This window comes from Mustela putorius, unplaced genomic scaffold (assembly GCF_011764305.1).
Source record: "Mustela putorius furo isolate JIRA1106 unplaced genomic scaffold, ASM1176430v1.1 tig00000174_pilon_pilon_pilon, whole genome shotgun sequence".
In the NCBI taxonomy this organism is placed as follows: domain Eukaryota; kingdom Metazoa; phylum Chordata; class Mammalia; order Carnivora; family Mustelidae; genus Mustela; species Mustela putorius.
This window is the reverse complement of record NW_025421304.1, coordinates 25029049-25295509: the sequence shown is the minus strand read 5'-3', so window position 1 is coordinate 25295509 and position 266461 is coordinate 25029049. Positions and strand designations below refer to the sequence as shown.

The 266461-nt window shown below is 47.2% G+C and overlaps 2 long non-coding RNA genes across 2 annotated transcripts; both read left to right on the top strand.

Annotated features, from left to right (window-relative positions):
• Positions 1–74515: 74515 nt before the first annotated feature.
• On the top strand, positions 74516–94786 carry LOC123390973. Its single transcript, XR_006605582.1, has 3 exons — positions 74516–75176; positions 78004–78102; positions 92977–94786. It is a non-coding gene; the product is annotated as an uncharacterized LOC123390973 (long non-coding RNA).
• A 29617-nt stretch (positions 94787–124403) lies between these two features.
• On the top strand, positions 124404–255307 carry LOC123390972. Its single transcript, XR_006605581.1, has 3 exons — positions 124404–124475; positions 237591–237635; positions 255180–255307. It is a non-coding gene; the product is annotated as an uncharacterized LOC123390972 (long non-coding RNA).
• The last annotated feature ends 11154 nt before the right edge of the window (positions 255308–266461 follow it).

Sequence of the window (266461 nt, the reverse complement as noted above, 5' to 3'; positions counted from 1 at the left end):
AGCAGAATTATCTGGCTGGGCATATAAATTGGTCCCAGAAAAATGTAAAAATACCCTTTATTTCTCCCTGGAGGCATTTTCACTGCATAATGGAGTGGTTAGGAGCGTGGACACTGCAGGCAGGCTTCTAAGGTTTAAATTCAGCTCTGCCACTTACTACCAGGGTGACCTTGGGCATGTCACTTAACTTCTCTCAGCCCTATAAATCTGCTCATTGAAATAGAGATGACAGCAGTACCCTCAATCAGAACATTGCTATGAGGATCAGATCTGTTAATATTTGCAAAACATGTGGAATGGTGCCTGGGACATACTAAATGCTATATATGAGTTTGTTAAAAAAAAAGTTCCCCTTAGTATTTCTCAAATTTCAGTGTGCAGATGAGTCACACGGCAGTACCGTAGAGAGGCAGACTCTATTTCCCTAGGTCCAGGGTGGGACTCAAGAGTCAGTATTTCTCTCAAGCTCCTAGGTGATGCTGCTGCCCACCCCTTGCCCTGGGTGGGATGCTGAGGCATCTTCAGCCTTTGGCTGTGTGGGGGTGGGAAGGATCCAGGAGTGACTCTCCTGCTCTGTTTAACTTGTCTCAGCCCCTAAGAGCTGGGACGTTTGAAGGTAAACTCTCGGGGGTCAACCTTCTGCAGCTGGTGTGAGAATATCTAGGCTTTAATGCTCATTTAATTCTCTCCTGAAGTCCCTTGATGCTCCTGTGGGTTACCCCAGACCCAGGCACTTCCAATCTCTAGCGGCCTCCAATCCACAGGCTTTTTTTTGGAGTAAGAGATCAGGTGAAGGGGTGGGGATTTAGGCCCCACTAAGAGTGGAACATCTTAGAGACCAGTCACTCTCTCCCACTGCAGACACGGGCCTCTCTAGGGTACGGTTTTCCCAAGTTACTACGCAGAAATGGCTTGTCTCATCCATTGGCTTGACTGCTTGGGCAAATGCTCCTTTCCTGATCCTTTGGTCATTTTCAAGCCCCCAAGGATGGGGAATGGGAGAAAGGTGAAGCCGCTGCTCTCACTGCTGAGAAAAATGGTTCACTCCCTGCAAGCGGACTAACATCTTGGTTATTTATTTTTTTTGCAAGCATGTTCTATGGTTAAAGTTCCCTGTCTACCAAGTAATTTGTTAAATTTTGTAATGTGCCTCTGAAAATGGTTTCAGGAAGACTAGAGCCCAAAGTGTATAAAAGGCACTTTTCGAGGTGAAAGCCCCCGAGGGCTCAGGCCCAGTCAGAGGATGCTTCTACGCTGTGGTTGTGTGTGTTGCTTCCTGTTATACCCACCAGCTCGGGGCCCCGGTGTCCTATCAGTCCTCAGCTCCCTGCACCTCAGCAAGGTGACGGCGCCTGCCTGGTAGGCAGGCGAGACCGATCAGGGCCTTATGGAGTGACCGATGACCAGCCAGTTGTACCCACTTAGGAAGAGCGTTGTAAACTTACTGCAAAATTAGCATATTTCTCCATGCGGGCACGCTTGAAAAGGAGGAGGAATTACTTCAAGCCATCATAAATAATGCTGAAAAATGAATCATTAGCAAAACAAATTTTTACAGAAAACAAATATTTCACTGTGATTTGGTGCCTTTCCCCGATGCCCACCTGTTATTAATCACCACCTAACTGCACCCCCATCTTTTCTCCGGCTCCTCTCTGGGCCTTTTTTTCCATTTCCTCTCCTCCTTTAGGAAAGTGTTAGCTCCTTATCTTTTTAATTGACATATAATTAATATACGGTGAAACGCACAAATCTTAGGAGCGGAGTTTAATGAGTTTCTGCAAACGCATAAAGCCACAGAACCCACATTTCTGTCAAGACACAGAACCTTTTCATCACCCCAAAGACGTTCCTCTTGCTCTTTCCAGCTCCTCCTGCCCCTGGCCCTCAGGATAACACTGCTTTGATTTCTTTCAACAGAGGTTAATTTTGCCTGTTCTAGAACTCCATATAAATTGAACGTGTAGGATGTGTTCTTTCGTATCTGGTTTCTTTATGGCAGAATGTCTTTGAGGCTCATTTGCGTTACTGCCTGTGTCCATAATTCATTCCTCTCTCTCTCTCTCTTTTTTTTTTTTTTTTGATGAGGAACGTTCTGTTGTATGATTAGAACTTAATTGTGTATCCATTCACTTGCTGAAGGACATTGGGGTCATTTCCAGTTTGGGGCTACTGTGGATCGTGTTTGGGGCTATTGTCTTCTCCTCTGTGTTGATCATTTCTAAGTGCCCAAGGAAGGGAGAGGGGGGCCCGATGAAACCACCCCTGTCCCCACGGAGAAAATAGGATAAGAATATTCTTGTACAAGTCTCAGAAGTACACATGTGCCAATTTCTTTTGGGTAAATACATAGAAGTGGAATTTTTGGATCATAGGGTCGATCATAGGGTCGGTGACTGTTTAACTTTATGGGAAACTGCCAGACAGATTTCTAAAGTGGCCACTACCATTTGTGCACTCCTGATATTAATGTGTGAGAGTTTCCATTGTTCCTTATCTTTACTAGCTCTTGGTGTTGCCTTTCTTTTTTTCCCTTTTTCACAAGATTTTAACTTATTTTGGGGGAGGGGTTAAGGGCAGAGGCAGAGGGAGAGAGAGAATCTCCAGCAGACTCTCTGCTGAGTGTGGAGCCGGAAGCGGGGCTTGATGTCACGACCCTGGACGCTTAACTGACTGAGCCACCCAGGTGGCCCTGGTGTTGTGAGTCTTTGAAATGTCTGCTTAGTGATAGACAGATCAGTTAGTGTGTGATGTAATTATATCTTGTGTTGGTTTTAATTTGCATTTCCCTGTGGACTGATCTGTTGAGCCTTTTCTCCATGTGTTTACCCTCCAGTCATACCTATTCTTTTGTGAACTGCCTGTTCAAGTCTTTTTACTCATTTTAGAACTGGGGTTGTCTTTTTATGATGGGGTTTGAGGAGTTCTTGATATAGTTTGGATCTAAAGGATTATATTGTGTTTTGTGAATATTTTCACTTAGTGTGAGTCTGATTTACTCTTTTTCTTAATGATGTCTTTTTAGAAATTGTTTTTTTTTTAAGTTTTGACAGTCTTGTATAGAAAATTTCCCCCTTATGATTAGTGCAATCTCATTCCTATTTATGAAATCTGTGTTTTTCAAGGTTGCAAAGCTGTTCTCCTGTGGTTTCTTGTGACAGCTTTTTTGTTAGGTTTTTCTGTTGACTTCAGTTTTGTGTATGGTGTGAGGCATGAGGTGAAGTTCATTGCTCCCCTTGTAGAGAGCTCTTTGTTCCAGTACAACTTACTGAACCAACTATCCTTTCCCTATTGAATTGCTTAGGTTCTTTGACCAAAAAAAAAAAAGAATTGGTTATGTAAGCATGGATTTTCCTGGACTCTTACGTTTCACTGATGCATGCATACCGTTCATGACCAATACCACAGTGTCTTGATTACCATAGATTTATAGGCAGTCTTGAAAGTTGGTGGAGTAAGTCCTTACTATCTTACTCTTTTGCATGATTGTTGGGCTTTTCTTGATTCTCTACATTTCCACTTTAAAACTGTCTTCCCAATTGCTACAAAATAAAACCCAGGATTTTCAGCAATGGCCACAACTGCCAAACTTTGGAAAGAACCAAGATGCCCTTCAACAGATGAATGGATAAAGAAAATATGGTCCATATATACTATGGGGTTTATGCCTCCATCAGAAGGGATGAATAACCCAACTTTTGTATCAACATGGACGGGACTGGAGGAGATTATGCTGAGTGAAATAAGTCAAGCAGAGAGAGTCAATTATCATATGGTTTCACTTACTTGTGGAGCATAAGGAATAACACGGAGGACATTGGGAATTGGAGCAGAGAAGTGAACTGGGGGATATCGGAGCGGGAGACAAACCTTGAGAGACTGTGGGCTCTGAGAAACAAACTGAGGGTTTAGGAAGGAGAGGGTGGAGGTATGGGTGAGCCTGGTGATGGGTATTAAGGAGGCATGTATTGCGTGGAGCACAGGGTATGGTGCATAAGCAGTGAATCTTGGAACACTGAAAAAGTAAAATTAAAAAAAAAGATTTTCTAAAATGGAACTTTAAGAACAGTGAAATGCACAGATCTTAAGGATGGAGTTCATGAGTTTTGACAAACCTATAACATAAAAGTTCTTCTCAAGACATTTTAGGAACCCCAGAAAGTATCATTGTGCCCTTTCCTAGTCATTCTGCTGGCCACCCTCCTGAAAGAACTATCATCCTGATTTATGCCCCCAAGATTAGTTTGGCCTGTTCTAGAACTTCCTGTAAATGGAACCAAGCAGTGTTCCATTGTGTGAATGAATGGCTTTTCTGTCATCATAATACATTGATCTGTCAGTGGCTTGCTTGTTCATTCTTATTGTGGAGTATTGTTCTGTTGCACGAACACACCACAGTTGGTTCATCCTTTTACCTCTTTTTATTTTTTTAATATTTATTTATTTACTTGAAAGAGAGAGCGCGCGAGAGAGTGCGCACAAGTGGGAGGGACAGAGAGAGTGGGAGAGAGAATCTCAAACAGACTCCATGCTAAGCACAGAGCCTGATGTGGGGCTTGCTCTCAGGACCCTGAGATCACGACCTGAGCTGAAACCAATAGTCAGATACTCAACTAAGCGTGTTACCCAGGTGCTCCCTCTTTTTATTTATTTTTTAAAGATTTATTTATTTATTTTAGAGAGTGAGAGAGCAGTGGGGGGAGAGGGAAAGGGAGAGCATCTGTAGCAGACTCACTGCTGAGTGTGGAGCCTAGGGCAGGGTTCATCTGATGACCCTGGGATCATGACCTGAGCCTAAATCAAGAGTCCGACGCTCAACCACCTGAGCCACCCAGGAGCCCCTTCTTTTACCTCTTGGTGGACACCTGGGCTGCTGTTTTTGGCTGTTAGGAATGAAGCTGCTATGAATATGTTTTATAAACAAAAACTTTTTGTGGATACGTGCTTTCATCTTTCTTGGGTAAATATCTCCGAGTGGCATTCCCAGTTCTAGCCTGAATGTATGTTCAATTCTTCAGTGAATTGCCAGAACTCTTTCCAGACTGGTCTAATATTTAACCATCCCACCAGCAATGTATAGGAATTCTGGGTATCCACATATTCAAAAAAGTTGGGACTTCATTTTCTGGGCATGTTATGATATCTCATTGCAGATTTAAAGTGCTATTCTTTGGTGACTGAAGATGTTAAGTAAGTTTTCATATGCATCTGTCCTTGGTAAAATGTGTGTTCAAATCTTTTTACTATTTATTTGATTGTTTATTTATAGAAGTTATACATATATAAATATAATTAGACCTATTTATATATGTTAGGCATTATAGTATATATGAGGTACATGGTTTTGGTCAGATTATTTGTTGTGAATTTTTTTCCAGTTTGTGGCTTGCTTATTCATTTTCTTAATAGTCTTTTGATAAGCAGAAATCTTTTTTTTTAGAGATTTTATTTACTTATTTATTTATTTGTGGGAGGTGAGAAAGAGAGAGAGAGCACGCGCGCACAAGCAGGAGTGGGGAGCAGAGGGAGAGGGACGAGCAGACTCCACGCTGAGCGTGGTGCCCAACTTTAGGCTCAATTCTGCAACGCCGAGATCATGACCTGAGTCGAAATCAAGAGTCGGACTTCCACTGAGCTACCAGGCACCCTCCAGAAATATATTTTTTAAAGCATTTGAAAAATGTCCAGCTTCTCAGTTTTTCTTATGGTTGTTGATTTCTGTATCCTACGGAAGGAATTATGTGTAGCACAAGTTCAGAAAAATACTCTTTTTTCCCCCCTAGGCATTCTATAGTTGTAGCTTTTATTGTTAGGTCTCACTATCCTGTTACATTGATAAATTCACTTATTAGCTGTAGTTTTTCTTTTAGGTTATTTAGGATTTTCTATGTGCATTATTATGTTGTCTGCAAATCAGGAAGCTTTACTGCTTTAAGTCCAACTTACATGCCTTTCGTTTCTCTTTCTTTCTACACTGGCTGGAATCTCTAGTGCAATGGTGAGTGGAAGTGGTAGGCGTGGACATCTCAGCCTTCTTCCTGATCTAAGTGGAAAGCATTTTGTATCATTTAGGTTGTAAACTTCTAGATAATATATTTTCTGTTTAGGGAGATTTCTTCTCTTTGTAGTTTGTGAGAGTTCCCCACCCCTAGACCCGGCCAATCATGAATTGTCAAAAGTTTTTTTTTCCTGTACTGTTGAGATTATTATAGTTCCCCTGCCCCCCATTCTACTAATGTGACAGATTTTATTTATCTTTAAATGTTAACCAAACTTCGCATCCCTGTGAGAAGTGTTGCTTGGGTGTGTTTTCCTATGTTTTGTAGGATAGTATTGGGTTTGATTTAGTCCTATTACATTAAGGACTTTTCATGAGGGTTGTTCGTAGATGGAAAGTTCATGAGGTATACTGGTCTCAAGCCTTCTTGTGATGTTTTTGTCTGGTTGTGACGTCAGATTTATGCTAACCTCACCCAGTGAGGCTCAAAGACTGTTCTTGTCCTCCAGTTTTTTGAAAGTTTTTCTGCAGGATTAGGATTACATCTTAAGTATATGCTAAAACTCACCAGGAAAATTACTGAGGCCTGGAGTTTCCTTTGTGCAAAGATTCTTAATTACCAATGAATGTCATTTAATAGACGTATGGCTACTCAGATTTTGGACTTTTTGAGTCAATATTGATAATTTATGTGTTTTAAGGAATTTGTTCATTTCATGTAAGTTTTTGAATTACAGAATAAGAGTTGTTTTCTCATTATTTTAATGTTTTGTCATTATTTTAATTTATGTAGGCGCTCTAGAAATATGTGCTCTTTTCTTCTTGATAGTAGTGATCACTTGTGTTTCATTCTCTTCATCAGTCTAGCTGAGGTTTTACCCATTACATTAAACTTTTCGAAGAAATACCTTTGTACCTTTTTTTTCATGATTTTTGACTGTTTCCTCTCTCATTATTTTCCCTTTATCTCTTCTGAATTCTCTGAATTTTATTTCTTCACTTAAAAAAAGATTTGTTTGTTTATTTATTTAATGGGGGGGAGGGACAGAGCGGGAGGGAGACTCATCAGGCCTGGATCTATGACCCTGACCATGACCTGAGCTGAAACCAGGAGTGGAACATTTAACTGAGTGCGCCACCCAGTTGTCCCTAATTTCTTTTCTTTTTTTTAAAGTCCCTAATTTCTTAACTTAGAATTTTAAGTTGAAGCTTAAGGATACTTTTTCTCTTTTAATAAAAACCTTTAGAACTGTAAACTTGCTTCTGAGCACTGCTTTAGCTGTGTCCACAAATCTTGGTATGTTATGTTTTTGTTTTTTCCAGTTTAAAATATTTTCTAATTCCCTTTGTAATTTCTTCTTTGATTTATGGGTTATTTAGAAGCATATTGCTTAATTTCCGTATTTATGGATTTTCCTGAAATCTCATTATTCATTACTAATTCAGTTCAAAGATTCAAATCCTTTTTAATTTCAGGTTTGTTTTATGGCTCAGAATATCTTCGTGAATTCCAGATGTACTTGGATAGACTGTTACTTAGATGAGTTGATTATAGTGTTGTTCACATTTTGTATTTTTCTTGTGTTTTTTTGTTTGTTTACCTATTGCTATCAGTGTTGATGCCCCCATTCATATGCTGAAATCTTAACCCCAAATATGATGGGATTAGGAGGTAGGGCCTTGGAGAGGTAATTAGATCTGAGGGTGGAGCCCTTGTGAAGGGATTAGTACCCTTAGGCAAAAGGCTGGAGGGAGCTCCCTTTCCCTTGGGCCCTGTGAGGTCACAATAAAAAAGACTGATCTCTGTGAACCATACCCCAAGTCTTTGGGTGCCTTTATCTTGGCTTCCTAGCCTCAAACTATGAGAAATACATTTCTGTTGTTCATAAGTCTCCAAGTTTATGATACTCTGTTACCACTGCCTGAGTGGGCTAAGGTGCTTGGTCTGTCAAGAGCTGAGATAAATTTACAATTAGAATCACAGATTTTAATATTTATCATTTCTCCTACCCTGTCAATTTTTCCTTCAGCTATATGCAAGTAGGATTATTATGTCCTCTTGATGAACTGACACTTTTGACATGAAATGTTCCTCTTTATATTTGGTAATACTTGTCTTTGGCTCTACATTGTCTGATAATAACATAGCTCCTCCTATTTCTTATAATTCGTGTTTGCAAGGTATATATTTATCATTTTCCTTCTAATCTATTTATATACCTGTGCACATGATAAAGTTGGGGTTTGTTTTTCATCCAATCTAACAGATGGTGTCTTTTAAGCGGAGTGTTTAGTTCATTTACATTTAATTATTGATGGGATTGGATTTAGGTCTATCTCATTGTTAATTTTCTTGTGTCCTTCTGTATTAATTGACCATATTTCAGTAAGCCATTATAACTCCTCAGTTGATTTAGTAGCTGTAACTGTTTGTCATGTATTTTTAGTGGGTTTTCTGGTTTTACAATATACATCAAGAATGTACCTTTAATAGTTCATGATTTCACATTTATTATAAGAACTGTTTAATAGTATAGTGCGACTATCTCCTCCTGCCTTTGTGCTGTTGTAGTCCCACATTTTACTTCCATGTGTTAGAGACATTACTTTTTTATTTAAATGTTGAATCAATCACCTTTTAAAAATTAAGAAATGAGAGGAAAGTCTTTATTTACCCTGATCTCTTCTGTTTGTGGTTCTTTTCAATCCGCCGTGAAAATGGGAATTTCCATCTAGTATCTTATTTCTTCCTTAAGAAGAACTCCCTTCAACATTTCAGGTGGTACAGGTTTTCTAGCTTGGATTTTTTCTAGTTTTGTCTATCTCAAAATTTCTTTGTTTTTCCCTCATTTACAAGAGTATTTGCTCTGAATATAGCGTTCTAGATGAACATGTTTCATTTTCAGCACTTTAAAGACCTTGGTCTATTTTCTGGCTTGCATTATTTCCAGTGAAAAGTTGAGGGAAATTATTAATGTTTTTTTTTTTTTTTTCCTGTGTGTTATATTTGCCTTCTCTGGCTGCTTTGAAGATTTTTGTCTTTGGTTTATCACAATTTAATTATCATAAACCATAGTGTGTTTTTTCCTTATCGTCGTTGGCATTGATTTGCTTCCTGCAATCCCAGTTAATGTGTACCATCAAATTTGGCAAATTCCCAGCCAATTTTTTCCTCCAAGTAGTTTTCCCTACCCCAGTCTTTCTTCTCTCCCTTTGGGACTCTTAGTTTCACACGTATGAGACTGCGCTAGACTATCTGATACTGTCTCATCGTTGAGATTGTTCATCTGCTTCAGCCTTTCTATCCCCTTGTCCTTCTAGCTGAGATACCATGTACTGCTTCAGCTTCAGGCTTCCTTCTCTCTGCTTCTGCAGGAGCTAATCTGCTGCTTAGCCCATGCAGTGGATTTTAAAAATGTCGGATACTCTATTTTTTTTTTAGTTTGAGAATTTCCATTTGATTTTAAAACATTTTTTTAAGAGAACTTCAACAGGAGAAGGCTACAGAAAGTACAGAGTTCTCCTACACCCCCCTCCCCACCCCCATGGTCACTAGCACCCGGCATTACTGGTGGACAATTGTGACAACTGATACATCAGCATTGATACTTTATTATTAGCCGAGTCCCTGTGTTATACTAGGGTTCTTTTTGTGCAGTTCTGTGAGTTTTAACAAAAGCCGGATCATATGTATCCACTTCTATAGTATTCTACAGATCAGTTTCACCACCCTGTAATCCCTGAGCCTTCATACTCCCCCTTTCTCTCCAAGCACCGGATAACCATTGCTCTTTTTACTGTCTCCACAGTTTTTTCTAGAAATCTCGTGTGCTTGGAGTCATATGGTATTGAGCCTTTTCAGACTGGCTTTTTTTACTTAGATATAGAGGAATCCTAAATGTGTGTTACTTTTGGGGGCTTGATAGCTGATTTCTTCTTTTTGCTCAAAGATACCATTGTAGAGACAGACCACAGTTCATTCAGCCACCTGCTGAAGGACGTCTTGGTTGCTTCCATGTTAGGGCGGTCACGATTAAATCTGCCATAAACACTCAGGTGCAGGTTTTGGTTTAGACCCGTTTTCAGCTCCTTTGAGTATATTCCAAGGAGCACAATTTCCGGATCTGTGGTGAGCCAATGTTTAGCTTTGTCAGAAAACACCCAGCTGTTTCTAAAGCGGCTGTACCATTTTGCATTCCCACGAGTGTTGAATGAAAGTTTCTGCTGCTCTCCATTAGCATTTGGTGTTCTCCAGGGTTGGGATTTTAGCCATACTAATAGATGTGCCCTGTTGGTTTTCTCGTAACGTTCATTATTCAATTGAAATTTGCTACTTGTTCTCTCCATGTTCTTGTTTCCTTTGAGTCCTTGAACTTGAAGTATTTAAAAAGCTTTGTCTGCTAATTCTCTCCTGTCTTTTCTCAGTCTGTTTCTATTGACTTTCTTCCTCCTGCCATGCATCTCATTTTCTCCTCCTTCGCATGTCTAGATGTCTATTTTTTAATTGTATGCTGAACTTGATGGATGTGAAGTTCTTGGATATCTAGATTTTGATGTCTTCTTTGCTCTCCAGTGTTCTCTGTTGTCCCAGAAAAAAGTTAATTTACTTGCAGATCTCTTACCTAATTCATTAAAGGCTTTTTAAAAAAGCTTTGTTTGGTGGACCTAGGACTGGATTAGCCCGTTGCTAAAGTGTGGCCGTTGTAGTCTCCTTCTTGAATGACCATGGTGTTGAATGAAATCTCTACAGCCTCACTGGTTGGGACACAATGTCTCTTGGCGCTGGGAGAGCCCTGGGAGTTGAGCTCACAGTTCTCCAGAAATTATTGCCTCCCCACTAGCTGGTCATTGCCTGGTTTCTCAAAGTCTTGCCCTGTGCACTCCGACCTTAGTATTCAGCCAAAGACTAAAGAGGACTCCTCTGCAAATTCCTGGAGCTTCTGGCTTGAGACAACTTTCTCTCAGTATCTGTTCCACAAATTCCAGCTACATCAATCATATCTTGGTATTTAATTCTCTAGCGTAAAATTGTAAACTAGCACTTGCTAAGCGGCATTAACTAGCACATACCCAGAGCTCTGTTCATAATTTTTATGCCCCATTTCAAAGTAGACCTTATCATTATCGCTCTATTTTGTGAGGAAAGGGAGGCCCAGATAGGACAAGGGCGTTGCCCCGCACCTCCCGGCTGCTGAGGGCTGACCTTCTGACTCCAAGGTTAAGCACGTGTACCTTTCATCTTTTGTCGTAGTTTCTCTTGTACTTGTATGTTTTCAAACCAACTTTGTCAGGGCTCTTAAGAGCACGAGAAGGAGGCCGGGAGGCTGGAGACATGTCCTACCCCAGCCCACCTCACCTACCCGTCTGCTGTAAGGATGAGAGCAGATCCGCTTTTTTTTTTTTTTATAATTTTTTATTTTTTATAAACAAAACGTTGACGGGATGAGCATTCCATTCAAAATATCTTGAAAGAATTTCCGCAGCAAGCGAAGCACACGAACAAATATGTGGGCAACTGTTGCGTCGTACGAGGCATTAATTTGCCCTTTCCCAATTCTGGTTTCCTCTAAGATGAGGCAGAAACCAAGGAAGAGGGGATAAGAAGGTCCCCTCTGTCGTTTCCCACTTCCCGTTCTGTGATGGTGCAGGAAGCATACTCATTCCGTTCGGAGCCTTCCACAAAGCCCAAGACTGTCCTTCGTTCACTCAGACAACCATGGCCTCTGTTGCGAGGTCTGCACAGTTGGAGAAAGAATACTTTGCACTGTTGTGTTTTCAATAAACGGATGTAAAAAGCCTGGCGCCATGGGATTGGCAGGCTATAAGTGGCCCCATCAGTCCCCTGCTTCTGCTGTTAGTGCCCTGGTGCGATCCATTCTTCTTGAGTATATTTGCTTCAGATAAATATGGCAAAGGTGATGGGATGTCACTTTAAGATAAGGTTACAGGGGCGCCTGGGTGGCTCAGTGGGTTAAAGCCTCTGCCTTCGGCTCGGGTCGTGATCCTGGGGTCCTGGGATCGAGCCCTGCATTGGGTTCTCTGCTCAGTGGGGAGCCTGCTTCCTCCTGTTTCTCTGCCTGCCTCTCTGCCTGCTTGTGATCTCTGTCTGTCAAATAAATAAATAAAATCTTTAAAAAAAAAAAAGATAAGGTTACAAAAAGATGATGGCTTCTGTCTTGGGCACCCCCTTAGTCTCTGTGATTTGGTGGCTCTGAGGGAAGTCAGCTGCCACGTGATAAGCTGTCCTATGAAGTGGCCCATGTGGCAAGAAACTCATGTTTCCAGCAGCCAGCCAGCCAGCACTGGAGGCCTGCCAGCAGCCATGATAATGGCACTGGAACTAGAGCCCCCCCCAACCCCCACCCCCTGTTTTGAGCCTCGCAATGACTGCAGGCCTTGCCCTGACCTGGAGTACAGTCCGTAAGAGACCCTGAGCCACAGGCACCCAGCGGAGTCACGTCTGGTGTCCTGACCGTTGAAAACTGAAGACTCAGTGTGACTAAGCTGATAAATTTTGAGGTAATTTATTGTTAGCAATGGATTAAAAAAAAATACAGGTAATTTGTTATTAGCAGTAGATAAAAAAATACTAAGTATCGGGCACAGAGCTGAAGCCCTGTGAATAACCGGTCCTTCCCTCTCTCCCATGCTTTCCTCCCTTTGCATCCCTGGAGAAGGGTGACTTTTGCTGGGGCCTGATGGCTGCTGGGCAGGGACAGGGCTCAAGGGCTGGACTTGGGCCTCATCCAACGCAGGATTCTCCACGGCAAGCTTTTTCAGCTTCCTTTCTTTTCTCAAATAAATGTTATTGGTGTGGTGAGAAGGGAAAGTTACATCCTAATTGCTCTCTATGTCAAGTTCTACTGCACGGAATCAGACATGGCAGGCACTTGGAGCTGTGGGAGAGGGAGAAGCTGAGAAACCATGGTTGGTGTGGGAGCATCCCCCTGGAGGGTGAACCTGCATGGTTTCCTGTGCAAGCACCCAAGGAGTGCGGGGGGTTGGGGAGGGAGCGTGTGTGTGCACGTGTGCATTTCTTTTTCCTTCTGTCTCACATACTCTGGCTGACTGTAAAACTAAGTCTCTTCCCTTGGGATTACTTGGAACTTTTATTCCTTCTCAGATACAGGTTCTCAGCTTTCAGATTTCCCCCGCTTTTCCAAGTTATGAATCCACAGCTCACAAACGGATTCGCCTGAAATCTTCAGGTTATTCATTTGATAGAAGGTCCATCCCTTGGTGATGCAGGCACTTGTGGAATTTTTGGGGTCTGCCTGCCAGAATGCATTTCATTTGCTTTCTTTGGGAATTGAAGAAAGGCAGTCTTAGAGCTACAGTGAGGTAACTGAGGGCTGGTCCCCGACTTTCTTTTTTTTTTTTTCCCTTTATGAAATCTCAAATGGGGGAATGATCTCCATTAACTATTTGCTGATCCTTGGCACCTGTTCCAGGGGCTGAGGAGCAATTTCACTCTTCTAAAAATGTCCCTTATGTAACATGATCAAGGTTGAAGAATGTACTACGATGTGGTAGGAAATTGCTTGAAGGGTATGGTCTGCCCATGCCTTCATCTAAGACAGCACCTAGAACCCTGCTTGTCAGTGTTCCAGGAAGGTTTGGGGAGAGGCGGTGGGGAGAAGGGCAGAATTTTGGTGTGTGTGTCTGAGTGTGTGTGTTGTATACACGTATTTGTATATACTGAACACTGAGGCCAAAGGGCAGACTTGGCCCAGGGGCTTCTCTCTAGCATCTCCTGTCCAGTTTGATTACATATCTGAAGGCTTCATATCTGAAGAGTGACATTTCCACCCCCCTGCACCAGCCCCACCAGTTTAAATTCTGTTACTGGCTCTTCGGTTTAATGCCATCTGACTGGACCACCATCCTCTTCGTGGGACCAGGGCCCATTCCTGTCTTGTTTGTCAACGTGCCCTTCATGCTTAGGACAGTGCCTGACTCCTGTAGTAGGCACTTAATAGATAGTTGTTAAATGTTGAAGAAAGAAAAAAGGGCCTGTGAGAATTATCCAAGAATTTACTCTAAAATGTTGCTGAAGAGCATGTTGATAGCATATCATGGTGTCCTGTGAGCATGGACTCTTGGGAGCATGAACTTTTTTGTTTTAGAGTGAAGAATGCCTTCCCAGGTTGGGGATGGGGGCCACTTTGCATCAATTGTCTGGACACCGATTTCCTGTTCAGATTGGCTGTTATGAAACTCAAACTGTGTGTTGGATTGACCTGTAATTGCAGAAGACTGTAGGGAATGCTTTCTTTTATGGGTGCCAGGCCTGTGTGCCTTGACAAGCAGAGCTTTCTCACTAGCTCCTGGCTGTTGGGACTATATTGTATTGCATGTGTCTTTGTCCAAGGTTGTAAGTCCATCAGTAAAGCCATGGAGGCGGGGGTGGGAGTTAAAGGAGCAGCTGGAAGGAAAGCATGGGTATGGTGAGGGAACAGAGGGGTTCCCTGAAAAAGGGAAGGAACACTGGGGAGGAGGGGATATGAGCTTCAGATGGTGACGAACAGGGCTGGGATCCCCTGCAAGGCCTTCAGGAACCCCCAGGAGCTGGTCTGTGCGGGCTGTCTGACCACAGAGTGGGGCATGTGGCTAGCATGTCTATGGGCGAACTGGTGGCCTGGAGCCGTCTGCAAATGGAAGAGGCAAGCCCATGGAAATGTCTGCTAGAGTCAAGTTCAAATCTCTGCCTGACTCTACGAGCAGCCGTTTGCCTTCTCTGAGCCTCCATTTCCTATCTGTAAAATGGGGCTAATAACGGCGTGTCCTGCTAGAGTTGCCTTTAGAGCTCCATGAGGTAGTGAAGAGGAAGTATCTGCTGACCTGTCCAGTGCCCAAAAGTTTGTCCATGTGACCACTGCCCTGAGCTCATGGTGGATTCTTCCCACATCTGTGGTCCTCCCATGGACAGGGTGCCTTGGCCCTGGAGAGGGAGAAAGGGGGATAAATTCGGAATTTCCCAATATTTGCCATCAGGCCTTGGTTCAAAGTTTTTTGTTTTTGTTTTTTAAATTTTTTTTTGACCACTAAATGTAACTGGCCCCTCCTCAGGCTGTTACTGCTTTCACCCACCATTTTCTGTTGTGGGTGAATCTCATAGAAATTGGCATCAGTAAAAGTCATGAATACATTCCACACATTTTGAAGAATAATGCCGATCTTTTTAATTTTTATTTTCTAAATTTTTTTGAAAAAGATTTTATTTGTCAGAGCGAGCGCAAATAGGTGCTCCCCACCCCCTTCCTTTCTCTCTACTTTCTTCTGCCTCCCCTCGCAGGCTGTGTTCCTCCAGTTTCCTTCCATTTCCTGGGATCTTCTGATGTGTACAGATCTTTATTTGGAGGAGAGATCTTTAAACTTTTTCTGAGAAGGGCAAGGTAGCAAATATTTCAGGTGATGTGAGCTCTATGTTCTCTGTTGCAGGGGCGGAGTTGAATAACTATAACGTGAAAGCAGCCACAGGCAGTAAGGAAATGAATGCGCCTGACTGTGTTCCAATAAAACTTTATTTACAGAAACAGGAAGTAGATTTGTGGACTCCTGACTTCAAGCAGTTTAAGAATTGTGTTTTTTGGGTTATTGTTTTGTTTTGTTTTTCTAGCTTTAGCTATGGGTATTTCTTAGTATTACTCCACCTGGCAAAGCTGAGGGTGTTGCTGTGGATATATCTACCTTTGGAGGACCATGAAGATAGTGAGGTTTTAATAGCTAACCATTAATATTTTCTCCATCTCATATTAATTTAAGCAGGTCGAAATGATGCTTTGCCCACACTGTCAGACACATGTGTTGGGTACACTGAGGCCTAAAGTTAGGGTGACTGGTTTCCCAGGCTCCTAGGTGAGGGGTATGTGTGGGTGTGGGTGGGTATAGGTAATCCTTGAGACCAGAGTTCTCTTGGCCAAAAATGGGGAAAACTAAGAATCAGTGTTTTGGCTTTTTTCACTTTCTTGTTTAATTCTGGAAAGATCCTCACATCAAATTGTGTAATGGAAAAAGTACTGGACCAGAGCCAGGGGAGCTGATTGCTATTTTGGTTGCATTACTACTTTTGTGTTTGACCTTGGCAAGTACTTTCATTCCCTGGTTTAGGTCTGTCAGGTATTTAACTAGAATCTTCAGTTACCAGATCCTTCAGCGTTTGTCTCCTCTTCAGATGAAGTCTTACCTGGAGTTCAGATGTGTCTAGAGTGAATTTGTGGCTGAGGTATCCGAGTCCCTTTGTCCTAATGCTCAACTTCACCCACACCTGAGGGGAGCCCAGAAGCCTGCCTGCAGGAAGGAGTTCAGGGACTCTACGCAGCATAGGGTAAAGACCACTGAACTGTGTGGTTCTTTGGTCTTTCTCCTCTCCTGCCACCAGACATCCCTAAAATTGTTGATCCTCCTTCAAAATGGAATAGACTTTTCCCAAATTGCTTCTTACATACTCACTAGTCTCTTTCCCTCATTGGCTTTTCACTCTACGCAGCCTTCCTGTCTACTTCCTAGACTCCTTACTTAACCATCCATGGCCCTGGTCCAGATGCCCACCTCTAGGGTTCCTCTAGCTAACTGACTTCTGGTATCAAATGTAGGGGTCACGCACTGATTTCAGAAGCATCTCATCATGGCTTTCAGATATCCTTGTTTTTTTCTTTTTTTTAAGATTTTATTTATTTATTTGACAGAGAGAAATCACAAGTAGTCGGAGAGGCAGGCAGAGAGAGAGAGAGAGGGAAGCAGGCTCCCTGCTGAGCAGAGAGCCCGATGAGGGACTTGATCCCAGCACCCTGAGATCATAACCTGAGCCAAAGGCAGCGGCTTAACCCACTGAGCCACCCAGGCGCCCTCCAGATATCCTTGTTTTAATGAACCTCTCCTCCCTACACCTAAAAATTTCAGGAAAATCCAAATTCTGACCAGCAAAATCCAGCTTCTTGTGGTGCCCTCTGGAGGAAGCCTCCTCCCTGGTTCTGGGAGCTTGCCTGGCACCTGTTGACTCACTGACTCAACCTCGGTAATATTGTGGTTGCAATGTTACCAAGCTCATTTCCTTTAGGTTTTCTTTTGTCCATTGATAAGACCCCCCACCCCCCACCCCACCCAGTTCTCACAAGGTAAGGATTGTAGGGGGAAGAAAATAGAAATCTCTCCATCAGTTCTGGGGATAGAAAGACCTGCAGGTTGAAAAGTTACCCACGTGAAAGGAGAGGAGGCTGTTAGAAATCAGACTTCCCAGCACTATGCATGGATATGCCAAGTTCATGTCAATCCGTTTGTAGGATTCTCTGTCTGTGTACTCTTCGTCGTAGGTCTAGATGGCGACAGGTTTCACTGTCCCAGCAGTATCCATACCGCGCTCCTCTCCTGTCCGCCTGCACCCTTCCTGGCCTCCAAGGAAGCGAGATGGAACAGTGATTGGGCCAAACCTGACATAAATGAGGACAGGGATTCAAAGACAAAAAAGAAAATGATTTAGAAAGGAAACCCAAAGAAATTACAATTAGCCGCAGGTTGCTAAATCTCCATTAGCCTCCCACTGTGCTGTTGTTCTGTAGCCAACTTAGATTATCGAAAGACAATGTTTAAAAGCCATTTTAACTAAATTAGCAATCATGTAAAACCTTCCCTCAGAATATATGTTTATCTGCACTTTCCCCTGAACAATTTCTGTCAAGGAATTACATGAAAAATTGAGGTCAAAAAAGACTGGTTACAGAGGGAAGATGTTTTGAACAAGATATCAAACATTTGATGTTAACTCTATGTGACTGCATGATTTTGATTTTCACTTCTTCCCTCTAACTAGGGTGGCGGTCTTGATTTGCCCAAGACAGTCCTGGTTTTTCTCTGTGGTCATGACATAATGATGAATAACAACCCCCCTTGCTCCCACCAACTTGATCCTTACATGTGTTCCAGTATGGACAATAAATTATGTGGTCATTCTGTAGATAGGCAGAGAAAAACTCCAGTCTCCAAAAGGTGCAGAAGGTGGTGATCTAGCCGAATCCTTTCCATATGGGACTGTCTTAAAACTTAGCCTCAAAGGCCTGAGTATAGCCCATCTCATCAAGGACAGATAGATGCATTTATCACAATTTTTATGTCTTGGTATAACGTACTAGAATTGTAAATTCCTTGCTTCAGTGTTAGGCATATTACAGACCAAGAATTTTCCATTTTGAAAATTATACCTGGGTCGATATATTTGTTGGTGACTTGGTGATCCATTTTGTGCTTCTGGTTGTGTTGGGGATGGATATATGTTGTGTCTCTACTCTAATTCTGCCTCTACCCCACTTCTCAGTGGGGCTGGGGGAAGATTCCCATGTTGGGAAGGGAGTTTGCCTGTTGACCTGCAAGATAGATACATCACCAGCGCAGACTCCACGTCTGAATTAAAAATGGCTGCCCATAGGGGGACCTGGGTGGCTCAGTAGGTTAAGCATCCAACTCTTAATTTTGGCTCAGGTCAATATTTCAGGGTTATGAGATCGAGCTCCCTTTTGGGCTCTGCAATGAGCATGGAACCTGCTTAAGAGTCTCTCTCCTCTCTCTATGCCCCTTGCCTGCTTGCTTGTTCTCTCCCTCCTCTTCTGCCTCTCAAAAAATAAAAATAAAAAACAAAAAAACACCAAAGAAACACAAATCCTAGCAATATGTAATTAAAAAGAGACAGAGACTTCAGTGGTTATTACAGTTCTACTTTTCCTTTGTGAGCCTGAGCTGAGTTTGACCCTGGCTTTGACCATTTGATAGTTATGTGGCCATAATTGAGTGACTTAAACTTTCTGAGTTTATTTTCCCAACTGTAAAAGGCACTGCTAGGGCCTTTCTTTTCTATGCTAGGGTGCTAAGGTGAGGCTCAGGTCAAGTGATATCTGGAAGAGATGTAATCTCCATGTAGATTAAAGGCAGTTTTATCATCCTGCTGGTGTATTGGAGTGCAGTAATTAGCTAATTCTTGGCAGCTTAACTATGGTTCAAAATAGGCCCCCATTTTAGCATTTACCTCTCCTCTTTGTGGTCAGGGCATGTAGATTTCCTTTTGGTAAATCCTGTTCTCTTACAACCTTTAGTTCTTCATCTATAAAATGGGGACAGTTGTAATATTAAGAATGGTACTAGGCCAGCTAGACTTTTCAGTCCTAGAACTATAAGCTATGCCACTATCTATTTTTAGAAAGGAAAAACTCATTCTGCTGCTGAGCAGTAGAAGTAGGACAATACAGCCAGGTCCTCTCTGACCTGTGAAGTTCAAATTAATTAATTCATGCATTGAGCAAATGTTTATTGACGTCTTTCTATCAGACAATGTATGCCAAGTCTTTCACATTTTTCTCATTTAATCCTCAGTACATACCATGTGTTGGGTCTTGCTGCTTGCTTTGCAAATGAAGAAATGGAGCTTATGGAATTTAAGTAACTTGTCCAAGATGCTCTAGCAAGCATGTTGTGAGGCCAAGATTTGAACTTGGGTCACTCCAACTCCCAAACCTGTCTTTGCATTTGGCCTCCCTGCTAGGGGAAGAATAGCTAGAAGCAAATTTTATCTGAGATGCGAGTGAGCGAGTGTCCTATTTTTTTCCCCATCCAAATGTGTACAGCAGTGATGAAGGATTTCATGAGCATGAAGGTTGTGGGTGGAGGACTTCGGAGGACTTCTATTGGCCTTATCTTTCTAGCATGCCTCTCCTCTCCCTCCTTGGCCCCTTCCTGTGGTGATGATGATGATGATGGTAGTGGTGATGGCAGCAGATTCTTTGCTTTGGAAGCGCCCCCCGCCCCAGTAGCTCATTCCATGTAATTCTTACGGGCATGTCAGTTACAGAACCAGCTCCTCTAGACACAGGGGGCTTTCCACTGATCCAAGTGTAGCCTATCAGAGGAAAGGTGCTCTTTGTGACCAAGTCACAAAGGCTTGGTCCAAGGATTGGGCATGTGACCCAAACCAGCCAGCTAGTTTCTTCCATAGGTCTTACCTAGATTGGGGAAGGAAGAGCTTTCTTTTCTGCCTCTGGGATGTTAAGTAAAGTTAACATCTGCATCTGGGATGCAGCCATCCTCTCTGGTAGGCAGATGGAATCCTGGGAAGCCAGCGAGAATGGGCTGACCTGCAGAGGGAAGCTGAGGAGTGAGGAAGCCCAGAAATGCTTCTCAACAAATCACAACCCACCCCCTGCCCCGTCCCCACTCTATTGTTTCTAAGTTTTATTTGTCATTTGTACCTGAGTGATACAAGATGCTTCCTAGCGCATGTTTGCAGAAGTGCAGAGTCTGGGAAACGTTTTCCTGGACCGTGAGACCAGGCAGGGGAGGAGTCAGCCGTGTAAAAGTAAACCATGATTATGATCATGTGTTGTGTGTCGTGGTTGGTTTGGTTTTGGGATGTGGGTGTTTTTCCTCAAGGGTAAGTCATGTGCTCATTTGTCTATTTCCTTAGGTATCAATCCACTCAGATAAGGCGGGAGGACCTCCCTGGGCACAGGGCCTATACAGGTGCTGGAGGCCTGGAGGACCCAGGAGTCCCAGCTCCTGCCTGTGGGCGGCTCATGGTCTAGAGCCCTCTTCCTGTCCGAGCCTCCAGGGCCCCCCGTCTCAGCAGGCTGTGTTTGCCGTTTATAGTCTACTACTCGGGTGCTAAATTATTTACAAATTCTTTTTACCAGAGCGAGCATCCAGAGGCTTAAAGACGGATTCTGTTTCTGAGGCCTGGGGTCAAAGCTCCTTTCAAGACATTCCTGTTATCTTAGTCCTCTCCCTTCTTTGCCCCTAGCATACCCAGGATCCAGAACAGCTCTCTTGCCAGAATCATTCCTAGGGGAATGTTTAAGCTGGAATATGTTCTTCTCTGTTCACTTGAGGTTAAACCCCCTTGTGGGTTCTGATGGATCTTAAGGAAGAATGTCAGAACCTCCCCCCCCGCCCCATGAGATCAGAGGGGTATGAGGGGCCCTGATGCAGGCTGGGCAACTGCTGGTTGTGTCTGCCCGCCCCGCATTGTGCTGCCAGGCCCCGCTACTCCATGTCTCTCCTGCCCTCTGACTGTCCCGTTTGGCTAGGGTCCTCCCGCTCTCCAACCTCTTCCTGCTCTGCTGTCCCTTTTTCACTGGGTCGTCATGGCACCAGGTTGAGCCTCTCTGGAAGCTCTTTCTTGAAATGAACGTGTTTCTTTTGGCACTGCCCAGCTCCAGTTCCTCCGGCCCCCCTATTGCCTGGGGCCATGCTCTGGGGAGACCTGAACTAGAGCAGGGAAGAATCTGGGTCAGGGACACTGGTGGGAATGGTTAGAACAACAACTGAAGGCAGAGATCAGCAGGATCGAATTGGAGAAGTGGTGGCAGGAGTGGAGGGAGGGAAGATGGCTAGAAGGATCTGAAAACCGAATGGGGTACAACAGAGGAGGAAAAGGGGTGTGCAGAGTCAGTTGGGTAGATGTTGCTCGAGCTGGACTTGGAGACTGGGTCCTCCTGACTCGGGCCAGTGCTCATTCAATCAACTACACCCGCTTGTCTCCCAGCCACTCGCCTGCCTTCACCCACTGCTTCCCTAGCATAGTTATCTGCAGCCTGGGACAAGGACCCTGTACTATGATCTACAATGTCACATGATCTTCACCGAACCAGTTGGAACCCCTCAGTGAGTGCTTGGGTGGGAACCCAGATAATTGACCTTATGTCTGCCTTCCCCTTGGGGGCCCCTCTGGCCTTGCTCACCGCAGGATCCTGGGGAAATGTCTGGAACATATTAAGTTCTCAAGAGCTGATGGAATGACTGAACAAACAGTTGCTTAATCTATAGATTTCTAATCTTGTTCACAAGCTTTTGGCTCAAGATATTCATCTACCTACATGGGGACCTCCTGGCAGAGAGAGAGAGAGAGAAGCTGGATCATCATGGCCATTCATAAATGTTTTATCCCAAGTCAGCCTTATTTTACTCTGCACAAAAACACAAGTAAAAATTACTTACATGGAATCAAGAAAGCTACAGGGGAAATGGAGAAGCCGCTTAAAGCTGTGGTGAGGGACAGTGAAATTGGTGTTAGAAGCCACCTGAATGAGCTGACGTTCTCCTGGTGGCCGGAAGGGCCAGTGTTGGGAATCTAAGAGGAAAGTCTGGGGTCTCTACCCTCCGGGACCCATGGCCCTGCAGCTCATGTGGCTGCCACAACACCCACAGCTGAAAGGGATGGATATTTTGAATTTATTGATCTCAATTCAATTTCAGGCCTTCCCCTGGGGAGTTGAATTCTGGAGTGTTGGGAGACTGAATTCTCCACGTAGTAGGGGGACCCGAGAACAGATGGGGACTGAGCAGAGGCAGGGCCCGCAACTGGGGTGACAGGGCAGGAGAGATTTAAAAAAAGGGGGGCAGGATTGGGTCCTCACATAAGTCCTGGGCTTTTTTAAAAAAGTCTTTTCCCATAGGGGTGCCTGGGTGGCTCAGTGGATTGGGCTGCTGCCTTTGGCTCGGGTCGTGGTCCCAGGGTCCTGGGATCGAGCCCCGCGTCGGGCTCTCTGCTCTGTGGGGAGCTTGCTTCCTCTTTTCTCTCTCTGCCTGCCTCGTGCCGACTTGTGATCTCTGTCTGTCAAATAAATAAATAAAGTAAATCTTTAAAAAAAAAATCTTTTCCCATTAACAGAGGAAACCCAGGGCGAGAAATAGGAGATGTCAAAGGATACGTACTGAGTGCCTGTTACATTCCAGGCACTGTGCTGTGGGGGCTGGAGTTAAAAGGGAGAAGTAATGTCATCCCTCTTTCCATGGCTTCCTGAAGCTTGCTTCCCCGTGTGGGAGTTCAGATCATAAATGTGCAGAGACAGGAGCCAGCAAAGTTCGTGTGGGTTTGTTATATTGAATAGCAAGGAAAAAGCTCTCTGAAGTGGTACAGCTGAGGCTGAGGGCTGAAAGAGGAGCTGTGCCCAGAAAGGAAGAGCACTGCTAACAGAAGGGACCACAAGTGCAAAAGTCCTGGGGCAGCAATGAGCTTTGTGGGCTCCAGGATCTAGAATGCAGTAGTGTGGGAGGAGGAGGGGACTATTGGTACTGGGGGAACGTGGGCAGGTCAGCAGGGACAGTGGTGCCAGGTGAGAGGGCTAGGAGGTTGGACAGCTGGCATGCTGTATGGTTTGGGGCAGTTTTGATTGTAGTTTTACAGTAACCCTCCCCCTCACTGCTCTGTAGGGGTGTAAAAAGGGGAGAAGGAAGGATGTAGGGGAACCCAGAGGAGGCTGCTGGGCAGGTTCAGGAAAGGGACAGGGACAAAGAGAAGGCTGAAGGCAGTGGAGAGAGATGAAGGGAACAGTTTGGGAGCTTCTGGATTTTACCTCTGACCCCATAATTGGGGTCTGGTCCTCCGTTTACCTATCTGTAAAGTGAGAGCTGTTCTCGAATGTCCTCACAGCTCTCTGTGTCTTGGGGAGTCTGACTCTGGCCCCGGGTGCTTTCCCAAGGTCTGTATCTGTTAGCTTTTTCTCTCAAGGCTGAGAAACCCTTACTGGAGAGAATTTTGATTCAGGACTTAAAGATAAATTTCCCAACTTTCTATAAAGTTCTGTTCGTATTTTAAGTGCATGACCATCTTGTGTCCTTGCTTCTTCGTGGGAGCTGGTGGGAGACGGTGTTAAATTATTAATAGAATAAGAAGACACGAAAACACATATTTTAATGTAACTTATGTGGGAAACCTGATCTTTGGAGACTTTTGGCAAGCGGTTGGAAATGCGTGTTTGCCCCCAAACTTGGAAAGCCCTTGATCAGGCTGGGGTCTTTGTTTCCAACAAAGCCCTTGACCCCTAGTGGTTTCAGTTCTGTTTACTCTTGGCAAGCATTTCTGGTTCAAAGGGAGAATCTTAAAAAGCTGGATTGGGAAAGTCTATAAAATCTTAACGCATCTTTGACATCAAATAGCTCTTTCAAAGCAGTGATTTGATGAAGTAAATAGGAATGCAGCAGCACAAACCATATGGAACGCATTTTCCGTAACTGCTCCGCACTTGAATAACAAAGGAGAAAAGTTCTTGGCACGGGGAGTTTGGGATTTTAATGACCCTTAAATATTTGGCTTAGTTGCCAGATGTGTTTTACCAGGCTGAAAACCCCAAGGATAGGCCCTGCCTTTCTCTTCGGCAAAACATAAGCTAACATGATGTTGCTGTTCATGAAAAGATGTTTGTGCCTCGTTGCAGAAAGCTTAATTCACCATGATTTCCTTAATTATCCGCCCCTCCCCCAAACTGGCATGACTCCCAGCATGCGTCCCGCAGCATTTCTGATGTAGACACTAAGCCAGTTAGGACTATGCCACAGAAGCCTCCTTAATTATTGGAAATGGAGATCAAAGGGCTGAAAATGGTTCCAAGTGAGTGAGTGTTGCCGCCGGAACTGGGGTGGGCCTGGGGCTTTGGTCTTCCTGGCATGAGTGTCTCTGCCCTGACCGGCCGCGGGAGCCATGTAAGCCTGTTGGGTTCTTAGAGAACATGGAATGGTGCCCCTTTCAAGCTGTTACTATCAGTTCTGGTTCAGATTATGAACGAGCCCACCCCTGCTAGAAACACAGACCTGCCTCTCGGGTCTGTGTTTCTCACCTTGAAATTCCCTTATCCCTTGAAACATTTGTGTGTGGGTCACTGGGGTGGTTCTCATCTCAAGAGAACCTCAAAACTGATTTTGTCTAACTTGTGTGCACTAGGGAGTGGATAACGGATCCCGAATAACCTTTCCCCAAAAGACACAAAATGTCACAACTTCAAATGAAAGGGGCTTCACAGAGATGAAGCCAAACATCCCCATTTCATAGATAAGGAAACTGAGGCCCAGAGAGTAGAAGTGGTTTGCCCAAGGCCCAGTGGCTTCACAAGCTAGTGTCAGAAACAAGATCAGAATCTCCCTAATTCATCAGGAGTGTGACACAAAAGTGACTCTGTTGATGAAAATAAAGTGTATCTGTGGAGGGAAAGATTCCCCAACAGAGAAGGTAGCTCGAAGCATGCCCTTCAGGAAGGGCTTGGCACAGGGACAGGGACCGGTCTATCCATCAAGCCCCGGGCTAGGTTGTTTCCCTTCGGCAGAGTTGTGTAGGCTTCCATGAAAGGAATACAGAACGTTCTATAGAAGAAGAAGAACAAGAAGTGAAGTGGTGTGATGTCACACAGCCAGGGTGGGCCAAGTGCAGGGCTGGTTCCGCAGCCCTTGCTTCTCTTGAGACGTGAAGGTTGGACCCTGGACTTTGCACAGCAGGTCTGGAGGCCTGGAGCTGGGGAGCCGGGGCTCTGTCTCTCTGCTGGATTCGATGCTTGGGCCACTGCCTTTTCCAGCTTGTGTCACCCTAGAGGAGACTGCTTGTCCCTCCCAGCCTGGCAGGAGACCCAAGAACAAATTTGCTTTTCCATCCTTGCCAATAGATGGATATGGGCAGAAACCCACATTCGCTGTGGAACTGGGAGAAGGTTCAGAGAATCTCAGACCAGAGTCCTACCAGATACTACGGTATACTTTCCCCATTAAAAAAAATAAAGGCCATTCTGCTTAAAACCAAAACACCACAAAACCCAAACACTGAATCTCAATTTCTCTGCCTTTTGGTGCACAGAACTATGAGTGGGGCTGGTGATAGCCACCAGAGGGGACAGGCACGCAGGTGCCTTGCTGGATCCCACCGCTTCTTCCCAGCTGTCCTCCCCTTGCTTTTCCTCACTGCCCCCATTCCTAACCTGCTAGACTCCTCGAGGCCTCTTCTCCTGGTTGACCAGAGACCCCCATCCTCCATCCTATCAGTCATACCCCTGGGATGGGTAGTGGTCATTGTGACATTCCATCTGTGACCAGATGTTCTTAAGGGGAAGAGGTCTAACCAGAGGGCTGCAGAGGCTGGGAGCAAGGAAGTGAGAAGAAAATATAGAAGGGCCCAGAGCTGGTCTCTAAACAATGCCAAGGGAGGTCCCAGTCTGCCTCCCCTGCCCTCCTCTCTGGGAAGCAGGGGGTAGGCCCTGCCTTGAGAGAACTAGGAGAACCAGAACTCAACCTTGATTTTGGGATATGCAGATTCCTGAGCAATTTCCAGGTTTTTGTTCAGTGCAGACTTTGCACAGCCCCAAACTAGAGTGAGCAGAGGGATGTCACTCCTAGGTTCTCTCCCTGGGCCTGTTCTTCTGCACTAGCTTGGGGCTATGAGCAGAGAGATAGACTGAGTTAAAACCAGGGGCTTTCGCAGTGTGTCAGGTGTGTTAAGTAGACCTTGCCAAAAAGTACCTTCAGTGTCCCTCATTACTGGGTTTTCCAGCACTCCACTTGGGTGAGACTAATGATATTCTGTATTGTAGGAGAATGCCGGACTTTATGGTCTCAAACCTTCATTTATTAAAAGAAACATTCAGAAGTGACAATGGGGAGACCTGAAGTGGCCCTTATAGGCTCCTTAGGAGATCCTGAAGCCAGATAAGAGTTTGAATGTCTCAGGGCTTCTGAGGCTAGATCAAGGGCAAGACATTCAACTGACCTTCAGGAAGGACAAGCCAAGCCTTAGTTCCCGAGAGCCCGTGGACTTCGGTTTCCTTCTCCCAAGACTCTTGCCTCTGATTTCCTGGGACTCAGTCCTTACAGTGTCCCCATGTTCAGGGCTAGTCCTAGCACTTACCATGGTGAGGAGGTGAGTGTGGAGGCAGGGAGAGTCACGTGTGTGGGCGGAGGTGGAGAGGCGGGATCAGATGCATGTACGATTTAGGTATGTTTAATTTTTTATCAAAGGGATAGATTAAAACATCTGACACAGTTCCACGGGGATCTTAACGAACAACAGCAGGCTCCTGGCCTGGCCCTTCTCACCTGCTTCCTGCTCTCAGAGGTAGCAGCAGCTTTTGACTCAGAGCTGTTTTCTCTTAAATTCATTTTAACAGTCTATGGATGATCTTTAGAAATGTCATCTCTAGCGTTTTTATTAGACATGATCTATTGACTTTGTGCTGAGGAAGAGGAGGCTTTAGTGTTTTCTGCACCCACCCCAGGCCCTTCCCTTCTCTAAGTGTGTTTGTCACCCATTATAGTTAGGTCAACACCAGTGTCGTCGTTCTGAACGTGTAAATATTACTCACAGTTGAGACATGTGGTGTGTCATGATTATGTTTTTTTTTCTTTCATTCTTCTGCAATAATTTATTTTATCCAGAGCTAAAATGATGGCTTGATTTGTTCATCTGCTCCGTTTCTGTGCATCTCAGACTGGCCAGGCCCAACAGGGTGGTTGAAGCCCCAGATGGCATCTCTGCTCCGGGAGCCTGCCACCCTGGAGCTCTGTCTATGGGAATAGTTCTCTGGGCTTGCTCCACCCTTTTTACCCCGGGATTTCCTTTCCATCTTCCTGGGAGATCCTCCCAGCCCCCACCTCCCCCCAGTCGACTGTGCTCTATCTTCTGTTTCTGGAAATCCACCTTCTTCCTAGGTTTGATTACTTCCTCATTAGATACATGATTTCCTCTCTACCTGCATGGATGATACAGTTGGAAAGACCACACGTCTTAGGAAGATCTTTCCTACCTGAGTGCTGCAGTGATCATTAGCTGGGTATAGAAGTCTAGGCTTCCAGTATTTATTCTTGCTCACGATTTGAATTCTCTTCCAGGTTCCAACATGGCTGTTAGTGGCACTTTAATGATCTCTTGTCTATGACCTACTCTTTCTTTCTGGAAGCTTGTGATATTTTCACTTTCTCCAGTGTTGTGATATTTCACAACGATATGACTTTGTGTTGATCTTATTAGCACTGAGCTGAGCTCTCAATAGTCTCTTTCAGTATGGAGATGCGTGATCTTTGGGGACATTCTGTTATTCCTTCAATAGTTTTCTGTTTTTCCTCTTGTTACTTTTTAGAGCCTCTGGCTTTCAAATAATGTTTTCCTGGATTGATTCCCTAAAGTTTTACTTTTTCTCTTCCATTTTTGTCCCCCCCGCCACCACAGCCTGTTTTGTAAGTTGATTTTGGTTAGTTTTTAACAAAGTAAAACTTCTGTCTCATGGATATCATACTTTGATACTTCTCTAAGGATATTAAAATGACTAGTTTTCTTGTATTTATGTTTTGGCTCCTTATGTCTGTTTGTTATCTTGTTAGAAATTTTTCTCAAATGCTTGGCAGTTCTTGGCTGTCCGCACATGACTTGAGGGAAATGTCAAATTGTTGATCAGTGTGGTAGGACTGAGCTTGTCAGCTGGGGACTTCACTTTCCAGCCACAGAGCCCCGACATGGCAATTTCATTGCCTCTCTACACACCTCTGCCAACACCAGGGTCCCTAGTGTCTGTATCTGTAGGTCTTTGCCCTGGGGTGGGTCACTTTGCTCCTGGAGGAATTTTTTCCTGCTGGAGAGTCAGGCTGGGCTGGGCATGGTCCCTGGTCTCCCTGCCCCTCATGTCAACTTTTGCTCCTTCTTCCTATTTCCAGCATGCCACCTCTGCATTGTCCTCAGTTGTCCCTGTCAGCTGTTGAGTCTTGAGCCCTTCAGGCTCACTGTCCCCAAAGGCTATTAATACCAGAGTCTTCTGCCAGATGCCAGTTGGTGGAAAGTGTAGCCACCTGATTTCATGGGGTCGCAGTGACACCTGATATGCATTTCCAGCTTGTCCCCCTGTTTCTCCTCCCATTCCAACTTCAGAGCTTCCTGATGACTCCAACTCTTGAGATTATCCCAGGATCTATGGTTACATCAAGTGAATTCAATGTGCCTCCTGAAATTCTCTTAGCCTTCCCTGCTTTGGGAACCTTGTTCTGGGCCTCTGTTATGGTGGCAATGCCTTACTCTGTTGGTCCTGGGCAGTTTGGCTGCCAGAGGCTGGCCAGCTGCATGCCCTACTCTTTTCTGTTACTTCCTTACTTCAGTGGGGTTCTGGTAACCCCACCTGAAAGAGGCAGCCAGGAGGAAGAAATGGGGCTCGGCACAAAAAAATGACACCAGCTTCCTCCTGACTTCGTCTGCCTGGTTGTCTGAATATAAAATGAACGAATCCACTGCAGAATGTCAGGTGGATGGGAACTCAGTGATGCCTACTGACGTACACACTCATCCCTGGGTCCCCCTTGAACCCCTGGAAGTCCATCCTTTCTCTTGCTTTGTGAAAATCTTCCCAACATTCTTTCTTTAAGCATCAATGTGGAAATGGATGACTTAAGGATAATTTATTTTATCTTGCAAGAAATCATAGGAAAACTGGGATGAGATGTAGGGGAAATCATGGGGTGTCATTCTTTTTTTGAGATGCACACTCCTCCTGGTATAGAAAGCAGAAGGTTCTGTGAGCGCCTGCACTTTCCCTGAACTGCATTGCTGTCTCTCGTTGTGCTGTCAAGCTGCATGACAGGACGGTGGTTGCCAGGTCTCCTCCCCCTCCTTCCCTAGGAGGTGCGATAAAGGGCAGAGATGTGATCTGGCTTATCTCCCAGCCTCAGCACCCACAGAAGTGCTTGGGATGCTACAGGAGTCACAAATATTTGTGGGATTGAATGACTGGAAATCTCTCAGACATTCCTCCAGGGACTTGTGTACTTGGAGGCACCAGCCTTCCAAGCTGTCAGGGTGGAGGGTCTGTGAAAGCAGACATGGCTCATAAATCTGAAATAGGTCATCCAGCCACGAACAGGATGTGGCTGGCTGGAGCTGGGATTCTGTTTCCTTCTCAAGGATGGTGCCATGCTTTAGGAATGACGGGACACTTTATCTCCATTAGTCCTCCCTGCCCAGGAAAAATTCTTCCTCCTTGACCTTGCATCTTGGGGGATGTCTGTTGGCCTCGACAACATCCAGTTGGTATGCTGGTCCTTGAGTGAGGGCTGTCAGTCCTGGGAAGAGCATCTTTATCTCCTCCTAGAGCCAGGTCTGACTCCTCCCCACAGAAACCAGACCCGTGTCTGTCCTGAGCCAGCCTCACCTTTTCAACTAGACCGTTTCTTAACTTCAAAAATAAATACATAAAATATGTAAATTTAATAGTAAAAGATCTGTGAGCCCAAAAGTTGATGTAAAAAATATTAAAAGTTAACACTGCTAAACCTCTGCTTGCCTCCCATGTGCACCTTCCCCTTTCTGGATTTGGTACTTATCATTCCCCTGCCTTTCTTCAGAGCTTTTCCATACAGCTCTGTACCCCCAAACAATATACGCCTGTGGTTTATTTCTTAGTTGAGCTTTACAAAAACAGTGATGCGCTAGAGGTATGTTTATGCAACTTGCCTTTTTCCCTTAACATTAGGTTTTGAAGTTCATTCATTGTGAATTGTGTATGTGTCCCTTGTTAGTTCTCACTGCTGTGTATGATCTCATCATGTGGCTGTCCTGCAACTTAGTTCCCCCCCCTTCCTACGAATGAATGTTTGGGATGTTTCTAGTCCTTTCTAGAAAAGCACTATAAACATTCTTGTAAATATATCTGGGGGTGTGAGTGGTTTATACCTGAGAATTATGAGCCCATACATAATGCTCAAACTGAATTCTGCTAGCTGATGTCAATTGCTTAAAAAAAAAAAGGTTGAGTCTTGGGGCACCTAGGTGGCTCCATTGGTTGGTCACTCAGCTCTTGGTTTTGTCTCAGGTCGTGATCTCAGGGTTGTGAGATCCAGCCCCTGTCAACCCTGTTGGGCTCTGAGCTCAGCAGGGAATCTGCTTGAGACTCTCTGTTCCCTCTCCGTGTCCCTCCCCACTCCTGAGAGTGCTCTCTCTCCAATAAGTCTTTAATTTTAAAATTAAAGGTTAAGTTCAATTTATACTCTCTCTGGTCGTATGGGAGAGGCTTCCTTAATGAACATCCTTACCAGCTCTTTATATTGTCAGGTTCTTGCATTGGGTATGAAGATGGACTCTAGTTCCCCCCAAATTTAAATTTTCTTGATTATAGAATGTGCTATCTTACCAAAATTGAGTAGCTATTCTAGTTTTCTTTCTTGAGAATGCCTGTTCAAGTCTTTTCCAGTTTTAAATTGGATAATGTGTCTCTCTATGATGTTTTAGGATTTAAATATGTATTCTGAATTCTAATCATTGGGTGTCATATGTGGTCAATGTCATTCTCAGTGGGAGTCTTTTTGTCACTTTCTTTGAGGTGTCTCTGGATAAACACAAGTTTAAATTTTAGTGTACCTTATGTTCTCCATCTTCTCTTTTTTGAATGGCTTATTTTCTGTGTGGCTAATCAGTGCAATTGTCCCAGCACAAGTTACTGATGAGTTTTACCATTTCCTCTTTACCTGAGAAATGAGCTATGTAAATAAACCAAAATGCAGATTTAAATATATAATTTTTGGATCTTTGTTCTGCTCCATGAGTCTGTTTGTCCTATCTCTGTACCACTGTTACACGATCTACCTCATTTATAGTAATCCTTGATGATTGGCTGGGCAAGTTCCCCTATGCTGGGCTTCCATGGTGTCTGGACTATGTTCGTTCTTGTGTGTGTAGTTAAGAACTCTTGAAAAATGGGCGTAATACCATTATCACACCTACAACTTAAAAACCTCACATAACCAGTTAACAGAGCCAATTTCTCAAACTCTTTAACATTTTTGAAAACTGCTGGTTTGAATCAGGATTCAGAAGAGTCCATCCCAAGAGCTGGCTGTGGTCTAGATTTGGTTATTACATCACCATAGAGGCCTTGGAGTATCTATTCTCTGTATGTCTTGTAAATAATTTGAAAGTTGATCAGATTCAAGTTCATTTTTCAGAGTGGGAGAGCAAGCCTGCTTGGGAGGTGATGGCATGCACTTCCATCAGGAGCCACATGGTATTTGTCTGGCTCGTCTATGTTAATAGCAGCCATGGGTCATCATGGTCCAGATTCATGAATTCACTCAGGCTACAAAATGGTGGCATTCTAATTTTATAATTCCTTCCTAATTAATAGCTGGAATTATTTTATAAGGATGAATTACTCCTAATTAACTATTAGTTACCTTGAAGTACACTTTATAAAGGGAAAACAGGACAAATTGGATCACACCAGAGGCAGTTATCTGTACTGAGCACTGCCAGGTAATTCTTTAATTTACCAGTTTTCAAAATAATGACTTGACACCCAGATATTCTTCAAAGATAACAAATACATTTAAAGAATATCATCATGAACTCATGGATTGAACCTATGTACTTTAATCCATTCTACTTCTTATCCTCACTGATGTCCAAATTTCCCCATCCATGGCCACTGGGAATTTTAATGAGTGGGAAAAATCTGAAATTTTGAAATCTAAAATTATAAGATGTTTCAGCCTCATTTTGGGCATTTTCTACCCCAGACCTGGAATGAACATTTGTCTAAGAAGTTCTGGTACCTGTCAGTGCAAAAATACTATTGAGAAAAATTACAGTCTGGGGATTAGGAGTCTTTATTGCTATTGGCTTGGCTGTTGTTTCCGGGCTGTTTGAGTGGACAGAGTTGGTGAAATCATACATTAGATGCATATATTTAAAGCTCTGTCATGGGCTCAGAAATTTGTGATGACATAGTCTCTTTAATTTCACCAGTCTTACTTCTTTCAGATTTCCCATCCATGGTGTTTTTTTTAAAATAATTATTTTAATTAACACATATGTGTTATTTGCCCCAGGACTACAGGTCTGTGAATCATCTGGCTTAGTGAGTACTTCACAGCACTCACCCTAACACATATCCTCCCCGATGTCTATAACCCAACCACTCTCCAAACCTCCCTCCCCACGGCAACCCTCAGTTTGTTTTGTGAGATTAAGAGTCTTTTATGGTCTGTCTTCCTCCTGATCCCATCTTGTTCCATTTTTTCCTTCCCTACCTTCCAAACTCCCCACTCTGCCTCTCAAATTCCTCATATCAGGGAGATCATATGATAATTGTCTTTCTCTGATTGACTTATTTTACTGAGCATGATGCCCTCTAGTTCCATTCATGTTGTTGCAAATGGCAAGATTTCATTTCTCTTGATGGCTGCATAGTATTCCATTGTGTGTATATTACCACATCTTCTTTATCCATTCATCTGTTAATGGACATCTAGGCTCTTTCAATAGGTTGGCTATTATGGACTTGGCTGCTATAAACATTCAGGTGCATGTGCCCCTTTGGAGCACTACATTTGTATCTTTAGGTTAAATACCCAGTAATGCCATTGCTGGGTCGTAGTAACTCTATTTTCAACTTTTTGAGGAACCTCCATGCTGTTTTCCAGAGTGGATGCACTAACTTGCATTCCCACCAACAGTGTAGGAGGATTTCCCTTTCTTCGCATCCTCTCTGACATCTGTTTTTTTCCTGACTTTTTAATTTTAGCCATTCTGACTGGTGTGAGGTAGTATCTCATTGTGGTTTTGATTTGTATTTCCCTGATGCTGAGTGATGTGGAGCACTTTTTCATGTATCAGTTGGCCATCTGGATGTCTTCTTTGCAGAAATGTCTGTTCATGTCCTCTACCCATTTCTTGATTGGATTATTTGTTCTTTGGGTGTTGAGTTTGATAAGTTCTTTATAGATTTTATATACTAGCCCTTTATCTGATATATCATTTGTGAATATCTTCTCCCATTCTGTCAGTTGTCATTTGGTTTTGTTGACTATTTCCTTTGCTGTGCAAAAGCTTTTGATCTTGGTAAAGCCCTAATCGTTCATTTTTGCCCTTGCTTCCTTTGCCTTTGGTGATGTTTCTGGGAAGAAGTTTCTGCGGCTGAGGTCAAAGAGGTGGCTACCTGTGTTCTCCTCAAGGATTTGGATGGATTCCTGTCTCACATTGAGGTCTTTCATCCATTTTGAGTCTATTTTTGTGTGTGGTGTAAGGAAATGGTCCAGTTTCATTCTTCTGCATGTGGATTTCCAAATTTCCCAGCACCATTTATTGAAGAGACTGTCTTTTTTCCATTGGACATTCTTTCCTGCATTGAAGATTAGTAGACCATAGAGTTGAGGGTCTATTTCTTGGCTCTCTGTTCTGTTCCATTGATCCACGTGTCTGTTTTTATGCCAGTACCATACTGTCTTGATAATTACAGCTTTGTAATAGAGCTTGAAGTCTAGAATTGTGACGCCATCAACTTTGGCTTTTTTTGTTTTTTTTAAGATTTTTTAGTTATTGGGGCACCTGGGTGGCTCAGTGGGTTAAAGCCTCTACCTCAGGTCATGATCTCAGGGTCCTGGGATTGAGCCCCACATCAGGCTCTCTGCTCAGCAGGGACCCTGCTTCCCTTCCTCTCTCTTTGCCTGCCTCTCTGCCTACTTGTGATCTCTGTCAAATAAATAATAAATAAAATCTTTAAAAAAAAAGATTTTTTGTTATTTATTTTGGCTTTCTTTTTCAACACTCCTCTGGCTATTCAAGGTTTTTTCTGGTTCCATATAAATTTTAGGATTATTTGTTCCATTTCTTTCAAAAATTGATGGCATTATGATAGGGATTGCACTAAATGTATAGATTGCTTCAGGTAGCATAGACATTTTCACAATATTTGTTCTTCCAATCTATGAGCATGAAATGTTTTTCCATTTCTTTGTGTCTACCTTAATGTCTTTCATGAGTACTTTATAGTTTTCTGAGTACAGATTCTTTGCCTTTTTCGTTAGGTTTATTCCTAGGTATCTTATGGTTTGGGGTGCAATTGTAAATGGGATTGACTCCTTAATTTCCCTTTCTTCTATCTTGCAGTTGGTGTATAGAAATGCAACTGATTTCTGTGCATCGATTTTATATCCTGACACTTTACTGAATTCCTGTATGAGTTCTAGCAGTTTTGGAGTGGAGTCTTTTGGATTTTCCATATAAAGTATCATAGTCTGCAAAGAATGAGAATTTGACTTCTTGGCAGATTTGGATGCATTTTATTTCTTTTTGTTGTCTGATTGGTGAGGCTAGAACTTCTAGCACTATGTTGAATAACACTGGTGATAGTGGATATCCCTGCCATGTTCCTGACCTTAGGGGAAAAGATTTCAGTTTTTCTCCATTGAGAATGGTATTTGCTTTGGGGTTTTCATAGATGGCTTTGATGATATTGAAGTATGTATCCCTTATCCCTATACTTTGAAGAGTTTTGATCAAGAAAGGATGTCAAATGCTTTTTCAGCATCTATTGAGAGTATCATATGGTTCTTATTCTTTCTTTTATTAATTTATTGCATCACATTGATTGATTTGTGGATGTGGAACCAACCTTGCAGCCCAGGAATAAGTCCCACTTGGTCGTGGTGAATAATCTTTTTAATGTACTCTTGGATCCTATTGGCTAGTGTTTTGGTGAGAATCTTTACATCTGTGTTCATCAAGAATATTGGTCTGTAATTCTCCTTTTTGGTGGGGTCTTTGTCTGGTTTTGGGATCAAGGTAATGCTGGCCTGCTAAAATTAGTTTGGAAGTTTTCCTTCCATTTCTATTGTTTGGAATAGTTTCAGGGGAATAGATATTCATTCTTTAAATGGTTAGTAGAATTCCCCTGGGAAGCCATCTAGCCCTGGGCTCTTTTTTGTTGGGAGATTTTTGATGACTGCTTCAATCTCCTTACTGGTTATGGGTCTGTTCAGGCTTTCTATTTCTTCCTGGTTTGGTTTTGGAGGTTTATATGTCTCTAGGAATGCATCAATTTCTTCCAGATTGTCCAATTTGCTGGCATATAGTTGCTCATAATATGTTCTTATAATTGTATTTCTTTGGTGTTGGTTGTGATCTCTCCTCTTTCATTCATGATTTTATTAGTTTGGGTCCTTTCTCTTTTCTTTTTGATAAGTCTGGCCAGGGGTTTATCAATCTTATTAATTCTTTCAAAGAACAAGCTCCTAATTTTCTTGATTTGTTCTACTGTTCTGTTGGTTTCTATTTCATTGATTTCTACTCTGATCTTTATTATTTATCTTCTCCTGCTGGGGTTAGGCTTTCTTTGCTGTTCTTTCTTCTAGCTCCTTTAGGTGTAGGGTTAGGCTGTGTACTTGAGACTTTTCTTGTTTCTTGAGAAAGGCCTGTGTCACTATATACTTTCGGGACTGCCTTTGCTGTGTCCCACAGATTTTGAACAGTTGTGTTTTCATTTTCATTTGTTTCCATGAATTTTTTTCAATTCTTCTTTAATTTCCTGGTTGATCCAGTCATTCTTTAGTAGGATGCTTTTTAGGCTCCATGTATTTGAGTTCTTTCCACCTTTCCTCTTGATATTGAGTTCTAGCTTTAGAGCATTGTAGTCTGAAAATATGCAGGGAATGATCCCAATCTTTTGGTACTGGTTGAGACCTGATTTGTGACCCTGGATGTGATCTATTCTGGAGAATGTTCCATGTGCTCTAGAGAAGAATGTGTATTTTGTTGCTTTAGGTTGGAATGTTCTGAATATACCTGTGATGTCCATCTGGTCCAGTGTGTCATTTAAGGCCTTATTCACTTGTTGATCCTTTGCTCAGAAGATCTGTCCATTTCAGTGAGGGGAGTGTTAAAGTCCCCTACTGTTACTGTATTATTGTCGATGTGTCTCTTTGATTTTGTTATTAATTGGTTTATATAGTTGGCTGCTCCCATATTAGAGGCATAGATATTTAAAATTGTTAGATCTTCTTGTTGGACAGACCCTTTAAGTATGATATAGTGTCCGTCCTTGTCTCTTATTATAGTCTTTGGCTTAAAATCTAATTTACCTGATATAAGGATTTGCAGCCCAGCTTTCTTTTGATGTCCATTAGCATGGTAAATTGTTTTCCACCCCCTTACTTTAAATCTGGATGTGTCTTTGGGTCTAAAATGAATTTCTTTAGAGAGCATATTGATGGGTTTTGGTTTTTTATCCATTCTGATACCCTGTGTCTTTTGATTGGGACATTTAGCCCATTTACATTCAGGGTAACTATTGAAAGATGTGAATTTAGTGCCATTGTATTGCTTGTAATGTGACTATTACTGTATATTGTCTCTGTTCCTTTCTGGTCTACTGCTTTTAAGCCCTTGCTTTGCTTAGAGGGACCCTTTCCATATTTCCTGTAGGGCTGGTTTGTTGTTTGCAAATTCTTTAAACTTTTGTTTGTCCTGGAAGCTTTTTATATCTCCTTCTATTTTCAGTGATAGCCTAGCTGGATATAGTATTCTTGGATGCATATTTTTCTCATTTAGTGCTCTGAATATATCATGCCAGTTCTTTCAGGCCTGCCAGGTCCCTGTGGATAAGTCTGTTGCCATTTTAATATTTGTACCATTGTACATCACAGGCTTCTTGTCCTGACCCGCTTTTAGAATTTTCTCTTTGTCCCTAAGACTTGTAAGTTTTACTATTAGATGACGGGGTATCGACCTATTTTTATTGATTTTGAGGGGGTTCTCTGTGCCTCCTAGATTTTGATGCTTGTTCCTTTTACCATATTAGGGAAGTTCTCTACCATAATTTGCTCCAATATATTTTCTGCCCCTCTCTCTCTTTCTTACTCTGCTTGAATCCCAAATATTCTAATATTGTTCTGTCTTATGGCATCACTTATCTCTTGAATTCTCCCCTTGTGGTCCAGTAGTTGTTTGTGTCTCTTTTAAAGCTCAGCTTCTTTATTCTCCATCATTTGGTCTTCTATATTAATTAATTCTTCTATATTAATTAATTCTATATTAATCAATTCTTCTATATTAATTAATTAATTAATTCTCTCTTCTGCCTCAATTATCCTAGCAATAAGAGCTTCCATTTTTGATTGCATCTCATTAATAGCTTTTTGATTTCAACTTAGTTAGATTTTAGTTCTTTTATTTCTCCAAAAAGGGATTTTATTTCTTCAGGAAGGTTTCTCTACTATCTTCCATGCCTTTTTTGAACCCAGCTAGCACATTGAGAATCATCATTCTAAACTCTAGATCTGATATATTACCAATGTCTGTATTGATTAGGTCCCTAGCCATGAGTACTGCCTTTTTTTCTTTTTTTTTTTTGTGGTGAGTTTTTCCGCCTTGTCATTTTATTCAGATAAGAATATATTAATGAGGGAATAATATACTAAAAGGGTGGCAAAGACCCGAGGAGAATGTATGCTAATGAAATCAGGAGAGATCCAAAACTGGGGGGAGAAGAAAAGGGGAAAAAAGAAATAAAAATTTAAAAATAAAAAATATATATATGTGTGTGTATGTGTGTGTGTGTTATACTGGTGAATGGAGCAGAGCCATCCACTTGATTTTGGTTGTATTTTGGTCTCTTAGAAGAAACTACCTCCCCAAATTTTAAAGAAAGAGAAACTTATATATATATTCCCATCCTCTGAAGCAGTACGGAAAGCATTCAGTGAACAAAAGCTCTGAGAGCGAACCTGAGCAGATTACTTAGCCTAGCCCCTAGAAAGGGTGGTGCAATATATATAAAATATGTATATAAAATGTATATATATATATATATAAAATATATATACATATATATGTATACAAAAAATGAGGTTAATGAAGGGATAAAATATGACTATGACAATGGTTTAAAAAGATTTTTTAAAGAAAGGTATTGTTAAGACAAACTAGTTAAGAAACGTTAAAATTGGAAAGAGGAAAAGTTAAAAAATAGAATAAGAAAAAAAAATTTTTTTTTAATTTTAACTTCGTAAGACTAAACGATCATGGGGAAAAAAATCCATGAAATCTATGCATTGCTTTCCCCTAGCTCTGGAATTACCCTGTTATCCTTGATTCGTGAGCTTGGTCTTGGCTGGATGTTCTTGCTGATCTTCTGCGGGAAGGTCCTGTTGCAGTGATTTTCAAATATCTTTGCCTGAGCTGGAATTGCACCACCCTTTCTAGGGGCTGGGCTAAGTAATCTGCTCAAGTTCGCTCTCAGAGCTTTTGTTCCCTGAATGCTTTCCGTAGTGCTTTGGAGGATGGGAATGAATATGGCAGCCTCCCAATCTCTGGCCTGGAGGAGCCGAGAGTTTGGGGCCCCACTTCTCAGTGCAGCCTCAGAGATAAGCAGTCAATCACTCCTTTGTCCCTGGCCTCCTGCTACACTCTTAGCTCAGCTTGCCTGTGACCAAGCATTTCTGTCTCTGGCACGCAGCCCTGTTTGGAGTTTCCAAACCCAGTAGTTTCCTGCTGTGCTGCTCCTCCCAGAGGAGGAAAGTGAGTCTCCCTGATCTGCCACTTGCAGGATCCCTGCTCGAAGAGCAGTGGTTCAACTGTGCCTTGGATCACAGCTTAAGGTAACCCTGATCTGAAAGCTCACTCTTCAGCTCTGTCTCTGTAGTCAGCTTCCCCTCTCCGATACCTGGCAGCTCTGCCACACTCAGACACCCCTGGTCTTTGTGTGACCTCATGGGCCCTGAGACCATACTGTCCCTGTGGGGGCTCCACCCCTGCTTAGCCTCTGGAGCAATGTCCTCCAGTGGAGCAGACTTCTAAAAGTTCTGATTTTGTGCTCTGCTGTTCCACCGCTTGTCGGGAGCCAGCCCCTCCCCCCACAGCCTATATTCCCATCGCTTTGGATTCACTTCTCCACACATCCTACCTTTCAGAAAGTGGTCGATTTTCTGTTCCTAGAATTGCTGCTCTTCTTCTCTTCTGTCTTCTGTTGAGTTTGTGGGTGTTTGGAATGATTTGCTATCTATCTAACTGAACTCCTGGGATCTGATGTCATTTCAGTCTACTCCTCCTCTGCCATCTTGCCTCTCCCATCCATGGTGTTAATACCATTTTGAGTTCTTACTGACAGTGTATAACAGTACTTCCCCTCCCCCATTTATTTTTGGAAAACTTTAGAATGAAAATTGGCATCACAGTGTAGCTTCAATTTATTTTTGTCTTTTTGTAAGCTAAGAATTACATATATATGTGTGTGTGTGTGCTTATATATGCACAAACTATGCACACACATATATACATTTTACCTTATTTACTAATAAATAAGTCACTTGTCAAGTTCCACATAACACCCTGTTGGGAATGTTCTCTTAGAAGTGCATGGAATCTATAGGTCAATTTTCTTCAACTTGATATTTTTATAATAGTGAATCTTTCTGCCCACGAATTCAGTCTATTTCATCATGTATTTTGGTTTTCAGTGTCTTCTAATAAATCTTTCTCATCTTTTCCACGAAGGTCTTGACGATCTTTTGTTAGACTCTTAGGCCTTTCGTGCATTTTGTTGCTTTTATAAAAGGTGTCTGTAAAAGTACATTTATATCTACTTGATGGTGAAATAAATATAATAGATATTTGTCCATTGTTCTGACATCCAGTGATTTTGCTAGCTTTTCTAAAAATTCTAATTAGAGATTCCATTAGATTTTCCATGAAGCCCATCATCTAGGAATGCTGGTGGCTTTAGAGTTCTATTTCAGTCCTCCTACATTTGACTCCTTTGTGTTTTAGTCTGCTGCTGAATGCCATTAGGACAACATTGGATCACTCCAGAATCTTAGGTGTCCCCCACCTAACCAGGGAGTACAACTTCTAAGAAAAGGTTTATTTTTTTCCTACTTGTCCATATCCCATCTCTGTTTGGACTGGACTTGTGTGCAGCCAAGACCTGCCTGAAGTTCTCAGGTTGACTTGCACCATGAAGTTCCTTGTAGCTTTGCTTAGTCAGCCTGGGTGGGCAGAGGGAAATGTGGCTTCTTGGACCTTCTGCCATTCTGGGCAGGCTGGGCTGTGCTGAGGCCCCAGGGAGTCAGAGAAGCCCTGGATAGGGATCCCTGGATCACAGCGGGGATGAGTGGATGGGGTGAGCCTGAGGAACAGGGAGTCTACCTCCTGGGGGTCCTGAGGATCAGGTATAAGAAGCCATTCTATTCTCATCAAGAGAAAAGAGGCAGTAGACTATAAGGCAAAACCCAAGAATAGGGTGACCTCTAGGCCCTGGACTATGGTGGGAAGCAGGAAAAAGTGCCTAGACCCAGGCTGTATTGCCTCATGTTATTTTGTCCACCTTCAGTTGTGCATATACCTGGGTATCTCTACTCAGTGCAGCAAGAGCCAAGTTGAACGCTCTGAGCGCTCAATGTGGTTAGACATGCAAAACTCCTAGTTCATGCTCTGGTGTGCAAAAGAGCTCAGTGAACAGTAGTTCTTGGTGGGTGCACCTGTAGATGTTTAGTGCTGTACTTGCCAGGATCTGCTCTTTATTGTGCTCCTTTTGCATGCCAGGACATGAGCTAGGGGACTTTTCTGTCTGTTAGCTGTGGGCTTTCTTGCCAACTGGGTCACCTTCCACGCCCACGTGCCATGGCCCTGAGGTGCTCACGGCAGGCCCATTACGGCACCAACTGTAGCCAACAGTCCTTTAGAGCAAACTCTGGTTTGCCTGGTCTGCGGATCCTCAGTGGAGCCCTCCGCCTTTGGTACCCACCTTGCTGATATACTCTAGAGTCCTTGTCCAGTTTTTGGGCAGAGCTCAGGTTGTAAGCTCTACCAACAGACCAATCTCTCTCTCCCACAGGGGCTGGAGGAGCTGTGCAGCCAGGGCCAAGTTGTATCCGGCCCACGCTTATTTAGTATAGACTTGTTTTTATCTCAATCACCCAGAGAATAAATGAATAATGTAAATTCCTAGGACCCATTCCATCTGGGCCACACAGGATCTTGGCAGAGTGGGTGGGAGTCTGTCATTTGCTGTATGACCTTGGGCAAAGCCTCCTGGCTTTGGCCCTTGGTTTCTCCAGTTCATTTGTCTAGAATTCTCTGACCAGAGACTGAATAGCCCCTCCCCCATTGGCCTCCTCTGGGCATGCTCCTGACTCTGGGCAGTATCTCTTTGCTGTAACACCCAGCCCGGGAGGGGTTAGAAAATTCACTGCTCTCCAACCTTGCACTATTATCATGACCAATCTCCTTTCACACATTTTATCCTTCATTTTATGATCGCTATTAAAGACTGTTAGGAGCTCTCTCGGATCCTTGAGGAATATTTATGCATTTTATAGGACTCTCATGAAGGAGAGAAGCCCTTATTAGGTGCAGGCAGGGAGATTCTGCATTAAGGGGCATTAGGAGGCCTGGATAATGACGCAGAGGCTCCCTGTTTGACTTGCTGGTTTATACACCTGTTGGAACGGTTTTCTTAGGGAGGATTAAGGGATCTTTGAGAATCTCAAACAGCACAGAGAGACTGCTTTCTTGTTGAGATCTTGATGCTGTTGGGGATATCCTCCTCGCTGGCGGGGGTGGGTGGGAAGAGGAGGGACCCCTACTTCCTGTCCTGAGTTTATAGCCCCTCCCCCACACCTATTCAGGAATTGGCACCTGGCCAGCAGCCTGGATTTGCTCCTGCCACATCCCTGATGGCTTCAGTCCCCACTCCATGCCTCGCTACTCTGCCTTCCCAGCTCAACCCATATTTCATGGGACCTGAGGCAATCTCTAGCTCTCCCCACCCTTTTTTTTTTTTTAATAGTCTTTATTTTTTAAAGCAGTTTTAGGCTCACAGTAAAGTTGAACAGAAAGGAGAGAGAGTTCTTATGTAGCCCCTAGCGCCCAAATGCACAGCCTCCCATACCATCAGCACTACCACCGAAGTGGTCCGTTTGTTTCAATCAAAGTACCTACATTGATCTATCATTATTCCCCACCCCCACCATCCGTTTTTATGTCAGTGTTCATTCTGAGTGTGGAACATTCTATGGGTTTGGACAAGTATACGATGGCAAGTATCCAGCATTTTAACTTCATATAGAATAGTTTCCCTGTCCTAAAAATCCCCTGTGCTCTGCCTAGTTCTTCCTCTCCCTGCCACCCCTCCTTGTCACCACTCATCTTTTTACTGTCACCCTAGCTTTATCATTCCCAGAATCCTGCACTATGTAGCCTTTTTGGATTGGCTCCCTTTCACCGTATAACATGCATTTAAGGTTCCTCCACGTCTTCTCATGGCTTCATGGCTCATTTCTTTTCAGCAGTGAATAATATTTCATTGTCCTGATCTACCCCACTTAGCCCATTCACCTATTGAAGGACATCTTGGTGGCTTCGAAGTTTTGTCAGTGATGAATAAAACTGCTATGAACATCTGCGTGCAGGTTTTGGTGTTGACTTAAGTCTTGAATTTCTTGGGGTGAATACCAAGAGGAGCATTGGTCGTAGGATCCTATGGTAAGAGCACGTTTATGTTGTTGAAAAGAAAGTGTGTTGCCCAACTGTCTTCCAGGGTGGTTCAGCACTATTAGGGGTCCCGTCTAGTCCTCTCTGGAAGTGGACTGTCCCCGCCAGGAGCCGGAGGGACTTTATCTCTACCCCATCCCCCACAGCTTGCAAGGGCTGTATTTCCAAAGTCTGCACCCTCTCCGGAGGGGCGAATGCAGAGGTCTTTCCACTATCTTTCTCTGGGCTTCTTGCCACAATCCCAGGGATGAGCGACACATGTGGTATCAGTAGTCGCAGCAGTAGTCACACTATGGTAACCAGAAAAGAGGGACACATCATGGAATCTCTCTAGTCTAGGCTTTGCTCCTCAAAGTGTGGTCCCAGAGCACCTGTGCAGGGGTTGGGGCCTGTTGGAGGGGCCAGATGGGCAGCTCCTCCGCAGACCTAATGAATCAGAAGCTGGACAAGTGGCCCCAGGACTGTATATGTGGGACGTCTCCCTTTATTCCCCCCAAGCTGATCCTGACACTGAGTTTTGAGAGCCCCTGACTCATATTCTGGGTTGACTGCTCACCAGAGCCCTAGGACTAGACAAGAAAGGGTCTCAGAGCCCCAGAGCAACCCCCATCCTGCCTAAGGGGGTTCTCCTTGGAATCAGATCCTGTCTCCTCTGCTCTCCCATAAGGCTCTTTCCCCTTTTGTTGTTGTTGGTGGTGGTTTCTTTCCAATTGGGCTTTCTGTCATTCTCGATTTCTCTGTGCCGTTTTCTCCAACTCATTTTAATTGATTCCGAAGTGGTAAGGCATTTAGTGAGTATGAATTTGTGTTTCGCTGAAATCAATCTCTTTCTGCAAGCTTGCTTCCCCCTTCTTTCAAGTCAGCTAAATCTTGCCTCCCCAAAATTAAATGGCTCCGGGCGGAACCAGCCTCGAGTTGATTACCTAATGCCTTAGCAGCTCTAGCACCGCTGAACGGGTTTGACCTAATTTGACCCAAAATGCTGTCCCACTCATAGGCGCAGTCCTCATTGTGGAAACCAGTGCGGTTTAACCTACCATACAGGAGACAGCAGGGGACAGAGATGCTTGGAAGGGATGAGGGCTGTTGCCAAACAGAAGTGGGGATGACCCAGGGGAGGGGACATTAGTTACTGACCTCTGAAGCTTGGGGTGACCCCAAAGATGAGCAAATGTTTCCCTTTCTCAATGACTGTTTAAAGCTCATTGTTATCAATGTGGGCCTAGAGATCTGGAGCTCCAGGGAGGCGAGGAGCCCGGAGGTGCCAAGGAAACCGATGGGTATCTCTGTGTGATGCCGAACCTGTCACCGCATCTGCACAGACTCTCCTGTGAGGCGCCCGCCCAGGGCCGGCTTTGGTACCCTGCAGGCTCTGACGGACAGGCACGAACCTGCTCGTTTTATAAGTGCAAAGGCTGATACTTGGTGTACTTAGCTGGGAGCCTAGCTTTGTCTCGCACAGTAAGTGGTGGAGCAGGATCTGAAACCAGCACTGCCTGAGGGGTCTCTGGTCCTCTCTCCTCCCCCATCTTCATGTGTGCTCGGAGCCCCGGAGGGCAGGTTTCCTGGGGGGCTTGGTTCACTGCTCTCTGACTCCCTATCATTAAGGATGGTTATGGCTTGTTCTCCAGCTCTGCCTTATTCCTGGCTGTTGCCACACCCTCTTTCTCTGGGTTTGAGAAAGTGGGAGATGTTCAGACAACCAGTGAGGTCTGGCTAGGCCCACGTCCCTGCCTGCCACGTGGTCATGCTAACAGAAGCTATGCCCTGAGTGCTGGCGCTTTCTCGAGGCCGTGCTAAGGGTTGGGATGAATGCGTTCATCATTGCAAACGTCTTGGGTGGTTTTTGGCCACTGAGGTCTGGGTTTTCATTTTGAATCTAGCTCCCGTGCCATCTTTCTTCAACTGTCCAATGGCAGAGAGTCCCCTTGCTCCCATCTGTCCTACATCCACGGGATAAATTGCCAAGAACAGACAGGGTAATGATAGGAACATACTTACCACGATCCTTGGCACACAGTAAGTGCTCAGAAATGGGTTTTTCTGTTTATACCTATGGAGACAAACAATTTCATAAAAATCTGTTAAGCACACACACACACAAGTGTTAAAACATGTATGAGAGTCATGTATCAGTCCGCCAGTGTAGCCAGGACAGACTTCAGCTGGTCTGCCTGCCATGAGCATGCCTTTAGCTCTCTAGCCCAAGGGACAGAGCATGATTCCAAATCCTAGGGACACCTAGCTTTGTTGTTAAAAAAAAAAACCCAAATCTGTATATCTCCCCAGAGGGTGATTAAGGGATGCGCTGATTACATGCACATGAAGAAGCTGGGGCTCTGGTAGTTAGATCAGCATTTCTTCCTCCCAGTTTCCCTTCACCCCGGGGTGTCTCCAATTATCTCAAGAAGGGTCAGGAACCACTCAAGATGTTATTAATTTTAATCCATTCTAATTAAATATATAAGTGGGCCACGCACCACTTTGTGGAAGGAGAAGAGGGGGAAACAGTAGCTTTAAATCAAATCTGTAAGTTGTGAGCTCAGGCCGCCCGCTTCTCTGGGGCTGGCAAGTGCGGGGTTACTCTGCTTTCCCCTTCTTTCGCTCACGTACCTTGCGGAGTGCTCAGACTGATCCGGGCGAAGACGGGTGCTATGTACAGGAAAACTGAGGCCAGCCTGGTGGGGTCTGTGGAGGTCCAGAGGCCTGGGCCATGTCCTGACTTTGCCTCTGAGTGCTGGGTGACTTCAGACCAGTCCATTTCAGAGAAGTGTCTGATGAGGTTCCTTACATGGCCCTTTGTGTCTTACGAGGTCAAGGTGAGCTTGACCTTTAGGAATCAGGGCATCTACATGTCCTCCTTCAATACCCTGATTAAGCACCACCTCACATGAGCCAAGGTGATGTCTCTGTGTCCCTGAGCATGTCCGGCTGAACTGGGATCGGAATGTTGCATGGAAGGTGTGGTCCTTCAAGGAGAGAGACATTTCTCCTGCCTTTGGGCCAGGACACTCCTGGAGCTCTCACTGCTGCTTCTGGGGACAGCGAGGGAATGGGTCCTGTCTGCAATGAGGGCTGATCAGGGAGGGCCTGGTCCCCAAGCTTCTGCCTGTCCCCCCAGTAGTTCCTGAAAGTTCTGTGCTTATCCTAACTCCTCAGTGTTCTCCATGGAGCAGATTAGAGAGACAGAGGAGGGATCCCCGTTAAGCATGAATCTGTGGGACAGGGAAGGGGGAAAGATGAACAGAGCCTGCTCGCGGGTCCGGCTTGGACTAAGGAGAGGGAATATGTGGACGGGGGAGGGGATCAGTCACAGGGTGAGGCCAGGTTGCTTGGGAGAAGATTTGCCCAGCCCGCTGACTTTCCCCATGAATCCTAGAACATGACGCCTTTGGGGGCCTCCCTGCAAGCTTCCTGGCTGTCCTCCCCCAGCGGGGCCTGGTCTGGGCCAGCAAGGTTCTGAGGGAGGAGTCTCTCACTTAAGATTCCAAGAGATTCTGAAGATGCTGGGTGAACAGAGTGGGGCGCGGAGTCTAGCGCCTGCCCTGGGGAGGCCGAGCAGGTGGCCGGGTGGAGGGCCCACCAGCAGGCCTGGAAGCACTGGTTTTGTTCTGAACCATCCTGGGCCTCTGGCAGCTTGCAGGTGCCACTCACGTACTTCCTTTCTGAATTTCTCCCTTTCCCTGTGTTTTCTTTCGATGTGGCCACTTCTGGCTCATCCCTTAGCTCTTTTGTTAGATTTCCTTTCCCTGAGAAGCCCCCCCTGACCTCCCTGGATGGGCCCCCCCTGAGTATTCACAGCCCCATCCCCCATCCCCCAACCGTATCTTTCCTCTCCTGGTTCTCAGCCCCTGAACCGTAATGGCCTGTTTGCACATCTGTGGCTGCCTGGGGCTGTGTGTCCTGCGAATCCCCTGGCTCTGAGCACCGGGCTGGGCATCTGGTCGGTGCTCAGTAAATGTAACTGGAATGGACCGTGTGTTCAGGTCACTGGTGCTAAGCCGAGACCATAGGGGCATGAGGGAGACCAGGGCCCATCAGCATGAAGTCGACAGCACTGCTCACTGGCGGGGCTCTGGCTGGGGTCAGGCGTTACTGGCCCCGGGTCACCGACAGGCCTGAGGGCTCCAGGATGACCTTTCCACCCTCTTGCCCGGACTGCTCATGCCCCAGGCTGGAAGCCGCAGCTACATTCCCGATTCTCTAAAAGTCTTGGGTGATTTTTCAAACGTTTTACCTCCAACGTGTTTTGCATACTGCCACACATTTTAAAACCCACACATAATTTAAGGAACATTTAATCAATAGAGTCTTGATTCATTTTTCCCTTAAATCATCAGTATTATTGTTGTAAAGAGCCCATTTGAAGTTCAGGAAGGCTCTTAAGCATTTTTAATAACCATTTTCTTCCCTTGCGTCCTATTTTTTTTTTTTTAAACTATCTTTTTGAAAGATACTTTTTCCAATGGTTGAACAATCTCAAAATGCCAGATTCCCAATTGCGGAAATTGTGTTCAGTCTGCTATTCTGGAAGGAAAATGGACTCTTCCAGAACACTTTCGCATACATATATTTCAACTAAAGTTGCTGTTGGTTCCAGAGTTACCGGAAAAGGGCTTTAAGCTCCCAGTTGTGAGCTGAGATGGCCGCTGGCGTAGCGAGTCAGGCCTTTGCCCGGAAGACCTTCCACCTCCCAGCAGGAGGTCTGGTGGCTTCTGCACCAAATGCACACACGGCAGGCATTATGTCCCTTTCCTTGGGTCTGATGTGATTCTCTGTCCCTCCTGCAGTTTGCTTGTCTCATCTGACTTTTATGGAGTGCTTGGTGCATTCTACAGGTCACGGGAAGCCCTCATGTGTGTCTTCTCATGAGATTATTAGTCGGTCGTATCGCCAAGAGAGCTGTGGCCAGGGGTTCATGTATTAGTTTCTGGGGGCGGGAGCTGTGACAAAGGACCTCCAACTTGGCAACTTCATGGAGACGATACTCTCCTACAGCTGGAGGCTGGAAGTCTGCAATCCAGGTTATCAGTAGCCTGGTGCTTCGAAGGGCTCCGGGGGGAAATCTGTTCTTGCTTCTTCAAGCTTCCGATGGCTCCAACGCTCCTTGGCTCCTTGGCTTGTGGTCACATCACTCTAGTCTCTGCCTCTCTGGTCATGTTGCCTCCCCCTCTTCATGTGAGGCATCTTCTGTGCCCGTTGACCATAAGGAGACTTGTCATCGGATTTGGGACCCTTCTGGATTATCCAGGATAAATGCCTCCTCTCAAGGTCCTTAACTTAATGGAGATTTTTCCGTATAAGATATAATTTCCACTCTTCTGCCACATGAGGTAATATTCCCAGATTCTGGGAGTGGTAACATAGACCTTCTTTACTGGAGGCCACCCTTCAGTCCATTACAGGTTTTAAGGAGCACAGCAGGACTTGAGCCTAGTAATGTGGGTGCAGACGTGGGGCTGTCTGGTCCTGCTGCACACTCCTCTCCCCTTTGCTAATGGGCCAGAGCACTGACGGCCCAAGCTGGACGGGACGCCAGCCGCAGTCCGCTTGGCTGGGGTCTCAGCGGGTCTGTCCCCTCAGGGTGCTCTTAGACTGAGTCCCTCTGGGGCAGTTGTAACAAAATGCCGCTGACTGGGTGCTTTATAAACAATAGAAAGGTACTGCTTACTTCTGGAGACAGGGAAGACCGGGGTCAAATGTCAGCATGGTTGCCTTCTAGGGAGGGCCCTGTTCCCGGATCACTGGTCCCTTCTCCCTGTGGCCTCCCATTGTGGAAGGAATAAGGGAGCAGTCTGGGGGCTCTTTCATAGCGATACAATTCATTCATGAGGGTTCCACCCATATGACCTCAGCACCTCTCAGAAAACCCAGCTCCTGATACTGTCATGTTTGATAGTTAGGATTTCCACATAGGAATTTTGGCGGGGGGGCGGGGCATAAACACTCAGATCACAGTGTATCCTGCCTTGCTTCTCCCCCCTTCCTATCTTGGCAAAAACCCTTCTTATTTCCCGCCAGTCTATGTGGCTGGTGTTCTGTGCTGTGGCCCACATCTTGCCTTGTCAACGGTTGTGACTTCTGCCCCCTCCCTGGTCTGTTGGCCTGCGATGCATGTTTATGATAGAACATTAGTAGAAAGCAATAGATCTTTTATTAGATTAATCCATATAAAGTGCCATATTTTTGGTCAGTCGCCATCAAATGTCGGCAGTTTCTTACGATTCGGTCTCCTCTTGTTTGGAAACACATGGCCCGTGGGTACTCTCCTCCCCTCCCCCAGCCTGGCTTCATCCTCCTGCTTCCTCCAAATGCCGATGAAGTATTCCAGCTTCTCGCACGTGCCTCGGATTTTAGCACACGGCTCATCTGACCTGTCTGCATTCTTTAGTTAGTTAGGCACGTCTTTGGCAGATTTTCGCACTCGGTCACACCCCAAATCCCATCTTAGTTTCAACTGTCTCTGAAGGAGCCACCAAGCCACCAGCCCATCTCGAAGCCACCATCTTCCACGGAGGGGTCCTGAGCATCCCTTGGGAACCAACGTGTTACTCTCCTGCCTGCTCATCGGTAGCAGGGTTGAGTGCCGTGCCCGCCGAAAGTACTTCTGGGGAGCGTCCCGTTGGATCCAAGTCTACAAATGCCCCCTTCCCTTCAGTGTCTCGTCTTTTCTGCAGTAACCTGGCTCACAATGGAGCTTCGCCTCACTATAAGCATTTATTTATTCAATGCATCCTGAGATATTAACCTATATTATGCACAAGCAGCAGTGCACGTGTTTCCTTTCCTGGCAAGGACTGTGTTATCGGAAATCCTTTATTGGGATTTGTGTCTTAATAGAGCTGAAGGGCTGTTTGTAGTCAGGTTCCCCAAGCCAAGCTGGAAATGGTGGGGTGGGGTTTACGTGGGGATGGGGAGTCGCAAGGGATGCCCGTCCTGGGCACGCAGCCATCATCAGCCTGCTCTCAACTCTCACATGGCATCCAGAATCTGGTCATAACTCACTGCTTGTGTGACCTTGGGAAGCTGCTTTCTCTCTCTGACCGTTCGCTTCCTGTCTGTCGAATGGAGTGATGATAATGGTACAGGCTTTGTAGACTTGCTGGAAGGGCTCACGGACGTGACCTGGAACCCAGCCCACCTCTTGTAGTTCTAAACAGAGAAGAGCGTTTTGTGCGCGGGGAGTTCTCTGTCGCTGCAAGCGTTCTAGCAGAGATTAAGAGAGGGACGAGCAGGGATCTTTCTGAGGGGAAAGGGAGTCTCAGTCTCTCCTGGAAGGGAGAAGGGGACTTGATCCTGTAGCCCTGAGAATGCAGGATTTTGTGCCATCTTGATGTAGGAAGGAGGAAGAACGTATTTCTCAGTAGGTGGTGGCCAGAGATGTTGTCCCGAGATCTTGATCTCTGGCACATGGCACTGAGGAAAAGCTTGTTCAGGGCCTCACAGGTGTGTCTAAGCGCTCTACTATACGTCTTTATGGAGGACCTGCTGTGATGCCAAAAGTACTAGGGTCACATGGCAAAGTACTAGGGACACATGGCTGGAATGTGCCTGAAATCAGTCCTAAGGAACCATGTCTCAAAATGGCCAGTCCCTATCATTGAGGGATTTGGGGGCCAAACAGTGCAGAGAAAAGAGCGCTCGCATTTGCCACAGACCCTCCATGTCCCAAGCATGATACATAGTTTCTCACTCACTAAGTTTTGGGGAGCTACTGTCTCCCTCGTACAGGTGCAAAAACGAAGTCTCGAGGAGGCTGTGATTTAATAATGTCCGTGGATCAGTCCACGTGGATGAGCTCGGTGATGGGAGAGCAACAAACAGGCCTGGGATCTTCACAGCTGAAAATGGAAGTTATTTCTTGCTCACGGTAGATTCCAGTTGGATAGCCACGTGCTGCTTCTTGCTGCTTTCCTCACTTAGAAACACAGGCTGCCGGAGCAGGCTCCCCCTTCCCTCCCTTTACACGGACTCTGGCTGTTGGCCGTGCCAGAGGGAGAAGAAAATGAGGTGGAGCAAGCTTTGGCCCTTAAGGTTCTCATGCATCGGCCTAAGCAGGTGCCACGGCCACACCCAGCTTGCAGGAGGTGGGGAAACCATGTGCCCTGAAGGAGGGCGCCGGGATGCTCGCGGTGAGCCTTGTTGACACCCAGCCTCTTGGCAAGTGACAATCAAAAAGGAAAAGCAGGCCAGGACGGGGCTCCAAAAAGTCAAAACGTGTGGGATTGACTCAGTACCCAGTTGTAGTGCTAGTGACCTACGGATCAGCCCCAGAGGCCGGCGGGCATTCAGAGCCCGCTTACTCATTTGGGGATTAATAAGTCTTGCCTATTTCCTCAACTTTCCCTGGGGTGGGCTGTAACCCAGTGGTCCCCAATGATGGGACACAGCTGCCCCCCAGCCGTGCCTCCCTAAAAACTCAGCTGAGCACCTCCTGCAGTGTCCTGGTCCTGGGCATTCCCGCCTGGGCTACTCAAACTATGGATGATGTAGAATCGCAGTCCTTTATCCTCAACGAGACTTCTGATGAGAGGGTGTTTAAATTTGACAGATGGCTTAATATTTTGCTCTCAGAAGGAGGCAGTATCCCCGAGGGTCCCTCTGGCTATGCATCATTGTGATGGTCCCTCTCAAGAGCACCTGGACGTCCTCAGGAGAAAAACAGCCCTTCCTTCCAAACGCGGACGTCTCCGCGTACCACTGGCTTCTCACGACACCTTGGGATTTCTACAGACGCTTTCCTTCCAGCCCTGTCTCAAGGGCCTCCCCATGGCCCTGGGGATGACCTGGTGGCTGCTCAGTTATCCCAGGGTTTCCTCCTGAATTCTCCTTATCTTGTGGAACCATCCTTGAGCCGCGGCTGCACGAACTTCTTTGGGCAGAGGCCGGACACACTGCTGGATTGATGGATGTGCTTAACCGTGTTCTCAGTCCAGATGCCCAAGGGGGCCATCAGGATGCCCTCCGCCATCTGCGGGGCCTGGAGGGCCTTTTAGTTGGATTCAGGCTGAGTTTCCGACTCCACCCCCTGCGCTCTGTAGCTATTCTTGGCCGTGGCTCTGCACTTTACAGCGTACTAAGTCTGCTCTTCACCGCATGCGTCACGAACATTCCCCTTTCATTGCTGTAGCACATGTATTGAGCTCCGACCGTACAGCGCGGAGCACTCAAGGGCTATGTGCCTCCTGTGCTAATAAAATGCAGAACAGTCCCTGCCTCTTACAGGCTTATGAGGGAAAGGAAATGGATGTGTTATCCCCATGAATGAGAAAGGAAGGCATTTGGGGGAGTCCATAAGGAGAGCCAAGAGTTGAATGGTAAGGCAGGGATATAAGATAGGCTTCCCAGAGGAGGGCCTTCCTAGGCTCAGTCTTGAAGTACCCATAGGATCTGGTCAAGCAGAGGATGGTGAGGGAAGGAAGGATGACATAGGGCGAGCAGGCAGAGCGGGCCGCGCAGGGAGGGCGTGGCGGCATGGCACGTTGCGTGGGAGGGCGTGCGGGGAGGCTGGCTTTTGGGGGGTAACTGGTCTGTTTAGGGTGTGTCAGGAGAGGACGATAGGATAGCTTCCCTTGGCAGGCTGCTCCTTCTCTTATCCGGCAGTAACCATGAATAGACCTTCAGAGGGCTGTGGGTGGGTGTGGGGGTATGATACCCAGAGCACATCTGTGGGATGGTATGGGGTTTTCATCCAAAGGAATCAGCAGGACGCTCAGTTGGAAGTGGCCAAGACGGGTATTTATTTCAGCCCTTTCTCCTTCCCAGCCCTGCTCCCGAGCTTCTGCTCAAGGGCTTGGGCTCCAGAGACCACTGCCCCGGATGCCCCCGCACTTCCTGCATTCTACCCTGTCCACTGACAGAGCACAAAGCTGGGAGGGGGGCATCTGTACTTGTACTTGGCCTCACAAGGTGGGGGCCACTGGCTTGAGTATCAAGACCTGGGTTCCAGGGTTGGTTCAGTCCCTGCTTCCAGGTGAGACCCTGGGAAAATCGCCTGTCTACTTCCCAAGGTGGGGGATGAAGCTAGATGGAGTGTCTTTCCTGGATCTGCCCACCCATGATGTTAGGCTTCTAAACCGTTAACTAGATCATCATTGCACGAGCTTAATGCACTGTTAACCACTCTCAGCAACTCAATTTTTGTCAACTAACAAGTGACCAACCAATAAAATATTTAACCACCCAAAAGCAAAATGAGGGAAAGGCGGTAATAACTGTGTTGTCCTGTCTTCTAAGACCCCAAACTCTATAGTCTTCCATGTTATTAGTTCTGCACAATTGGGCAAGTTACTTTCAGTAACCCTAAATTTTCCTGTTAATTGATGCTACAAATAATATCCATCTCATGGGTAGTGCTGAGCAGGTCGGCTGTGTATGGTTGTGCTTACTGTGCACTGTACAAGAGCACCTGGCTGGGGGGCACATCAAGGGTGACAACCAACCCAGGCTTTACTCACCAAACCCCCAGATCTGCCTCAGGCTTGCATCTACCTGATCCCCTTTGCTTACTCTTAACAAGTTACAGTACAGGCAGGCAGTTGCCCTTGTCCTTAGCATAGCACCTAGCCTGGAGGTTGGTCCTCACTTTCTTTGCTCTTCTGAGGAAGAAAGCTAATGTTTGAGGACCTGCTTAAACCCAAAGTCCCAGTTTTTCTGTCTGTAAAGCTATAGAAGTAAACCTGTACATCTCTGCTGTTCTCATGAAGCTGGATCATCTAGGTGATTTTTTGAATTCCAGGGCAGGGAGCTCATCTTTGAAATGAGCTCATCTTTGAAATCTGTTCTGCATTTGCTTCCTGAGCATGTGCTCAGGCTTAGTTGGCTGCTGGAGCTTAAGGTGGGTGGGACTTCTGGCTGCGTGGGCCCATCTGGTGGAGAGAAGCCTCCTAGTCCATGCCAGGCAGCCACCACAGTCCCAAGTGAGGGCTGCGGATGTGCCGTGGCTGCTGATGGAGACATAATTCACTTCCCATTGGTCGGTGTCACTAAGGAAGTGTCGATGCTGGGGCTTCTTTAATGAGATAGAGCTGGGGGGCTGGACAGAGAGGATGGTGGTCTGTCTAGCCTGGGAGAACCGTGCCCACCAAGGATTCCCACTCCTTCAATGACCCAATCTTTGTAAAAATGCCTTCCCATTCACCATCTTTTCTTTCTTCCTCTTCCTTCTTATACAATTTTTCTCAAAGCCTGAGGGTTGAAGTGGGTTCATGCAGAATTTCCAGAGCCTCAGACTGAGGCCAGAGGAGGTTTTCTGATAACACCCAGGCAGAATCTGATCTGGCGAGCTGTCAAGGGCTCGGCCCACCTCTGAGCCCTGACCTGAAGGCTGAGGGACCCTCACTGGGCTTGGAATCCAGTCTTGTGTTTGGTGAGGCATCGGGCAAAGCGAGCCAATTAGTGAGAACTGCCTCTGGGTAGAGTGGCCGTGCCTGCCCACGGGGGCCCGTTGCCAGACCTCCTCCTCGTTAGCCTTGACCTGGTGTCGCAGAGTGGGAGGAGCGGTGCTTTGATGCCCTGGCGCTTGCCTCCAGCCGTGGATTGCAGGACCACCAGGCCTGGCTGTGCTTCCTTTTCCCCAAAGGCCAAGACATGTGATCTGTTCCTCTGTCCAGGGCTTTTTCGGTGGCAGCTTTGAATTCTCTAGCTCTGAGCATGTGGTTTGGCTTAGTGCAGAGACAGACTCCTGTGTGCCTCACTGCCACTCTGCCTGCCTTTCCCACGGGCCCTGCAGAGCCGCAGACCATCCCTTGAAAGACGGATCCACGGTGAGTCTAGGAGGCTGATGATTGCCAAGTCTTCATTCCCTCCTTGTCCTAGGAGGACACCCCCACACCCCTCACCATCTGTTTTTGGGGTGTCTTCCTGTAGGCAAGGCAGAGTGTGTGTCTCTGCCCCATTGACCTTGGGTATGGCGATGGGACTGACTTGAGCACTCTGAAGCTAGGGAGGCCACACAAGCAGAGTCCTAACTGTACTTGTGCAGCCTTTGCTCGGACTCTTGCCCTTCTGCCATCTGCTGTGAGAAGGGAATGCTCAGAGTAGCGGTTGGTCCTGGAGAGAGACCCAAACTGGCCAGAAGTAAAGCTTTCCCAGTAACTTTCCCACCTAAGAGCAGAAAATGTTGTTTCCCAGCCGAGCGTTTGGAGTTCTTTGTTACACGAGAGTATCGAGAGGAAACTAAACCCAAACCCAAACCATCTGATTAGGCAAGGGGTCAGCCTAGTGCAGGGTCTGCGTCCTCTACTCCTCTGGCTCCATTGGATGCTCGCTAGGAGCCCCATAGGAGCACCAGAAACAGTTGGCTTAATGCAAATGGAAGTTGGGGCTGGTAAGCTCTGGCGGACTAGCCATGTGTGGCTGGCACCACGCTCCCAGTCTGGCGTCCAAGCCCCATGTTTAATCCCTCTCCAATCCGGTGGAATCTACTGGCGAGTTACAGCCCAGAGTTGTGTGTGCCATCTCTCAGTTCTAAAGCAGTGAATCAAACTTGCACACCACTCTGCAGGCAAAACAGAAGCACATTCTCTGACCAGCCCGTGGATCCCCAGTTTGCAGCCTCTGGTCTGTCCACCTTGCACAGCCCCCTCCTCCAAGCCCTGGGCATTGACTACAATTCTCATGGGAGGATCGAAGAATGCAGAATAGCAGTCTGTCTGATGGCCCCACCTGTTCCCTGGGCAGTGGTCCTTGTGCTGTTGAAATAATTCAGATTTGACCCAGAGGACTAGATGAAGAAGCAGCTTTGAGTTTGGATCTGGTTGCTAGCTTGACACGCCGAGTGATGGAGGGTGAGTCCCTTTCTCTCCCTGGCCCTCCGTGTTCCCATCTGTGTAATGGCACTACCACTTGCACACTGAGAACATGGGAACAGATTACCTAACTTCTCTGCGTCAGCATCTTCCTCTGGAGGACAGGACACTGCTGCTCACCAGGCTGCGCTAACGGAGGACTGGATGGGATGATGATGGGAGCTGTTAGCATGTTCCTTGGCACACACAGTCCAGTGGGTGTTCGTCGTGGTGCCTGCTGTTCATACGTATTAACAACAACAATAATAAATGAAGTGTGGCCTGGGATTCTCTCTAGGAGCTGGAGATAAAAACGGGCACACAGAGATCTGGGGCAGGGGTCCTGGTTCTAGCAGAAATGCACGGTGCTCGACTTTCCCGTCTAGTACCTCCTGTCCTGCTCCACCAGCTGATTCCCTGCTCAACCCCTTGGTTCCCCCCATTAGATTTGTATTCTTGATTTCTTTGCTCACAACCAGTTTGCGCGCCTGTCCCCCATCCCCATCCCTGAGCACACACCTTCCATCACTGGGCAGAAGGCTCTTCTTCTTCTTCTTCTTTTTTTTTTTTTTTTTAATTTATTTGTCAGAGAGAGAGAGGAAGAGAGAGCGAACACCGGCAGACAGAATGGCAGGCAGAGGCAGAGGGAGAAGCAGACTCCCTGCCGAGCAAGGAGCCCGATGTGGGACTCGATCCCAGGACGCTGGGATCATGACCTGAGCCGAAGGCAGCTGCTTAACCAACTGAGCCACCCAGGCGCCCCCAGAAGGCTCCTCTTGATCTCCCACCCGCAGGATGCTCGTAAGGGGGTTCCTGCTGAAACAGAGGAGGGACCCCTTGCTCTGCCAGCATTGTGCTCCTGTTTGCTTCCGAACTCTGTAGCACCCACGTCTCCTCTCCTACGCCAGCACCAGTTGTAAATACTTGGGTAACGAAAGGGTCAGAACACCGCCCCAGCCATCAGAGGTCCTGGAGAACACGGTAGGAATGGGACAATGTTGGACTTCAAAGCCCAGCCATAGATTAGCAGACTGTCTCTGGAATGAGGGGGAGGAACTTGCTTCAGACCATCCTGAAAGCAAAGAGAATAAGTGACCCTCTAACTTGGAAGGTCAAGGGTGGAGCCACATTGTCGTCCTCTGTCCCTGTCCCTGTTCCTCCATCCCCATCCCTTCTTTATGCTATCTGCAGGATGTCCTCCATGACTTGACAGAATGAGGTTGGCAGTAACCCGAACTGAAATAGCCCAGCCCTTTCACTTCCAAGGAAGGATTCTGATTGGCTGCCCGCAGGTCACTGTTGCTGGAGGGTGGGCGGTGTGTGTGGGATGAAGAACTGAGTGGGGCTGGGCCTGGGTGTAAGCCCATCACTGCGGCAGGTTTGTGTGAGATGTGCTGTCCCCAGCATTTCCTCTAGAACGGAAGGTGGGAGTGGAGTGCTCCAAAGAGGCACTGGGCTGTCCACGAGTGCTCCGCGTGTCCCGTCCAGGTCATTGCACAGAAGCCTCAAATCATTTGTCTCAGTTCTTCGTAGATTCCGTAGGAGCTGTGGCTGGGGAGAAAGCCCCAGTGGGGCTCTTCACTGTAGGAATGGCAAACATGTAGTGCCAAGGGACTCACTGCACCCGTGACATCTGGGATGATGAGAGAATTATGCAGGCATTTGCATGAATGCGGAATACACCCGACACACGCACGCAGAGAATGCAGAGGCTGGGTATTGCATAACACAGAAGACCCCCCTGTGTTCAGGCGGTAAGGGAATAACCCCCTGCCTCTAAAGGGGAGCTGGGCAGCCAGCAGCACGTTCCTGCTAATGTGTCCCACGCTTCCCACTCTGTGACTCCTCTGCCATGGGTCACATCTTCACCTGACTGGACCCCGCCCTTCCCTGTGAGCTCCCCCCATCAGCTGCCTCTCTCCTGTCTGCATCCCACACAGGCAGAGCTGTGGGTGCAGGTCTTTTCCGTCCACAGCTTATGAACATCTGCCTACTCTTTGTAACCAGCACAGTTTCAGCGACTTGGCTTTGTTAGGTGTGACCCTTTATAAGCTCATTTTGCTCTCTGTTCCAGACTGAAACGGCACAGATCGGAGCACGATTAGCCTGGATTTGGGTCTTTTTGCTTCCTTTTATTACCCATCTGATTTTGAACTTGATATCCACCATGTCTGGGGCTCAGCCTCTTGTAAAATGGAGTTAAAATCTTTCTCTCCTTCCCCCTTTCTCTTTCTTTTCTCTCTCCCCATCCTGCCTCCATCCTCTGGCTCTCCCCTGCACACTGACCTCACGGCGAGTCGGGAGAATTAAGTGGCCGAGAGAGCAGCTGAGAGCACAGGGGGCAGGGGGCTCAGCACAGGCCCTTTGCCATGTTGACTGACCTGCCTTGTCTCCTTGTTGCAGAATAAGGAATTTGTCTGCTCTTCGTCTTGGTTCGCCTAGCACAGAGCCTCTAAAATCCTTTGAATTCCCAAGTGATAAGGTAGCTTGGTAATTCTTGAGCCCCTTAGATCACAGCTGCATTGATACTAAGGGGATGAGACCACTTGGGGTGGGGGCTGCTCCCCAGAAAGACCAGTTCTGTGATGGGAGTGTTGGGGCTTTGAACCTGACTGACCTTCAGGAAGTGAGTTGAGGCTAGAGGTGAAGTCATCCAACTCAGAGCAGATGCCCACCTCTCAGAGGCTTCTCCCTCCCCTTCTTATTATGGAAAACCCCCAATACATGCAATGAGAAGAGTACAGCCAGCTCACACGTTGATCACCAGCTTCAGGGGACACCAGCTTCCTGTGGGTCTTCCTTTCTCTTTTACTGCCTCTGGCCTGCAAGTTCCAGAGGCTCTTCATGGTTTCCACAGATGGGACCAAGGTGCCCGTTGAGGACAAGGAACTAAAGACTGGGCCCGGTCATCCTTCAGGGAGTGCAGCAGACGTGGGGTGTTGCTGCCTGGCCTCAGTGACTTGTATGCAGAGGAGAATGAAATGAGAAATGTACTCACTCACACGGAAGCTGAGTTGGCACCGCGAGCAAATTTCCAGAGGGAAGTGTGTGTCATCTGAAGTAGAAAGCCCAGCATTGTTTTCAAGGCAGCAGATGGGAAGGAACACACAGATCCATAGCCAGCACTTGGGTTTATCCAAAAGCCCTGGGTCAGTTCACCAAATGTTCCTCCAGGAGCAGTGGGTAGGCTCAATTCCACACCTACCCCAGGGAGCTGGATATTAGCAGGGAAGTGATTGTGGGGGAGGGATCAGGGCAGGATGGGGAGGAAGGTGGTTCTAGCATCTTCTCATACACCTTCTATTAAAAATTTTCACTCCAGCCTCCTTCCCTTCCTCCCTTCCCCCATTGCTTCCTTCCCAAACAGTCTGTGGCGCTCTAGTTCTATGCCGACGTTGGGGCTGGATGGTGTGTGCTGGTTGTGGTGGTGATGATTAGGGTTAGAATACAACGAGGTCAGAACGGGCAGTTACATGGAGTTGATGACGTGGCAGAACAGGGAGTCTGCACGTCTTCACGCAGCTCGTCTTTACACCCAGCCTGTTGTGGTCAGTTATGCTGAACAGATGAGGAAACTGAGAAACAGAGAGGTTAGGTCACTCATCCAAAGTCACACAGCTACTAGTCATGTAGAAAGGAATAAGATACATGGCTCCAGCTTACATGGCCTCCTGCAGGGATCATCTGAGCACCAAACAGAATGATACACTATGCGTTCGTGGTTGATGATAGTCCAGGAGAGAGAAGAGGGTTCAATGTAGAAGAAAAGAAAATGACCAATCTGCAACATCCAGTCCAGTAAAGGATTCAGACAAGGAGCACAGGGTACTAAAACCATTGGGTAAAAGATGTTGGGAAACAGCACATGAACATGATCTCAAAGAATCACCCCTATATATACAGAAGGAAAAATGGGCCTTTATGGTGGAGGTACCTGATACTCATCACTTTAACTACAGGATCAAGCTTAGCATCACCAAGAAGGGGAAAAGGTGATATTATGAGCCTACTGGGTGCTAGAGTAAGAAGTACAGTCATGATGTCATCTACGTCATATTCTTGCCAAAAACGTTTACTTTGAAACAAATCATGAAGAAACGCCCAAATCCACGATGTGGGACTTTCTGCAAGATTGCTGGCCTGGATGTGACTAACAAAAAACCATTGTCCGTGAGAAACAAAAGGATATGTGTACGTATGCCTATCTGTGTGTGTAGGTGGGTGTGTATATAGCTATGTATGTTTATGGGTGTGGCTGTGTGTATGTATGTGTTTAGACGTGCCCGTGCTTCCTTGTGTATACGCATGTATGGGAGTGCACACATGTGTGTCTGTGTGTGCTGGTGGAGAGCATGTGCGCAGGTTGCGTACACATGGGTTTATCCATGTACCGCACAAGTGTGTGGACCTGTGCCCATGCATGCATATGGACACATAGGTCTATACACATGCATGTGTGTGTGGACCTGTGCATATGTATGTGCTAGTGTTTGTGTTTCAGGGAAGTGCTTTTCATACTTTCACCTGGCCACCAGCTACCTGGAGATCTTAGTTAAAATGCAGATTCTGATTCAGAATGTCAGGTGGGGGGAGGCCCGAGACTCAGTTTCTAGTAAGATCTGGTAAGATCATGCAGGTGGTCTGACTGCCCGCATTTGGAGTGAAGGAAGTCACGATTCAAAGAGGTTAAAGAACATAACTACAAAACACAAGGCCCGAACCTTCCTTGGTTTTACAGAGAAACAAACACATAAGACTACAAAGGATACTTTGTAGTTTTCCAGAAGGAACAATTGGGGAACTTTGAATGTGGGCTATTTACTAGATGAAATTATAAACGTATAATTATCTGTCTTAGATGATTTTCTAGAAGAACGTGCTGATTCTTATGAGATGTAGGCTTAACTGCTTACTTGCCAGTGGATTACATCAGGCACATAGACACACATGCGCCAAGAAGATCTGTAAAATATGAGATGTTCATGATCAAATGAAGGGGGTATGGGAGTTCATTGTACTTTTTTTTTTTTTTTTTTTTTTTGGTAGGATTGAACATTTTCAAAGGAAATGCTTGGAGAAAATGAGGTTGGAGATAAAGACCAGTCCTTTGGGTTGTGTGAGGAGAGCAGGTGTGTCTCAAGCAGGTGGGGAACCTGAGGGTGGGTGGGATGATGTGCAGAGTACCCCTCCCCCTCCCGCCACCCCTCCTTCCGTCTACTTGATCACAAGCTGGGGGGTGGTTTGTGAAAGGCCCCAGGGGCTCCTGGTGCTTACAGCCTTTGGAGACTCCTGTTTTGTAAGTGCACCTGCTCCTCAGCCTTCTGGAGCTCAGGAGTCCGTGCCTGGGGCTCTATGTCAGCTACTTCCCACCTACTTGCTTTCTTCCTTCTGATGTGGTCCTTGCTGTCTCCTTGTGCTCGTTCTCTTCATGTTTGCTGGCTTATTTTATTTTTTAATTTTTCAAAAACCTTTACATTTTGAGGGGTTTTAAGTTCACCGCAAAAATTACAGCCCTATGTGCCCCCTGCCGCAGCACATGCGTACCTCCCCGCATCAGTGACCCCAGCCAGGTCTGCTTGTTACAGCTGATGAACCTGCATCAGAGCACCACTGCCTGACGCCCAGAGCTTATACCATGGTTCACTCTTGATGTTGTGCTTTTAAAGTCCTCTTACTGTCATTTCAATGGGTTTTAGGAAGGCAGAGAAAGCACTCATGGGTGTAAAACTTCCCTTGTTTCCCAGAAGTCACTTCCTTTTTTTTTTTTTTTTAAATTAAAAATTATTTTTCTCTCTCCCCTGGCTCTGTTGTAGTCTTATTTGTACGGGAAAGCCTTGCCTGCACAGAGCATTTGGAGGCTCAGGGAGGGGGTGAACACATATGTGGGCTCAGCCTGGCTCCTAGGAATGGGGCTCCATAGGCTTCCTGCACCTGCCCAGTGAGCCAGCGCGCCTCCCACCTGCGGACTCCCTTGGTCCCCCATCACCTGCTCTTTCCCTCCCGTGCTCCAAGTGCGGCTTCCTCCCCCCTGCGCGAGCCTGCATGGTGCCTCCTTTGCCCCACTTGAATGGATCCGACGCTTGTGAGTTACATTTCTGTTTGGAAACTAATTGGCATGGTCAAGGGGTGAAACAGAGCAGAGCCAGAGCTGCTGCTGTGGGGCCCCGCTCCCTCTTTGACTGGGGAAACTCCAGCTTTTGCTGGCTGCAAAGGCTTGCCTCTTTTGAAGTGGGCTTTCTGCTCTGTGAAATATTTAATGAGGGTGTGTTACAGACGGGGCTTGAGAAGGCCTCAGAACCTCTCGGCCTCCCTTCTAAAGTGCGCTGCCCCTGGTTCTGTAACCAAGAGCTCAGATTCGCCGGAAGCGCTGGCTGGTGCTTCGGAGCCCCTGAGGCGCTGTGTTCTCTCCTCTTGGTCAGGCTGGCGCTGACCTTTCCAGAGCCTGCTGCCTGGCGCTGCACTGCCCTGCCTGTGGGCGGCCGCATCTTCTCTGCAGAAGCTTCTGTGGGTTTGTGATCTCCAGAACGAAACCTTCCTTCCCGCCGTCTGCTCTGGATTTACCCGGCTTTGCACTAGAGCACCTCACAGGGTAGGACAGCGAGGCTCCCTGTGATGGGAACTTTCCATTTACACTTTTACCCAATTCTGTTTAATTGCTTCTTTTCCACCTTGATTTGGACATCCATAGAGCCGCAGCCCCTGTCATTTCTTCCTACAAGCTCCTTTCTGTTTCTTCGCTACTTCCTCTTCAAGGGAATATGTTCACCATCTCCCCACGCTTCAGTTTCGAGTGAGGCCCCGGTCCTCGTCCTGACCCAGCCTGTAGAACTTGGTAAGGAGCCCTCTCTCTCAACCAGAAATGCAGACTTGTCCCTTCCTAGCTTAGAATCCTTCACCGGTTCTACACTCACGCTCGGTGTTCAAGAAACCTTGGTTGCCTGGAGAGAACCTATGTTGTGCCCCGGCCCGCCTCTCCCGGCTGATAGCCCGAGACTCCCAGCCTCGGAGGGCACATTGGAAAGTACGAGGCTCTGTTCTTGCCCAGAATCTCCTGCTCTCCCACCCCTCTGTTCAATCTCACTCACTGGGTGACTGCTAGGCACGGAGTAGTCTTCTAGATCAGAGCGGTCCGGCCCAAATACGAGAGCCACACACAGCATGTAACGTCAAATGTTCCGAGAGCTACACTACAACAGGGAAAAAGAAAATTCAGGTGAGATTACGTTTTTTTTTTTTAGTACAGTGGACCCACAGGGTCGCCCTAGTGTCAGGGGGACAACCTAGTGACGGCACGAGATTGTAATTTACAGTGGGTTCACCACAAGCGTAGCGGCTGCCTGTCTCCGTGCACTGGATTACACCACCCCTGGCTGAACGCCTCAGGCTGTGCCTTTCACTCCTGAGACTTACTCATTCTGGAACTGCGGTCCTGTGTCTCCCACTCCTCCTCACCCATCACGCCAGTCCTCCTACCCCCGTCCCCTCTGGGAACCATCAGTTTCTTCTTCGTACTTACAGGTCTGATCCTGCCTTTTTTTTTTTTTTTAAAGATTTTATTTATTTATTTGACAGACAGAGATCACAAGTAGGCAGAGAGGCAGAGAGAGAGAGAGGAGGAAGCAGGCTCCTTGCCGAGCAGAGAGCCTGATGCGGGGCTTGATCCCAGGACCCGAGATCATGACCTGAGCTGAAGGCAGAGAGGTTTTAACCCACTGAGCCACCCAGGCACCCCTGATCCTGCTTTTGGTTCACGCATTTTTGGATTCCATTTGTGAGTGAAATCGTATGGCTTTTGCCTTTCTCAGTCTGACTCATTTCACTTAGCGTGATGCTCTCTAGGTCCCTCTGTATTTTCTCAAATGGCCCGATCTCATCCTTGATAGTGGCCACATAATATTCCTGAGTGTGTGTATGTATGTGTGTGTGTGTGTGTGTGTGTGTGTGATATGTCTTCCTTATCTGTTTGTCTGTTCACGGATTCATAGGTTGCTTCCATGTCTCGGCTATTGTAAATGATGTTGCAATAAACATAGGAGGGCATGTATCTTTTTGAATTAATGTTTCCATTTTCTTTGGGTAAAAACCCAGTAGTAGAATTACTCGATCACATGACATCTCTGTTTTTGAGGAAACTCCGTACTGTGCCACCGCGGCCGCACCAGCTTACTTTCCCAACAGTGCAGGAGCATTCCTCTGTCTCCACAACCTCCTCAGCACGTGCTCTTCCCCTCCCTTTCCTTCTCTTTCTTTTGCCGTTCTGTCAGGTGTAGAGTGATATCTCATTGTGAAAGTAAGTCTAATTTAACTTGATATATCTAAATTATCTCTACATATTATCAATACAGAACATTAGTGATACTTTGTAAACTTTTTATCTTATTAAGTCTTTGAAAATCCGGCATCTATGTTACGCAGAGAGCATGTCTCCATTAGGACTGGGGATGTTTCCAGGGCTCAGTGTGGCTTGTGACTGCTGTATTATTCAGTGCGGCTCTAGGTGATGAGATCCAGCAGTTACCAGGGCGTTAGGATCCCTGCCTTCCTAGAGCTGACATTCTAGTTGGGGAAAGAAACGATTAAAAAAAACCAACAACAAAGTAATATGGCCTTGCAGAGGTGGGTAGGCTTCCTGGGTCGCTGTGTCCGCGTTCACTCAGCGGCAGGCCTCCAGTATGCCACCTTGTGTCTCGGTAGAGGTGAAGACCCTGCGATGAGGGACTGCCTCTCTCTGCCCCTGACTGACTGTCACAGGCAGAGTAACAACCAGTGATGTCTGTGTCCCAATCACTGAGACCTCTGCCTATGTCACCTTAAGGGACAAAAGGGACTTGGCAGATGTAATTAAGTCTAAGGACTGTGAGGCGGGGGAGATTATTCTGGATTATGCAGGACAGCCCAATCTAATCACACGACTAGTTAAAAGTAGAACACTCGTGACTGCAGAGAACCAGAGGGATGGCCTCGTGAGAAGGACAGGGTGTGTGTCGCTGGCTTTCCTGATGGAGGAAGACGGCCCTGAGCCAAGGCATGTGGTGGCCTCCAGAAGCTGGAGAAGGCAAGGAAACAGGCTTTCCCTGAGAGCTGCCAGTGAGGAATGCAGCCTGATTTTAGCCCACTGAGACTCGTGTTGGACTTCTGACCTACAGAACTGGAAGATAATAAATGTGTGTTTTAAGCCACTAAATTTGTGATAATTTGTTATGGCAGCCATAGAAAACTAATACACTAGCTTTGGGATTCAGTGATGAATAATTCACCTCTCTGAGATTCAGAAATCAGTTATATCTACCTCCTGGGATTTTTCCATGGATAAAAAATGAGAGCGCAGCTGTAAAGCACTTAGACCAGTGCCCAGCCCGTCGTGAATGCTTGCTTACCTTCAGCAGAAGCCACAGGATTGTTGCTATTCCTCCAAGTGGTCGGTCTGGAGAACACACGCCAGAAATGTTTGCTCAGTGGACACTGAGTGGACTGGCCTGCTGTCACCACCTTCCATGACATGGACATCGGCTTCTTAGAGGTCATCTGTTCCATTTTTTCCCAGAATGTGGGACCCAAGGGGATCTGAGTGGTGCCCAGCCAAACATGTTTTATGGGAGTTGTTATGCCTGTTAATGTGTGCTGGAAAAATATGGCTGGCCCATCAAATCCATTATTCACAGATGAAGGACAGCAAAGAAAACCCACTTTTAAAAAGTGTTGCATGAGGGGTTCCTGGGTGGCTCAGTCATTAAAAAGTGTTGCATGAACACTGGTGCCTCTGGGTCAGGGGGGTAGTGGGTGAGCTGCCGACGCTTGGGTAGAGTCGGAGATTGTAGACACAAGGAGACTGAGGCTGAGGGAAGGAGGGTGAGGTGGGTTGGGTGTAATTGTGAAGCACATTCCACTCCCTGCCCCCTGCTCAGCACCCCTGCTCACACACTGTGCTGTTTGGAGTTGGGACCAGCCCTCTGGACTCCTTAGAAGCCAATACTCCAATCTTCAGGCACAGAAAGGTTTTCAGTCGAATCTCATTCATGTTACAGGATTAAGGGACATCCTTGGCTTCGCCTTACTTATCTGGTCTCTAACCAGGGACTAGGAAACATGTACATAGGACCTTTGTATCCATCTGAGCCCTTTTTGGTTGTTTAAGACTGACATCTGACCAGAGCCAACAGAGGCAGATGGATGTTTGTTGGCTCATGGATGATAAGGTAGGATTGGACCCGGAAGGTCAAAGATGCTGCTAGGCTTTGGGTACTCCCTGTGTCAGGGGCTCTGCACTCTTTCTGTTCCTCTCTCATCTCTCTTTCCCCTGTGAATGGGTGCCCACAGCTCTTGGCTTTCATGTCTCAGTCTCACTTCGTCTGCTGCCAGATAGCAGAGAGAGCTTGGTTCTGATGGCCTGTTCCAGTGTGTGTGTGTGTTGGGGGGGAAATCCCAGAAAAGGACTCTGATTGGTTGGACTTGGGGTTGAATGTTCAACTCTGGACCAGTCACGTTGGCGGGCTTGGTTTGGATGTCTAGCCCAGGACCAGTCACCTGTCTGCAGTGGAGGTGGGGAGGGATGAGGCTAAGGAAGAACATGGCTGCTTTCTCTGAAGCCACAGGCTGCTGTGCACAAAGAAGGTGGTGGTCGGATGTGGTGGTCCCACCTAGGCAGAGGCAACCTCTGGATCAATTGTGGACCTGCCAAGTGTGCTTGCATAGCTCAAACTTCTGCTTCCACACATTCTACTTCTTTAATCTCAAGAATAGTTCTCATTTATCTCAACCTCCATTCCCTCATCTCTAAAAGTGGAAATTTTGATACTTATTTTGTAAGATATTATAAATATGGTGGGAAATAACAGGTGAAAATATCTAGTGCACAATAGGGTATCAAGACATTTTTGCTTCTTTCTTTCCCAAGTGGCCAATTTTTCTCCTGGATTTTTGCTTAAGAAGCAGATTTCTCTGCTCATGATTGAAATCCTTCTCTTATTATTTCCTCCTGTTGATTGGAAGGAAGCAAAACTAGTTCCCTGCTATAATTACTTCTAAGACTGGTTTTAAAACATACTGGGTTAATGATAATTGGAGAACACCTAGGACATCAAAAAAATATGTAGGTCACGCTAATAGTGACTGCTGGAGTTCCTGAAATAAACATGATGGAAATTGTCTAGGGAAATGAACATTATGCAAAATGCTGAACAGAATGGGGAGAAGATGGTGAAGGGAGGAAGCTGCATCTTCTGGGGAACGTGCCTCAGGAGGTGCCATCTGTGGTCCACAGTGGATGTCTATCTTCAGAAGGATCTCAGGTCTGCTGTCCTGCAGGACATCTTGGTGATGTCCTTCAACCTTAACAGACTTCTATAGACTGGCCTATAATGATAGGAGGAAAGGCCTTTTATAGTGGAAGAGACTCCTCAGCCCAGAAGATGAGGAGAGCCTAGGAAACCTCTGGGTCATACAGATACTACCTACTTGCTGGGGAGACCATCCTGTCCTGTCTTTAGAGTAGGCTTAGAAAAAGGCAAGATATTGGGTTTGGGGTGCTAAGACAGAGAAGAGGTCATGAAAGAAGTAGGCAGGAAAGGAAGCCCTAAAGAGGAAACACATTCCTTCACCCCCTTCCAACCCTGTGTCCATCCATCGACCATCCATTCATCCGTCCTGTGCATCTGCCTTGCTGCACACATAATTCACTCTTCCTGGTCTCTCATGGGGATAGGGTTAATGAGTCAGTGCTGGAGAAAGGGAACTGAATTAGACAAGGCCTTGTCTACTTCACCCAGTTCACAATCCTCTAATTTGCACAACACACAGTGGAGAAAGGACCGTACTGACAGAAATAAGAAAACAAGGAAAAATACTTACAATACACGGCACATACTGAAAAACCTGATCCATCAACTCAATTACCTCTGCTTTCTTTCCCCCCCGAGCTTTGAATTCTACAAATAGTGCTTGATTTTTCTGGGGGAAATTTGCCAGATTTAGCTTGAATTGGGGAGTTCAGAACACTTCTTCTCCCTGAAGTATTGCTTCCCTGCTACTTCCTTACCCTTCAGAAAATATTGCATGCTGACCTGCTAGAAAAGGCTGAGGCCCTGTCGGCGTGGTCCCGACTCGGCACTGATGAGGGATGACGTGAGTGAGTAGAAAGAACTCTTGCCTGGGACTTGGGAGCCTGGCCTTCTAGTCCTTACATGGTCCGTTTGAGCAAATCCCTGAGGCAGGCTGCACCATTCCCAGCTTTGCCCACCCCTCACCTTTCAAAGCCCTGAGATCCTTCCACTTGGTCTGTCTGTGGACCTTGGCCTTGTGCTGATACCTGTGAAGCATCGCTGTCCACACCTCTCCCTCCAGGAGGGAGAATTTTGCACGAGAGAACAACTTTATGCCACTTCTTAAAAAAAAAAAAAAAAAAAAAGTCCCTTTCTTGCCCACATAAAAGGCCACCAGTACCCAGGATACTTAGAGGACACCAAATCTAGCTGAGAACAGAAGGAAAAGCCTCATGGCCCTTTAAAAATGTCTAAGTGTACCTGCAGTATGCCAGCCTCTGCATGAAGCCCCAGCCTCTGCTGCCACATGAAGGCCCCGCCCACGAGGAGCGCAGTTCTTCCGGGGAGCTGAGCACCAGTCCTGCTGCTCTGAAGGATGCTTCGTGGCAACGCATCCAGGTGCAGGAGATGAGCGGGACGGGGCTCCCAGCTGGGGGGCTGTAGAGCCAGGGTCTTGAATGAAGACGAGCAGTCATCATGAGCTGATTTCTTAAAGGCCTTGAACATCAAGCTAAGGGGCTCCAGTTTTACCTTAAATGAGAAGAGATTGTGAGAGGTTTTAAGAGGGAAATGAGATGGTGTCTTTGGTTGGGTTCCCCTGACAGCAGAACCTCAGATGAGGAGGACCTGGGTGCATGTGGTTTCTTCGGAACGGGACCCCCACCAGGAAAGGGTGTGGAAATGGGAAACAGGGCAGGAAGGAACCATGTGGAAACCATGTGTGCAACTGAGCTGGTCACCGCTATGGGCAAGGCGGAGCTCAGCCTTGCTGGGGTTCCTTTAAGGAGTCAGGTAGAGGGGCGCCTGGGTGGCTCAGTCGGTTGAGCGCCCACCTCTTGGTTTTGGCTCAGCTTGTGATCTCAGCGTCGTGAGATTGAGTCCCGCGCTGGGCTCTCTGCGCTCAGTGGAGAGTCTGCTTGACGATTCTCTCCCTCTGCTCCTGCCCTCCCACTCTCTCTCTCTAAAAATAAATCTTAAAAAATAAAAAATAAAAAGGACCATGGAGAACATGCCGCAGAATTATCCTCCTGAAAATGGGAGCCGGGGGCTTTTATCCACTGACTCCCATCGTTTCTCAGCTGAGGGTTGCCCCAAGTGGCAGTGACTCCTTGCACGTTGGACTGCTTGCGCACAAATGACGTCTGACGGCACCTCCGGCCCCGCCCTCTCGCTGTCCAGCAGAGCACTCCCCACTGTGGACATGCAGAGCGCATTACCTTAGATGCCAGAGAATCATGCCCAACCTTCTTTCCTCCGCCTGACCTCTGCCTTTTGTGGTGCTCATTTTTAGAGTCAAATGAGTTTTAGTTAATGGTGGGTTCAACCAGCTATTGCACCTTCTGAGAAAGCTCGGAAGTAGAAAAACCATGCCCTGGAGATGGGCTGTTGAGTATGTGTATGAGACTGTCTATCAGAGCTACCCTTAACTCAGGTGGGCTTCGGGGAGGTGGGATATCTACAAGGCACATGGCTTGATCTGCTTTTTATTTTTATTTATTTTATGTTTATTATTTTTGTTTTTGAGAGATAGAGAGAGAGAGAGTGAGCACACAACTGGTGGGGGAGAGGGTGAGAGAATTTTTTTTTTTTTTAATTTCTTTTCAGCGTAACAGTATTCATTGTTTTTGCACCACACCCAGTGCTCCATGCAATCTGTGCCCTCTATAATACCCACCACCTTGTTCCCCCAACTCCCACCCCCCACCCCTTCAAGACCCTCAGGTTGTTTCTCAGAGTCCATAGTCTCTCATGGTTCACCTCCCCTTCCAATTTCCCTCTACTCCCTTCTCCTCTCCAGGAAGAGAGAATCTTAAGCAGGCTCCACACTCAGTGCAGAGTCCCACGCGGGGCTCGATCTTGTGACCCTGAGATCATGATCTGAACTGAAATCAAGAGTGACACGCTTAACCGACTGAGCCCCCCAGGGGCCGCTGATCTGCTTTTTAGAATATCACTTTGGTCTCAGATTGGAGGGAGAAGGACTGGCAGTCCCAGGCGCATTTTTATGGGACGCATTCTCTAATAGTCACCTCAAATTCAGTCAAGGCTCCGTGGCTTGAATTTTCTCAGTTTTGGTGCTTCTCTAAGAGATACCCAGGGAACTAGTGAATATTGAGGGTGAGGAGGCAAAGTCATCCTGGTCTATATTAAAGGTTATTTGTCTCTGAACTCACTGGGTCTTGAAACTGTTGTCCTTGAAGGTGTTCACCGGCAAGATAAGTGGGTCAGATACCAAGGAGGCAGTTGAAGTTTTGACCATTCCCCTTTCTCAGAACATCTAGAAGGCAGGTACATATTTGTGGACCCAGAGCAACTCCTGGTTATAGAGTTAAACTTCTATCTTATTCCAGCAGTTGAATTCAGGCACTCACCTTATTGGCAAGAAATTAAAGATTAAATCAGAGTTTTCAAATATCCTGTGGGGTATATTGCTGTAAATGGAAGCATCCCTATCAGATGCCTTTGGTCCAGAGAAAGAAAGGTCACATTATTTTTTTTTTCCTCTTGTGGGGAAATAACATTTTGACCATACAGAGCTTTGTCTTTTGCTGTCCCGGCGTCTACCACGTAACGGGGGTAATTCTCCTCCTTTTAGGTTTCCTCCCTGCTGCTTGGATGAAAAAGCTCTTCATTGCTTTGTAAAGTATCTTTCCCTAGGTTTAAGAGCGGAGATCCCTTGCCACACCCTGTTCAAAAAAGTGCTGGGAGCTCTGGAGAGATACCAGGGTGTGGAGAGCAGTTATCAAATGTGATGCTTTTCACCAGAAGGGCTTGGGCCACAGCAATGGAGTTGGCCTTTGTTGGAAGTGGACAGAGTCTAGTTCTAGCTCCGGCTGCCAGGTTGTCAGGGTATCTGTAGTTGCAGATGTGTTCCCCAAGTTGTCACTTGTGCCTAACTCATGCCTGTCTGCACTTGGAACACGAACCCCAGCGCCTAGATAAGCCCTCATCCACACAGAAGTGCAGAGCAGATTGGCATGGAGGCCCAAGGACCATGCCTGACCTCATTCCCTCAGCCTGCCTTCTCCCTTATTTTAATTTTTTTTAGACTCAAATGGGTTAGTCTTTTCCCCTTGGGCAGCTGGTTCCGTCCCCCTAGAACAACAATGCCGGCACATTCGTCTGTGTTCCTGGAACCCGACAATAAAGGAGGGCTTCCCTTGAAGTCTCTTTTCACAGGATTCTATCATTTGCATGCAGTAGGTGCTCAAATGACATTTGTTGAAAGAACAAATGAATGGGATAAAACAGGGTGCTAGGTACTAGAAAGGAAGGCACTAAAATATTAATGGTAGTTAGGACCAGCTACATAATGAATGAGGCCCAGCACAAAATGAAAATTCATGCTGCCTTATTAGAAAATTATTAAAAGACATTCAAGACGGCAACAGCAGAGCATTAAATCAAGCACAGGACTCTTCTAAGTGCGAAGCCCGTTGTGAGTGCCTAGGGGTGAATGTCCGTTCAGCGGGTCTTGATGGTGATTATCTTTGAGGAGTGGGATTATGGAGTAATATAGGCCAGATGTAGAAAATTCTCCATAATAAATAGGAATACTCTTAATAATCAGGAAAGAGTTCTTCTCAAACAGGGCCTGTAGAGTAAGAGCAGCCGTGTATACTCTGGACCGTGAGAGATGTGGATTCTAATCTGGATTCTCTTGCCACGTGGCCCTCAGTGAGTCCTGTCTACTGTTTCTCAGTTTCCTCCCAGCGCAATTCCTGGAATGGCAAAGAAAAGGTCGGAGGCCTCCTCCTGCCCGGTACTTCTTAGATGCTGAGATGGTCACGAAGCAAACGTTATCTTGAGAGTTTCTCGGGCACCAAGGTTAGAAAGCTGTGTGAGGACAAGACCTGCCAAAGTTTCTTCCAAATTGCCCTTGGAAACGTGCCCGGCCGAAGCTCTCAGGAGCAAAACCCTCTTCACGAAAATATTTCCTTGCCAGAAGCGGGCTGGTCTCCAGGGGGATAAATGCTTTGTGTGGTTCTAAGTCAGCAAAGCCAAAGAGGGAGCGCCAGGCAGCGGCTGCCTGTCATTCCAGCCTGACCGGTGGCTGGGGAGGGGCGATCGGGTGGGTGGGGAGGGGGAGGCCCCCTTTTTTCCATACAGCACTTGCACGAAGACTACAAATGTTTGAGCTGATTGTACTCACTTACACGCAGCCATGAGTCATCCTGCGATGAGAGGGACTAAAATATGCTGGGATGAAATTAACATCAGTTGAAACAGAAAATGGATTTGAGCCCCACCCCCCCTGCCCCCACAGTGAGCTTTAGGAGGCAGACTGGAGAGCCTGAGCCCACCACTGCTATTCTTAGTGACGGAAATGCCTAGACCCACCCTCTTGCTTTTTCTTTTTTTCTTTTCTTTTCTTTCTTTCTTTTTTTTTTTTTTTTAAATTTTCTTGAAAAGCTTCTTTTCGGCCTATCCTATGGGGGCACCTTCTAATCACACTTTATTGGTTTACGTTCCATCTTGACTTCTTAGATCTCTGGGGGAAAAAAGAATACAAGAAAAAGGAAACCAGCACAAACTTTTAGAATCTCAAAGAGAGGAAAAAGTGAGAAATATTCACCACCCTCCCCCACCAAAAAGGAAAGAAAAAGTGGAGTTTGGGACTTATGGTGGATGAAGTGGCATTTACCTACTGAGGTGACGTGTTTTGGGGGGTGATGCAGTTTTGAAGCATTAATCGGTGTTTCCTGCGTTTCGGGTTCTTGCCTATCATCCATTTCTCTCCCCGTGTTTGTACCTAAAAAAAACGCAGGTCCTGCAGGAAACAGAAGGAGCTCACACCTAGAATTTGTGGTGACCCTGAGCAGTGCTTTCTGTTCTAGAATCAGAAGAGGACTCCTTGGGCCTGGTAGGGCAGACCTGGTGGGGAGGGAGGGAGGCAGTGTGAGCGGAGATGCCTCCTGAGAGCTGAGCCTCTCACAGCTGCTGGGTCTGTGCCTGGGGCCCTGCGAACTCCTACCAATCACCACTGTCTGGGGAGTCCCACCCACAGGTCCCTGCCGCTCCCTAGAGTACCTCGGGTGAGTGGAGCCGGACCACAGTCAGCCCAGATTCTCTGGGCCAGGACGCCAGCTTTTTTAGAAGTCAGAAAGACCCGCAGGTTCCAGCAAGCCCTAATGCTTATCCTAACTTGAACTTCCTCAGACAAGAAATGGGGCAGGTGCAGCGACCTCAACAGGAGTGGGGCCACATTAAATCACTAAACAGATAAAGCTCCCAGGTCTGTGTTCAGCACATGGGACCCGGTCTTCTTCAGACCCTGCCTTGCTTGGGACTAAATCCACGTTAAGAAATGATGAGGTCCAGAACCAGATGCTTTTGGAGATGGAGATTTTTGGAGATTTTTTTTCCCCCTCAAAATAAGAAATATGTTCTGGAAATGTGAAAACCGCCCCTCTAGGAGAAGGGTGCTGCCCTGGTGAGTGGCGTGTGGCCCAGTCTGGTGTGGCATTTAGTGGATGAACCGTGCGGGTTTGAGCCTCTTCTGAGCTGACCCTTACAACTTCATGGCTTTGGCAAACAGCTCCCCTTCACCTCTTTGTGACTCAGTTTCCCCGTCATTCCTCACTCCTTCCTGATGGTGATGTTGTCTCTTATCTGACAGTGTTGTCCTGAGGGTTGTCAAGATGCATGAATTGTGTAGGAGGATCGCAGGTGCACAGGAAGTGTTCCAGAAGGGCCGGCTCTTACCTTCGTCTTAATCCCATTATCCGGCTGCCCCTCCTTGGTCTTGGTCTGGCTTGCTGATCTGATGAGACTGTCCAGGGAACAAGGGTCAGGTCTTCCGTCCAGCCTCGTAAGGAAGAGGGTTTTCTCTGAGCCCGAGTCAGCTCTGGGACCCACTGTGGACGCCCTGGGCTCTCCTTCCCCTTCTCCCCTCTGGGCCTTTGGCTTCTTCACCCTCTCCTCTGCCGCTGCCCCTCAAGCTTCCTCACATCTTGGTTTCCCCCTCTGTCCGTGATCTCCTGCTTCAGCCTCGTGGAGCTCCTTGAGGTGGGCTTCAGAAGCTGATCCTAAAATGAACCCTCAAGTGTGAGTGGTGATGTGGGAGGGCGGTGGTTCCAGGAACTTCGAGAAAGTGGGGGAAGGTGGAGGGGAGGGGCAAGCAAGGCAGCCAGAAAACAATGTGTCATCAAGCCAGTTACCACGTGGGGTCACCGGAGCCCAGTCCCTTTGGGGAGCTTGGGTCTTCGGTGCCGAACACAAGCCTCCATGGCGGTCTACACAGGGCGTGAGAGAGCCGAGGTACTTAAATACCGAGCCTCCCTTGTTGTCTTTCCAGGCTGCCGTGGGGTGTCAGCTCTTCGTCACCCCCATCTTCCTCCCAGTGTTGGCCAAGCTGGATCCTGCAGGGGGAGCAGGAGCTTGCAGAACTCCTGCTGGGTGTTCAGCACCCAGAGGTGGGCACGCAGAGGGTGCGGGAGGGGGCATCCCCGGCACGTGCTCTAAGCCCTCACTGCTAAGGGAGAGTCTCTCTTTCCCAGCTTCAGGGAGGAGGTGTGGGAGGGCAGAAATGGAGTGAGGAGTCCATGGAGAGTAAAGGACAGAGGCAAAGAAAAGCTGGAAGGAAGGAGGAGAGAAGGTCAGGGAGTAGAGTGAGAATGGGAACGAACGCATGAGTGTGGGAGAGCCATGGTGTCCCCGCTCCATCCTTGGTCTGAGCCGCTGTGGCCGGGACGGAGGGGCCATGTTTCACCTGGGGCTGATGGAGGGGAGCGCTCACTGGCATGGCCTGCAGACTCGTCCCTTTAGACATCTTACCTCTCTAATTTCCCATGGGCTACGGTGGTACAGTGGGTTTATTCTGACAGCTTGAAAAGAAAAGTGAAATCAGATGGTCTCAGTCCTGTCCCTTCTTTCCCAGCATCTACATCAATCCTGTGTAGACGGGATTCTTCCCACTCAACAGGTGAGGTGATGAGAAGTCACCTACACCCAGATGAAGCCTTGGGACGGTGGTCAGCCCAGAACCATGGTTCACCTTAGAACAAACCTCATCTTGGCTCTGTCATCGTCATGAGAGAAGTCACACCGGGCTGTGCCATTCGCGCTCTCCACTGCAGAGCAACGGAAGGGGAGCTAACAAGGTAATTGCAGCTAGGGGTGGCAGAACATTTTGGCCAAACTCCAGTGGAAGAAAAATAAGTCAAGATTTCATATCCTGGAAGCAGAAACATTTTGAAGGACACTTGAGAAGGGCTTTTCTGGAACAAGGGTGTTCTTGCCTCAGCAAGCTCACGAGTCACCTGGTGATCTGGCTTAGATGCAGGTTCTGACTGAGCAGATTCTGGGAGCCAGGGAAACTCGAACTTCTAACAAGCTCCAAGGTAGTGCCTGTGTGGCCAGTCCAACGATGCTGAGTGGCAAGGGCAGCCCCTTTACATTGAGACAGAACTGGATTCAAATTCCAGCGAGGCTGCTTCCTAGTGCTGCAAAGTTGGGCAAGCCACCTAATTTGTGTGAGCTTCGGTTCTTCCATATGGAGAGTGTGGAGCCGAATTCTTATCCCTCAGGGTTGCCATGATGATGTGAGGGGATGGTGTGTACCAGTGACCACAACTGGAACGTTCTATGCCATAGTTACATTGTACTCCCCTCACCTAACATTGTTTCCCGTCTTCCTCTGGTCATCCCTCCACCCTGGGCCTTGGAATCTGCCAGTTTCAGTTCACATCCGGAGGGGGATGGTGGACACGGGTCAGATGGTAACTTCTTCTTCTTCTTCTTTCTTTCTTTCTTTTTTTTTTTTTAAAAGATTTTATTTATTTGAGAGAGAGAGAGCGTGAGAGGGGCGAGGGCCAGAGGGAGAAGCCGACTCCCTACTTAGCAAATGGCCCAAGGTGGGACTTGATCCCGGGACTCCAGGATCCCAACCTGAGCGGAAGGCAGTTGCTTAACCAACTGAGCCACCCAGGCGCCCTCAGCTGGTAACTTTTATAAAAAGCGGGCTTTTAGGGGGCTGTTGTGTAGTCTTGTGCTCGTCACTGCAGGCAAGAAGGCAAGTATGGCTGCCCTTAAGAAACAGGAAAATGGCCTCATAGAGCAGGTGGGATTAGGAGTTCAGCCTGGCCTGGGAGGTCAAGTCGGGGATCTGGTCATCCCATCCTGGCCCTGCTCATGCAGCATTCCCTGGAACTCACTTCTTGCATCTCTGCTGACTTTAAATTCAAGTTAGTGAGCATACAAGTGTCGTATTAGGGTCAGGAGAAAGTTTAGCGATCGTCAGTTGTGTAGAACACCTGGTGCTCATTACATCCCATACCCTCCTAGTGCCCATCACCCAGTTACCCCATCCCCCACTCACCTTCCCTCCAGCAACCCTCTGTCTCCTACAATTCAAAGTCTCATGGTTTGCTTCCCTGTTTTTACCTTATTTTATTTTTCCCTCCCCTCCCCTATGTTCATCTGTTTTGCTTCTTGAATGCCACATATGAGTGAAATCATATGGTATTTCTTTCTCTTGGCCAAGGACATGGGGCTTTTCTTCTTTTTAGAGAACAGTTGTTAAATATTTAGTAGCACACCACTGAGAATGGATTGCCGCTTCCCCCTCTCATCCATGGCAGGTCTTACTAATGGATTCTAGAACATTCTTCCCCTTTGAGCACAGATGAGGCTTAGAATCTTTTCCAATACATTTTCCAGGCAGCAATTACCAATGAGTTGGTGTCCGCTCAGGGGATAAAACTCCTTCAATAACATCCACTTACCTTAATTCAGTGTGTCCTGCACAGAACCTATACATAGCATAGAATGGTAGACCCCAAATGTTCGGATTTTATAAACCTTTCAAACACCCAAAAGTATGTTTTGAGCACATGCTAATAACCAACTTCTTATTTGGCTAAGTAAGGACATAAACCAAAATGATAGCAATGAAATATGTTCCACCTTCTACCATCATAATCATTTCATTGAAGGACATTCTGGATGTCACCTGGTAGATATGAAGTATATAATCTCAGAATAAAGGCAACTTCATTAAAGTGAAAATATACTCCTCATTTTTCCCCTTCATTTGCTGTATCCCAATGCAAACTTTCTCTTGGACCAGCCCAAAGTCCATGGACTCGTTTGGGAACAAGGTCCAGTGGGCCAAGAACATTGCAGCCAACAATTGCAGGGTCCACATTGCCTCCTTGCGGGGGTGCAGAGACGATGAGCAGGGGTGCCTGCACAGATGCTCTCCGTGGGGTGAAGAGCTGGACAAGGTTTGACAATCTTGCCATTTTGTAGCCACTTTTTTTTTTTTTTTCCCCCCACTGGTGCTGATTTCTCTCCAGGTAGATCAGCCCTCCTAGGGGGTAGTAGAAATTTACAATCTAGTAAATCCTGGTGGTTTTTCAGCTTGCTGAGACCTAAAGCAGTGAGATGGCCTTGCTTCTGTGATCGAATTGTAAGATTAGGAATGAAGTCTGTGATTCCAAAAAAGGGGATGACTCCATCATTCCTTCACTTGTTGATTCACCGGACCTCTCTGGGGCTCGTGGCAAGCACCTTTCTACCGTAGCCTTCCCGACCTCACCGGTCTCATTTCCTCCAGTCTGACACCAGCTTGGAATAGGTTCCAGAAGGACCTGCGGTGTCCTGGCTGGGGTTTTGGGCTTCACCTCGAGAGACTGTGGACCAGGGGGGACAAGAAGGACAGGCTTTCCTGTAACAGAGAACGTACTGGAAGCTGATACAGAGCGTGGACTAGTATGCGTGCAGGGCTGCTTCTGGAGTCAGGTAGACCTGCTGCTCTCCCGGGGCCGTGGTCTGCAAAACGGATGAAGATGATCTAATCTAAAGTAAGGTATTGGCAGCAAAAGTCGCGGTGGGCGGTGGGCATTTGAGTCTGCAGTTGTGCGTGTGGAGTACGAGTATGTTTGCGGAAACGGCTCTGAGACATTAAGAGCAGATGTTTCTTGGCAGGACGTGGCAGAGGTGGCAGTCAGGTGCGCCGCACTCGGGATGCCCGGGGTATGGATTGGTACTACTCTGGAAAATCACCTGCGGAGTCCGACCGTGCAGGTAACGCGGAGCTAATTTTACTGGGAACAAACAGCAACGTTTAAGTGTTGTGTATTCTCTGGGTTTGCATATTTGGAACGTATTTTGATGTTTCCTTTTGCCTGGTGCCCATTAGGAAAATGTAACTCTTATAAAAGCGATGTTGTTGCTTGGAACATTTTTCATTAGAGCAAATTTGTTTCAAAATTGACTGTAAATTATATTGCGCTTTGTTTGAGAAAACAGAGTTAAAATCAGGATCCAAGTGTGCAATACTCAGTGTGGAACAGAAGTTCAATTACCTGCAGTTATGAGTATGTTCTCCTCCACGTGTGTGGAGCTGGCGTCTCCTATGTAAAGGTAGTGCAAGAAGTTGCTTTACAGATTACTTTCTTCCACATTCCCGAAATAGAGATGAAAGAACAGAGAGGGAACAAAAATTGCCTGAGGTCACATAGCAAGTTAGTGGCAAAGTTGGAATGGGTTTAGGTATCCTGATCTAGATTTTGATGAGATTAAAGGAAAAAAAATATTCTTGAATTTCCATTTCACACAATATTCAATAGTTCTTTCTCTCACAGACTAGCATTAGGATCACTTTGCCTCAGACAGATTCTAGAACAGATATGAAGGGGGAAAAAAAATGTCTGACGATGCCAAGCATGATGCTCCAGTTCACAGCACTGAAAATTCTAGAAAGATCGGTATGGCTACCACCCATTATATTTTTCAATGTTGTTCCAATGAGCAGCCTACCACAGGGCTTTTTGACTAATCTAATTTCATGAAAGCTGTTTTATTAGGCTTCAAATGACCTTGCACAGGGGAGCATTTGGATGAATACTAAGGCCAAACCCTCTGCCGGGTCTCTTCTCTTCACCACAGAGGATCTGTTGCCAAATTCTGCTGATTTTACCTCCTTGATATCTCCCACTCCATGTCCAGCAGCTGTCCTGCCCCAAGCCTCATTCCTCCCCCTTATCGGGACCATGGTGATCACCCTTATTCAATCTCTCTCCCTCCCTTCTTGGCACAACCTACAATCCAATTCCCACACAGCGGAGGCATTAAAACATTTTTTTCCCCTCTAAAACCTAAATCTGATCATGTCTACCTATTAGCATCACCAAAATTCTTACCATGGGTTGGGCGCTGGGTGTCTGGGCCACCCCAGTCTCGGGCCTCCTCGCCCTGCAGTCCCCCTCCCATGGTCTGGCCCAGCCCACAGGTGTCCATCAGTCCTCCGCATTCGCCAGAGTCTGCCCTAATGCAGAACACGAGCCCCCAGTCCTCCAACCTCCCTTTGGCTGTTTCATACCAACTCATTTTTCAGACCTCAAAAATTATTTTCTTCCTTATGTAAATCTTTTACTGGTTCTCAGATGAGATGGTTTCCCATATTACTCCCTGGCGTAGTGCCTGTGTTCATGCTGTCCGTAGATGTACCTCAATCAGAGCTCGAGAGATGGGGTGGGGATTGGTGAATCTGGAAGGGTCAAGTTCTTAACCCACTGAGCCATGCAGGCGCCCTGGAAGGGTCAAGTTCTTAACGGACATGAGGGTTTTAATGTCTGAGATTCAGATCACTGGGTACCCGATGCTCTCCTTATCCCTGGGCAACCACAAAAAGGCAGAAGCCTTTTCAGATCCCTGTGTGTTGGGTTTTTCAAAATGTTCCTACTGCATTATCTACCGGCAGACCTGGCTTTCGCTGCCTCCTAGGCTGGGAGGGTTAGAGTCTATCCCAGCAGCTAGAGTAGGGATGGGAGGGAGGATGAAGTGGACAGTTCCGAATTTAATTCACCTTTGCATCCATGTACTCACCGATACTCGATGCAGGAAACGAGGAGGCATCCTGGGGTCCTTCTAATTTGCTGTCCGTGTTTCGACCTCTGAAAGCGTCAAGGCTAAGCCGCCCCCGCCTCCCTCTGGTCCTCAGCAGTCACAGCACATCGGCAATACACGCTCACTCCTCCTTTCGCGGGGAAGACTGACAAGGACGTGTCATAACTCAGTGTCTTCCTTCTGCTGTGGCCAGTGCTCCCTGCTGGGAGTTTTGAGTGTCTTCGCGGCTCAGAGAGCGAAATGGAATGGTGTAAATGAATGTGCCACTGCAAATGCCCTACTCCTTTAATGTAGGATTTGGGATCACATTCCACTGAATCCTGCCAAGTCGCAGAATGATTTGTGATAACACATGCTGGTGATAATTTAGCAGAACCGAAACGATATCTGAATGGAGCTGCAGACCCTCCAGCTCCAGAGAGTCCCAAAGGGGGTTCTGCTCAATACAACAGTTTGTTTACTGATTATCCTTTGGGAAGGTGGCAGGGGGGCTGACCTCACCTCTGCTGGGTCTGTCTCAGGTTGGCCTGCAGTACTCCATCCCCCCCACCCTTAATCTCCTGTTCTCCGTTGCCGTGGGCCCCCAGATGCTCTCCTGCTCCCCTTGAAATCATCACAGTGATAATGACGGGGTGAGCATTTATCAAGTGCTTGTATAGAGCGGATAATGTGCTTATATGCTTCATCTCCTTTAAGACCACTCTACAATAGGTAGCCGTTACAGCTTTTCCTTTATAGAAGGGAAAACCCAAGTTCTGAGGGGCGAATTGGCTTCCTGGAGGTCAGGTGTGGTGGTGGAGCTGGGATATAACCCCACATCTGTCAGAATCCAGGAGGTTACAGGAAGCCTTGTGGGGCTGGTAAGATGCATAGGAAGTGCGCCCTCTTGGAAGCCTGGGGTCTTGTGCCTTGGAGAAGAGGCACCTGGAGGGGGTGCTGTGAGTCTGCATGGCCCCAGAAGACCGAGGGCAGGTTTCAGTCCAATATCATGAAGGCGTTTGTTGATGAAATGAATGGGGGTGAACGAGGCTGTGCCACCTTATGACAGAGGCACTGGGGGTGGGCTGGGCTGGGGTTGGCGTTGGATAACACAGAAGTGGAGACCACTTCTAAACTCTTTAATTCTGTGGTTCTCCTACGTGCTATACTTCCATTCCCAAGTTCCCTAAGCATCTCAGTGCAATTGTCCCATCAGGTGGGAAGTGATATTTTCTATACCTTATACAGTTTCCATCACGATGAGATTACAGTACTCCTCTTGTTGCTCTTGGTGCTACTAGACCCCATTAATTGAGTTTGTGATGGTAGTTGAGGGGATTGGGTGATGGATTTAAAATCTGAAGGGCTGGCCTTCAGAATTTGCTAACCATGGGTATGTTCCCAAATTTGAGCTCTGTTTTCTTAAGAAAAGAGTTCAGATACCAGAAATTCATGGAAATGGTTCAAATCCCGACTTTGCCACTTACCACCTACGTGAACTTGGGTAAGTCATTACATTTCTCTGAGCCCTTCTCTTTACCTATAAAATGAAGTTTGTGATACTTATCCCATGGGTTGCTATGCAGATAAAATGCCATAAAGCAGATGAAGCATTTAGCACAGTTCTCAACACATACTAAATTACTTGCAAAATGGTATCTGTAGTCATTATTATGCCTTACTCTATGTCAGTCACCATGCAACACTCTTCCCGTTATGGTCCTTGGTGTTCACAGTGACATAAATATTACCTTCACTTAAAGAAATGGTTCACAGGCTCAGAGAGGTGAAGTCACTAGCCCTTGGTTACTCAGCTCAAAGAGTGGCCCATCATCTCTGTTTCCTCAGGACCAGCTCTCTTGCTCTGCCCCGCAGAGTGTGTCTTTCATGGTAACACAGCCCATTTGAGGCTGGTGATCCCCCACACATGCCACACACACAACGCCCAGCAGATGCTTCTTGACCGAAGGACCAAGGACAAGGACCATGCCATCTGCATCTTGCTTTTCTTCATGACACATTGAGCATGTTCCTTCCTCTTTTTTGGGGGGGCCCAGTCTCCTTATACATGATGGAAGAGGGTTTGGACTAAATCTATAGTTCCTTTCTCATTGTTATGAGAAAGTTATATGAATAGCACTAAGCACATAGTGGAGACCCTGCGGCTCTTTATCATGAGGGCTGGGTCTAGAGTGAGACAAGCAGGGCCCCCGAGGTCACAGAATTTAAGAAGACACACACTCTGAGGGTTGCGCGAGTGAAGGGCTGGCATGTGGGAATGTGTGCCTCCTTAAATCTTGTGCCCCGGGGACCTCTTCCATCACCTGGCCCGGGTCCTGTTTCACAGGGTGCAAGAGAGTACTAATGATGCTGCGGCCAAAACGGATTTTTCTTCCTCTTTTTAAACACCAGTGATGAGTACAGTGATATTTTTAATAAGAATTGGCTGGTACTTTGAAGAGCTCTACTCAAAAAGACATTCTTGAAAAAGACTATTATTCCTCTAGTTACATATTTTAGGCTTCTGGGGATAACAGTAGGGGTATAGGATTATAAGAAATAGAAGGGATGTAATAGAGAAAAGATGAAATTACTCTAACAGCCATTAGACCAGCCAAGGAAATAATTTCCAGTGATATAGTCATTATTTGTACAAGCATCCTCCCCAAAACAGGCCAACAGGATTTTCACACTTACTTCTTTGGTTTAATTGTCTATTTGTTTCGAAATGAAAGCTAATTAAAAGATTATTTTCATATGCTTTAATCACACCACAGCTAACTGTTGGAAAACGTGCAATTAATGGATGCAGCAGTTGACATAAGAATGCATTTTTTTAAAATAACATCACTATTTGAATACACAGAGTGAAGCAATTAGTCCTTCATTAGTTCTGAGTTATTTCAAATGCTTTGAAATACTTGTGTGTTTAATGTTTAATCATCAAGGAAATATATCTGGCAATGGTGCTAGCTCCAGCATCATGAATTAAATATGGCCCCTTGGGAGTGGGGAGAGTTCAGGAAGAAAAATGGCAGCCTCCCCAGGCCTGGCCTCAGGCAAATTCCTTCTTTCTCAGAGCACAGGAAGAGTGAAGGCTCTTCTTAAAGCGTCAGTGCTTCTTGCACGCTCATCACTTCCCAAAGGTGGCTGTGTAGGTGGCAGGTGGTTGCCTTGGAGTGGAGCAGACGGAGAGGGACCGCGCCTGAGTCTGGAGCCCCCTAGTGGAGTGATGGTGTGAGAACGAGCGTTGGCAGCTACAGGGACAGGTGACAGGGGCGATTACCGTTGATAGGTTGACCGCACAGTGTCGAGACTGTGGTGACCAGCACTCTGGGTGCAAGGATGTCACTGAAGCCTTAGGTGGGGGCACAGAGGATGAATAAGGGGCATGTTCCCAACAGTCACTTAGAGCTTGGCAAGGGAGTGCTACCTGCGACAGAACTGTGCAGGTATGTAGGCATCAAGAGGCTCCTTGGCAGACGACGAGAGTGACTTTAGTGCATGGCTAAGCATCAAAGGGATCTGTTCGAATTGGCAATGAGATTCCTTCCCAAGAATATCCTTAGAGCCAGCAAGCGCAACACAGACCAGAGCTGTAGGTGACATTTCCCTTGGATTGGTAGACGATTACATAGCAAGACTGAAACTTTTCATCTTCCGGGGACATGGCCATAGACAATAAGCAAGTGTTCATTATCTAGGCTTTGTACGGAATGCTGTGCATCCTATTTCTTACTGAATTCTCTTAGTAGCCTGGTGAGGTAGGCATGTCCCCGCTCTATAGGGAAAGAAATGGAGGCATGGAGCGGTTAAGTGACTTATCAAACTGGAGTTATTCCGTAAACTTTTTGGCTTGTAGGGAAAATAAAGTAATATGTGTTCTCCCTACCCTATGGAAGAAAGTGTGGTTGTACAGGTGAGACTTGCCCAAGGACATACATGTTGGGTAAGTAGCTGAACCAGTGTTTTGTTTTTAACATATTTTTAAAATTTTTATTGTTTTTTTAAAGATTTTTATTTATTTATTTGACATAGATCACAAGTAGGCAGAGAGGCAGGCAGAGAGAGGAAGGGAAGCAGGCTCCCCGCCGAGCAGAGAGTCTGATGTGGGGCTCGATCCCAGGACTCTGGGATCATGACCCAAGCCGAAGGCAGAGGCTTTAACCCACTGAGCCATCCAGGTGCCCCTGAACCAGTCTTTTGACTCAAGTCTTTCTGACTCCATGTTTGCTCTGTCTCAGTGTGGGGTGGGGTTCCGTACGTATGCCAAGGGTGTGCAAACACGAAGGCGCGGCTCTGCTGCTGTACCGTGCTGTCCTGAGAGGCTCGCTGTGCTTCATCCCTCAGGGAGAGCGGAATCGTGGAAGCAAGTGCAGCTTGCCGGGGGCCCTAGATGATGCTCTCTCTTCTTAGCAAAACCAATAAGGATTCTTCACCTCAGGAATTTAAAACATCAGAAGTTTGAGACTGAGTGTCGATGACCACAAGACAAATCCCAGCGCTCCCACCGGCAGGTGGATTCTGAGATGGGAGGGGAAGAGCTCAGGGAGGTCAGAGGAGGGCAGGACTGGGGGAGGCTGAGAGGGACCATCAACATTCCTAAAGCCTGTGTTGGCAGTGAGCTATGGCACGATGCCTTGGGGGTCTCCCTGCCTGTCTGTCGTGGCATAGAGAGAGTACTTAATTCTTCTGTCAAACCCTCTCGGTGTTCTGTCCCCAGTGTAGACTCCCTAGTCAACTGTGCCTCCCAGTCCCCATGTGGCCGTGCCTAGGGAGCTTGAAGTTCAGTGGGAGAGACTTCCAGAAGCCTGGTGATGTAATATTGGGAGTGACCAACAGAGACATGACTGGGACAGAAGAAACAGGGAGTGGGGGCAGCAGTCTGCTCTGGGCACCAGAGTAGGCATGACTAGGGGGAGAAATACTCCTGGTCTTGAATTTCCCATGGGGGAAATGGGAGAAGACATTACAAGGTTGGGAACCACGAGTGCCAAAGACTGAGAGAGGAAGGGGCTGCACGGATTTGGGAACGGTGAGCACTTTAGCCTAATGCTGGGGGTGTAGGACGCAGGGGCAGGACAGGGCTGAGCTGGTGGGTCAGAATGAGAAGGCTTTAGAATCCCACCCGAGGGAGCCTGAGGTCCTAGAGCCAGCAGGCCGGGAGCCAACAACGATTTGTAAGCAAAGCCTGGGAAAACCAGCGCATTCATGGGAGATCAGAATTGGAACATGTTTGGGAGCCGGGGGAGCTCTACCAATGGACTGAGATGCTTCTTTTTTCTTTAAGGGTCACGTACTTTCATTTATTCATAGAGTCTCTTCTCCCTCTTTTTTTGGAGGAAGGATACACACACCTTCTGTATCCACTCACACAAACAAATGCAAGTCGACGTGATAAAGGAAGTAAGTGAGGGAGCGGAGGCGGGGGCGGGGACTGGAATCTCCAAGAGCACAGGCTCTGGACAGCTGCAAGTGGGCCTCGGGGATGGCGCTGAGATTCGCAGAGGCCAAGGCCAAGACGGAGACAGAGCCAGATTCCCAGCCCGTGGGTCGCACGACCCGATCACACTGGAAATGACTCTTCCTGATACAAAAGAGGAGAGGCTCTCATGAATTCACCAGAATAAGTCCTTCAAGAGGCATTTCAGGAATTTCAATAAGCTGTTTTTTATGGGCTCCCACAAAGTGGGCTGATGGGATTCCTCTGGAGCTCCATTTAGCACGAGAAATTCTAAGGGCAGCAGAGCAAAGACACATGACCCAGGCTTCATCTGGCTTGATCGCAGAATGAGATTCAGGCTAATGTGATGGCTTTTGCTCTTTTAAGGCCCCAGCATGCATTTTTTAAAAAGGCGATTCCTTATCTGCAACCCCAGTATCCCACTCGTAGCAGATAAGACCTGGCCATCTCTGGATTGGGGTGGAGGCAGGGGATGGGTTTCTAGGGAGCCCCAGGAGCACCCTCAGGAACTCCAGGGCTCCGGGGAAGATCGTCTGAGAAGCTGGATCAGAAGGATTGATGGACAGAATGTCCTTCAGACAGTACTCTATAGACATTATTCCTCACAGCCAGGGTTGTGACAAGGATCGGAAGGTGGCGAGCTTGACCGGGGGACTCGCGGGGCAGATGCTCTGTGCTGCCGTCGGCCGGTGATTCCTCCAACACCTCAAAGCAGTAGATGGTCCAATTCTCCAGGCTCACATACTCTCCAGCCTCAGGCCTCCCAGGACCTGCTTTTGAGAATTCAAGGCCCCGAACATGTGCTTTGGGCCGTGTCGCCCCCACATTGGAGGACGGGAAGCAGCCTCACTCTGCCAGAAGTCTCTCAGGACCCGGCTGCTCTACATCTTTTTAATTGTTTCTTGACATGCCTTTTAAGCTGTCACACTGAAATGTGATTCTCATCTCTGTTTATCTAATGTCACCGGGGGAGGCACTCGGAGACCAGCCATGGCCCGACCTCCACCTGCATCTGCTCTCTCCGCTCAGTCGTCTCTCCCCACCTTCCAGAGTGTCTCTGTAGCCCCTGGGAAACTGGCGAGCTTCCTCGGCAGCAGCCGTAACAGAAAAGGGTGAACCCTGGGGGAAAGCAGGCAGCTGGCTGGTTCTCCGTGCGGCTTGCCGGCCCCGGAGGTGCTGTCACACTCACTGAGCACCTCCTCCGTGCCAGGCTCTGAGATGGGCGGGGGACATGCCCAGGGGAAGGAGGGGGGTGCGTGCTTAGGGGCCTCATGGTCAGCTGGTCGGGCCACGCTTCTGATGTTCTGATGTAAAAGAGAACCCGGTGAATGTGATGCATGGGTCACACAGCCTTCATGCTGAAGGTGCGACCCTGAGACCTCCTCTCCATGCTTCTCCGGCCTGCACTCCACCCCGGAAGCTGTACTACATGCAGGACATCAAGGAGTTCCTCTGCCTGCTTCTTCCAAATGGGCCAGGCCCATGGGGAGTCCCAAAAAGTGTTCGCAGGGAGGTTAGAGAGTGCAAGTTGTCCGTATGACCATTTGTCAAGAGATAATGCTGCCGAGCTGGTGCAAACCAGCCCTGAAAGCCTTGTACCCACAGTGACAAAGCAACACTGCTAATCAGTACATTTCATGGCCCTGGCCGAGGGTCAGTGCTATGTTGTACAGTATTTTTGCAAAATGGCTCAAGCTAGTTAGGTACTTCTGCGACCAACCCTGATAGCCAAGAGTGAGCTCAGAGTGTTATCATCTAACTGCCTCCCTACCAGGTCACCTCTTGGCTGGCTCTGTCCTTTGACTAGAGACTGTTCCCCCGAAGAAAGGCGACTGTCCTTGGTGCCTCTCCCCCTCTCTCTTTCTCTCTGGTGTCTAGTAACTACTCCTCCACTCTTAACCTTTTGGTCCTAGGGGTGGTGAAATTCTGCTACCAAGACTCTAGTTTTTGTCCTCTCATCTCAGTGCCCTCTGCCTTGGTTCACAGCCCCTTCAGTAATAAACTCTCCTGAGTCACTCTGTCTTCAGCAAAGCTGTCGTCATCAAGACAGTATGGTGCTGGCACAAAAACAGACACATAGACCAGTGGAACAGAAGGGAGAGCCCAGAAATGGATCCTCAACTCTATGGTCAACTCATCTTCGACAAAGCGGGAAAGACTATCCAATGGAAAAGCAGTCTCTTCAACAAATGGTTTTGGGAAAACTGGACAGCCACATGCAGAAGAAGGAAATGACCATTTTCTTACACCACACACGAAAGTAGACTCAAAATGGAGGAAAGCACTAAATGCGAGATAGGAATCCATCAAAATCCTAGAGGGGAACACAGGCCGAATGCAGTCTCTTTCTTTTTGGGACCTGGATTGATTGAAGGAGGGGTGAATCAATACCAAAAATAGAAAAGCAGTTTTCAAGGGTTGGGTCTTAAAGTGGGGTAGGAGTAGGGGTAGAGTAAGGTCAGTGGTGTGTCAGCAGTTGTCCCTGGAGTTTAATCTATAGAATCCCACTTAACTTGCCCAATAGCCTCAGAGGCATGAGTGCTCTGGAGGAGGACTGCAGGTTGGGCAGGTCCTCTGCGGGCATGCATTCTGCAGGGCAGATAAGGGACTCTTCTTCCTCCCAGCCTGCCAAAAAAATCTCTGAACCATTCATTAACCTGTGTTAATGAAGACCTAAATCAAAGCCCAAACTAGAAATGGGGGTGGTGGCAGGGCAGGAAGAACTACTGAACAAAGTGAGATACCTTAGAGACCCCAGGGATCTCTGACCTAAGGGGTGACGTTGTCTTGTAAGTCCTATATCTTTCAAGCTGAGGTCATCTTGTTGAGAAGCCATTCAGTGACATGGGTCTGCATCTCACACCCCCAAAATGTTTCTTAAATAAGGAGGGTTTCAACTTTTCATGGCCCTGGACTCCCTAGCTATCAAGTAGGATAATGACAGCATCTGCTTCTGAGGGCTGGGGTGAGGATAAGGTACGGCATCTGGCTCCGTCTGATGCGTATCTGATGTTCAACAAATACTGGTCATTGCCGACAAGCAAGAGGTAGCAGGTCTGGTTGTTAAGGCAGCTAAGAGAGGAGGGAGAGCCATAAGATTTCATTCCATGCCAAGTCTTAGAATGGAGTGTGATCAGGTGACGGAGTGGGAAGGATGTTTAATGGATCCTTTAGTCTCCATCTCCTCATTCTCAAAGAGTGAAAGAAGGCCAGCACGAAGAGGAGGCTTTTTGAAGGTCACCCACATCAGATCATGATGGTAGGACTGGGACTTGAACTTGAATCTCCTGCGGTGCTGCCTTCAGCCTTTTTCTTCAGAGCTTCCCATGGAAATACTTCCACTGATTTCCTCCCCCGAAGGGTCATGATGCCTCTGACTTGTTAATGACATGGTGAGGAATATGTAAGGAAATAATGTCTATAAATCTTGCCAAATTCATCCTTGGAAGGACAAGAACAATAGTTGATTTTTGCACTGGTTTAGAAACATAGCCAGTGTCATGTAACTTACAGGAGGCGGAAGTGGGGAGGCAGGATTAATTAAGATACGGCCTCTCCTGACCTTCAAGTTTATGTTCTCTCCTCTATATCACACTCCTTCAGCCATTTCTTAGCTGAAATTAAGAACTGTGGCTTCGAATAGAGCCACTGGCTTCACACATCCTTACTTTCTTGCTCCAAGAAGCCCTATCTTTGTGGCTAACTCATACCGTGGTGGTTGTTAAAAACGCCAAGGGACAAGAAAATAGAGTCTGAAGTGTTTCATCTGGAAAAGCAAACTCACACACAGACAAATGAGGGGACAATTAGTTTTTTGTTTGGGCTGAAACCAGTGGGAGATTTGTCATGTAAGGGAAAGTCTGTAGAATTTAATAGGATTATTGTAGGGTGAGGAAGTCCATTTAGAGAGGGATAAAAAGCAGAGGAAGAAAACATGCCTGTACTCATTTTTATGAATAAAACAAAACAAAACAAAACAACCCCCAAACCAAAAAACTAACCTAAGAGTACCCACCTGATATTGAAATAACACCACTATCACCAGTGCTGATTGTAATGTTAACAAAATCCCATTAATTCTGAACCCGGTCTTACTTTAAATGCTCTTCATTTGTGATCTCCTTTAATCCTGGCAGGCTGCAAGGCACATGTTGTTATTTCTGCTTTGGTGGTTAAAGATACTGGGACCAAGGACGGCTGAATAACTTAAGGGTAGGGATGGAATTTGAGCTTGATTCCAGGTTCCTCATCCCCATGTCTGTCTCATAAAATGCCCAGGGAGCACAGGTAGGATCCACAAACCCAGCTGATCTATAAGGAGTAATGTTGTTGCTGGTGTGGACACCCGAGTAGAGCAGAGGTGTAAGTCAAAGCCTGTGGATTAGCCCAGGGTTTCAAGTCAAACATGTCTAGGAGACAGTACGGATGGGAATGTGGGGCACACCCACCCAACAATTCTAATGGGAAGAGGTTCGCTGTTGACCTTTAAAGTTGGAGTTAGTGCCTTCTGATCATGGCTTCCCTCATCTAATGTCCACAGGGGCAAATTTTCTTCCTTTCCTCTGCCCCAGATGCCCAGCAAGAATTGATCCTCAGTATGGTCTTGCTGATCTGTTGGCCAACTGATTAATTGATTAATTGATATATTTGCAGCCGTATGGTTTGGGGCTTCCAGCTCTAGTTGGGAATTGATTTTCATCTTCACAAGTTAAAAACAAAAGCTATCAAACCCCTTACAGGAGATGGTGATGAGACAAAATCTTATTAAATAGAAACTGACAATTTATCATCTCTCAACAGCTCGGGGCCCAGTTTTTCGTGTATTCTTGCCAGGATCTCAGTGTCTTGTTCAATATCTAATTTATTTGGAGTTTTATTGAAGGAGGAGCATCTTCTGCAATTCTTGTCTCCAATCTGCAAAGAGTAGTTGAGTAGCAGAAATCATCGGGAAGAACTTGGTGGCCATCCAGGGTTTAGTCCACGTCAGGGGGCCACATGCCTGTTTTCTCAGAACCTTGTAACAGGATGATTTTCTCTAGAGCCTAACATTTTATGGTCCTGGTTTTTGTTTTTGTTTTGTTTTGTTTTGTTTTCTGACCAAACATTCCTTTGCTTTTGTGTTGTCACCTTGATTTTAAAGTTTTTCTCCCCATCCCCGCTAAGTGTTGAAATGTTGCTTAGCTAAAGTTACTTATCACTTAATGCATTTTCACAAACTAATTAAACCTTCCAGCAGCACACATATATTGGACCCTCTGGCCAAGGGAAATGCTCAGCTCATCTGGCTTAGTCAGGAGTTTGCCTTGCTCAGTATTCGTCACAAGAGAGCTGGGTCTCCTGGAAGAGGGCCACTGGGCACCCAGGTGGGCACACGGGGTGGGTTGGGCCCATCCTACTCTCTATTACCTGGTCACAGTGATTTTTTTTTTTTAAGATTTTATTCATTTATTTGACAGAGAGAGAGAGATCACAAGTAGGGAGAGAGGCAGGCAGAGAGAGAGGAGGGGAAGCAGGCTCCCCACCAAGCTGAGAGCCCCAGGCGGGGCTTGATTCAAGCACCCTGAGATCACCATCCGGCTGAAGGCAGAGGCTTAACCCACTGAGCCACCCAGGTGTCCCACAGTGATTGGTTCTGAGAAAGGGGGTGGGGCCATGGGAGTCAAGCATGGCCTATCAGAATCATCTCAGGCTTAGTGCAGGGGCTCTGAGAGAGGTTTTTATTCCCACTGGGTTTGCCACTTTGGGAAAATAAGAACAAGCCTGCTGGTGCCCACCTTCCCACTCAGAAGGGACGAGTGTGCTTCAGTGCTAAGAAGGGACAGGCCGAGTTCATAGATGGAACAAGAGCCATGGCTGCGATGCGCTTCCTTGGTTCCTCGTTTTTGTAACTCAGCGAATTCCTTCTGCCCTCTAAGCTAGTTTCACTTGTGTGTTTCTGCGACTTCTGATCAAGAGCCATGGCCAGTAAAGGTCAGTTGGTTTCTTTCCTCTGTTCCTCCAGAGACTCGAGACTCACACAAGCAGTAATTGGAGAAGCAGGTCTGCCTGTTGCAGAAGCCACGGAGTTGGTTTTACCCAGTATCACATGCCTGCCCCCTCCCTTGCTTGAATAAAGTTTGCTTTTTATCATCAAGGCCCAGAGCCAGCTCCAAATAATCAGTTACCTCCCTTGCCCTTCCAAAGTGAGTAGCAGACGTTCCCTTGTTTACCCGTTGATTTACTTCAAATGAATACTTGTTTATTTCCTAATGCTTTCTAAATATGGATCAATGGATGCACATTGTAGAAGTTACAGAGAAGCACAAAGAAGGCAATAAATTTACCCCTAATCCTGCCACCTAACCTTGTGTGCTATTTCATCTTTACATGGGAAATCCAGATGTTCAGTGAAGTCATTTCCTTAATGACTAAATAAATACGTCCATGAAATGGGCTCAAACTACTATTCCATAGCTTCTAGGAAGTCCAATGTCCTGGACTTGAGTCCAAGCTCTTCCCTATTACCAGATCTGTGATTTGGGGCAAGTTACCCAAGCTCCTTGAGCCGTTTTTGCATCTGTCCACGGGAGTAAATGATCTCCTTCTAGTTTGATGGGCTTATGGGAGAAATGAATGGAAAAAAAAAATCAAATATTTTGTTGAAAACTTTGAGGTGTGGTGCAAATAACATAAATTGTGACTTTTATAAAATAATTTCTTTCTAGTCACAAGAACCTTTCATTAAAATTTCCTGTGTGAAATCCCAGTCCCCAGAATAGATGAAGAGGGGCTTTGGGCAATGCAAAGCCACTGCCAACCCCAAGTGGCCTATGACGTGCCTTCAGGTAAGCCCCCTGGCACAGAATGCTATTTAAAGACTCTGGTCTATTACTAAATAATTTCCAGTATAGGCTAATGGTAACCCCCTCCCCCCCAAACTCCTCATATTCCCTCCTGTGAATATTAAGTTAACTGAGATCTCTGCCCAGTGCCTGTTTTAAGAAGATGTCGCTGATGAGGATTAAATTTTCATTCTGGAGTTTCCTTGGCCACTGCTGAGTGCCGTCAAGTCCTCCTCATGAGACCCCTTCCCCCTTTCTCTAACCGAATAGCTAGAAAGCCTCGGACAAAGCCCACCACTGAGACCAACACCCCTGTCCACACAGATGCCCAGAGGTACTCCGTTGGGCTCTGGGAGTCATCCAAACATATATGTTAACCACTTGTGCTCCCTCAGGTTCTGTGCTGGATGCTGAGGATACAGCAGTGGGCACACCAAGTCATAACTAGCCGGTTCTCTCAGGACCTACTGACAACCTGGGGAGTGAGACGTAAATTATGAAGTCCTAAAAGTTAGTGTAAAATTTCCATTGTTGTATGTGTCGGATGAATCCAGTTCTGGGAGATCAGAGAAAATGGAGTGAGGACATGACATGTCAGCTAATACTTGAAATTAACAAGCATCCCCAGCCAAAGGAGAAGGCTGTGCAAAAGCCATGTGGTGGGTAGGGAATTAGTTACCTCTAAGAACTGAAAGAAGGCCATTGTGTCTGGCTATAAGATAAGCCTGGGACGAGGACAAACACGTTTATGGGGAGCCGTACCAATGATGTTGCTTCTTATCCTAGGAGCCGTGGAAGACAGAGGCTGTGGCACATGCTTACGGACTGAGAGATGACTGGAGGCTGTCCCAGAGAAGGAGCTGTGGAGATGGGCAAAAGCAGCCACATTTGGGAATCATTTGGACAGCAGAATAAAGGCAGTTTGGTAGCATGTATGTTAAGAGTAGGATGCATTAATTTCCTCTTGTGGCTATAACATATATCACAAGCTTATGGCTTAACACGAGCAATTTGTCTCCTTATAGTCCTGGTGGCCAGAACTCAGAAATGAGGGCTAAAAATCAGAATCTTGTTAGGGCTGGTTTTTCCTTGAGGCCCCAGGGAAGAACCTGTTCTCCTCTTCCACGATCTTAAAGCTTCTGGCATTCATTGGCTTGTGGCTACTTCCCTTTACTCTCTACTCTCAGTTATTTTACTACCCTCTGGCTCCCTCTCACATAAATGCCATTACATTTAGGGCCCCTGATAATCCAGGATAATCTTTCTACTTTGGGGCTTAAGATACTTCAGTTCCCTTAATGTAATCAATCTCCCGTGTCCCTTTTTTGCCGATAATGTTCCAGAGAAAAGGACCTGGGCATCTTTGGGAGCCATCATTCAGGATATCACATAGGCAAGGAGAAAAAGAGATCTTGCATGATGCTTGGGGTTCTGGTTTGCCAGTTGGATAGATGGCTCAGAGATGGAGTTGGGGGTCACAAGATGAATTCTGTTTTGATCATACTGAGTTTGAGGTGCTTTTGAGACCTCCAAGAGCAGCTGTCCATCGGGCGATTTGGAAATACAGATCTGGAGTCCAGAAGAAAGGTCTGAGCTGGAGATACAAACATGAGAATCACCAGTGGGGTGCTCAGTCATGCCTTGGAGAGGAATGAGGGTGTCCAGGGAAAGAATATAAGAACGCTTGGGGAACAATGATGTCGTGGTGATTTTCAGAGAGGATCCAAAGAGACAGGAGGAAAACAAGTACATTTCTGGCTCAGAAACCGAGAGGGGGATGATTTCAAGGAGAAGGAGGTGATCAACTCTGTCCAAAATGCCTGACAGCTCAAGTAAATAGAGGGTTGAAAATGTCCATGAAATTCATCCCATGAATTCCTGAGGCGGAGTGATGGGAGCATAAGGTGCATTAGGTTGGAGCAGGTGGAGGGTGAATGGAGGGGAAGAAAACAGAGCGAGTAGAGGGAATTCTGTATTCATACCTATTCTTCTATGTATTATATATTCATATTCATCTTTCAGATCCCCCTTCAACCATGAGTTCTTCAGGGGAGCTCTCCCTAACCACACAGCTCTTACTTATATGAATTCTCATAGCCCCAGTATTCTCTCCCCTATGGAGCCCTGACCAAAGACTCTTGAAATGTATTTATTGGCATGATTGTTTCGTCTCAGGCATCCTCTGCTACTTCTTGTGTAAGTCACTCAAAAGTGGGGTTCTGGGGAAAGTTTTGCTCACCATTGTATTCCCAGAACATAATCCAAAGCTGGCACGTAGTAGGTCTATGACTGATGTACTGAATGAGGAGATGGTCAAATGAATGTTGTAGTGTAAGTTGCAGAAGAGGAAGCATTTTTGATTTCTAGATAGAGCTGGCTATAAGGAGAAGGGCACAGACTTTGGACGCAGACACCCAGAACCTTCTGTGTTTTAGTTATGTGGCTTCGGTAAAATCAGACTCACTGACCTTCAGAGCCTCAGTTTTCCTGTCGGTATAATGGGATGATTCCTCCCATGTAGATGATACTGTCTTGTGAACTGAGTCTCATATGCATTTTTTTTAAAAGATTTTATTTATTTATGTGACAGAGAGAGATCACAAGTAGGCAGAGAGGCAGGCAGAGAGAGAGGAAGGGAAGCAGACCCCCTGCTGAGCAGAGAGCCCGATGCGGGACTCGATTCCAGGACCCTGAGATCTTGACCTGAGCCGAAGGCAGTGGCTTAACCCACTGAGCCACCCAGGTGCCCATCATATGCATTTTGCTTCCACAGCATCCTGCTTTGTCAAGAGCTGACAATCAGACATGCAAAATGAGTGATGTGTATGAATTTTTCAAAAGCATTAGTTTGGGAAATCAAAAACCAAAACAAATTGAGAGAGAGAAACACAGACAGAGTACCTGGCATATCCAATGGCTACTTAATAAATCGTGCCCCTTGGTTGTGTTGGGTTGCATTTTGTCCTTAGTAGGTTATGGCCGGGCGGAGGGGGGCGGTCCTTGTAGCCATGTGAGGAATGATTTCCTAATTAGGGAAGATGGCCTGGTGGAAGCTTGCATCTGCTGATGTTGATGAGGGCTCCCTGTGTCTGAGCAGAGGGGTGGGGGCTGGAGGAGCTGGTCCTATGGTGCAGGCCCCCCCCCCCATTCCTGATGCCATTCCAGCTGGGCACCTGGCCAAGGAAAGCTAAGCATTTCTCTCCCTCTGCCCACACCTCTGAGATCACATGCAGAGATGGGATGCCTGCTGGAAATCTGGAGTAATTCCGGTTTATTAATTTGTGCCCCTGTAATTAAACAGTCATATTAATTATCATTTATGCCTGTGTGCCTTCCTTTTTCATGTTAGACTTGAAGCTCAGAGTAATTATTTATATGATTTCTCAATTTGTTTTGGTTCTGTTTTCCCAAGGTGATACTTTTGCAAGATTCATAGATAGCACTTGTTTCGCATGTCTGATCGTCAGCTCTTGACGAGACAGGATTGCTAGGAGAGCAAAATGGATCGGCCGCTGCCTGCGTCCTGGGTAGGAGAGGATTCCGAGCACCCATTCTTTCTGATGCATTTGTTAGGAAATTTTCCATCTCCACGCATACTGTTGGTGATTCTTACATTGTCCTATGGTGGGTGTCTGTGTGTTCTTTTGTTCTGCATATTAGAAACATTAGATTATTCTGTTGGAGACGTTAGAAAATTCTGTTGGACAGTTATTCAGCCTTGATTGACACCATCGTCACTCTGAGTCACCGTTTTGTTTTCCTCCTATTAGATTAAGGGATATAACCTAGGTAGCACGGGAGGAAATCAAGCGCGCTACGGCTGATTTGGGGGCCCTCCTTTTTGGCAGATGTCCCCTTTCACGGTTGATGGGGATAATTCCTTCCGTGGATGTTTGTGGCTCATGACTCAGTAGCTACTGTTACTCAAGGTAACACAGACTATGATCCTTGTCTCTGAAACATAGATTGTGTCCCTGGGGAGATGAGGACCAAATGATTCATGGGTCAACACAAGACCCCCCCCCCACCCGCCAAAAACATCAGACACAGTGTCCCAGTATGTTTGGGACTTTATAGACACATTCTCCTTCCAGTGACAGTGACCATACAGTTTTGACATCCGGCTCTGTCTTCCAGCCCCACGGAGATGTGAACACCGAGGCTCGGGGAGGGCTGAGTGGCTCATCCAGGCCCTTCCACTAGAAGGTGTCAACGCAGGCATCAGACCCCACCCTGTGTGGTTCCAGAGCCTGCGCACCCACTGCTCTCCCACACAGCTGCACCCAATGCTAATGGGCACGTGCTTCAGAGAATAAGAAAGAGCTGACCAGCGGTTCACAACTGGCTGCCCAGCCGCTCTCTGCCAAGTTTTCTGCTGGGGAGATGCATGAGCTCCGTGCAGCATGGGGGAAAGCATGGATTTGGAATCGGAAAGGAGTAGTCGGAAACCTTGACGATAATAGCAATAGCAGCAGGTATTGAGAACCAAGGCCACAGGTCAGGGCAGGACGGGCTGCTCATGTGCCCTTTGGGGCAGGTGGAACTGCCCAGGACCATCTCCCAAGCACCAGGAGACTTGCAGAAGATGAGAAGTGGCCTGCCCCAGGGGGAGTGTAGCATGGCTTTCGATCCGGCTACTGTTGACTGAGAACCCACCATGAACCAGGCTCAGTGGCCCGTGGGGGCACAGGGAGGACTCCCCCGACCCCCAACCCTAAATGAAGACTCCATTTTTATGGAGGCTGAGGCCTGTGCCCAGGGTCAGGGTCAGCCGGACTGGCAGAGGAGGTTTGAACTGCCAGTCCTTCAGGACGTCACCAGCTTCATCTGCGCCCAGCTTTGTGAGGCTGAGCCCTGGGTGCTTGTCTCCACTGCTGGACCCACTGCCCAGCTCCCCAGAACGGGGCTTGCTTCGGTGTCATGCGGGCCTGAGCCTCCCGATGAAGACGTCCGCGTCACTCACGGAAGCGGTGCCTTTTGACACCTCTGGCACAAACATTTCAAATTCTAATCGTGGAAATAATTTGGAAGAAGGAGATGAAGGTTATCATTTATTTAGGGGGCTTTATCAACAGAGGCCCTCTCTGGCTTTAATAAATGAAATGCGTTGCACAGAACGGGACTCACTGAGGCATGAGATACTGTGTCTGCCCACGAAGGGCTTTGAATAATTTACATCCTGGAAAGATATTTTATGACAGTGCTTATAATCTTCTTATTGGTTTAAAATCAACATTTACAGCAGACGTCTTTGAACTGATGCAGCTGATAAGCTTATCTCTTTATTATGTGACACGAATCAAGCCTGCTCAGGAGAGGGAGTTTTCATCAGAATTGATTCCTCTTTGGATCTCAATATTTTATTCTCCAAAAACAGCCAATAAATAATAGAGGTCAGCTATTAATATTTCATTTTAATTAATATATTAGTAGAGAGAACTCTTTTAATTTGAAGGGGCACAGGAAGGAGGCTGTGGGGTTTTGTGAAGGTGATTTATCCCGAGGCTCCATTTGCCGTGAAACCCGCCCATCCCCCCGTGAGGTGCCCCCGTTCCCGGGCTCCGCCTTCCAGCACCCCCCACGGGGCTGAGGGTCTTCAGGTGATTGCTGGAGCTGGGTCAGTCAGTCCAGACGAGGAGTCCTGGGGTGCCAGGTCCCTGGCGAAAGATTTAAGAGAAACTTTTGCTCCCACGGTTCTGCAACGCTTGGAGCCTGCAGAGCCAAGGTCATGGAAGGAAACATATGATGGCCCCTGGGAGTCCAAAAGGCTGTGTGTCAGTCTGCCCGTGCACCCCGGCACTACTAGGGTGCTGGTGGCCAGTGCAGCTCTGAAGGCAGAACCTGGGGCAGGAGAAGAGACCCAAGCACGAGAGTCCCACACCAGCACTCAAACAGAACTTTGTTTCAGCGGGAAAATGAATCTGTTGCTCTGAGCATCCCCTTCCCCACCTATGGACTGGAATGGTGGCTGTTCACCTCCCAAGTTTACCCCAGGAGTTAAATATGGTAATTTATGCAAACGATGCCTTGTCACCCTACGTGGAGGTTACTCTCAATATTCTAAACAGAGAGCCCCCCATGCCGAGGGAGGAATCATTCCACCAGAACACAAGCATGCACTGTAGAAACTGGAAGCTGAAACATCTCCTGGACATTTTGGGTTCTTTGTGCCACTAAACCACAGGCAAAGAAGGAGGTTGCTGAGCTTTACCGGAGAAAAATGATCCCAATTGCCACTGCTCTCCCACAGGGGGTACACGGGAGGATTATGTTTGAAACCTGGAGGCTTTGCTGGGATACATTTTAATGCTCCCTTTCTCAAAGTCCTGGCTGATCTACCCATGGCAAGCCAATAAAAACAAGGCCTCCAGGATGCAGACCTCAAAGGAATGAGGCTCATGGTTGACATCCAAGGGCCAGAGCTCTTCCTGGCAGAGGATGGGGGGCTGCAGAATGGGCAGTGGAAGAAGAAAGTAGGATCACAAACTGGCACTTAAGGACCAGAGGGCTTGGATGAGAGGACGATGAAATAGACGTGAACCTGCTCAGCGCCGCGGGTGCTGCTGCTGTTCCACGTGTCCCAGGGATCGCGGGCAGGAACTCCTCCCCTGGACAGTGGTGGATGTCGCTGTCTTGGGACATTTTGTCTTGGGAGGTTGATCTTCTCGAAACGTCATTTGGCCTCTCTTGCCCTCTGCCTCCCTACGGGTTTGGGTCAGTGGTGATTCTCCCAAGGGAATCAGAGGAAAGGGAGGGTGTGAGGAGAGAGAGGGCCCTTCTGTGGGTGCTCAGGGGCCGGATGCATCTGTGTGTAAGTGGACGTGGGCCCAGGGCATGGATGAGAGTTACAAAAGAGACAGTTCTGCTTGCAGGTGTCTTTGAATCTATGCAGAGATTTCCATTTGGAGGACATTTAGAAATGCAGCTGTTTTGGGGGAGAGGGATGCATTGGGAAAGTCCTCCCAAACCAAGGTCAGCCTATGGGACAAGGTGGGTCAGGGAAACGCTTGGCAAAGGCTGATCTGAGGAAGGGAAATGACCTGAACTGGAGCTCAGAGGCCAGGGAGGAGGCCAGTGGAGGGAAAGGAATGGGTGCGATGCCCTGAGCCACCATGGCATCGTCCGGGCTCTGGGCCTCTACCCCAGTGGGCCTCCCTTGTGAGATCAGGGGCCGTGAAGGCGTGCAGGCCCCTGCACTTGGCTGGCGGCTTCTTGGTGCCACTTGGCCCCTCCTGAGCGGCTCCAGAATTCAGCTGCACACTGGGCTTCGAGGCAAACGCTGTCTACAGATTTATATGAGGGATCTGGGAACAGGAGCATAAATTAGGAATTGATGCTACAGAATCACACATAATCCCACTGTCCCAAGTGGATGAACTTAGAGGTCTTTTTGCTTATTCGCCCAGCAAGCATGAGCTTTTCACCGGTCTGTGCAGGTCATGGGCAGAACAGGAGGAGGGCTGGGGCCAGAGACAGAAACAGGCCACCCTTGAGGTGGTGTTTGCCTCATGTAATTAAGGAGAGTGGTTTGCTGAGAGCTCTTTCCCCACTTTCCAATCAGAAACATTACATTAGTCACGCTGCCTTCGAAACCCTTCAGCAGCCCGTGGCTTGCTGGCTCCAGAGTGTGTGCTGATTAGAGGCGGAGAGCACATCCCTGCCCCAGCCTGTTGACCCTGACTCTTGGAGGGACAGGCAGCTCTGTTCATGGTGCACATCCCGAGTCAGAATGTGGGCCAAGACAGGAATGGCCAGAGGGCCCGGCTCGCAGGCACGATGCCCAGACGTTCCACCTGAAACACCAGTGCAGGAGAAAGTTCATTCCAGTCTCTCACTTGCGTTTTTATTGAGCATCTGTTCTAGGCCTGCGCCTGCTATATCCTGGGGATTTAGATGGAGAAGACACCCTTTAGGGGAGGCCAGGAGGGGATCAGAGCAGAGATGTTCTGTGTGAAGTCATCGGACCACCGGAGGCTGAGAGAGACCACGTGGCATGGGGACAATGAACTGAGAGGTTCAGGCAATGTCTCTTTGTTCCCCACTGTGTCCTTAGAGCCTCTTGCTGTGCTGGGCTAAATAAATTCCCCAGGTATTTAGGGAATGGATGAAGGACTTAATGGATGAATAAAGGCAGGAGAGCAGTCTTGAGAGGCTTCTGCAAAGGGCTGATGTGTGAACCGTGCCTTGAAGTTCAGGCAACCTTGGCCGGGGTTGGGGGGAGAGAGGGTGATGGTTCCAGAGAGAAGAGGCAGCAGGGGGAGGGGGAGGGGGACACATTGGACACAGAGTGCCTACCTTCAATTTTAGCTTGTCACCTTTTGGGCCCAGTTTGATCATATTTGGGACTTCTGTGTTGCTGTGTGCGCTTCCAAAAAGCTGCTGACTGCCTCTAATGGAGATGCTGTTCCAGGTCTGCCAAGCCCCTGGAATTTCTCACCACTGTGACAGTTACGGTGACTAACCTGTTATTTCAGAAGCTTGGCGCACCTGGTGTGGGTGGAAGTGGGTTGACAGGTTAGCTGAGGCGTATTCAGGTCAGTTGGCTCTTTTTAGCAACACTAAGAATGGGGTTCAGATGGAAGAGAGCCTTTGCTCTGTTTAAGTGGCCGATGGTTGGCCTGGGTTCCGTTCTCCACCCAGAGGGTGGCATGGGACAATTCACCAAACCTCGGTGTCAGCTTCAGTATCCCCAAAGTGGAACGGAACCACACACCAGCTTTACCAGGAGAGTCCTGTTTGATGGTGTTTCCAGGAAGGACTCCCAGATCCACAGAGGGTGAGCTCAGACCTCCAGGAGGCTGATGGTATCATCCACAAAATAGGTTTGAAATCTGTTTTTTTACCTAAAAAAAAAAAAAAAAATCCCTTGTTTCTATTCCACTCTGCAATATAATTCTGTTTGCTTTAGCAGGGCTGGGACTAACCTGAGAAGGGCGAGGTACTTGCTTTGGGCCCAAAATTTAAGAAAACACTAAAAAAACTTCAGTCATCAAGATAAATAACATTTAAAAAAAATATCATAATTATTTTATTTTAGAGAGAGGACACCCATGAGCCAGGGGGAGGAGTAGAGGGAGAGAGAATCCCAAGCAGATTTCCTGCTGAGCCCTGAGCATGGAGCCTGACTTGGGGCTCAATCCCATGACCCTGAGATCACGACCTGAGCCGAAACCAAGAGTTGGACACTTAATTGACTGAACCATCCATGTGCCCCAAGATAAATAACAATTTAATGCAGTATTAAAAACAAACAAACAAACAAACTCAGATTGCAAACCTGACCACCCCTTTCAGGCAAATAAGGGTTAAGCAGAACTGGCTGCAGAATTAGGATGAGGCCAGTGTTACCCAAATGCAGAATTGGGCTCTGCCTTGATTTGAAATTGTGGTATTTTGTTTGCCATGGATCTCCTGGCATTAATTTTCAGTTAAAAGACATTGCATTTGGGGCGCCTGGGTGGCTCAGTGGGTTAAGCCGCTGCCTTCGGCTCAGGTCATGATCTCAGGGTCCTGGGATCGAGCCCCGCATCGGGCTCTCTGCTCAACAGGGAGCCTGTTTCCCTCTCTCTCTCTCTCTCTCTGCCTGCCTCTCCATCTACTTGTGATTTCTCTCTGTCAAATAAATAAATAAAATCTTAAAAAAAAAAGACATTGCATTAAAATATGATTTCAGTATCGTGATTGCTGAGTTTTTTGGTGCCTTCTTAAATGTTGCCCCTCCCCCCCACCCCCACCAATGCAAGTGCCTCCCTTGCCTTACCCCTAGTCCTGGCCCTGAGTGTATTTAACCTCCTTCACTCCCCTCCCCTGAAACCCAAAAGACGACAACCCCCCCAAGAAGGTGCAGCATGGTGTTCCTCTGGCTTCCTGAAACCCCGGAGCATGTGCCTGCACGCTCCTCACTGAAGAAGCCCGAGGTACACGAGGGTCTCTCTATAAGGCCAGGTGCTCTCAGAGGGCAGTGGGCTGGGCTGGTCTTCCTCCTGTTACAAACTCACCTTACATCACCTGCTGTGGTGTAAGCAGTCTGGGCTCCGCTTCCTCATCAGCAAGAGGAGGGGCTGAGGACAGACAATCTTCATTTAGCCTCCGTTGTCTGTGGGTTTGTGAAGGCCCGGAGCGGGATAGAGACTGTGGGAGGCGCTTTTCCGAGCCAGCCCTTCCCGTGAGTCATGGACTGAGAAAAGGTTAGTGTAAAAAATCGTTCGTGTTTAAAACAGAAGCTGAAGCGATGCTCCCTGGGTGTGAACAAGGGAGGAAGTGTTTCCTGAAACTCTTGGAGGTCCTCGGGCAGTGTGGAGGGCTGGGGCGGGGACCCCGTGTCCGCTCCGGGCTGGTGGGCACGTTGTGGGTATGCAGCGAGGTCTGACGGTGAGCCCCAGGCTAGGTGGTGGGCGGAAAGGCCGCTCGGAGATCCACTTTCCAGCCGATCTGGGGAGGTATAGGACTTGGAGAACGTGCTTCAAGGGATGGCGAACCTTGTGAATTCAAAGAGGAGCTTGGGCTGTCCCAGTCTCAGTCCCAGGAAGAGACAGACGGTGCTCTCAGCTGAGCTGAGTTCAGTAATAACAGCTCGCAGGGCTTAAGGGGGAAATCAGCAAGGGGTAGGGAAGCACTCTGGGGCCAGCAACACCGGGGAGCCTTTACCTATCACCCCAGACCTGAAGGCGAAGAGGAGGGGTACAGCAGGGAGGGTTTTCCAGAAAAAAAAAGAGGGAACTGTTGCTGTAGAGGGGACTAGGACAGGAGCTGCGGCTTCCGGGACCAGACTGCAGCCATCCACAGACGCCCCTGCAGAGGTGAGCCGGGGGTCCACACCCTCACGCGGCTCTCCTTCCATTGTCCCGTCTCTGGTTGGTGCCTTCTGCTGGGTGGGCCCGAGAGACGCTGTTCACACAGGCCAGCACCCCAGGTCCCAGGGGGGGCGAAAGAAGGGCCAGACGGTGAATGAGAAGAGCTAGCTCCCCTGGTTAGATGGGTGCGGGGGCGCCGTGGAGCCGTGTCTGTGCATGCGCTGGTGTGGGGGAAGGAACGGGATAAGGCTCCGTTCACTGAGCTTCCGCACACCTGCTCACCCACTCCTCAGGGCGGGCGGCGTGGTCGCCGTTATTACCTCTCTGTTTTGGGAGAGGGAACAGGCTGGAGAGATTGACAGCACCTGCTTGGAATCAGTCTTCGTGGCCAGTTGCAGAATCCGTCAGTGTTTCCGGTGGGGAGAGGGGTCTGACCCTCCCTGGAGCCCCTTATAGGATGATTCTGCCTCAGTGCTGCGATCTCTGTGCTCTGGGTAGTAAGAAGCAGTTCCTGGATGACTCCTGCTAGAGAGGGAAACCCTTCCCTGAGGGCAGGGCGAGCATTAACAGGGGCCCCGTGGGCTTGTAGGCTGTGCTCTGAAACTGGCCAGAACAGTTTCGAACTCGGGATGCCCGGGTAGGAAAGGCCGGGGCTGCCTTCAGACCTGCCTTCCCGCATGCCTGGCCTTTAACTGAGCCCACTTTCCACAAGCCATCGAGGCACCGGGTCTGGCTGGGTGCTGAGGCTCCCCGGGGGAGGGAGACACCCCAGCACTGCCTCCTGCTGCTCTTCTGCCTTCTCGTCACGAGCACTGAGGATGGAGCTCCTGTTAGGTTTCAAGCTTTGTGTTCCGTTCTACATGCCAATCGATGAATTTAATCCTTGCCTAGCAGGGATGGGTGTTACCACTGCCATTGTCCTCGGAGGGATGTAGGTGCAGAGGGACTCGCTCTGTGGTCACAGACACAAGGGAGGCGGTGGGAGCAGTGCCAGTCCCAGATGCACGCAGCCCTTCCTGCCTGCGGTGGGTCTTTGGTCACATGTCTCTAAGCTTCAGCTCCCACCTGTTAGAACCCCCCATATGCTCTTTGGGGGTGAACGAGATGGTCCCCTGGAAGCCTTAGCCTGGTGGAGGGCCTGTGCGGCCCTGGACCAACATTAGCTGTTGTATAGCTGTTGCTTGAATTACCTTGTTATGTCATCTTTCTTTTTTTTTTTTTTTTTTAAAGATTTTATTTATTTATTTGACAGACAGAGATCACAAGTAGGCAGAGAGGCAGGCAGAGAGCGAGGGGGAAGCAGGCTCCCTGCTCAGCAGAGAGCCCGATGCAGGGCTGGATCCCAGGACCCTGGGATCATGACCTAAGCCGAAGGCAGAGGCTTCACCCACTGACACTCACTCACACCATCTTTCTGTCCTTTCTCCTGCTCGTCCTGTCCCCGTCTTCTCCTTACCCTTGAGCAGCGCAAGGGCCTCCATCACCAACCTGGGAGTTCCCCCGAGCACAAGTATCTGGGAAAGGTTCCCCACTCACATTCGCCCTGACCAGCCCACACTGGGCTCAGAATGAGATCCCAGGAGATGGGTGGAGAAATAGGGGTGTGCTTTATGTCAAGAGGTGGCCTCCCTCCTCCCCCCTCTCTCTCTCCTCCTCTGGCTCCCTCTTCCCCTGTCTCGCTTCTTCCTTCTTCTTCCTCCTTCCCTCCGCTCCTCCCTTCCCGACAGGCACCGTACAGAGCCTGGGAGAACAAGGGCACGCCCTCAGATACTTTTCCAGATCGCCGAGTCCCTCCCCGGTGGGCGGGGGATTCTCTTCTCCGGTTGTGTAGATGCGCAAACTGCGTCTCAGCTACACAATGTGTTTATCTCCTTCGGCTCATCAGAGGGGAGCAGGGACCGTAGCAGGTCTGTCTGACCCTGAACCTGCACTTCCTCCTTCCCACCAGATTGGGAGATTAACCTGCCTCCCTGTTGGGTCTTTCTGAGGGGGCCCCCCACGGCTTTCTCCTCCGACCCTACTCTTAAGTCCTTGAGCTATCTTGGGGCTTGTGCCTGAGGCCAGGCAGGCAGGACCTTGTCCTTTGGGGGGGGGTGGAGCTGGTCTTTGGAAAGGGGCCCATAAAGGCTGCAGGGGGCCGAGCCTTGCTGGGAAGTGGGGAACACCGTGAATGAAGAGGGCCCGTGAAGCAGACAGGACCCCAAGGACAAAGGGAGAGCCCAGAGAGCTGGCGGACAACGACAGAGGTTGCGGGCGATTTCCCGACGGGCTCGGGGCGGGAGAGGACAGGAGCTGGGGTGTCTGCCTGCCCTAGGGGAGCCTGTAGTCGGCTGGCTGGAGAAGGCTGGGAAGAATGGGGGCAGGCGTAATAAAGCTTTCAGCCCTGTGGAGAAGTTTTTATTAAAGCTCGTGTGTGTATAGATGTAACAATTTTTAGAACAGGAGAATAGTGACGTATGCCCAAGAACTTGCCATGGCTTCTGCCGTCCCGAGTGGTAGATCCTGGATCTCAGGATCTGAGCCAAATGAGGGGGGGTCTTACCACACCGCCCCACACTGGGGTCCGGAGCCCCCCAGGAACACACCTCCGGCCTCTATGGTTACAGGTCTCACGTTCTGGTGCTCCAGAGTCCCCTGGAGTGCCTGAGGAAACAAAACCCCACCTCCATGGCTTTCTCTCTTTCTCTTTTTTCCCCAGTAAATCTGAAAGGGGACCCAAATAGCCACATTTCAACAAGTATGCAGGTGATGCCGAAGCTGTTCTTCTGGGGAAACACAGCTTGAGAAGCATCACGATAGGATCTGTCCTCCTCTCTTTTCCATATGTAAGAGTCACCCGAGATGTCTCTAGAACATACAGAAGCTGGAGCTTTGTCCGGGACCAGATGGAGTGAGGTGCCAGACAGCAGTTAGCGTTTAAAGCTCCAGCTCATTATCTCCAATCATCGATAACCTGATTGTGATTTTGGTGCCAGGATGGAGAATTATTGTCTTAGACTCTAGGGTGTGTGTTGAGAGGGGAGCCTGACAAAATAAACCCACAAAGGAGGTATAAATCTCCCAATCCTTCTGTTTGATTTGTTGAGTCAGCCAACAAATACTTATTGAACCCGCACCGTGTGCCAGGAATTAGCTGAGCAGGGGAGCCGAAAGCCCAAGTCAGCTAGGTGGCCAACAGTCAACGGAGGCCTGCTGTGGTCACCTGGGGGCTCGTGTTCAGGTGCAGGAGATCCATGTAGAATTGAGTTCAATGTCTAATATGCATGTGTAGATTATCATGTAATGTAATTCCATCCACTCTCCACTAACCTTTCTGCTCTTTGCATAATGGGCACAGGTGCACAGGGTCTTTCTAGGTCCCGCTAACCAGTGGTGTGGAGCTGGGTCTGCAGGCAGGTTGCTGGTGGGGAAGGCTGATCAGGTCAACAGTTGTCCTTCAAGCTGGGAGAACCCACCTCTTCTCTAGGACAAAGAGGAAACTCCTTAGCCTTGGTTGTCCCCACTCTCCGTGCTTTGTCAAGGCTCTCTGGAAAGGAAGAGAGGGCAGTCTGGGATTTTTCATTCATGGAAATTTAGCCAGGGCAGATCGCTGTTGTTTTTGACTTTTCCTGGAAGGTCGTAGCATATGGATGTTGTCAAAATGAGGCCAAAATCACTAGCTGAAGTTGCACATGACTCAAGTGCAGTGTCAAGTGTGCACATAGTTTAAAAAGGGCGACTCCTGGGTCTTTAGTATTCATGATTTTAATTTTTTAAAAAATTTATTTATTTGAGAGAGATAGAAAGAGAGCATGTGTGGGAGTTGGGAAGGGGTGGAGGGAGAGAAAGAGAGGATCTCAAGCAGACTCCGCACTAAGCATGGAGCCAGAGGTGGGACCCCATTCCATGGCCCATGAGATCGTAACCTGAGCCGAAACCACAAGTTGGACCCTTAACCGACGGAGCCACGCAGGTGCCCCTGTGATTTTTATTAATGTTACTGGCAAAAAGATGATGCTTCTGGGAATCTAAACTTAGCTGAACAATTGAATCCACTCTGTGCATAGACACGGCATAAGTTGTAGGTAGCTCAGGTGATCTAGTGATTCTTCCCCAGGGCCACTTGGAGGACTGAATGTAAGTAAATACGCCATGTACTTTGTGCTGTGAGGGTGTCAGACAGGCCAGCGGCTATGTCTCCCCACTCCCAACACAGGGATGAGTGTTACTTATTGCCTATCCCCGAGAAATCAGCCATGTGGATAAAGAATCTTGCTTTCTTGAGAGGAAACCTTAGCAGATCTAGAGACAGGTGAGGTAATGTGAGCCTAGGGGAAGCAGGAGAGGCTGTATCAAGGTGTGCGTGTGCGCATGCTTGACCTGAGGTTCTCTTGCTGCTCTCAGACAGTGGAGGAACTCAGCTGTCTGTCACTTGGCATATGGTTCCTATAGATGAATCACTAGAAACAAACATGTTGGTTTTCAGATTTTCCTTGGGTACAGATTTCTCTACCCACACAGCACTATGAATACAGACTAATTACAAGCAAACTCTAAATATGCATGATTATGTGGTAGCTGATTTACAGCCTTTTTCTTTACCCCTTCCTCTGTCTGTAGCTGGGGAATGAAAGAGCCAGGCTTTGTCTGTTAATCTTTCGTGGGTGGGGGTCTGGGATTCCTGTTAGCTGGGTGCAGCTTTCCAGAGGTTCCCCCTAATCCCTGAGAGCATGCTTAGCATCCAAGCTGGAGGGCGAAGACAGAGTCCCTTCTTCCTTTGGTGTTTCTTAGCAGTAAAGGTAGCCATGAAAAGATATCGAGTTGTTTAAATGTATGTCTGTGTCTGTGTTTAAAAATGGCAAGACCCAAGCATTGGGGGAACTGGCTTTCAAGTCCTTGCTGTGTCTTGCTCTGCTGTGTGACTTCAGGCAGTTCCCTTCTCTCAGGGTCTCAAATGACAGGGTTGGATAAATTGACTTCAGCATGCAGTGGGCGATGAATGGGTCTGTATATGCTTTGAACCCCAGGGATTCTCTCTGCTGGTAGCCGAGATGGAGACGGAGGGGAGCGAAAAGCTTATTTCATCATGTTATTAGCCTTTCTGAAGGCTGGGAAGAGGACATTTGTCCCCTGCCCCCGGTATATATGGAACTAGCCTTATCAGTGGGGACACCAAATCTTGAGTTCACATCCCAGCTCTGCCACTTAAACATCAAGGTCATTTTCCCTAAGTTTTAGTTTTCTTATCTGTAAGATGAGCAGTGCCTCTGTGGGGCTCAAAGGGGGAGCAGTTGTCTCCAGCAATCTAGTCTGTGACCTCCTTGAGGACTGAGTGGGGTACCTCCCCCCGCAATTATCTATCTTTGTTCCTCAGTACTCAACACAGTGCTCGGCACACAAAGGCCGCTTATGAATAAAGAATCATTGAATAATTCTGGGGAAAGTGGGTCTCTCCATGCCCGGTGCGTGGAGCACACTCACCGAGTGTTACTTTGCCGAGGCTTGTGATCAGTTAATGGTGGAGCTGGGACTGTGTTCACATTTCATTGAAACGTGCATGCCTGCTGTGTGTGCCCGTTTTCAAAGGCAGACTGTGCCCTTTCAGTTCTGAAATGAAGGCAGAGGGCTTTGGCGGATTCCATATGCTTTTAAGTTAATTTCTTTAGGTGGAGTTCTTCCACTTTGGTATTTTTTTTTTAAACAATACTCCCCAAAATGTCTCCATTGGTTTTATTTCCTGCCAGCCACTCTGAGCTCAGTATACCTAGGCTTAAAGGCTGGGTAAACGGTAGGCTGGGGAAAGCTCACGGACCCTGACTCTGTCACTGCCCTGGGGTTGGTGGCGGTGGCCCCAGGCCGGGATGGAGGCCAGAAGCGCTACAGAGCAGGTGTAATGCCCCCATGTCTCCTGGCCGGTGGCTCCTTCCTCGAAGGCTGTTGGGTGTGGGCAAGCCTGGGGTCTCAGCGACAGGTGCTGGAAGGATTCGAAGATGAAACGCGCTTTCCCTGCGTTGTCCTCACTGAGAGGGCCACTTCCCCCTTGTGATGGAGCTACAGTCCCATTCCCTTTACTGCACTTCAAGGACACTGAGCGGGAGCCCTGCTTCCTCATCAGGAGACTATGACAGCTGTCGTGCTTGAGCAACACTTACCTTCCAGGTGCTGTGCTAGAAGCTTACATAACATTGTGACTTTGTAACAACCTTGCTAAGTAGCTGTGGTAACTTTTTGACTTTGTAACAACCTTGCTAAGTAGCTATGCTGCGCATCTCAGAGAGAAAGAACCTAAAGTCCAGGAAACGGAAGTCCCTTGCCCAAGCACTCATGGCAACTGTGCCACACAGCCGGGATTGGGGGGGTGGTCACTGAGTCTGTGTTTTCCAAAACCCCATGTTGGTTGTCTGCTTCTCGAAGCTGCAGTATGTCACGTTCAGCATCCTTGTGAGGATCAAGAGGCCTGCCTGTGCCCTGCATGCCTGGTGATGACCTTCTGTTTTCCAGGGAGGTGCCTGCTGTCCCCAGCCCCTTCTATCTTAGATGACTGGGTAACGGCCACCCTTGAGTCTGCCATTGGGGTCTCATTGAGTCCCTCATCCTCCCTTCACACATCATCCATTCTACCAGGGCCGGGCCCCCTCTTTCCCTAAAAGCCCCAAACTCCCCCAAGTATGAACCATGCCCGCCCTTCAGGGCAACATGTCATTATTCTCTCATAGAGTGTAATTTTAGTTTTATGTTTCAGACGAAATTTTTCCATCCATTTCTCCATTTCTCTAGTCTAGAAGCCCTCAAGGGTAGCATCTATAGCATCTTCTAGGGTTCCGGTTGGCTTGCTAAAATAAAGATTGGTGGGCTCCCCCTCAGGGCCTCTGAGGCACCACATGTGGGATGGCGACCTAGAGTTTTGCATTTCTAGCATGTTTCCAAGTGATGTAGGTCTGGGCTTTTTAAAAGCTCTGTTCCAGGGGCTCCTCGGTAGCTCAGTGGGTTAAAGCCTCTGCTTTCAGCTCAGGTCATGATCCTAGGGTCCTGGGATCGAGTCCCGCATTGGGCTCTCTGCTCAGCAGGGAGCCTGCTTCCTTCTCTCTCTCTCTCTGCCTGCCTCTCTACCTACTTGTGATCTCTGTCTGTCAAGTAAATAAATACAATCTTTAAAAAAAAAAAAAAAAAAAAGCACTGTTCCAGTCTTCCACTCAACATACATTTGCTAAGAATCTCGTAGGGCCCTGTTCCGGGGGGACGGAGCACGTCATGCTCACTGCTGTTTGAGAAACACAGCTCTTGGGAATGAACATTCTGCTTTCGAGAACCCCACAGCCCGGGTAGTGGTTCTCAAGCTCAACTACACTTTAGAATTACCTGGGGAGCTGTGGAAGCATTTGGTGTCTGGGCTCCACCCAGAGCAACTGAATCAGAGTCTCCGAAGTGGGGCCTGCTGTCAGTACATTTGTTAGCTCCCCAGGGGATTCTAAAGTGTAGCCAGCCAGGGGTGAGAACCATTGGTCCAGGCAGGCGCAGTCTTGTAAACAGACAATCACTCCGCTGGAATCAGCCGCTTGTTTCAAATAGCTGCCTCCGGGAGCTCGTTGGGCCGAGCTAGAGGGAAGGGCTGGGACTGGGGGTCTGCAACCCTGGGTTAGGGTTAGTGCCTTCTAGCAAGTGTCTCAGCCTCTCTGATCTCTGTTTGCTCTGGGACCCAGTGCTGTGGGGGCTCTGGAGGATCTCCGGGGTGACCTTCCTCTTCCTACATTAATGATCCTAAGAAGACCAATGACATGAGGGTGAATCTCTGTCTCACTCAATCTCTGTCTCAAACTCAAAGGCTGGCCTAGCACTGTAGATCAACAGAGAAGTTTAAAAAAAAAAAAAAAAGAAGAAAAGAAAAGAAGAAAAAAGAAACAAACCAGTGGATCCGTTTCTCTCGAGGCATTAAAACAAGATAGAACATAGGTCCGAAGGCCCGAGAATTCCATCTCATCCACCTAGTCTTGTAGAAAGTAGCAGGGTTTTACCAGGGAGACTTTGCTTAGAGCAGCGGTTCTCTAACTATGGCTCCAGGACTAGCAAGCTCAGCATCTCCAGGGAACTTGCTAGAAATGCAAATTCTGGAGCCCTACCCCAGACTCCAGGAGTTGGAAAGTCTTGGGGTGGGGCTCAGCAGATGGTGCTCTGATAACCTGTCCGGTGGCTGTGATGCATCAGTTTAAGAACCACTGACCCAGAGAAATGCGGCTGTGACTTGTAGCTCCTTCCCAGCCCGGATCTGGATGGGACACTAGGAGTTGCTATCAGTGCCAAGCCCCCGTTTTCCGCAGAATGCCTTGTTTTCCAGTTTTCTGAAAAAGAGAGATGAAAGACAGCTTGGCAACAGATGTCTGGGTACTCACTGGCAGATTTTGCCTTGCTCACATCATGTACACCTTCTACTTGCTTTTGGGTTTAGAATTGAATGTCCCCTGTTTCATTTCAGTAAACGGAGAAGCCGCTGCTACTGCCTATGATGACCGGGGCGGTTCTTTTCTCTAGATGTGTTGATGTTCAAGTTCACTCTTGTGATTGGCTTACTGCAATCTAGTTACAGCAATCTAATCAGATTACAATGGAGAAAAGTTATTATTGTGTGTTGTGTGTTGCTCTGCAGAAAGAAAGTGTCAGAACATTCCTGGGGTGTGTAACTCAGCAGTTGGACCGTGATTCTGGCTGGCAAAAGGGTGGGTCTGAAGGGCTTTGAAGGAGAATGGCCACATTGTGTCAAAGCCGTTAAAAGGGAAGGTCTCCTTTACACAAGAGCGCTGCCTAGAAGGATTCCAGGTCTGCTTTTATGAAGATGAGACTCTAAGAAGTGCTGCAATTGTGAGCCGTGGGGCACCGTGTCACCTTGATCCACCAATTTACTGCCGACAGCCGTCAGAAGAGCTAAACATCTTCACATGCTTCCCAATCCACTTTTATTGGACCATCCAAAGAGGTGCCTGGGACAATAGTCGCGGGCTGTGACACTGATGTGATATATATTTGCTTCAACTAAAAGGAACAGGTGCCTTTGAAGATCCTGAAAATGGGAGAGGATTCTGATTCCCCTCCAGCTCTCTGGCACCCTCAGGAAGTAAAAATAGGGTTTTGCATTAATCTGACTCTTTTTTGACCAATGTTTCCCTTAATGACAGTCCACTCTGCGACCCCCCAAACCAGTTGCCACCCCTGGAACCATCCCTACATCTGCCTGCTATCAGGGAGGCCCCAGAAACCTTCAGGATGCATCCTGCTTCTGTATCTGTTCTTTTGCAAAGGTTTCTTTGAATTTTATTTCAAGATGATGGCGCACAACCCAGACATCGGATAATGGTATTTTGCTGCCTGTTCCCTTTAATTGATGTCTGGCTGGTTTCACCCTCCCTCATCCCTCCTCCAATTTAGCTCTGGAAACATCTGTCTTTTTATTCACCAATAGAGTCTCGAAAGGGTAACAAACCTGTTAGATAAAATATCAAAGTTATGAATTCTGATTTAATAAATGTGCATTCGAGAGATGATTCATGGCATGTATGATGGCTTTCAATTGCTTTCCCAAACAGTTCATGCCTCATTTCATTAAGAGCTTCAGTCAATGCCAACTGATTAATTATCACAGCACTAGTCATCTTTTGTTTAGTAAACATGTGCATGAAACCCGTCTGGGTTTGGCCATATAGAACTTTATTTTAAATGCAAATAAAAATGTTTTAAAATAGATGCTTTTATAAGTGTTTTTAGAATTCCACTAAAATGGTACTGGAAATTGTTCACTTCTTTGCTTAAAAATGCCTGCTGGGTACCTACGAGCGCCATCTGTAGGCTAAGCCCTGTGCCACTGCAGGAGATAGGATGGAGGGGCCTCCAAAAATTAAAAACAGAATTACCGTATGATCCAGTGATTCCACTACTGGTATTTACCCAAAGAAAAGAAAAACATTGATTCAAAAAGATATATGCCCCACCCCCCATGTTTATGCAGCATTATTTACAGGAGCCGAGACACGGAACTAGCCCAAGTGTCCATCCAAGGAGGGATGCATAAGAAGGCGAGGAGTGTATGTACGTACACACAATGGACTAGTACTCGGCCATAAAAGACAATGAGATTTTGCTCTTTGTGGCAACATGGATGGACCTAGAGGGTATACAGCTAAGTGAAATAAGTCAGAGAAAAACAAATACCATATGATTTCACTCAGATGTGGAATTTAAGAAACAAAACGAACACCCAAAAGAGACCCCTGGAAAATCAGACTCTTAAATACAGAGAGACCTGGTTGGTGGTTGCCGGAGGGGAGGTAGGTGGGGCGATGGGTGAAATCGGTGAAGGGGATAAAGAGAACACTTAAGCCTGAGCCCTGAGAAATGTACAGAGTGGTTGAATCTTATTGTACACCTAAAACTAATACGGCACCATATGTTAATTACGCATCAATTAAAAAGAAGAAAAAAGATGCCTGCTGGGTACCGCACAGCTGTCGTCTGCTGGCTAAGTTGCTGGAGGAGGTGCAGTATCTGTCCTCAGTGGGCTTACAGTCTGGTGACCGCCAGCCCTTGGAATGATTTCCATCTGATGCATTCTGAATACTGCCTGTTCCAGGCTAATGACTTCACGTTCCAGCTGTTCCACAGTGTAGCTCTGTGACACCGAGTGAGATGCAGCCACTCTAGGACTTGGTTTCTCCTTTCTCGTGAGACATTGTTGGATTCTGCTGCCTTTACATCCCTAGAAGCCCGACTTCATCTGATTCTAATTCTCGAGGCGTTTTTGTTTGCCTCTTAAATCAATTACAAGAAAAGAGACCACAGAATAAAACAGCCGAGGCTTAGCGAGGACAGCCATACTATTAAGCAGAATCCTTCACTTGGGAAGACCTATTGATCACTTTCATATACTTTGAGTCTTCACAGTATTGCAAAAGTCAAAGGGAAGATCTCATCCCGGAAGAAATTAAGCAACTTGACAGGTGGAAACAAATGGCTTTTCATATCATTTGTAGTCTCTGAAGGTTGGTTTGTTTTTCATGAACAAGAACAATTAAAAACACCAAATAAGATAAGGAACCCACATAACCAGTGATCCCTGGGAATTACCTGTGTGTTGCTGGTCTTGAATGAAGTGACCGCTCACATAACTGGCATCCTCGGGCGCAACTTGACTTCCTGTCAGTGACCCAGCGGCCATCAAGTGGGATGCCAGGCTCAGGGGAGCTATCATGGGGATATTCCCTCTTCCACCTCAACATTTTTATTTAATTAATCCTGGGTGGTCATGACTGCCAAAGGCAGCCTTGAAGTGGAGGGGCCCTCACTAAGGGGCACTGTTGGAGCTGAAACAGAGCGTGGGAACACGGGAGCACGCAGAGGACCTGTAAAGTGATGCCCAGAGGCTATCTTCCCCGTAGGAGAAAAGACTGGAAGAGCAACTATCACTGAGCCTGGAGGGTCCAAAATGTCCAGTCTACTTAGAGTTGCTTTGTTTTTCTGCCTAGAAAGCATCTTTGGATGAGGTGACCTTTCTTTTCCCAGGGGAAGGCAGGCATCACGGGTGTGGTGGAGGTGGGTGGGTCCAGTGTCCTCTGGTCAGCACCAAGTATGGATCCTGACTCTACCCCTCACAGGTGTGATTTTAGACAAATGCACGTTTCATGTTTTTGTACATTTGTTTTCTGTAGAACGGGTGTGCTTACTGGTATTGGTGTTGAGAATTGAGTGAGGTAAAGGTGGTAAAGGGATACCCCATGATGGTAATTATTGATTAATTACAAGAGTAATGATGACTACTTTATCTGTGTGTTCATATCACCTCCCCCACACAAGCAGCTTACAGGTTAAAAAGGTCTACATCTCACGTCTCTTTGAGTCTTGATGATGCTCCAAGGGATAGACCATGAGTGGTATTACCCAGGTGAGGGAGGCCTGACCGGTGGACAGGAGCACAGCCCAGGTCAGAGCTGCCAGACTTTGATTTTGTGCTCCGTCTCCCTCATCCAGCCAGGGGGATGCCTCGAGCAGCTGCCAGGCGGTTCTGTGGTGTAGTTGACTGGGGCAGGGGGCCGTTTTGAATGGAGGAAAAATGGTCTTAGAACTCAAGTTTATTATTTCTTTTATTTTTTTTTAACTTTTTTTCTTTTTATTTGACCAGCCGAGATCACAAGTAGGCAGAGTTGCCGGCAGAGAGTGGGTGGGTGGGTGGGGAAGTAGGCTGCCTGCTGAGCAGAGAGCCCGATGCGGGGCTCGATCCCAGGACGCTGAGATCATGACCTTCGCTGAAGACAGAGAGGCTTTAACCCACTGAGCCACCCAGGTGCCCTGAGTTTATTATTTCTTTTTGTCAAATTATTTTATGATAAGCATAATGCTCTTTTTCAATTGTAAAGCAATAGATAATCTATGTTCACAGGAGAAATTATTGGGCCATATGGGGAAACAGAAAAAGGAAAAAAATTTCCCCATAATTTCATCATCCAGAGATAACCCTGAGTAACATATTTGTAACATATTTCCTTTGTATTTTTCATATGTGTGTGTGCACGGCAGGTTGCATGTATATTATGTGGGTATCCTACTGTATGAGTGTGATTTTGTATGAATATAATAGTTTATGTAGCACATATTCTTATATTCTTAAAATGTAATTTCAAACTCCCTAAAAGTCATAAGTTTTTAACCTGTCTACCTCATTTGTTCCATTACTCACCTTTTCCCTCTCTTGCTGTTGTTCTCTGTCTCTGCATGTGCGTACATGTATGTGCATACACACGTACCAATATTTATTATTCATTTCTGACTCCCTGGGGAGCACATATTATATACAGTGCCCCATCCTCCCTAAAAACGTCAGTATGTGTTTCTTTAAAACAAGAGAACTCAGTAACGTACCCCAATACAACCATTAAAATCAGGAAACCCGCGCGGAGAGAGGGCTGTCCTCCATCCCTCTTGGAATTTCCCCAATCGCCCCATCAGTATATCCTCCTCCTCCTTTCCGGTCCAGAATCGAATCCACTGTCCTGCATCGCACACTTACTTCAGTCTTCTTCAATCTGGAACCATTCCATCTCCTGTCCCTAACGACTTGACATTTCTCAGTAGGAGAGGACTCCTCAGTAGGATGTTCTGGGTCTGGGTCTGTCTGTCCGTTCCTCATGATCAGAATTCAGCTATCCATTTTTTGGAGGAACGCCATGGAAATGATGCTGCGTTCTTCTCGGTGGACCACACCTGGGCCAATCTATCCTGCCCTTTTGCCAGCTTTGATCACCTGGTCAAGTTTGGTGTCTGCTGGTTTTTTTTTTTTTTTTTTTTTTTTTTACCAAGTCGCCAGTTTCTTTTTATAATTTAAAACTATTTTTATGGGAAGATTCTCTGAAAGGACATCAATATCCTGTACCTCATCAAGTCTCTGCCCACTAGCCTTGGTATTTATTGATGCTTCCTGCCATGGAAGTGAAGTTTACCACCACTGAGATGGTTGCTAAAGGGGAATTTTCTATTTTCATATTTTTTCTACATTTTTTAGTTGGTATTTTACTATAAGGAAGAGCTTCCCTTTCTCCTTCATTCATTTGCTAATTTAATTATTTATATCAGTATGAATGCATGGATTCTTATTTTATTCAGTGAGTTAAATATTTTCCTATTATTATTTATTCTGATGTTCAAATTATCTCAGATTTAGCAAGTGGGAGATTCTTGACGCTGGAGGCTTAAGCCCTTTTGAACATACTCCCATCATTCCTTGGGTATTTCTCTATATTCTGGCACAGAAAAATATTCCAAGCTCACCTTGTAATTTTCCTGCCCCACCTCTGGAAATAGCTGTTTCTCCAGGGAACTTTGGTTCCTTTTAGAAGGTAATGGTACTTAGAAGCCAGGCTCTAGGCAATGGATGTGTTCAAAGCTACCAGATTGTTATTGGTTCTGGTCCACTCAAACAACTGAGCTAGGAAATCTATATATGAATACATACACACACATCTCTCTGTCTTTATCTGTCTCTAGCTATCCATCCATCCATCCACCCATCCACCCATCCATCCATCCACACATGCGCACATGCACACGCACATCTATATCGGTGTTCCTAGACCATGGCACTGTTGGAATTTTGAGTTGGAGAATTCTCTGCTGCGGAGGACGCCCTGTGTTTAGCAGCATCCCTTGCCTGAGCCTAGTATATACCAGTAGGCACCCCTTCCTCCAGCTGTGACAACCCCAAATGTCTTCTGGCTGATAGCCGCAGATCGATATGGATTTTTGTATCGATTTTCATATGTTATTATTAAAATTCAGTTGATACCAATACCTTTACTTCCAAGGCACTGCTTCAGATACCTCCAATTCTAATCTCTGTTTCCATCTTTGTAAATCCTTCTCTGACCCTTGGAAACCTGGTTCCCATTATCCTCAATGTAGTTATTTGTCTCCTTCTCCTGTATGTGATCACTTTCCCTACCACGCTGGTCACTTCTGCAATTCTCAGACCCTCCACTGCCATTTCCGGCGCCCCCTGCCTCTTCCTCCCTTGGCCTCATGGGCACACTGGCCACTACCACCGTCCTTCTTATAGCTGTGATTTTCCATGTTTGTTTTCTTTGCTAAGTTTTAAATTCTGTAAAGGCAGAGAGGAAGACTCAGAGCTGAGTTCCCAGAGCCTGGCATGGTGCTGGCTTATAGCTGGTGTTCAGAAGGTGTCTGGTAGATGAATAGAAGTTGATATTTTTTCATTTTCTGGCAGTGTGGACACATTACCATGAAGCACTTGGGTGTTTGCTTTTTGCCCATTTTCCGGGTCAGAAAGGCTGAGCCTCGTGTGAGTAGCTCTAGATGCTCCTGTGAACGGCTTTTGGCCTGAATTCCACTCTGAGCTGTCTCACCTCATCAGACAATATACCGTTTCAGACCATACCGGGTTTTTCTCATTTGGCAGGGTTTAAGAGCTGAATTTCCAGCTGCCAGCAAGCGTTTATTTGTGACTCTGTCTGACAACAGCGAGGCTCTTCTTTGCTGTCCTTTCCCGACTGACCTCATTCTTGTTAATTCCGCCACCCCGCTCCCCGCCCCCACCCCACTCCCCACCCCCACCCCGCTCCCCGCCCCCACCCCGCTGTAGCAGCCGGTGATGTTTTGCTCGGTGATGTTCGCTCGTCTTTGCGGAGCCTGCCTTGGGGCCACTGCTGATGGGGAAAAGGACTGTTTCTCTGACACCCTGAAGGGTTTTCAGATAAAGCTCCTTTCAGTTCAAAGCTACCTGACTATCCAGTGCCGGTGGTGTTCCTTAACCAGAGAGAGGGGAGCAGGGACCCTAGGCTTCCATTGCCTTCTGCCCCTTGATCTGAGCCCAATGAGTCTGTTCCTTATGGGCTATGCAAATATTTTTGAACAGCTGATGCTCACAGAGACCCTCACCTCTGCCACCCTCCCACCGGCTGTGGCACACTCCGGACTGCTGGTTTCCTGTAGACCAGTCTGCAGGGATAAAGTGCAGCATTCCAGAAAATGAGCAGCCCGAGAAGAAAGCAGGCCTGATCATTCTAGTCGTCTCAAGACTGCAGCTCCCGTCCTCCATCACCGTGTGGCCTTGGAAAACACAAGGGCATCTGGAAAGCAGGCTGGGGAGTCAGAAGGAATGTTAAGGACACTGGGAGCGGGGACATGCTTTGATTCTCTGAGACGTCCTTTCGAAGGGGAGACATGGCAGGGGACAGAGAAGGATCCAGCACTTGATGGCAGGAGACCTCGACTCTAGTCTGGGCTTGGCCTACGCCTGACCTCAGAGCAGCCTCTGTCTCGCTCAGCCTCATCACCATGTCCCGTGGACGGTGCCTGGTGCGGAGCAGGCCCTCAGTCACCACATCCTCAGTGTTGGCTGCTGTTGGATGACCTGACCTCCTGACACTCCTCGGGCCCCAGTGTCCTGACCTATAAAATGGGGACAAAGAAAGATCCGAAGGATGGATCACTGGTTCCGGTATTTGTGTGTGGTTAGTACCTAAGACCGAGTTCCCATGTTCACAGTTGGATTCCAGCCCATCTGCTTCCAAGGGAGAGCTCTGCCTGCTCCTCAGATTCTGGGTTCAGTGCCGGTTTGGGGAGCAGAGCCGAGAGCCACCACGTGCCTGTCTGTGCCCTGCGTGCGACATGTGCCATCACGTTCCATTCTCCCAGTGGCCTGTGAGACAGACTGACTAACATCCGCACTGGCCCCGGGCAGGGATGGGATTTCTACGGGGGTCCCTTGGTCAGGAAACGCCAGAGCCAGGTCTCCGGCTCCTGCTTTGCCTGATTCCCCAGTGGGAGCTTGTCCTCTGTCCCTGCTCCCTGCCAGGATGGGGGCTGTTTGGTTTACCTGCCAAGACCCATCTGCTCACTTCTGATGCAGAGCCATCCTTGTCATAACCAGACATAACCATGACCCCGTAGGCACACGGGGACCCTTGGGCTCTGCAGTCCCAAGCAGGGGATCCTTGTTGCCCACTTTGGCACCCCCGGAAGGGCAGTGCGGATCAGGCTGATGGGTACTGGCAGAAAAATAACCACAGCATCCTCACGACCTTGGACTGGGTTTTGCTAATGGGGTCATTAGCAAAGGAGAGTAACTGCAGGTGTGCCTCACCCCTGGTGGTCACCTCCAGATCGATGGCCATTTGTCATCCTCTGGGCTTCTCCTCCTGGGGTGCAGGGAATAGCATCACATTGGTCCGGCATCAACTCCTGGGAAGTAAACACAGTCCATAACCATCCCGGGTCCTGGTCAATGCCTTCCAGGGTCTTCCTCGGGTGGGAACTCACAGCTACCTGGAGCCTCTGCCCAGAAATGGGCCCCAATATCTCAATATTCTCAGCATGTGACAGGCCACACCCTGAGGCACATGGGAGATGGCACGTTTGGTTCCAGAGGCACCCAGCAAGCCTCCTCCTTGAAACAGCACCAGCTAGACAGAATCAATTTCCCATTGACTTTCAGCCCTATTTCAGACACAGTGTAATTCTTGTCTGAGGGTTTATAAAGGCCATTGACTGTCTTATAAAAGATTTAAACACTTACCTTGTGGCATGTGGGAGCTCTATCTATCACGGTGCCTTTTTGACAATTTGTGGGGGTGGCGATGGGCTGGGGGAGGGGCAGCTGGCATTCCCACAGCAGGCGTGGCTCAGATAGTCCATGCCTGCTGGACCCTCTGGACAGAGTGTGGATAGATCAATTGCAGGACCCTTCCAGTTCATCACCCCGGGGGCTCTTCTCCCCAGGCAGTCAGCTCCCCATGCTCCATTTTGCACAGAGATCCCACGTGACACAAGATAATTTTTACCCTGAGTCCCTCAGTCCCTCTGTGGAACCAAGGGCACATAACTGTGACGTGATTGGAACCAGAGGCATCTTTTAATCGAACACAAAGGACTTACTAGGTAGCAACAGTGGAACAACAATGATAACCTTCTGCACTTGCTTACCCTCCCTCCATAAGCTGTGTCCATATCTATTCTTTCTACCTGTAGAATAACTCAGGAAGTAGGTGGAGTCCAGATCGTTATATTCATTTCACAGACAGGGAAGCTGAGTTTCAAAGACCTGAAGTGTGTATTTGGCCAAGATAATCTCAACTGTTAGGCAAAGCCTTGTTTCCTAACTTACCTCTCTCCTCCCCTTTACTGCCCAGTCTCTCTCTCTCTTTTTTTTAAAGATTTTATTTATTTATTTGACAGAGAGAAATCACAAGTAGACGGAGAGGCAGGCAGAGAGAGAGAGAGGGAAGCAGGCTCCCTGCTGAGCAGAGAGCCCGATGCGGGACTCGATCCCAGGACCCCGAGATCACGACCCGAGCCGAAGGCAGCGGCTTAACCCACAGAGCCACCCAGGTGCCCCTGCCCAGACTCTTTTTATCCATCCTCCATATAACCAGTCACGTGGTGCCTCCTAGGGAAAAAGAGAGGAAGGAGATGATGGGATTCATTTCCTGAGGGAGCTCAGTCCAGGGGCTGGTCTAGACCAGGAACTGGGTGATTGCATCTCAGCGTGTTTAGTGCTGTCATAGCTTTATGGTCATGGAACATGGGAGCAGAGAAAGAGGGATGGTCAGCGCTCTGTGGGGGGCAGGAGGGTTGGTGGTCACTCAAGCATGGCGTCAGAACATTGGCACAGGTGCTGAGGCACGAGGACACCCAAACTGCTGGGGAATTGCAACAGCGACAAGTGTTAGGGAGAAGACTCATGAGGTGCAGGGTAGGGAGAGAGAGAGGTGCACAATCTTGCCCCCTTACCCTCTCTGATGGCATCGCCCACTCCTCTTCCTCTTGCTTACTTTCTTTTGTCCACACTGGTCTCCCTGCTGTTTCCTAAGAACCAGGTATGTTCCCACCTCAGGACCTTTGCACTAGCTCTTCCCACTGCATGGAATGGGTCTTTCCTGGATATCCTCAAGACTCACAACACCACTTCCTTTAAGTCTTTGCTCCAGTGTCATTTTCTCAGGATAATTCCAGCCACCCCACTCCCAACACTCCAGATCTCCTTTCTCTGTCCTCTGTCTTCCTTTGTCTATAATATTTACCGCCTTCTAACATGCTGTGTAGTTTACATACTTATTAATGAAGGCAGGGGTCTTCCTTGTATTGGTTTTATCCCGAGTGCCTAGAACTGTGCCTAGCATGGAGTGGATACTCAATACATATTTGTTGATGAATTAATGGATGATTGGTTTTCAGTGATTAGCGAGCCGAAGGGTTGGGATTCACTATTGTGGACAATGGGGAGCTCAAAATTTATTGTGGATGGGAGCTGAAGGAAGTTTAGCAGAGGAGCTATGTGTTTATAATTTGCTTGGAGAGGTTATATGGAAGTGTACATAGGGATCAGGGAGACATAACCTAGGTGTGGGATGAAAAGGTTTTGGGCCAGGATGGGGAGTGTGTGTAGGCCAGGAAGAGGAAGAAATCTCCTGGGAATTAGATGGACCTGGCTCTATTGGCTGCCTGGAGAGCAGGATGGAAGCCAACTTCTTGGTTTGAGGTTAACTGACTGGGTGCAGAAGCTGGTCCCTCACTGACTCTGAGACCGTGATTAGGGGAAAGTTTGCTGCTCAAAGTGTGCGAGTGTGTGTGTGTGTGCACACATGTGCGTGTGTGAGCAAGTGTGCACATATGCTAGGGAGGCAGATCTATGCTCGTGTGCAGGGGGTGCCAGCTGTGCCAGGGGCACTGCGCATTTGACTTGGATGGCAAGAGCCATCAAGCATGGAGCTGGCTATGCCACCAGAGGCCTGGAGTGGTGCAGAATTGTTTGTTTACTGGCTCACCTGAAAACTGGTGGGAGGAAAAAAAAAAATCAGACAGCAGAGTGGTGATCTGACTGCCATCTGCTCAGTGTTCTAGGGCTAGACTGAAGGTTTTAGTAAGAAAACCGTCTGATTCAGAGGACAACACTCAGTGCTGCCTAAGTTAGAGCAGGGAATACAGTACTCAGTGTCCTGGATGGGTTTCCTGTGGGGCCAAGCTTGGGGGCTTAGCACGCCTTGCTTGTGTCTTCATCCTGGGCTCCTGTGGCTCCTTAAGTCCTGTCTCTACTTCTCTCCTTAGAGTTCTCCCCCTTCCTTTCCCTTCTCCTCCTTATCTGTCAGTGTGGTTGCCTGTGGCCTCTAGGCCTTATCTAGCACAGCCTTTGTGGCTCAGCAGCCAGCTTCTCTTACTGGACTCGTGATGTCTGTGGGCAGACACCCCACAGCACAGTGGCAGGAGACCAGGTTTGGATCCCATCCTTTCTGTGAAAACTGGAAATAGGAACCAAGGAGAGTCCTCTTTCATTTCAGAATATCAGGGTCCTCATATGGAAAAGAGCAGAGCAATGACTGACCCACAGGTGGAGGTCAGGATGCTAGAATTTGAGGGTTGGTGGTGAGAATGAACATGCCAATGTTTGATTAGCTTCCTCTGAAAGTTTTGAAGACCTTTTAATCTCCTCCTCAAAGCATTTTATGAAAGAGGGAAATGGGGATGTCCCCTGCCTGAGGGGAACTCACGGACACTTGGATCCTCAGTCACCGTACTTCAGTGAGCCCTTATGGTGGCCACGTTCACTACAACCAGATCTTCTAGAACCTTCCTCATGCATCATGCAGAGGAGAGCAGATCTGCCCTGAAATGCAGTGGGAACCACTTTAGAATGCTGAGCAATGAGAGAAACATTCCTATTTTCCCTCTTTGGCATGGGGTAGAGGCCAGAGCGGGGAGGGCTGTGATTTAGATGTCTTTGGATGAGTTTGGAAGGCCAGGACATGTCAATGATAGTTGAATGGACAGATGGGACAGTGTTAAAAGCTATTATGCAGGGAGCATCAGAGTTGTTGGAACTTAGATTCTTAGATGGGAGAAATGAGGAAGAGGAGCCAAGTGCAGTGCCATGTTTGTTATTGGCCTTCTTAGAAGAATCTCACAGGGAGCTCGACTGCACAGCCAGTGGAACGTGAGGGAGCAAAGAGGGCAAGTGTAGACAATGCCTTGAAGGGGTTTGTCAGTGTGCGGGAGATAGAGGGTGAAGAGAGATTTTCCTTTTGCTTTTGAGGTATGGGAAGTCTGAGCATATTTATACACTGAGAGCAAGGGCTCTTGGGTGAGGGGAAGCCCGGAAGGCCAGAATACAGAAGTGGTAACTGATAGGCAAGACTCCTGAGTGATGCATGGTTACAGGGGAGAGTGGAAGCAGACTCATCTTCCTCTGAGGACGAGGATGTAGTAAGAAGAGATGTGGAGGGGTCCAATTTGTGGATAATGAAACAAAACATTGAGGGACTTTACCAGTAATCCCTCTCTTACCATTTTGAAGTAGGAAACATGAGCCTTGGGGGCAAAGTTGAAGTGGGGTTAGGGTCTGTAGGGATTGCAGCAGGTCAACGCAGAGCAATGGAGGTGGCCTACCTGAGGAGCAAGGGATGTTAATTCTACCACTGAGATAGGGTCCAAGATAGGGCATCACTGGGTCATTATCTCTGGCATAGAGAGGAAACCATTAGGGCAGCAACAGGAGCAGATGATTGGTTTGCCCTGTGATTCTACATACAGGAAGAGTGGCCAGGGAGCTATAGGGCAAAGAGTGGGAGAAAATAAAATGAAGGATTAGAGCTGTGGGATGAAGAGGGGGATGGAAAGGGGAGTAATGTGCGTGGAGGACAACTCAGGATGGGAGATCATGATGAGGTCAGACAAAAGATGACAGAAGATTAAGGGGGCTGAGAAGACCTAGGCTGTGTTCAGATGTTAGATTTTAATATTTCAAAGCCAGAAACGTTCTAAGTGACCATCACATCCAGGGTGTGGCTGCTGAAGGGGAGATGAAAATGGTCATGAACATTATGCCAAGCATGATGCTAAGTGCTTAAGATGGATTTTGCAATCAAATCTCATGTAATTCCTTGTTTTACAGATAAGAAACTGAGGCAGAGAGGGAAGAAAGGTTGATGAAGGAGTCACCAGTGAGTCATCATCTCAGGCTGCGACATGAAGGTAGGGGGTCTTTTCCATTCTCAACCGCTTCTCATAACACCTTGATAGCAGTTGGCTGAGTCAGCTCTACAGGTTAATATCCCTCAGGATGATGCCAGTGGTTGGAATGGAGAGGAAAATAATACAACAGGAACTGAGTCTTCCATGAGATGTTGAGCTGTATCAAAACGATAGAATCCACCTGCCCTTGGGCTCACTCCCTGCACCCCACAGAAGTCAAGTCAGCTCTGTGCTTCAAAGGCTGGTTGGCTTCCTCCTGGGCCCATCTGTCACCTTGTGGTGGATGCTCAGGTTCCTGAGTCCCTGGCTCTGTGTCTGGTTACTAGAGGCTGACCTTGGCATTGGATCCAAGTCCTGTTCCAGCCATCGGTGGTGGGAAGTAGAGCTTGGGAGGGATCAGCCTTGAATTGTCACTGCTATGGTCTCAGGAGGAGAGTCACCCAAGAAAAAGTGCTGTTTGAACGCCTGTGCGTTGACTGGGGAGAGTGGGTAGCTTCTGTACTCCTCTCCACACTCCTCAGCCAGACCAAGATATTCAGTCTCCCTGGGGCCATGTTTTCTAAGGAAGGTCAGTGCCCCAGATGCACTTTAAATTATGTGGTTGCTTCCCTCGGAATAACCCTCCTAGGGCAGTCTGGATCCAAGGGAGGGTTGTTGTGAAGACTCTGGTTGTTCGCCAAGTTGTCCATTTATCCCAGTTGGTTGTTGTTGTTCTTACCTCGTTCTTATTTAAATCCTTTTTCCTCATGGCTTATCCCATCACAAACAGGGTGATGTGGTGTGGTAAAACTATCTGTATTCACCTGTTTATTTGGTTCCCATTTACTGGATTCTTCAACAAATACAGGAACAGGGGTTCCGGAGAAAGGTGGGCTTGGATTTAGTCCTCGCCGTGTGCTGCCTGTGTAGGCAGGTGGCATATCATGGCATATTTGGGATTTCACAAAAGAGCTGTTTTTAACCTGTACATGATAGGGGCACTCTGTGACCTTGGGAGAATGTATTACACTCTTGGATCTTCAGTCTATTTTTCTGTACAATGGGGCTTTTGTATCCACTTGGCACAGTGTTTATGAGAAATCAGTAAGAAACTATTGTGGGGAGCCCAGTGCAGTGGCTGGCATATGGCTTCTTCTAAATCTGTTGATTCCTCCTCCCTCAAATCTCATATATCTTTTTAAGTGACAGAGAAATGCCATTCCCCGAGATGAACAGGTGTGCTGGTTGTATAGGGAATGCACATGTGTGTGCGCACACGCGCGTGTGTGTGTATGTGTGTGTGTGTATCTGCATGGTGGGTACTCTGTTCATGTTGATGACAAAGGTCATTGCAGCTGTGGGTGACCATGAGTCCACTTAACCCAGCTGATAGGTATGGACACTCTGAGAGGAAAAAAAAAAGGGTGTTTCAAAGAGCTCATTTTTTAATTTCCTATCAGCAGAGCCCTAGCTTCTCTTTCCCCAGTTTCCTGGTCTGGAATGAGGCCGGTCAGGGGACACGGTGGCATCTGCTTGGCTCAGTGTTTGTACAACAGTCCTTGGTGCCCAGATTGAACCAGATGGGAAAGAGTCAGTGATCTCTTACAAGTTAGGACACTGAAATTGCACTCTTCAAACGAGGTACATTTCCTGGGTAATCCAGGCCTGTTCTCTGCCTGGAAACCTCCGCTTCAGCGCTTCTGGATGTGGAATAAGGATTTTGGGTCTGGTGGGGTTCATTCTTCCTTTGGCTTTTTGGGAAGTCGGGGTTCTGCCTTAGCTTTGCCGGGTGTTTCAGCTGGGATGTGTTATCCTACGGCTTCATGTCCTATCTCTTCTCGCACGTGTCATGCCATTTGTTCTAACATTAGAAGCACTGTGATTCTTTGGAAAGAGCAAAGCATTTTGAGTTTTGCTGCCCGGGGTGGGCTTCCGGCTTTTACCCTTTCTAAGTGTCTGTCAGACCAACTCCACGCAGTGGTTGTGAAGTCCAGTGGCAAAATGCATGTGAAAATGCCATGAAAAATGCAAAAAGCTAGATGGAGATTAGTTACAGTTTTATTTATTATTATCCTTTATTTATAGACCAGCACCTGCCTTTGGAGACTAGGCTGAAAGAATGTCACAGATGGTTTGTTAAATTATCATTCATATGTCAGGCAATTAATAGAGAATGGGAGTAAAATTGGCTCCGTGTTTATGCCCTCAGTATTTACCTTTAACAGTGGTAGTTGTTGGTCTAGCGTGATGAGCTTCTGCTAGCGAAGTTTTGAGAATCTGTTTTCAGGGTTTTTTCCTTTTTTTAGTTGTTTAAAAAGTCAATGCATCATCCTCAATGACTTTAATGGAGATTAAGTGAACGAAGTTCACACTATTGTCAATGGTAATTAAAAAAAAAAAAAACAGCTTAAGATCTGTCAGACTCACTGTGCTGGTAATGGTAGGAAAAGTCAATGGTCTGGCTTCAGAGCCGAATGTGCTGATCGCTCCAGGTTCCCCTTCTCCTATGTCTGTGTCCTACCCCCACCCCTCACCCTGCACATGCCAGCTTCACTGTAGCTGCTTCTCCCCAAGAACCTGTTATGGCTCCCTAACGTGTGATGGGTTCTTCAGAGTCCAGATTGTGCCTTCTCTCTCTCTCTCTCTCTGACAGTGTTCCCCTGCTTTTCGCCATCTGTAATCTGTATTCCGGTGTTTCTGTGCTGCGGTCTCAAGATTTATTGTCAACTTGAATGCTAATTTTTGTAAAAATATACCTTAGGGTGTGAAGAGGGCAGAGTGCTACCATGGGGATGGTTCATGCCGTTTGTCCTGTCAAAATGACCTACCTTCGAAACCTTCTTCAGGGCTAGCCCCACCTTCTGTTCCTCTGGTTGACCTGCTTGTGGTCACCGCACACATAACCTCATCTATCCTGTAGTTTGCGAGCAAGCTGGTGCATCTTTGACCCCGTGTAATCACATAGCTCCTACCACGGTGTCCATACAGAGCACACCTGCATGAAAATTCACGAACTGCATTAATATTGAGCTCTCCTGAGTCTTCAGAAGCCCAGATGGTTGAATCAGGAAAATACCCCAGTGTTGATAACCTAGGATATAGACAAAGTAGGTCTGGAGCATGAGGGCAGGAATAGGATGAGGTCTTTTTGGACTGGTGTGTGAGTGTTCTATTGCTGTAACAAATTACTATAAAACGAGTGGCTTAAAACAACACATTTATTTTCTTACAGTTCAGAAAGTGAAAAGTCTCACTGGGCTAAAATCAGCAGGGCTGCATTCCTTTCTGGACACTCTAGTGGAGAATCCTTTCTCCTGTTTTTCCCAGCTTTTAGAGACCATTCATGTTCCTCAGCTCATGGTCCCCTTTCCCCAGCTTCAAAGCCAGCAACGTTGCTTTTCTCTGACCCTTTTTCCTTCATCCTATATGCCTATGCTGATGTCTCATCTCCTGAGAAAATACAAGCCACGGTCATGATAGAACCCTTGACAAATCACTCAGCACACCAACTGTCAACCAAACACTCAACACACATTTACAGGTGCCTGCTACACACACACACACACACACACACACACACACACACACACACACATGAAGTCCTAAGACAACTGTCTCTCATCCTGGGGCAGGAGAGAAAATATCCTCATGAGGAAGGTCACTGATGAAGGCTTCAGAGAGGGGTGGACACATTAGCTGACTCTTGAAGGAGACAACAAAGGTATTCATGGGCAAAGTAGGGAAGGCATATCTGGCAAAGCATAGAGGTGTAGACCAGCGTGGCATGTTCTAGAATCAACCAGTAGCTTTCCCTACCCCCCATCGTGGAGCTGATGGAGGCCTGCTGGGATCATGACTCCTAAAATTCCAATTATATCTTGAAGGCTGTGGCCCAAGGCCATTTGTTGTTAGTTATAAGTAAGGTATTCTAAACCAGAGGGAACATATAGTTTTTCTCAAAAATAAAAGTGTTTATGCCTGAGATGAAACTGAATTTTATGTAGGCAAGACATATGTTTCCATGTACAAAAAAAGTGACTCCTGGCAGGAAACTGAAGTCCAAGTAATCCAGGAAAAAGTAACTTACTTCCATGAACAGTAGGATGGTTTATGACAAATTCTGAAGCAACCTTCCTGCCAAGGCCATTGGACACAGAAACTGTGGGATGTTGCATCCTTTAGTAATTTAGCTTGTTTAAAAGTAAACAAATAAAATTCTGGAAAAAAAAGAATCAGCTGTTAGATGTGCTTTGACCAGAGATGGTTGGGGGAATGGCTGATGGTGGGAATAACAAAAAGTAGGTAGGTGTTAAAGCTGAACTATGCCTCCTCAAAATTCATATCAAAGTCGTAACTCCCAGTACTTCAGACTGTGAGTGTATTTGAAGATAAGTTATTTTTGAAGTGGTAACAAAGTTGAAATAAGGTCATTAGGGTAGACCCTAAATCCCCTGTGACTACTGTCCCTGTAAGAGGAGGTTAGGCCACAGGGAAGACCATGTGAGGATACAGGGAGAAGATGACCATCTACAAACCAAAATGAGGGACCCCAGAGGACACTAATCCTTCTGACAACTCGAACTCAGACTCCCAAGGCCCCTAGAAATGTGAGAAAACACATTTCTCTCGTTTAGGAAACCAACCTATGGTGTTTTGTTATGGTAGTCCTGGAAAAGTAATATAGTAGGTCGTGAAAAACCATAAAAATCACTGGATGCCATATGTACTAGATGCTGTGAGACGCCCCTCGTGTCTCCGCTGAGATCTGATGGCCTTATTCCTCTAGTTGCTGGGCATGCTGCAGGCTGGCAGCCCTCAGCTGACGGCTTCTTCCAGGAATTTGCCCTGGATCAAGTTGCCTTGTCCAAAGTCATGCCCGCTTCCCCCAGGGTAGTCTGCGTCCAAGACTTGCTAACATGTGTCTGCTAAGGCTTGGTCCCTTTGCCCAACTTGGTTTGACTTCGAAAGGCCATCTGGCTTCAGAGCTTCCCTTGGGGTGGATTGATGTACTGCATTCCAGCTTCTTTTCAGTTCTGCCCCCTTCCCATCCCTGGATTCCAGGATTGATTCTAGGACTGCTCCTTAATATATTCCTATATGCTAACCTTTGTCTTAGGGTTTACTTTTTGAGGAATGCAACCTGTGACATCATAATAAGTAAATGAGACTTTATCCAGAAAGCACTGGGGGAGCTATTGAGGCATTACATTTAGATGTGGTATGATCCATAGTACAGCTTCTTTGAAGGCTAAAGTAATGAGGGTCAGACTGATGTAGGTAGACCAGTTAGACAAAGTGGAGAGTAGTTAAAAGGGAAGGTAATTAGAAGCCTGGTTGTAAATCATTAATCTTCACCCAAAGCTTCTTTTGGAAGCCAGGTAGCTCAAAGCTATACCAACATATGGAATGCATTGTCCTGGCTTGACTGGCATTTACTTCTTGCCCAGAGCACTGAAGGAAGCTGAAGTCTGGTCTGTTTTCCAGGATATGAGAACCAATCAAGATGGGTTTAATGTGCTGGTACATCATTAGGTATGGAGAGATGAATCAGAGAATAAAATATGCACTTTCTCCTTACCCCCTGCAAGGGTCTCGTGAGCTCAATCTGACTGGAAGCAAGCTGTCACACAGCAGCCCTAACTGCCTATGGCTCTTGCCTCACGTTATGCCACAGCTGGACCCTGAACATTTGCTAATGCACTTTCTTCTGTCTGAACTATATTCCCTCCTGCTCCATGACCTTTATTTACCTTATTCATCACTGAAGTCTCTGTTCTGCATTTATTGCTTCCAGGACCTTTACTGATGACTCCCTTAGGCTGGGTTAAGGTGTATTTTTACTGTATTTTTATAATATTTCTTTTCAACCACTACACAGTCAACTCCAGGACAGTAGAAACTCTGTCTTCTTAGGGATTTGGAGCAAAAGAAGCACTTCATTCTTCTTCCCATTCAAAGTTGACCATTAAAGAATATATACACAAAGAACAGGTTACTATGTGGGGATTCCTTTATCTACTTTAGTAGTGGTTGTACAACACTCCGAAGTCATCACACCTAGAGACTCTAGTAAACTGTGTAGGGGCTTGTGGCTTAGACTTGGGGCCAAGTGATATCTCCTAATAGCAACCCTGTATTTAAACTTGAGGATCTTCAAACTTGAGCAAATCACAAGAAAAATAGTATAACTTGTAGACTGAAAATTCTCCACTTTGTGCAATAGAACCATTGGCCTGCCTGCATCAACCGTAAAAGTTAATAGTGGGGTAGAGGAGAGAGAGAAAGAGGGAAGGGGAATGGTGTGTGTGTCTCCCGAGAGGGGTCCTGCTCTGCTGGCTTCACAACAGCAGGGCAGGAGGGAGGAGAATGGAGAACACATGGCAAAGCGGATGGCAAAAGTGAATGAAAGAAGAGTTGTGTGTCTCTGGGCCAGGACCCCTGCCCACTAGGAAAATGTAGCTCATTGAATCTCAGCTGGATGATTGGGTTAGCCCAGGAAGGGGAGAGTAAGTGGGTAGAGTGGGGACCAGAGTTCCCTCTAAGGCATTTTCCTATGGAAAAAAAAAAAAAAAAAAAAAAGAAGATGGAAAAGTAGCCTTTATGAGGTTAAGTGGAAACATGGGGGGAAAGAATACACAAGTCTTTCATTCAAGCCTCTTGACCCTCATATCCCCAGAAACCAGTATGAGAGTGGCCCAAAGTAGGTGCTCTTAACACTTCCTGACAGAATGGGAGAATGGCTAAGAAGCGACAGTCGCTGACAGGTTTGCTGTCGTGCACCTTTCCTCATTTCTCTCAGTCGCTAATTAATGTCCTTGGCCCGAGTGGTATTATACATGTAACTCCTTCTTAACTTCAAAGGCTGGTCCCTGAAAACCCCTTCAGACTCTCACGCAACTTCATCTTCAGTCACATCCATCATGAAGTTTTTTGGTACCAAAATGGACTCCTGCCCTGTGGACAATGGGATGTGGCCATAAGTGGGCACTGGGAGCCTGGCCCTGCTGCAACCACCGGTGCTCAGGGGCTCCTTGTCAGTGTGATGGAAGGAGCTCTGTTCGGGGCCAGACAGGCCTTGTTATGTGACAAGGGTTGGCAGTAGAATCGTTGGATACAAGGAGTAGATGGAAGTCCATGGCAGCTGGAAGAGAGACATGGCTCCCTGTCCTTCATCTATCTGTGGCAGAATGGAAACAGAAAAAACCTGCTGAATAAAGGACTGAGAAGGGATTGACAAGGGATTATGACCCCCTCAAAGCAGATGAGGATTCAGGACTCAACTGTAGTCTCATCTGAGAACTAGAAGAGCTGGACAGGGAAATCTGGGCAGCACCCCACTGGAAGAGTTGGCCCAGGAAGACAGGGATTAGGAGGGACTCTTGGCAGGAAGGATCCCTTCTCAGAATCCACAGTACACAGCCAGCTTGTGTGTTGGTTGTTCTGAGTTGTGGGTATGAAGCATGTGCTGGTTCTTCACACTGGGGGAGATAAACTCACCCTTCACTGCACTATGGTAGATGTGTGATACACTTCTGAAGTCCCCTTCCATGAGAACTTATTGCCCTGGTTGCTAGAGGACTCTTGCAGACAACCTCGACATCAGTCAGCCTCTTTCAGGATTGCAGAAAGCCAACCACCTACGATCACTCCCCTCCTTGGGGTGGCTGATCTAATATTAAATAGTCGACGTGGGAGTATGAAATATTTTTGCTCAACTAGGAACAACACTGAAGGGTTAATTCTAATTCCAGAGCTTTCTGTGGAGTTGACCAAATCTGCCATTGGGTCTGCAGTACAATTGAGCTTCTCTTTCTGCTACTAACCTCTGTTCCCTTCCCTTCCCCTAGTCTGGGTCTTAAGGGCACTCTTAATAGATCTCTGGCATGATCAACATCTCAGGGCTTTATTCCTGGGCAACTCAGCCTGTGACCCTAGCCTTTGTATTGGGCTTTCTGGTCTGGTTTGGGAAGAGCTAGGGTTGAGTGTAGATTGAACACAAAAACGCAAGTGTGGGAATGGTAGGGAAAGGGCACCCAGGTTCACACAATATTGGCTCTTAGAGACTTCCAGCAGAATTCATTCAAGGCTTGGTTGATGGTGCTAATGATATCTTATACGGGTGACATTCCCAAGGTGTGCTCAATTGTGGAGAGTGATGTAGTTACCCAGTTATCTGGACAAAGAGACCTCTTGGACCCTGGGCCTGAAGTCAGGAAATACTGAGATGGCCCATTAGTCAACAGATATCTCTAGCACATTTCTTTAATGAAGTTTGGAAAGTTATACAACTGATTCTGAGAATTGAAAATATCATTGTCACGGTTATACCCAGTAGTGTGGCCTTGAATGTGTCGGTATGGATTTGAGTCAAATAGCACCTGGAAAGGAAGGAGGCAACCTAGAGAGAACACCATGAGTCTTGGGCTCAAGCCTCTCTTTGCCAGGTTCTGTCTGGAGTAAATTCCTTTCCTCTGAGTTCACGAATTTGTGTAATGGAAAGTAAAACCCCTATTTCTCATATTTGTCATGGAACTGAAAAAAAAAAAAAACTCCCTTGTCCTGCCACCATCCCACACAGCCTCTGGAAAGTTATATTCCTCATATATTAATTTCTTATGAATAAGTAATTCTTTGAGCACATCCTTTTTGCCAGGTACTGCGCTGAGAACTGGAAAAACAGAAAACAAACATGGGCCAACGCTTGAATAGCTCTCAGCTTCCTGTGGGAGGCAGGCACAAAAATGGTTTATGATTAGGGAACTGAAGAATACCTGTGGAAGGCCTAGGCCTGTAGCCACCCCTTCCCCAGTAAGGTGTATGCATAGCATACGCACAAGCAAAGGAAGCAGAAGGCCACAGAGTGACACAGTTTGGTTAACTGGGCAGAGAAGACCCAGGAGGGCAGACTGAGCTCTGCTGAGTTCCCCTATTTCGTACATACCAAGGATTCACATGAAAGCAAGTCGGGAGTCTCTTTTGTCCCAGCATCTCCCATGCCCAAAGCCAAGGTTCAGATTTCTCCCTCTCTGGACACCAGGTACCCACAGGGAATTGCAGACTATTTAGTACTGCCAGAAGTTGAAGAAAGCAGAGCCTTAAGACAGGTAACTGAATCCCCAGGTGGGTCCCAGGTCACCAAGAAAAACAATGATACCTGTAGGGTTTATCATTCATCCTGAGAACAAGTCGTTTGAACTTGTATATTCATCAGAATCTCCAGGGGAGCTTTAAAAGAGGTGACTCTATTGTCTAGTGTCTAGACGGTAGTTCTCTGTTGGGGAGGGGGCAATGAGAAATGGTTGGCAGGGCCATAGGAGGGTCAGGGCTCTGGGTTTTGCAACTCTTGTGTGCAGAATCAGGAGAATGTGGGGTTTGGATATCACATATTGGTCGGCTGAGTCCACTGGCATCAGGTAGACTAGGGTTGCCGGTGACATAGGCTCCTTGAAGCCAAATAAGAAGATGAGCTTTTCCTGGGAGGCTAGCATCACTCCCAAGTCCCTGCGTTGCCTTGGCTCTGAGGGCACACTAGGAGGAAATTAAAATGTGTAAACAAATCTAGTGACGAAGTATCACTTCCTCTAGAGATCACTGGTCCCAATCTGTGGTCCTTCAGACTGTTAGAAGTCTTTCCCCATCTCATGCCTTCCATGTACTGGTCCCTATTCTGTCCCTCAGCATTGGTGGAGGGAGCAGAATCTGTGGTGCTTGAGATCTATTTTAACTTAAATTAATAATCAATAAAATCTAAGGTCGATAGACACAGGGCAAAATGAATAGTCCCATGAAGGTGACCAACCCTTATTTAATGAGAGTGATTCATCACTTCAAGCAAAGTGCTATTGGCCCCACATGTTGGAATCACATCCTTTAGCAGAGATGGGGCTCCCCAGGGAGAGGGAACATGCAAATACATGTGGGACCTCAGCTTAGTTCTTCTGATGCCCCAGCACGTGAAAAATGGGCCCCTTGGCAATGAAGTTGTCACCGAGCAACATTTATAGGTTACACTTGCATGGAAAAATGATTGACATGCCTATATTTAATGTCCGAGAACATAAGCCCTGATGATTCAGTGAAGAAAGTATTAGGAAACTCATTAAGAAATATGTTTTTGCACTTGCATTGGTCTAAGCATCACAATTAGCATTCACACTCACACATAATGCAGAAACAGTTGTAAAATAAATTTTGAAAATTGAGTCCCTCGAGCTTTCTGGTTCCCATGCCAACTGTGGACGTTTGGTGTCACTTGGATCTTGATTGCACGGAAACGACTTCTTGTTCTAGCACTTCCGTCGTAAATCATGTGGCCGACACTTGGAACTTTACATGTGATAAGTAAGGCTCTCTTGTTGAAGCCACTTTCATGGGACATTTGTGACTTAGAGCTGAAAGCATCTGTGCCTTTACAGACAACTGCTGCCTTGTGTGGGACCTCCTTCTCAGCAGATCTTTCCTTTTGTTCAAGGTCTCAGCCTGAAAGCTTGCTTACACTCCTGATCACCCCACCTCCTCCCATGCCAGCAACCCCTTCTTCTCACCCCACACTCATCAAGTTGACTTGCACATTTGCATCCTTGACCTAATACCTTGTCGTCTCTCTTGGAGTGAAAGTCTCGTCCTGCTACTGGAATCTCTCTTGGGAGTCATTAGAAATGGGCAAGTTGCCAAACCCTGTGAGCCCATTTCCACCCCCCTAACCTGGTGCTCTCTACTTTCCCTCTGTCCCCTGACCTTTCCCCCTTGGCGCCTGTAGATGCATCAGGCTATGTGTCGCATATGAGCTCTGGAGCTCTGGGTGCCTTCCTCCTTCGTTAGCTTCAAAGTTCTCTTCCTCTGAACACCTTTGGTCCTTTTCTTCTCTTTCTCTGCATCATTTTCCTGGTTGATGCCATCTCTGGATTTTGAGAAAGACCTCCATGTGGGTGGTCCTGTCATCTCCTTATCAGGGCCTCACGTTTATAACTGGGGCCCTCCCAGCTCACCCGACATCTAGACCTTCATGTCCTTATGCACCTCAGCTATGCTATGTCTGAAACCAAATTCTCTGAATTCTCCCATGAGGGTATTTAAAAAAATTTATCATTATTATTATTATTATTATTATTATTATTATTATTATTTTGAGAGCCTAGAACATGGCTCCAGCCTGGTTTCTTGGGTCAAGTCTATGACATGGGTCTGAGTTTTAGTCCTAGATCCTTTAGCACGCCAGAGCCCTGCCAGTCGGCTCTACCAGGTCTGAGTGAGGCAGAAGTCAGGCTGCCTCAGGGCAGCAGCCGAGCTTGAGCTGGGGTCTGACGGGGCCTTGGTGACTTCAGCTGGAGCTGGGGCAGAGGGCCATCAGCAGGCGAGAAGAAACAGAGAGCTTGGCAAAGCAGCAAGCTCTGAATCTTGACTTCTTCATTCTGTGCATCCCCTCTCTTCTCCGAGCACAGTTTATGCAGACCAGGATGTCTTCTTTCTTTCCTTCTTTGCTGCTTGACCCATGGCACCCAGCCCCGTGCCTGGTGAGAACACAGTAAACATTTGTGGGATGAGTGTATTGAACTGGTGAAATAAATTCCGAGAAGATTCAAATATAGAAATGAATTCCAACAACCTGGGCTCTTTTGGGTGGTTAATTTCTATTTAGCCAAAGGTTTTCTATTTTAGCCCTTGGATCCTGGGAAGTCGTGGAGGTAAGTACCAGGAATGAGGGCGAGGCTTGTGGCTTCTTTAATGAGGACATTCCTGAACAACCTCTGGCCAAATAAGACTGAAAACCCCTCAAAATAGTGCATGTGTGTCAAGGGTGAACACCAGGCAGCCATCATTAGGGTCTTTCTTTATAAACCTGAATTAATTTTTTTAAAGACTATTTATTTTAGAGCGAGAACGAGTGGGAGGGGCGGAAGGAGAGGGGGAGAGTCCCAAGCAGACTCCTTGCTGAGCACAGAGCTTGACACAAGGCTCGAACTCACGACCCAGAAATCATGACCTGAGCTGGAACCAAGAGGCAGATGCTTAACCTGCCGCACCACCTGGGTGCCCCGAACTTATTATTATTTTTTTGATATCAGGAGAAAGTGAGAAAACCTCACAACCTGTCGAAGCACGGGACCAGAGACTTGCACAGAGATGCGTCACTGGGGACCTAGAAAGCGCTCCTAACTTGTCTTCCTTGCCTACACTGCAGTCATGTCTGTTTTGGAGAAGACCGTTTTTGTGGGAAAGTCTGAGTCAAGTGGCACATGAGGTACCTACATGTTGCCTGTCCTCGGCGACGGGGCGCAGAGCTGAGAACAACAGACTGGCAGCTGGAAAGACCTTCACTGGCTTGTAGAGAAGCCTATGAGGAAGGAAGTGCCATCTAGTCTTAGATGGCAATGAGGCCCCTTCCATGTGGGGTTCCTGGGGAGCTTTACGGGAGTGCTCTCCTGCTCACTCTGCTCAAGTCCCAGAGTCTCCAGACTCTCCATAGAACCAGCTTCATTTGGTGCTGAAGGTTTTCCTTTACTTTGTGAAAACACAGAGTGAGTGAAGTTGTCCCTCCACACCTCTCCTCCCCGGCCCCAGGCACTGGATATGGGGCTTCTGTGTTCTGAACCATCTTCGTGAGACAGTTGGTCAAAGCCTCCGGCAGCAGTGGTTCTGAAGGATCTCTCTTCTCTGGGCTGCTCGGGTCCTCTTCTGTGTTGTCCGAGCTTCTTCTCATCCCGGATTCTCCTCTTCCTCATGTTCATGTCGGAATATCCCTGTCTTGTTTCGGGTAACCCGCAGACCTTAAATTTGTGATCACACAAGCAAAAGCAAATGAAACAAAATGAAACAAACAAAAATCCAAAGACCACAACCAAAGAAACAAAACTTCTCTTTTTACTGTGTCGCATCAACAATGTCACAGCTATTAGTAGACCTCAGACTGCAGTTGTGTCCCTCCTTACATTTACACTTGCCTCACGATGAATGAGAGTAACTGTCTCACCACAGCCTCGCTGGCTCTGAGTATTAGTATTTCTAATTAGCTTTTGCCAAATTAGGAGACAATCATTCCTGGTTCTTTAATTACCCGAGAGACAGAGCAATTTTTTAATATGTTGATTGGTCGTTTGCATTTCTTCTTTGGGGATTTCTCTTTAGCCTCTATGAATGGGTTTTGTTTTCCTAGATGACTTCATAAGCCCAAACAGCCAATAGTCAGACCCACACTCGTACGTTTGAAATGCACGGCAACTGCATACCGGCCCCTTCTCGTTCGCCGTTTGCAGAACCAGCCTGTGCTGGAAACTCAGCCCGAGTGTGCAGATGCGGTACCTGCTGTTATTTCATTCATGGACATGCGTGTACATGCATATGAACGGAGATCTTCAGCTCTGCGTGTGTCGGACTTCAGAGGGGGGAGAGGAGGACCTAGAGCTTTAGCACAGCATGAGAGCGGGTGAATCGAAAACCATTTTTACAGTTGGTTTATAAACCCCTGAAAATTAGCCTCTGGATTCAGCTAATGTACTGGTCTTTAACGGAATCCCCTGGTGCGCTTCTAATCCTATGTGGGGAAACCCTTCTGGTCTCCGTGCCCTGAGCCGGCCACTTGGTGTCAGATGAAAGACGAAGAGCCAGTGCTTTGCTGTTTACGTGATGCACGCCTGCCTGCTTCTTCAAAATCCATAGTGCTGTATTTATGTCACTTCCTCAAGTGGTGGGTTTTCTCAGCTAAAAAGCGACCGTGTGACAGGCGCTCTTCTCTCGCACAGACGTTTGCATCTATTTCTGGGCAGGATGGGGGTTCTCGGGGCTTCCAGACACAGGTCCTTCTGGAAGTGTTCCCTAGGTTTTGTAGGAAGGCAGCGGGGCCTGTGGGTTTACGAGGTGCGTACCGAGGTGGTCATACCGCTGTGTTTCTCGGGCCACGGAGGCGAGAGACTGGGGGTGGACGGAAATGCAAATCTGTTTTGAAAAGATCCCTTTTCAATAAGCCACATTTATGGAGTGTTCGTGAGGTTCGAATACGCTGTGGCTCCCCTTCCTCTGGCCTGCCCTCTCCCCTGCCCGCTTCTTTCCACGCTCGCCCTTATGCTCACGCTCTCTTGCTCTCTGCCCCCCACCCCCCCCCCCGTTCTTTTTCTCTCCTGCTCCCTTACTTGTCCCAGGAAGCAGGGGTGCTGCCTGCCACAGACCAAGCTCCTGTGCCTCTGGCCTTTGTCCCCAGGCCTGGCTGCAGGAGACACGTGTCTGTCAGAACCTCTGTCTCTGTCCCAGTTGTAGGTTTAGTGTTTCTTTCCAACATGTGCCCTTGACTTTCACCCTCTGCTTTCTGTCCTAGCTCTGTGAGCATGCCACCGCCCACCCCACCTAGGATTCTGGTATTAGTCCTCCTGCAAGGGACTTCATCTCAAGCTGTCCCTCTGGGGTGAGACACCTCCCGGTCCTCTCTCTGTCTGGCAGACCTCGCTCTTGCACTCTCGTGTTCTGGCTTTACACACTCCTTTGTCCAGCTCTATCACTGGGCCAGATGCTCAAACTCTTGGCTTCTATCCTATGGGGCCCATTCCAGGTCCCCTTTTGCCTTCTCCTTAAGACACTACGCTAGTAACCATATACCCTTAGAAGGAGGAAGCTGATATCCAGTTAGGGAACATTCACTGAACATACATCCCTGGGCAGTTACTACACACACTGGTTCTGGGCCGGGGGCTGCGGTGTCCCTGTGAATCGGTCACACGGTGCCTGGAGTTGCAGCTTGGCTCTAGGGTCCTGCTGTTTCCTGTCGCCGTGTTCCTGGGTTCCCGCGCAGGTGTGTTGAGTTGCACGTGCAGTCGGTGCTTGCTGGATCGGGAAGTAGAGGAGCATTGTCAGGCTGGACCGTGGAAGGGCCAGGATCAGCCCCCTGGTGAAAATGGAAGACTAAGGGAATGTAACAGGATCCCGGAAGCACTGTCATATCCACGTGCTTCACAGGCTCCCGAGGCCTGACGTGGGATGAGGGGGCAGTTCTGGGGATGCAGATTTCACTTCCACAGCAGGAGACTGCAGTCGTTTCCTAGGGAAATGGGCTCGAGGCTACAGAAGGTCAAGTGAGGGACACCGTGTGACCTCCTGATGGCTACCCTGGAACAGAAATTCTTATGTGGCTGGAGTGATGCAATCATCATTGGTTGGACGCCTACTGTATGCATGGGACTCTAAGAGGCTCTGTGAATGGAAAGACGGAAGCCCTTTGTCCTCAGGGAGCTCTAGCGGGTTGCTGAGTTTGGGGGTCCCTATTTAACAGAAGAGACTTTCTCTGGTGGCACCAAGCATTGAATGCCCACAGCAGCCAGACAGTGTGAAGGGCTTACTGACCCCTTCTCATCTGGGTCTTCCCATCATCCAGCATCCACACCACTCCCTACGCTCCTGATCTAGTGGTCTTCCCCGCAGAGCAGGTCACAAAGGCGAACTGCAGACTTGTGGCTGTGCGGTGCCCAGGACTCAGAAGCTCAGGACGGGGAGAACACAAGATTAGGGACAGGTGGAGGCGGACAGGAGGACCCCGCAGAGCTTTCTGTATGACACCTGATTTTATGTGGACAGGATCTGTGAGGGTGAGATGCTTTTATTGCTGCTTTACAAAAGACGAGGCTGTGGCTCAGGGAGGTTCAGGGGCTTGCTGACTGTCCCAGGGTAATAAGAGCTGGGGCCAGGCTGCTCCTTCAGCACCACTTGACCACTACCACTGTTGGGCTCACTGCTACCACCCATGCTAGTGTTACTATTATTGCCAGTAGGACTAGTTGCTACTGTGACTGCTACTGCTACAACTACGATTGCTACTCTTCCTGCCACCGTGACTAGATCTACAGCTAGATTACTAGTGATGAGGGCGCAGAAGGAAAGCTGAGGGTGAAGCACAAGCTAACCTCGCCCCCTCCCCGCCCCCGCCCTTAGGAGGTGGGATATATGTGATATTCCTCAGGCACTCCTGGCTGCCCCAGCACAAAGGAAAGGGAACATAAGTGTTTAACTGATACAGGTCACAGTTCTGCAGGAAGAGAGTCTCCATCAGTTCACATCCATCTTAACGATTTACAAGAAAAAAAGCAATCTCCAGAAACCTATAGACTCAATTTCCTGGACTCCTAATATCACCCTCCCCTCCACAGGATAGAAAATCTTATATAATCAGCCACTCCTCACAAGCCCAATGTAGCTCTTTCTGCCTGCGGGTCCTGTTGCCAGGCATGAATAAAACTGCCTTTTTGCACCAAAGTCCTCTCAAGAATTCTTTCTTGGGTCTGCAGGGCTCTGAAGCGGGGCTCTGAAGCCCACCACTTCAGACCAATCATTTGAACTAAGAGTACCTCCTACTATTTGCATGGCCTCCTTCTGATGACGAAGTCTTGAGTTACTAAGTGGCTAGTCTGTGTGAGATCCTGGAGCGAGCCCCTTCTAATCTATCTTATTTAAGTTTTACAATTCAGCGAGGCAAAAATTCAGCGATACAGTCTTTATCCAAAAGCCAATGGTTTGCCCCATATTGTGGGGTAAGTGTAGGCTTCCTTGATTCCCAAGAAAAGGAGGTAGAAACCCGTGAATTAGAAATGAGTTTCCATGGCTCATAAAGCATATCCTGTGTTTCTTTTAAGTTTAGATTTTTAAAAAAGTTAGCTTTTGTTCCCTGCATTCTCTGCTTAGACGGGTCTCCCCAGAATTCAAGTCAGGTAGGGTTTCAGAAAAGAAGAAACAACGCAGCCATGGGTTAGCAGGAGGGCGCTGATTTTTGTGTACCCTCCTCCCCCACCGGGGGAGGGGCAGGTTTCAGGTCCGATGCCTGCGGGATGCCGGGATGCCAGGATGCCATCTCCTCGGTTCTCACAGGGGGAGGTACGTGCTGCCCCTTCCTCCTATAGCTCTGGAAGCCAGGGCTCCAGGACACTTGTCCAAGGTCTCACTTCGACAACAAGCGGGTCTGCGCCCGAGGCGGGTCCCTCCAGATCTGCATCTCCGCATCTCCGGCCCCTCCCACTCCGCCACACTGCCTCCGCTGCAGAATTAAAATGTAAATCAAAACATAATTGGCTTTGTGTGCACAGTTTAGATAAGATTTACTTTTGAGGAATGACTTTGTGTTCTAACCCAGCAGGCCTAGCTCCACGCACTTAATAACGGCCGGGGAGCGGGGCCATAAATATTGCAAACTATGCGGCTTGAACGCAGCGCCCTATGAACCGTAATAAAACCCCCCGTGATTAATTCCCGAACGCTCTCTGTTCATATTAGACCTGCAGTGGCTTCCCTGATGAGATCAATACAGCGTGGCGGAGTGATCCTAATAGAAGTGTTATAATCTTTTAATCTTCGGGAAAATGCCAACGTCTCGAATCCGTCACCAGGCCGCCCGCTTTATTTTCTTGGTGCAACCTTGAAGGCAGTTGTTTTCCCTGAAATGAAGATACATTAGACTCTTTCCAAGGATTTATCAATAATAGGCCCGGGTCCTTCTGTGCAGGGCCCGCAGCTAAAAGGCACATTTGTATGCGGCCAGCTCTGGCTGGCCGCAGTGACCTTTGCTGTCGGCTGCTGTTTTCCCAGCAGACAAATACCTCCGGAGAGTGAGCGGTGAGGACAGATCTTCACCAAGGGAGACGGAGATGCGAGCCAGGGAGGAGAGAACACCACCAACAAATAGCCGAGGGAGGGTTTTAGGAAGCCAGGCATGTCCCCTATTTAGGACTCTGGCGGCAGAAATGGCCGTCATGGCCCTGAGCAGGCAGCTGTCACCTTCTGTGCACATCTCCAGGGACCCAGCATAGTGCTGAGAGCCTCTGTGGAAAGTGAAATGTCACTGCCCTGTAGGGAGTGTCCAGGCAAGAAGGAAGAAAGATGGGTATCCTTTAGGCTTGTGCCACCCTGGGGGTGGGAGAGGGGGCGTTGGTTGCTGGATCTTCAGGGCACAGGAGGCAGGGGGGCTTGGATGGGGCATGATGTCGTCGCCATGACACCCCCCCTAGGGAGGTAAGTGGGCCACACCTGCTGGGGGTCGAGATGAGGAACGTATCAGTGAGATGCTGGGAAGCCTGTAAAGGGCATGGGCGCCACTCCTTCATGGTGTTCTGTGTCCTGATGGATGTTCAGGCCCCACAGATGGCCCCAAAGATTGGCAGCAGAACTGCTGGGAGGGAGGAGAAGTCCCCACCATCTTCCCTCTGCCTCCCCTCCTTAAAGAAGCACACACATGTCTGAAAGGCCTCATTTATAAAATAGGGCTACAGACTACCCCCTTATTGGGTCACAGCAGGGACTATAAGGAAATGAAATGTTTAAGAGCTTCTGACAAATAGTAGGTGCTAAATTAATGTCATTCCTGCTTCCTTGGCTTTGCCAGTCTCTCCTTCCATAGACTGGAGCCTTGAACTCAAGTCTGAGCCTCCACCTTCCCCCAACTCCATGAGGCTAGACTCCTGGTGGCTGGGTTCTGTGCTTGGGTGGGATAGAGACAGGGCACCTTCCACATTCTGATCTGCCATTGAAGGTGGCCTTGCCTTGCTTGCCCAGCTCAATGGAGACTGTCAGGGGGACTTTCTACCTGCCCACTGACCCTTCCCTTCTGCTTCTGTCTCCTTCCCTTTGCTTGCTTCACTACCCTGAGCTGGCCCTGTGATTTGAGCTGGCAGGTAATCCATGATTCCTTCGCTTCAGCTTTGCCACCCCTGGTCTATTTCAGAAGCCCCCTGAGCTGCCTGGTATCCCATGGACCTAAACAGAAAGTAGGGACAGCACTGGGGGTGGGGGGCAGTGTAGCTCTTGGCTACTTTCCTTATTATTCTGTGGCCTTGGGCAAGTGACCTTGCCTCTTAGAGCCTCACTTGGACTCTAGGAATCCTATAGAAAGAAAAATCGACACACAGACTGTTGGGAGAAAACAAAGCCATGGTCGAGTCACGGTTGTGCAGTTGCTGAGCCCAAAGCTCAGTGCAGAGCAGGTGGGAGGGAGGGTTTGTTCCAGAAAGTGGTAGTACATGCTGATGGCCATCCTGCTGATATCCCTCAGTTTCCTCACTTTGGAGGTCAAGGTGTTGGGTGAGGGAGCTTACAGTGGTAGGGTTGATAAGGTGACATTGGGGGACCATCCTCATAGTCCACTGTTCTTCAGGGCAGTGCTCAAAGACACAAGGTCCTGGCACCTTCTCATGCCCCTTTTCCCCAGAGTTCAGCTGGATCATTCACTCCAGATTCAAGGGATGACATAGCAGCCTGGGGCTGAAGAAATCTGTGTCCTCAGCTAAGCACAGGACTGAGGGGAGCTTTGAGTTTTCCATGATGTTACTTCTCCATACCAGTCTTCCGCACCCTACAGAGCTTTTAGCACTAGGCAGATGGTCTCTAAATAAACTCATAAGAGATAAAGGCAAGCAGGGGGTGAGAACAGTGGTGGGGTAAGGGGAAAATGTAGATTCTTGCTTCGTGATATAGCTCCTTTCTGTTACATCTTGGGCCACCTGTTCTTCCTTTATTGAGGTACTTTCACTTTTATGGCACCGTGAATTTAGGATAGCATTTTCGAAGGAGGCCAGAGCTGTGCTGATGGGAATTCCAACATGTTCCCCATTGCCTGCCATGTAACAATTTGCCTGCCTTGGCACCTGGGCTCTGCTGCTCACCAGGCCGGTCATCCTTGGCTCATCTATCCTTCTCTGGAATCTTCTGATGGCCCCTGAGTCAGGAGACGCTGGTCCTTTACTCTAAATACAACATCTCTTCCTTTTATCTACCTCGTGGCACTTCTTATGTACTCTGGAAAATATGTTCATACACATCTTCTCCCAGTAGCTAACCATAGTAATCACCATAACATTTTATAACATTAATAACAGCCAACCTTTATCAACTGATCTTTTATCAACTAACCATAGTAATCACCATAACATTTTATAACATTAATAACAGCCAACTTTTATCAACTGATCTGTAGGTGCCAAGAAATTTCCTGGCCTCATCTCAGTTAATCCTCATAATGACCCATTGGTGGAGGAACTGTCCTAGTCACCATGTTACAGATGAGGAAACTGAGCCATGCAGAGATTAAGAACTTGTTGGACATCCTCCAGCCAGTGATTTGTGTTTCCATGATTTATTCCAAACTCTCAGGACCTTCCAGTCCATTGACCACTGCCATTTGTTTTCAGATTGACTTTGAAGTTAAAATCTTGTAGATAAATAATTTGGCCCTGGAAGCTCAGGCAGAACATTCAGAATAGAGGATGGGCTTTGGAGTCCAAAAGATTTAGCCTGATCACTGTCTTGGCTTGAGGATTTTGGACAACCTCCTTCAACTCTTTGTTCCTCAATTTCTCTTTCTATAAAATATAGAGAACTGTATGTACCATAGGCTTGGATGTGAGGCTTACCTGAACTCAGGTATGTAAGGCCCAAGGGTAACAGTATTCGCTAATATTTATCAAACACTTGCTCTGTGCCACATGCTTTTCTGTATAATTTGTACAGATTAGCTCATTTAACCCCTCATAAAACCCCACTGACCATGGTAGCTCTACTAACATCAGATGAAGTATACTTTAATGTAGAAAAATGTTACTAGAGTTAAAGAGGAACATATTACGATGAGAAAAGATCAGTCCACCAGAGAGCTGTAACTATAAACATATACTTACCTAATACTGGAGTCTCAAAATACATGAAACAAAGGCTGATGGAATTGAAGGGAAAAATAGATATTTCAAAAATAAACGTTGTAGCTGTCAGTAGCCCACTAAGAAAAAAATAAGGGCGATTCAAATTACTAACATCAGAAATGAAAGAGATGGGATATTAGTACTGACCTTAAAGAAATTTTTTAAAAAAGTATATGGGAATACTACGAACGACTATATGCCAACAAACCAGGAAATTGAAGATTTCAAAAATACAAAACATAAATTAGATCTAGCAGACATTTATAGAAACTCCACCCAACAGCAGCAGAATAGTCTTCTCAAGTACACATGGCTATCCAGAATATTCCATATTATGAGTCATAAATGGTCTTTAATAGCATAACAAGGATTAATATTGTACAAGGAATTGTTTTTGTCACAGTGGAATGAAACTAGAAATTAATTAACAGAGAACAGTTTGGGGAAGTCACAAACATGTGGAAATAAAACAACAGACTATAAATAACCAGTGCTCAAAGAAGAAATCACAAGGGAATTTAGAAAATACTTTGAGGTAAATGAAAATAAAAACACACCATGCCAAAACTTACGGGAAATAGCTAATCAGTGCTTAGAGTGAAACTTATAGCTAAAAGTACCCATAATTTAAAGAAAAGATCTCAAATTAACAATTTAACCTTCCATCTTCAAACACTGGAAATAGACGAGCAAACCAAAGTCAAAGCAAGCAGAAGGACAGGACTTACAAGAGTAGAGTGGAAACTAATTAAAACAAGAACAGAAAAACAGTTGAGAAAATCAGTGAAACCAAACATTGGCTCTTCAAAAAGATGAGCAAAAGTAACAAACCTTTAACTACGCTAAGAAAAAAATACATAAAATACTAAAATAAAAGATGATGAAGCGATATTACTACCAACCTTACAGAAATATGAAAATAAAATATAAGGGAATTCTGTGAACCACTGTATGCCACTAAATTAGATTACTTCGATTAAATGGAGAAATTTCTATAGACACAAACTCCTGGAACTGACTCAATAAGAAATAGGTCTGAATTGACCTTTAACAAATAAAGAGATTTAATTAGTAATCAGAAACTTTCCCACAAAGAAAACGCTCAGCATTAGATGGTAAGTCCTTCACCGGTAAATTCTACCAGACATTTGTAGAATATTAGTACCAATTATTCACAAAGTTTTTTTAAAAAAATTAGAAGAGGGCACACTTTCCAACTCATTCTAGGCCGGTGTTACCTGGATATTGAAACTAAGCAAAGATATTGCAAGAAAGGAAAATTATAATATCATTTATGAATATAGATGCAAAAATCTGTATCAAATCAAGTCCAACAATATATAAAAAGGATTATATCCTATGGCCAAGTTGGATTTCTCCCAGGAATGCAAGGTTGCTTTAACATCCAAAGTCAATTACTTTAAAAAGAACAGAAGCCACATGATCATCTCAAAAGGTGCAGAAATAGCATGTGATAAAATTAAACACCCCTCATGATAAAAAACAAAACAAAACAAAAGAAACCCAACAAACTAGGAATAGAAGGGAACTTCTTCGCCCTGACAAAGGGGATCTAGGAAAACCTACAGCTAACATTGCACCTGATGGTAAAAGACTGAATGCTTGTTTATAAGAGCAGAAACAAGATAAGGATGTCTGCCCCTTCCTCTGTAACATTGTACTTAAGCAACAGCATCCATTTAAAGTAACATCAAAAAGAATAAAATAATTAGGAACAAATTGAACAAAAGAAGTGGAAGACTATACTCTGAAAACTAGAAAACATTGTAGGAAGAAATTACAGACCTAAATTAGTGGAAAGACTCCCCATGTTCAAAGATCAAAAGACTTAACTATTTTTAAGACAGAAATATCACTCCAAGCAATCTACAGATTCGATGCAATTCCTATCAAAATCCCAGCTGACTTTGCTGCAGGAAGTGGCAAATGGATCCTAAAGTTCACATGGAAATTTAAGGCACCCAGAGTAGCCAAAAGAATCTTGAAAAAGAACCAAGTTAGAGGACTCACACTTGTGGAGTTCGCATCTTACTACCAAGCTATGGTAATCGAGAGTGTGGAGCTGGCATAAGAGTGGATGTTTAGATCAATGGGATAGAATTGGAAGTCCAGAATAAACTCTCACATTTTGGTCCCTTGGATTTTAGAAAGGATTCCAAGACCATTCAGTGGGGGAAAGAATAGTTTTTTCAATAAATGGTTCAGGGGAAACCGGACATTCATGTGCAAAAGAATGAAGGTAGACGCCCCTAGCTCACATCATTTAAAAAATCGACTCAGATTAAGGATCCAAATGTAAGAGCTAAAACTGTAAAGTGTTTTAATGAGAACATAGGTATAAATCTTCATGACCTTGGATTAAGCAATGGCTTCTTAGGTATGACTCATAAAACCCAAGCAGCAAAAGGAAATAAGCGCACCTGGGTGGCTCAGTCGGTGAAGGTCCTGATCCTGGAGTCCTGGGATCGCGTCCCACGTCAGGCTCCCTGCTCAGGGGGAAGTCTACTTCCTCTGCCCCTCATCCCGCTCATGCTGTCTCTCTTTCAAATAAGTAAATAAAATCTTTTAAAAATATGCATATAAACTGACATTAAAACTAAAAAGGGCTTGTATTTGGAATATATAAATTACATCACAACTCAGTAATAAAAATACAAACCAATTAAAATGGACAAAGGATCCGAATAGACATATCTCCAAAGAATATATGTAAAAAGCCAGTAAGTATATGAGAAAAAAATGCTGAATAACCATCAACTGATGAATGGATAAACAAAATGTGGTATATCTATTTGGTGGTATGTACTCAGTGATTAAAAAGGCATGAAGTACTCGTGCATGATGCAACATGGCTAGAAGAAGCCAGTCACCAAGGACATGTATTGCGTGATGCCACTGATATGGAATGTCCAGAATAAGCAAATCTATAGAGAAAAAATAGATGAATGGTTACCTAGGGCTGCGGGGAATGAGAGGGGCGTTGGGTTAGTGATGGCTAAGGGGTGTGGGGTTTCTTGTTGGGGTAATGAAAATATTCTAAAATTGATTGTGGCAATGGGTACACAATTCTGTGAATATGCTAAAAGCCACTGAACTGTATGTTTTAAATGGATGGGCTTTATGGCATGTGAACTGTATCTCAGAAAAGCTGCTAAAAATCCCCCAAGTAGGTATTATTAATTTGCCTATTTTTACAGAGAAGCAAGCTAAGGTGCAGAAGGATCGAGAAGCATATTCATGGTCATGTCCACGGGTAAGAAGTGAAGTCAGGATCTGTGCAGTATCAGACAGTATTACCCCAAGAGGAAGCAGCTCTTGTCATTGCTATGAATTCATTGAACAAATATTTATTGAGGACCTCTTCTCTCAATGTTTGCTCAGACTTCATCGGTGAGATTTTGGTTCAACAAGCAAGGTTGGCCCTCGGGTATCCACTCATGTCTATCTGCTTGCTAGATGATTCTGCAGTTCAGCCTGGCAGTGGGAACCGTGGTGGCGGCGGGTGTTTAATTTAAGTGCATGTTTATTAAATGAAAGGGTAAACAGCACACAGTGTAGAGTGCTTCTGGGATGTGCGGTAAGCCGTAAAGACCATGCGTCGATCATCACCCATCCTGGCCAGTCAAACTGGAGTCCTCACTGGCAGACTGGGCTGATGTGCAAGGTAGAGAAAGTTGACCCATGAGCCATGAGTAAAGAGGCCACATTCCTCGGCCTACCTCTTATGGATTCACGGTTGTTTCCGCTTCAGAAAGCCATGCCTAGACAGAAGTACCAGTCTTAGTTGGTGCTTAGTGGTGAGAGCTATTGATGAAAGTGTTTCGGGGGCAGTTGAATTATTTACTGGAGCCCACCTTAGCCTAAGACCCAGCATTAGGCAGGGATCGGCCAAAAATCCTCCTTCACGTGCCCTGTACCCTGTGATCCTTACTAAGAGAAAACAGACTTGTATTACCTAACATCCGTGTGATACTATTGATTTGCAACTGAAAAATGCAGATCTAGGCCCTTCAAGATCCCTCCGGTTCAGGAAGTGGTCTAGTTGAAAGGAGGCAGTGTGCGATGGGGTGGGGGAACACAGGCTCTGGAGTCAGAGGGCGAGACCCGATTTTGTCTTGGGAATTTAAGAAGTGGTGTGACCACGGGCCAGTCTCATTGAATCCATAGCTGTCACAACGAGTCATAAGAATACCTCTGTCCATTATTTTGAGGGTTACACAAAATCATGAATGGTACGTCCTCAAGATTGGTAGACCCCGTGTTTGAAAAACAAAAGCTGTTGTATGGGGATGGCGATAGAACCTTACGTTCGCAGGTCACGGTCACCAATGATGGCCAGCGCCCATCAGCAGTGATACCGGCTTCAGAGGGCTTCTCCGGCTGCCCCATGTACATTTCTTCCCTGACGGGAAGCAGCAGTACTCTCATTTGATAGTGAAAGCAAACAGAGCTCAGAGAAGTTCGCTCCCCTCTCTGGGCTCCCACAGTGGACAAGTTCTTAGGACATGGCTGTTCCTACCTTTTCTGCCTTCTTCCCATCTCGCCCATAAAGGAGTAAGGCATCATGAGAAGAGCACAGCTTAGTACTAGTGAAGGACTTCATTAGCCGGCTTCCCATCCCCATGAACCCTTCTGCTTCCTGGGGGCCTCCTTTTGCTGGGTGAACCTTCTCTTGAGAGGGTGAGCCAGGAGGCATCTCGGCCAAGTTGCTGGGTAATGGAATTCAAAATTGCTTGCGGCTTACCGTGGGGGTGGATAATTCTTCATTAGTCAACGTCATCCGTTCTGGGGGGAGGAAGGTGAGCTGGAAGTGAGAGCTGGGGATGGCAGCTCCGTGTGCGGCATGCCAGTCTGGGTTTCCTTCTGGTGTCCTGCCCGGCTCCTGGCAGCTGGGAGTCTGTGTGCTTTACTCCCATCGCTGTGCAGCTCCTGCCCCATTGGCTTGTTCGTGTCCTGATTTTTGAGAGAGAACAGTTTTTACTCCTGGCCCTGCAATTCAGGCTTGGACAGCAGGGCCGTACCCTGGAAATAGCAAATCATCATTACTCATTTTTGCAAAGGAATAAAAGGTAGCTTCCAGAAGTAACCTGTGCAAGGTCATGCTGTTGGTGAAAGGCGGGGCTTGGGGACAGTCCATGCTTCTAGCGTCTGTGCCACAGAGCCTCTGGGAGGAGGGGGAACGGGGGCTTGTTTGACAGGCCTCCAACCCTTCTCCCCTCTGGACTGGTTCTCAGCTCCTTCTGGCGGTGTGGGGTAGGTTCGGATGCACAGAAAGGAAGAGCAAGAGACTCTTTCTCACGTACACTCTGGGTCCTTGGACTTGAGGGCTGGTGCGTGGATTTCTGCAAGGCGAGGAGGGGACGGGCTCTGTCAGCAGAGTGGTTGGCTCGGCTTGTCCCCATTGTTCCTGCAGCTTTTCCTCAGCAGGTCAGTGATCTGGAGCCCACTTTGCAGGATAATCCTGGGAGTAGGACCTCAGGGATAAACAGGGCCCCATTCTTGTTCCAGAAGATCTCAGAGCCCAGGGACACCCAGATTTGGTGAGTCTTGGGTCTACTTTCCCCATAGTCTCTACCTTTGGTGTGGCCCCGGGCTATGGGCCCTAGGAACCTCTGAGGCTCCTGGAATCTTTCCAGCTCCTTAAAGGACCAAGGAAGATCTTGTGCTGAGGGTCATGGGAGAGTCTTTGCATCACTTGGCAGGAAAGCAGAGGAGAAGGAGCACATGGGACCTGGAAGGCATCACGGAGGAGGTGATGATGAATGTTTGAAGGACCAGATAGGGCTGTAGGTAGGATGTGATTCTGACTGATGGGCCTCTGGTGTGATGAGCTGCAGTTTCTGGACTACACTAGGGCTGAAGGGTGCTTAGAAAGTATTAGTGAAATGAATGAATTGGATGAAGAGAATGGCAAGGAAAGGAGAGAAGGCTTTGCGAATGAATGAACATGTTGAGCAGTGAGAACAAGGCTCACCATTACCTGGGCACAGACCTACTCTTCCTTCATTTAACCCTCCCATCAGCCAGGCAGGTGAGTATTTTTATACAGGTTTTATACCTGAAGAAAGTAAAGTCAGAGAGGTTAAGAGACTTCTCCAAGGTCACACAGCCCCAAAATGAGAGATGAGGGGCAGAGGGAGAAGCAGACTCCCTGATGAGCAGGGAGCCCCAGGCAGGGCTGGATCCTAGGACTCCAGGGACCATGACCTGAGCCCAAGGCAGACACTTCACTGACTGAGCCACCCAGGCGCCCAAATGTACGTTCCTTAGATAAGTTTCCTTTCCTCTTTACCATGACTCAGGGGAAAAGTCAGTTTTCAATAGTTGTGGTTGTTTGCTGAAAGGAGCAATTCCTTTTTCCCCATCTCCAATTTTCCTCCACCTAATTGCAAATTAGTGGTAATCTTCAATTGAAAAGAGGGTTCCTGCATGCCATCCATTTGTGCTTACCCAGCAAGGCCCTGGGCTGGGACAGCTCTGTCACCATGGCAACCGAGCATCAAGGCCTTCCCTGGACTCTGGGGGTGGGGCCGCTTTGGGTTAGCCTGGGCTTGGCTTGACTGTACCCAGCCCAGGCCCAGAATTCCAGTGTATGACAAGACTCTACTCTTCCTATCGGTCCCTTGGATCCCTTCTGTATTTAGGAGTTTGGAATTAATGACTGAAAGAAGGAAAAAAGAAAAAAAGTCTTATGTAGCCACATAAGCTGCAGGCTGAAGAAAAATGGCGTCTTCCCCCCAAGACGTGGGGAAATCATTTTCCTTCTCAGTTCTGCTGCCGTAGTTGGTAGAGCAGGCTCTCCCACTTCAGACCCTGTGGGGGCAGAAGGCCCTGCCTTGGACAGACCGGGAGGGCCTGGGGCCTGGACGACGTGAACTGGCTCGCCCCAGTTCCAGCCCAGAGGCCTAACCACAGCAGGGCGCCCCAGACCCAGGAGAAGGAAGAAGTTGGGAGAGCCCTGCTGCCTGCGTTGTGCGTGTGTTCTCGGTCCACGCCCCCATTTACCCACTGCTGGCTGAGTACCTGATGGAAGGAGCCCGCCCTCTGCTGTGTAGTCGCTCTTGGCTCCTGAGGGAGGCCAGGGGCAAGTAGGGCTAGGACGCAGCTGGCTGGGGTGAGTTTGGGGAGGGGTAGGGAACAATATATATTCAGGCTTTTTAGAAAATTACAATGAGCATGAGCTGAGCGCTCAGGATCCTGGGCTCGGCAGGGCATGGGGGCCCGGCCTCTGGGAAGACTTCTGATGGTCTACATAAGGGTGGAGGGCATGGACTAGTATCCTCACCGTATGCCGGCGTGACCCAGAGCCTACCCAGGACAGTGGGGCCAAGACCGTGAACTTCTTGGCTCCTGGGCTGCCGGGAAGGTGAGTAGCACTTGCCTCAGCTCCCACAGACACGGGGCATCCGCTAGCAGGTGGGGATGTTGGCAGGGAATCCACGCGTTGGGCCTCGTGTGCCGGAGCTAAGAAAGCATTTGCGCTGGTCGGAGTTTCCCTTCAATTCTTGCCAACACGATGTGAACGGATCCCAGACCATGGGGTAGAAGATGAGGTCCTGGCAACATAGCGTGAACAACTAAGGGCCCCCAAGGCTCAGATCAGGCCCCTGGGAGGGACAGACAGCTGCCCTGGGTACGCTGGGGCTCCCGTGCCACCGCCATGCATGCCCCAGCGCCCCTGCCCTGTGCCCTAGAGCACTACCTGTGACCCCTGCCAGCCCCTCTTCCTGCTCCACTCTGCTACGCTCTGCATCATTTAAAACATTTGTATCGCTTGAGGATAATCTTCACACCTGGTGAAATGCAATTCAGTCATGTTTAACTCCTGTCTCACCAGGTTAGCCAGAACCCCATCCCCTTCTGAAAGCTGCCTCCATCCCGCTCCTTTCAACCCATGCTCCCCAGAGGCGGTGTTTACTCTGAACCTCTGATAACTGAATCACATGGTACGTCCTCTTTGGGATCGAACTCTTTGGTTTTGTTACTGTCTCTGTCCTTTGCTCCCCCTTTGCCCTGGAGGAAACAGGGAAGCCTCCCAGGCTTCTCTTCCAGTTCCCAGAGGTTTGCTTAGGACTCATCGTGCCCAAGTGTCCCTTCTCTGAGGTTCTCCCTTCTAGCAGCCTCCTGCCTGAGGTGAAGGAGCAGGAGGCTGGTGGACCTCTCGGTGTTATCAGCAACGAGCGCCGCAGAGGTCCAGGTTCGAACCTGCAATAAACGACCCTTGCTGATTGGCTTTGACTCACGTCTCTGGTCTCTGGTGGTCTTTTAAGGTGGGGGTAATATTCAATTGGCATTTCAATGGCGGGTCACGGGGCGACTGAGAAGCAACAGCCCAGAGGATCTGCAGGTCCCAAGACAGAATGGCTCAGACTCTGGACTCCCTCATCAATGTCACTTCTCTGTGTCCCTTCCCTGCCCCCCCCCCCCCATATAAAGGGAATCACGCTGTTGTGTTTCCTTCTGGAAGCTTATAGTGAAATGATGCTTGCAAAATCCCTAGCAGGTGGCTGGCACTGAGGAAGTGCTCAGCCTTCATTTTAGTACGACAGGCTGAGAGAACACGGGGATGAGGCCTGAAGAAAGAGATCTTACCTGCAGAGGGGAACACGTGAAGGGAGCCTGTGAGCTGCCCCTCCCCCTCTGCAAGGGCGATGATCATTCCAGCTGACGTCTGCTGGGGACTTTGCGTGTGTCAGGCACATTTTTAAGTACTTTGTTTAAATACTTTAAATCCTGACTGGGGTTCTATCTGGGGAGGTCTGCCTCAAAAATTTGACTTTTTAACCACTTGCCCAAATGGGGGGACATTTCCTTTAAAGCACCCCCAAATCTAGATAGCTTGGAATAGGGTACAGGACATGCAGCATCTGAACAAAGCATATATTCTCTACTCCCGAATACTCTTAACAAATCAGAGGTCTGGAGTTTATTTTTTAAGTAACAAAGCAGGAAAAAAATATATCTGGGCTGAGATTTGTAGTCAAGCAATCAGCTGGAACAAATCTTTCTTCACAAATGGGCTTTATACTTACAGAAAAGAAAAGTGTACACATCGAATAGTCACATTTAGGATTAATCAGAGACAAAGTGTTCCTTGAGTGTAGCATTCAGGGTACTTGTCTTGCATTTGCATTTTTTAAAATAGGATCAGGTTTTGCTAAAAGCAGACAACAATGGCAGCCCATGAAGTGTTAGATGAGACAATCACTTTCCTGAACATTCCCATTCTCAGCGTAGGCTGATGTCCGGAGGTGCTACTGCAGGGTGAAGGAGGCAGGAGGCACGTCTGCGTTTCCCGCCTCTATCCATTTCCCGAGCCTCCCGGGGAGGTCGGCAGGTGCTGGCCCTTTCCTGCCCTCTGAATGGGGATATCCTTACCCGAGATGGGTAACTGTTTTCTCCCAAGACTTCAGGACTCCTATGTCCTCACTGCTTCCTCCCCCTCCCCAAATCCATTAATCTTTAATAAAAGGTCTTTATCACTTATCTCTCTTTCTTGGGACTCATCTCTTGGAATCTCAGCTACTTTCTCGTTCAGTGGGAATTACAGTTGGGAACTCCGCAGAATGATGTAAGGAACGAGTGATGTGATTCCGAAAGATCCCTAGCAAAGGGCCTGGGGTGGCAGCAACCCTCAGCTCATGGCGGTCTGCTCCTCTTTAACAATTTTGTGTGAAGCAAGAGAGAGGTTTCCTTCATTTTTCTCCCTTGCCTAACCCCCAACACCAATCTCCTAGGAGCTTGGAAGTAGTACTAGCAAATTCCTTCCTCTTCCCACTACTCTCTTTTTCTTGCAGTCCTCTGGCTTCTTAAGGAGCAAACTTATTACAGTCATAATAAAATCCCTAAGAGATAAATTTCCAACAGTAATGGTACAGCTAGATAAATGAAATGGGTCATAGCCACCTTTTATTTCCTGTCTACCAGGAGCCTGATGCTGTGTTATCATTAGAGTTCTGGAATATAGAAGATAATTAGTAGGGTACTTATCAGGTGAATGAATGAAGTAGTCCTCTTTACAACTACTGTGCAAGGCAGTGGCCCCGACCCACCCATTTTACAGATGAAGAAGCAAAGCTTCAAAGGGTTCACTGGCTTCCAAATAAGGAGTATCACAGAGTTAGCATTCAAAAGCTGTCACATGTATGTCCGGATCCTTTCAGGGAGTCAGGCCAAACCCCCACCCCCAGCCCTGGGCCCTGGAAAAGGTCTGTTCCTCTAAGGATTTGCCTTGACTTGTAATTGATCTGCAGATCCCAGCCTGTGGGACTGATCTGAATTTATGATGCACACTCAGGTCTTTGGTGACTCGTGCCCCTGGAATTTCATTAGGCTGGCCTGTAATTGTTGTGGTAAATGTTTACACATCTATAAATTATTATTAGGCAAGTGGGGCAAGGTCAACCTTTATCTTTTAAGGCACTTGGAATGGGCTCGGGAGATTTCCCAGCAGACAGAGGGGCTGGGATCTGATTAATTATGGTCTGTGTCGGTGTCATATTGACAACACTATTTCTTGCTGTTAATTTTGAAGCCCCAAATGGGTCATCTTTCCTGAGAATGAAAAATTATCACCCTTTCACCGGGTGTCTTGCAAGTGATTCAATTTTAAGTCACTAATGACTATTGATAGCTAATCTCTTTACCCATGAAAGAGAGACCAAGATGCCTTTGGGGTTTCAGGCTGAACTAAGTTTTCTCCTCTCTGTTTAGGCAAATGCCTTTATTTACAACTCATTTACATTTTTGCCATCATATACTAAATGTAAAAAAAAAATTGTTGTCATAACATTAAAGAAACATTTATAAGTGGGAAGTAATGAATTAACAATGACTAAACACCCACTATGCCTCAGGGACTTCTATAGGTGGGTGCCCATGAGGGGGTGTTTTCTAGTTGTTGAGAGATTCCGAGTGCAAGTTAGGTCCCGTGGCTGGAATCACATGATGGAAGGTCCACGTGGCTACAAACCTAGTTCTTTCCTCTATGCATTTAGGCTTAATATCAAGAGTCCTTTAACCAGGTTCTAGAACAAAGTGGAAAGATGAAAAAAATAGTTCCATTTCTGTTGAGTTTGGGTTGTACAACACTCCTGGTAGAAAATTACTAGAAGTGGAACAACCTCACTTTTTTTTTTTTAAGATTTTTAAAATTTATTTGACAGAAAGAGATCACAAGTAGGCAGAGAGGCAGGCAGAGAGAGGGGGGGAAGAAGGCTCCCCGCCGAGCAGAGAGCCCAATGTGTGGCTCGATCCCAGGACCCTGGGATCATGACCTGAGCCGACAGCAGAGGCTTTAACCCACTGAGCCACCCAGGCACCCCCAACCTCACTCTTAATACAATTTTCCTTAGCTCTTAGGACATAAGAAAGAGCGGTGTGAGCTTTATGACCTCTGGAAATAATCAAGGATTTTCTTCCCGATATTAACCTCCCCACATTTTCATTTCTAACCCGAGACTCCCTGTAGGTCAGCTACTGTGTCCTTTTCATCTCTGAAGCCCTAGCAGATAACACGACAGCTGGCATAGAGTAGGTGCTTAACTAAATCTACCGAAGGAATACGTGAAAGCAAGAGTCACTCTTCCCACCCTAAGGAAGATGATAAATACAACCATTGCCAGAATGCAGTAAACAATTAAAAGCTTTTCCCTCCCAAAACACTAAGGCAAGCTCTTTCTATTGCTCTGCCTGCCTCCTGGGCCTCTGCTTCAGCAGTGAGAGAATTGTAAGGTTGGGCTCATCATTCTTACCTCTTCTGGCCCAGCCTGTGTTGGTCCAAGTTCCCCCTTCAAGTACAAATGCCTTTCATAACTCACAATGCAAAGATTCTGTCAGCAAATGAATACTACTCAGGTTCAACTCCCAGTTACTGATTATCTACTATGTGCGGGACTTTTGGCATTTGGTCGCCCAGCAAAGAAATTTTACTCAGTCCAGCTCTTTTGTCAAGCCCTGTGGAGATTGGCGGTGGATGAATGACCTGGAATCATCCCTGAAGATCACATGGTCTGATGGAGATGGATCTTCTAGGTAGTAGGATCTTCTAGGAATGGTGAAAGGCAAGGAGATGTTGCAAGAGTGTAGAATGTGTAATGCCCTCTTATAGAACTTCTAGAATGAGCTAGGAGCCTCACCTCTGACAAAAATCCTCACTGTGTTTATAAGAATTAACAATGCCAAATTGTTTATGAGGGCTTTTCTTGGCCCTGCTTTTGTTTGTGGTATATAGAAATAGCCCACTTGAATGAGGAAAGGTCCTGTTTAGGACCCGTCTAGAATACCATGCTTTGACTGCAAACCAAGGTCACCAGTATCTTGACTTCAAGTGTCCAGGCCGTCTGCCCACTTGAGCAATTCCTAGAGGTGTTTATTATTTAGAATCTTCTAAAGGAAACACAAATGTCAGTGGAGTAGATTCAATTCACTTTATGAAGTTTACTCTAAACGATCTTAAACATACCTATGGTTCTGTCTGATCCGTTCACGATGAAGATCCTGGATGTGGGTGTGGATTCACAACCAATCCCTTTTCTTTGGACCCTGGGGTCAGCCTTATAAGAGTAACCGTGAACAGGTCCAGGTCTCGAGCTGATCCACACCTATCACATGGTTCTTCATTGTTTGCTGGCCCCTTCCTGTATTCTACAATTAATGGCAAGAAATGGGGTAGAAAGGTCAAAACAAAAGGTTAAAACGGGATGTACATTTTACCCATGAGCTCAGGTATCCAGACTGTCCTTGGTATCAGCAATACTTGAAGTCCCAAGGGTGCCATCCTCCCTGGGGCAAGCCGCTGATCTTCTCTTGGCCTCGGCATGTCCAGCCATTATCCAGGGTGCTCTATCCTCAGTTCCCTCCCCTGGCCTGAGAACCCTCATCTCTGACGTATAGAATGTCCCTGAACATCCTCTGAGTTCTTAAATGTCATAGCATTATCAAAGATTTAGTCAACCCTTCTTCAGATTGATGAACTCCTTGAGAGACATCTAGAGTATCCCCATTATGTAGGTTGCATTGTATTATATTGTATTTTTTTTTTAAGTAGGCTCCAGGATCAATGTAGAGCTCAAACTCAGGTCGCATATTCTACTGATAGAGCCAGCCAAGTGCTCAGCCCAACCCCCCGCTGCATGTAAGTTTTAAAACAAACATACAAAGTCCTTGATATTTCTCCCATCCAGAGATGGGGTCTGTGTCCTTGACGCTTGAATACAGATAAATTCTTGTGACTCCTTCAAACAATGGAATATGGCAGAGGTGACACAATGTGACTTCTGAAACTAGATGATAATGGGCATGGAGCCTCCCTCTTCTTTTCTAGAACACAAGCTGTGGGAGCCATCAGCTATGCCATCAGCTCCAATGGGCCATCCCAGCTGACCGCAGCCTCCTATCATCCCTGCTGAGGTAGGGACACATGAACACAGAAGCCTTTAGATGATTCTGCGTCACTCCTGGCAATTTGAGTCATTCCAGCTAAAATCTCAGACTTGGGGAGCTCAGAAAACCCACCGTTCTGTGCCTTATCTGAACTCCTTCCTCCCAGAACCTGTGGGAATGTTCAGCAATTGTTGATTACACTGTTAAGTTTTGGGGTGACATAGTACACAGTAGAGAAGCAGACACCCTCAGAATGACAGCTGGCCGGCCTTTTGGGTTGATGCTTTGGAGGGCTGTTGGTAGAGCCCCGCCTCTCATCTGTCCTTGTGTCTCTATCAAAGTGCAGAGGGAGGCTTTGCCTTTCCTTCCCTGAGAGGGTTAGTGTCTGAAGAGACTTAACAATTCACTGATTATAAGGGGGGTACTCTTCTCTCTTTTGCAGACTTCTCCTCTCTGCCGTATTCCCCCAGGCCCCTGTACACACACTCCTTGGGAGCAGACCCCTGTAGTCGCTGTACAGGAGACCCCTTCAAGCAGAGGTGCTTCTCGCCCAGCCTGCCAAACTGTGTCCATCATGAACCAAGTCTAGGCTTTCCCTCAGGTGTGATGGACAACCACGTCCGTCATGTCTGTGATGGGGGAGGGGGCCAGAAACGATGAGATGCCATAGAAAGTGCTTCACCCCACTGACCTTCGGACTCACCACAACCCCACTGTGAGAGAGGCAGGCGCTAGTGTGATCCCGTTTAACAGATGTGAAAGGGGAGGCTTGGAGGAGCCGGTGCCCTGTAGCTGTGCCAGAGGATGTATTTGGACATTTGATTGTGAACAAAGTGTGCAGGGCTGTGAAGAGGAACCTGTCAGACCGGAGGTGAATGAATCCATGGAAGCTGGACCCTTCCTTTCAGTCCAAACTGAGGGAAACAGGATGGACACAGGCCTCTCAGAGTCCTAGAGGTCTAGCTTTGGACTCACATGGGTCTCATACACTTGACTCCTCTAATGTCCTGGTGTCCAGGAAGACTCCAACTGGGAGTCTGTCTCCAGCGGCGAGGAGTGAGGTCTTGAGTAGCTCCTACCCTCTAGACCTTAATTTCCCTGTCTCTCACTATTGTCCGTGACTTTCTCTCCTGCAAGCTTTTGAAATTCCTCATGAGGTCCCATTTGTGCAAAAGCATTTGTAACCCCTTGGTCTCTGTGCACTTTGAAAGACCCCCTGAGCTTCTTTTCTTTAGATGCCATTTTTTTTTTTTTTTGAGATGCATTGCTTTCATGTTTAAAAAAGAAGTTTGCAAAAATTCTGGTTAAACACTAAGTATACCTTTTTCTTTGTCTTTGACAAAAGCCAGAAGAATTCAGGTTGTATGAATCTTAATCCCCAAGTAACCTCCACCTCCTCCCTTGCGATGGTGATGTCTTGTATTTCAGAGGTCAGACCCATCAGAGCAATGAGCCCGGGATGTATTGAACTGCAGCTAGGTGGTAATTATTTCTTTTTCTTTTCGGTAGATTCCTATTAGCCAGTCAAAGATGCACATTTGCAGAGGGCTCTGTGCCGAGCATTTAATTCAGCTCAGTGCCACTAGCCCAGGCCCGAGAGCAGCCACCAAGCCCCTGCCCTCCCCCAACTCCTCCCCAGCCCTCTCACACCTGCCAGGCAGCCACCCAGGGCTGTTCGCCCTTCACACAAGCTTCTGAATACTTGTGCCTCCATTGTCTCCCACTCTGTCCTTGCTGTGCCTCCTTTATTAGGTCCCTCATCTGCCTTCCCCTGGTACATTCTCCTGGCCTCCTCACTGGCCTGGCAGCCTGACACTCCGTGTGTCTGCTCTAATCCATGTTCAACAGCGCAGGTGGTTAAGATTTTTTTGAAAGTGCAAGTGTCCCACCTCAGCAGGGCTTCCCTGAAGCGGCAGAGGCCGTGTGGGGAAGCGACTGATGGGGACCCATTGCCTGTCAACCATCTCCCCATGGTTTTGCCTCTTCAAAGGATGCAAACTCACCGAGGTCGGGGATTTCACGCTATTTATCTTCATGTGCCCAACAACCTGCACCGTGTCTGCTGTGGGGGTGACATCTGGACCTGTACTGGTGAAGGAATGAGGGACACATATGTGTGCAGGGCTGGGAAGAGGTGCCCATCCGATGGGGATGGTGGGAGAAGACAGAAGATGTCACCTGCTCTTAGGCCTGAACCTGGGGAAACAGGCTGGACACAGGGCGATCAGAGCCCAGGAGGTCCAGGCAGGTGACAGGAATGTTAAGGGCAGTGTTGGCAAAGATCTGTCAGGCTTGGCAACGTGATGGACAGACAGGCAGAGAGGCACCTAGAGCCATGAGCCAGGGTGTCCCTGAGGAACGACCGGAATATCTGGGTGCCTGGGGGCCCTCTGCCCCAGATCCCAGTCATGTCTCCCCTCTGATAGCCCTGTGAGCTGGGACTCTGTCTTCATCTTTTCAGTCCTCAGTGCCCTAATCTGTTACGAGAGTTGCATCACATCGAAGAATAAAGGCATTTCCTCCTTTGACATTGTAGAATTCTCCAGGGAGGAGAGGTCTTGTGGGAGAGCCGATGTCTGGAACCGGGCAGATCCATGTCTGAATCCCAGCTCTGCTGCATGCTGCCTGTGTGAACTTTGGGCAAGTTGCTTAACATCTATGAGTTTCAGGTCTGGGTTCTGTAAAATGGGGCATACCAATTGTCTGGAGAATTGGAGATGACTAAAGGGGGTGTGTATAAAGAAAGTAGCACCTAGTAGGTGGTTTCTGAAACATAGTTGCTGCCACCCTCCTTGGCTAATGCAAGCCTCCCGTTGGCAGCCCCACCCCCTACCTCCCACCCCGGGGCTCGGTTTTCCTGTTCTGCCCTCTCCCCAGTCTCACCCTGCTTGCTCACGAGTCCTTGCCTCCGGTCTCTGCCCTGGCTCCCTGACCTGCCCTTGCTCTTTCTTCTCCTTAAAAGCCATGTTACATCTTTGGCTTAGTGTGAGCTCCAGACATATGTTAATGTTTGGAAAATCAGCCTGGGACAGAACAGGGAGCCCTTCTAAACAGGAGCCTGGAGGCAACACATAAATTACTTTGCAGGAGGGTTCTGTCTGTTGCAAGTTAAAACTTAACAAAGAAAACAATGCCCTTCTGTTTTGGACACCCTGGGAGCTCTGGGCCTCCTCGCCTCTGGGTCAGGACTCCACCTGCACCGCAGCGGGGGGATGGGGCCAGCATCCCAGGCGCCCCCGCACCACGTGCCCGCCTTGTGCAAGACCCCTTGCATACATACTACATATGAGACCCGCTGGCTTAGTGACGTTAATTAACTTGTTCAAACTCAAGCATGAAGCTGAAGCCAGTTTTGAAAGCAGGCATGTTAGGGTCCAAAGCCTCATCCTAGCTTCCTAGTATGTAAAATACAGGGGAGCATTTTAGAAGATTTTCTCTGGGTTCAGCGTGAGGGTAGAGAGAGTGGGACCAGGTTGAAGTTGTGCTGACTGGCAAGGTAGACAGGAGCCTGAAGCAGGGCCAGAAAGCGGAAGTTCCCCAGGCACCCACATGCCTCAGTCTGGAAGGGGTTCCCCCAGAAAACCCTAGCAGCAGGTCTGTGGCAGTGGCGGGCCAAGCCCAGGCCTTGTCCGTATGGTATAGGTTTCTCCCTCGGTCATTCAGGATGGTGTCTGCACCTTGTTGCCTCTAGCTCTGTGAAAGCGGGGTTGAGTCCCTGCAAAACTGACCGCAGACATGCTGCCTGCTCCTTTCCCTGGTCCTCTTTGCAATGCAACTATTTCCTCCCATCAAGCAGTAGAGATTCTTTCTCTACCCCTCTGAATCTTCCTTTAGCTTGACTTAGTCTGGTCAATGGACGTTGGAAAGACTTGCCCATTGGAGCTCCCCCTGTTGCTGCCCTTGGGAACCTGAGGGGAGCAGGGGAAGATGTCTGAGTTAACCTACTGGAGCCCGAGAGACCCCATGGATCCGAGCTGAGTTGAGCAGCGCCTATGAGGCCTCCTTGGTGCAGCCCCACTGTCAGCCACCAGCAATGTGAGCGAGCCATCTGAGACTACAGGACACAGGGGAGTGGTCAGCTGGCCACGGAGACCACCAGAGTCACTGAGACCTGGACATCTGCCCAGATGATGTACAGAATTGTGGGAAACAGTGTTTGCTGTTTTCAGCCATTCAGGTTTGAAGTGGTTTGCTTTTCAGCAAAATGATAGAGAATTTCAGGATAGATAGACAGAGGGGACTCACAGTCTTTCTTGTTTCCAAGCTCCCATGGTTTTTGGTACCTCTAGTGCACATCCAGGTTCTGCCCACCTTGAATTAGAGTATGAAAGCAACCCCAGATAACTTGAATCAGACTTGAAGCTGAAAGTCAATTTGCCTGACCCCTTTTATTCTCCAACCAGACTCCAGGCTCTTGGGTGGTAGAGGCCAGACCCTGGGCAAAGAGCTGAGGTATTTAGGAGACTTGGACATTTTTGCTTCTTTGTGGATTTACTTTCAACTGAGAATTAAAACTATTCTCTATCTTGAACGTGTTGGTATTATACAACTGGGTACATTTGCCAAAACTCACAGAGCTATACATGAAAATGGATAATTTCTACTGCGTGTGTTTCTGCTTTAGCAAAAACATATAAATGAAATTTCTTTAGTGTGGGGAAGAATGAGAAACTGTATGAAAGCTGGGGCCTCTGAAGGTTCATCATGAAAACCACTATGTAATTGGGACAACATTTTGTCACGCATATGTCGTAAGAAAAATTCTTAATGACTGTCTCAGTTAAAGAAATTACATCATGGGACTCCTGGGTGGTTCAGTGGGTTAAGCCTCTACCTTCGGCTCAGGTCATGATCCCAAGGTCCTGGGATCGAGCCCCGCATCTGGCTCTCTGCTCAACAGTGAGCCTGCTTCCCTTCCTCTTTCGCTGCCTTCCTCTCTCCCTGCCTGCCTCTCAGCCTACTTGTGATCTCTCTCTGTCAAATAAATAAGTAAAATTTAAAAAAAGAGAAATTACGTCATGATAGAACAAAAAATCAGATTAAAAACAAATGCATATTCACTATTAAACACAATATAGTTAAGTTCCACTCACAGGAAGGTAGAGTAGATGCACTTTCCTTGGTTTCTCTTGCTGGGTACACCTAGAAACTCTGGATATTATAAATAAGCACATGAAGACTTTGAAAGATGGAAAGGAGGAGGCAGACCAGCTAGGAACATTAGGACCTGAGGATGACACAGTCATCTGTTCCTTGGATCTTTCTCTTGTTTCATCTATCCCAGACTTGTAGCTGATGAATCTGACAACTCAGAAACAGGTATAGACAAAAAAAAAAAAAAAAAAATCCGTAACAAAAACCTATTCTCTGTAGTCAAGGATCTGGAAGGAAGTAGACTACTAAGATAGTGCAGCACATTTTAATATAATAACTGTTCTCCCCTAGTGAAACACTTCAGAAAAAAAGTAACTCCATTCCCATCTATGCAGCAAAGACCAAGTGGTGGACCTAGACTTAGGTTTTTGGCAGGCTGTGATGAGGGTATGGAGTCATCATTGCCTGGGAGTGCCAGAGAAGTTCAAGGTTGGAGGGATTTTTGTCCCTGCTGGGTGGTACTGAGGACCACCCTCTCCTCTGCAGGGGATGCTGTGTGGAAAACCTAGACTTGCATTTCTAATGGGAACAGTGAAGTGGCTCTCTTCACCTCTGCTGGGTGGTGCCATAGGAGGCCGAGTGGAGACTTGGGGTTCTGACCACTGCTCGTCTCCAACAAGACCACATGCTCCATGGTGTCAGTGGAAGTCAAATGGGGAGCCGTAATGAGCTACTTCTACTTCTATCCCTTCCAGACTGAGGGATATCAATGGAGTTTTATGGGGATATGGAACCCCCAACCCATCCAAAAGGAATGAGGAGACCCCTCTCAGCTGTCAACTAAGGTCATGTGGGAAACAGGGACTTCTGCCCGGAGCTAGTAGCCATGATACCATGGCCTCCTTCCCTTTCCAGAGCAGAGTCAGAGAACCCCAGCTAAAACAGATGAAGATAAGCTCCAAAGGGTCATAATGATACCTGACACATGTCCAGGTTTCAACAGAAACCAAAACCATCCTGATAACTGGAAGGATCTCAGAGTGAACCAAAAGAGGCAATTCATAGATGCCAACACTGAGAAGATAGAGATGTTAAAATGATATGTCAAAGATCTTAAAGCAGGCGTCAAAAAATGCTTCAGTCAACAACTGCAAACACATATGAACTAGTGAAAAAATGTTCAGCAAAGAAATAGCAGTGATTATATTACATGTAAATGTTCTAAAAAGACCAATTAAGAGAGATAGGTAGAGTAGCTTAATAGCCATGTCCCAACTATATGTCGTCGATAAGAAGCTCACTTCAACAATACTGGTACAGTCAGGCTGAGAGTAAAAGAGAAATATGGGTCATTAAAAAAAAGGGGGTCATTAATCAAAGAAAAGCAGGCGTGGCCATGTTAATATCAGCTAAAGTAAACTTGAGAGCAAAGAAAGTTACGAGAGACCTCAAGTATCCTCCATTGAAGGGTTTTATTTTATTTTTTTAAAAGATTTTATTTATTTATTTGACAGAGAGATCACAAGTAGGCAGAGAGGCAGGCAGAGAGAGAGGAGGAAGCAGGCTCCCTGCTGAGCAGAGAGCCCGATGTGGGGCTTGATCCCAAAATCCTGAGATCATGACCTGAGCTGAAGGCAGAGGCTTAACCCACTGAGTCACCCAGGCGCCCTCCATTGAAGGGTTTTAAACAGAAGAACGGTGTTGGGTCTGGGTGTTCGGAAGACCTCTAGGTTCACAGTGCTGCAAGCTCATTTAATCCTAGAGTCTAAGAGGACATCAAGGGGACCATTTCCTGGGTTCATCTCTTGAGGCATTTTCAACCTCTGGACTACTCTAGTTAGAGCAAGCTTGCTCCCCGGAACCCCAGGATCACCAGACCCATCCCCTCTGAGGGCTGTTCCCATCTCAGAGGCCGGATCCAGAAATGCTGTGCTGGAATCCGAAAGTCTTATTTTTTCCATCAGTGACCTGCCATGCAACCTTCCGCAAATATCTTGTCCTTCCTGAGTTTCCAAATTTGTGGGAAAAAAAAAAAAGAAAATTGTTTTAAATAAGCCATGGAAAGGTCTCTCTGGAGGGAATCCTATGAAGCCTTGCATGTAAGAGAGAAAATTGGAAGTTGGAGGAACCCCACCCCTTGCCCTATAGGGTCCCTGCTGGGCCTGTACAATTTGATGACTGTCTTTCTAGATGGACTCCTTTGCAGCCCTTCTCTTCAAGGCCAAATTCTTGGCCTTCTCTTTGTGGCATTTCCAGAAAGATCCAGGGTTCTTCTCAGGGACTTTTTTTTTTCTCTACTACCATGTTCTTCCCTATGTTGGCGAAGAAACACTGAGAAGCCCCAGAGTGACTTTCTTCTTTCCTTGTGCCTTCTATGGAGTGCATAAGGAAGCTTCTACTTCTCAGAGTCATGCCAGATTGTGTCTCCATCCTGTTGAGATATGGGGTTGGCATTCTTACGGCATGGTCTTGTTCTGGGTCTGACAGTGGTCCTGGCCAGACTGAGGCTTTCTGCGGGTTGGTGTCCATGGCTGATGATAGCTGGAAGACCATCCTCTTTGAGCTCTAGGGCTCTGGGAGCTCCCACAGCAAGAAGGGATCACTGGCCAAGAGAAGAAGCTCGTGTTCACTGTGGGGCTTCCCTGACTCCCCTTCTCCTGAGGGGTAAGTCACTGGTCCTGTCTATACTTATAGGGGCCAGAATTTCCCCCTCAGAGCATGTGTTACCAGTCCCCTCCCCATGGGATCACGGGCCTAGTGAAGGCAGGAACCGTGTCTTAACTCCTCTTGTTGTCCCTTCTTTCCAGCACAGGATCTGGCTCTGAGCAGGAGAACGACAGGGGCTTGGGAGTTGAAATGCAGGGACTCCATCTGCAGCTTCTTCCCAGCCATCATTAGCAGATGGTAAAATGCCTCTCCAGGTGTTTCTTGACCTAGCAGGTGCACGCGTGGAAGGCCTTCCCCTTTGCAGAGCATTTGCATGTCTGATTTATTGTTAACAGGAAGTGGTGGGGCTGGAGCCGATCCAGAAAACAGTCAGAGACATGAGTAAAGAGTCAGCAGCTCCTAGGAGGAAAGTTTAAAGTAAATATAGTCCCTTAGTCTGGGGCTGGAAAAAAAAAACAAAAAACACAACAAACAAACAAACAAACAAAAAAAACCCAACCCCAAACAGTCCGTAATATATGAGGTGTCAAAACTGTGAGTAGTCTTTGGGAAAAAGGCATCTCTCTCTCCCTCCCCTCCATTCTCTGTTCTCCCTCCCACCTGCCTGCCTGGAGCAAATATTGATCGAGCTCCTACCATGCCCTCAGCACTTGTGTTAGGAGATGGGGAGGATAAAGAGGTTTATAATGCATATTCTATGCCTTCCAGACACTCCCAATATGGTAGGAAACAGAAAATGAATAGCTGTAATAATAAAAAAAAAATCGAGATTAGGTTGTGTGACAGGTCAGGGAGGAAGCAGAGATCACTACGAACTCAGATTTTGGAAGAAAGCTACAGGAAGAAAGAAGGAAAAGGTGAACTTGAACTTGAATTGGGGGATGGTTTGAATCAAAAAGGGGGAATCATTAAGAATGCAAGGCTTTATCCAGGCAGATCTGTTCTGAATGCTGAACCACAGCCAACGAGCTGTGTGGCCTTAGTGAAATCACTTCACCTCTCGGAACCTCAACTTCCTCCACGGTGGAATTGGTTACGGTAGTCTGCTGTAATTGTTCTTTCTCTCTAGCCAGTCTTACTCTCCCTGGTTTTTTCCATCATCTGATACGCTATCAGATCTCCAGTTAAAACAAAAGCTTCCCCTTGAACCTCATTTCCTTTCAGCTACCACCCAATTCACTGCCTTTCCCTAGAACCATCTCCTCACTCAGTTTGTCTACTTGTCTTGGTCCTCCGCTCCCAGTCTTTCTTGCACCAGTCCTGGGCAGGCTCCTGTCCTGTCATCCCGCTGTATCTGCTTGGGTCACAGTCACCCATCACATACATGATGAAAAAGGTCAGTTCTTCATCCAAATCTTACTTAGTGTCATTGACCCAACCTCCTTTACGTGGTTTCCAGGACACCACACCTTGTTTGTTTCTTTCCAGTTGGTAGGTTGTATCTTTTCTGTCTTTCTGGCTGTTTCCTCTCCCTTCCCCTGACCTCTCTGTAAATGCGGTACCGGCCCGGAGCTCTGTTCCAAGAACTCATCTCTGTCTGCTTTCACATTTGATGATCTTTGTGATCTCATTTGGTAACCCAACTTATGTCTTTGTCTCTGACTCTGCCCTGAGCTCTAGACTCACACAGCTGCCCCCAGACGTCCTGTGCTGGGAGTCTCAAGAGCATCCGAACCCCCACATGTCCCAAACTAAAGCCCCCATCCTCCCCACCCGCTCATCTCTATTTTGGACATTTCCGTCCTCTGTGTTGAGGATGAAGAGACACCTTGGCATTCATTCTTGACTCTCCTTTCTTTCTTAGCCCATATGAAATCCACAGCCAGCGTCATGGGCTCTGCCTTCAAAATACAGGCAGAGTGTGACCCTTTCTCCTACTGCTCCTACTCGGGTTCCTACTACTCCTTTCGGCCACAGCTCCTACTCGGGCCCAAGCTACCCACTGCCTTTCCTCGTGTGGACTGTGGAATAGTTTCCGAAATGCGACCCTGCTCCCACAACAGCCTCATAGACCACAGCCCCCCTTCACGATGTGTGCCAGTGTGTCATTCTTCTGTCCTCAACTGTCCCATGGTTTCTCAGTCTCTTAGGGTGAAAGCCAAAGTCTGGCCATGGCCGACAAGACCCCACCCTCTGCGCCCACCCCTTCCCCTCCTCCCTGCCTCTAACCTTCTTCCTCATCACCTTCCCCTACCTTGCTCTGTTCTGGCCACGCTGGCTCTTTTGGAGTTTCCTTGGATCCACCAAATATGCCCCGTGTCAAGGGCTTTGCAGCTGTAGGAGGTGGGACTCTTTCCCCCAGAAATATGCAAGGTCCTTTCCTTCCTTCTGGTCTCTACCCATGGGTCACTTCAGCAGAGAGCCGTTCCCCGACCACCCTACCCCGTCTCATTCCATCACCTTTCCCTGATCCAGGGCTCCTCCGAGTGCTTACAATCCCCTGATGCTAGTCTATGTATTTTATTTGATGTATATACATTTATTATTTTTATATATGTATTTTAATTTAGTTTTAAATTTATTTTGATTTTTTAGAGGATTTTATTTATCTGTTTGACAGAGAGAGAGAGACAGTGAGAGAGGGAACAAAAGCAGGGGGAGTGAGAGAGGGAGAAGCAGGCTCCCTGCTGAGCAGGGAGGCCGAGGCGGGGCTCGATCTCAGGACCCTGGGATCATGACCTGTGCTGAAGGCAGATGCTTAATAACTGAGCCATCCATGCACCCCTGTTTATTTTAATTTATTAGTTAGCAGACTATAAAATTATATACATATTATAATCCGTGTGTACATGTGCATGTATGTGTGTGTGTGTCTGCATACATTTTTATTTATTTATTTATTTAGTTTGCTGAGGTGGTTACAATAGAATATCATTGACTGGGTGACTTAACAAAAATTCGTTTCTCACAGTTCTGGAGTTGGAAAGGTCCAAGGTCAAGGTCTGGCACATTCAGTTTCTGTTTCCTGGCTTACAGGTAGCTTTCTTCTCCCACATCGTGAAATACCCCTCACTCTGGAGGGTGGTGCACGGTGGGACCCTGGAAGCTGGAGCACGGCCACTGGCTGGCTTCTGGGGAGGGGAGATGGGAACTTAAACGCAGGTGGGCACTCAGAAGCACACCTCAATGGGCACGGTGTTTCTGGAACAGCCAATGGCTGTGCAGGCTGGGTGTGGGTGCCAACCCATGTGGGGGCCATACTGACCCCACACTTGTTCCCTGTGGAACCAACAGACATTACAAAAATAAGATATTGAACCTCCAATGTGTGCAAGATGTCATTTTGGGCAGCGTCACCGCTCTGCAGGGACTGATCTAATTCTTTACTCTGTGTGTTCACATGGAAAGAGAGAAAAGAAGATTTCCCCTTCTCTGTTTATAAGGCCACCAATATCCCATTAGGGCCACATCCTTATCACCCCATTTAATCTTTTTTTTTTTTTTAAGATTTTATTTATTTGATAGACAGAGATCCCAAGTTAGGCAGAGAGGCAGGCAGAGAGAGAGGGAAGCAGAGCAGAGAGCCGGATTCGGGGGTCGATCCCAGGACCCAGGATCACTACCCAAGCCGAAAGCAGAGGCTTTAACCCACTGAACCACCCCATCCCATTTAATCTTAATAATCTTCTAAGGGTCCTGTTTCCACATGGGGATAGGAGTCACACTGGGGATTAGGCTTTCAATGTATGAGTTATAGACACACACACACACTTAATCTGTGTAACTGTATATGAATTTGCCATTATTTAAATACTTTCCCTGCATCACTGTCCCCTCCTGGAAGAGGAAGAAAGCTGTTCCTCCTGGAAGAAAGTTTTGTTTCCTGTTCTTTCACAAGTGCTTGGACAAATGTCCTAACATGTTTGATGCTCTCTGTATTCCTGGTGATCTTTTGCTTTGGTTTTATGTGTGTAAGTGCTGTGTTTACTGGTGCTTACCTATGTACGTTACTTAGTAAATACCTGGTGCATGAAATGTTCCCCGAATGTCCTCATTATTAGGTGGTGACGAGAGAGAAGGACCTTGCGTCGGGAGGGACCAGCTTCAGCAGATTCACAGGAATCGGGACATAGGGCTCGGGTGCAGGAGCTCGTGAGCGGTTGCGTTGACGTTGAGCGAGCTTCACTACATCTTGGTGGGAGGTTTCGTGTCACCCCCAGGTGACGGGACCTTGATGGCACTTGAGAGCCATTTAGTTTTTTTTTTTTTTTTAAAGATTTTATTTATTTATTTGACAGACAGAGATCACAAGTAGGCAGAGAGGCAGGCAGAGAGAGAGAGGAGGAAGCAGGCTCCCTGCTGAGCAGAGAGCCCGATGTGGGGCTTGATCCCAGGACCCTGAGATCATGACCTGAGCCAAAGGCAGAGGCTTTAACCCACTGAGCCACCCAGGTGCTCCTTGAGAGCCATTTAGTATTTTCAAGCAGGAGTGTGGCTTGGCTAGAGCTGGATTTAGTCTGATGACTCAAATTTGTTACAGAGGGTGGATGGGGGGAAGGTAAGCCTTAGGGCAGAGAACTCCAAGATAGTACCTCACTTGGGTGAACTTGGCCAGTTGGATTTTCAGCGTTATATGATCTTCGACCCACTGCCTGTCTTTTATGTTTTATTTCAAAAATGTGTTTTTACTTAAAAGCAGTATATTTTTAATCCTTTTCCACGTGACTTATGTAACTGCTAACCAACTTACTGAGAATATAAATTGGAGGATTTCTTGAATTCTCTCTTGATAACTGTCTATGTTGTGTTTATATCTCAGGCTGATCCTTGTCTTATAAACTACTGAATATTCTCAGAAATGCAGTAATTTCTCTCTTACTTCTTACTCTTGGAAAGAAGGTCTATTTGTCCATTGTTGGGAGAAGATTGAGTTCTGGCAGAGTTTGATTTGGTCCTTTTTCAAATACTTAGGTCCCAGAAAAATGGAAAACTGTATTTCTTGAGGGTGATTTTGACTAATATGGAGACCTGCTGTCAGTGCGGGCGTGAGACCAGCAGCATCTTGGGATGGAGGTGCTGGTGGCTTTTCCAGGTTTGTGAAGGTGGCCTAAGGTGTCCCGCTCCACACAGACCCTTTCTTCTCCATTGTCCTCTGCATGTCTCCACTTACCCTGTAGCTGCCTCTATGTCAGGAAGCCTGATCCTTCGCAGCCATATGGTGGCCGTCACCACCTTTGTCCCCCCTTTGATTTATCTGAACCTTTCCCTCTGACTTTGACATTCTGTGAACTTACACCAGCGTTACTTTTCCTAAGTAGGCACTGACCTCCTAGATTAATTTATTCTTCTGTTTCAGTGTTTTCCAAAACTGTGGTCTGAATCAGAATCACTCAGGATAGACCTGCTGCTTCCTCCACCTGAGCCTGAGACCTTAAAATCTATGTTTTTAATCCTGTTGCAGGATTTCTTGCAGAAATGGTGCTTAATTTTGGTTCATTTAGGTACTATTGTCTGTATTGCTTAGGTATTATTTATTCTAATGATATAGATCTATATGTATCCTAATTTTATATATATATGTATATATATTCTAATTACGTATTTATTGGTCATTTTGCAGGGAAAATTTAAAGGGTTAGGAATTAAATCTTTTGAAACATCAAAACACTTGCGATCCTGAGATGAAAGAGGGTTTTTGTGTTTTTTTTTATAAGTTTTTATTAGGACAATAAAACCATATTGCAGAAAGCTTGGAAAATAGGGAGAAAAGCATAATTTCTCCAATTTGATGCAACGACTCTGTTTGTGTCGCTATGGTCCCCTTGGGCCTCTGCACAGAAGTATTCATAAACATGAACTGCATCAGTGTTTGTGTTTACACCATTTGGCTTGATGTACGGTTAGAGAGAAGAGGCCAGGAGCACAGACGCTGCTCTGGGCCTCCTCCTCTAAAGAGCACAGAGCCCCTGGACTCTGGGACAGGCCCACCGACGAGAGACCGGGAACAGGCTCCCAGATGCCCGCAGGCGAGGGGGCACCCCGTGGCCCCAGGAGCGGGCTCCCGCTCTCCAAAGCCTCCAGCACCCCCTGGAGCTGGTATGCACCATGTGCTTTTCAGTTCAGCCTGTATCTGGTTCACTTCCCACTTGCCAATGGACAGACAAGACTCTGCTGCTGCCCTGGGCTCTGAGGCTCCAAGATGCACAGACACACATGCAGTAATTACCACGTCGTGAAATACCCATCACTCTGGAGGGTGGCGCACGGTGGGACCCTGGAAGCTGGAGCATGGCCACTGGTTGGCCAGCTGGGGAGGGGAGATGGGAACTTAAATGCAGGTGGGCACGCAGAAGCACACCTCAACGGGCGCAGTGTTTCTGAAATAGCCAGTGGCGGTGCAGGCTGGGTGTGGGTGCCGACCCACATGGGGGCCGTACTGACCCCACACTTGTTCCCTGTAGAGCCTACGGATGTTATAAAAATAAGATATTGAGCCTCCGATGTGTGCAAGATGTCGTTTTGGGCAGCGTCACTGCTGATACAATTCTCTCTTTTTTTACTTTATTGTATTTTCATATTTAAATATTTAAAATATGCAGAAATTGACAGGAAATGGCAAAAAAGAGAAACTCCTACACACATATACCCCAGACAGATTTAAACAAAGGAACAATTTTGCCACATTTGGTTCATATTTTCTTTAAAGGAAATAAAATGTTACACTGTGAAGTCATCTCTGTAACCCTCGTGGATTACATTTCGCGCCCTTTCTCCTTACCTAGAGGCAAACACTATTTCGAAATTGGTATGTATTTATCCCGTATGTGTTTTTGCACTACCTATGTGGTATCTGCTTGAAAGTATATATGTGTATGTATGTGTGCATCGCTATCAAACATCCATCTATCTTTCCGTCTATAAGTCATCTCTCCTATCTCCTTCCACTAGCTCACCTCTCCATCCATCCATCATATGATGTATGCATTTTGCAACTTACTTTTTTCCCCATCTCTCAATATTAAGTTTTGAGATTTTATCCATACGGATCATGTAGAATCTTGTTGTTTCATTTGAAGCTATACAGTGTGTTCTACTGTTTGAAATTAGTATGATGTATCCATTCTCCGTAGAGTAGACACTTGAGTCGCTGCAGAAAGCACCCTTCCCTATACTTCCTTCCACATTTGCATTCCTTGGTCATGTTTCAGACGGAGATGATCCAAGTCTTTAGAAATTGGGAGTTTCACTTGAAGTTTCACTATGTATTTCCAAATTGCTCCCCTAGGACTTTGTACACATCTTCACTCAAGTCAGCAACATAACAGACCCCTTTTCCAACACTGGCATTATCACTCATTTCAATATTCTGACAATTTTCTGAGCAAGAACCAGTATCTCACTGAGGTTTTTATTTACATCTCTGATTAATAGACAAGATTATTATGTTTTCATATGCTAACATGTATGAATTCTTTGTGTTTTCTGCATCCAAGCCCTTTGTTACTGATATGTATTGAAAATATTTTCTCCCAGAGAAATCTCTGGTTTATCCTTTAATACTATTTTCAGGGACTTCTCTTTTACAGAGATTTGTAAATCTTTCCTTTGGTGGCGTTGTGCATTTATATTTTAAGGAATCCTCCCTGTCCTGGGGCCATAAATACATTCTCCAATATTTTCCTGCAGAAGATTTAAGGTTTTATTTCTACATTTAAATCCCTAACTCAGGTGGAGCAAAAAAATCAAAACTTTTTTTTAACTGTGAAAAGTTCATGAAATTAAATTGTACAGCTTAGTTATTATAAAACAAACACAATCTAACCACAGTATAAGTCAAGAAATAAAACATCAGGGCCAGAGGAACCCTTCATAAGTCCCCTGTCCATTAGACTGCCTTCACCTCCCCCAAATGAATCCCTCTTCTAACTGTATCACACTGTTGCTTTTCACTAGAATTTCCTGATCTAAGTATCTTAAAAACTACATCTACATGGAATAGTACAGCATGAAATCTTTGGTGCCTGGTTTCTTTCCTTGATATCCAGTGAGTTTAGTCCATGCCCGGATGGTGTCTTACCCCACTGGGTGGGTTTACCGCAGTGCATGTGTCCTTTCTACTCTTGTGGGACAATTGGGTTCTTCCCAGTCTGGGATCTGGTTTGAGACAGGGGTCAGTCAGTTTCCCTTCTTTCCCCTGCGGGTATCCAGTTCTCCCGCAGGAATTCATTGAAAAGATTGTCCTTTTCCCCCGTACTGTGTGGATGCATCTTGGTCATCAGTAAAGTGTCTGATGACATATGGGCCCTTTTCTGATTTTCGTTTTGTTACGCTGGTCTGTCCTTGCAACAATACCGTGCTGCCTCCGTTAGTCCAGCTTGCACTCAGTCTGGAGACCCCGCAGAGCGTTTTCTACCTTTTAGTCTTCTTCAAAGGTATCTTCCATCTTCCTGGATCTTCGTATTTCCAGTTTCTAATTAACTTATCAAAACACATACACACACGCACACACACACACACACACACCTTTTGGGGTTTTGATTGGAAACCATCTGGATTTAATTCTGTGTGTGGAAGTGAAGTTGGGATCTATTCTTATTTGGTTCTGAAGTTATCCTTAAGGACGGCCTGTTGTCCCAGCCTCATTCACTGGCTGCTGTCCCTGCCCACTGGCATACAAACATAGCGAAACCAGGGCGCCTGGGTGGCTCAGTGGGTTAAGCCGCTGCCTTCGGCTCAGGTCATGATCTCGGAGTCCTGGTATCGAGTCCCGCATCGGGCTCTCTGCTCAGCGGAGAGCCTGCTTCCCTCTCTCTCTCTCTCTGCCTGCCTCTCCATCTACTTGTGATTTCTCTCTGTCAAATAAATAAATAAAAATCTTTAAAAAAAAAAAAAACGAACATAGCGAAACCAACTTTCTTGTTACTGACGCAGTCGGTTCTCACGATTCATGCGTTCTGTATTTGGGAATTTGCCCGCTCTCCAAAAGTTATTTGTAACCCGCAGATCAATACATGGGGCGCTTTCATGAGCATTCACAGACATTTGCAGAGTGTTGAAAGTTTGGGGTCCTCCGACATGTGTGATCCCGGTGGAGGTCAGACGCTGGCAACGCTCCGTTCTCTTGCTGCTGCTCTCATACTGGAATTAGCTGGCCTTTCCGCGGTCTTTTTAGTGCCACATTTTTCGCTTTTTTCATGACTTCAGTTAGTGATTTTGCTTTTTGAATGGTCTGCAAACCTAGTGCTGAAGTATGGTCTAGTGTTCCTGAGTTCAGAAGACTGTGATGTGCTCTATGGGAAAACATGCATATTAGAGTATATAATATAGATTAGCTTCCTTCCATCATGAAATTTTAGTGCTGTTGGTCACGAGTTCAATGTCCATGAATCAACAATAAACATATTAAATAAGGTATTTATACAGACACACATGCAAAACAAGGTTATGTATTGACGGGTTGATGAAAATGTCGTGACCAGAGGCTCACGGGAACTTAACTCTGTCCCCTGGAACTAAAGGTTCAGTATTTGCTAATTCAGTGCTCATTAACTCTCTAAAACATAAACATAGTTCCAAAACATAACTACTGGGAATCATGAAAATTGACCGTATTTGACTGGCATGCCTTTTTCTATCGCTTTACTTTCAAATTTTCTCAGTGATTCAGTAAAGTGTTTAGGTAGATTTTTTTTTCCCAACCAAATCTGAGAACATCTGCCTTTATATTTGATTTTATTTTTAAGATTTATTTTAGAGAGAGAGTGTGCATGAGAACACGGGCAGGGGGAGGGGCAGGAGGAGACCATCTCCAGCAGACTTCCTGCTGAGCGTAGAGCCCCACATGGGGCTCAGTCCCACAACCCTGAGATCATGACCTGAGCCAAAAGCAAGAGTCTGACATTTAACAGACTGAGCCACCCAGATGCCCTGGACATCTGCTTTTTAAACAAGAGTAAATCTGTTCCTGAGCATCAATATATATTGACTTATTTCCACCATTTTATTTTATATTTTCCATCTACCCTCCTTATGTATGTATGTATGTATATATTTAGTTTAGTTTTGTTTTTTCTCTCTTTTCCTGGTTTGTATTGAATTACTCAAATTCTGTTTATTTATTTTTACCCTTTGGGTTTGTAAGTTATATTTTATTCTTTTGGTGGATACATGCCCCTTAAATGTTTAATGTGTGTGCTTAATCCACAAAGACGAAAGCTAAGCTGCATTTCTTTCTGTTCCTTCCAAAATATAAAAATCTCAGAATGGCTTCCCTTTAGAAAGGTTTAAATTACATGATAGCTGTGGGGCAATATTCTAGCTAGCCCCTCAGTTTGGGTGGTCTTGCAAGCTTTGAACCAGCTCTCAGTTGCCAGTTACAAAGAATGGGGCTGGGGGCTGAGTTAGAGTTGGGGTTTTGTCTGTCTTACCTGCCTCTCAAGCTGAAAATACAAAGACTGAGCTCACTGCAAGGTCCTTTCCAGTATCCCACTGGGGAGATAGAGGAGGTTAGCCCGCCCTCCCTTGTCACTGCCCCGAATTTAACCCGGTGCCAAGAGATTGTTGATCCTCTGATGGTTTCCACATCAGCTAATGGTCTTGCTGTGTAGGGACTTTGAACCTGGAATATTTCAAACAATTATTTAAATGTGAAACAGAAAAACAAATTAGGCGGTTAAACTTGAGACTCGTGTTGGCCCTTACCTTCAGCCCAGGCAGTATTATTATTTAGAAATACTTGATCATTGCTACTGAATGTAGGGATTCCCCCCACTGAATCGCCAACTGTGGAACATTTGTTAAATTGGCTTTTGAACACCTGCTAGATACTGTCTAGAGGTTTAGGTCAAAGGCCATCTCCCCTGTCTTCAAGGGTGGCTCATTTTAGTTGGATGTGTGTTTTGTGCCAGATGTGGGGCTCATTGATTTTACATCTGCTGCCTTATTTAAGAGCATGAATGCAATAGCCCTTTAAGTAAATCCATTGTTTACGTTTTGTAGATTAGGGGTCTGAAGCCCAGTGGGGTCCAAGACCAAGAAGTAGACACTGGCATGCTTTTAAACCCAAGTGATCAGTTCCTAGTCCTGTGCAATTTCTCCTATAAACAGCAGTCTTACCCAGGAGGGTCTTAGGATGCCCTGAGGAGCTCGTGAATCAGCATCTTTCTGGACCTCATGGACCTCCATGTCTTTGTTCAGTGGTTCCAACATGATACCCAGAAATATGCATGCTTAACAAGCTCCCTGGATGATGTGGAAAATGGGTCTAAGGGAACCAAAGACCCCAAAAACTCTCCTGAAGAATTGCGCCAAGGGAGGGTCAAAGGTCACTCCAGATGGAAAATGACCTCTAAGTAGCTATCTCTGAATATCACACTGAATTCTCCCCTCCCTGCCCTAGCCTCCCCATCTTGGGATTTCATCTATGCCCTGCTCTTGCCAGGATCGCCTGCCTCACCTCTGCCTCTGGGCCTCACGCCTCCCTGATGCGAGACCCCTCCTGGAGCAGGATACTGAGCTTGCGCTCGAGGGATGAGCAGATCCAGAAGAGAAGAGTGTTCAGACCTAGAGAGTGGGAGCAGGAAGATCAGTCATTGTGAGGTTGGGGACTGGGTCCCTTGTTCCGAGAAGCTGGAGCAGGTGGCATTTGTGTGAAGCCAGGAGGGTTTTGTCCTTCCCTTCTCCTGGACCAGCAAGAAACCAAGCCCACTGCCCTTAGATTGAACAAAGACAGAATTTTCTCCCCATAAGGCTTTAGAGAGATGGAGACATGGAGAGGGCAAGAAAAATGCACAGAACACATAGAAACAGACGGGCTGACAGAGAGCAGATGTTTTGCTCTAAGAAAACTCCCATCTGACTCAAAGCAGCTGGTGCTTCCAGAGCCCCCCTGTCCCCTTTCTCCACCAGTCACCTCAGCTCTCTTGCTCTTGGTCCTCATTCGTCCCATCTCAGCTTCGTGGGCAGTGTGACCTGGTGGCCCATTCTGCGTTCAGAGTGATGTCACCCAGAGGCTGTGGGGTCGTTGTAGGTCCAATCTCAATCACTCCGGAAGATTTTCAGGCTCAGGCTGTGCACAGGCTTTGGACCTTGTGTGATGGGCCCTGGGACCCTGGTGATTGGGGCTGGAGGAGGCACAGACCCCTGCCTCACTGTCCCACCCTGCTCTGGCTCACACTCATAATGACCCAAGACTTAATGGAACCCAAGTCTGTCTTGACTATGGAAAGGGGGTGCAGAAGTGTAGGGAAAATGGGCAGAGGTGTCGGGAGGAAGTAATTGCGACTGAAATCCTGGAGGAGATGCAGAAAATAACCTGATGCCAGGCTCTGCTGTAGGCTCTGGGAGCCCGGTGCTGGCTGGCTTTCCAAAGCAGACAGGAATCTTACTATGTCTCCTTTGCTTTAGAACTCACTCTTTTTCAGAGATTTAAAACCCATTAGGGAATGGCTTAAGAAGTTAATAACCTGTTACCATTCTGGAGAATTACATCTGATGTTGTTTATAGCTATTTGGCTTATGAAAATAAATACATTAAGATTGGGAGCCAATTCTTATTCATGCCACTTATTGAAGGCAGATCATCCAATAATAAGCAAATATCATTAATCTTAAACCCATGTGGGGAGAATTTCTTTCTTTCTTCTTTTTTTTTTTTTTTAAACTAATTGTACTTGTGGGACTGTATTTTTTTAAACTAGAACCTGAAAAGAAAAGTGCAGTAATACAATAAACTTTGCATCTCTGGTACAGAATTCGATTTGTGTGGGAAAAACAAATTAACTGTGAAATGTAACCAGGAAAAGTAATGTTGATTACAAGGAACACATAATTAGAGCAGCACGGATATGCACCAGGTTCCTCTTTGTTCCCACTAAGCCTGAGCACTAGTGAATAGGTATTCAATTTGGTTTTAATTATCATGGCAGTGTCGGTCATAATTTCTATAAATGACTGTTAAGCCACAGAATGGATACTAGAGTTGGAAGACTTTTTTTTTTTTCCCTTTTAAGTATGTGAATATTTATTTCCCAAATATCAGGGCAGTCTGTGCAGGGAGAAAATGTCACACAAAGACAGTTGTTTCTCAGTATGGTAATTCCAGATTCTTTCTAAAGCCAAATCTCTGCTTCATTTCATTGGTTACAATATATTCATTCCCCGTCAACTAGGGATGCTTCCTTAAATGTGAATGTGTTAGGAACCCAGAAATTTAGAAGTCTTCATCTTTGCATAAAATGAAGCAAGGGAGATATACGTGCAAACTATCTTTTAAATTATTAAACTGTCCTGAGATACCTGACAGTCGTGTGTGTGAAGGTCTGTGGTGCTTTAAGGTAATAGGGACACACAGAGAGGGAGAGTGAGCCTCTGCAGGGGTGAGAGCATGGAAAGGGGAACTTGACCTTGGGTTTTGACGGATAAATGAGAGTTCAGTAGCGAGAAAAGGGAGAAATGGCTAGAGTCAGAAAAGAGTGTAAGGTATTCACGCGACAGAGTGAACCTCAGGACACTGGAGAACATGGCCAAAAGGAGAGCAAGACTGGAACATTCTTGCCAGCTCCTTCATCCATCCTGACTGCCTTCTCTCTTCCGTGGTCTCTTTTCTCATCTTAACCAGAGCAGAAGCCTCAGCTGGGCTCTCCCTTCTTCTCTTGCCTGTCTTCCTTGTTGTAGCCAAGGGGGTCTTTTTGAAAAGCAAATCTTAGACTGTTAATCTCACAAAACAAACAGGGTTGCTGGGGTTGGGGGAGGGGCGGTAGGGAAAGGGGGGTGGGGTTATGGACATTGGGGAGGGTATGTGCTATGGTGAGTGCTGTGAAGTGTGTAAGCCTGACGATTCACAGACCTGTACCCCTGGGGCTAACAATAACATTATATGTTAATTTTTAAAAAAGGCAAATCTTACATCATTCCCCCTTGCCTTGGGGATCAAGTCCAGGTCTGCTGGCCCCAGCCAACATCTCAGACCTCAGGACATGTCCATCACCTTCTCCCTCCCTAAGCTCCCACCACTGTCCTCTTTGTCCTTAAACCTGCCAGCCTCGTTCTCTCCTCTGAGCATTTGCACATGCTGTTCCCACTGCCTGGCAAACGCATCATTGTCTAAAATAAACGTTTCCCCCTTCCTTCTCCCATTCTCCGCCCACCTATTCTCGGAGTCTGTTGTCTCATCTCTTCTCTTCTTTTCCCTTCTCTTCTCGTTTTGCATAGCCTGTATACAGTTTATGATTATTTCTTGCATTTGGATCCATGTGTTTCTTTGTGTGTGTGGGGTCTGTCCTCCTCATCAGAAGACAAGCCCCCGGAAGGAGGAATGTTTTGTCTTGCTCACAGCTGTACACCCAGCGCCTGGCCCTGCGAAAGGCCCTCCTGGGTCCCGGACAATGTCTGCTTGAGAGAGGAGATGAGGGGCTGGGTTCCAGAGGGCCACATGTGCCAGGCTGTGAGCTGGAGACCTTATCCTGTGAACAATGGGAAGCCAAGAGCGAGATTTCACCAGGCCTGCCGTGAGCACGGTGTGGGTCTGCCTGACACAGAAAATTAAGTTTAAAATATTTTCAGTAATTTTACTCATTCCGTGACTTCACTGGCATCCCTCCGTGGTGATGTGGTGATGGGAACAAAAAGCGATTTTCATTTCTCGAGCAAAACATAAAACCTATTCCTGCAGGGCCTTCTGTGCACAGAATGAAAACTGAACCCACTGCCCATGCAGAAGGCCGGCGGAGCTGCTTAGCGGGAGGTGTGGCGGGTCACTGACAGCACAGGGGCCTTTGGTTTGCAATTTTAAGGGGACATAAAATGCTGGCTGGCTTTCACAGGACACCGGGCTGAGCTGTGGAAAACTGTAAAATCTCCCTGCTGCAGTATAAATATGGGATGAAAGTTGATTAACAAATTTTATGTTGTTATCTGAGCCTTCTATCCATTTGCACTTGAATTAAAAAGACAGAAATTGAGTTCAGGCAGGACAGGCACTTTTCACCAGGCGACACAGGCAGAAGAAAAGAGGTTTAAATTCATTTTTCACCTGAAATCTTTATCTGGCAGAGGATTTTCCTAGGATATCACTCTGCTGGATTTCTGCAGAATAACTACCAAGTTTAACATGGGCGCCCAGAATATATAGAGACAGCAAGAAGGGGCACCTCGTGAATTTTCTTCTGGGGCCAGGCCACTCTTGCTGCCATGGGCACTTTATTTTTTAAGTGACTGCAGCTCCCCCTCCCCGTCTCTGGTCCCTCCCTGACTGTGCACAGCCTTGGGGGCTACTTCCAGTCCATCTCTGCCCAGCCCCCATGGCCTCTCAGCAAACACTGGGAACTGTTCTGCCAGCCCCCCCCCCCCCATGATGCCTCATTAAGCACACAATTAAATTCTTTGACGTCATTCTCACGGCCTGCGGCAATCTGTCCACAGGTGCCTGCCTCTCTGAACTTGCCCCTGTCTTCTCTATCATCGTCCCACACCGACATGCCTTGCCGTGCTCCATTTTCCAGGCTCACCTGCCAGTTTCCTAGTTCCACAAACCATCAGCTGTGTTCTCATCCCCTGGCTTTGCTCCTGCTCTTTCTCCAGCCTGGAATGGCCCTATTCCCACCTTTCCAATTCTCTACATCCTTCAAAGCCCAGTCAGAAGGCATGAGCAGCCTTTAGGAAACCTCTAGAATTTTCCAGAAGCCATCATGGAAGACTGTAGTATTCCCCAGACGGCCTGGTGGTAAGATTCACTGGGCAAATGCCAGATGAGGAAGGGCTACATTTGCCAGGTGAAGAGAGAGAAATTTCATCCGAAGAGAAGTGTGTTCACTGAAGGACACGGGGTCGTGGTGCTAGATGATGCCAGTGCCCACTTCAGCGTGGGTTCTTTGGCTTCACTCTCATGCCACTGAGCAGTCCCAGGAAGGTTCGCTCCATCCACGTATCTACACAGAACTGTGACCTGTTGGGGCTCAGTCCACACTGGGTTCCCTTTCTGAGTCCTACTGGATCTCCTTCCACACTCTTGTACACGCGTCCCACATCCATAGCCTTCTGACCATGTGACTCCCTCAGCAGAGCCCATAAAGAGCCGAGAAGCCACTCTTGGCTTATGTATATCCAGTCCTTTCTGGGTCTCTTGGCCAGTGACCCTGGCTTCATAACTGTGTCCAACAGCCAACAAAAAGAAGCTGGTTACATCCTTGCCTCATCGATGGCCAATATCCTGAGCCTTCATCTCCATCCCCCTTTCCCTGCTTTGTGCCTCATTTCCACAATGTCCCTGCCTACCCAGTGTCTATTCTCTATTCTTGGCCCCTGTCTGTGGTCTGGCATCTATCCCTCACCCCCAAATCTTGATTTGAGTCTCTAGTTCTAACCTCTGGCTTTTGGCTTTCACCTCCTAGACCTTGGGTTCTCCAGAATAATCCTCTCTGCTCTAGCTGCCTTGGATACTATCCGTTAATCCATGACAGGCATGGACTCTGGGTTTGCCTCAGCCCAGGGAGGGGACTCAGCCTGTGTCAGCATCTGAGTCCCTGTTGCTCACTAAGCCAACACAAAACCCATTAGTCTGGCCTTCAAGGCTCTTCTCGCTTCGACGCCCACGAATCCAAGTCATCCTTGCTCCTGTGACCATTACGGCTCTTGAGCACACCATGAACTCGCCAATCACTGTGGTATTCCACGGCTTTTTAGGGGGCCTTCATGGAGTATGAGAGTCCTTCAAATTCAGATTGCACAACCAGCACTGGGTTCGAAGCCCAGTACTACTATGTGACCTTGGGCATACCATTTAACCACAATGAGCCTTAACAGACTTCTCTGAAAATGAGAATAATACCTCTACTATGTTGTCGTGGGATTCTGGGTGACACAATGCCTAGTACGTGTCCTCCCCTCCCCCCAGCAGCATGCTAGCACGATGCTCTTTTCTGTCCCATCACAGACAGTTGAAATGATGCTGATGGTTGAAAGCTGCTTATGGGGAGGTGCAGGCACGATCCCCCCTGAGAGTCAGTGAGCCGGAGGCTCAGAAGGTAGAAGCTGCTCCTGGATGTGAGCCCCACTCCTCTGCGGCCACACGGGCTGCTGACCCGGGTACGAATTCCAGGGGTCCCAGGGCCCTCACCATATCCGCTCCTGTTACGTGCTGGGGCTCCAGCTTCAGAATCTCTCCCAGCACTGCCCGGGGAGCTGTCACTTAGCAAACCCCTGGCTGAGTTGATGCCGTGGCACCAGAGGGGGGGTGTCTCTGAGGAGCCCAAGCGCAGTTTCTCCACGTCTTTCCCTCCTGGCCAGGAGGCCATGTGGACTGCAGTGGACAGGGACCTCCATCGGCAACCGAGAGACCAGTTTCTGCTTCCGCTACTGATTCACCAAACGACCCTTGGAGAATCTCTTCCTCTCCTCATGCCTCCGTTTCCTTAATAAAAAAGTACAAACACTGGGCCAAAAGATCTCTAACGTCCTTTAAAATGCTTACAGTGTGTGGTTCTTATCAGGGAAGGGATTGGTCACCGTCTTCTACCTGCCCACACCCAGCCCTGAACCTGACGTCACTCTCTGCATCCAGAGGGCAGAACGCCACAGCTTGCCCACTGCCCGGGGCTCTCGGTGCTTGTCCCGCCCTGTGAGTGTTCATAGAAAATTATAGAACGTATGTGATTATACTGTTCGGTGCCTACCCAATACTAGGCACTTGGCTCATGTGCTAGAATGAATCCCACCTTGTATTCGTATGAATTTCCCCCAAAGCAGACTCTGGAACAAGGATTTTGGTGCAAGTAGTTTATTTGGGGAGTGGTCACGGGAAGCCTGAGGCATGAGCCAGCAGGAGAGGCAGAGAAGGAGAGAATGATTAAGGGCGCATTAATGGGCTGGACACAGCCCCCAGGGAACGCTGAGAAACGGGGGCACAAGTCAAAATTGCACTGTCGTGGGGGAGGAGCTGGGTGTTTCATCACCACCTCCCACTCCTGGGTGGGGGACAGTCTCTTCTCGGTAAGAATTCTCTGGCACTTCGTACCTCCCGAATGGACCCATCAGGCTGCCTTTGGCAGGGAACACCTTTATGTAGAGGGACACCGAAGGCCAGAACCACCTGCCAGGGACCTCTGGGGCCAGCTGGGATCCATGAAGTGCCGGAATCAGCTTGCACCAGTCTCTGAGGGCTGATGGCCAACTTTACAAGAATTTTTGCTAGCTGGTTGAGAAACATAGCCATTATTAAAAATTGCATTTTGCAACCGATAGTTAAACCAATTATACGAAATGCAAAGGTAACAGATACATTTTACCCAATTATTTAACTATGTTTTGCTTTTCTCTATGCTCTTGAGGTTATCCTATTTATAGGGTGAAAATAGAATATGATGATGCATAGGGATGTCAGCCGCTCGGGGAATAGTCACACCACAGGAACGGGTAAATGCTGTCAGGCCTTTTTCTTTTTTCCCCCTCCAAAGAACAGGTGATCAAACATTTACCAACATCCTTGGTTGGGTTGCGATCAGCAGGACGCCGACAGTGTCTGCTACATACCTCATTGTAGCTTATTATGTGCCTTTGCAGTCAGGGGCTTAAATGACCTACAAAATCATTAAGAGGTCTGAACAAACAGGTGACAGGCTAGGCTTCCAGGGGCCATTCCCCAATCATCCCCACCGAACTGAGGCCCTAAGGCTGTTGCTGCCTCTGCCACAGGCGGGGAATGGCAGGCTGGGAGCCGCTATGGGAATCCAGGAGTCCCCTGCCCATGGCAGTCCCACTGCCCCCTGCCACCCTGACCCACACAAACGACAGGCCTCCTGCCCTGCCTCCTGTCTCTCCTCGGGGGGACTTAATTCTGACACCATGCATGTGATGAACAGGAAAAAAAAAAGTCACATCTGGATCTCCAGCTGCTAGGAAGTCTGGAAAAGGCGTTCGATTTCTGGCTTCTGCACGAAGGGCAGGGTGACGCTGAAGGGTGACGCTGCGCTCTGGCCAGCCCTTCAGGCACCTGCCGGCGGCCTCTCTTCCTCACCTGCCCCGGAGCAGCGCAGCTTGGTGGCCTTCTTTGTCCCCAAAGCCGCGTGCAGGGCCTGGTATGCAGTGGGAGTTCTGTAGGTGTGTATTAAATAAATCAATGACTCTAGAAAGGGAAATTTGGTCTTCTATGGTTGTCAGGAAGTAAATTCTAAGAGGGGATTTGGGCTCAGCAAGAAATAGGTCGACTGAAAGCTGCTGCTTCCCTTTCTGTCCCCTTCCTGCTCTCCTGCCCCCTCTCCTGTCCCTCCCTCTCTCCCAGCCTTCCTCCTCCTCCTCCTCTCTCTCTCTCTCTCTTCCTCCCTGCCTCTCTCGGTGTCCATCACCAAGAAACTCACTACTTCTACAGACATAGGGGAACCCTTTGAACCCGGCCCATGGCCTCCTGTGTTCCATGCACTGCCTCTTTGAAAAATTGAACACCCCGTCTTCAAGGCAGCCTCTCTGTGCTCCAGGGATACCAGGTCTGGGGAAGCGCCTCATCAGAACTCAGGTCCAGAAGACACAGACCAGGAAACACGCACTGGGTGGTTCCTGTTGAAAACCACGTTCCATAAATGCTTTCTATTCTATCCAGAAACCCTTTGACGAGTGCAAAGCGCGGACCCTGCTGGGTGTGGGAAGTGGCTCCTGACCTCGGTATGGGGAATGGGGAGCCAGGCTCTGTTGGGGTAGAGAGCAGGAATCTCCAGTTCAGCTGGGGCTGCTGTGCTGGGGAGGGACCTAGGTGCCTCTCTTTCTAAGCCAAGCCCACTTCTACCCCTCTGGTCTCAAAGGCTTCACCCTCCTCCCCAGGCAGCAGAGGTAGGTTCTGGATCCTTCCATCTCTTCTCATCCTGTCCATGCTGGCGTCCTATGGAAGGAAGAGGGAGATCCTCCTCTACAGACCCAGGCTCCTCCTCCTCTCTGTCCTAACCTGCAGGTCTCCCCAAGTTCTGAGACCGAGATTAGGTTCGATTTCACACCCAAACCCATTTATTTAAAAAACTGTCTTTAAAAAGGGCCAGAAGTGGGACGCCGGGTTGGCTCAGTGGGTTAAAGCTTCTGCCTTCGGCTCAGGTCATGATCTCAGGATTCTGGGATCGAGCCCCCCATCAGGTTCTCTGCTCAGCGGGGAGCCTGCTTCCCCCTCCCCCTCTGCCTGCCTCTCTGCCTACTTGTGATCTCTGTCTGTCAAATAAATAAATAAAATCATAAATAAATAAATAAATAAATAAATTTATTTTTAGAAAGGGCCAGAAGTGCAAACACCCAGTAAAAACAAAACCACAAGCCAGAATCAGGAGCCTCGAGCAGTAGCTTAGTTCTCCTAACGTGGAAGACATTCTCGGTGCCATCGTCCCTTCCAGAGGAGTCCCCTTGAAGCCCAGGGGCCATGGTGGTGCCATGCAGGGCACCGTGCTTCCCCTCCCAGGCTTGCAGTCTGCTCTTGCTTCCAAGGCACCCAAACCTGGTTTCTGGCCGTTTTGACTGGCTTCACACGAGGCGGGGAGGAGGGAGGGGGACTTCCTGGCCATGTCAGTGTGCAGAATGCCTCCAAGTCATACCAGGTTGGAAGAGAAACATTGATTCTAACCCTTGGAACTGACAGAAAATCCTCCAGGCAAGGGAGGTGGGGAGTGCTGCTCGTGGAAATGGGGTATTAGATTGCTTTTGCTGATAATAACAGAGAATAAAGCCAACCTACTGAAGGCCCGCTCTAGGCCTGTAATCATTTTACCTGTGGGGGCACAGCAGGTATCTAAACTGAGGAAATCCCAGATGTTGTGGAGCTCGTGGTCTAGTGAACCCTAAATAACCCAACCCTGGGAAGGGCAGGGATGGGGCTGGCCTCGGAGCCCCTCAGAACTAGACATGTCAGTGCTCAGCGAGACTTCTGTGCCCCTGTTTCTCTCAAGACCACTCCCTCCAAACAGCTTCTTCCTGCCTCTGTCTCCATCAAGAGGGGGGCAAGACAGCCACCATCTTGTTCCCATCTGAGCATCCCAGACTGACCCAGAAGATGCGAGAATGAGGACATTTTAATTGGTCAGCAGGCAGGTGCCGTGTAAGTGTCGGTGTCACGTCTGGTGTGAGACCAACTGAGGAAGAAATTTTGGGTCAGATGGAGGGCATCCCGAGGAGGCTGAGCGGCGACCCTCTGTTAGGGACACCGGCTGGCAAAATGTACAGTAGAATGCTTCCTTGGGCTGTCGTTGAGCCTGAAGAACGGAGAGCAACTCAAGAAGGGTCAGCTTGGTTCTGGACTGAAACCAAGAAGGTGAAGGTCACTGGGTGTGTGTAGCCAGGCTTTCTTGTTGTGACTGTGGCTGCGTGGAGGTCCTACCTGCATGGAGAGGAAACTTTTACCTGCGACATCCAGTGTCTCCATGTGCAGCACTGACCTTGGCAAGACCCGAACCAACACAGATCTTTTCTAGTTTCCTTATTCCCTTCCTCCGAGTCTTGTGGCTGGAGTGTCCTATGCTCATTGCTGACTCTGGACCTTTGCTTCATTCCAGCTCTCTGCACCCCCATCCCCAGAATGCCCCATGTGCTCCTCTTTTCTTACTCAAGTGTGATGCCCTTGCGAGGCCATCTCAAGCCCCCTTCCCCAGGAAGCGCTGACCTACCTGCCCGTGCCTTCCGGCGCCCAAGCACCTGGCGTAGCCTCAGAGCCTCAACGGTCAACATTCCTTCCTCCATTCCGGCAACCCTGGGAGGCTGACATCATTTCCTGCTTTTTACAGGTGGACACACTGAAGCTAGGAGAAGCCTGACGTGACCCCAGGGAGAAAGAGCTGGGGCACTGGCAGCCGTGGCCACTCTGTTTTGCACGGATGGCCTTGTTTTCCTGGAAGATCACTTGACATTCTCGAGCAGTGGTTCCCAAACTTCAGGATGCACGAGGCTTGTCGCAGGGACTCTTCCAGAATAGGATGGCAGAGCTTCCCAAGCAGATCATCTGGTGAAGGGCCAGCGGCAGTGCACGGCTTGCCACGGGCCTGGGGTGATGATGACTGGTCTGGTCCCGCTTGGAGGAGCGCTGCGTAGGTGCAGACACGGGTCACAGCGGGTGCCTGGGATTCTGGTCCTTCCCCAGACTCACCCAATCGAAATCTGTCGGGTGAGAGAGTGGTTTTATCATCCAGAAAGCAAGCAAAAGCCGATGGAGAGTCCAGCCTGCCGACAAGCACTGAATTGTACATGCTTTATCTTCTCCAGGTCATTCTTCCGCAGCAGTTCAGCTCCTTGGAGGCCCAGACAATGGCACTTAACTCAGCATTGTCCCTGAGCCAGTGTGGTGCTGGTCCGGCGACCGATGTCACCCGGCTGCCTGTGCATTCCGAAGAGAGGCATTCCGGGGGCGGAAGGGGAAGGAGCTCCTGCGCCTCCCTCTCGCCTCTCGTCCCTGCGGGCCTGAGTCCTTCCTGTTGCTTAAGGACCTGCTCGGGCCCTTTCGTTCCACAGCAGACTTTCAGTACCTCCCCAGAGGGCAAATGTCATGCCCATGAGCCTTTGGATCCTTCTTCGATGAATTTACATGGGATTAGCACTGTCCAAGGAAGGAAAGCTTCAGGCAAGTTCCCGTCCTATATTAGGCACATACTAGGCGCCCCAACATCTGCTTTCTCCTTCCACGTTCTCCTCTTGGGAAGACATTTCCTCCACCTTGAACATCCCCACCATGGGGAACCGTGGCTTGCACATAGCCCCTGTTCAATTAATATTTTAGATTCCTACATAAGCCTCATAAATTACAGGGTTGTTGTTGCAACACGTTGGAACGAGTGTGTGTTATACACACGTGTTGTTCTCACTCCCAGGTGTGAGATCCCTCTGGCATCCAGTCTGATGCCTTCACTGAACTCCCTTCTAGAAGTATTTTTTTCCCCTGATTGAATGGTTATTTACTTGTCAGGGTGAAAACTGGCAGAGGGGAAAAGGTGTGCTTCTCTGTTAAAAAAAAAAAAAAAAATCCAGGCCCAACCAGACTCCTTCCGTACCCAAAGTGTCTCCATCAGTTGCTTTCTCATTAAAAATGGAAATAATAGTAGTTGCTTGATACATCTTTAAATTCTGTGAAAAAATTTCACAGTGCGTGCATTAGTACGCTCTCATATTGTCGCTGCATGATATAATACAGCCTGAGATTTGGACAGAAGGTAGAGCACCTATTGTATCTCTGTCAAACAAAACCAAAGCCAAACAAAACAAAGGAAAGTACAAAAGCCCATTGCTGGTGACGTTGTGGTGGCACAGGCACACATACTGTGGAGGACTATTGAGCAGTGAATGTCGAATCATAGAAGTTTTCACTTATTTTTACTTTAGAATACCAGTTCTAAGAGCTACAAGAGTGTAATCACAAAAGAGGGACAAATAGGCATCAGTGTAATTTATGACGGTGAAAACAAGAAGCGACTCAAATGCAGAAAAATAGGAGAAAGGTTACATGAATTATAATATGTCAAACATCATGGAATACTTCACAGCAATTAAAAAGGCTAAACACAAATCCTCTGTAGAAACAGGGACTGATTTAAAATAAATATCAAAATATAATTTTATGTACACTTTGATTAAAATAATGCAAAATTCTGTATTTGCATGGAGACATAAAGATCAGAAAGGAACAAAAAGACATGAACATGTCTGCTTTGTTACGTTGGTGACGCTAAATTTGTTTTGTGTACATCATATCTCTCTATGTTTTAAATCCCCCAAATAGTCAGTCCTGTGAGGCAGGTTTTACTACCTCCATTTCTCAGATGAGGAATCAGGCAGAAATATTTTATTGAATTTGAGAAAAGATGAAGCAGGCCTTAGAATGAACCTTGCCCCACTGACCCTCAAATCTGTGCTTTTTAAAAATTAGGCATTCACAAATTATTTTCGACAACTGTGCATTTGGTGTTGCTTTCTCTTGAGAAGAACTCGTTTTCAGTTGGCTCTTATTTCATCTTAAAATAATGTAGAGATACAGAAATTCATCACAGGATTTATTACATGTACCCTGCCTAATTTATGAAGTGTGGTATATTGTTACATGCACCCCGTGTTGTACACATCGTTACAAACCATTTCTCAGTAATCATGGTGCCTCTCACGTAGATGGTAGACTTGGCTATGTGATGTGTCTTCGGAAGTGGGCCTTTGGCAAGCATGACACAAGCAGATCTCAGTTAACATGGGTGAGTTGGGCTTGGAACCCATCCACCATGTTTTGAGCAAGCCCAAGCCTGACCACAGGGGAGGCTGCATGGAAGAGAATGCAGATGCCCCAGGAAAGAGCCCCAGATGAACTCCCAGCATCAAGGCAGCACCAGCTGCCAACTACATAGCCACATGGAGAGATCATCATGGCTGACCCAGCCCCCATCAAGCCTCCAGATGACATTGACTCTTGTTGATGCCACATGGACTGAAGAACCACCTAATGAGCCCAGCGAATCTCTATAACCATGAGAAATCACAAATCTTTATTGTTTGAAACCACAAAGTTTTGGGATAGCTTGTTGTCTATCAATATAGGACAAAAAATACTGGACACCAGAAAAGAAAAATGCAAAGTACCTGGATAAACTTAGCACATAATAAGAGTTTAATTAACTGTACAGGAGGAAGAAGGGGTAAATTCTGTAGCTTGGCATTCAGATTTACTTTGGATTGTCTACTGCAGCTAGCTTTTTCATAAGACAAGCTCTCCCTGGAACTGGATTGATCTGTAAACCAGGCCAGCAGGCAGGACTGCTCCAGGGGGGTCCTTCCTTGAGGGCAGAGTGTGCAGTTCCCGAGCACAGGAGCATTGTCCTTTGTGAAATGTCAGATCCTTTAGAAGCTGGAGAGTAAGTCACTGCTTGGTAATTGTCCTGCCCCTTGCTGGTGTTTCCATTCTTGGCTCCCATGGTAAAGTTCAGTCCCATGCTCGTTTTTTATCTTCCTAAATGTAGCGTGCCATGCCACAGCCATTTGTATTAGGGTCTTCGACAACCACGATTGTTCCCAGCTATCGCATCTCTGCTGCCTGTGCCTCAGTTCAGGGCCCCAATCATTTCTACCTTCGATAATGCTAGCAGCCTGTAACAAGTCTCCTGGCATCTTGGCTTATACTCCTTGATTCCGTTCTCTGTAGCAGGCGGTAGGCCGGTCCTATAGCACAGATAGAATCATTTTACTCTGCTCTTTAAAGCCTTCCAGTAGGCTCCCCATTGCCCGTCATCTCCAAATAGATTCATGTATGTTTCATAGGGTATGGGCTAGGAATGACATTCATAGCTTAATACATGTGGGAAACCCTGGATGAAACAAAGTTAACTTTTTTTGTTGTTGTTGTGTGTTTGTTACAGGACTTCTCAGAGCCTTTAATATGCTGATGTGAATTGTGAATCTCCAAAAGGATCCTACAAAAGGCAGCATTTACTAAATTTACTTTTTTGGCAGGCTGTCTTTGGTTCTGTTGAGTTAATGCTTAGAATTGTGGAAAGATTGCAAGTTCCTTAGTTTGGCATGCAAGCTTCTGCATGTGCTGACCTATTTATCTTTCTAGTTCAAGTCCCTGTGCTTCTCTCAATTTCTTGCTTCCTGACAACTTGATGCCTTTACATCTGCATTCCCTTTGTCCAAAATCACCCATTCTGCTCTTTCATAGCCTAGTTAATCTGTATTAATCTCCAAATGTCAGGTCAGTCTTCCCTCCTCTGGGAAATATCCTATTGCCATTCGACCGCACCCCACTCACCCACCCTTTGCATCTTGGGCTGAATTAGAGATGTTCACCCCATCATATCCCATGATTTGTCCTGTTATATTCACTTCCACACAGCCTTATAATTGCCTGATAGTTTTTCCTTCTAGATAGCAAGTCCTTTGGGTAGGGCTGATTGCTTGGCACTTGTGGGCTTTTAATAAGGGTTTATTGGAAAAATGAGTACTGGGAAGAAGAAGTAATTTGGAGAAAATTATTGTTGGCTAAGAACTTCCTGAGACCAGTCACGCTGGCAGTAGATGACTTTTCAGGGGCTCATCCCCTCAGAGCCCAAACACGTCTCTCCTATTGACCTTACCCCACAGACACTCCTCAGGTATGATCTCCTGGGACCATGGACAATCCCATGAACAGAACTGGGTCAGCTCAATTTATTCTCTGAAGATTGGTACCTAGCAGTTGTTAGATTGTCAATCAAGCTGTACACCGCTAAACTCTGGAGCCCTCGTCATCATTCTGGGTATGGCAGAGGGGAGCTGCTCTGTAGAGGGAGAGAGAGAGGGAAAAGGGAAGGCAGAGGGATTATCTGGGAAGAATCGAAGATGGGGAGTTCAGGTGGCCTGTGTTCCCCACCTGTCTTCCATTTCTCTTTTCATGACTACTGGAGGTCTGGCTTTGTTGCCCATTTTGAGTTATGAGAGTATCATCCCAATGAATTTCCTTTTATCCATTTAAGCTTATTTGAAGGGGGTTTATCTTGTGTTACCATGAGGGGCTTTACTAAGCAACATCCCGTTCTTTTTCCTTAAAAAGCTCAAAATGGGACTAGCCCTGTGAACGTGCTTCTGTTTGTCACAGCCACGTTGTGAATATTAATGGCAATACTTATGCCAGTTGACTGTGCATTGAGAATATGAAATATGTATGTCACTTAAAAACAAATGACCGTCAACATCGCGCCTGGGCTGAGTTAGTCTCCCCCGGGTGGTCACAGCTGACGCCGAGGGTCGAGAAGGCAGTGCATTTATGCCGGGCTCTGTGGGTCCCAAGGCCAGGACCTAACTGTGCACACTCAGGAAGGTGGCGTCTTACTAATGATTTGTTACCGTGAACGTGACGCATTGGTGGATTTATACAGGGGAAAGTGTTAATAAAAGATTCTTTGAGCTGCATCTCTGCTTTGCTGAGTTGTCATTCATTAAGCAAATTTGAGGCAACATAATTGCTACAAGATTCTACATATTTGCAGATGAATTTGTGAATTTATTTGGGAAATGAATGGGTTTTAAGTTGGCTTGTTGGACTAATTCTATCTTGTTGCCAGGAGATGTTTCGATGATGGGTTTCTCAGAGTTCTCAGGTGGGTAGCAGTTTGCCATTGACAAAATAATGGACAGACAGGCTTGGATTTAAATTCTGACTCTGTCGCTTACTAGTAGTGTGAGAGTGACACACTTACTCCTCTGAGTCTTAGTTTCCTCATCCATCAAATGGGCACGGTGGTGCATATAGAGTTGTTGCGAGATGAAATTTGATATTGTGTGTTAAAAATTAGCATCTGATAATTGGTGCTTATTATTTCACCTTAAGCTGTCTTTTGGTTGTTCCTCTTGGAAACAATATTGTTCTTAAAGGAAATTTACTGTTCGCATAAACATCGACACATGTAACTGTGTGACTACAAGTGTAGGATTTGGGCTGGATGGGAAGGGTGCCTGAGCCAGTTATCCATGACCACACCTGTCACAGGTACGTCTGTGAGGGGCCATGGGGGGCACATACACTTTACATCCAAAATGAACCTGTCCTTGGAACTTAGGACAGCGGAAGTGTGTGTTTGGCCCATACACAACTCAGAGAATGGACTTGGCCCCTTGGGGGGTACCTTAGAGTTATTAATTGGCTGGTTGACCTGCTTCTTTGAAGGGTTTGTCTTTCATGAGTGTTCTGTAAGATTCTAAACCCCTTTCGGAAAGTGGCCAATTAGCAGCGGTTTTTGAAGGCAGGTTGCATGATGGGAATGACATGGAATTGGGAGCAAATCCTGCATTCTCATTATTTTGACCTTTATCTGTTTCTTTGCTTCCGGGATCATCATTTTACCACCTGGATTCTGTTTCTGTCTTTGTGAGATGAAGATAATAATGTCGCCAGATGACAGAAATGTATGTTTATTTCCTTCCTTCCTTCCACAAATGAGGTGCTAAGGGCTAGGGATCTAGCAGTGAACCAAACTGACAAAATGTTACCCCCCCAGAGCTTGCCTTCTATGGGGGGAAGGGACAAGATACTCAATATCTCAAAAAAGTAAAATGCAGTGTTTGTCACCTTGTGCTCGTGGACTGCCAAGGAGTACAGTGTTCAGGGAGGAAAGAATGGAGGCATCAGGGAGGCAGTTACCAAATCAGGACAGACTGGCGAGGCAGGGACTCTCGGTGGCCTTCGAAGGGAGCGGCGGGGCAGCTCCGGATGCTCTTGGGGTAGAGTTGGGGGGCATCCCGGCAGAGGACCCAGCACGGGTGAAGGACTTGAAATGAGAGAAGGTCTGGGGGTTCTGAGGAGCCATGAGGAGGTGGAGTGGGGATGTGGAGTCCTCGAGGGGGAGAGAAGCAGGAGGGAGGGGGAGGGGTAGGCAGGGAAGATTGTGGCCTTGGGAACGCTCTCAGGACTTTGTTGCCCGGATGTCACGGGCGCTTCTGGAGAACTAAGGTCACTGCCACAATCCGATCTGACTTAGTCTTAACGGTGCCATCTAGACTTGCTGTCCCACATGGAAGCTATACATGCCTGGAACTGCGGCTGATGAGCTGGAGGGACTGGGTTCTCCATTTTATTTCGTTCGAATTGATTTAAATTTAAATTAAAAAATCATGACTTGATTCAGTGATTGGAAAACTTTTAAGAGTGTTTGAAACGACTTGGGTATATGAATCTGCTTTTTCAACTGCGCAGTTATGAGCTCTACATATAGATTAGGTACTTCCAACAAAAATTCACCATCTGAATTGAGGTGGGATGGAATGGTGAAAGACACCCCAATTTCCAAAACAAAGGATGAAAATATTAAGGTTAAAATCAACCAATCATATTGCTTGTATTCATGTTATGTTGAAATAATATTTTGAATCTATTGGGCTAAATAAAATACAGTATCATTAATTTCACCTGCTGCTTCTTACATTTTTGAGACATAACTTCCGGAAAATTTAAAATGACAAACACAACTCACATTCTCTTTCTGTTGGAGAGCACTGACATAGAAAAAGTCTTGTACCAAGCTTGGCACATTATTAATGAATTCATTCATTCATTCATCACAAATGTATTGGGTGCTTTCTAGGGATGGAGCCCAGTGTTCCTAAAGGGGGAGATACAGGTGCTCTCTGCCCTCGTGGGACGTCTAGTCAGGGAGACAGACAAAAGACAAAAAGTAAAGCAGTGCAAAATCTGGTATACGCTATGGAGGAAAGAAATGGGGGTCTGAGAAAGAGCGTATTGGGGAGCAGATGTTAGGTGGGTCTCCGAGGTGAGGAGTTAGAACTGCTTGAAGATTATTATCAAACTGTCACACCAAAGTGCCTTTTAAACCTTCAAGTGCTCACGGAGTGAGTTACTGTCAATGTCTGTGTTCTCAGGGGCAAGGCATTTGGCTGGGACATGATCCCGCTGAGAATAAAGCCCAAGTCTCAGTCGACATTTCACACAAGGTGTCTGCCCCATTGGCACGTGTGAGGTGTCGAACAAGAACAGAAGACATCGTAGGGCCTCTTGGGAGATGGAGGGAAACGCAAAACAGGTTCTAGTTTTCATCCAGTTTTGCTGGCAAGGGAAAAATGTAATGGTGCAAATGTGAGACAGGGTATTTTCAGGGCTGAATCAAGGTCATGTGGGAGTACGGCTGGCCTCTTGGAACCGAAGAAGATGAGGGCTAGGGAAGACAATGTAGCACTTGGGTCTGAAGCTGGTTTGAGCTTGAAGCAGGTGGAGGGGACCAGGGAAGGGCTTCAGGTGGGGGACGAAGGTCAAACAAAAGGTCTGAGGTGTGACCTAGTGGCCAAGGCTTGGGATGCTTCCGGAAGGAGGGGAAACCGTTGCCGTTTCTCTGCAACCCAAGCGGTGAGTCTGGTCTTCTGACTTCTGCGAAGTCACCAAATAACTGGGCTCAGAGAGAAATGAGAGTTAAAAACAGACTGGGTGTTAGTAATAAAAATATACCACCTGAGTTGAGATAGTCTGTCATTATACAAGCATTCCAGAGTTTGAAAATTGAGGATGAGGGAAGGAAGAATAAAACTCAAATTAGTATTTTTTTATAGTCCCTGAATGTTGAAATAGTATTTTGGATATGTTGGGTTAAATAGGTTATATTAACATTAATTTCACTGGTTTCTTTTTACTTTTTTTTTTTCAAAGACTGGAACTACTAGAGAATTCTGGATGGTAAACATGGTTTGTGTTCTGTTTTCATGGGAGAGCATGACCCATGGGGCAGCCTATGGCTCCTTTCGGCGAGGGGTATTCTGGTGTGCCCAGGGTCAAGGCTTCCAGAAACCCCTGCGGCTTGTTATGAGTAGACATAAGAAGTCACAGCCTCACTATGATGGGAGAGGTTTAGGCTCTATCCCTGGAAGTGAGAAAGTGGTTCTTTGGTCAGATGTGTCCATATTTCTCTCCACTGAGTCTCCCTTCAGTATCACATTACAAGACAATTATTACATTACAAGAAACTTGTCCTAATTTTGTAAATCGCATGTAAAGGAAGTGAGATCTTGGCCTCTAGTCCCACAGGGTCCCACAATTCAAACTGCCTCGATCATGAGCAAGTCTTCATCCCTTATGCGGTCGTGGAACCGTTGGTAATAGTAAAGGTGTCTTGTTCATTAGTGTAGCAGCCCTTCCTACTTTCCAGATGGGAAACTGAGATCCAGAGAGAGACAGAGACTAGTCCGGGGGTCCTGCTGTCCTCGGTCTGTATCCTCAGCAGTTCCCTTGTAAGTGGAATTTCATGGAAAGAGAGTCCACATCCTCAGGGGGCCAGCGGGAAAGTAGGCCGCTCCTCTCCTGGCCTCTCAGTGTAGAACAATAAAACCAAGATTTACTGAGCAGTGACCTGAACAGGGACAAGTGCTTGCAAGGTGATGGTGGCCTGGTTAGGAGTGAGCGTCTCATTACCAAATACATCCCTCAGAGCCTCACCTCTGTCCCTGCCAGTCAGCAGTAACTTCCTGGAAGCCTGGAGGCTGGGGCTGCCTAACTGGTTTTCAGCTGCCAGGGATGAGTGCTGGCTGGGTGGGGACAGCAGTGGCTCAGGGGGACACACACAGGCACACGGGACTGGCGATCTGGCCCAGGACTCAGGGCTGGGAGCCAGGCAGGGAGAGAGATAAGGCTTGTCCTGGTGACAGGACCTCCCGGGTGCTGTTTATATGCATATCTCCCTGACCTCTGAGCCCTGTCCCCCTGCCCAGCCTCCAGCCCTGGAAACCAAGCTGTGTCACACACGTCACTTTGATGCATTCCAGGCCCACGTGTTTAAGCAGAAACGTGAGATGGAGGAAAGGCTCAGCCAGTCGCGGGATCTGGGAACTGATAGAGCTCCAGCAAGGAATATGCCCGAGCTCCTCTTAGCCCACAGATGTCTTGGACACAAATCCTAGGGGGCTTTTTAAAGGCCATACCCCAGAAGTTTGGGGGGGTAGGCCGAGCAGTTCTGCCCACCCCACCCAGGGGTTGGGAAGGACTTCAATGGGAATGCAGTTAGGGAACAGGATGGGCAGCGCCTGCTCCCCCGGTATCCCCTGTGGCCGCAGCTCTGTGTGACTGACAGCATTTCACATCCCTAAAAATTACATTTTTTATCTGAAAAGAAACACCCTGAAATGTTACCAACAGTAAACCTCTTTGGGTGCTGAGTCTATGGATGATTTTTCTATCTCTAATTTTCTTTTCTTTACTCTGAACATTTTCTCCACTGAGCCTGTATTACTTTGTAACAATAATATTTGAACAAAGTTTCAGATTTTTTTTATTTTTTATTTTCTTCTGCCCAGAAGGCAAGATATGACTTCCATGGAGCAGATTGTGTCCTTGAGCAAAGATGACCTTTTCTGAAGCTGCCACAGACCCACATCCCTAAATGCTCCGTTCTGCTTTTTGCTCTTTCTGTTTCTTCTTCCTCAGTGAGGAGAAATGCTGTTCTCTTAAAACTGGGGGCTTTACATACTTCATTTCATTTAGTAATCAAGAACAAAGCTGGGCGCCTGGGTGGCTCAGTAGGTTAAAGCCTCTGCCTTTGGCTCAGATCGTGATCCCAGGGTCCTGGGACGGACCGGGATGCACTGGGCTTTCTGGTCAGCGAGGAGCCTGCTTCCCCCTCTCTCTCTGCCTGCCTCTCTGCCTCCTTGTGATCCCTAGCAAATCAATAAATAAAATTTAAAAAAATAAAAACAAACAAAAAAGCAAGAAATCAGAGGGCAATAAAAGGGAAGAGGAGAACTCTTTGGTGTTGGGTCTCTGGCTGGTAACAGCAATTCAGAAATCCTCGTCCAGTGTCTGTTTTGCTGCCATGTTGCTTTCGTCCCCCACCAAGCACAGTCCCTGCCATTCCAGCACTGCAGCAGAACCCCAGAGCCTCCGCTGGACATTCCTGTGACTGTCGCCTGTTCCTCCCTCTCATCACTTATTTTAGTCAGAATTCTCATGTATATGGTACTGGAGCCAGGAATTTGAATCCCTGAACTCATCTTTTTTTTCTTTCTCCATTTCATCCAGTGACGTTAGGAACAACCCACCAATCTCATTACATTCATTAGTTTGCCAGAAACTTCCAAATGTACCATATACGCAGCCGTCTGGCCCTGTGCTGCTTCTAAGTGGTTCCCTGGGAATATGCAGTGCTGAAATGTTGCATTTCTTGGCCACTGGATCAGGCCCTGGACTACCAGTGCTCTCTTTCCTACTGAAAGTAGTTGCTCTTGTCTTGAAATCTAATCAGAAATCCCAGAAGACGACTAAGAAAACGTATCCTTAGAATTCTGTTCTCTAGAACCACTCTTGGTACCAAAATCTATATTAGTTAGTGTTCTCCAGAGAAACAAAGCCAACGGGATGTATCTATCTACCTGTCTGTCTCTCTATCTAATCTGTCATCTATCTATCTAATCTATATCTGTTATCTATCTATCTATCTATCTTATGTGTCCGTCCATCAAGAATTTATTTTGAGGAATTGGGTCATGTGATAATAGAGTCCCAGGATCTCAGTTGGCAAGCTGGAGATCCAGGAGCCTGGTGGTTAGTTCCAGTCCAAGTCCACAAAGGCCTGACGGTCAGGTGAACTTGTGTTGGGTCCTAGGCCAAGAGTAGGAAAGACTGTTGTCCCAGGGCAAGCCACATATGGGCAAAGTTCCCTTTTACTCAGCCTTTTTGTTCTCTCCAGGTCTTTAACGATTGGATGCGGCCCACCCACTTTAGAGACAACAGTCTGCTTTACTCAGTCTCACTTTTTAATGAAGTATCTATTCATTGAAAAGAATCTTTGTTCTACATATTTGATAATGAGAGGGTTTCTCAGGATATCTATTTGCCAGATTGTCTAGAGCAGGAGTCATTCATATATTACTGGTGTGTGTACATATGTGGAGGGAGGGCTGTGCACATTCGTATATGAAATTCATAAATTTAAATAAATTAGTATATTTTATATACTGAAAATGTGTCTTTGCATGATAATTATCTCATGTACGCTAGAGTTTATCTCTGCAAGGCAGAAAAGGAAATGAGATTAGAGAGCCTTCAAGTTTATCTGTAATATTTTATTCCCTAGAAAAGTGTTAAGATTTTGTCAAGCTGGTGGTTGTGAAACAGGTGTCTATCATATTATCTCAATATCTTACGGTCGGAAACTATTTCACAAGTAGAAAAAGGAAGGAAGGAAGGGTGGAAAAAAGGGAGGATAAGAAAAGGGATAAGAGGGGCGCCCGGGTGGCTCAGTGGGTTATAGCCTCTGCCTTCAGCTCAGGTCATGATCCCACGGTCCTGGGATCGAGCCCCGCATCGGGCTCTCTGCTCAGCGGGGAGCCTGCTTCTCTCTCTCTCTCTGCCTGCCTCTCTGCCTACTTGTGATCTCTGTCTGTCAAATAAATAAATAAAAAATCTTAAAAAAAAAAAAAAAACAACGGGATAAGAACAGAGGTTGCTGGGTAGCTCCTAGGGTGATGGCCAAAATCAAGTCCACAGAGCCGGTTGGGAGGATCCCCACCCACCACCAGGTCACCGGAGCCTAGGTTTCCCCCTCTGCCACCACTGTCCCTGGAGGTTCGACGTTGGCTTTGACACTGTGGCCACCTACTGTGAGAACAGAGCTCTACTGCTCCGAATGTTTGAGTCACTACCTCCCATTTCCTTTCAGGAATATCCTAGGTTACATACCTCCTTCTAGCCGCAAGGGGATGGTGGCGGTGAAAAAAAAGAGGTGTCTTGCATTTTTGCCTTCTATATTAAAAAGTTGTCGTTGATTTATAAAGTGGAAAGATTCTCAAGCCTGGGAAGGGGGCGAGGGTTCAAATAACAGACACAAATTAAGAGCAGTATCCACCATGCACAGGAAGTTTGAGCTTTCTCTGCAATCTCCTGGGCCAGACCCTGAGCTGGGTCCTGGACCTACAATCCTTACCTCCATCCCAGGCCCCACCCCCACCCGCACCCCCACCCCTTGCTCCCAGACAGGTGAATGTCCTCACCCCAGTTTTTATGCACAACAAAGAACTGGACTCGCTCCATGTCACAAGGTAAGCCAGAAGCAAAGCACAGATCACAATTCTGGTCTCCTTGACTCTGAGTTCTTGTTTCTGATATTTTTCAGGCAAAATTAAGAGAGACACTTTCCTGATAAGCTTCTATGTCCTCCTCTTGTTTTATCACTCTCAACAGATAGGGCTTTTCTGGTGTGGGCTTTATCCTTGCCTTGAGGAAGGAAAAGAAAAAGTGATCTACAGCAAAATAATTTGATGGAGAATTTGGTGTTGATAAAGTGGTAACAGACTACCCCCGATATTATGTTGGATAGAGAACTATGGCGGGCTTTTTCTGGGAATCTTCTGAGATGGGGGTTTTTAAGGGCCATGACAGTGAGGGGAAATGTCGTATATGAGACTCTGGGGGCTCTTCGGATTCATTATGGGCAAACATCTGCTTCAACAATCTACAAATAAGAAAGACTAAAGATCTTGAGCGTCACTATGAAACAGGGCGGGGCCAGGGTGCTGATGTGCCTAAGCAGACCAGTTTCAGTGCCTTAGGTGTGGGTGGTATGCTGAGCACCGAGTCTTCTTCAAACCATCTGGCTGATCGCGTGTGCAAAAATCCAGAAACTGGTCACATTTTCTCGAAATTAAAATTCAATAAGAGGCATCTTTCATTTCAATCTCCTGCCTTTGTGTAGAAAACACAATACTCTGGTGACAAATGCAGGTGAATTGAATTTTGTTTTCCCGTAATAGTCGCATCTCGCCGCAAACTAATGTATTAGTTATCAGAGATGAAAATAAGCATAATGCCTGATTCTCAACTTGAAATTGCATAACTGCAGCAAAATGGCTTTCGATTGAATAGCACATTTGTTTCCCTTTTCTTTTTTCCTTCTGCTTTTTGTTAAATCTCCATTTGTCTGCTATGATCAGAGGTTATCAGGGGGTTGGTTTGGAACTTTAATGGGAGAGGGGTCTCATTTAATGGCACTCGGCTCTCACCCTTGGCTCTGTTGCACACCTACCCAGAGCCCTGAGCTCTTGCCCCTCCACGCCTGGACTCCAGGACGTATCTCTTTCCAATTCACTCTGTAATGCACATATTCAGAGCCTAGGCGAATATTTAGGTTCGGTGAAGGATGGCAGAGTCATGAGAGTAGATATCATTTGAGCACTTTCTTGTGGGCCTGGACTTTATGTACATTATTACATCACATCCTCACATCATTGGAGGAAGGGAGAGATTATCCCATCATCTAACTGGTTATGAAACAACACTTTGAAGAGGATGATGGCGTGGTTGGGAGGGGGACAGCAAGAGACAGAGAAACATTAACCCTGGCGTTGGGCCTGAGCACAAGGTGGGTGGCGGTGCTCTGTCGTGTGGGGTCAGCAGGGTTTGCTGCGCAGTAAAGATCAAGGGGTTGCTTTAGGAATTGTTCAGTTGGAGAGAACTATTTGCAGGTCAAGTGGAAATGTCAGTCACAGAGTTGGTGAATTGGAGGTCACAACAATCCAGAGAAAGAGAGTGATGAACATTCGGGCTATCCTTGGAATCCGTGTCCTTCAGTAACTCATGCATCGACAGCTTGCTGGCTGAGCGAATCTGAGGCTGAGCCCAGATCGTCAGTCCTCAGCTCTGCCCGGTGCCTACTCCTCACTGCTGAGCCCGGGGCTGGGGTGACATTCAGATCCAGTCACCCATGGTGGTGCCTTTAGGCTAGAGAGTAACTCTGGGTTTTTACAACTGAATTATAAATTCATCTATAATTTATAAAGGCTAAATTCATCAAAGCAACAATCACACTTCTCTGCTTCATTTTTGTCCCCAGCTAAAGGCAGTAGAAGAGTTGGAGTGCGAACTCCCCTGTGAGAGTAGATCTCTGTTCCTTGCCTTAAATCAGAATTAGGATTATCATAAGAATCACCATTACATTGTACCCCAACTCCCAGAACCCTCTGATTCTTCTCAGGGTTCCCACAAACATTCCCACTCTTCTGCCCATAGAATAGGACTCAGAAATTTGGTGCTCAGAGTGCTGTTTAATCCCCTCTCCTATGAATTCTTGTCCAGACCAGCTCAATTTGGAAAACATTTATAAAAATGTAATGTGTCCAGACTGATAGAGATAAATAGGGGAGTATGCTTTATGTCCTAAAACCAAGATCAAGACATACAGTTTACCCAAGAACCTAATTTTGGGGTGTGATTTTAATTATATGAGAAGCCAAAGAGGGTTACATTAAATCACTTTCAGCTAGACATTAAAGAAACTATCTTTAAGGAAATCAACTACATCGTAAGCCTCACAATAAATGTGGATTTTGGTCTTATCTATGGTTTCTGGTTACCCTCAGTGTATGTTGTGGCCCATGCGCGGTCATGGGACTCACTCTTAGGGAACAGGCAAGGTGTCCCACTTTGAGACACTGTAGGGGAATGGAATGAGGAGTGAAATGAATCGAAAGTCTGAGTGTCTAGCACCTAAAAAAAATCCGTTTACTCAAAATCCTTTGTGCAAAAGGCTCTGTTCAAGAAGGCTCCTCTGTGTGGGAATAAGGTCGACTTATTGTCGGCTAGCCACTCACAGGAGAATAGTGGGCTGCTAACCAGTTCACCAGCAATTTCAAGAGAGTGCAGTAGTTTTAGGGGCAGTGCGGCATGGGGGCTGGAGGTGGGTGACCCCATCAGCAATCGGGAGGGTTGGGACAGACTTCCTAGGGGATGGGGGGGTGGTGTCATTTGAACTGGGCCTCGGGTGCCCGAATTTAGATGTGAGCAGAAGGTAGGGCTGGAAGCAGAGGGAATGGCAGTACAAAGGCTTGGAGACGGGAGCCCAGGGCGGCCAGGTCATGGGACGCATGAGGAACACACTTTGACCCCGGGGTGGAGGCTCATGATCACCAAGACCAGAAAGGAAGTGTGGAGCCAAGTCAAGGGAACCTGTGGGAGTTCAGCAGAGATGGAGGCTGGAACTGATGCTTTAGGCGATGGAAAACAGCAGAGGATCCTCGAGCAGGGAGAGAACCGGCGCAGTCCGAGCTGCACTCCGGGGAGCTCATTCGGAGCGCTGTGCGTGGAAGGGCTGGAGGCTGAGGCGTTCTAGGCCACCACCCGGCCCAGGGAGCATTTGTCTGCATTAAGGTAACAGCGAGTCATAAGCACGTGGGTGCATATAAACATGCAAGAAAAAAACTTGGGGATTTACACTTAGTAGTAAAAATGCTGGTCCTTTCCAACACCTTCTCTGGAATCCTTGCCCTGTCTCCAAACCAAATAACTTGTCAGATTGTCAAAAGAATCCTGTCATGTCATCTTCCGGTCTGGTATCCTTCAGTGGCTATTGCTTTCGGAACAAAAGCCACGTTTTAGTGTGGAGTGTGCGGCCCCTATCAGCCTGGCCTTGCGAACCCCAGCTCAGGGCTCCCACCAAACCGTGCTGACTGTTCCACAGACCTTGGTATCTTCCCCACCCCCATCTCTACTTACTCTATCAAGGGCTTTCTGTTCCCAATTTTCTGCATGTCCAACCCTCCTTCTTCTGTGCAACTGCAGTGCATTTGCCCAGCAGTCCCACAGCTCTTGAGTCAGGAAGCTGGTCGCTCATCCGAGCACCTGAGACCAGCACAGCGACCCTGTAAACAGAGGAGAGCCTTACCGCCAGCCCCAGAAGCAGTGACTTCCCCAATAGAAGTCACACCTTCACCCAGGCCATCAAAAGAGTATCTCAGACCTTAGGCTTCTCTCAGGACCACTGTGCAAGCAGGCAGGGGTGGGGCTGGGCTCTGAGGCTTTCCAGTTGAGTCTCTAGGAACACAAAGTCTATAAGAAACTTCCTTGAAGAATTGAGACAACAGACAGTTCTTGGCCAGTTCTAGTTGAGAAGGTGACCATTGGTCAGATCTTGCAGGGGAAGGGTTTCATAATCATAAAGGATCTGGGTACTTCGTGACATGACTATGGAGGTAGAGGAAGCTGGCCAAAAGAGGTGAATGCATCCGAAGAAATACTCATTAGGCTCCAACCTCAGTTCCAGATCCGTCACTAAAAAAGTCTTGGTAAACAGAGATGGAACAGCCCAGCCAGCTGTCTTCTTAGAAACACAGGCTCGCACCAGTCTTGGTTTATTTGCATTTTATACCATTTGTAGCATACACCTGCTGTGTGTGCCAGCCGCTCGCTAGGTGCTGTACCTTCGTCATCTCCTTGCAACCACACAATGCACCAGTGAGTCCCGAATCTACCCTGGGCACAAGGTCCTGCCTGAGAACTTGACATCCTTGTCCATGAAGTGCTCATGAGGCCCAGGAAGGATGGGGAGGTTCAGAGAGCAAATAGGGGAAAATGAAGTCAAATGACCACTGTGCCTACAAATGTTGAGCCCTTCTACAAGAGCCTTCTGTGGCCAGATCAGACCCTGGTCTGAATCCTGTCCATATAAATATGCCTCTTCCTTCTACCCCAATCCCCACCACTGCCTTGAAAGCGGTTTGAAAGGGTGATGTCTTTTGCCCATTTAGAGAGCAAGTAACTTGCCCCAAATCCCAGGGTTAGTAAATGCCAGAGCTGGCATTCAACCTTGAATCTGTCTGATCAGAGTTCAAGCGCAGCCACTATGCTAAGAGGGTTACCATTAGCGGCTGGGAGACCAGAGTTTCTCTCCTTGTCCTGTCCTCACAGATTATATGACCTTGCATAAGCTCCTTAACCTCTCCCAGCCTCAGTCCTCAAATTCCAGAGGCAGATGGATCCCAGAGCCCTGCGCACAGCCTTGTGGGCCCTGAGGCGGGGACTAAGGCATCACCATGCACGGCACATAGTAGGGCCTTGAAGAACCTGACCCACTGTTACTACTGTTTTCATTTTAACCTCACCCTTGGGTCTTGCTTAGATTCTGGAGTATAGGCAGAGCAGGAACATTTCCTCTTGTCAAACAGAAGATACCCGTGATAGTGCTTTCTCTTGATCCCTCGTGAGCAAAGATGCCAACAACAATGGCAACTCATTACCCACCACGTGCGTCTGTCCCGTCAGCTGCTGGTGACTTCCAGGCCTCCCAGCTAGTTCGGGGAAGGTAGACAACCATGGAGCAGTGTCTGGGGAGTCTCCAAGGCTGTGCTTTCCAAAAACTCCCTAGCGTGGGAAGCCTTGTGGGGACCTCTGCCTAACTTCCCACTGGACATAGAGTTGCGGGCAAGTTTCCACCCAAGGTTGGGACGCGGCCTGTAATGGACATCTCTGGACTTTCTTTGTCTTCAGTGGCTAAGGAATGCCACTCTGTGTACACAAATCATCCTGCTTCAACATTTAACACTCGGGAAACTGAAATTTTTTCTCCTCTTGTTAAATGTGAACTGGGAAAACCCACACTAGGTTTGATCAAAAAGACAGGATCCCACCAGAGGGTCTGTTACCACGTGGATGGACAAGTTTTCTCATCAGACCCCCCCATCCTTCGAGGCACGTCACTTGTCACCACCCCAGAGCCTTCCCTGGAAGGGGATGGGGTGACATACTCCACGCAGATGTCAACAGCATGGGGCCTTGTAGGTTTGGAATCAGCAAGAGCAGGATTCTTTTGGACTTCATTGTTTTCATTGATGTGTAACTTTGGCAAATCACTACATTCTCCATGAGTCGGTCTCCTCAGCGGTAAGCAGAGAATGACGTCGCTGTCACAGGGCATTCACATGTGCGTGAATACCAGCTAGATGGTGGCTGAACTGCCGTTGTTACCCCAGAAAAAATGCTTTTCTTAGTTTTTTGTTTGTTTTTTGATTTTTTTAATGGTGATAAGATACACATACCATAAAACTTACACAGCGTTTTTAGTTTGGTGGCATTAAGTACGCGTACATTGTTATGCAACTATGACCTCCAGAACTCGTCCATCTTCCCAGCCTTAACTCTGAACCCATTGAACATGAACTCCTCTCCTGGCCCTGGTAAACACGGTTCTACCTTCTGTGCTAGAAATTGGACTCTTCCAGGCACCTTTTGTAAGTGGCATCATACCGTCTTTGTCTTTTTGCATCTGGGTTATTTCACTTAGGTTAATGTCTTCAAGGTTCATCTGTGTTGTAGCATTGGTCAGAACGTCCTTCCTTTTTAAGGTAAAGTAATGTTCTCTTGTATGGTGTATGCCTTGTTTTTGTTCCTCTGTTTGCCCATCTATGGGCTCTTATTTTATTTATTTATTTGACAGAAAGATCCCAAGTAGGAAGAAAGGCAGGCAGGGGGGCTGGGGAAGCAGGCTCCCCACAGAGCAGAGAGCCTGATGCGGGGCTCGATCCCAGGACCCTGGGATCATGACCTGAGCCGAAGGTAGAGGCTTAACCCACTGAGCCACCCAGGTGCCCCTGCTTTCTTTCTTAATAGTAGCCATCCTGATAGATGTGAAGTCATATCACATTGTAGTTTTGGTTTGCATTTCCCTAATGATTAGAGTTGGTGAGCAGCTTTTCAAGTGCTGATTGACCATTTGTATGTTTTCTTTGGAGAAGTGTCTATTCAAATTGCCTCGCTCAGTCTCACAAAGGAGAATATGTTCCCTCCACATAGCAGTCACAGGTTTCTAGACATTACTGTTCCTCTGGTCCCAACATGGCATTGGCCCATTGATTTATTAAGCAAATTCTTCTCGAGTGTTTGCTTGGCTGCAGACCCCGAATGGAATGTTAGAAATACTGACTGGGGGTCCTGTCTTCGGGGAGCCCATGAGATGGTGTGCGAAGCAGGCAGGGGGAGTAAGTTCTTGAGAAAGTTCTTATGGGTCCGGTGGGCACAGAAGAGGAGCCTGGAGTGTTTAGGGAAATCACCCAGGGGTGGGGAGAGGCGGAGGTTGATTCCTAAAGAGTGAGGACAGTAAAGGAGAAGAAAGGGGAGGTTGGCCCTCCAGGCAGAGGCACAGCTTTTACAGAAGTTTGGGGGCAAGGAGAACCCATGCCCAGAGATGTACAGCAACTTTCCCACATGAGTGAATATCATTGTCTGGCCTTGAATACAGGAGTCCTGAGCCTTGGCTCACAGCTGCCTGAACACAGGTGGATGTCTTGCCAGCGAATCCTCATTTAGAGAGCCACGTTCCCTGATGGGCTGAGGTTTCCTGCTGCTGTTGAGCACAGGCTCCCCAGCCCAGGTGGGCTGGGGACCATCCCAGAGATGCCAGGGGGAGGCACTGAGGCCTCAGCCATGCCTGGGTATTGAAAGCCATGTGACGGGGCCAGAAGGGTCCCTGAGGCTGCCTCCCTCCCTCACAACCTTGCTCTGCCCGGTGACATCAGACTCTGAAATGGATTCATCACTGAGGCGCGTGCGGTTAAAGATGGGCTCGTCTCACAAACCTGACTCTGGGGAAAGAGAGCCCAGACCAGATCCAGACTAGTGCCTCTGTCTGTCCACCTCCAGCTCCTGGGATCCTAATACTCTGGGCAATTAAACAACAGACTGGAGATTCTGAGAGTAGCACATATCTGATCGCGAACCTGAAATTTCGTGCCTTATTGGGCACCGCTCTGGGCACAGGGTCAAGAGGAAATGGAGGGCTGAGGATGTCATCCATCTGAGGGCACCTGGAGTGGCTCCAGCCTCCTGATAAGCCCAGGCATACCTTGACATGATCCAGGGATGGGTTTTTGAAAACCCTGGTACAACCTAGACCTTGTATGTCCTTGAGCGCCTCTGTGGTGTACCACTCAGGTTTAAGGGTCTGGCCCTGTCACCCAACTCAGGACAGCTCTGAAGGATTCTCCTATCTTTGGAATTCCTTGTGGAGTCTGCTGAGTCTCCCATGGGGACTCCAGGAAAGGAGGGCATGGGGACAGCCTGCTGCCCGTTGCTCCCTGATTGCTGGCTTCCTAGAAGCTGCAGTGGCTCTGGTCACTGACATCTGAAAGCCAGTTGCCATGACACTTTCCTCTTAGGTGACCTTTATGATGGCCCTGCCAATCTCTTTGTAATTCCCTTTTTGGAAACCTCCTCTGTCTTTTCCATCGTCTTTCTCCCTTACTCGAGTGTGGCAGAGTCTTACTCCTCTCACTCCACCTCCAACTTAAGATGATGCGGGAGTCCAGCCCCTCACGCGCCACCCCACCCTGTGCCCCAGAGCTAACCAGTGTGCTCTTGGAAGCTGGGTTCCTACTGTGCAGTTTTTTAACTCCTTGACTCTTTTCTACAAGTTTTCTTATTTTTAAAATGAATAACAGGAAAAAGTGAATATTCCATTTGATCCAAACACATTTACTCTTTTATTACTCTTTTATTAGAAAGTCAGTTCATTTTTATCAATCACCTACTATATGCCAGGCACTTTACCATTCCGCTTGTGACTTTCAAAGGAATTGGAAGTGGTTCCCTACCTATTTATCTGGCCATTTTATTTGTTTTTGTCAACCCCAATGTACTTGGACGCCATCCCCCTGTTCCTCTGGGTCAGGCCATGGGATTTGCAGCTGGAAAACCTTGGCTCGAGTTCCATTTGGGCCATTTGCTACCTGGGTAACTTTGGGAAAGATGCTTCAGCTGTCTTTATTATATTCTTCACATGCCATACAAGAGTAATCATAATTAGGTAGCCTCTAGGAAATGAGTCAAATAATAAAATAAGGCTTGTGAACTTGTCTAACAAAAAGCTGGACACCAGATAGAGCCTCAGGATATGTTAAGAAACACTGTTTTTAGTCCATGTTAGCCATTTTTTTTGTGATCCCAGACCCTGGGCAGTCAGTGAGCCATCGTCCAGGTGCTGTGGCTCCTGAGGGACTGTTTATACCCTCGAGGTCACAGAGCTAAATGGAAGGCAGCAGCCCTGGTGGAGAGGCGGGGACACACAGCTGTTGGGGGAAGCTCTTGCTGTAGAGATATTCCCACCAACTGAGACTGAAGACACTTGCCTTCTTCTCACCGGAGGTGATGAACACCAGTTTTCTCTTTATCCATGGGTCCTGACTCCATTTGCCCCTGTAACATCTCACCACAAACTCCGTGGCTTCAAACAACGCAAGTTTGTTACCTGACAGTTCTGTAGGTCTGACACGGATCTCATGGGGCTGACATCATGGGGTTGGCAGAGCCGTGTTCCTAATGGAGGCTCCAGGGTAAAGTCTGTTTCCTTCCAACCCACATTCTGGAGATAGCCCCCAGTCTTTAACTCATGGCTCCTTCTTCCATTCCTAGCCAGCAACTGGCTGAGTCCTCACGCTGCTGTTATCTCTAAGGGTCTGTTTTCTGCTCCCTTGTGATTACATTGAACCCACCCAGGTAACCCAGGATAATCTCCTGACCTCAAAGATACTAATGAAACCACATTTGCAAAGTCTCTTTTGATGTAAGGTGACACTCCCAGGTGTCAAGGATTAGGATGTGGACCTCTTTGGGAGACCATGATTCTGCTTATGACTACAAGTGAGGAGACAGGCTCAGAGAGGGCAACGATTTGACCCCGGCCACACAGCCACTGGCGGACGTGTCCGGACTTGATGTTTGACCCCAAGCTGGGGTGTGAGGTGGAGGAGGCAGGGAGGAAGGAATCAGAGATGGAGATAATGCCAAACAGCCCAGCATACTCATTTGCAGAATAGAAGGTTCCAGAGTTTGCTTCATAAGTAGAGATAAAGGAGGGAATAAGATAAGAAGATGAAATGATAAATTCAAAGGAAAATAAACCCACATAACTTAGCTGTCCTGTCAACAAATAGAAGTTCAGTTTCCTCAGGGTTTTATATCTGTGGACATAATCAGTTATCTGATAACTCAGACTGAGCCCCAGGGTCCTGCCGGGATTCACCCGCAGGCCTCAGAGCCCAGGGGTGAGATGCCCCAGCGATACAGCCCTGGAAAGTCAAACCTCCCCCACATCTTCTCGGCGCAAATGCAGCTGGTGGCCAGACACACAGTGGCGGTCGTGTTTGGACTTCAGGCTTTCTGCCCCAGAGCCCCACCTTCTACACCCCACATTTTCTCTTCTCCTCAACTGCAGAGAAGCCGTGAGCATTTGTCCTTGGGTCTCTACCCGTCAGGGGGTTGAGAAGCCCACCCAAATGTAGCAGGTGTGATTCAACTCCCAGTCCTTCCTGTGGGACGTTGGCAGGATTCTTCCCCGCTCCCCCCGCCGACCTGTTTTGGTTTCTTCTTTTATAAAACGGCACTGATGCTAACCACCTCACATGGTTAACATGAAAATGAATCCTAGGAGAATCCAACTGGACAGCAGGCTGCCATGGTTCTCCAGGAGCATCCGGGCAGCTAGAAATAGACAGGTGGGGGGAAGACAGGAGGAAGGTGAGACTCGTGCCGCATCCTGGGCCCAGGATGGCCCGTGTGCACGAGGAAGGTACATTGCTTTACATGGCGATCTCTGTCTATCCTACAATGTTCTGTGGATCCTCAGGGCAGCCTAGCTGTTCTGGGGCCTCTTAGAGAAACAGCAGGGCAGGGGCAGGATGGCAGCATGAACTTGGTACCCGGCACGCTCGCTTCTCCTCTGCAGAGTCCTAACGTGCAAGTGGCGTCTCCCTCCGCTTCCGCCCCCACTGCCGCAAAGACAATGTGGCTGCGCCCTTTGCAGACTTCTGACCTCAGAGACTTTCTCCTGCACCACGCTGGTATGAGGTTCTCTGGGCACAGGCTGGGGACACTGGGCCAGGCTCAGCACTTGTCGCATCATCCTTGCTGGGCCGTAGGTGCTTTTTCATGCAGAGGCTGAAGCAGTGCGCCTTAGAACATGTTGAACACAGTCAAACTATAAAAACCCCATCTCAGGGCCCCTAGAATTCCCCTTTCCATAAGCAGACCATAAATAGCACATGTTGCCCCAAACTAGAATGTCTGATGTGTCAGGCTGATTGGCTAGCTCCCTCTTAGCTATGGTTTCCCTGCTGTTAGTGTGGGCCAGGCCCATGACCTCGGGCAACCCCTGGACAGGGCATCAGCCTTGAGGCTGCGCTCCACACTGGTCCTGTTGGGACTGGAGCAGACCTCGAGCTCTGCATCGGGCCTGGTGCGTCAGACTCCCGTCTGTGCTCACACACAGCTCTGCAGACCTTGAAGTCAGCTGGAGTTGGGAGTCACTTCTGGCTGGGGTGGACCCAGATGGGTTCCCTTACCTACTAGGGTGGTCCAAACATGTGGGGGTTGCTCAGCCTGGAGTCTTTGATGGGCCCTGGAGAGCCAGGGCAAATTAAGTGATGGGGTGCTCCCGGGATGACGGAGATTCTAGAGTGGGGGTGACCTCTTAGCTCCTGAGGTACTTTCGAAATTCTGAAATTCTAGGACTGGGGCAGCATTGCCCCAGCCTCCCTCAACTATGGAAAAGAGACTTTAAAAGAGTCAGGGCAACTTTTGCAAATACGTTTAAGCATCTGCTATTCACCAGGCTCTGCAAATTCATGATGTCAGGTGACAAATTGCTCCGTATGATGCTGAATCTTATTATACCTCTGGCAGAGACAAACCACTAAGTGTTCACATAGACAGGGAAAGGAAAGGACAAAAATCCCTTCCAGACTTCACAACACCTGTCAGACGCTTGTCCCTCCCACTGCTCTGGGGCTTTTGGTTATCGCATTAATCAGTGCCCCCCCCCCCATCCTGCTCCTTCCTGCCTGGGCCTCCTGTGGACTATGCTTCTCATCTCGGATTCCCTTTTTTTTTTTTTAAATTTTAATTTTTTTATTAACATATAATGTATTATTAGCCCTAGGGGTACAGGTCTGTGAATCGCCAGGTTTACACTTCACAGCACTCATCATAGCACATACCCTCCCCAATGTCCATGCCCCAACCATCGGATTCACTTTTAAAGGAAGTCCTGGGATTCAGTCCCTGTTCTTTTGCTCATAAACTTTGTGTTCTGGAACCAAGTACTTAACCTCTCTGAATTCCTTTATTTTTATATGAAATGCTTTTTTTTTTCTTTTTTTGGAATTGTCATACAAAGAAAAATTTATTTGCTGCAAATAAGAGTTTATGGGGAATGGCTTTCCAAACCATGACCCTGGCGGGGGTGAGGTGGGGGTGTTCCTTTGGTTTAGGCGTATGATGAATATTTAAATAGGGAAGCCCTGTCATCCTGTGCAGAGGCTGGGCATGAGGTCCTGCATGTGCCTTAAGGAACCATGCCTAGACATACATTGTGTGTTATGTAAATGAGGCTGAGGCTTAGGGGCAGATTTTAGTATTATAATGAGGTGAAGGTAATTGTGGATCATTCCTGAGGTCACTCCATGGTCCATGTGCTGCGAAATGAGTCAGGTTTGGTGCAAAGTTCTGGGTGCTCTGGGCGGGCAGGAGACTTTGTCAGGGCCCTTCCTATCATGGGGGGGGGGGTAGGTGGTTTCAGGTTTTATTTGCCCCATTAAAAAGAAAATAGGGAGGGGCTCCAGGGTGGCTCAGTGGGTTAAAGTCTCTGTCTTCTGCTCAGGTCATGATCCCAGGGTCCTGGGATGGAGCCCCACATTGGGCTCTCTGCTCAGCAGGGAGCCTGCTCCTTCCCCACCGTCTCTCTGCCTACTTGTCATCTCTGTCAAATAAATAAATTTTTTTAAAAAAATCTTAAAAAAAAAAAAAGCAGGGAAAGAAGAGCTTTGGGGATAATACAAGGCAAAAGTTAGCAGTATAAGCAGGTGGACAGTCAAGGCCAGGTCTTGGGACCTAGCTGATAACAAATCGCTCCTCTGGTTTTATTTTAATTTATTTTTAAAAAATATTTTATTTCTTTATTTGAGAAAGAGAGAGAGCACAAGCAGAGGAAGCAGCAGGCAGGGAGAGAGAGAGAGGGAGAAGCAGACTCTCCACTGAGCAGAGAGTCTGAGGTGGGGCTCGAACCCAGACCCTGGGATCATGACCTGGACAGAAGGCAGATACTTAACTGACTGAGCCATCCAGGAAGCCCACCTCCTTTGGCTTTATTCTCCTCCTCCTTGAGGGGCATGGGGGGAAGGTCTATCTTCTGTAGCTACTCCCCGCTGGCCAGGGGCTTACGGACATAGTCCTAGGGACTGAGAGAGGAGCAGAATTCTCCCTCCGTTAGTTTTAGCTATGTCTGTGGATCACCAAGTTTAACCACCGTTTGTATCCTTGTGTTGCTATCATTTATAACCTCATGGCCTCCGTGCATTTGGATACAAAAATTGTACCAAACAGTCAAGTGTGCAAGGGCCAGCCAGTAATAAGGGCTGTCTTTAGTTGGTTTCCCTTTGCTATGATCCTACTGATATTTACTAGGAAATTTAGTTTCCAAGGATGCTTTAGTGTGTTTATAGCTTTTTGCATCTCTAGGATAATGGTGACCAGGACTAATGTCAAGAAGGTGTTCGTTTTAAAATCAGACCAAGGTAGAGGGGACTAGAGCATGATCTGTTGTGCCACATAGGAACAATATGCTGTGGCATTTATTCCTGAACGGTCACAGAGAGAATGGTCTTTAAATTTGAGAGCCCTTATTTAATGAGGCTCTACTTACCTCGTGTCTCTGCAACAGGAGTTTCGGCTCAGTGAGTGGCACAGAGGATATATTGTCATCTCCTGCTGGGCCTCTGGTGCAGATGGCTTTTTCCTCTATTCTGGTGGATCCACAGCATGACTCTCTCCATAGATTGGGTGAATCCCTCTTCTCCAGGTCCCCCAAATATCCTGAGGTTCCCGCACCTGTTCCCGATACCGGGTGTCCACTGACCCAGAGAGCTGCTGCCTCCTCTGTCCCTGGGTGAAGTCCTTGGACAATGATCTCCAGGTCCCAGGCCTTCCGTATGGGTCAGGAGAATTCATGGATGGGTTGGCAACATGTTTTCCGGAAGGCAGGGCGGGCCGTACTTCAGGCTGTGAGGTTCTGCGGTTTCAGCCTCACTTGCTCACCTCCGTAACTGTTGCGTTGCTCACACAGCTGCAGATGATACTTACATGAAGGGGTGTGGCTGTTCCAATAACTTTATTTACATCAGTATGCAGGGAGCAGTGTGGATTCAGCCCTCCGGCTGTCACTTGCTAACCCCTGAATTAATGCACATAAAGCACTCACTGTGGGGTCTGGCACAGGGGAAGCCACGAGTAAGTGGTGGTTTATCAGTTGTTAGTATCGTTATTATGACTTTTTACTCTTAGTCCTATTTGAGATCCAAGAGCAGAGCACAGGATCCAAGTCCCTAGCAGGAAACAAGTACGTGAGGGTAGTAGGAATCCAGCACAGCCTGGTGGATGGTACAGACAGCATCCCACAGCCCTCCTGTGACACCGTGGAGCCCTGTGACTCCTCTACGATTACTGGGTGAGATAGTGTTAGTGCACAAGGTGTGTGTGTGTGTGTGTGAGCGTGTGCACACGTGTGTGTGATGGGGAGGGCATGAGAGGAGCACATGAATACTCTTTGGCAGAAGGATCTGTGCAATGGAAATCCCTCCTACCTTTTGTCACTTCCATTTTTTACCTGTAACTGGCAAGGAAAACCCATTAGTGCGAGAAGGGCCCTAACTGGAAGCAGTGCCCTGAGATAATTGCGGTCTCTTTGGCTCGAGCATCACCGACATCCTTCCTGCGACCTCTCAAAGACCCCAGTGGGGGAGAGGTGGGAATGACTCCGTGACTGGCCCATCTGTAACTCTAGCCCTCTGGATCCCTCTTCTCTGAGTTCTAGAACATTTTCTGAGGACTTTGTTCCTTGCCTTTCAGGGGTACCATCTACCTGTTTGTCCCAGAACCCCACAGCTGGTGTCTCCCATGGGGAGACCCACCACCCACCACCACCACCCACAAGGTGCTCACACGACAGTGTCATTAGTGGAGAGCAAGGATGCTGCCGCCCCCGTACAGGTGAGGGGCAGCGTGTGGGTTCTAAGCAGGAGGCCTAGAAGAGGAGAAGTAGACACCTTTCCTGATGGCCACAGATGCTGATCGGTATAGATAAAGCCTTGGAAAGGAACATTATCATCCAGCAGTGATGCTGGAAAATTGCCCAGATAACAATTCCTGGATGAGTAAGCACAGATTCTGTGAGAATGATTGAGCCAGCTTCTTGAAGATTCTAAAGCACTCAGCTTATTTTCAGCAGGGTCTGAACTTCCTCACTTTGCAGCTGCAGAGGCTAAGGGGCATGTCACCTATGTCTGGCTTCCCAGCACGGGCCCAGAACCCGGGAACCCCCTGCCTAGTCCTGTGCTATGGGACAGCTTCTCCCTGCCTCCTAAGCAAGCCCTACGTGTATGTGTGTGCCTCTCAGCAGGCTGGATGATGTCTATCTGTGCCTTTTACAACTGGACCTCCAGCCCTAAGACAAGGTCTTGGCACATGGGGCTCTCAGTAAATGTTTGCTGAATGAATGCACATGCATAAAGGCGAGTTCTCCTGGGCTCTGCAGCCGGTGGAACAGAAGGGTCCACCATGCTTGGAGAAGGCTAGATCTCTGTGGCTTCTGTAACTGGGGACTATGGAGTCGCAGAAGGGGACAGGGCAGAACATTGGAATGTAACTCACCAAAAGTTATTCAAGGAACAAGTCTTAGGCAGGCTCCTCCTAGCAGCAGATTTTGATTGCAAGTGGTTGATCTTGGAGGTAATCAGGAAGGCACCAGAAGGTTGAGAGGAGAAGCGAGACAGGGTGGGAAGGAAGACAAGTCAGTGTCTGCAAAGAGCAAGCAGGCGGCTCCACCTGCACGGGGTCTGTGCGAGACTTTGGACCTGTCCGCTCCAGGGTGAGGCGCTGAGGTCTTGGTACCCCCACGTTCGTCGTGGGTGGAGACTTGCACCCATGGGTGTCAAACCTCAGCGCACTGGCCTGAGCAGAGCAGAGCCGAGCCGAGCAGAGAGCCGCATTCCTGCAGCGGGAGAAAGCTCTGCTAGTGCATCTGGAAATGTCACTGCTGACGGGATGCAGGGGGCAGCGGCAGGTAACTGCTGTCTCTTCCTCCTCCTTTTAATAAGTTAGCTGAGCGACTTTCTGATAAATAGCCGTGCTAGCACGGATTTTTGCTGATAAGTGGCCAAGCTGGGATTCAAAGTGCAGGTCCGTGTGGCTGCAGAGCAGGGTACACAGCACTTCTGGGGTCCTGCCACTTTCCCAAGGACAGCATGGGGGCAGCAGGGTCCCTGCAGCAGGCTCATCCTGGCATTTTTCTAGGATATTACTGCACTACTATATTCCATGATGATATTCTCTCTGCTTCTGTTCAGAGCAGTTAACTTTGTCTCATTATTATTTCATTGGGTTGAGCTTTAGTGAAACATAGCCTTTAATTTGTTTATTTAACATTCCTGGTCTGCACTTGCTGATAGAGTATAACTGATTAATTAATTAATTGTAGCATGCCGTGGTTCACACTGGATCATGACAGTATTTTAGACCCTGATGGAAGCTGAGGCGGAGGCAGGTGGTGAGGGACATAGGTCACGGAGCAAAGTGGGGTGAGGGGCAGGTTGGCCTCCCCTAGCCCTGCTTGGCCATGTTCTGAGGCCCCCCAGGCCTGGCCAGGACAAGAAGCAGGACAGCAGCCTCAGCCCCTGCTGTCCGCAACCCGGAATCCACCACATGGAGTTGACTTTGGACGTAATTGCCTTTCTACTAAATCGGTCCAGAAGTTCCAGAAGAATAGATCTAAACATGGGACATGTCTGAAATGGTCCTAGTCCTAATGGGCTTGGCTGGTTCAGGGGGGAGATCCAGTGAGCCTGTCTACTCATCCCAGCAGCCAGCCTTTCCAAGTCAAGTCTCTCATAGCTAGATCTCAGGTGCTTTCCTCCTGTTTGAGATCAAGGCTCTGCCTGTCTCCTGGACTTGGTCTCAAAGGATGATGGGCTTTCTCTCATTCTCTGGCCACATGTTGACTCTAGACCCATGGTCTTGGGATTTGGGTTTTGCCCACTAGGGTGTCCATCATTGGCTTTTTCTTATACCACCATGATAGTAACCAAATTTCATTCATCATAAATTCATAATTTTTTTTTTTTTTTTTTAAAATTTTGCCTCTATCCTCTGCTTCTAAATCCACAGATTTTAAAAAAAGTTTATTATATACCAGTCTGTGTTCCTAGCCCTGGGACACAGATGTGGTGCTTCCTTTCATAGGCTTAGTCTCTTTCACTTGGGCAGTCTGCTTCGTTTTGACTCCCTCTGCAACCTTCCTACATTGCCCGGCCAACCCTGGGTGGATTTTTTTTTTTTTTTCCTCTTCTGTTGGTTTGATGTGCCTTCTAGATGCTAGATAGGTTACCTCCTTTGATTCCCACCACATGTCTACACAAAGGAATTGCTCTTTGACTGTGTGGGAGATGAAGACTCCAGGAGGTGACATGACATCTACAAAGCTAGGAGATGTCCCGGTCAGTGCTTGAACCCAGGATTTAACCTTGAAGTCTACAGCCTGGTCTATACCCAGCTCAGCCACTCAGTCCCTACCCATATCTTTCTGGTCTGCCCTGTTTCTTGCTGGTGACATGGCTGTGGAGCAGGGGGCTGTGCTGGGGTATTTCTCCCAGGCTTGGGGAAAATGGAAGCTTTTGTTAAACTGCATTTCATAATCCTGTAATGACCTTTGCCCCAGGAAAGAGGATAATGCCGAACAAGAGAGATTTTTCTAGGGCATAGTTTCCCCCCTTGGACTTGGCCCCAGCTACTCAGCATGTCCTGCCCATTAGGGTATACCAGGCCAGTTTGAGATGAATGTCCAGCCCTGCAGGGACTCTGGCTTCTCCCGGTGGCCTGGTTTGTCTCTGCAACAGTCCCATAACTCTATAATAAGTACTTGTTCAAGAAAAAATAAAAATGGATGAATAAACTGTATTCAGAATTTGGTTTTGTCTCCTTTGCTACCTGGGGGGCTTTGGGCAAGGCACTTCACTTCCTTGAGTCTGAGATTTGGCAGCTGTCAAATGCAATTTATAACATATACAGGGTTATACATTATGGAGATTAAATGAAATAATATAGAAATGTCTGGTTCAGTTTTTTGCTCTCAGGTAGGTGCTTTCCCAAAGTCAGCTCCCGTCACTGAGGTTCCGACAAAGATGGACCATCTTTCAGATTAGTTTCGTGCTCACCAGCCCACGGACATCTTATCTCCTCTTTATTAATCTCTCCCCGCAATGAAGAGATACAGCTTCGAAGAGATGTTCCCTCTGGGTTTATTCTCAGCCTTCTTATCCACAAAGTGGGGACATGGGTCTTTCATCTAGAGAGTTCCATAGGCAGCAGGAAATTCTTCGCCTGCCTCTCCTGACTCTGGCAAGAATGAGTGAGGATTTGTTTCCAGTGTGCTGGGCAGAAGGAGGATAGCCATTAGGAGGGATTAATTGTAATTACCTGTTTATCTGGGAGATCTGACCTAGGAGTGTTTCTGTTCAGACAATGGTGCTTAGCAATGCTCAGCTAGGCAAAAAACCACCATCTGCCTTCTTGGGTTTCAGCAGGCAGAGCCTGGGGGAGGGGCGCCGCACTCTCAGCCTCAGGAATGGACTTGGCTTTCTTGTTACCTTGTTTCACCTTGCGGAAACTTCAAGGTGGCTCGAGGACCAAATAATTTGTCTTCTGCTTTTGGGTGCAGATTAGGGAGGCATTTCTTGCAAAGATTTGTGGGCAGGAACTTGTGTGGGGACCTAGTAGTTCCTAAGAAAATGTTAAGGATTTTTTTTCATTGAAGTATTGGAGAAAAGGCAGCTGATTTGCTTTGAGGCTGTGCTAAGGCGAAATAGTAAAAGGAAAATATTTGTGGACTAGAGTCGATTGAAAGCATCCACTTGTCTTGTAAGCAGCAAAGATTTAGAGATAGTCAGTGGTGGGAAAGATACTGTGGCAGGAGCAGAGACAGTGGTAGGGACAGAGAAACCCAAGGTCAAATGAGAGAGACCCATCTTAGACACAGAGATACCAGATGTGGATATCAGACGTCGAATGGCTGATGTGGACAAAGGAAGGACCTGAAACCAAATGGGCTACTTGGGTAGGGTAGTGGGAGGCTGCCTTCTGGAGCCAACATGAATTCTGATAGAAAGATACAAACATGTAAGGGCATAAAGAGGTTGTTCTGGTATCAAAGGCTATGGTTCAAAAGCCCAAAGAGCAGTCTGGCCATGGGGTCTGGTGGGTGGACAGGCTTGATCAGGGAGAGGCTGGGCAGAAGGTCCCCAGTCCCCGTGTCTGCTTTGTCACTTAGTACCTGGGCCACCTGGGGCTGGTTGCTCTCCTCTCAAGGCCTTCGGGTCCCCCACTGAAACCTAAATCTTTTTTTTTTTTTTTTAAGATTTTATTTATTTATTTGACAGAGAGAGAGTGATAACAAGTAGGCAGAGAGGCAGGCAGAAAGAGAGGGTGAAGCAGGCTTCCTGCTGAGCAGAGAGCCCGATGCGGGGCTCGATCCCAGGATCCTGAGATCATGACCTGAGCTGAAGGCAGTGGCTTAACCCACTGAGCCACCCAGGTGCCCCTGAAACCTAAATCTTCTGTCTGGTTGAAGACGTGAGGTTGAAAATGAGTAAGACATTGAGCCTGGCTCCACAAATAACCATTTCCCTCTCTCTCTTTTTCCTGATTTCTGGAAAATCAATCCCACATGGCTAGTGGCCTCTGGCTATAAAATGAGGCCAACCCTGTGACCCACCATTGTGAGTGGCCGGTGTTGTCCTCATCCTCCCCCGAGAGGACTGTCTGGGAGTCTGCCTCCGAAGGTGACAGCAGGAGACTGTGGGATGGCAGCTGCCTCCCCACCAGCCTGCCAGGAAAATGAGCCAAATCGGCTTCGTCTTCCTGTAATCTTTAAGCGGAGATCTGACATCCTGCCATGGGGTTAGGTACGAGCTGCAGCTGCTCCTATCGCAAACATTTTCTTCTAAATGAGGAGAAAGCCCCTGAAAAGAACCTACTGTCATAGGCCGAATAGCGGTCCCCAAAGAGGTCCACGTCCTTGTCCTCGGACACTGTAAATATGCCACCGTATGCAGCCAGAGGGAGTCAGAGTTGCAGATGGAAGTGAGGTGGCCAGTCGTTGTCGGTACTGTGGGGAGGCGACGCTGTGTTCTTTAGGTGGGTCTCTGAAAGCAGCGGCCAGAACCAAGACAGCAGTGTAGCAGAAGGAGGAGAACTTGACCCAATTTTGCTGGCTTTGAAAATGGAAGAAGGGAGCCAGGAGCCCAGGAACGTGTGTGGCTTCTAGAAGCTGGACAAGGTGAGGAAATAGCTTCTCCCCTAGAGCTCTGCTCCAGAAGAGAATACAGCCCCGCTGATGTCTTGATGTTAGCCCGGTGAGACCCGTGTTAGACTTCTGCTCTACTGAACGATAGGATGATAGATGTGGGTCGTTGGACGCTAGCACATGTGTGACCGTGTGTCGTAGCAGCCTCAGAAGACTAAACTACCCACCACCTCTCATGTTCCTCCCTGAAACCAGCAGGCCCTGTTACTCACGTGTTCACACGTTCCTTCAGACGGTCCTTCACTCCTGCCTACGCACTTTTACTCATGGCTTCCTAGAGTTTAGATCCCTAATTTTAGTAAATAGATGTTAATAGTAGAAACTATTTTCTAGAGTCTTTTCGAAGAGTAAATCAAATGGAACAAGTAAAAGACGTCGCACGTGGACAGGCATCACGCGACACTCATCTCTCTCATTGTTACTCTTCCTGCTATTCAGACAGCTGGTGTGTCCTGGGCACCAGGCTGAGCTCCGGCCCTGGTTCCCGGGTAGTTCCTGGGTGGGAGAGGAGGTCGGGCAAGGGTGGAAGCGGGTGTCCCCAAAGCCCCACTCACTGACTTCTGCTGCCTTGACCTGCAAGACACATTACTGGCTATGATCTTTCAGTTAGGCTCATGGCTGCCCTTGCCTGAAATCAGGGTTCTGCTATTAGGGAGAGGGGAGATTGGATTTTAGTAGGAAATTGTGCACCGTTGGTCGAGGCTTTGGAAACAAAGAGGAAGTTGAAGAGAGAACGAAGTAATCTTGTTGGGCTGTACCTGATGTGCTATAGCTTTCATCTGTGTCCTACCATGGGACCACGGGACCTCCCTGCCACGTCGTAGGCTTATCTCCATTTCAGTCTGATCAACCAGAGACCCAAGAGCACGTCGCTTCCCGGAGGCAAAGACAGAAGGGAACCACTAGACGCCGCTTCCCAGTCCAGGCCTCACCCATCTTCTTCTACCTGCCTCGTCTTCAGTTACAGGTGCTGCAGACTGAAACCCACTAGACTAGCAACCGCACTTCTCCTCCTGGCTTTGCTCTCTGGCTCGACTGCAGAACGAGGTGTTTCCCCAGCAGGACGCTGGCGGGTTTTGTCGGACCTTTGCGGCGCCTCCCTTTGCGCGCTGTGGGAATACTGCTGCCTTCAGCCCCCACACCATCCTGGGCCCCGGCGCGAGGGCAGCCAACAGGCGGCACCGGGGGTAGAGTCCACGCCAACTAAGCAGTCACCGTTGGAGCAATTGTCAAAAACAAAAATAAAAACAAAAAACTAAAAACAAAACCCTTCTTCATTTCTGTGTCTCCAGAAAGCACATGTCCTCTCAACTTTCCCTGGGCTGCAGGGGACTGCCCTCAGCCCTGCCTAGCACAACCCCGTGTCCCCTCGCTAGAGCGTCCGTCTCTTGCATCATGGATGCCCGCGGTGCTTGTCTGTTTACACTTCCAGGCAACTTTGTGCTTCCTGGGTGCCGGCTGGACAGCTCACCCCATCCTGTGCCAGTGAACTGTCACGGAAAAGCCCTCGAGGTGGCTGACACACAGGCAGGGAGTCCTCACGGGAAAGTCGTCTGTCTGAGCCAAGACCTGCTATCCGCTGACCCAGCTGGGATTGAGGCACATTACTAATAAGACAGACAATGGGCCAGTGCATAAAAGGGGGCCTTTAGCTATCATTTGGAAATCATTAGTTCTGTAAAAACCAGTTCAATGATGAGGCTCAGTATCTAAAGCAAAATCTCTTAGAAACAGCTGTGCTTAGGGGCACCTGAGGGGTTCAGTCTGTTCAATGTCCAACTCTTGATTTCCGTTCAGGTCATGATTTTGGGGTCCTGAGATCACCCCCCACCCCCTCGGTCAGGCTCCACACTCAGGGCAGAGTCTGCTTCAGATTCTCCTGCTCCCTCTCCCTCTGGCCCTCCCCCTGCTCACACACATACCCTCTCTCTCTAAAATAAATAAACACAATCTTTAAAAAAAAACAAATAGTTGTGCTTATAGATGCCCACGGGTGACTGACGACAGAGGAGAGCCACCGTGTGTCTCTGGGACCACATAAGGAGGCACAGCAAGGGCCTGATGCCGTCTTGCAATGCCTCCTCCTTTCCTAACTTCGCCGCGCAAGGGCTGACCAGCAGCACTTTGCCGAAGGCACTGGAATATGCCTGGGACTTTACAGCCGCAGGAGCTCTCATCCAGAGGTGTTCCTGGAACAGGCTTGGGGGATTTCACTCCTCAATTAGGACGGCTTCCTGCGTTGATGTCGCTAATGAGCCTGCCTCCACCGCTGCAGGATGACCCCCATGATTAAATAAGATGGGGCATGTAGCGCCCCCCCCCGTGGAAGTGCAGACCCTCAACGTCCCTCAGCAGCTTGTCGACCTCCCTCCAGGAGGACAGGGAGGCGTTCTGTAGTTTCTCCTGGCTCTTTCTCTGCACGTTTATTTTTCGTGCAGTTGAAATAGAATCCAGAAGAACAGAAGGAGCAAAATAAAGTTGACTTGAGTAAGTACTTGCTATGAGTGAAGCGTTGTGCCACGGGCTTTTAATCATCTGTTTGTTTCCTTAAGGTAGTGCCTTTATATCAAATTTACAGATAGAAAACCAAGCTTGGGGAGTTGCCCCTGCGTGAGTACAGGCAGCTATTAAATCTAGAGCCAGGATTCAACCCTGATTAGTCGGACTATGAAGCAAGTTCATGTCATTTCCACCATGTAAATGAGAAACCTCCCATAATCCACATTTTTACCCTTATAAGTCTTAGATAACGGATGCTTCCTATTATGCCCCAGAGGCAATACAAAATCCTGCTGTGCTTTACAAGCCCTCAGATGAATATTAAATTGCATTTGAGGGGCACCTGGGTGACTCAGTGGGTTAAAGCCTCTGTCTTCTGCTCCAGTCATGATCCCAGGGTCCTGGAATCGAGTCCCACATCTGGCTCTCTGCTCAGCAGGGAGCCTGCTTTCTCCTCTCTGTCTCTGCCTACTTGCGATCTCTGTCTGTCAAATAAATCAATAAAATCTTTTTAAAATATTGCATTTGATTAAAACTTTGGGCCAAAAACCTGTTGCCACGTCCCATCATTGAAAGCCAGCATTCCACGTGTGCGGTAGCTGTACCTTCCCACCAAATAAGACGATTCAGTGCAGGAGAAGAGCATTAAGGTCCCCGGCATTCCAGACAAAAGAGTTTTCTCTATAACAAATGCAGCGGAGAAGAACTCCGAGTGTTTTGAGAACCACGTGGGCGGTAGTGGTAGGGACTGTTCCTGATAAAGGATGACAGTTGACTTCTGGTCTTCTGCTCTCTCCTTCATCTCCAGAAGTTTCCATTTCCTGTCTGGTGGGGTGGGAGTGGAACGGAGGAGGAATGTTATTCTTCCCTCATTTTTGCCTTTTATGTACCTGCTCCCTTTCTGGGTGGGAGGGGTGGTGGCCCAGGATCTGTGAGTCATGGTGACGGCAGAATAGGCCCTCATCTGCCGCTAACCTCCTCACCTACACTGGGCTCGCTGCCTGATAAGGAGGAGGCTTGAGTTAATCTGCCCGTGAATCTGCCTGTGTCTGTTCCACCCACTGCCAGTCCCCTCCTTGCTCAGGAATGGACAGTGAAAGGATTATAATCCCAGTGCTTTCACTTCATTTTCTCAACACGAATCCCCCCCTCCCCCGGGGCAGGAGTTATTTCACCCAAGGTACAGATAAGGAAACTGAAGCGCTGGAAACCTAAATGATTCCTCAAAAGCCAGCAAGTCCTTGAGCGGTGGGGCTAAGCCTTAAGTCCAGGCACCTCAGTGTACCCTGGCAGAAGCCGGGGTTTTGCAAAGGCTGCAGTTCCCAGCTTGGAGCCCTGCCCCAGAGGGCACTCTGGCTGGTGCGCCGGGTATCTGGTGACGTGTCTGGGCGCTGGCTACGACCCCTGACTTCCACATCTGTAAGAGAAGGAAGCTGTTACTTGTATCACTAAAGAATTTTCCTTGTTGGAAAAAAAAAAGGGTTCTTTCCTTCCAACTTTATAAATAAGGCCGAGAGGATTGAATGATTGAATGTTAACAAAATAAACCCCTCAGAAATAAATGAACATTTCATATTGCGCTTCATTTCAGTTTCATGAGCTCTAAAATAGCACTTCAAGTGATTAATGTTTTCTTCATTAAGCGTAACTAAACCCAAGTAAAACCTCGGTCTTTCCTCTGAAATGTCTTCTTAGGAGATTGAGGGTAGTTCATTTTTAAAAGTAACCCTTTGAGGGGCGCCAAGGTGGCTCAGTTGGTTAAGTTTCTGACTCTTGATCTCAGCTCAGATCTTGGTCTCAGGGTCGTGAGTTCAAGCCCTGCATTGGTCTCCAGGCTGAGCATGGAGCCTGCTTAAAAAATAAAAACATAGATGAAAAATTAAAGTAACACTTTGAAACCTGCTTTTGGCAGCTCCGGGTTATGGGGAGATTGTGGAGTTTGGTATCTTGTGGTCCTGGTGTCTCGTGGTCCTGGGCTTGGGTCTCAGCGCTGTGACTTCCTAACTGTGTTTTGGAAGGAATGAGCCTTGATTTCACGTGAGAATATGGGGATATTAAAAAAGAATTGTCCAACCTCAAATGTCAGTCGTGTGGAGGGAGACTCAACTGGGAACTGGCCCTCAGTCTCCACTGAAGAAAAGCAGTTATCTTGCTACAAAGACCATGAAAAGAGGCCGCCTGGAGGTGACATTGAGAAGGCCACATTGAAAAGAAGCCTGAAAATCCCAGAGAGAGCCAGAGAAGTCCCACCACCCTAAGCCGCAATGGAGCTCAGCCCACGGCTCCCAGTGATCGAGTTTCTAGCAAGACTGGTAGGAAAAACGCCCACAGCTGAAACCAGGTTATAAAACCATGAGCCAAATGGAGATATTGTTGTTTGTCTTTGGACAATGCGTTTTAGAATGGTTCGTTACACATCAGTAGCTAACTCCAATGTTAGCATCCATTAGTGAACTCACAGCATCTCAACTAACATCAGATCAGCAGGGGATGCTGTGGTTGCCTCTTCAGGACTCAGGCTCCCATCCCCCAGCTGCTGGTGACACCGGTAGCTGACTGTGCATGGCTGAGCGCCTGTCCAGAATTTGCCTCCCCCCACGAGAGGCGCCTCACCAGAACTCAAAATTCCTTCCCTGGGCCACCTGCGCTAGATGACCCATCTGCGCAGAGGAAGAAGGTCCTGGCGCCTTTGCCTTCCAGCAGGACGGACAGCAGTGAAGGGTCATCCCAGCTCTAGAGGTCCTCAGGGCCACTGCTGAGACATCGCCTATTAAATGCATCCCTCTGCTGGGTCCAGCTTCCTTCCCCCTGCTAGGTCTTAACCTTGAGGACTCGGTCCCGGATTCTCTGGCAGGCCAATCTCGGTCTTGGACTCTGCTTCCTGGGGAACCCAACATGGAACACCGGGCTTCCTCCCATCTAGAAGTTTTTGTCTTAAAACCTTCAGGACACAGGGTGATTTGGCCCAGAGCACCATTCCTGGAATGCTGCCTCTAGCCACAGCCCCTGCTCCATTACTGATTTGTGTCCTCTGTGAAGGCTCCATGGCCTCGACAATAAAGAAAGAAGCAAAAAAGCCTTGCCCTGAACCCAAAGAGAGTTTCAAAAGTTTAACAGTAACTCAGGGAAACTTATAAATAGCAAAGACACACAGGGAAACATATTAATCTTTACCAGAAATGCGGGAAGTGCAAATTAAATCCACCTTGAGATATCATTTTACACTGACTAAATTAGCAGGACAAAGTAAAAATAAATTCAAATACACATTGCTGGTGACATTATGGTGAATATTGGGTCCTCTTAAGCTGCCAATTTAAACAGAAGTTTCTTAGGCTGGGAGAAAGCAGTATGGTAACACGTAGTCGAAGCTGTAAATATATCTTTGCCCCCTGGCCCGTTAATATGGATGTATCCGCACAAATTTGTTTAAGAGAAGATTTGGGATTTAAACCCTGATCTTCTCGATTTTACTAGGCTGAAAAACACACCTGCGAGTCAATAAATATGGAGTGGATAACCGGCTAGAATGTGTAGTTGGTGAATTGTGGGGGGTACATATTCCAGGAGGAAAAACAGTCGTAGCTACATTTGTAGTGGCTCTTAAATCTTGCTTTTCTGACAGTGGACATCCACATTGCCCGGGGCATTACTAACAGGTACAATCCTGAGCCTGACCCCAAATCTTGAGAAGCAGAGCTGATGTGAGCTGGACCTGGGGATCTGCATTTTAAGTAAATTCTCCAGGGGTCCTTGTGCCTCCCTCGTGCACAGTCCCCTGTGCCTTTTTTTTTTTTTTAAGATTTTATTTATTTATTTGACAGAGAGAAATCACAAGTAGATGGAGAGGCAGGCAGAGAGAGAGAGAGAGAGAGAGAGAGAGGGAAGCAGGCTCCCCGCTGAGCAGAGAGCCCGATGCGGGACTTGATCCCAGGACCCTGAGATCATGACCTGAGCCGAAGGCAGCGGCTTAACCCACTGAGCCACCCAGGCACCGTCCCCTGTGCCTTTTTGAGGGCACAGGGAATTAGGAGGGAGATTAGAATTAGGAGGGAGAATGTCTTTTTCAAATTTGTTATAGCTATTTTGTTATTGTGTTTTCATAATCGTTAGATGAAAAAAAAATTGCCATTTTCCTTGAGCCCTCCTGAGAAAAAGTCTTTTTAGTTACAGGTGTCTTAATAGTCCCCCATTACGGTGTGTCGCTTAACCTAATCCACGCAGGTAGGTTAAGTATCAAGAGAGAAACGTCTTGCACTCAGGAAAGGTCATTCTTATCATTATTAATCGTGCTGGTAATAGATATTTATGATATACTGAAGAATCACCCATTATTAACCATTCCCAAGTGTCCTTGGGCTCCATGTCAAGCATACCTCCAGTTTCCAGCTTGGAAGGTCAGGATGGCTGATGTGTGGCCAGAGATCTGTCCCTGGGTTTAGGGAGAGCTGTTTTGAAGGTGGAAGCAGAGGCATTAAACCCCAAAGCTTAAAAATACTGTGGCCCTCATCTGCAGAGAGGAACCACGCGTGCAAGACAGGCGCACCTCCGAGTGAAATCGACAAGAATCGGGAAGACAGGAGGAAACATCACCTTTGGACCACGTCGCGCCCTCCTCGCCTTGTGGAGTCATTAGCACAACTGGAATAGCGGTCATAAAACTGATACATATTTGAGCCTCAAGACCTTATTTCGGTGGCTGTTTAACTAACTGTGTGCTAACCCGGCAGACTTTCTGATCTTTTAAAGAATGTGTTTTTCGGGCTGTATCAGAAACAGTTTTAACTCCAAGTTCTATTATGAGGGTGAGTTTTCAAAGGGGAGCCCTCAATGCCATTTTATGTTCGCCTCATTTCCAGGCCAGGAGAGAGAAGGAGAGAGAGAAGATCGAAATGCAGGCACACGTGCACATGTGCGTGTACACACACACACACACACACACACACACACATCATGTAAGAGCCTCTAAACAGCAGATCATGAACACAGTGAAGGAATATTACAAAGTTGCAGAAGGCAACTGTTGATGCCACGGAAGCCAAATGAGAGAGGCAGAGACTTCCTCCTCTGTCTCTGCTGTGTCTGAAGGAGAAGAAACAAAAATCTGCCCTTGTTTTCCTATGAGCTGGGGCCAGGTCACCGGGGAACCGGATGGCTATCAGAGCAGTGAGTCCTAGTGAAGTTGTGCAAACCCCGGAGTTCAGAGAAGTCTCAGAAGCTTTGGTTTTCCTAACAAAAGAAGCAGTGGTTATAAAAGGACATTCTGATTAAGATTGATTCTTGAGAACCAGATCTCACTGAGTGGATTAAGATAAGGAAATGAAATAGCTGGCAAAGGGCACTCAACTCAATCTCGGGCTTTATTTTCTTTAAATCTTGCCGTGTTTGTATGAGCATTTAAGTACTGCGTCAAGCGAGGCTAGTTAAGATAACTCTGATTAAATGTCGTAAACAAAATCACAATTTTACTTTTCTATATTTGATTAAAAAAAAAAACCCTCATGCTTACTTTCGGAATTTCTGGTAAAATATCCCTCTTGTAATTCAGACCGTGGACCTCGTAAATAAGAGCCTGCCTCTTCTCTGAAAACCCCAGTGTAGAGTGGCAGTGATCATATTAGAGTCAGGCTGAAGCCTTTGGGTCCTTTAGCTCTGTGTACACGCATGTGTGTCCATTCCTCCTCCTCCTCAGAGAATTCAATATGATTTATAAATACAGATTGCTATGATACAGAATTCTGAAAACATAAATTCTAACTGAATATTAACATCTTTTAAAACGTGGGGGATTTGAGGATCGTTGATTGAACTGGTTTCCACGCTTATGTATATATTTGAAATATTTTCCCACCAAAAACCCATAGCAGAGAAATTATCTGGGCCAAGAAATACATAAATATATGGTGGTAGCAGTGTGTGTGTGTGTGTGTGTGTGTGTGTGCACATGCATGCACATACGCGTATCTCACAGGTAGTAGGTGAAATGTGCATGTATGGTTTCATAGAAAGCAGCAAAGTTTTCTGTAAAGAGTCAGCTAATAAATATTTTCAGGTTGGCAGGCCATACTGTGGTCTCTGTTGTATCTACTCAACTCTGCCGTTATAGCAGGAAGGCATCCATAGACAATACATGAACAATTGGATGTGGATGTGTTCTAATAAAACTTTATTTGCAAAAACAAGTGGTGGGCCAGAATTGGCCAAAGTTTGCCGATCCCTAGAAAATAGACCAGGCGGTGTCTCATTAGAATTGTCTTTTCACACTCCTTATGTTACTAAAGGAGAGACACTGAAACCCAGATTGGTGAAGTGACGTCTCTAAGACACACAGCAAAGCCAGAACCAGAATCTGGATTTCTTTGATGTTCTCTCCATCCCTCTAACACAGAGTAGAAACCAAAGCGGCAGCTCACTCCATAGGCAGAGTGGCAGGGGCTGGAGGAGAGGGTCGAAGCATAGGACGGAGAGTGATGATGCACCCGCGATCTCCCAACCCCCCAAATCTCTCCTTCTTGACAATCTTGGGAGCTTGTCTGTGTTTCGACCGTGTTTTCATGTTTGTTTGGTTTTTGATGGTGGACGACCCACCAGGCAGGAGGGTTGGATCTGCCATCCAGTTAGCTCTGCAGCCTTAAAGCAAGTCATTGGGCTTCATTTTCTTTCATCTGTAAAATGAGGGGTTTGGCTTCATGAGTTTGAACTCCCATTTCCTTCTCAAATATTATGATTCTTCAAGTGTATTCCTTCCAGCTCAGCATTTCCCCCATCAATCCACGAGGATTCACAAGTTGGCTAAACCTCAGGCCAGGAATGCAGATACTTCTAAGTAGCTAGACCCTCAGAGCCTCAGCTGCATATTTCTGGGTTCACCCGGCCCGGCCCCTCCCTTCCCTTCTGTCAGGGCATCCAGGGAACCTGGTGACCTCATTGCTTCTGGGGCCCCGGAGTTGGGAGTTGATTACCATAATAAAGGTACCCACCTGCTCACAAAGCCTTTCTGTTTTTGGCTGGAACTGCTGAGCTGGGCATTTTACCAACTCAGTATTCTTCCTTATAGATTTATCTATCCCTTTAGAACCTCTACTCCTCGCCGAATTTCTTCACAGTAAGCAGTTTTATCACACATCAGACCCTGATGTCGGCACGCGCAAGATGCGAAGAGGCCCTCCCGCGGTCCTGTTCTGGGAGACCCTAACTGTCCTTTCTCCACTCTAGGACTTCCATCCATTGACAATATCCATGTTAGGGACACCTGGGTGGCTCAGTCAGTTAAGCATCTGCTTCACCTCAGGTCATGATCCCGGGGTTGAGGACCCCTTGCTCAGCAGGGAGTCTGCTTCTCCCTCTGCCCTTCACCCTGCTTGTGCTCTCGCTCACTCTCTTGCTCTCAAATAAGTAATATCTTTAAAACAATTTAAAAAATATTAATAGGGCCACCTGGGTGGCTCAGTGGGTTAAGCCTCTGCCTTCCGCTCAGGTCACGATCCCAGAGTCTGGGGATCAAGCCCCACGTCAGGCTCTCTGTTCAGTGGGGAGCCTGCTTCCTCCTCTCTCTCTCTGCCTACTTGTGATCTCTGTCTGTCAAATAAATAGAATCTTTTAAAAAATTAATAAAATATTCCTTAATTAATAAAATATCCCTGTTAGCTAAAGTCTAGTTACATTTTCTTACTTGAAAACGTGATGGAAGAAACAGAGTACTTGATTCAGTCTGGAGATCTGGGTTTAATCCTCAATGGCATAGTGACCAAGACATGTCACCTAGGGTGAGTCCTGTAAGTTCTCTCCAAGTTCCCCAACTAAACAGTAGAGCAGGTAGCCTCTGCCTCATTTTTCCACAGTTCACTCGGTGGTTCTGAACTCTGGTTCTACATTGGAATCACCTGGGAAGTTAGAAAAAAAAAACAACCGTTTGAATTTCTGACCCTCTCTGTCCTGCATTCTCCTAGATTCTGACTCAGAATCCCCAAGGCTGATGTCGAAGCACTGGGCATGACGGGATACCCTCCAGGTCATTCTAACAAGCCAACCAGGCTCACAAGCCACAGGTTTGAAAAGCCTGAATGATACCCATATGAACTCCCCTTCCAGAAGGGCCTAGTCAGTGGATGGTACTATAATTTTTGTCATTATTTCATTTCAAATAGAGATGACATTCTCTACAAATAAATCCCAAGTGAAATACAACAAAAAAGTGCATAAAGTGAGGCAATGCGATATTGTGATTAATAATAAGAAAGAGAGATTTGGTCTTTGTCCTGCCTCTGGCTTACCACTCCCCAAACCCTTGGCATTTCCAGAGCCATAAGAGCAATGGGAGTATCTGTTGTTATATTGGGTCTCTTGTCCTTTGTTGCTAGAATTTCCCTAGAACCATAAAAATGAAGCGGTTGTGGGGCACCTGGGTGGCTCAGTGGGTTAAAGCCTCTGCCTTCGGGGGTCCTGGGATCGAGCCCCGCATCGGGCTCTCTGCTTAGCAGGAAGCCTGCTTCCTCCTCTCTGTCTCTGTCTGCCTCTCTGCCTGCTTGTGATCTCTGTCAAATAAATAAATAAAATCTTAAAAAAAAAATGTGGTTGTTTTGTTGTTCGCAGGAAACCTCTTTCAACTGCACCTGAGTTATGTTACTGAGGTGATTTTAGGAATCCCCTAAAGCTGGGGATGGGGGAGGTGATTGGCTACCCAAAGCTTGCTGCTGGAGAACCAACCATGTGATGAGATGGTTGGAACATTCAGTCCCACGCTCCCAGAGACTGAGTTCAAGCATATACAGCCAATGATTTAGCCCATTGTGTCCGTGAAATGAAGCCTCCAGAAAAAAACCCAGAGGACAGGATTCAGAGAGCTTCTAGGTCCCTGAACAAGTGGAGATCTGAGGGAGAGGGCCTGTCAGGGAGGGTGTGGAAGCTCTGCACTCCTTCCCATATACCTGTGTGTCCCTTTTGGGTAGCTGTCCCTGAGTTTTATCTTCTTATAATAGACTGGTAATCTGGTAAGTAAAATATTTCTCTGAGTTCTGTGAGCCACTCTGGCAAGTTAATCCAACCCTAGGATGGAGTCATTGGAAGCTCCCATCTAGAGCTGGTAGGTCCCAAGTGCAGGTGACAATCTGGGCTCGTGACTGGCAGCTAACGGGGACGAAGGAGAGTCCCGTAGGACTGAGCCCTTAACCTGGGGGATCTGACACCGTCTACCTAGGTCTACCCAGAGATAGTGTCAGAGTGTAGTTTAATTGCAGGACACCCAGCTGGTGTGAGAGAATTGCTTGGTGCAGAAAACGCCCCCTGCACACATTGAAATTGCTCACAGGACCCTATGCAGCCTATCCTGCTACCTGTTTTGATTCTTGGAGGTTCCTCTTGAGATACAGCCTTTCTAGATTAAAATTAGGGTCAGGAAATCTAACCACCCAGCAGCCCCACAGGACTGGATTAAATGTGCTGCCAATTTGTTTAATCCTATGGAAACCCTGAGAGAGGAGGTTGGTGACCCCATTTTTTTAAGTGGAGCAATTAAAGCTTGGGAAGGCCCATCTGTGTCAGAAGTTCCCGTAGCTGGGAAGTGGAAGTATTGAGACCAAACATCAGAGTCAAGAGTTCTTTGCATTAGATTTTTAGCTGCTTCCTGATCATACCATGGAGCTTGAAGCCACATCATTTCAAATCACAGATGACAAGGGAGTAACACTAATGATGGCAATAATATCACATTTTCATGATCATCTTACGTGCTAACTCTTAAGAAGCTTTCACATCTTTTGTATTTCAGAGAATCCTCTTATTGAAATAGCAACCTCAGATGGCTGCTATAAGACTGTCCTCCAGGGGTGCCTGGGTGGCTCAGTGGGTTAACTCTGCCTTTGGCTCAGGTCATGATCTTAGGGTTCTGGGATCGAGCCCCACATCGGGCTCTCTGCTCTGCAGGGAGCCTGCTTCCTCCTCTCTCTCTGCCTGCCTTTCTGCCTACTTGTGATTTCTGTCAAATAAATAAATAAAATCTTAAAAAAAAAAAAGAAAAAAAGACTGTTCTCCATTTAAATGTGGTTGCAGTTTCAAAAGTTGCAAAATATCCCAGGGGATGAAATGCTCTGCGGTCATCCTAGCTAAGTTCTCAGGCTATCCCATTATGACCTTGCACAACGCAGAAGAGGAGGTTGGCTCGCTGGCTGCTCACCCCACCAGGGGGAGACAGCAATTTGCAAAGTGACCCAGCAATTCCACCCCTGGGTACCGACCCCAAAGAAATGGAAACATATGTCCACACAAAGACACAAGTCTTTGTGTGGACGTATCTAAGTTCTTCATATCCGAGTTCTTCTATAGCTAAAATGTGGAAACTACACATGGGTCCTTCGACAGTTGACTAGCTAAACAACACATGGTCTGTCCATACAATAAAACACTGTTTAGCCTGAACAGGGATTGAGGTACTGGCTGCAGCATGGCCAGATCTCAAGGAACATTGTGCTCAGGGCAAACAGCCAGACGCAGAGAACTGCTTCCTGTATCATCCTGTTGATATGCGATGCCCAGAAAAGGTAAACTCGGGAGTCTGAACGTGGACCAGTGGTCCCTTGGGGCAAGGAGGTGGAAATGGGTTAATAAGTACAAGAAGGATCTCCGTGAGCTGTTAGACATGTTCTAAAATGGAATTGTGGTCATGGTTGCGCTTTTATGAGCATTTATTAGAAAATGATTCAATGAATTACTTATTTAAAATGGATAAATGTGGCAGTATGCAAATTTTACCTCACTAAAGTGCATTTGTACGTGTGTGTATGTGTGTGTGTGTGTGTGTGTGTGTTTGGAGCCTTCCAGAAGCAAAACAACAAGGTCACTGTGGTTCAGACTATTGTCTGAACTTCGCCGTTACTCACCAGAAATTTCAGGCAGAATGTCACACATCCAGCCTTTGGGGAATTGTACCGGAAATTAGATTCAAGAGATGCGTTTAAACCCAATTCCACTCTATGCATTTATATGAAGACCCTGACCGTCCCAGGAACAAGAAGGTGTAAGTCATCCTACTGTGCTCACGTCCTACTGTGCTGCCCTGAATGTGTGGCAGGTTTTTGGTCATAGGGATCCCGCTCTCTGGCTATGGAATAAGAACACAGGGCAATGGAACACAAGGACATCTCACACCAGCCACCCAAGGGGCCACCCAAACCAAACCAGCCACTTCCTGCAGATGCCAATTTAGGGACCGGTTTGCTAATGTTTCCCAAATTCAGTGGCTCTTAGCTGAATTGCAGGTGAATCACTGTCAAGTCTCTTTTTTTTTTTTCCTCCCCTTGACCCTGCTCCATTCAGAAAACCCACTTCCGTTCTTTCTCCAGCCAGGACACCATGCAATATTTTAGGTTTCTTTTTTCATACGTATGATGACATCACAGATTTATCTTCTTGGAACTTGGGTGTGATTATGCTGACCTACATTCCTGACATGAAGATATGACTGCAGGTGGCCAGCACAGCCATTATCTCTCAAAGGCACTGCCATCCTAGATTCTGGAAATGCCAGACTCCCCTGTAGATAGAATGCGGGGCATAGATATTGGCTCGACCTTCCTATACTTCTTACTCTCTTAAATACGAATTGAACAAACAGTTGCCTTTTCTCTCTTTTTTAAAATTTTTATATTTTTTAAAAGATTTTATTTATCTATTCGACAGACAGAGATCACAAGTAGGCAAAGTGGGGGGGGGGAGCAGGCTCCCCGCTGAGCAGAGAGCCCGATGTGGGGCCCGATCCCAGGACCCCGAGATCATGACCCGAGCCGAAGGCAGAGGCTTTAATCCACTGAGCCACCCAGGCACCCCGCTTTTTCTCTTTAATATTGGAATATTCCTGGCATTTCTCCTTCCTGATCCCTTCAGCTACTTCTGCTCTTTCCTCATGCAATTGGAAACAAAGCCTTCTGCAGAACTGGGTCATCCCTGTGCTCCAGTTAATCTAGATCCCACTGCCTGTGCAAGTGGGCAGTGATAGAGTTACCTGTCCATGTCAGGCCACCCTGACATGGACAGGTAACATCAGGTCTGTGCCTTCCCCGGGACTGGAGGGACTCAGATTAGGATGCTTGGCCCTGGAGGAACTCTCTGCATGTTTGCAAAATAATTAGCTTTGGCTGCTCCTTGGCAGGGGTCTGCCAGCTCTGATCCCAACCTTCCCTGGACCCACAGCTCTAACACTAACCCTAGGCCTAGACTCAGATGAACCCTTCTCTTAAATGTAATAAAAATACAGGGTACACAGCATGGTGCCTGGTCTGTTTTCATTACTAACATTATTTCACCCTTAGCGCTACCTATCGCTTCATCCCAATGATAATATTGTTAATCCTATATTCAGGTTTAATAAAAAAAATCACATCCATTTGTTGGATGTCTAGAGTATCTCATGTCAGAATATCTCTCACCATTCTATTAATTAATCTACCTATAGATTTAGAGATTACACCTATAGATGTATATAACCCACCTATAGATTTATATACCTATACATTCCCCAAATCAATTTCTCCATTAGATTTCTATCTGTCTTCTATCATCTGCCTATCTATATTTAATCCAGGTTTTTGAGGCTCAGCACTATTAGCATTTTGGGATGGGTAATTCTTGGGGGTCTGTCTGGTGCTTATAGGGTGTATATCAGAATCTGAACCTCTGTCCACTAGATTTTAGTGGCACTCATTACCCAAGCTATGGCAATCAAAAATGTCCCCAAACAATGCCACATGTCCCTCTGGAGGAGAGAGAACAAAATTGATCTATTACCTAGTAGTTTGTTTCTACTGCTTCATTCAAGAAGGTATGAAGTAGACATTATCATTCCCATTTTTCAGATGAAGAAATGGAGGCTGTGAGTTTAGGTGACTTATACAAAGGGACACAAGTATTATGTGGTGAAGCTGGGTTACAAAGTAAATTCACTTGATTAGAAGAAGCTATGTCTTTCTTTAAAAAGGCTATGTTTTTTCTACGATAAATCAAAAGATTATTTTATCTATGTTTATTATTGTTATTTTTAAAGATTTTGCTTATTTGAGAGAAAGGGAGAGATCATAAATGGGGTGGGGGAGCAGGAGAGGGAGAAGCAGGCTCCCCACTGAGGAAGGATCCTGACACGGAGCTCGATCCCAGGACCCCAGGATCATGACCGGAGCTGAAGGCAGACATTTAACCGACTGAGCCTCCCAGGCGCCCCATGGTTATTTTAAATTAAATGTAATGCTACACATTTTATCCTCCAGGCAATTATTCTCCTTTATTCTCCACCTAAAATCATTTTCCAAGTTAATTTTGACTCTCAGGCCAATACACGTGTCTTGCAGCTAAAACCCGTGTGAATGTATTTATGCCCCAAACTCCTGCATTCTTATCCCGTCTTCCCCTTCAGATGTAACGTTATTTCCAAGCCCGGTTCTCCATCCTGGTGCTTTCTAAATTCTGTTTCCTACCATCCTACACAACGAGGGCTGGATCCCAGACTGGAGGAGGCCGTTAACCCAGCAAGAGAAGTGGGTGCACCCATTTACAGCCAGGACCAAGTGTAGTGCCCCATCCTACAGAAGAATGCATAAGATCCCTGCCCCGGTGACCCACTGAGTAAATGCTTGAGGCCCCGGGGCTGCCGCAAACCCCTGAAATTGGGATATTTGGAAATTCCACCCATAGAAAGCTTTTATTTGTGCTTTCTAGCTACACACGGGAGCTTCCAAAGATAACTTCTGAAAAACTGAGCAAATGAAAGAAGTGGTTTTTAACCGATCAGTTGACTTCTCAGGGCCTGATCTTTCGGCCCGGCTTGGATGCAGGCATTTTAATTTCTGCCACAAGACTCTGACAGCCGTTAGATGGCCGGCGGCTCCTGGCCCCCATGTTCAGGATTCGGACAGGGAGACACATTGTTTTATAGCAATTAACGGTGATACTTGGAAGAGATGGCAACAAGCTGAAAAAAATGAATTGAAAATTTAACCTTCAAACAAAAATACTTAGACCTTAGGCTTCCATCCATAAGCAGCTTATGCTGTCTGTGCACATTGTTTTATTATTTAAGTATTTTCGACACCATTTCTGATTAATACAGCAGTACTCTTTTCCAGTCCAGTCTCCTTAATAAATATACGTGTCAAATATCTATTTCCTCCCCTGAATGCAGACTTTTAATTTCCCTTGTTTGCATGTGCTAACTGGTTGTATAACGAGATTAACGGCTCTGTCTTTTTCTTTCTTTTTTTTTTTTCCCCCTTCTGCAGATTTTTAGAAGAAAAGCCAGTGGGCTCCCAGTCAAAGTTAAAAAGGTACCTTCTTTAATTTTGCATATTGTTAGCTGCAATCCGGTTGCTAATGTTTGTTTTATTTCCATCTGTCAAAAGCAATGCCAGAATACGTTGTGTTTGTCTTGAGTTGGCTCAATTAATCCTCTGCTGGAAACAGTTCTGTCATTTTGTGTTTGGTTAAGGCCCTGAGTCACTAGCGCTCAAACCGGGGCCCATCTCTGCCAAAGACAAACAGTGCACATTTAAATACGTCTTTCTGGGAAATGCGGGCTTGGCAGAACGGAGAAAGGTGGGATAGTGCCCTAGCAGCAGCGTTGGCTTGGGGCCAGCTGCATCTCGCCAGTGGATAGAAATAATGATGTCCTGGGCTTGGTCCTGTAGACCCCTTCCCACGGGGCTAGCAGAACAAGGTAATAGGTCGTCCCCAACACGGGCAGTCTCCACGTGAGTCTGATGGCGTGTTCATCTGCTAGGGCCGCCATGACAACACACCACAGGCTGGGTGGCTGAAAGACCAGAAACTTCTTTTCTTCCAGTTCTGGAGACTAAACATTCAGGGTTGTGGTGCCGTCTGGCTCAGTTTCTTGTGAGACCCCTCTCTCCTTGGCTCCCAGGTGGACAATGATCATCTTTTCCCTGTGTCTTCACGTGGTCTTCCCTCCGTGTCTGTATCGTATCTACGCCAGAATCTCTTCTTTTAACGAGATTACTGGTCATTTTGGATTAGGGCCCACCATAACGACCCTCCAACTTCATGATCTCTTAAAGACCCTGTGTTCAAATGCAGTCGTGTCCTGAGGTACTTGGGGTAGGACTTCGACATATGACTTTTGGTTAAAAACCTTTAAAAAAAAAATAAAATGAAGTCCGAAGGGAAAGATCTTAGGCCCAAGACTGTGAAAGTAGCCACTCCATGACTTTTTTTTTTTTTTTAAGATTTTATTCATTTATTTGACACACAGAGAAATCACAAGTAGGCAGAGAGGCAGGCAGAGAGAGAGGAAGGGAAGCAGGCTCCCCACTGAGCAGAGAGCCCGATGTGGGGCTCGATCTCAGGACCCTGAGATCATGACCTGAGCGGAAGGCCCACTAAGCCACCCAGGCACCCCTCTGTGACTTTCTGTATGTGTCTTTTCCCTTCCCCTCTTACTCTTCTTGCTTTTCCTCTTTCTCTCTGTGAATAAACGCTCTATCCACCACCTCTATGCAGTCAACATGTCTCACAGAATGTGTAGGCTTTTGAATATGTGTGTACGGATTTCAAATCCTGAGCTGACCTCTTATTAGCTGTATGGCCAAGGGCAGGTTGCTTAAGTTCTCTGAGTCTTAGGTTCCTTATCTTTAACGTAGAAATAATAACCCCTACTTCCGCTGATTTTGTCTTATAAGAGTAAGAAGGTGTAGATGAGAAAGCCAGTGGCACACAAAAGTAGGCAAGTGGGAATATTCTGTCCCAAATGAAGGCAATGGCGGGTGCATTGCAATGGGCACAAAACTAAAAACAAATGAAGGAATTATTTAAAAAGAAGGAGGAGGAGGAGGAAGAGGAGGAAGAAGAAGGGAAGAAAAGTAATAATACAACTGACTTTTTAAACAGCGTTACTGGCAAAATACCCCTCATCAGGGCAGATGACTTCCACTGTCAACCCGTCTTCCCTTGTATGGAACAGAGGAGTATTATCTTTATTTCTATCTATTGCATATTAAATATACATGTGCTCACTCTCTCTGTTACACACACACACACACACACACACACCCCTTGAATTTAATCATTCTCAGGACAGTTTAACCAAAGGTATTTCACATGGATGCACATCTTATTTCGTGTTCGTTTTACTCAGAAATGACGGCAGACCTTACAACTAAATTATATACAGTGGAAAGCGTCTTCATTTATCGTTGCTTTAAAAAAGAGGAGTGAGATTAAAAAGAGAAGTGGGCTCTGGTTACAGCCTTCCTTCTGCTTCCCAAATATCCTTAAGTCTTTCAGGCAGCTTCCAGGCCTGGGCTCTGCCAGAAGACCTCCTCCTAGAAATTGGAATCGAAATATCCAACAACTGACCCCAGAAGACACGTGTGTGTGTGTGTGTGTGTGTGTGTGCACGTGTGTTCGCATGTGCGGCTAGGCTTATAGTTCTGATGATTCCATGCCCCTTTCTGAGGTGGTACCCAGTGCCCCAGCACCTTTATATAAAGCAGCTATTTATGTAACAGCTGTTTTCTATAAACAGAAAAACAGAAAGTTGGTTAGTTGTTCTAAAAAGAAAACAAAAGCAGCAACAAAACACAGAGCTCTGAAAGGTGCCTTTCCTTTTTCAGTGGGAGACATCTGTGTTCATGCAATATGAGCCGGTCTCAACCCTTGATGTAAGTCATTAGGCTTTTCCATGGAGTACCCCACAGTGGGAACTTATAAAGTAACTTCTTCAGGCTAGATCTCCCACAGTGGGGGACGTGGTGGTGTGTCTAGTGTGTGGGCCTTCGTGCAGTTACTAAAAGGATGGTTATGACAATCATGTAACAAAATGGAGAGACTTGCTTATCCAATGGTAACTGAAAAAAGTAGCAAAATATGTTATATATGTGAAAATGCTTAATGGCAAAAAAGGAAACAATGCATCTAATGATGTCTAATAATGCCTGAAACTTAAGCACCTTCACACAGGAATGCATCTGGAAAGAGTCTTTTTCTGGGAGGTGGGTCTTTTGTCTGCTCTGCCCACACTGAGTATCAAAATCCATATCCCATTTGTGTAGGTCTGATCTGGATGTCTGTAATGGACAGAACAGGTTGTGTGAACCTGAAGGGTGAAGGGTGGGTTTGGATTTAGGCTATCACCAAGGCAGTCGAAGGATGTAAGGTTAGCATGGTTGAACTCAATCTGAAACGAACACTATAGAGCTATTTAGACAGCTGCCATACCCGTAATTCATATAACCTTTGAATATTACAAAGCAAGGCTGGGAAAAAAAAAAAAAAGTTCCAATTTCCTCTCACTAAGAGGTGGCAAAATGTCTAACTTGTATTTACGAAAAGAATTGTTTGCTTTTGCTCAAATGGTTCATTTTCACCATTCAAGCTCTCTTCTTCCCAGGCCATTCTGGACACATGGAGACCTGGCCCAAGAGAACATTTCTGTGGGTCAGGCCTGTGATTAAGGGTTGCAGGATTCTCTAGGTTTCTGTAACTAGAAATAGTTAAGTGTGTAGAATGTGAATAACAGAAGTTATTCTGAGTCATGTTTTAAGGGCATTCTGCTTTCCTCAAACACACTCTAACACATCCAGCCACTTCCCCAGTCTGTCTACACAACTCCCCCCGATTTCTGCACCCAGAGACGGCTCGACTCCTTTCACTACCAGAGGCTTTCTGGCAGCAGCAATTACTGTTCAAAATGGGAAAATACAAACAATAAAAGGGTTATCTCAGCTGCATTAATATAGATTCCACGCCTCTTTCTAAATACCATGGATTTGACCCTCCCACTAGTGTTTGGCTGGTGAGTCTCTTCCTACCCACAGCCACAAGGCTCAACATTGGGGAATGGACCTGGAAGGAACTCCATGGAAATGTCAGATAGTGACTGCTGTGTTTCTGTCTTGGGACTTTTTTGTTCCCTTGTCCTCCAAATGTCCTTTAATGACTTCGGAAAAAAAAAAAAAAAAAGCCCCTATAACAATCATGCCTACCGAACCTCTTGACATCGTATGAGCTAATTCTTTTTGTTCAACACTTTTCACACATGAGAAACTGAAATATGAAAATGTACAAAGGGTTCTAACAAAAAATTCCCATTACAATCATTACCCAATGCAAGATGTTGGTAGGAATGATTTTCTAATTTAATAATTTGAAAAACATATTTGTAGACCCATATAAGTAGAAGAATTAGAAAGATATGGGGAAAAGGATCCATCATAAAACAATGTGGGCGCATTTCAGTCCAACCCAGCCTTGACGTAGCCCCTCACTTGTTCACTCAGTCTTACCCACGGGCTGGGCCATGGCGTTCGCTGGGGAGCTGACTGCGTAGTTCCTGCCCTCGGGGAGCTCGCGGTCTAGCTCTGTTTCGTAGCAGAATAAATCAAAATTTTGTATCAGAATATTCCAGGACTTAATGGATACTCAAGTAAAAGTGAGTGGAGGAAAAAGAAAAACAGTAATTGAAGAACTGTATTTTGCAAGCATGAAGTGTGGGGAATGGAATTGTATTCTCTGTTTCATCCAGCACACTCGCGTGCAAGCACATCCCTCACCTCCCCCCGCCACACACGCACTTTCACACTCTGTCTATTTGGCTCAGAGACTCAGGATTTATTTTATTATTTTATTTTATTTTAAAGATTTTATTTATTTATTTGACAGACAGAGATCATAAGCAGATAGAGAGAGAGGAGGAAGCAGGCTCCCCACTAAGCAGGGAGCCTGATGTGGGGCTCGATCCCAGGACCCTGGGTTCATGTCTTAAGCCGAAGGCAGAGGCTTTAACCCACTGAGCCACCCAGGCGCCCCGAGACTCAGGATTTATATGAATCATAAAAATATAGTCATTTATTTAAAACACTTCTTGAAAGCTGCAGTGGGCGCCCCCACATCTTGCTCTGTCCCAACAGTGCCTACTTGTAGGAAATTAAGACAAGCAACAAGAGTGAGCAGGGCCACCCTTACATCTCAGGGGCCGTAACTCTGACAGGGAATGGGCTATGTTGGGGCAGACACAGGGAAGTCCCCGGCAGCCATGCTCATAATAAAGGTGACTTCTGTGTGCCATTGAGTATTGGTGTCAAGTATCAGAGAACCGAACAGATGCATTAGGAAAGGATCTCACCTTGATCCTTCGGCACCTGAATGGGAAAACACGGATCCAGACTGGCAGTTCCACGTGGTATCATTCCAGAATGTTCATCACAAAACAAGGCAGTGGTGTGAGTGGGAAATATTGTAGTACAAAGGAAAAGTAACGTCACCCTGAAATTTATTTGTTGTCTAAGTTGGGTGTAGTGGAAGCATAGAGAATGTTTGGTAAGACCCAGGAATATGGGCCATTTTGAAAATAACACAAACCGATATGAAAACATGAAACTCCAGGACACAAGAAGAGGTTGCAAGGAAGCTATCAGGAGGTAAACGGCTGCCTACCCACAGTTAAGACAGACGTGACCAGAGAGTTAAATCCAAGCTGAGTGGGATAAATTCAGAACATGTCCCCAAAGTAAGTCCCTCCTTCTCTTTCTCCCTTCTTTTTTTCTTTCTTTCTTACATATTTATTGAGCATTCAGTATGTGTCAGAGGAATACAAAAAAAAAGATGAGAAAAAGATAGAGAGACAGAGAATGGATATAATACACATAAATTTTAGATATTTCTGAAGATTAAAAGAGCAATGGAAAGAAAACAATCATCAAGGGTATAATTAGATACAATTTTCTGAAGCTGAAAAGATCTAAATATGGAGATCAAACATCCCCACTGTGTTCTAAGAGGAGATAATGAAAAGAAGATTTACACCTAGAAGAGCATAGAAGATGCCAGGAAATGGGGCAACTTGTACAGTGTTTTCAGAGAAAAGTGTGTGACCCAACAATGTGATAAGTAGCCAAGTGGCCGTTCACGGGAAAAGGCTAAAGGCAAAAAAAAAAAAACAAAACAAAAAAAAACCCAAAACAAACGTCTCCAAAAGAACCTTCACAAACTTGAAACAAACCAAAAAATGTGTTGAAAGACTTGCAAAATAAGTTTCCCCTCAAATCTAATTTGAGGCAAAAAGAACGTATGAGTAACACACAGGGATACCGACTTGAAATTAGAGACCCAAGAAGGAGAAACCACGGTATGAGAGGGATGATTGCAAGCAAAGAAAATGATTAATATAAAGTCCAAAACTGTAAATATCCCTCTCATCTGAATGCAAATATGATTCTCCAAAGAAATGGTTCTCAATCATTCAGTAGTAATCTAAAGAAAATGGGTTTATAAAAGGGAGATGAAAAACGTGAACTCACGGCATTGCTCATCTGATAAGGGGGTGAGAGCTGATGTTAAATCTTGTGAATCAGAGAAAAAAGAAATGATTCTAATATATAAAAGCAAAGCAAAGCAAAATTAAAAAAAACAAAAAACAAAAAACAAAACAAAACAAAACAGTGCGTTCCTTCCAAACTGCTGAGGAAAATAAATAAGTAAAACCAAATACAGACCAAAAAATAAAAATATGGTTAAGAGAGGAAATAGGTGAGCAGTCTGAAAAGCTGAGAGAGGGGTCCTGGGTGGCCCAGTGGGTTAAGCCTCTGCCGTTGGTGAAGGTCGTAATCCTGGGGTCCTGGGATCGAGTCCTGCATCGGGCTCCCTGCTCAGCAGGGAGCTTCCTTCTCCCTCTGCCTCTCTCCCTAGCTTGTGCTCTCTCTCTGTCTCTCAAATAAATAAATAAAATCTTGAAAAAAGAGAACTGGTATAAACCAAGAGGGTCAAGTCAGTCAATAATGATATTAGCTAACGCTTGTCTATCAATTATCATAAGCCAAGAATCTGCTCTCAGAACTTGATATGCACTTCATGGCCCCATTGAATCTTTTTTAACAGATGAGTAAACTGAGGCACAGATGATACACATCATCTACACAGTACACAAATGTACACAGTACACCGACGGTGCTTAGAGCAGCTCTATTGGCAGACAGTATTGACCCTGACCTCTCCTGGCGTTGCAGACAGTCACGGTCCTTATCGAAGCCTGCCTGGTACAGAGAGCGTGCTATTCCTGCGATTTTATCCCCGTGCCAACACAATGCTCTTCCAGCTCCATTGTTATGTTGAGAGCACACAGAAGATGGCAGTGGGAAGAAAAATTCACAGAGGAAGACCCGATAGATAATATTATTATTGTCAACACTGAGATCTGACCAAGGCATTACATCTAACTTACCTCTCTCATTTTGCCTATGTTCTCAGAATGCCCCATGGCTTCTGTAGCCTAGAGGCACGCTTGCTTAACCAGTACATTCTAACCAGCAGCCGGGAGTGGAATGACACCAAGGGCTCACGGTCCCAGCGCTGCCTCCCAGAGAACACCACACGGAGAGGGGTGCTGGGCTGTCCAGGAGAGGCTCCTGTCAACATTTCTAGGGCCTTTTTTTTTTCTTTTTTAAGATTTTTATTTATTTGACAGACAGAGATCACTAGCAGGCAGACAGAGAGGAGAAAGCAGGCTCTCCACGGAGCAGAGAGCCCGATGTGGGGCTTGATCCCAGAACCCTGGGACCATGACCCGAGCTGAAGGCAGAGGCTTTAACCCACTGAGCCACCCAGGCGCCCCAACATTTCTAGGTCCTTTTAAACGATTCTATATGATTAACAATATTTTCCAACAGTCGAGAAGACCAGACTTCTCTTATTGTGTTCAACAGTAAATTCCCACTTGATCTTTCATACAACTAAAAGACAAAGGGAGTTGAAAAAATTGGATGAAATACATTATCGAGGAAATGCAAAAACAGGGAGCGTGGGACTGACAACACTATTCTAGGCCGAATAATATTAAGGGAGACAAAGAATGTCATTTTACAATCCACAGGAAAGATAAAACAGTCATGAAAATTTATTTGCTGAATTACAGAGCACCAAAATATATAAAGCTAAAAATGTTAGAAATAAAATGGGAAGTGTACAGAAACACATTTGTTTGGAGAGAATGTGACATACCTCTCTCATTACCTTTGGCAGGTAAGAGACTAAAAATATGTAAGTACATAGACAAATTAAAAAAACCATAGCACTCATATATTAAAATAAAAATATTTTTTAGTCTTCCATGGAAGATTGATAACATTTTATCTTATGCTAGGCCACATGAATAAGCATGATACATTCTGTACAGTGGATATTATATAAGATCAGCTCTCCAAATGTAATGTCAGATAAATACAAATTAAAAATAAAAAGTCAAACAAATAATACTAACAATTAAAATTCCTCTCTAGGTAACTTTTAAAGAATAATGGGATCTAAGTTGCTAGTTATTTAAAAATAAAAGAATATTTTATATTTTATTATAAACACATGTTGTAGTTCCAAAGCTTTACTCCAAGGCAAATTCATAACAGAAGTCAATTCCTTACTCAAAACGAAGTAATAAAAGTAAACTAATCACGCTCTTTCAGATGTTGGACTGAGAACACCTGGGGAAACTAGGCAACCACAAATGATGAAGATCAGAATACAAATATACTGAAGTAGAAAGTAAAAGAGCTAAATTATTCCATTGTCTGTCAATGGAATAATTGTCTCTCACTCCCCTCTATCAAAAATCAGTAAATCGATCAACTAGATCAATTTCTTATAATCTTATTAAAAATAGGAATCACCATTATCCTTAAGGAAAATTAAAGAGAAACTGGAACATTCCAAATATAGAGAAGGTTTAAAAATAAGAGAATACAATTAAAATGTACAACTCTGGGTCAATACACTGATAAGATTATTGATTAAATTTATTATTCAGGGAAGAAATACAAGTAACTGAAATTGGCTAAAAAAACCCCACAGACCAGTCACCACAGAAGAAAACATAAAACATACTGTCTAATTGGGCAGACTATTCCATTGATGGGTTTTGTGATACTATCGAAGATTGGATCACTTCTGTGAGTTATAAATTATTCTAGAGCATAGGCAAAATATGAATATATACTTCCAAGTTAGTAATGTCACAGACTATGTATACTCGATAGACCACCTTCGATACAGAAAGGCAGACTAGCAAAACAGTGTAAATTTAAGAGCATAGGACCATATGTTGCTGTGTTTATGGAATGGATTGAAAAGCACATTCTCAAAACCCAAACAGGCCCTCTTGCTCAAAGAACCTGTGGGAAGATGTCTCTGAATCTATCAAGTTATCAGTTGACGCTATCAATCTACCTCTCTTGCTCTCTTTCCCACAAACGTATTCTTATGCCCATACTGTATATACATGAACTCTCATAGAAACACACACACAAATTTGAGACTGACCCTCAATGTCTACTTTTTTTTTTTTAAAGATTTATTTATTTATTTGACAGACCGAGATCACAAGTAGGCAGAGAGGCAGGCAGAGAGAGAGGAGGAAGCAGGCTCCCTGCTGAGCAGAGAGCCTGATGTGGGGCTCAATGGGATTGAGGCGCCCTCAATGTCTACCTTTAATTTGAAGTCCCAGGAGTTTCATAATGAGAATGACAGGTGGCCATCCATAAGCTCGAGAGTTCACTATTAACCTGGTAACTCCAGAACCCTGCTCCTTGTTTGGGTTTTCACTAACTTCTGTATTACTCCTTGCTTTTAAAAGTGTGCATATGGGGGGCACCTGGGTGGCTCAGTGGGTTAAAGCCTCTGCCTTCAGCTCAGGTCATGATCCCAGGGTCCTGGGATCAAGCCCTGCTTCAGGCTCTCTGCTCGTCGGGGAGCCTGCTTCCTCCTCTCTCTCTGCCTGCCTCTCTGCCTACTTGTCATCTCTGTCAAATAAATACATAAAAATTTTTTTAAAAAAGTGTGCATGTAATAACCTAAAGATGATGCAGGAAAAAAAGGGGTGGCAAGCGATGTGTTTCATTTCATTTCATGACTTATTTGCAAGAGGAAGAGTTGCATACGTAATGGCAAAGAGGTCAGTCACTAGAGCAAGAGAAAATTAAATCTAAGCCCAATGACTGAATGCCTGAATGTGGCCAATATTCCAGGGAAGCTGGGTGACTGTGGACACTGTTTACCCTGGCTCTTAGAAAACACACAGCTTGGTTTTGCCCAAATCGGGATGAGTGAAACAAAGAAACAATTTTTTAAAAAAACACCAAAGTGGGGAACTGTGTCTAAGAAAAAAAGCATTGCTCTAGAGACTCAAAGGAAAAGAGCATATCTGAAAATGATATTTTCTTTTTTTTTTTTCCAAAAATGATATTTTCCAAGATAAGTTAAAAATCTGAGAAGTCCAAGGCCTGTCTTGGAAACAGTCAGCCTCTGTGAAACAGAAGCAGGGTGGTCCAAGAGCTTCAGATGAATGCAGAGAAGCAGAGACTGCCACTCGGAATGAGAAGAGACGGGAACTCTCAAAACGTCACGGTGGAATTTAGAAATTTGCGTTGGAGGCAAGAAAGAACAGAGCTGACAACACAGAAAGAGAAATCAGTGATGTGTTGGGCAAGCATGAGAGCGGCATTGAAATCTCCCATTACTAGAGGATTTGAAACATGTTCCTATTTTATTTGTTCATACGTTAGAATTGTCCTTTTAATTCCCAGGTTTTCAGCCTGCTCTAATGGGATGATTCTTCTAGAAGCTCCTGAACATATGTGGCTTTCTGCTTCTGTGCCCAGCAGTCCCAGTCTGGCGCACGGGGCCGGAGTCAGTCTTTGGAAGCGTCTTTTTCAGCATCCTCGGAGCGAGAGCTCTGGCCCCTCTCATTTCTGCCTGAGCTAGGGATTCCCTCCAATCATGGTTCTCTAAATGGACATCTTCTAATCTGCTACCACCAGAAAAGCAAGCAATCCGGTTAGAAGTATGTGAAAAATAATTGCCAAGAGACATTACATTTTCTGTACACACATGGTGCTGCATGAGCACGAAGAATTCTTTGAGAGTCTATTAAGAGGTTGATGATCATTATTTTTTTTAAAAGATTTTATTTATTTATTTGGCAGAGAGAGATCACAAGTAGGCAGAGAGGCAGGCAGAGAGAGAGAGGAGGAAGCAGGCTCCCTGCTGAGCAGAGAGCCTGATCTGGGGCTGGATCCCAGGACCCTGAGATCATGACCCAAGCCGAAGGCAGAAGCTTTAACCCACTGAGCCACGCAAGCGCCCCAGTGATCATTATTCTAACTCATCATGTTTTTTTCCCTGGTCCCTGTATCATTATTCACTCTCATTCTGCACTGTAGATGGATTTAGTTATTCAGGTGTGTAGAGTGGCCCTAACAAATGTGGATGGAGGTGCATGTCCACAGCCTTGGAGGTACCTCTAGAATGGCAGTGTGCTAAGGTCATTGGTTTTCTTCTGGGTTCGTTCACAAAGATGGGGTTATTGTTGTTTTAGTAGTCTTAGTAACTCTTTTTTTTTTTTAAGATTTTATTTATTTGACACATACACAGAGAGAGATGAGAGCATAGCAGGGGGAGCGGCAGGGAGAGGGAGAGGGAGAAGCAGGCTCCCCGCTGAGCAGGGAGCCCAATGCGGGACTCGATCCCAGGACCCTGGGATCATGACCTGAGCCAAAGGCAGACACTTAACCGACTGAGCCACCTGGGCGCCCCAGACCTAGGAACTCTGTCTCAGTTGTAGGACTGGGAGGACTAGGGATAAAGATTAACATAGAACATTTCTGCTGAGATTCCTGAGAGCTGGGATGACCCCTCCACCCCCAGCCCTAGTTCTTCTTGAATTCAGTGAATCCTGGGCTTGTTGGTACCTTCTTCGATGCTTCCTTCCTAGAGCAGAACACAGATTCAGGGACGCGGATGGCATGAAGTCTCTCTTCAGTTGCTTCCATGCCTTGGAATGTAGTTCATACAGTCACGGGGCAAGGAGAGGCAGGAAGCCTCTGGGTAGGCAGTGTGGGTTAGAGTGGGGAAGCACCTCGTCCCGCCAGGCTGCAGGACTCTGATTGCCAGCAGGTGGGGTGGGGGGGGGCTCCCGACTGCACATTTGGGCCATCCCACACTCTCAAACTGCTGGCAAGCCGCGGGCAGGACAATCGGTCATTTGTTCTCTGACCACCCAGAGAACGGGAAGATACACTTATGGACAGTTTCTGTAGTTCCTGCTGACATATGTGAATGTCCTAAATTTTAAATAAAACAGCTCGGTCCGATGGATGGCAGAAGGACTCAAGTTCCGGGAGCCTTGTAGCTTAGCTCTTCTGTCCCGTGATATACTGGGTGTCGTCGCTGGGGGGGGGGGGTATCACTGACTTCCTGTGCAAAATGAAGAAAAAACAAAAGGAAGAAGAAGTGGGAGAGGGAGAAGGACCAGGACCAAAAGATGTGCATTTCTTCTCCCTCGTGGGAAATTTGGGGAAGAGGACCCACTGGTGATCCAGTGATCACCCACTGGTGATCCCGTGATCACCCACTGGTGATCCAGCGTCCACCCTGAGCAAGAGAGAAGGAACTTGTTTTCATGCCGCAGCCAAAGACTGAAGAGAAAAATAAAACCAACTGATAATTCAAACAAACAGAACTGGCTCATTCTTCTCCCTTGGGATTGCAAGGAATGGAGTCACTGAACCCCCCCCAGCGGCGAATTCTCACTCCAGGGATATGATAATGGCGCTGGGGTTTAAGAGGGATTTTGGAAAATGTTAAGTTCAACTCTTCTTTCTGGAGAAAGATGCATGCAAACTCCTCGACAAGCAGCTCTGGCCCTGAGCGAAATGATCTCAGTCGGACCCCGCACCGAGTCAGAATCCGCCGCCTGCCTCCTGCCGCCGTGGGTCTCCTCCACTGCACTCCTCCACCCGCAAAATGAGCCAGAGCACTTATGTTCCAGCTTCCAGTTCTCCTTCTCACTCCTGGGGCCCGTGACAGACTTCAGACCGTGGATCATCCCAAGAGCAGTGTGTGCGTGGAAGGATTCAGGAAGGGAAATTGCTTATGAGGCGCTAGAAGGTCACGGCCACGCCAAGGCCCCAGGTGAGATCAGGTTCCGAGAAACAGGAGATCGGTCCAGCCCCAGCAGGAGGGGAGGACGCCCTCCAGTCGTCGTCAGAGGAGGCTTTCGTGAAGGCTCTCTTCATAAAGGTGTGAGTGGGGTATGGGGAGACCCCAAGGGGTAGCGCAGTGCCCGGGGGGCTGGTGGCAGCTGGTGGGGTGGGGGGCGTGTGTATCCTGGGTCTGTAAGGGCATAGAGAGGGAAGGTAGGCAGCACCAAGGACAGGTTGGCAAGGAGAGGGGCGCCCAGACAGGAGCCGGGGCCGTCCGAGCCAGCTTGAGCGAGCTCACAGGGTGGATGGAAGAACAAATACTTTGACCCCACTCGCCGCCCTCTGCCCAGTCCTTCCCGTGGGGCTCCTCACTGGCCACACCCAAAAGAGATTGCTGGAGACAAGTGAGTCCCTTCATGCACTCCAAGGAGGCGAGCGGAGGGCGAGGGTGGTGAGCCACTCAGCAGGTGAGGGCGTGCACAGCTCAGAAGTGGAAGTGTGGCAAGATCGGCAGAAATTCTGTGACTGCTCCTTCCCAGCTTCATTACACTTATGTGTCACAACAACCGTCAGTGGATAGGGAAGAGGTCAGGACCCAGTTCTCATGTCTGATGTGCCCATTAGACAGATGAGGAAAAACAAGGCTTGGCCCCAATGCTGGGCTGCCTCCTGTGGCGCAAGACACCGCTTTCCAGGAGCAGCCTCTTCTCGGGCACAGCAATCCCTAGACGGGCAGGCGTGTCAGAGTCAGGAATCCGGGACGCACACCATGGCGGAGCCTAGAGGCACGTTCCCCTCACCGGGCTGAAGGAGTAACAGCAGCTCACGCGGCCCCGTCTGGTTAGGTGCACGTACCAGAAAATGTGGCGATCTCTTCCATCATTTGGTTTTAGTGGAGGCTATTTTCAGATGGAAGCAATCTGTCTTTCTCATGTCTGGGAAGAGTGGTTATTAACTATGAGGAAACTGTCTCCAACAGTAGGTCAATTAATTACTGCATTTTAAAGCTGCTTCGTGAAAAACAGCAATTAATTTCACTGCATTTCTGGGTAGTTCTTCTGCAAGCCTTATCCATTTGAAATCACTGTTATTATGGACGGATATGGAGACTTGATTATTTCTGAGAACTTTACAGGAGATCATATTCTGGGTTGGTTTTTTTTTTAAAGGAATACAGGGATAGAATTAGGTTTTAATTATCACTGGCACATTTTCACTATTGGAAACAGACTTAAAAAGAGAATGGGAAGAATTTATAACAAAAAAGAGCTGATAAATACTCTGAGAGACTGTTTATCCAAACACATCTTCAAGTTGAAATGCTATCTGATAAGAAGAAGAAGAAGCCACACACAGAATGGGACATTTCTGTTTACTTATTAATATTCTTTGCACTTTTCTGGTCTACTATCCTGGGTGAGAAATATCAAAGGGGCTATTTTCACCCGTTCCTTGACCTTTTACCTCCGCTTCCGCGGCATTATCTTTAACTGGGCTGGACCCTGCTGCCCTCCTATTTGGTTTCGCAGGAAGCTACAGAGAACCTGACTGGCTTTTGTCCAAAGGGCAGTGAGCAATAGTTTTTCATTGCCATATATTACGTGGCTGTGGGAACTGGCCAAATCTCGGTTTAGGGACTGAAGAGAAGTCGGCAGTTTCACGTTGACCTTGCCAGACCTTTCGGAGGGTGTCTGATTTCAAGCAATTCTTATAGGTAGAGACCAAGGATTTTCAACCTCAGCGCTTTCAACATCCAGAGCTGGGTGATTTTTTTTTTTTTAAGATTTTATTTATTTCTTTGACAGACAGAAATCACAAGTAGGCAGAGCAGCAGGCACAGAGAAAGAAAGGGAAGCAGGCCCCCCGCCGAGCAGAAAGCCCGATCCAGGGCTCGATCCCAGGACCCTGAGATCATGACCTGAGCCAGAGGCTTTAACCCACCGAGGCACCCAGGTGCCCCTGGAGCTGGGTGATTCTTTATTGTGAGGGCTCTCTTGTGCTTGGTAGAAAGTTTGACAGCGTCCCTGGCTTCTACCTCCTAGATGCCGGTAGCGGCCCTCTCCCCTCCGTTGTGATGATCAAAACTGTCTCCAGATAGTGCTAAATGTCCCCTGAGGGGCAAAAACCATCCTTCGTTGAGAACCACTGGTATAAATACAACTATTTATGGTTGTAGAGATAAAGCAGTTGTTAGTAGACTGTAGGTAGATGTACATGGACGGTTGTCTACATGGCTTAGTAATAAGGGTTGTGGTTTTTGGAAAGACTGTGTATTACTGTTCTCCTGAGGAGCAGCACCAGTAGGAAATATGTTTATATATTTACATGTATGTAAAAGTACATATGTGTATGTACTTGAATGTGTATATGTGTGTGTGTGTGTTGATATATATACATATGCATACATATATCTGCCTACATACACACTCATCCATCCACATGCACACATGCACAGTTGCCCTTCGAACACCACGGGGGTTAGGGGTCCTGTCCCCCTGCACAGCTGAAAGTCCTCCTATACTTTTGGCTCCCCCCAAATGTAACTGTCAATACCTACTGTTTGCTAGAAGCCTTACTGATAACACCACCTGCTGAGTAACACATAGTTCATATGTTGTATGTGTCATATACTATATTCTCATGATGAAGTGGGAATGGAGTGAGTCTGGAGGCCTGAGAAGCAGAAACACCAGGGTCTGAGGGCAGAAGAGGGCTGCCCCAGTGCAAGCAAAGACAGTTTCTTCTCCCTTCCTCTCCCCGTTTCCTTTTTTTTTTTTTTTTAATTTTATTTATTTATTTGACAGAGAGAAATCACAAGTAGATGGAGAGGCAGGCAGAGAGAGAGGGAAGCAGGCTCCCCGCTGAGCAGAGAGCCCGATGCGGGACTTGATCCCAGGACCCTGAGACCACGACCCCAGCCGAAGGCAGCGGCTTAACCCACTGAGCCACCCAGGCGCCCCTCCTTTTTTTTTTTTTTTAATTTTATTTATTTGACAGACAGATCACAAGTAGGCAGAGAGGCAGGCAGAGAGAGAGAGGAGGAAGCAGGCTCCCCGCTGAGCAGAGAGCTCGATGTGGGGCTCGATCCCAGGACCTGAGATCATGACCTGAGCTGAAGGCAGAGGCTTTAACCCACTGAGCTACCCAGGTACCCCTGTTTTGTTTTATTCAAGCCCTCTGCAGATTGGGTGAAACCCACCCACCTTTGGGAGGAGATCCTCCTTCCTCGGTCTACTGATGGAAGGGCTACTCTCTTTTGGAAACCTTACAGATACATCCAGGAATACTGTTTTACCGGCTCTCTGGGCATCCCTGATTGCGGTCAAGGTAACCATAAAATGAACCATCACAGCCTGTGACAGGTCTTCAGACATACCTGGATTTCAGTTCAGGCTCTGTCAGAACGAACTCTGGGATGCCTTCCCATCTCTACCTGGGGACCACATAAGGTTCTGGTGAAGAATAGGTTAGCAAATGCTTGCCGAGGGCTTGCCCCTGAGCCGGGATCCCATACAGGCTCCGGGAAAGCAATTTCCTGCCTACATGCAGAAGCTGTTCATATGACGTGGACCAGGAACTGCCCCAGAAACAGAAGAGTCACTCCATCCATTGACAGATGTTTCTATCCTCTGTGCTCTCTGTCCCCTGCAAGAGATAGCTATCCTGGTAGAGTGTCACATACTAGTTGGTCATTTCACAGGACATTGCTTTTCTTTTTCTTTTCTTTAAAGATTTTATTTATTTATTTGACAGAGAGAGAGCGAGAGAGAGATCACAAGTAGGCAGAGAGGCAGGCAGAGAGAGAGGAGGAAACAGGCTCCCTGCTGAGCAGAGAGCCCGATGCGGGGCTTGATCCCAGGACCCTGAGATCATGACCTGAGTGGAAGGCAGAGGCTTAACCTACTGAGCCACCCAGGCGCCCCAACATTGCTTTACTTTACAAAGTACGTATAGAAGCAACATATCAGCACATTGACATTACAAAACCTCCAACACCACATATACAGTTTCAGCCGCCTTTGACCTTTTCTGGCAAGGCTACCCTCACCTCCAGAGGCAGCTGATGATGTCAGACTGAGATGCATCCTTCCAGGCCTTTCTTGAATGTTTATATGATCACCATGTTGTGTGGACGGACATACACATTTTAATCTGACACACGCTGTGTTACCTCCTCACAGTGCCTAGGGACAGACGTGGCTCATCCGTTTTAATTGCTGCTTGACCTTGTATCGTGTGAGCCTTGGATTGTTTCAGGTTTGCAGCTCTCACTGCCAATGCTGTGGCGAATGGACTTACGTCTCCTTGTGCATTTTGTCGCAATAGATGCTGAGAAGGGAAACTGTTGAGACAGAGTATGCTCATTTTAAATTTTAATAGAAAATGCCGGGTTGCCCTCCCAAATGGCCCGACCATTTCGTATTACCAGCGTTCAGAGCACTCACAGCAGCAGTAAATCTAATTTTTTTTTTTTTTGTTGCTAATCGGATGGAACAAAATCAAACAGATGTCTTCTTTTAATTTGCATTTCACTGATTACTGTCAGGATGAGTATATTTTCTTAAGTTTGTTGGCCTTCTTTTTTTGTCTTTTGATACTCATGCCTTCCTTTCTTGTGCCTCCTTCTATACTGGCTTGTCTTTTTCTTATTGATTTGTATGGTTGTTTTTTATATGTTCTGCATATTAATTCTTTGTTGCACACATGGCACAGGAAGAGACTAAGATGCTGCACAGTAAGGGTTGCAAAGGGCATCAGGTTAAGAAGCTGCTGTCTGAGATGATGAGTAAGCTCTTCTAGCGGCGATGTACCCCCCAGCTCCCGTCTCTGCTTGCCCGGGGAGGGATCTGGACATGCACCCTTAGTTACACTTCTGATCTCATCTCTCCTCAGCTGGAGGTATCTCCTGTGAACATTTGGGTCTCCTGCAACCACAGCAGTCCCCCCTCCCCCACCACCGCCACTGCCACCGCTGCCTGCACCTGCTTTGGGTAAGCCATAACCCCCTTATCAGCCTGCCTTCCTCACGGTAGCATTCCCAGGCAAGCCAGACAAGACACTGTCCATGGGACATGAGTAAATGTTGTGGGCAAACAAGATGCATGACATAAACTTGCAAAACTCTTGGCTGAACTCGCTTGCTGCAGGCTTCCCCCTAACCCCCGACGAGTCTTTGCTCTGTGACCGTGCATGATGACCCTGCAAGAGGGATTGAGTTAAGCATTTCCCAGCTGTATCTGGTGAGACAGGACGTCTTTCCTAGAGCCTCTCTTCAGATCTCTGGGGCACGGCAGCGACTGTAGGATGTTTGGTTGTGGGGCACACCGTAAGGATGAGCTCAGATAGCTGTAACATGCTCTTCTAGGAAATGATTTATTTTCAGACCATTCTGGGTCTCATTTCCCCCTGCTTCTTGGGTATCGACCACATGTAGGATGTCACACGCAGTAGGCATTCTGGGATCACTGTTGCTGATGGAGACTCTCTGCACATGTGTGTGCAGTTGGGGTAGGGCCTTCCCCAGGAGAGTGCAGCTCACGAGTTTGAGGTCTGGGTTCGATGGGCTATGCGAGTCTGGAGAACCCACGCAGCTTCCCTGGGTGGGAGTGGCCTTCCTCGGTGCCCGGCGTGATGGAGCCTGACTGCCAGGACTTCAGGCACCTGAATGGGATAGCAGAGGCCCCAGCACGGAGCAGCCGCAGGCTGTGTTGGGACAGTTATGTGCGCAGCTGGAGTCTTGGAACAGCAGGAAAAGTCTGGGAAACCCCAAATCTCAAGTGTTCTCTGATGCCCCCAGTTCATTCATCCTTCAGAGAGCCAGACGGCGGGTAATATGGAAGTACTGTTGCGGGTGGAATATAGTAGCTCCCAGACTCCCCCTGGTTCTTCCCAGGTGTGTACCCGCAGTTTCCTGACCCTGCAGTGATACCCTAGCCTCGCTTCCCTTCCTGGGCAGGAGCAGGGCCTTCCCAGAGCAGCAGCTGGCCGCACTCTGCAGTTTTTGCGACAGGTGTAGAACCGATCCCAACGTGCCCCTGGGCGACTCCTGCCCCAGCCCATGGGCATTACCCTGCAGGGCTCGGTGCCCATCCCCGCTCCCCAGGGCTTCCTAATTCCCCTTTGCTTTGTCTTCCCAGCCCTGGGAGCTGTGGCTCTCTCCTGCAGGTGGTTGCCTGTGATGCCCTAGGGTTTTCTTCTTACCCTTCAGTTTCCTAATCATCAACGTTATTCCCAGGGAACAGTTCTTTCTATTAAATGGTCTCCAGTCACGTAACTTCTGTCTCCGGACTGGACCCTGGCTGAGAGCGAACAGGAGGAGGAAAGGCAGGAAGGAAGGATGGGGAGAAAGACAGGATGGAGGGAGAGAAAGAGAAGGAAAGAGGGGGGGAATGAGGAAGGCGGACGCCGGAAGTCTTCTGTCTTCCAAATCCCACATCTTGAGTTCATCCCCAGAACCCTCAGCTGCCCTGTCCTTCCTCCTCTCCGGGGTGGCTGGCCTGCACCCTGCCCTTGATAGAAATCTGAACCTGCCATGTGGGGGGCTGCCCCCAAGCCTGCTAACCCATGTACCTTAGATTAGCTGGTTAATCATGGTGTCTCTCTTGTTCTCTCGTGGAAATGGCTGCTCAAATGTGTTTTTCCTTCAGGTGATGGAAAGTCATCAGTGATTCATTAAAGTGTTTGGTGATGTTGATTGCTGTTATAACGATTATTACATTGTTGTATTAGGTGATAGCTATTAGCAGGCCCTCTTTTATGGGAAACTGTTAATGAGCCAGGCACAAGAACAGACGATACTAAGCCCGTGAACTTGGTGTTTGGGGTCTGCTTTTTTCATGAGCTCAAATGGAGATCCGGGACTTTTCTAGTGTTGGACTCAAGAATGTGTTCTCTGAAATCAGACGGCTTGACTCTGCCTCCTAGTCACTGACGGTTCACTCAACCTGCCTGTTCTCAGAGTTCCCAGCTCTGAACTAGGGAGAGCAGTAATTAATAATAATTCCTCCTCATAGACTGTTGGCAGGGGATATAGGCCCACAGAGCTTGAACATTACCGTAGAGCATCCAACATCTATCTCTGTTTCTATAAACAGCTCTGGACCCCATTTTTTTTTTTTAAACTCTGGGGCCCTTCTTTCTGCTTCAAACCACCTTTTAAGCTTATTTCTTCCAGCAGATACCCAGTAAAACAAAGAAGTGGATAGATGTAAACTTTGTGTGTCAATATGATCTACAGCTGTGGCTGGCCCTGTGTGGGGACTTCATATATTCTCACTGAATGAGCCTATGGGCTGGCCCCAGGCTTTGGGTTCCTACGAGTAGAGTCTGGGCCCACCATCTGATACTACGTAAGCTTGACAAAATCCTGATTCTCCATGGTCCTCCCCATCTGATACTACGTAAGCTTGACAAAATCCTGATTCTCCATGGTCCTCCCTTTTCTCCTCTGTAACCAGGGATAGTAAACACTGACCTTACTTACAGAATCCCTGGGGAGCTCATCAAATAAGAGGAAAATCCTCAGCTCTGTCCCCTTAGAGATGCTGAATCTATAGGTCTGGGATGGGCTCTGATGCTTATATTGCAATCAGCTCCTGGGGCTACTGGGGTGCCATGTGGGTCCCCTGAGGACTGCACTCTGAGAAACGTTGCATTGCTAGGGCACCATGATGCCTACAGGTGGCTGCAAATGGATTGCACCTGGCTGGTGTTCAATCCGTTCTAATGTTCTCTCCCTCCATTGAGTGGGAGATCCTTGGTGGTGGGGTCTGCTGGATTTATGTCAGGATGTTCAGGCTTACCCTTTAGACCAGCCAGAAAGCAGTGGTGAAAGACAAGACCAGTTGCTAACTTTTGGGGGGGTTGCATTTTCCTCACCTGCATGTACAGATAGGAAGGGAACTTTTCAAGTATTGCACGAGATATTATATGAGAAAAACACATTGTAAACCGTAAACTATCTTTCAGATGTTATTTTTTTTTTTTTAAGATTTTTTTATCCATTTGAGAGAGAAAGAGAGAGTGAGAGAGAGCATGAGAGGGGAGAAGGTCAGAGGGAGCAGACTCCCCATGGAGCTGGGAGCCCTATGCGGGACTCGATCCTGGAACTCTGGGATCATGACCCGAGTCGAAGGCAGTTGTTTAACCAACTGAGCCACCCAGGTACCCCTCAGATGTTTATTTTTTTAGTTTATGGATTCATTTTCTTTTCAGACGAGCCTTCAAATCCATATACTTAATACTAAATAAGAATTTTTTTTAAAATAAAGAAACATTTATAAGGTGAATTGGAATTAAGTCAGCCCAGGGGACTACTTGTAATCCACAAAGGCAGTGCTAAAAGGGGACGTGGGTATCAGGGACCAGTCTGATCCCTTAGATGTGCAGGTGTTAAGGACAGAGCAGTGTGACTTGCCCGTATCCCTAGAGCAGGCTGAGGCCTGGCTTGTGACACGCTGTCCAGGGCTTCTTCCCCTGTCCATGCAGAAGGCCCCAGTCGGGCCCTCTCCCCTGCTCCCCACACTCCACCCTCCCTGCACACATGTCTCTTGTCCTGTCCTGTACTCCGCAGGGTGGGGTCAGGGAGCATGTCATAACTTTCCTGTTGCCATCTACACGTTTCTCTTTGGAATGAGAAAATTCCGCATTTCTGGAACTCTGACCCTGGCTACTGTCTGAGACTTGCAAAGAGCTGGTGCCAGGGGGAGGCCTGGCACGTGACTCTGAGTCAGGCAGACTTAATGCTCACTGGGTGGCCTGTGCGCTTCTGACCTTGATGCGTCTCGTAGCCTCTGGCTCTCGCCCTCATCCTCACCTACGAGATGTTGCTCACGATAAGTTCTTGTCTTCATTGGTGTGATCAGTAAATGGGAGCAAGGAGTGGAAGCAACAGGCTTTAAGTAAGCACCGACTGTGTGCCCAGCCCTTTGGCTGTGGGAGTCCGTATGATCGTCTCCCAGGCTGGAGCCGTTGGGTTATGACTGTCCTCATCCCACTGGAGCCAAGTGTCACGAATGCAGGACTCTTGTGACCTGCAGCACTGAATGTGACCCTTGCATTCACTAGCACCTAGGACACAGGAAAGGTGCAGTCATGCTTTCTCCCTTTGGAAGGGATTGCACCTACCCGAAGTGGGAATGTCAGCCATCTGCCAAAGGTCGCAGCCTGGAAACGGAGCAGCAGGAACGGACCCCCAGCTGCCCGGTTCCGAAGCCTGGCCTCTCTCACACTCCTCCACGTGGGTGAGCCAGCACTAGTGCCGTGGGCAGGCTGGGTGTCACTTCTGTGCCTTGGACTTGTGGGGATGCATGGGCACCCGTGGCGACCTGTGTGCTCAGGAACAGCTCCTGTCTCTCTCCGCTTGGTTCTTCCCTTCTCCTTCCCCCTCACCATCTCTCAGACTTTGCAGTTGCCTCATTAAAATGCAATTGTGCGATTCATCAACATTATAGGAGAAAGCAGTTACATAAAATAGAGGGAAGGAATGAGTATTTGCAAAGACAAGTAGTATTGAGCTTTCCACCTCATCAAGGGGCTAAACGCGCACGTGTTAGCCCTGTCACCCTGATGGCCAGAGCTCCCCTGAGTGCGGGGGGTGGGGGGTGCTTTTTTCCTCTTCAGTCTCTTATATGATCCATGATCTTTACATTGTGCCCACAGTCGTGAGAGCTAATGGCATCATTTTCATGCATGGACACGGGCCTGCCAGCTGACAGTGGTTAGCAATTCCTATTACAAATATATCTTCTAATTCCCGAGCTAGAATTGTAAAGCTTTTCTATAGTGACACTGAACCAAAATACCGAAATTGCTCAAGCCTTTAAAGAAAGCAGCAGCAAAAGGTTGCGGAACGCCTTTTAAGTAATGCTGCGGGGAGGCTCCCTACAATACAGATGGATGCCTGCCCGAGCTTTCCTGTCACCTCAGATCACCCTGGGACAGAGACGCCCAACTTCCAGGGCCTGTGGCAGGAATGGAGCAGGGGGGCGGCGGGGAGGGGAGGAGAGAGAGAGAGAGAAAGGTGGAGAGAGAGAGAGAATGGTCTCTTTGAAAAGTCACTTCTGCGCCGTGTTCATCACTGCCCCCGTGTGAACACAGCGAAGCTTCTTTGCGGTTTGGAGCGGGACTGATGAATCAGGATGTGGGCGTCAGAGACAACCTGGAGGCCTCTCCTTTGAAGGCCTTCCCCTCCCTGTTCCGCGGCCATCTCTACTCTGGCTCTTTCTCCGAGATAGAACTCACGGTCCAGAGTCCGAAGCGAAGGAGAGCAGCCCCTGGCTCCTTCCCTCCTCGCCCAGGTTGGCGACGCTCCTCCCCCTGGGGCTCCCACCACCCTCTCTACTTCTCCCCATCTCAGAAGAGCAAGTATGGACGAGGGAGGCCTTCTGGCTTCGAGGGAGGTCTGGGCTTCCATTTTGGGCTTAGGAGTTATAGCAAGACGTCTAGCCGCTCAAAGCCTTCCTTGTTTCACCAAAACGTGCTTGATGATATTTGCTTCATGGCATTATTTTGTGGCTCGAAGGAGACGATACTGGCCTCAGTGAGAGACAGAAGTGATTTGTGTTTGTATGGCTTTGGTCATGTGTGGTTTTGGGGTGGCTCTCTTCCCTAGAAGTCAGGGCTCCTTGAAGAATGGGGTTGGGGGGTTACCCAGGGCTCTCACCACGCCACTGGAACTTTCTTCCCACTGGGAGGCCCTACCGGGCCTCTGTGTGTTGGCTTCTCTCTGCAGGCAGGCTGTCTCTTTCTGGGGTGAGGAAGACACCCTCAGGGCTTAGCAATCCATTTGGATGGGCTGACGGGAATGGAGGACTCTTGCTCCCCCGAAATCCATAGGTTAGTCTCAAAGAGGGCTGGCTGGCACGCTCGGGTCACACTGCCACCCACGGATCATGTGGGGCAGGCTGTATGGATATGACATAGGGCAAGGACAGTTATCCAACAGAAACAGACTCCCGGCACCAGGAACAGGGAAGGATCCTTGGGGCATCAAAAGCAGCAGTTGCGCCCTGCAAGGCCAAACCCTGCTCAGTAGATGAATTAATCAACAAACAAAGGAATGACAATGGATTTTTATACAGAGAGCCTTGGCTTGGGAATAGGGCAGATGGAGTGCATGTCCCAATGCCTCGGTTAATTTGAGTGACTGGGTACGTGTAGATTTGCTTCTCTGGGCCTGGTGTCCTCGGCGATAGAATTTTCTGGCTGGCTTAAGAGATCTCCAGGGCTCCTTCCAACTGTACATGTCTGTTATCTCATGCTGCTCATTAAGAAAGAATTTTAAGTTAATTGAAACAGAGCTCTTTTGGCAGGCTCTGGAGAAAACCATATAGATATCTATAGGTTAAGTAGAAGAGAGGGTAATGATACGCTTTCCCTGGCTTAGAGGGAAGAGTAATTCAGAAGATGAAAAATAAGTAAGACTAGCCGCCCTATTTGGGACAGTGCTGGTCTGTCTTCGGGGAAGACCACAGATGGGAATGGTTGTTCTGTGCACTGACCAAGGGCGGGTCCGCTTGTCCACAGCACATGGACTGAGCTTAGGGACAAGGAAAGCACAGGGAAACCATACATTTGTTACTTTTCTTAGGAGTAGATGCAGGTGATTCCTTGGTATCCCACCGAATACGGCTCAGAAAAGTGAAGGAAGTTGACCTTGTCACCCAGCCGTGACTGGGGTCCGAGAGCCCCTGGGCTCCACTCCTTAGGGCCCATGGAGGTGTCTGAACAGTACAGGCCACGTGCTGGCCTTAGGTCACGGAGGGGGTGATGCTAACATGGAGATACGGCATCAGCTGGTTGGTGTTCACGGTCCGACAAGCGTGAGCCGAGGTCAGGGTGTCCACACCCACCTGCTGGAGCTCAGAGAGCTGGAGTCCTCCCTCTCCCTCCTCCATCCCTCCTACTACCCAGCACATCAGACACGGGACCCGGGCTGCCGCAGGGGAGCCATCCCTGTCTGGGGGATGGAGCGGAGCCGAGTCCAACAGACAGGCAGCTGGTCATGGCCCAGGCTGGAGCAGGAGGCGGGGGCCCTGGGCCTCCCGGACTGGAGGGGCTGCTCGGCTTTCTCAGGCCAGCCTTCGTGACTCTCGTCATTTCTTCTGTCTTCACCTCTGGTTCTCTTCAAGTCTTTGTCTGCCGCTCCAACATGTTTCCTTTGGTTCATTTGTCCCCTGTGATGCCATTCCTTTCTCTTTGTTCACTGGTTCTCTACTCATGTCTCTTCCCACCTGCCCCCAGCCCATCTCTTCTCTGGGCGACTCTCTCTGTCTCCTGCACTCCAGGGCCTCCCCTTTCTCTCCCTCTCTCCACTGCCAGAGGAGGCTCCTACCCCGCACCTCCAGTGTCTTCCCTTGCAAAGCTCGGCTACACAGAGCCCCGCCCCCACCCTCGCTCAGGCCTGTCTCACCCTCCATCTCCAAGCACCAGGCATGGCCAGGTCTGGTGGCTGATGGCCAGGCCTGGTCCTGATAGAGAACCACCCCCTCTGGGCCTGGCTACGTGTCCCCAGCCCCTCTGAGGGCCTTAGCCTGGAAACGTTGATGAAGGGCTCCCTTGCCCCCCAGACAGGGGCCTGGCTCTCCGGAGAATTGGGGTGGGGGGCTGCAGGGGCAAGTAGCTAGGACGTGAGGGCTCAGCACTGACTCTGCCCTCCGCCTGGGCAGCGCAGCAACCTTCTGCCTACAGGCCTCCCCTTCCAGAGGACTCTACCTGTTCTCACCTCTCCTAGTATAGGTGAGGGCCCCGGGGGAGCCAGTGAGCTCCATAGTGGGTCCCCATCAGGTGCCACTCGCCTGTGTCTCCAACTGTCTCCGGACACCGTCCACCCACTCTGCGTGCAGTAAGCATTTCTTGAGCACCTGTGATGTGCCTGGTGTGGTGCAGGTACTATTCTAGCCCCTGAAAGTGGGGAACAAGCTAGGCGTGACCTCTTCCATCACAGGCTTATGTTCCATGGGCATATATGACAGGGAAACAAGAAATGATGATGCCAAGGGGTCAGGGCTCTGGTGGGGGACATGCGTGGCCTGAGGGCCCTGGAGTGTGGGCATGGCACCCGGCCAAGTCAGGAGGGCCTAGGGGAGCCTGCCCTGAGCAAATGCTCCCTCGAGCTGAGACTGACAGGTGTATTAGATTTCCCTGGTAAAGGTGTAGGCGTATGTTGGCTCGGGTTGGGAGGTTGGCAGTTAGCCAGGTAGAAGGAACAGCCACCATGAAGCTTTGGAGGTCAAGAACTTTTCTCGCCCTGCTTTGCTCCCCAGGATAATATACCTTATCCTTCAGGGTTCCGCTCAGCCTAAAACCTCCTTCCTCTGAATTCCTATAGCCCCTTCCCCATTCGAAGAGTGAATTCTCAGAATTGTTGAGGTCTGCTATATGAATGGACTCGTGGGTAGATGAATTTAAAAAAAAAAAAAAAATGAAGACGCTTGGTCTGAACTCTGAGACTGCCAAGCTTCCTCCAACCGCCCAGGCTCGCTCAAGAAACACCCATTTCCTTCCAGGGTCCTGGGAATTGTGAGAAGGCTGATCCGTCATTACCTCTGGCTGCCAAGAACTCCTTGTTTCTCCAAGAAATCAAACTAACCCTCAAATGTTGGGTGTGTTTTGTGTGTGTTTCCTGCAAGCCGAGGCCTGGCTTTCGAGAAGTAATCAATTCCAATTGATTGGCAAAATCTGACTCATGTTCTCTCGGCCAATTTTGGATGGTAAAGTTCATTAAAAGCAGGCCGCTGGCAAGCCGACACCCCTCAGCGCTACGGTAATAAGGGCTTATTATGCCAAGCAGCGGGATCTGCCCTAAAGAGTCCCTGGCAGGGTTTTGTGGGGACTTGCCCATCTGCAGCAGTGTTTTTTGAAAATGAGTAATTTGACCATGATAAAGATCCATGAGGAGTTTTTCCAAGCTTGGCCAGGGAAGGACTCGGAGAGAACCCTCTGGAGAAGTGGGGGAGCTCCTTGCCTGTGGTGAGGTGTGGGCCCCTTCCAGCCCTGCTCCTCCTTCCTCTGCTCTGACCCACTCGTCCGTCCAGGCAGATTTCTCTTGGCGCCCCCTGTCAAGAGAGCGCTTTGGCCCCTGGCAGGCAAAGACCCAGCTTTCAAGCCCGGGGGTGCCCCTCGGAGAGGTGGGGCACACGTCTCTCCTGTGGCCGTTTGCTTTCAGAGGCTCCAGGGGCTGGAGCTAGGAAGGTCTAAATTTCTTCCTGCATATGCACAGGGCAGCCACTTCTGGAAATCATCAAGTCTGATGACAACTGGCATAGGGTTCACTTGGAGTTGGCTTTCAGCTTCTATTTATGGTGCCCAGCCTGTGCCAAGCTTGGTGTTGGCTCATTCACACACAGAGCCACCTTCATGGTTTTTATAGCGACCACCAGAGCTGGAGGTCACGGACACTTTGGTTTGAAAGTAAAGCACAGTGTTTTCTTTTCCGTTTTAAAATGTTCGCATGGAGGTTCTAAAAGGTCATGCAAAACAAGTGTCTTTTTTTTTTTTTTTTTTGAGTTATGGGACTAGGGGTTTGGGATTTTCCCTTTATACCCTAATCAGATTAGTTGTACGTTTAAGAAGTAGTTACTAAAATGCTTACTATGGAAAATTTGGAAAATAAAGAAATGTAGGAAAGAAAAATGTCACCTCTTAGATACGGTTCACATTTTCATTTTCATCCAAGTATATTAATCCTCACGTCCATCCAAATTCACACAAGTTAATGATGAGCCAGAATTTGGCTCAAATCTGATAGTGGTTCTCACCTGACTGGGGTTTCTGAAAGTGCTTTCTACCTGACCCTTGGTCAGGGTAGAGTGTCTCCTAGAAGAAAGAAAAGGCTCCATGCTCAGATGAGACTGGGATAGGGTGCAATTTGTGTCTAATAATTGATGGTTTATGGTCATTTTGCTTAGGGTTTATTTGCTTATTAAAGGCTCTGAGAAGGCCTGCAAACTTATGAACAAAGAACCTTCTCCTCTTTCAAACCCTGTAAACCTCCCGCAGAATCTACAAGTCAGCAGACCAGTTTTAGAAAATGCAGGCTCCTTCTTGCCCATCTTAGCCTTTCCTCCCATTCAAGTCTCTGGACTTGGTGTGGGCAGATGGGGACCCCACTGTGGCCTCCTCAAGTCACTCCTGGGAGGAGCACTGGGAATCATCGTGGCTGACCAATTTGTCTTTTAGCAAAAGAGGAAGCTGAGGAAGAGAAAGAGGAGCTCCTCACCCAGTGTAACGGAGGACATCATGACAGGACCGGCATGACCTGGGCCCCTGAGCAGGACCTGGCTCCTAGTTGAAATGGGTGCTGAAGAGGTCCGTGCTCAGGCGGGGTTCCGACCCAGGTGGGGCTTGACCTGTCCAGCTGTGGTGTGGCCAGCGTCTCCAGCAGAACGTGGTCATGAACTCTAACTTCAGCACCAGAAATACACCCTGTCACCTGGCTGGGTTTTGCTTTTTTGTCACACAGCAGAAATCATTTGGGGGCCTACAGGATAAGCGAATGCTGCTTCTGCTCCATGTTCTCAGCGGCTGCCATCTTGTCCGTGTCATGGCGAGCTGGGGACCCTACTTGTTCTGGGGGCCTGCTGAGGGACCTGGCTCTGTTCCTGGTTCTTGGTCAGGCTCCCTCAGTCTGCCTGATGCTCCTGGGGGTCGGCACGCTTGTGCCCTCCAGAGATGACCAGGCTTGTACTTCACAGCTGAGAGCCCGGGCCCCAGAACCCATGCTCTGTCTTCTATGAAACCATCACTGAGCACTGACTTTGGGCTATTTGGGTTGGAGTCCCAACCCTTACCGCTGCCCACAGGGATGAGAAATCCCCAAACCATATACCCATACACTCAGTGATTTTTTTTTTGGGGGGGGGGTCTTTCCCTGAGCATGAACCTGAGGCCAGGAGCCATCCAGACTAGGAATCCAAACACAGTAAGACATCGAGCTGGAAATAGGCATGGAAACAGCTCTTGGAAGTCAAGGCACTGGTAATGCTGAGTTCCAGGTGCCAGGCAGCTGGAATGGATATTGAAGGATAAGACAGGCCTGATACCATGGAGGGAAGAGGTTTGCTTTTCCTTCCACTGGGAACAGCTTAGCTAGAGCAATGGGGTTCTTCATCAGCACATCTGGAGCCCAGCAGAACAGCAGCCCAGGATCAGGGCGCATTTGCAAGGAAGGGAGT